The 274,755-nt window shown below is 38.5% G+C and overlaps 15 protein-coding genes across 21 annotated transcripts in view; 7 read left to right on the top strand and 8 right to left on the bottom strand.

Annotated features, from left to right (window-relative positions):
* Positions 1-28,552: 28,552 nt before the first annotated feature.
* On the bottom strand, positions 28,553-79,800 carry LOC148079816 (cholecystokinin receptor-like). The gene is made up of 5 exons (XM_087791499.1): positions 79,492-79,800; positions 63,289-63,537; positions 46,678-46,939; positions 37,469-37,596; positions 28,553-35,724 (listed from the first exon to the last, which is right to left on the bottom strand). The coding sequence occupies exons 1-5, from the start codon at positions 79,619-79,621 to the stop codon at positions 35,156-35,158; spliced, it is 1,338 nt and encodes a 445-aa protein (XP_087647625.1). The 5' UTR covers positions 79,622-79,800; the 3' UTR covers positions 28,553-35,155.
* Positions 79,801-88,262: 8,462 nt separating this feature from the next.
* LOC148079815 (carboxypeptidase O-like) lies at positions 88,263-91,122 on the top strand. Its single transcript, XM_087792376.1, has 8 exons — positions 88,263-88,271; positions 88,348-88,449; positions 88,514-88,618; positions 89,984-90,094; positions 90,219-90,312; positions 90,392-90,594; positions 90,712-90,796; positions 90,860-91,122. Exons 1-8 carry the CDS (start codon positions 88,263-88,265, stop codon positions 91,120-91,122), a joined length of 972 nt encoding a protein of 323 aa, XP_087648502.1.
* A 1,403-nt stretch (positions 91,123-92,525) lies between these two features.
* LOC148079814 (carboxypeptidase O-like) lies at positions 92,526-98,257 on the top strand. Its single transcript, XM_087792561.1, has 9 exons — positions 92,526-92,593; positions 93,395-93,434; positions 93,507-93,608; positions 93,703-93,807; positions 93,892-94,008; positions 94,878-94,971; positions 95,161-95,363; positions 97,827-97,911; positions 97,978-98,257. The coding sequence occupies exons 1-9, from the start codon at positions 92,526-92,528 to the stop codon at positions 98,238-98,240; spliced, it is 1,077 nt and encodes a 358-aa protein (XP_087648687.1). The 3' UTR covers positions 98,241-98,257.
* Positions 98,258-98,405: 148 nt separating this feature from the next.
* On the bottom strand, positions 98,406-100,417 carry nudt15 (nudix (nucleoside diphosphate linked moiety X)-type motif 15). Its single transcript, XM_087792563.1, has 3 exons — positions 100,228-100,417; positions 98,621-98,817; positions 98,406-98,545 (listed from the first exon to the last, which is right to left on the bottom strand). The coding sequence occupies exons 1-3, from the start codon at positions 100,377-100,379 to the stop codon at positions 98,424-98,426; spliced, it is 471 nt and encodes a 156-aa protein (XP_087648689.1). The 5' UTR covers positions 100,380-100,417; the 3' UTR covers positions 98,406-98,423.
* Positions 100,418-101,101: 684 nt separating this feature from the next.
* On the top strand, positions 101,102-106,283 carry pspc1 (paraspeckle component 1). The gene is made up of 10 exons (XM_087791497.1): positions 101,102-101,659; positions 102,901-103,050; positions 103,121-103,272; positions 103,342-103,437; positions 103,534-103,730; positions 104,447-104,531; positions 104,644-104,749; positions 105,337-105,394; positions 105,474-105,610; positions 105,694-106,283. Exons 1-10 carry the CDS (start codon positions 101,237-101,239, stop codon positions 105,967-105,969), a joined length of 1,680 nt encoding a protein of 559 aa, XP_087647623.1. The 5' UTR covers positions 101,102-101,236; the 3' UTR covers positions 105,970-106,283.
* Positions 106,284-111,337: 5,054 nt separating this feature from the next.
* LOC148079811 (rho GTPase-activating protein 20-like) lies at positions 111,338-123,089 on the top strand. The gene is made up of 16 exons (XM_087791496.1): positions 111,338-111,417; positions 114,075-114,160; positions 117,409-117,582; positions 117,660-117,809; positions 118,209-118,250; positions 118,313-118,397; positions 118,469-118,546; positions 118,672-118,738; positions 119,665-119,853; positions 119,911-120,074; positions 120,157-120,321; positions 120,549-120,661; positions 120,737-120,929; positions 121,034-121,148; positions 121,698-122,419; positions 122,487-123,089. Exons 1-16 carry the CDS (start codon positions 111,358-111,360, stop codon positions 123,072-123,074), a joined length of 2,991 nt encoding a protein of 996 aa, XP_087647622.1. The 5' UTR covers positions 111,338-111,357; the 3' UTR covers positions 123,075-123,089.
* Positions 123,090-123,728: 639 nt separating this feature from the next.
* Positions 123,729-127,151, bottom strand: LOC148079810 (adrenodoxin-like). Its single transcript, XM_087791495.1, has 4 exons — positions 126,743-127,151; positions 125,415-125,539; positions 124,391-124,520; positions 123,729-124,206 (listed from the first exon to the last, which is right to left on the bottom strand). The coding sequence occupies exons 1-4, from the start codon at positions 126,856-126,858 to the stop codon at positions 124,098-124,100; spliced, it is 480 nt and encodes a 159-aa protein (XP_087647621.1). The 5' UTR covers positions 126,859-127,151; the 3' UTR covers positions 123,729-124,097.
* A 1,367-nt stretch (positions 127,152-128,518) lies between these two features.
* Positions 128,519-131,880, top strand: LOC148079809 (uncharacterized). The gene is made up of 7 exons (XM_087791494.1): positions 128,519-128,556; positions 129,111-129,329; positions 129,396-129,464; positions 129,563-130,614; positions 130,683-130,820; positions 131,182-131,293; positions 131,772-131,880. Exons 1-7 carry the CDS (start codon positions 128,520-128,522, stop codon positions 131,843-131,845), a joined length of 1,701 nt encoding a protein of 566 aa, XP_087647620.1. The 5' UTR covers position 128,519; the 3' UTR covers positions 131,846-131,880.
* Positions 131,881-131,990: 110 nt separating this feature from the next.
* Positions 131,991-168,245, bottom strand: nbeal1 (neurobeachin-like 1). Of its 4 annotated transcripts, XM_087791491.1 has the most exons (55): positions 168,176-168,245; positions 167,551-167,793; positions 160,435-160,526; positions 159,629-159,790; positions 159,468-159,549; positions 159,084-159,211; positions 158,924-159,006; positions 157,724-157,809; positions 156,629-156,998; positions 156,145-156,251; positions 153,968-154,054; positions 152,406-152,489; positions 152,155-152,253; positions 150,955-151,526; positions 150,008-150,140; positions 149,799-149,918; positions 149,408-149,717; positions 149,096-149,181; positions 148,922-149,011; positions 148,665-148,842; positions 148,301-148,434; positions 147,355-147,514; positions 147,172-147,274; positions 146,934-147,093; positions 146,019-146,177; positions 145,742-145,901; positions 144,896-144,984; positions 144,234-144,821; positions 142,957-143,132; positions 142,575-142,863; positions 142,199-142,507; positions 141,975-142,124; positions 141,739-141,896; positions 140,770-140,894; positions 140,530-140,659; positions 140,299-140,447; positions 140,093-140,226; positions 139,910-140,011; positions 139,742-139,837; positions 139,546-139,670; positions 139,309-139,449; positions 139,095-139,225; positions 138,894-139,003; positions 138,588-138,705; positions 137,604-137,701; positions 137,388-137,504; positions 137,212-137,301; positions 136,999-137,108; positions 136,474-136,646; positions 135,784-135,878; positions 135,509-135,625; positions 135,205-135,366; positions 134,790-134,938; positions 134,543-134,678; positions 131,991-133,796 (listed from the first exon to the last, which is right to left on the bottom strand). In XM_087791491.1, the coding sequence occupies exons 2-55, from the start codon at positions 167,599-167,601 to the stop codon at positions 133,707-133,709; spliced, it is 8,253 nt and encodes a 2,750-aa protein (XP_087647617.1). In that variant the 5' UTR covers positions 167,602-167,793; positions 168,176-168,245; the 3' UTR covers positions 131,991-133,706. The 4 variants fall into 4 exon arrangements, with proteins under 4 accessions (XP_087647617.1, XP_087647616.1, XP_087647619.1 ...); XM_087791490.1 differs by having other exon boundaries at positions 139,742-140,011; XM_087791493.1 differs by lacking the exon at positions 153,968-154,054.
* A 737-nt stretch (positions 168,246-168,982) lies between these two features.
* stradb (STE20 related adaptor beta) lies at positions 168,983-176,741 on the bottom strand. Its single transcript, XM_087791488.1, has 13 exons — positions 176,550-176,741; positions 175,671-175,744; positions 175,514-175,580; positions 174,815-174,895; positions 173,707-173,809; positions 172,994-173,115; positions 172,819-172,927; positions 172,623-172,746; positions 172,364-172,535; positions 172,171-172,275; positions 170,948-171,204; positions 170,836-170,878; positions 168,983-170,078 (listed from the first exon to the last, which is right to left on the bottom strand). Exons 3-13 carry the CDS (start codon positions 175,523-175,525, stop codon positions 169,917-169,919), a joined length of 1,290 nt encoding a protein of 429 aa, XP_087647614.1. The 5' UTR covers positions 175,526-175,580; positions 175,671-175,744; positions 176,550-176,741; the 3' UTR covers positions 168,983-169,916.
* Positions 176,742-176,798: 57 nt separating this feature from the next.
* trak2 (trafficking protein, kinesin binding 2) lies at positions 176,799-191,265 on the top strand. Of its 4 annotated transcripts, XM_087791484.1 has the most exons (17): positions 176,799-176,910; positions 179,499-179,678; positions 180,401-180,592; positions 182,802-182,861; positions 183,325-183,401; positions 183,484-183,600; positions 183,684-183,902; positions 184,923-185,001; positions 185,228-185,358; positions 185,440-185,514; positions 185,641-185,778; positions 185,861-185,940; positions 186,631-186,777; positions 186,838-187,133; positions 187,899-188,375; positions 188,442-188,541; positions 189,133-191,265. In XM_087791484.1, the coding sequence occupies exons 2-17, from the start codon at positions 179,624-179,626 to the stop codon at positions 189,908-189,910; spliced, it is 3,021 nt and encodes a 1,006-aa protein (XP_087647610.1). In that variant the 5' UTR covers positions 176,799-176,910; positions 179,499-179,623; the 3' UTR covers positions 189,911-191,265. The 4 variants fall into 4 exon arrangements, with proteins under 4 accessions (XP_087647610.1, XP_087647611.1, XP_087647613.1 ...); XM_087791485.1 differs by lacking the exon at positions 182,802-182,861; XM_087791487.1 differs by lacking the exons at positions 176,799-176,910; positions 179,499-179,678; positions 182,802-182,861 and adding an exon at positions 182,580-182,620 and having other exon boundaries at positions 180,488-180,592.
* An 840-nt stretch (positions 191,266-192,105) lies between these two features.
* trim25l (tripartite motif containing 25, like) lies at positions 192,106-200,096 on the bottom strand. Its single transcript, XM_087791483.1, has 16 exons — positions 199,413-200,096; positions 198,257-198,352; positions 197,967-198,200; positions 197,303-197,462; positions 197,205-197,237; positions 197,110-197,145; positions 197,000-197,044; positions 196,878-196,931; positions 196,759-196,803; positions 196,637-196,693; positions 195,896-196,147; positions 195,704-195,826; positions 195,586-195,621; positions 194,388-194,450; positions 194,232-194,297; positions 192,106-192,898 (listed from the first exon to the last, which is right to left on the bottom strand). The coding sequence occupies exons 1-16, from the start codon at positions 200,025-200,027 to the stop codon at positions 192,324-192,326; spliced, it is 2,490 nt and encodes an 829-aa protein (XP_087647609.1). The 5' UTR covers positions 200,028-200,096; the 3' UTR covers positions 192,106-192,323.
* A 7,596-nt stretch (positions 200,097-207,692) lies between these two features.
* Positions 207,693-209,548, top strand: lypd6 (LY6/PLAUR domain containing 6). The gene is made up of 4 exons (XM_087792375.1): positions 207,693-207,792; positions 209,010-209,108; positions 209,181-209,311; positions 209,384-209,548. The coding sequence occupies exons 1-4, from the start codon at positions 207,693-207,695 to the stop codon at positions 209,546-209,548; spliced, it is 495 nt and encodes a 164-aa protein (XP_087648501.1).
* Positions 209,549-210,404: 856 nt separating this feature from the next.
* On the bottom strand, positions 210,405-215,443 carry mmadhca (metabolism of cobalamin associated Da). The gene is made up of 8 exons (XM_087792560.1): positions 215,379-215,443; positions 214,954-214,986; positions 214,586-214,718; positions 214,281-214,498; positions 213,105-213,210; positions 212,918-213,030; positions 212,763-212,849; positions 210,405-210,938 (listed from the first exon to the last, which is right to left on the bottom strand). The coding sequence occupies exons 2-8, from the start codon at positions 214,963-214,965 to the stop codon at positions 210,720-210,722; spliced, it is 888 nt and encodes a 295-aa protein (XP_087648686.1). The 5' UTR covers positions 214,966-214,986; positions 215,379-215,443; the 3' UTR covers positions 210,405-210,719.
* Positions 215,444-272,378: 56,935 nt separating this feature from the next.
* Positions 272,379-274,755, bottom strand: part of rnd3a (Rho family GTPase 3a) — a 12,611-nt gene continuing 10,234 nt past the window's right edge. The window contains exon 5 of the mRNA XM_087791475.1: positions 272,379-274,305. Within this exon, the coding sequence (XP_087647601.1) occupies positions 274,057-274,305 (249 nt within the window). The 3' untranslated portion in view covers positions 272,379-274,056. The remainder of the gene's footprint in view (positions 274,306-274,755) is intronic.

The raw sequence follows: 274,755 nt of genomic DNA, 5'->3' as shown, positions 1-274,755 counted from the left end.
CATACGATATTGTTCCGGTAATTACGTTTCAATTTTTCCCGTAATTCACGAGCAGTCTTTATTGATGACCACTAGATGGCGCCACTGACTAGTTTTTCCCACAACTCCACCGTATTTATGTTTTCATTCATAATTCAAGCGCATTGGAGTATTTTTTTTAATACGCTTTAAACCTTACCGAAGCTGAAACCCCTCACTCTTTCTCCATACCCCTTTTTCTGTGAGCTTGAAGAATTTAATCTGGAAAGACTGAAAAGAGGAAGGTACAGACTTTCTGAAAAGAACTCGGTCAATGATTCTACTCGGTGTATTCAATGGGAACAAAAACACATGCTTTCTAAAACGGGCCAGAAACATCGAATAAATCACGCGTAAGTTCACATTTTAACAAAGGTTTACTAATATATTTCATTATTACTTAAATTAACGGTTCTTCTCATGGGTCCTTTATTAATAATGTTTCGTTTTCTATTCCACTTGACAAATGGACAAACCTGGACTAACACCTGAACGAGGTAGTTATTTCCTAACTTTTCTCTGCGATCTGCGTGAAAGCCGGTCCCATTAGGGGGCGCTCGGTAAGTATAAATATTAGTATAATATTAAGATCTTGCTGAGCTGCTCGTTTTTTAAACAGAGCAATGGAATCAGTTCTAAAAGTCTTGGGTTAAGGTCTCTTGGAGGTGGAAAATTGTTGATGTTTGACCAATCACAGCAGAGTGGGCGTGGTTATGGCAAACAAGATTTTTACCAGAAAATAAGTTTTCTCAGTGGGCGGGGCTTAAGCACATTTTCTAATGTAAATATTTAAATGAAAAGAGAGTTTTGTACAAACAGACACATACTGATGATGCAATAGAAGTTCAATATCTATTTAAGACACACTTAAATCCTTAAATCAACACATTTGCTGCCCTTTAAAACATATAAGACGGACATTTAAACCACTCGTGAATAACCTGGTGACGAAAAGTGAACGATTCTGGAATGAGATGTTTGGAATAATGTCAGGATTGTTTATACGTCCTTCACTGACACCATTTAGGTGTTTAAAGATTCTTTGCTAGTTTCAGGGGACGTTCCATCAAAGCCAAAGTGTGTTTCCAGCAGCACCTGTCGCTCGCTGACATTTTCAAAATTACAGCTTTCATCTTGGGATCCTAATGCGCCGGTGCTGATGGGCCACTAACGCCGAGGCAATCGCACGCTGACAGATTTACACCGGACCCTACAGGAGGAAAGACGACCCCCCCCTCCCCCTCCACCTCTCGTTCGTATCAAAGACGCTTTTGCTTTTGTTTTCCGACGCAGGAAAAAGCTTGTCTGTTTTATCTCCTTCACATGTTTGTATGTGAATCAGAGCAGCGAGCATCCTCCCACATGATGTCCTCACACTGCCCACTTCCACTTCCACTCACAGCTTGTTCAAACTGGCATCCATCTTTTTTTTTTTTCTTTGGCTCTTGGCCCACAACAACATCTATTCCTGCTGGAGTTTCCTGCATCGTTGAGATGTATGAAAGTGACAAATGTATGGATGAGTTTCATATCAAAGCCCCACGCTGGTGGAGTGGAGTGACTCCGCAGTCTTACTTCCTTCCCTCCGGCCAGAGTGTCACCTCTCATTTGTCTTCCTTCACCGGCGGCGACGGACGGAGAGATGTCGCCTCGGAAAGTGTGCAGCAGTTTTTGCCGTTCAGATGCTTGAAACTCATCCAGCGAATCATGTTATCATCCAGAGATTCAACACTTTTTATTTTGGCAGGTGTTGTTTCTCCCGACGCGTCGAGCCAACTTGGCTCATCGAGATTCACTTCTCTTTCGTGACATTTTACACCAATTCTGAAACTCAACCAAAGTCAGGAAATCTTGAGTTGAATTTGTTCGCCGTCCAAAGCTTCTCGAAGTCAACAGAAATTATTTGTTATCTGTTCTTCGATTCCATCTCCATACGAGGACACAGAAGCATTTCAGTAACAAGTGTAGCTAGTTAACATGGAGGCTATTGGTTAGCTAACGGTACATTTGGACTCATGGGAACTTCTTTTCTTTTCTTCACAAGATAGACTTTTTTTTTTTATGTTTTTTTTTTTGGTGCAAATTATATTCTGCACCGGGTCTGGACCCGAACCCGGTGCTGAAATGAGGTGAGCCGAAGTGAGCCCCACAGGCTTTCAATTTTATTTTTACGATCGTCATGAGGTGAGAGTAAAACTATAAATCTCATCATGTTGAAATGTTTCGTTATTTTATTCTTTATAACCAGTTGAACTTCAAATATGTCTTTTGAAGGTTCTCGCTTCTTTCGGTTTTCCTTTTTGAATGGATTAAAGCAACACTATGTGACATTATTATTTCCTTTCATTTGAACAGTTGTAACTCATGTAGTGGAACTTTCTTACTGAGATCCTTCATCTTCAAGAGTTAATAAAAAGATAAAACCAGAAATGGACAGAACAAGAGCCTTTGTCTCATTAAGTAGATAAATGAACGTGTAGAAAACAAACTAAGAATTAACAACATTTTAGTTACCGTGTTCTGACATCAGGCAGGGCTACTACGTTTTTTCTGTGAAAAAGAATTAGCCTTAATCTTACTTAATTATGATTTAATTATTAATTTATTACTTTTAATCTACATTGAAATATAATATTTTGATGGTAGTAGTCGACACTTCTATAGGTGATCTATGAGAGAATAGTAACTTTGATAGTTACTATTGATTGATAGTAACTTTGGTTATTTATTAATTTATAGTATCATAAACCTGTTGACATAACTCAACAAATTTGTTTCAATGATCAATTTCTAATGTTTGAGTCAATTTCCCAAATTCTGAATTCAAATTTTTTTTCATTTTTTGGGCTCCTCTACAAGAGATCAAAGGTGTCGATGATTGACATAATTCTTAAATACGTAAGAAGCATTTTAAGAAAGTACAGAGTGTGACCATGATAACGAAGAGAAGAACAGAAGACAGAAGGAGCGCTGGGCTGATGCTCTGCTCTTAGTTTCAAAGCAGGAATTTTATTTCCTCTCTCTAAATGGCATTTGGGGGAAAATCCAGAAAAGCCAAGCTAGATCAAAATTTAAGTGCGGCTCAGCTACGATTTTCCGACCACACACTCTTTTAAGAAACCTAGAGATACACAGACTCGCCTTATGTTGCTCCTGATTGGTTTATATTGTGTGTTGTCTTCTGTGGTTGGCTAAGTGATTACTGTGAAAGAATAAATATAGTATTGAATGGTTCAAACAAATGTGTCGTGTGGTGTTAGAATAGCTAAATTGCGTGATTGTCAACTATTTTAAATCTCATGTAAAGGGGCTTCAACACTTTTATTAGAAGAAAACTTCTGTAATTGGAAACAAACATTCAGTTTAAGAAGTAATAAACAGCAATAAATAAGTCATAAACAGGAAATGTATATATATATATATATTGAGATAAAATACTTTTCCTATAACTTTAAAATGGCACTAGAGAGATTGAAAATATTTGTATAGCTCCCCCATGTGTAAGAATAGAGTAATTGCAATCTTGTGAAATCTTGCTACCCGAGTCCCCGTGTTCTTTTAAAATGAAATACTGTCTCTTGTCGCATCGTTTAAAAAAAAAAAAAAAATCTTTGTGGAAACAAAAAGTACTATCAGCACTTTACACATTACGGAAATGAATGGATCTGCCGTCTCCAACTCACCACACAAAGCTATTTTGTGCCATGGCCGGTGAAAGTTATATAGTAAAGAGCACCAATAAAGTAAAAGCTAGAGTTTTACTGTTTTAAATAAATGTTACATTTCGATGTTGGATAAACATATTTCACAGATATTGGAGCTCATATTCCTGCTGCTCTAGTGCAATCTTACATTCAGTGAGTCAACTCCACTCTGGGAGGCATTTACACCAGTCCATGTCCGAGTGAGACGGTTGAGAAACGGTTCTGTTTCCTCGGACAACTGCTGTTTGGACAGGAGTGGGAAGAACTAGCTGTAACTGGATGTTTCAAAGACGGTGTGTATCGATGGTTAGATAACTTGGAGAGCATGTTAACAGACAAACAGGAGGTCATAGCAAATGTTGACGAACCGAACTTGTGTCAAGCACTCGTTCTGCCTCGGGCTGATCCTGTTCCTATTTGTTGTCTGGCTTCGATTCAAAGCCGAACCAGAGCGAAAACAATCATCTCTTCTCGGTTCCTCTTCATCGATGTCTGATGGAGACTTGGAGAGGCATTATCCAATATTTCAAGTTTATTCTTCTCAGCTGTGTGGTGTCGGAGTCGATCTCCTTCAGTGCAACGACACCACACAAGTCCAGGCACTCGAGCGAGCGCAGACCTCTGCCAATCAGCTCGTACACGACCATTGTCATCTTTATTTGATTGATATATTTGAGAACATTACGAGCATTTTAAAAATTCTAGAGAACAATTAGCTAAAATGGACAGCAGGTGTCAGCAGCGTCACCATCAACATCGTCTGAAGATTTCATCAAATTTAAAAAAACAGACAAAACTGAACCTCCTTAGCAGATAAAGAGCAACAACACATTTTGTCAAAAGTGCAAAATGTGAAGAGTTTGTTCTATGTAGCTACACAGAGAGTGGCAAATCCTTTAAGAAAAACCCTGGATCCGGATTGTAATACGAAAAAAATACCCTAAAACTTTGAATAATTACCTGTAACTTTATCCAAACTAATTTAAATATTTTAATAAAAACATTATTCATTTATTTCCTGTCTTATCATAAAGACACACTAAACTTTGACCATTGCTGCCTTATAAATATATATATTTCAAAATATATGATTACTCACTTTTGCATGATAGATTTGCAAAACATGTTTTCATGAGCAGGGCCAGGTAATTTCTGGAAAAACGTTATTTTCCTCTTTTCAGATTTCATGTCTGACAGTCAGAACTGTTGCCAGATGACGTGCGAGACACTCAACTGGCTTCGTAAAACGTTTAGCAAATCTTTGCCCAAGAAATATTTGACTGCACCGATGTCTCCTTTCAATGACTGAACTGTCAATCAAACATTCATCTTTTTCATTCTCATTTTCCCCTTTTCAAAGTCTCCCATTTCCTTTTTTCGGAGCGGCTGAGAGATAAAACCTTTTTTTTTTTTAAAAGGGCAACGTAGTTTGCCTTCGGAAATTGAGCAGCTGACTGGGGATTGTTAATGTCACCGTGCACTGCAATCCAGACACTTGTGTGCAATCAGAACGCCACACCGATGAAATGTCAGTCTCATCAAGGGAAGTCACGATAATGTCAAACACTCTCATGAACACACACATATTTATGGTTGCTCTAAGTCGTGTCAAAGACAATCAATTAGTGTTGAATGAAATAAGACTTTGGATTCCTTCGTCAAGAAGTTAAGTTTTATACCAAAGCAGAGGTAATTTTATAACTTTATAACATGTTGTTGCTCACTTGAGATTTTAAATGTATGATGCTTGTTTGATGCGTAAAATTAAATAAACTGGATGTTTTTTTTATCCTTTATCTTTTTTTTTAAATAAATAATTAAATACCCAATATGTAGCTTGGAAAAAAGCTTTTCTGGCTCCCCCTAGTGTTTGTATAGTGCAGATGTCATCAAACTTCAAAACTTAAACTCATTTCTTGATCTCAACATTTCAAACATCACACTTACTTTAAAGGGGTGTCTAATTACTATATTTTTAAATTTCCATATCGCTTAGGTCTATCTGAATCTATAACAAATAATTTTGCTTGCATTTGAAACTTAATTCTAAGGACTGATTTTTGATCAACAACAAAAAAAACAGGTTTCATTTAAACATTAGTAGAGGAACTAACTTCTAAACTATGGAATTGTCATTCAAAGAGTCAAATTAATGTAAAGATAATTGATTTTATTTGGTCATATTACTTCTTTTTTTTTAGCTCTAAATCAAACCAATGGTTACATTAAATATGAATAAAATAATAATCATGTCAAAATCTTACGTGTTCTTGCTTTAAAATATATATTTTTAAGACATTGTTTATGCCACAAAAAGTCTATTTCATTTGTTCTTGTGATGACCAACATACTGCTTGTATAAACATTTGTTCACAACGCATTTAATTCGGCCGACTTGCCGGACAAGACTTTGTGATGTGTTAAAGTATCTTTTTTTTTAATCGAGTCTCTCTGTTCATTTGAAAAAAAGCTTGTTTTTCTCCTCCTTTACGTCCCCTTCAGGGATGCATGGAATATCACCTTACATTGAAAAAGAAACATAAATAATATAAAAAACAGCTCAAGGCAAGCTTTCATTTATTCAAGAGAGCATAAAAGTTGGTCTTATTTCTGCTTCTACTGCTGATGACTTTGCACTCCAGCAGACACTCGTGGTCTCTGGTGACTGATGTAAATACCATTCGGTGAATAACCTGAAGTCAGAACTGATGATTCTCGCCGCCAGCTTGTTTGTTTGTTTTCAGCACCTCCTGCTTCTGATTCCGACGGGTGAACGAGGAGTTGTGACTTAAGGGGGAATAATGTTTTGCTGAAAGGTGGACATGCACACTGGGATGGAGAAACGCAGGAGTGAGAACACACACATCGATTCCATCCGAGGGTGGGTGAAGCGTGGACGCAAGCGGGAGACGCTTCCTGTGGAAAGACGACAAGAACAAAGGAAATCACTGAATCTGAGACGAAGCTGCCGCTGCTTCTTTTTTTCCACAGCATAATTTAATTGGAAATATCTTCATCATCTTAACTCACCTCAAACCCTATTAAAAAAACATTATTACATATATTAATTTGTCGTTATGTTTCAATGTTTTTATTTAATTATTATAATGTGCAATCTTTCAGTTAATTAAAAAGGTAACCCACTTATTATTCGTTTTGGTTTTTAACATTTAGTCTTTTAACACTAACATTTTTTATCATAATATTTTTTATTTCTTTTTAAGGATTTCCAAATGATTTCATTGTATTTTCTCAACTTACTGAACACCAACCTGAAAATCGATATATCTTTATTATAATATATATTATTTATAGATGCACTTTATTGATCTCTCTGGTGGTATCCAGGTACTCAGTGAGGTACCCTGGGATTATTGGCCGTTTTAGGTCGTGCAACATTATACTGATCAACCCTTTTAATCCAAACCGACTTGGGATTTGGCACGGGGATCCATCCATCAAAGCCTCTTCAGCCGTCTAGAGAAGGTCATAGGCTCTATGTGTCCGTTAAAGTTACTAGGATTAACCAAATATATATTTTTATATCTTTACTGAGTCACCTTTGAAAATTTCTACACAGATGGAGTTAAAAAGAACATTTTTATGTTTTATATATTTTCAGACGTTAGTCTTTTTTTTATACATTCGGGCTCAAAAGATCTTTAATTATTTAAAGGGAAACTAATGTCTTGACCTACTGTAATTGTTTTATCAGTATGCGTCTGTACATAACTGTCTTTTCATTGAAATATGTACAGTAGAAAATGTTCTTTAGCCCCGCCCACTGAAAACACTTTTTTTCTGGAGATCAAATCTCGTTAACCACACCCACTCGTCTGTGATTGAGAAAGCATCAAGGTTTATCACCGCGTGTCATCAATCCTGGATGTCTCCACCTCCAAGGGACTCATTGTAGAAACGAAGTGGGACGTCATTACAGCCGGCAGGATGAGGAGTGAAGCCTTAATTACATCGTAATGAACTCCGCTTTCGTAACCTCTTTTAGTTCTTCTCCGCCGAGATTTCAGAGGAGAACGTTATAAAGTAATAAGTTCAAAACATGGTCATGATGAAGGACTTACTGCATCTTGGAGAGAAATACTTTAACATTTCCCTTAAAAAATATCCTCCTTCCATCGTATGCACCCTTTTGTTGTCTCTGGCTCAAGGTGACCCAGAAGCCGAAAACAAATGTGTTTGTGGTATCCCTTGTGTTGTCTCCGGGTCAGAGTGAAGGACCTCCACCACTGCGTATGTATTTATGGAAGCCAGGGAGGTCGTTCACCTCGACCCAGAGACAACACAAGGGTTAATTACCAAGTGAATGAGTCAGTGAGCAGCAAATAAATCAAGAAGCTGGTTCCTTTCATTAGAGTCCTGGATAAGCACCTGATAAAAAAGAGCTGAAAACAGTTGTCACCGATGTCAAGGGTTGATGAAGTGGAGGGCTTAAAAACTTTGAGTTGAAAATCTTTACTCTGAGTGGAGTTTAATTCCTTTGACTCTTTCACGCTTTGCTGGAGTGAAGGAGGATGAAACTCGCAGCCTCATTTTCTATTAAAGTGTCCTTCAGAGTGCCAGAGTCTTCTGCATGAGAAATAAGTTGGGATTGTGCTTTTCAAAGTCAATTTTCAAGCAGAACTCAAAACTCTATTTATAAGATAGGTCGAGCTATTACACTCAACGAACATCAGGTTAAAGCTCCAGGACAAAAAGATCAGCAATGAATTCTGACCTCATTGCTTCAGTTCCTGCACATGTCCATGTAAGTCTTTGGTTGGCCGCAGTGCTTCGCTGCTGTAAAACTTTTATTTTAAAAGGTTCTTCTTTTTTTTACGATTCTTCTCATGTTTCTTTTGGAACTCTTAACATGCTCCTTCTAACAAACTGAAAAGTGCTCAAGCATGATACGTCTCCTTTGACTGCACAGTTTCGTTTGAACAACAGTTAAAATATAAAAAACGTAAAGCTTCGAGATTTAAAGTGATATTTTTATTGAAAAAAAACCCACATTGATTGATATTACTTGAGAAGAAATATAATTAAAATAATTGAATTGAAAATTGAATATTTCAAATGAAAAACATTGTAAACAGTGGGAAAAAATATATATTTTGAGGAACTATATACAGTAAGCACTGAGATGCTAATTGTACATGATTTTTCAAACACAGCATATAATCTAATCAAGTTAAACAACTTCCAATATTGACAACAATGCTTTGAACTCGTGGCAGAAAATATACTTTACTCTCAACTGAAGTCAACTTAACTTTCCTTAAATATCTGCTGCCATGAGGAGCCATTTAAGTGAATATAAAGCCATGAAAAAAATTGACAAAAACCGACCAGAGATTTACTAAATATTTTTTAACTTGGGAATTTTAACTTTTTTAGTTATTCCATTTACAAACAAACAGAGGCAATGAGTGATGGAACATGTTTTCTTTAAAAAAATATATATATAATTGCTGTTTTATTATTGTACTCCAGGAGCCTTTGAAGGACTTAAATGTGGTCCCCGGCCCCACAATGCAAAATGTAAAGTTTGATAATCTCTACTTAAACGTGCTTTAATGAAAGTAAAGATCTTGTGTTTCTGTTAAGTATTAAGTGAAGGTCCATTTGTAATGTTGACTTTTACTTTTTAAATTGGATCAATTTAGTTGGTTATGAAAAGAAACATGGGGTGTTCCAATGTTCTCTTGTATATTGTATTTTGTATTTATAATTGTCCCTCTGTCAAAGTGTTTGTTCTTACTTTTAAAAAGTGTTTGAGAAGTTGCTGTTATAACAGTTGCCAGGACAACATGGGTAACTTTCATGTAACCTATCAGTGGATTTGAGAAGAGAAATGAGACATCAGGTGTTTCATCATTGAGGAGAACAAAAATAGCATCTTATTGATTTACAGCGACACTTTCTTTATAGGCTTTTTGACCGAGACGCCTGCAGCAATAAATCAAAAGTATGTTATGACAGTGAATGATGCAAGTGCTGAGTTGATGGATGGAACATCATATATAAATATATATATAAATATATATATATATATATATACTGTATATATATATATATTTATATATATATATATATATATATATATATATATATATATATATATATATATATATTTAAAAAAAAATTCAATAACAAAGAATGAATGATTGTAGAAAATATATATATACTGTACAACATTTGACAGCAAGAGACTCTTTGCCCGACCTTCCCTTTCCTCTTCACCTCACTTCTGCCTGTTTCTCTGTATTACGAGGAATTCCTAAATCCATCCTATTGTCACTACTGAAACGTTACGGCCTCATCCATCGATCATTGTCCAAGGTGACGTTAAATAAACAACAATTAAAAACAATTCAACACAAGGTTTTGGTTGTTGTCAAAAAACTTTTCATTAACTGAATGTGCCATTCTTATTTTTGTATTTCAACTTTTTCTCTGTGTGTTTGACAGGCACTGTTGCGTTCTATCTCACTGATTTACTGCTCTGAAAAGCAAAAACAAGTCTGCAAAAGCTGCTTCCAAATAAAAAAAGACCACTTGCTTTTCTCAACAACAGTTTAAATTAATTCATTTTTCTTTCATGACAGCAATGCGCTTTGGGGAGCACCTTCTGACTCCACTGGATTCAAATCACAAACAAAAGTTTCAGGTTCTGTTTCAACCCTCTTGAAGATTCAATTCAATTGTATTTAAATGGTAAAAAGAGAAGCTGGAAAAGTGTAGATTTGGGCAGCAGTAGACTATATACTGTAACACGGGCAACAGCAGCACACATGCATTTTTATCACGTTGGTCAAAGGGAATATCGGAAATGCGACAGTGTTACAGTGCAGGTGATGAAATTGATGTGTCATCGATCCATCCATCCATTTTCTTCCTGTCATTCCCTAACGGGGTTTTAGAAAAGCTTGACTAGGCTCCTCCCCCTCCCCCAACATGTATGACATGGAAATGATGCTGAGACGAGATCGAGTTTGGTCGTCTCAGGCTTGTTCATCAGTTCATCTGGAGCATCCTGTCGGTTCTTCAGGTGAGCACGAACGGAAGCTCTGAACTGAAGTGTGATTAAAACATAATCGACTTGGCTTTCTCATGATATCAACTCCTTTTAACTGAAGCCAATACATTTTCCCATGATGCCTCAGTGATGGGCTGGCTTTCTCTGGTAGGTCAATTTTAAAGGTTTGGAAGAATACAACTCCACAATTCAACTCTAAGAGATGTGTAAATCACACATAAAAATAAACAGCAATGAATGAATGAATGCTTTTTCGAATACTTTTTTTTTTATCACAGCCGGTGAGTCTCTGCACAACATGTAGTAATAAATAGGGCTGAGTACTGATCAGTTAATGATTTATGAAATATACTAAGATATATATATATAATATAGATAAATAAACTGTACATTTTTATAACTTTATAAGCTCTAATAACAAGATAAATGACATTACACATAGTACAAATCTTGAGTTGAGTTATTAACAAATAACTTCAGGGCAAAATAACTCTTCCTAACAAGTGACAAATTTATCAGATCTCCAAAGCCTTTGTCGCTTATACATGATCAAGTTTTGATAATGCATCGGTACAGATGTAACAGGCAATGAATGAAGGATACTCAATACTACTGAAGCATTTTGTTTGGTTGCCAAAAAAGAACCAACCCTAACCCTAACCCTAACCCTAACCCTAACCCAAACCCTAACCCTAACCCTAACCCTAACCCTAACCCTAACCCAAACCCTAACCTTCATTCTAACCCTCACCCTAACCCTAACCCTACTCTAACCCTAACCCTAACCTTTCTCCAACCCTTACCCTAACTTCAAACAAGTTTTTGAGTAAAAGAGTTGGCAATGCATTAACTTCAAGACGTTAAAACAAGTTAGCATTTGAAGTCCGATGGAAAAAGGTTTGATCACACTGACAGTTCTGAGCTTCTGTACTCAAGACTTCAGGCCAAAGTTTGGAAAAAAGCCCAGATTTGAATATTTCTTATCTTGTCGTCTGATCTAGATAGCAAAAAAAAAATCTCATCTTCATGCACTAAAATGTATTAACTGTTAAATTATATTTTAATTCCTGTGAACAACCATCTCCAGAAAAGCGTCAGAAGTGCGGACCACCAAACAAAAGTGTCGCTGCCTTGCTTGTGCTGGAGGACCTCTCTTTCAGAGGGCAGCGTTCCTCGCTGGACCTGTCAGACCGATCTTCATCTCTAAGGTGCTTAAAAGCTCATTAAGCTCTGCTCACTTGCTTTTTCTTTGACCCACACTTGACTGGAGCAGCGCGGTGTCACCACAACCTTTTTTCAAGGTAATGAAGGCGGAGTCGTGCTCTTTTAAACTTGTCTTGAACTAATTAAGCAGGAGTGATGATGTCGAGGATCATCTGCTGTGTTTTCCCTAATTCATTAAGTCAATATTTAGTGAACTGACTCACTCGAAACAGTTCCATCAATATTCTCTTTGTTGTTGTGAAAATAGTTTCATTGCTCCCGGTCATGGCTTGTTCAACGGGATTGACTTTGGCCTATAATGTAGTCCTGGTGCCAAAAGCGTTTCAGTCAGTTCACGCCTTTAATTATTCTTTTAAATGAACTTCATCGGCAGACAACAGTCGTTACAGGTTTGATGACTGAGAGTTAAAAAAACAGCTGAACTTGTTTACCAGGTTATTGTTTGTATTTTCATCAAGGATAAACCATCATCTGATGTTCAAGAGATAAACCTTCCCTCTATCATTGCTCTCTTTCGTGTAAAATGCGACAACCTTCAAGGTTCTATAATTAGGGTGTTTTAACATCAGCCGTCTGAGATTTCTAATCAGCAAGCATTGAAGTAAATAAAGAATCAAAAAGCAGGTTGTGATAATCGTGATGCTGCTGCATTGGAAGTGCAAAAACCTTAAAAAGTGTCCAACTGTTTTGGATGGGCATCTCGTGTTCAAAGTCACAGTCATGGACTTCAAAGTTTTTTTTTGTGGAATTGGCGATAATTGACTTTATTTATTCAATTCTGTTAATAAACTGAGCAAGTTATTCTCCTCTGCAGTGAGTTTCATCAAAGCTTTTAAAACAATATTCGACCAATAGTTTCTTCAAATAAAATAAGTTTCAAATCATTTCCAGGAGAAGAAAGAGCTTCATCTGCAAACTCTGATGTTTCTAAAAAGTATATTAAGATGGTCACAGTGACTTGCGGCTTTTCTTAATCTATTAAAGGTAAATATTATGTTTTATCATCAAGTTCTTCTCTTAATCACCATCCAAAGGACACAGGGAAAACTCAAATGTCTCAGGATTCAGGAACACAATCAGCCCTCAAAAAATGTTTCTGCACAAACACAACATGAAGATCTCAGCATCACATCATGAAGTTTTCTATTCCAGATTCAAAATAAAACAAAACTTGTTTGTATTTTTCTCAGTGTGAAACATAAATAAATAGCGCCTTTCTCGACCAGGGTCACAAAGTGCTTCAACAATCAAAAACAATACACAGTTAAAATATATACTTTAAAAGGCCAAGACAACATAATACACATAAACACAGGAGTCCCTAGATTTAAGATGAAGGAGTCAGTAGATCCATCAAACGCAGAGGGAGAGGAAGATCGTTCCAAAGCTTAGGAGCAACAGCCTGGAAGGATTTCTCTCCTCTGGTCCTGAACCGTGTGCGACGAACCATCAGTAGATTCTGATCCACAGACCTCGGAGCCCGAGCTGGGGTGTAAGGCTGGATCAGATCAGTGATGTAAGGAGGAGCATGACCATGAATATCTCTGAAAGTAAGAACCAGAATTTAAAAATGGATCTTGAAAGAAACTGGCTGCCAGTGAAGAGTTTTATAGATTGGGGAAATGTGAGTTCTTCTACTAGAGCGGGTCAGATTTCTTTCTGAGTTTTGTATTAACTGCAGGCAAGACAGCTCCTTCTTGTTAAGACACGAAAACAAACTGTTGCAATAGTCGAGACGAGAAGACACAAACCCATGGATTATAAACAGAACGTGAACGTGTGTCAGTTTTCTGCAGTGTTGCACTAGAGACATGTCTTTGTCAAATACAACACCCAGGTTTCTCAGGCTCAGTTTGACAGACTGGCCTAAGTCACCCAAGTACTGACTCAACCCTGGAACCTTATCATCAGGAGCAATAACCATAGTTTCAGTTTTGTCCACACTCAGGCATTGTTGGATTTCTAGCAAACAATTGACCCAGATGTTCAGCCAAATGGGCAGTAGAGCTGGATGTCATCAGCAAAAATGTGGTAAGAAAACATCAGAATGTTGATATGTCTTAGTGTATGGATGAAGCAACAGTATATCCTTTCAAATTTATTGTATTCATTTCACTACAACAAAGAGGTCATTTGGTTGAACTATGTAAATGTAAAAACAGCGTCAAGTGTCAATGTCATTGTGAAACTGGTTAGTCATTGTTGGTCTGCCTGCTCTCGATAAACTCATCGCGACTTCAGGAACCGGACTAGGAAGTCGAGCGAGTCGCTCTCAAACACATGACTCTGGGTTCAATATTTGAGCAAATACAGAATATTGACTTGGAAATTTTGTTAATGACATGTTAATAAGACTTAAGTCAACATATTTTTTATTAGTGCCTACGTCACCATGTTTAACTCCCGCCGGGCTGGAAGATGAGAGCAAATTTGCACGGCACAGGAACGTCAGCATCTCAGATGGAAAATCGTCGCAGAAATAAGTTTTGTTCAGTGTCCGTGCATCAGAAGTGACGTTTTCATGCATATTTAAAGGTTATATGTCCGTCAGAAACATGAACTACAAACGTCTTTTTTGACCATAACAGCTGAACACGAACTAGTTTCATCATAGTTGCAGAGTTTTTTTCCTCTCAAGTCGTCTCGGACAGCTCAGTCTGAAGGATGCTGAGGCCACCAGAGCCAGGGAGGTGATGTTACCCCTTCTTGTCCTGAGTCTCATTTAGCTGAAAGTGTCTGGAAAACCTTCAGTGGAAGATTATATTACTTCAGTCATGGACAATCATGGGGTTCAGAGCAAGTCGCCCCCTGGATTGAATTCGGCCTTCATGAAGACAGTCTGAAACTAAGACACTTTTCACCTCTTTTTGGGAGGTTTTGTCCACATGTTACATTTTTTTTAAACCATTTTTAATCTAGACCATTAATAATCGAATGCAATTTTTAAATTAAATCTGTATTTGAGGTAAAAACTGCTATTCTGTTGAACAACAATCATTTTACTCTAAAACAATTCAAAATAAAGTGAATTGTCAATTCTGCAATATGTATTATGACTGTACACAAAGGCCCACAGTGATACAAAAACAGGAATTACAAAAAGGAGATAAAACAAAAGTAAAGTGAAAACAGTTTAAACTTAATGTAAAGAAAAGAATAAATACAGTTTAATATTTTCTATGTGTAAAGATATAAAAGATAAGAAGCAGTGATGTCGGAGAACCTCCTCACTGAAGAATACATGGTTTATGTTTAGTTTTCTTTTCTGTTTGGCCTTCAGCCCAGTGATGATCTTGTAACAATATTGATCTAACAACATAAACATCCTGACGCTGATCCTCAAATTGACAAAAGCTCTTGTTTACGCCCTAAGGTCCAAATATTACATTGAACTTACACTCCGGCCGAGTTTCTGTCCTCGCACACGTCCGTTATTATTACGAGAGCAGTGAGTTTCTCTGTGAAAGTAGATAAAAGGAAGGCGACTTGTTTTCTTAGAGTCTTAAAGTGAAACTAAAGTAGGATTTAATAAGCTTGTCCACTAAGACAATGGCTGGATTACGCTGTTTCATGTCAATGCAGCTGCAGGGGAGTGAAATAATGCAGGAGTGATGTCACTTCCTTGTCGACCCATGAGCCCTTCAGTCACTTCCAGCTGACAGATTCTGACAAGAGTTAGAGTTGAGTTTCTATATTCATGGTGTGACTGTATGGTTTGTATTTTCATTTTTTTACTCACATCTTTGAATCTGACATAAGAGCTAGAGTTCCAAAAGTTATGTCTTCTGTGTTGAATGAAATCTGCAATTATACATATAAGAACAAACACCCGAAACTGTTCCAAGTGAAGGTGTTTCAGGTCAAATCTACACATGTGTGGATCAACGAGGCGGCTGACACTGATCTGTCTGCTCAACAACCGTCCAGACCAGAGGAATGATTCAGCGTCTAGTTATATAACTCACCTCTATCTGCTTCATATAATATAATCATTTCCTCTTTGTTTACTCCTGAGACCCCGACGAATATAAGAGGCACTCCTTCGTTCTTATTGAAGGTGCAGTGGAAGCCAAGTCTTTATTAAACTTCTGAAAAGTTTTTACTTAAACTAATACTTTATGAAACATTTCTGTCAGCTTTATACGACCTGCTGGTGATAAATGTTGGATGTTTTATTGCTAGAGTTACTTCCTTTTGCAGTCTTACTTAGGGTCAATGAAGTGAAAAACAACTATCTGAACAAACGAACGTACTTCAGAACAAATTTGAAACAAATTAAAATAATCTAGAACAAATTTTAAAGCTTTTGAGAGAACATACATTTTGATAGTTTGTAAATTTGTCAAAGAGTTTTCATCCGACAGATATACAGTATATATAAAACAAATTACTTTGTCATTTTAAAACACATATTTCAAATTGCGAAACGATTACTACCTAAATCAACAAATGTTGTAAAAAACAACCTAACTTTCCTTTTAAAATATTACAGTGTTTCATTTTAGACTTAGAAGTGGACTTTATTCAGTGGTCAGCTTGAAATGACCCATTTGAGAGTTTAAAAAATCCTCTCCTGTTTGTGGTTGCGGGCGCAATCTTCTGATGCATCTGGTCTAGTGATAACAAAAGATTATTGAAATATTTTATTTTTTCCGGAGAAAGGTTCTGATGCAATTTGTTTCAAGAGAAAAACAACATCGTGAAGTATAAATATTGTTTTTATTCTGACGCACAGAGACGTTTTCATCAAGACACACATCGACAGTCATTTCATGAACAGCCTGTTAATGAAGCTATTCTTAGCAAGAAATTTCACAGTTGCTCCTTATGCTTATATATAGAGTTGAATCATTATCACAATCACACGTCTATATTTTTGAACCACAGGTTGATTAATTATATCGTGAATTTGTCATTCGAGAAGAATATTAACAATGCGAACTCTCCTCTGCTTGTTGCATGGCTTTGAATGAACATTACTGTTTCTAGGGTTTAAATGATAAAAATAAAACATCCTTTCGTCTTAGAGGTTCTCACACATTCTCTGTGTGTCACTCAATGCTAGCTTAAGCACAGAGTGAGTTCTCTAAGGTTTCAAACAGAGCCAAGATGTGCTTCCTAGACTGCGATTCCTTCGCCAACACTGGAGATTTCCCAGTGGTCTGGTCTCTGTAACAATGACAGAAAGGGATGTATGTAGGGACCATGGGAATTCATAATTATGCGCGACCACGCAAACATAGAACTGTGGCTCTCTGGGACCAAGATAATGTGGATCATATAATAGGATAATGACATTCATCCAATAACATTGGAGAAAAGCACCACTGGACTTAAGGGAACTATACATTGTAAGTAAGTAAGTAATGGTTATTTCTAGAGTGCCTTTCTAGACCAGGGTCACAAAGGGCTTTAACAATCATAACAATACACAGTAAAAATATATACTTTAAAATGCTAAGACACATAAGACAAAGTAATTAATTTTGTACAATCTAGGAACATTATAAAGCATTGAGCTCATCCTTACTTCAAAGATAAAACTGACATTTACATGAAGATATTGGAGAAATAATGTATAGAAAACACACATAAAGTATGTATAAGTGATGTTTATAAAAGGTTTTACTCATATACAGTTATCCCTCACTTTACCATTTTCCCCCCTTTATACATTAAAATCTTTATTTTATTTTGTACATCAAAATGTGGGATATTTTAAATACATTGCAGGATTAAATCAGATGTATTTTTTATATTATTCTTTTTTTCTATGTCAAACAAGTAAAAACTAAAGAAACAAAATAGCAAAGGAGGATGGAAATGCTTTCATTCTGGCACCTGAAGAAGAGCAATCTACCCTTGCAGGGCAATTAGTTCACGTTCAGCACAAATTGAATTTACATGCATTAAAGTGTTTATAAATAAAAGTGCTGTATCTTATCCTATATAGCAGGGAGGTTGTCTAGGTCTGAGGTACTAATGGGTGATTTTCTTTTTGCTGTAAATTAATAGCAAACAATGTTTTATGAAGAAAATTCTACTTTCTTTATACATTTTTATTTGCCCTAGAATTGTAATCATTTGCAATGAAGAAGAAGTTATACGTTTATTTTGTATGTTTTAACTTAAATATTAATCAAATATACATTATGGATCGTTAAGGAAAAGACAACATTCATTTATTTATTTTTTCACTTGGCACCTTTTTCTAAAATCCACATTAATACTTCAGCGACCTTTTTCCCTTCTCAGATATTATCACTCAAGATGAAACTGCACGCAATTACCTCTCAACATCAAGCTGGGTTACAGGAAGACGTGTCCAGAGCGGTCTCGTGTCACGATGTAATGAGTCTTCAATCATGACAAATGACGTCATCACCAGAAGGACGTCGGAAGGTGTCTGATCTCAATTGTACTTTCCTGCTGTAATAACACAGACCACACGTGGGGAAGCTTGAGTTGTACTGAAGAGTCACTAGAGCCACATTTAAAAAAAAAGAATTCTTTGCTCTTCAAGAAGAATTGTATCATCAACCTCCAGCTTCTTCCACTATCTTTTTGAAGCAAATTTGATTCATATCGTCTGTTTATGTATTCATTTTAAACTTGAATTCCCAATTTTTGTTTTATCTGATCCATATTAACTTAAATAAAATTGAACTACCAGCTTAACTACTTTGCTCTCCCACGTAAAAAAAATGAAATAATCCAAAAACCCCCAAAACTCTGAATAAGGAAGGTACATAAAGAAGATAGTATGTTCAGGTGCATCATGGGTCTTACAATTGCAAAATATATAGAATTCTTATTCAACATGTATTAAATATAGTATGAATATAACTGAAATTACACCAATGTCAGGGTCACGACCTCCCTGGCTTCCATAAGTACATATGCAGTCGTTAACATTGACCCAGAGACAACACAAGGGTTAAATGTCCTCAAAATTGCACGTATTTAAATTATCATTGTGGTCTTTTGCCCCCCCTTGTGCCTCTGTTTCCACTGACATGATCAGGTTGACGTGACCCCCTAAAACCTTGACTGAGAGCTCGGTAGTCTTCATGCTCATTTGCATTTTCTCAAGTGTCTACAAGACAGTAAGAGACTAGAACACCTACTACTTTATGAAAATAGATGGCATTGGATGTTATAATTTTTTCTTGTTTACGATCTTTTGGATCTGACAATGTGCAATGATGGAGTCTCTTTCTGAGACCCACAGTCATCAAACGATGAAGGGCCACAGAAAATCATATCACAAGCCTCAAATGGTCTGCGGTTTGCAAGTTTTAGTCTGCAGACCTAAAACGGAGATGACCAGGGGCCTGTCCCAATACTTCCCCTACCACTTGATCTTAGCCCTACCCCTGTTTTGCATGTACCTGTTAGGGGGAGGGCTGTCCTAATTCTTAGTCCTTGATTTTAAGGGGTAGATAAAGGGGTAGGACTATGGGGTAGTATTGGGACGCAGCCTTGTACGCAAACTTGTGTCATTATTTACAAAAACATTTCTCTTTTTATGGTTTCATATTTCATGCAGCATGTTTAATAAGTTTTATTTTTTAACATGTCAGGCCAATCAACAAATACAAGTGTTTCTCCAGTCTCTGTTAAACTCTTCCCTAACACACCTTCTCTTCTGTTTAATGGACCTTTGTCTTCCCAGCAGCTCTAAAAACCATGTAAGTCACTGTGAAAGACAACAGCAGCCACAGGAAGCTTCCCAACTCTGGTGTCTAATAATACTGTTCCTGGTTTATTGATATTAATAGAAAGGCTGAGATCCTGTGTGCCGTCCGACTCCACACTTCCTACCAGTAATCAAACTCCGCCTGAATAAAATCTCATCATTAAAGCAGTGTGTTTACACGGACAGATAAATGGGGGGATTGAATCCAGCAGCGCTCTAATTACGACCTAACTTTCATCACTGTAATGGAAAGGCTCGCAAGACTGAATTACATTAGGAAGTGGTTATCAGCTCTGCTCATAAGGTCTGAACTGAGCAGGAACTGTTGTCTCTCTGCAATTATTTATTTTAATTAGATGATGATCCTGATGCCAGGATGGATATTAGAAGCGACCTGATGAGTGATAGACAAAAGAGAAGTTGTCGTTTAATTTCATCGGCCACTTTCTCGACTCGAAAATGAAATCTTGTTAAAGAAAAAATCACGTCAATTTATCCGTTTTTATACAATGTGTTGAACTCACACTCAGACATTACAAATCGATCTTCTTTTAACTGAACCCTCAGGCTTTTTTGTTCGTTGATCCGTCTGAAGATCCTGAAACACATAAGAGCAGCTTGTATTTTCGACTATTTATCAAACCCACGTGCCTCGTGATTACATTTGTGATAGTTGTTGAGCTGCCAGGGCTGGAAAAAAAAGGCCTCGATACCAGAGCGTTGTTGCCCCCCTCCCCCTCTGCATTTTTCACTTCAGATTGTACATCATCGGGGAAAGTGAAGAAGGAGCAAGTGATGAATGACTCTTGCCCTCCGGGGGATTGATTACCTTTGCAGACAAGGTTCGGTTTGGTTGTTTGTCGCCCCCCGTCTGCCAGCTTGGCTCTACAGAAACGGACATAGATTGAGTTCTGATGAGGGATGCACTTGCCTGAGGAGGACTTCATTACATTTTGAGGCAGATTCAGCTAAAGATTCTAAGATAAATGTAATGTAACACACGCGGCATGTGGTCATGTTCAGAGGCACAAGAATGAGTAAATAAATAAAGTTTGAATTCAATATTCAGGAACGCTACAAGAACCCTTTTTCTTGCTGTTATTTTCCTCCAGAAGTTCTGAATTTGGACTTTATTGAGTCATAATTGCATATCTAATTGTTTATATTTATATACAGTCAAGCATCAATTAGGTGCAGGTCTTGACGCATTAATAAAGGAAGCAGCGTCATTTACATTTAAATGATCCACTCAAATATCAAAATCCTGTGTTACATTTTCAGGTGAGATCTTCTTGTGATGCTCCGAAAGGTGAAGATAAATTCAACAGTACCTTTAAGAAAGCCTGGTAATCTCTGGATTTCTTTGTAAGGTATGATTGTGCTTTATCTCCGTATCAAGTCTGATGACGTGGTTTGTCATCGGCCGAAAAACAAGAATCCTGGACAAGCACTCCATTTAAGGCCCTGAATGTATATAAGCTGCACCACCACTTGTGGCTTCCCTTGTTCGGTTATGCAGAATTGAATTGTCTTGAAGGTCCAACATGCCATGCTCAATTACTTTGTTAAACCATCTATATATTTCTCCCGCCTACTCCTGGGACTCCAGGGTGGTGAGGTCCTGGGCCGGTCGCCAATCCATTAGCATACAATCACATAGTTTACCCTTTTCGAAATTGCAGTTAACCTCAAAAGACGACCTTCAATAAAACTTGGCTTCAAGAGGCAGCATTAAGATCCACAGCAGGAGTAGCCTCTCTGTGAACAAGGGTCCTTTTTATGGGTAAGAAGATCATATGGGAAAAAGAAAAACACTTTGCAAACAAATAGTCAGCCAGCTAGGTTGGCGTTTGAATCGGTTCACATGCCAGTCACTTTTATGAGTCGGAAGCTTTTCCAGTACTTCTGTGAACCAGTCTCTTGACAAATGTTGACGGGGAGCTGGAGCCGTTTTTTTGGTGGCCGGCCCGACCACAGACCATGACCTGTGTCAGAGGGCAGGACTGTAGCCTGCCAGGGATGACTCTCACACTCCTTCACACTTTCCTGCTGAGACAGGAAGTGCGTTCATGACACTCTGATCGCAGCAATCTGTTTGCATCGGCTTTTTTTCCGATGGCAGTAGGTGGTAGATGTTAGATGTTGTCAGATGTGAGAAGCTCCCAGGTCCTCATTTGATGTTTGCTCACTCCATGTTGGTAGATCAGTGTCTTTAAAATATTGATGGTTTAACTTAACATTTCAAATGATTTCTTTACTAAAATCCATCAATCCTTTTTTTTATTTTAAGAATTAAATAGTTTTTTTTCTGAATGATTGAATTCCATTATTTCTATATTGAAATACAAGATTATTTTTTTAAATTGAATATGAATTCAATAATTTGTATATTGAAAGGTTTGATTTGATATTTGTTGTATTTATAATTGTATCAAAAATATTTCAACATGTTCCAAATGAATTCATTTGTTTTTACAAATACAGTTTGATATTAAAAATTCTCCCATGAGTAATTTTCTAAATTCTTAATATTTTTTAATTCATAGTGTTTTAAATTCATTATAAACAATTTTCTACAAGAGTGCCACCAGACAATACCAAGAGAGTACTGAGCTACTTTAAAAATGTTTCATTTGAAAAATATTCAAGTCATATTTTCATAACATGCTTCTTTTCAAATGGATATAAATGAATATTGTATCATAAGTCATATTTTTAAGTCATTAAAATACATATATTGTTTAAATCTTTCTTTATCGTCATCATACAAAATAAGAATGTTAAGCTAATCATTTTTACATGTGTGTTTCAAATAAATAAAAATAATATTTTAATTTTGTATTCAGTGGTCAATTTTGAAAAATAGAAATACTAAAATAATATAATATAATAATATATGTATGTGATGCCATCAGTCTTCCCAGCCTAGAACCCTTGAAACACCTGGCAGGTGTGTTTCCTGACTTTCAAATGTTGGACATGATGAATATAAATGAAGGTCATAATTATTACGATCATCATGTTTATTATAATTCAAAACAGGTTGTCCCTTTAGTATTTTAATATTAAAAAGTTGGATTAAACAAGACCCCAAGCACCCATGAAGTAGAATGTTGTTGATCTGGACAAAACATCAAAAATACTAGTTGATAACAGTCCATTTTAATTAAATAATGAAAAATAAATAGCTTTAAGAAATTGTTGCATGTGTCCTAAGGAAACAGGAATCATCTTGAAAATTGTGAGGATATTTTAGGTCTTCTGTGAAGAAAGGTCGTGGAAAATCCATCAGTTAAGAGCACATGTGTGTTCAACCACTTATTCCCATGCACCCCCCCAACCCAACCCCCATGTCAATTTAACCACTTCCTCCCATTCTCCTACCCCAAGATAATTCATGTCTTCGCGTAAGTAAAGTGTCGCACTCTGAACTGGAGAAGCTGCTCCTTTCTCCTCCGTTCCTTAGCAACTGCATCACGTATCTCAGAGGTGTCAATCCAGAACTCTCAGCCAGAGAAGTTCGGAACACAGAAGGACTCCTCTATTGTGATGGGATAAATGTTGGAGAAGGGCACGTTGAGCTGGAGATCGATGTCCCGCATGTGCCTGTTAGCACTCGCCCGCCGTCCTTCCTCTGATTCTGGCAGAAACAAAGGCTGAGCGTCTTCAAAAACCTGTCGATCATGACAAGACGTGCGTCTTTCGGCTGAAAAGTTTAAGTGAATTGAAGTTGAGCTGAGTTTGCCGAGTTCCCTAAAGACTCTGGATTAACTGGAATGTTCTACTTATGTTATTTTAAAGATAATATTGTGATGTTGATCGAGCAAATAGATGAATAGATGAAGACAGACAGACAGACAGAAAGACAGACGAGATAAGAACTAGATAAGCCCAGGGTGTTCAGTGGCTGCAGTGTTGTGACATGAAATAAAAATTGTATTTTCAAACCCATCTATAAGGTGTTGGTGTTGTGATGTCAGTTCTAAGATCCAACAGCAGGTTACTGAGAGAGTAGTACTACTTCTTGTGGGTAAAGCTGAACAGTATTAGGCACCTTCTCATTCCTGGGTCAGGATTTTGAATATTAATTCAATTCTTTACCATGTAATCAAAGTGAAAACTGTCACTTTAAAACTAATAATTGCAGCATTTTGGGTCAAAATTAAAGTTAATATCCTTATCTCCACTTTCATATCCCTCATCCAATCAGTTCATAATATTGTTTAAAACAGCAATGCAACCTGAATGAATATATGTATCTACTATTTAATTTAATTTAAATAATACTGCAGTTTATGTTTTCAAAATGACGTGCCTCAAAAAATGATACATTGATACATGGCCACTTTCAGCCCCTGTTAAAGTTGAAGGACAAAAGTTACATAGTTATTCAAGGAGGTTCATTTTGCTGTTTAGGATTTGTCACCACAAACCCTGTGGTGTAACACGCTGGAGGAGGCATCATGGGATGCGGCATCATGGGAGGCGGCATCATGGGAGGTGGCATCATGGGAGGTGGCATCATGGGAGGCGGCATCATGGGAGGCGGCATCATGGGAGGCGGCATCATGGGAGGCGGCATCATGGGAGGTGGCATCATGGGAGGTGGCATCATGGGAGGAGGCATCATGGGAGGTGGCATCATGGGAGGTGGCATCATGGGAGGTGGCATCATGGGATGCGGCATCATGGGAGGAGGCATCATGGGAGGTGGCATCATGGGAGGTGGCATCATGGGAGGCGGCATCATGGGAGGCGGCATCATGGGAGGAGGCATCATGGGAGGCGGCATCATGGGAGGAGGCATCATGGGAGACGGCATCATGGGAGGTGGCATCATGGGAGGCGGCATCATGGGAGGCGGCATCATGGGAGGCGGCATCATGGGAGGAGGCATCATGGGGGGGCGGCAGAGGAACGCGGGAGGTGGGGACAGACCATTAAGAATGGCTGGCAGGAGACTGGAAGGAAGATGAATGAGGGGGAAGTGAGGGAGCTCGACCACATCCTGCTGTATTGACTTGTGCTGCTGTGGTGGACAACAGCTGTAACAGATGTTAATCAGCAGCGCTGCAGACAGACACATCTGTCAGATGTTAACCAGACACACTGATGACTGCATCAACTGACGGGATCTCACCAGGCTCAGGAGAGAGATGGATGTTCATGTTAAATACTTCTTTAACATTGCAGCAAATACCTTCCTTCCTTCCTTCCTTCCTTCCTTCCTTCCTTCCTTCCTTCCTTCCTTCCTTCCTTCCTTCCTTCCTTCCTTCCTTCCTTCCTTCCTTCCTTCCTTCCTTCCTTCCTTCCTTCCTTCCTTCCGTCCTCCTTCCTTCCGTCCTTCCTTCCGTCCTCCCTCCCTCCCTCCTTCCTTCCTTAATTCCTTCCTTCCTTCCTTCCTTCCTTCCTTCCTTCCTTCCTTCCTTCCTTCCTTCCTTCCTTCCTTCCTTCCTTCCTTCCTTCCTTCCTTCCTTCCTTCCGTCCTCCTTCCTTCCGTCCTTCCTTCCGTCCTCCCTCCCTCCCTCCCTCCTTCCTTCCTTCCTTCCTTCCTTCCTTCCTTCCTTCCTTCCTTCCTTCCTTCCTTCCTTCCTTCCTTCCTTCCTTCCTTCCTTCCTTCCTTCCTTCCTTCCTTCCTTCCGTCCTCCTTCCTTCCGTCCTTCCTTCCGTCCTCCCTCCCTCCCTCCCTCCTTCCTTCCTTCCTTCCTTCCTTCCTTCCTTCCTTCCTTCCTTCCTTCCTTCCTTCCTTCCTTCCTTCCTTCCTTCCTTCCTTCCTTCCGTCCTCCTTCCTTCCGTTCGTCCTCCCTCCCTCCCTCCCTCCCTTCCATCCTTCCTTCCTTCCTTCCTTCCTTCCTTCCTTCCTTCCTTCCTTCCTTCCTTCCTTCCTTCCTTCCTTCCTTCCTTCCATCCTTCCTTCCTTCCTTCCTTCCTTCCTTCCTTCCTTCCTTCCTTCCTTCCTTCCTTCCTTCCTTCCTTCCTTCCGTCCTCCTTCCTTCCGTCCTTCCTTCCTTCCTTCCTTCCTTCCTTCCTTCCTTCCTTCCTTCCTTCCTTCCTTCCTTCCTTCCTTCCTTCCTTCCTTCCTTCCTTCCTTCCTTCCTTCCTTCCTTCCTTCCTTCCGTCCTCCTTCCTTCCGTCCTTCCTTCCGTCCTCCCTCCCTCCCTCCCTCCCTCCCTCCTTCCTTCCTTCCTTCCTTCCTTCCTTCCTTCCTTCCTTCCTTCCTTCCTTCCTTCCTTCCATCCATCCATACGTCTATCCATCCATCCATCCATACGTCTATCCATCCATCAATCCACTATCCACCCATACCTCATTTACATTTATACTATCCATCTATCCAGTCTTTCTTTTCTTCTATTCTTCCAACATCCTTAGCTCCATTATCCACCTATCCATCTATTCTTCTTCCCTCCCTTCGTTCCTTCATCCCTTTTTCTTCCTTCCTTCTTTCCATACCTACACCAATCCATCCATTTATCCGTGAAAGGCGCTTTATAGAATTAACACATTTATTAGTCGGGTGATTTCTAGAAGGCCATAGAGCTCATTTAAAACATGATTAATTACCGGTTAATGCTAATATGATTTAACTTAAAATGCTAATTTACTCTTTTTCTTTGGAAGTGAACCACTTTAACATGGTTCTTGAACGCACCACAGAACGATTGTGGTGGTCGGGTGAAACCTTCACTGCTGGCGTGATGGTGTGACTCAAACTGATGAAGCAAAATCTTAAGAGTAAAATCCATTACAGCAGCGATGGCGCAGAAACCATTAATATTCAGACATTGAGATATATTTCAGCGCTCGCTTCAAGCAAATAAAATATTCAAGACGCTTCATCGTCTTCAGCACCATCTGAGATGTATAAAACAAATATCCTTCTGTTCGGTTTTCTTTCACTTTCTCTCTTCTCTGTCCCTCCCTTAGATGTAATTCTGACAAACATGTATTTTTCTGCATTTCAGGCCCAAGACAACAGATAAAAGTTGCACCGGGCCACGTTGCTATGGCGAGGGCTGCTGAGCATTCAAAGCCTTCCGTGACTCGTTCCATGAACACAAGTGCGAACATCCTGAGGGTTTCTCGGCTTCCGAGGACTTTGATTCAGACCCAGGAGTATTCACTGGGGAGCCGGGTTCGCCATTGTTCGCTGCTATATAACAATTCAGCATTTTTCACACTACACCACTTTTGAAAAAAAAAGAGATTTAGCTGTTCGCAAACTTAAGTGAACAAATGTATCTTTTAACGTGATTTTACTTCAATGCATCATCCACGCGCTTCTCTTTGAAGTAGTACCTGATTTTTTATCTTCTTGCCCTGGCATTATGGGAATTCCTGTAGAGATTTCCAACATGTTTGTGACTTTCCTTTCATCCTGCGGCTTCAGCGAACATCCTTAAACATCTGGAACCCCCTTTCTGTGATAGTTGTTCCAATAACCCTAAGAAACCCGTTTTAATTCTTGTTTGTGTAAATGAGTACACATTTATTTGTTATTATATTATTAAGTTTTCAATGAATATATCTGTAATAAAGTCTCACACAACACAATTAAACCACAATGATATTAAACCATAAATCATGATTGTTAATAAAATACAATTAAATGAGCAGAATCATTCTCTGACAAAATCCTACTTGAATTTGAAATTATGTTTGCAAAGAACAATTGAATTGCTGGGATCTATTTTTCCTTAATCAACTGTAGTCTTATTTCAACTGTATAGTGTCTTGAGATAACTTTGTTATGATACGACACTTTAAATAAAATTGAATTGAATTTAATTTAATTGTACACAATATTCCTATATCTTTGTCTCAAACTTTTTCTTAATATAGAGTTAGGGGGGATTTAGTCATGGAAAAAATGTCACCTTTCTTTTCTTTAATTGCTCTTTGGTTTAAAAGTCTGGTACAAATAAAGGTTAAAAAAAAAAGTTTTATATTTCTGTCAATAGCTTTTAAATTTGCACTGCCGAACACCCAATTTTTTTTTCTTCTGTCTGTTTATTCACATGATACACAGAGTTGTTTGCATACCCATAAAGAAAGCATGGTCTTAAAAGAAGGATCACGTGATCTACCCCTAAAAGGTTCATGCTACAAAAGACTCAAAACTATAGAATTTTCCTCTAATTTTACATTTTTAAATACTAAATCTGGACATGGCTGTCATTACTGTCATTTATTAAGGAAATATCTAGCTTCTTAAAAACATTATGTTAACAAACATACAAAAGTAAGTTGGCATCTCAGTCGTCCTCAGTACTATTTCACGTATGACCAACTAATGCGTTTATTTAAGTGTGTCTTAAATAGATGTTGGACCTCTATTGTACTGATCAGTTTATGCTTGTTTGTACAAAACTTTCTTTTCATTGAAATATTTACATTAGAAAATTAAAAGACTAAATTACTTTCTTACTTACTTCTTAAGCCCCGCCCACTGAAAAACGAAGAATTGTGTTTACCATAGCCACACCCACTCTGCTTTGATTGGTCAAGCATCAAGGGTTGCAATCAATCCTGGAAGTCTTCGGGACTCGTTGTATAAAGGAAGAGGGATGTGATTCTGCTCTCGTAACCTCTTGTTCGCTGAGATTTCAGACCGGGGCGAACATTATAAAGTAATAATTTCAAAACATGGTCATGATGAGAGTGCATGTTCGAGAGGAAGACTTCAACTTTTGAAACATGTGAGTCAGGAGAGTTTGAGTTTGAGCACATATGGTCCAGTCCGAGATTTTACTCCTTTGACCTAAAAAATGGCCCACACTGTTTGGTATAAAATACTATCTATCTTCCTTCAGGCTCTCTGCAATATCAAACAATCAACATCGAAAGAAAAGCTTCGTACACAGATGGTCTAGATAATTCCCAGTATTTATTATTATTGATAAATAATGGAGTCAAGGCATGAAAACACTGTGAAGCCAGTAACCATGAAACAAACCATAAAAACAAGACACTATCTTACAGTTAAAGCAAAACGGCACAAACATCGAACATTTGAAACCTCACATTGACATTAGAGGTTCTCTCTTTTAACTGACACTTAATTAACAGTTTTATACCAACAAGTATTACAATGTCGTACAAGCAGGCACCAGATATGGAAATGTTTTTTTTCTTTACAAAAGTTAGCAGAGGCTGCTTCGGTAAACATGTACAGTAAAGGTCTTTGCACGTCAGGGAGTCGAGCCAAACTGTGTTTATAAAATATGTTGTCATGTGAGGGATGAAGATGAAATAACCCCTATGTTGAAATGCACTTTGGTGAATATGATCGTGTCAAAGTATTGATTTAAAAAGCAGTTTTGTGTGGGGTGGTGCAAACCATCAGTACTGATGCGAATGTTCCTTCATGCTGCCAGAAAGACAAAACTTCGCAATATTACTCCTGGTGGGTGGTTCAGAGGACTGAGCAGTTTTTCATTTTTGATTTTCCTGACGTCTATTGTTCCCGCGGTGCAAAGACTATAAGACACAAAAGCACAAACAGCTTCACGTGGAGCCATTTTCGATCGAAGCGTTTTAATGTAGTCATTTCTGCAAATTTCCCAGCATTAAATGGATAAAAAACATCTTCATTCATTAGGTAAATGAAAAGACAACAAATACAACATGGTCCTCTTTTCGGCAGATTTACAACAAAAACCTTCTTCCTGACAGCTCTCATTAATTTTGTTTACGCAATAATGCTCAGGTGTAAAATCTGTCGGCCAAAAGAAACTGTGTCTGCCTGAAGCACAAATCAAACTCTAGCTTTAATATGAATAATTAATAAACGTTTGGAATATCTCAAGTGTATATTCCTCACTGTCTCCACTGAGTTTTTATTATTATTAATGAACAACAAAAGTCCAATTTGCTCCTGACTGAGTGTCAGTGATGGTTGGTTTTCTTTCAAAATAATCTGTTTTTAAGTTTTGCAATTGAATTAATCTGATTGAAGGAGTTTTTAGTTGTTGTCAATCTATGGATGACTCTGTCCTGATTCTAGTAAAGGTGATATTGAAAAGACCCTGATAAACCTGGTAGCCTCACAACAACATGCTACGTAAAGTGCCTTCTGCGATCGCTCTGGTCTTCTCGGGGCAGAAATGTCAAACCGTCTCGACCATCACACCTACGACACCTTCACCTCATCACTTCAGGAAGCTGTCAGGAATAAGTCCTGCTCAAGGAAACAATAGCACGGTTATTACTAGAGTATACATTTCTGATAGAGCATGTCTACATGTTGGTCTAAAATCATCTATATTGCTATCAAGTTTCACCCTGTTTACCTGGAACACCTGCTTAAAAATGTCTCATACGAGGTAGAAAAGAAAGACTTCAACCTGTTAAATGAATCTCATGTTGTCTAAAGATAAAGAGAGAATTGACCTACCAACCAACAGTGACCTGTTTTCATTATTTTAGGGTTGTTTAATGTTGGTAATGAGACAATAATACACGTAACAGAACTCATCGATAGCTACACAATTACATCCTGATGCTTAAACTAGAAGCACCTTTGCTTCCACTTTCTCGCTGTAAATAAAGATAAAGATAATTATTATTACATTCTGCAAAACATGTTCTTATTTCGTCCTGTTCAAGTGAAGAAATAAACAAATGAAAGCAAATAATAATCTTAATATGTCAACCCAACAGCAAACATTAAGTTAAAATGCAAAGTATATAAAGTAAATAAGTATTTAGATGTAAATATTACAACAAACCATGAACATTTTTATCAGGTGGAATGTCTCTTTAGCAAGAGGATGTAGATCGTTTCATTATGATGTTTAGATATAAGCCATTTTGCAAACATACATATTGCGAATAAACTTCCACTATATCTCCTATATATCGATAATATATATCAAACACAGGCAAGTGTAGCTGGTCCAAAGATGGTCATATGAGAGCCTAACTATTCATATTTAATTGGGAACTTATGTTGGATACAAAACTCGATTCTACTTCAATTGCTTTAAGTGATAGTTACCACAAAATTCAATCTTCACTCATTTTCTACTCACCTTCATGTCGACAAATGTTTGTCGTTATTTATAGTGTATTCGATGTCTAATTAGAGTTATATGCAAACATGTATGTTCATTTTAATGAGGCACCTTCCTCCATACTTCTCGTCTGTAACGTCCCTCTTGTAATGAAGCCTCGACGAGAAGATTAAACAAGTCTATATTTTGTGCATGTTTGTGGCAGATGTAGAAATAGTAGACTGTGTATGCTCTTGAAGCACTCGCAATATTACCTTACTACTACTTACTTACTCTAGTACTTTCGGAGTAATTTCGGTTTATAGCGCTGTAAGTCTTTCGACTCCTGCCACAAACAAGTGTAAAATATAGACTTATTTAGGCGATAAAGACGAGCAGTATGGTGGGGTATGGATGTTTTTAAACCTCTTTTTGGAAAAAGTTTGTCCCTGGGCGTTCAGTCGCTACATAACTTTTACTTACTTACTTACTTAAGATGAATATACTTTTTTTGCCTAAAACTCTAAAAAGGAACAGATTAGTTTGAAAACAACTCTAACCCTTAGTCAACATGAAGGTGAGTAGAAAATGAGTGAATTTTGGTTAAACTAACCCTTTAATGACAAAAACCAAACACTGTTTCCCTGTTACATATAAACAAAAAACGATATAAATAATAATAAATATTGACTTCATTTTAAGTTAATGGAGGTGGTTCAAACAGTAATTGTAAAGAAAAAAAAATCACCTGCCAAGAGTACGACCAAACAAACAAGAGGTTAGACAAGTACAGCCCAGATGTAATGGGGAGGAAAAGTATAACATGGTACTTGTTTGTAATGACAGGTGAAAGTATTTTATCAACTCAGAACACAACAACATTGAGGGGCATTGAGTCATGACTAAAATAAAAGAACTCAACCCCAAATATTAAAACTTAAAAGGTCATTCTTTCAATCAGCCGACACAATGAAATGATCTGGAGTGACACAGATGCAAACGAGAGTGCACAGTTGTCAATTATAATACAAGTTGGAATTAAACACCTCCAGTCACAGTCGTTGGACAAGATGAAGCGCACGAACATATTTTTTTTATGTCCACCATAAAAAAGAACCCCAGCTCTAGTCGCCGATTCATACATTACAAATCTCCGCTGTCAATGTTCATTCCCTCACTTTCATCGACAGAGCATGGTTTATATATGTGCAGCAACTGGAAAACATTCAGCGTATTGTTTCACTTGACAAAGCAAGTTTCTGACTCTGGATGTGTTATTCAAACAGTTGTGTGCACTGTCGAGGATGAAAAGCAGGGGGGGGCGTGGGAGTTGATTGGAGAGGGGAACAAAGACCGATGTAACACGACAGTTTAAAACGCACAATGTGATGTGGCTTTTTCTCTGTTGTTCATGATGAAAGGTTGATGAAATGTTTACAAAAGCATAGCTGTCCAATTTCCTTCTTTAATCTTTGTAAATGTTAACACATTCATATCAATGTCTGAGTAAGTCTGAGGAAATAAGCTGCTGCTACAAAGAGCTCATTACCTCTGATGTCCTGCAAATGTGTCACAAGTGTCGCATGTGAGTTTTTGTAGGATAATTGCAAGACATAAACTCTCATCTACTTTCTTGCTTGAAAAAATGGTTGTTTTTTTGTGTGGTGTTTGTCATCTCCGTGCTCACTTTTCCGTCGCTCCCGTGTTCTCACACAGTCCCCAAACATTCAGCTTAACTTGACTTTAATTGTGCGATGGGGTCTGGTTGTGTAATTTTGTTGTCCATCCAAATCTATGCAGACAAAATATGTCATAATTTCTTTAATATCTAACCCTCAATTGGAGTCAAACGTCCAGTGGGTTCACAAGAAAATGTGTATAACAACTTCTAATCTCTTGTTTCTCTTAAGTGATAAAAAGGGTTAGTATGCTACGTCACAATAACAATTCAGGGAGACTAATTATTGCAAATCCAAGTTAATTTTGAGTCACACAATATATTCATAAATAAACAAAGGAGACCTCCTGAGGGATCAATAAAGTTCTACCTAACCTAACCTATATTCTCAGAGCAGAGCTACAGATGAACAAACAGATCGAACCTATTCATGACTATTGGAACTTTGAGGAAACACCATTATAATAATTATTTGGCTATAACAAAATAAAAAGTACTTCATCTTATTTGAGGTAGATAACCAGGTTGTTGTCTCAAAATGTTTTGTGCTTTCAGCTTATGTTTGGATTCATACTTCTATTGTTAAACGGACAACCCTGGAAAATTGGGCCCCAAATTTCACACTTTTATTCATTTTTTAAATACATATCCCTGTTTTTACAGTGTCAGAATCCATTGTGTTTGTGTGTGTGTGTGTGTGTGTATGGCACATTTAATATCAATAATAATGCATTTTACCTCGAGGCTTTCTGGAAACTCAAGGCCACCATACTTTTAAAAGAGAAAGACATACAAAAACATTGGAATTTATGGTGGACTTTTTTCGCTAAAGGGCATACATAGGAAGCTATGGTTCCATATCACGAGTAAATGTCAAAAAAAGCCTAGTTAAGAATAAATATCAAAGACAAAAAGTGCAATTTGAACCTGAAATGTAACATTTCATAACAGCTTAATGATAATAAAATGAATAGAGGAGTATTTTTGGGGTCCTGACTCACGATTGAGAATCTCTGAACCAGATGACACTTAAGTTAGTGATCCTTGAACATGAAACACTAAAACTTTTTATATTGCCTCAAGACCTTCCTCAATGTTCTTCATTCCACCTACGTATGTGTTTCTTTACACAGCTTTAGACACAGATAGTTTTTAATGATTCTTGTAATTGTCTTCAATTTGAGGTCTAATGATCTTTTTGTAAATATCTAGCTAGGAATGGCCTACAAAAGTGTCTGGTGCAGTTTATAGCGAAGGAAACATTTAAGTAAAGTTGTTGTGAAGTGTAAATTGCCAAGAGGACAGCGCTGCTCCGAAGGGAACAACTTCATTTGCACACTTCTGGGGTGTGTTAAGTTCTCACAGTGTTTTTAAAAAAAGAGCCACTTTTGCTCAGCTTCTTTTCAAAGAGAAGCTCAGCAGTTGTCGATGGTTTATTTAATCCCCAGCATCATTAATCTGGAGCCATTCCTCTTTAAAAGTGTATTATCGAATGGGAAACTGCGCTGCTGTCGTGTCTCACGGCTGAGAGCTCCTCTCAACAACACGTCTTATATTCCTGGTTTGTTGCTCTGGTCAAGCTCGCCAGATGAGCAATTTGTCATCAGTAAACATTCTTGTCCAGGACTGTGCACTGCAAGCATCCCCCCGAAGAAACACCTTGTTAAGTCTGAGCCAAGGAGCAGAAGCTTTGTGTTGGGATCAGGTCATACTTAGTGTAATTGGCTGCACTGCGGCAGAGAGGGAGCACAAAAGGACCAAAAGGAGATAATTGAGCTGAAAATGTAAGTTTGACGGGCAGAAGGAGGCTGAAAAAAACATGTGTGTGCTTTCATCCTTTTTCTGTCGTTTACTTTGCAACGCTTATGTTGGCATTAGAGCTGAAGAATTCCTGCAAACCAGAAGATGCCAAATATTGCCTTGTTTTTTTCTCCAATTTTAAGAAAACAGCAAGTCAAAGCCAAATAAAGCATGAATTGGCACAGACAGTGAATAAGTCACCATGGATTCAATTCTTCCTTTATGCTACGTGTCTACTGACACTGTTTAAGACCGTCACCATCAACAAAACAACTTATACTACAAAACGTCGTACTACCGGCGAAATTTCACTTCATTTTATACCACAAATCCTAAAATATGAAGTAGATATATCGACATATGTTGCACCATCCCTCGGTTATCCTTCCATGTTTTTGCTAGCACATGAGCTAAACAAAGAACTAACCTGATTCTTGATTACGACAAGGCAACAGGCCATATATATATTTATATACATACTTGATAACCAAGTGTATACACTTATATACTGTATGCGTGAAACAGCGCAGAAGACAAGAAAACCCCTATAAACAGTTTTGGCATAAATAATATGGTCACTTCCTGTCAAGCTTATGTCATCTTAAATTAAAAAAAAAAGTATTTCCTGAATGAATAAGGGTTGAACAACTAGCACACTGAACCTTCATCTTTGCTATCAGCGTCGTCACCTTTGGCACAGTAAGAACATTAAGACAGTATTTACATATAAACACATTGTCTTAACCCAACAATGAAGACAAACATCGCGACACACGGAGTACAGGCACTTGATGTTCGTGTCAGGATGCAACACAGCAAATATTGGTTAATAGTCTAGAGAAAAAATGGATGTCAGCTGTGAGATTGACAGCCTCCTTTGAGAACATTCTTGAACCATGCAATGTGAAGAAGAGCTTCAGGAAACGGTCCAATGATTGATTGCGTTTCTTGAAAAAAAAATGAAAAAAAAAGATAAGAATTTGGGCGTTTTTTTTTCCCTCAACAGCTGGCGTTGGTGTTGACCGAAGTGTAGCCGGTCTTGGTCACCGCCGTGACCATGGTGGTGCCCATGGTCGTGGTAAGGCCATCGTCGCCCAGCAACTCCTTCTTCTTGCAACACTGGCGGCAGAGGCGGTTACGGAAGCAGCAGGCGAAGGTGGACAGCAGGGCTTTGCGGAAGCGCGTGTTCATGAAGCAGTAGATGATGGGGTTGACGCAGGCCGAGGTGTAGGACAGCAGGTGGATGAAGGAGATGGGGGCGCCGGAGAGCGCTCTCGCGGCCGCCCTCAGGTCGAAGGCCTTCCAGGTGTTGGCGAAGTACAGCGGCATCCAGCAGATGAAGAAGAGCGCCACGATGACCATCAGCATGCGAATGACTCGCTTCTTCGCCTGCAGCTTCTTATCCGAGGCGTTGGGGCCAGAATTCTTAGGCTTCGCCGGGGCCTGACCGGACGACGTCGCGAGAGTCGGGAGTTCCACCGAGGTGCCGGGCTTTTTGGATACTTCGACGTAACAACCGTCATCGTTTTCATTCTTGGGCGCGGTCCGACTCGCGCCGTTCTTCTGGCCTGTGGAGCATAAAAGTTGTGAGTCTTTCTACAGCATAGTCGGACTCCATGGAAACAGACTCTCTCTTATATTTCGAAAAAGAAAAGATGAAAGTTTTGAGGCGAGCATTAACATTCAGCTCTGACCGACAGATTTTCCATTTTCTCTTGAAATACAGAGCAGTGGAGAAAATCCAAATTGGCAGGAGAACAAGCCAATTGTGACAAGTTGGACAAGTGTCTAAGGTCCAGAACCAATGCTTCAAAAGAATGTCAACACAAGCTGCGGGCAAAACAAAAGTCGTCTCCTCTGGCATGTCTGGAAAACACTGTTTCCACTCACACTCTGCTGGTAGCTGAACAAAAACAACTGTTGCTGCTCAACTTGTTTCATTGATTTACTAAATAACAAAAGACCCTTTTTTCTATTTCTATTTTTAATTTGTTCTTCCATCCCACACCTCCATTATGGTCTGTTGCGCTCCTTAATTGTTGTTTTTGTTCATTTGCCTGAGCTCGTGTTAAATAATACGGAAACAGATCAATGATTAAAAACTTTTATTTGTTATGAATCTTGTAAAACTTGTTTAAAGCAACATATTTTGCTTCCATCAAGTATTAATGGAGATGTGCCCTCATTCCTTCATCACTCAGGTACTACATTTACATTAACATTACACTAATATAAACCAGGTGCCATTTTTTATAGTCAGAAAATGCAATACATCTAATATTAGACATTTAAAACTCATTCTATTCTGTACTGACACAGACGAAAAGTCCTATGTTGCGTTAACCACACTGGAAATAAAAGTTTCTGATTCTAATTCTAATTGGCTGGCTAAACCAGCACATACTGTATCGCATTTAGTTCAAGATTTATTGACTACAATTGAAATCACTTTGTTTATGAGAAATTTAAAGGTGGCTCCAAATGAGTTTTAAGGCTCATGAAAACAAGCTGTACACAAACAATAAATAAATAAATATATACGTTTAATCACAGTACAACTATATGTTACTACTAAATAAATCACATGAGTTTACTTTGGGTTTTTGACTGCAATGACTTGAGTTAAGAAGCATGTTAGCCATATCATGTAGGCGTTACAGGTGGAAATATAAATCCGCACAAATCATTGCTATAACATTTTTTAATTTTCTTTAAAAAAAAAAGGTAAAATAAAAGCTAGATATAGTTTAATAATAATAAATGATGATGATGAACGTTGGTTTAAAAGTGGAGTTATGATGGTAAATGGAATTTCTGCAGTATGCAGGATTTTCTGGACATATACTGTATATTTAGATTTATATTGAAAGAAACATGAAAACTCAACTGGAGTAAATCAGTGTGACAGGTTACACAATGTAACTTGCCACATTATGGGATGTTTCTCATCCATTTCTGCTGGAAAGTGTAGTTGGTACGAGTGACATCACACTCTCTCTCTGTTATATGTAAGTAAGTAAGTAAGTCATTTTTATTTATATAGCGCTTTTCCAGACCAGAGTCACAAAGCGCTTAAACAATCAAAACAATACTCAATAAAGTATGTACTTTCAAGGGCAAGATAAAACTGATAACACAACAGGAGTTCCAGAAAATCAAGGAAAACCGCCCCCTTCCGCACTACAGGTGTATCAGCTTTAGGATGATGTTTCAGGATGTTGCTTATTTTAACTTGTACCCTCCAGAATTTTACTTATCATCCCGAGAAGCATAAATCTTGACAAAGTGTGCGAAACGTTTTGAGGTTCTCACCAGCAGCCTCGGCGGTATGGCCCACTTCAAACTGCATGCCTCGGTAGAGCTCTCTGGATATCATGCCGTAGGCAACCATCATCACCACGCCTGGGATGAAGAAGAGGATGAACAGCAGCAGAACGTACCTGAAAAACAGAGGAAAAAAAATAGCAGCTTTAGAAAGTTAAGAAGGGGAAAAAAACACCAGGAAGAAAAGCCATGTTTTAAATCATCATAACATGAGACTGTGGAGCTTCAGGAGATATCTGACACAAAGCAACTGTGGTCAGATAAATGCTCTCTGGAGGAGCTGGTCAGTTCTTCAAAGCTGTCTTCCTCGGGTCATCGTAAAGTGCTGTTTCTTGCCCCCCTGTCAGCCTCATCGATGTCCTGCTGTGTTCCGCACATCTGCTCGCTGTCTTTGAGCTTTTGCTGACATTATATTTCCCTGAATCCCTGAGTGTTTAAATATTGCTTCCCCTGCATTTTCCTGCTTCCTTGCATCATACCAGAGAGATGCTAGTGTCTGTGTATACGTCAGCATCTGCTGACTCTTGTCTGCGCAACATTTACTTTCATCATACTTATAAAAGATTTTCAGAATGTTGAGAAATGTACAAACATTGTGCGAATGTTATGAAAATGTTGTGATATTGTCGAGTCCGAGTTATTTGTGCTACACCTGCAATTACAAACCTCTTTTGTGCACTAAAATTGAATTATCATTGGCTTTTCTTTGCCCTACAACTCAGGAACACTCTGCATGATACCAGAAACACTTCATTAAAGTAACATATTGATAAGGCATCCCAGGTCAACTGGCTTCTCTAACTTTGGAGAAGCAGCAGCAGCAAAGCTGAGACGACCAGACAGCCTGTGGTGTATTTGCAACTTTTTTCTTTTTTTTTCTTCGATCACTACCTTTAGCTCCTGACTGTAATTAAAGGTAGCTCAGCAGATCCACTGGTAATTCCAGAGCTTTTGGCTCAAGTGTTTCTTCATCCCGGCAGACATATAACGCTCTCATTACTGCCAATGCTGCATTGATCTGCCCATTTCACACGCCACCCTTCATCTATCTCTGAAGATCCATCTTCATATCAATAGAGCTTCTGAGATACACTCATTTCAGGACTTGAGAGCAAACATGAATAAAAGCTGCACCAACTAAATGTAAAAAGGAAAAAAAAGCTGCAGGTTGATTTAAGTGTCTCTTAAATAGATCTTGGACCTCTCTTGTACTCAGTATGTGTCTGTTTCTGGAGATTAAATCTTGTTTACCATAACCACACCCACTCTGCTGGGATTGGTCAAACAATCCCAGAAGTCGCCACCTCCAAGGGACTCATTGTATAACCAAAGCGGGCGAGATTACAGCCTGGCTGGAGGAGGAGTGAAGCCATTATTACATCATAATGGATGACGCTCTCGTAAACCTCTCATTCACCGAGATTTCAGATGGGGCTGAACTCTATAAAGTAATACATTCAAAACATCATCATGATGAGGGCTCTTACTGCATCTTGGAGAGTTCAACATTTGAAAACATGTGAGTCAGGAGAGTTCGGTTTTCACATTAGTCGCTCTTTAAAGAGTCATTGATGCGTTGAGGCCATTTTTATTTTACCTCTGGATACCTTAACCCCCCAAAAAATCCATGTGTATGGAAAAAGTTATAGTCTCAAAATAACAGAAGTTGCAAAGTATTCTGGTAAATCTTGAACAGTAATGGAATAAGTACTGAAACATTCTTACCATATGAAGGCAATGAACAAACACCACAGGGGGCGCACCAGCCCAGTGGACTGTTGACCAGAAACTATGAAAACGTCAAAAATATGAACAAAAAATACAAGGTAAACCAACTATTAACAATTCCGAAGGCTTCAGATGATAAAAGGCAAGGGGAGACGAGACAAGTTTTGAAATAACTTCTTGGTTCAGAAAAGCAAATGTTTGCACTTAGAAATGTCATATCTTCTGATCACCAGGCCCGGCTCCTACAAGATAATCCCGGATGAAGCTTCTTTCCCCTCTTGTCTCATGATCTACCTTCGCTACCTTCGCTATCATCTCTACTCATATTTTTCAACTCGACCTTATTACCACGAATAATCTTTTCTGCACTCCACCTTGAAATTCAAGCCGAATAAATCAACTAAGACTTAAAGAAGGTGGACTTGAAGTTGTGTCTTTAACCTGCAGATGACTCCGGGTTTAGGATCCGCTGTCAACAAGTAGCTCTATTGAAGCAGACGCAGGTGCAGAATCACTCGTCACCTTGTTACGCCTTAAAACACTCATTTAAACACAACCTTTTCCAAACGATCACGATGGCAAATGGACCGTTTACACAGTCGCTTTTATCGTATTTAAATATCCGCTCACAGCAGGACCTGCGGCGTAAACTGCTGCGTGTGTTTTTCGAAAATACTTTTCTCTCTTTTCGGAAGCATTTTCTCCGATTAAAAATGTATTTTTTGTGTTTTCCCTCTATGACACAGCATGGGGTCTCGAAACACTTCAACAGAAAATTAAAAATAAATATACAAATCAAACTCACCTCAAAGAAAAGGGAACTTTTGTTCTTTAAATAAGATGTTTCAATCCTAACTACCTATGATTTCCATGCAGAGAGAACTCGGCTTAAGTATAAATCATCGACCTGCAACATGGCGACTAAAAATAAAGAAGCGTTACAGTGTAAAGAAGATCCTGTTTAACATTCAAGGTAAGTAGCCACGGCTAGCTTTTGATTCATTATTATCCTTTATTTTACCATGTGAATTAAAGCGTGAGCAGCGAGCCTGGTCCATTCTGATATTGTAATTTATTCCGAGGGAACCTTCTGAACTGGTACATCTCACTGTTTCGACAGCTACAGTCGCAGCGTCTCATCAGCCGGCCGTTTGATCCTGCAGAGGATCTTCCAGGAGCTGAATATGGATGTGGGAGTGTGGTGACGGTCTCTGACTCTTCCGGAGTAGTTTAGCCATGACACCCGCTCAATTCCACCCAAAGTGAGGGCAAAATGTTTTAAGAACAAACACAAGTACAAGAACTTGGACATAAACTCCCTTAATGATGCTTAAGATTGTTTTACAGATCAAAAATCAAGATCAAAAGTTATAAGGGCAAGAGATCGTAATAGCTCTGGATTATAATGCTTTAATGAGAGAGTCTTGATATTCTAGACTTAAGGTCGTAATATTTGTCAGCCAAGTTCCTACACGTCCTTTTCCTTTTATTATTCACCCCATGCTAACATGTATCAAAAAGAAAAAAGTGATTTCTGACTTTAATGTTGATGCTTGTGCGAATAGCGCGTTGCTTAATGCTGCAGCCAGTATTGACGCTGCCATTAGGGGACCAGGGTCCAAGACAGCTCGTCTCAGCTTAGAACTTTCGCCTCTGAGATACTCAGAGAGTCATCAAACAAATAGGAAATGGATACTTTGAAAAAGTTAGGATTAATAGCATGATGATGAATAGAATAGAATAGAATAGAATAGAATAGCCTTTCTATTCTATGATGTGTGGCTCACAGCTTCATTCTCATTATAATATCTCCTCTATAGTTGTTATATTTTTGGATAAAAGTTGCGTTACAGCTTAGAAATGACAACTTTTAATGTTTTCTTGTTGTTTTTGTGTGTGGCTATGACACTGTGTTGTTTGTTTACTTTCCCAGTGTTAAAAACGGTGACACTTTTTTAAAAGAAACAAAACTGCAAAGGCCAATTTAGTTAATGAACAGATCATTTCATTGTCTCTTTATCATGCTTGGATGGACTTAATATGGTGCAGGCGTCATTTTTCTATCAATTCTGAAAAATAAAGTGGAAGTTGCTAAGGGCTAAATGAAATAAAAGGCTGTAACTTGATTGATATTTGAGCTACAGGGCTTTTCCTTGGAATAAGACGAAAAAAAATGAGCAAATCCATGCTATTGTAGCACTAGTAATAAGAGAGTAATGTTCTGCCTTTCTGGCCTTGACAGATGAATAAAGCTGTGAGAGGGAAACCAAGCTGACTCAAGTGCCCGTCATAGATATAGATAATTTAACATAACAATTTCCTGTTGTAAATGTGATTGTCCTGAATTTGTTGTCAACAGCTTTAACTATTCTGAGTGACAGCATTTAAGAGCTGTTTACACGTGTCTTCGTACTCTCGTGTACGATCGAGCCGAAGGGAATAGGCGTGAATTGTTGAGGGAAAACGAGGCACTACAGTGATGATTGCCTGTCGAGGTTGTTGGGTTCATTTCCATAACTAATGTGGACATGTGGTGGGAACCTGGGTGAGACCTCGTTCACCGTCGTCTAAAGTCACACATGCAGAATGATAATGTAGCCCAGCGGAATAAAATTATAGTTCCCTGTTATTCTCTTCATTAAGAGAGCTGTCATGTGGGGTTTATGTCCTGATACAAACACAACGAAAAATGTCGACAGTACGAGTGATTTTTCCTGTTTTTTTTTGTTATTATAAAATTCAATAGACCGCACATTTATGTATTTGACAGTGATATCTGAACGCTGCATATGGTTCATACAGTAAAACAATTATCTAATATATGTGTATTTTAGTTGCAAGTGATTGTTTAAGAGTTAATCTGCTTGATGCATGACTGACGTTCTCTCCCTCTCTCCTTAGCCTTTTACAATTAAAAACTATTTTTTTTATAGTTACAAGTTTCTATCAAAATGTAGATAAGGTTCAAGTTGACTATTAAGGGATTTGAGTATTAGGAACAGTATTTAACTAAGCTGTTAAATACACATTCATTTTAATAGTATTTACTTTATTTCTCACTTTAATATCTATTTAAAAGCCACGGAAATGAGCATGATATTGAAGAAACTCTTTTTTTTAAGTTAACTAACAGACTATTCAAATATCTTTTTTGTTTGAGGAAAAGATCTGGCCCTTCATCTGTATTAATGTGGCCCTCATGAGGTCAAAGCTCATGTACAAACTTTTATTTTGTATGTGTTCCTATAATTCTGTACTAGTCTCTAAATATAATAATAGGGTTTTAGTTTCAGAACTATTGTCATTTTGTGAGAATTGAAATCCATTCATGTTTCATTCCACTTCATTAGATTTTATATCCTTTAATTTTCCTTGATGGCCCCTCACATCAGACACTGTATTAAATGTGGCCACTGAGGAAATGTAATTGCCCTCCATTGTTTGATCTGATCAGAGTCTTCAGAGAAGTACTATTCAATAATATATTTAGAGTTCAGACATTCAACCTTTAAAATAAAGATTATGCCCTGAAAATAACAAGAACTTTTTTGTACTTTTTGAAAGTAACTTCAGAAGAGAGAGTTTTGCAGAAATCCGGAAGCAACATGTGAACTAAGAGAAACTTCTCTGATGGAATTCAAAGTCTAATTGTGTAGTTGAGTCTCACACGTGATTGATTTGGACTCAACTTCACATCAATATCAAAGCTTATACGATCAGTTCAACAACAGTTCAATAGTCATCTATGGATGGATGAGTCGACTGAGACTGAAGAGGTTTGAGATTAAAGCAGATGACAAGAATGTTTTGTTCGACTCGTGTCCCCGTGTATCCTTCATTAAAAAACATGTTTGCCGGTGTGAATCCCTCACATGCTCTAAAATAAACAGCTGAGCTTGAACTTTGTTACTTGCGGTGTTTGCTCGTGGAGTGACGTCTGTCAAACACAGAGAGAGGAGACGTTGTCAACAGCTCTCAGGGATGATGTGTTTGAAGAGCTGATGATGACTTTTTGGAAAAAAAACAACAGCTTATTATGAAAGTTTATTTTTAAAAAACATATTTTGTTTGTTTGTGTCTTCCTTTCGGCTTCCCTTCGTCATCTCCTCTTTCCAAGCGTTTTTAATGAGCTAATCTGTTTGAAATGAAATCATTAAGCATGAATTGCTATTATGTGTAATGCTATGCTTCATCAGGGCTGCGGAAGTGTTCCGACAGCTTATTAAAATCATGGATGCCTCGCTGAGATGTGCAGGTGACATGTGACCTGAGCCACGGCGTGCTCAAAAGACGGGGTGTCACCCGAGCTGAAGCTTGAGCTTGGAGTGGTCCTGGCGTGGGCTGACACCAGCAGACGTTCTTCCTCTCACTCCCCAAAAATCAGCAGACTCATTAACTGGTCCTCCCCGGGCAGAGATTTTTGACAGACAAAAGTCGCGGGCGGAATCGTTCAATCCAAAAAGGATTTTTCGAGTTGAGGTGTTATTTTAATTGCTTGAAGAGTGGCGTCTAGATTATTTATGTAAAAAAACTGTGGATGGAATCTTAAGAGGGTTTGAGTGTTCTCCTCTTCCATATGCTGCATCTTTCCACAACAAAGAGGCTTATATCAGTCTGCAGGGAATGTATAGCTGGAAGGATTACTTCTCCAACCTCTAACAATCCACACGATGACTGCAATCATCCTTCCTCCATCCTGACCTTTTGCACGGAGCACCGAACCATTATGTTAATGTTAACCTCCGCCTGCTGCATCAACACCAACAGATAAATTATATTCCATATAATACAAATACACTCTGCAGAGGGAATACTTTTTTAATAGGGATTTGCCGATTTATCAATGGCGAGCTTTGAAAAACAAAATGTACCAAATATGGATTCATTTATCTGCATGGACGAGGAAGTATTTTTGACACAGCTGTTGTTTGTTGAAGCTACATTTTTTACATTTTTTTCAATAAGCTCTTAAAAAAAACAAAATATGACTTTGGCTCTCACCTCATACTGACACAAACAATGAGTTATGATCCGTACAGAGTTTGTTATTGCTCTTCTATTCAGATGAGAATTCTTTTTTTTTACCTCCCTGACTTCTTCTCTCTCCGTTTATCAGTTCTCCTCACCTGCCAGAGCTTTACCTTTTGACCGTGATTCCATTATCCCCGAGAAGACTTTTGTCTCGTCACAACTGCCGTGGAATTAACTCCACAGTGAGCAAAGAATACTAATGGAAACAACAATGAGAACACGAAAAAACACAAAAATTCAATAATTTTAGGTGTAAAACATTTTAAATATTTAAATTCCAATTGTTAGTCTCAGTCATGGTAAATAAGGACAGTCTTTCAGATTTAAGAAGCAAAAACTTAGGACATAACGAGAGCTGGCTGCTATCGGAAACAATCAAGATCTGTTTTATCAGATCAGATATCAGAATATATGTATATTAAAGGGCAACTAATGTGAAAACCCAACTCCCCTGACTCACTTCCATGTTTCAAATGTTGAAGTCTTCCTCTCCAAGATTCAGTTAGTCCCACATCATGACCATGTTATTACTTTATAAAGTTCTCCCCTGTATGAAATCTCAGCGAACGAAAGGTTACAAGAGCAGAGTCCAGTATGAGTTGGAGACGTCTGGGATTGATGACACACAGTGACAAACCTTGATGTTTGACAAATCATTGTGGTTATGGTAAACACGATTTCAGCTCAAAGAAAAACAAGCGTTTTCAGTGGGCGGGACTTAAGATAATTTCTAATGCAAATATTTAAATGAAAAAAGAGTTTTGTACAAACAGACACATACTGATGAGTAAAATAGAGGTTCAACATCTATTTAATATACATATTTATATAGTGTTCAAAGCTGTTTCAAAAATGAAATCTGAGCAGCCAAAAGATTTCAGGTTTTCTAAAACTCAAGAGAACACAAAACAACATAATCTTGATTCTACTATCAAAGATTTTAAACATTAAACTTTATAAGTATTAAAATCCAAAGGTAATACAAACATGATAGCAAACATGTTGAGAGAACATGGTTTGATCTTGTTTTCTTTCTTTACAAAACACTCCTATCCAATACCTTTCGTCTCAAAATCATTTGTACTGCTACTGGAAGCCTTGAAATGTTGTTAATCTTCAAGTAATCTGATTATAAATCATGACATCAACTAGAACATTTATCTACTTTTAAATTTGACCGAACCACGATCCTGTAAAATGAATAGAAGGCCTGGATTTGACAGCTGTTAGGAAGGTTAGCGCTAGAGTTTGATAGCATCAATGTGGCTAATATTATGTAACAACAATATTTACCATAAAATTAGGAACTGATGTCCGTCTATGATTTACATCTACTTTCAGGCGGAGTCATTCGACTGACAGGTGTCATGTCATGCTACGGTGCTTTTGTATTCTGCTTGGGTAGACTCAACCATAAATACAACACTTAAATAACATGTACCAAAATTTAAACAATTGTTTTTTCTGAAACCTATTTTAGAATCAAACTTGATCAACTTTGATCTTTGTTCGCCTAAATGTAAATTATTTTTATTATCATTATTATTACTTATTTATTTTTTTTATTTTTTTTGTATGCATGTTTTTTTTTGTTTGGTTTATTTTAAAAGAGAGGAACTAGTATTTGTTCATGAGATTGTAAAGGACATTTTCTTTACCTGGACAATAAATAAAACTGAATACAACTTTCTTGAACCGTTTAATTCCAAGCAAATTAAGACTAGTAACTACTAATCTAAAATATTCTCAAAGCCATTAAAAAAAAAATAGATAAATAATAAATGTTTTTCACCAATACAATTCACTAATGATTTTTTTCCAATTCTACAGGGAGCTCAAACAACTAGAAACATTTAGACTGTTGACTGGAAACTCACAAAGGTGCTTGTCGATCAACTATGGATTAGTTGAATCAATGAACAATCGGAAGCACGACTTTTCAATCCGATCATCGATGAAACGGTGATCATTATAACAAAGTTAGAAGGTTGTTTGTGCCGCTAGTTTTTTCATAGCTCTCGGAGAATATGAGGCCTTAGCGCTTTAAAAAGTTTGAACTCTCTTTCAAAGACACCTGAATAACTTGAGTTTTGCTTGAAGAAGCGTCGGTCTAATTTGAAAACGGACTCATTAGTGGGAGATCAATGGCCGACAATGAAACAAGCATGTCTGGAGTAACGAGCAGACGTTCCCTGAAGGTCTGCAACCGTTTGTCTTAATTGAGCAAACGAGCATGCAACGAGGAGCAACTGGTCGCGTCGCCGTTGCTGCGAGCTCATCACGCAAACGGTATGTAAATGAAGCGATTACACGGAATGTAAATCTGGATTCACCAGGAAGTGAGTTAGAACTTTATGCAATCAACTCTGTCTCTGCTACATTCTGTATTACACAGAGACGAATAATGAACCGGTTCTTAGTTAAAGATTTTGACTCACCAGCTCTGCTCGGACTGAGGATTGGGCCAGTCGAGGCGACACATGTGTCCCACGGTGCCGTTGCCCTTGGGAAAGACCCGGATGACGCTGAACACCGGGTAGGGGATCATGATGAGCAGCGACAACACCCAGGTGACCGAGATGACCCGGTACGCGTGAGATTTGGTCTGCCACGATCGGGATTTCAACGGGTTGCAGATGGCGTTGTATCGCTCGATGGCGATGGCCACCAGGCTGAAGGTCGAGATGCTGACCGAGATTCCTGCATGAAAAGAAAAAAGCAGAGTCAAACCACTGGCCTTGTTCTTTTGGACGAATATAACCTCATCAAAAACACTGTACAGCAGCTTTGACGACGGACATGATCCTCAATGAATAATGATTTGGTTGTACTTGAGAAGAGTTTACATATGGCTCTTTGTTAAAGACATAATTAAAAGCAGCATCTCTTCTGAAGCGGCGTCTGTTAAAGTAATGATGTCAGCAGTGTCAAAAGTCTGCTTGAATTTAATAGAGTTTAATGAGCTTCTTCCCAGTCCCTTCCATGCTCGCAAGAAAATGTTTCATTCATAAGTCGCTCAGAGGATACATATGAGTAAGTAGAGACATAATAGAGTCTGAAGAAAGGGGGTACATAATATAAATCTTTATGATAGAAATGACAAATATGATATAAAATATGTTTGATCCCTTTGACAATATACAAAAAGAGTTACATTTCTAGCAATTCTTTTATTTACATATCGTTTAAATGTTTAGAAAAAATGAAAATATTGCAATATTCATGGAGGTATATTCTGTCTTCCCTGAAATCTTGACTGTGACGCCAGTAGTCGACATGATTATTTTCGAAAGTCTTTATCAAGCGTTTTGGGAGTCGTTAAGACATTGAGATCAAGCTTTATTTGCCTTTCGATTTGTAATACAGCTTACGTCTGTGGTACTGCGTGATTAAAGGTATTATTGGAATAAGTCATCTTAGATGGTTGTTGTGTAACAACAAAGATGACAGTGTAGTTGAGACGGTTCACAGAGGCTGCTGACTCGTACTCGTCTCTCCGCCACAGATGTGCGGAGGTGGACTGTGAGTCAGTCACCTGAGGATTGAGTCACATCTGTTGTTTTCTTCATCGCCACAATAACTTTAACTCCAGCTACATGCATTCCAACCTCTGAGAGTGAGACTCTGACGGTCAACGTGAACCTGGAAATGTACTTTAAAGTCTCCTTGTGAGATCTATTGTAATAGTGGGGAAGCTCAAAAGCAGAGTTTTCATTTCCTGCTCAATTGTCCGATACATACCAACAAGTTGAACTACCTAATAGTAAAAATGTCATTTCAAGCTCCTATTTCATAATGAGGTATTTCAAGCATGTCGTGATAAGAAAAACCCTGGACCATGGAAGAGATTGTATCTCTGGGTTGATCTACAAATGCCTCGATTTTTCCTAGAAGTTCTGGAGGAACTGAAAGCAAATCTAAGTAAGGTTGTGTCTTATGGAAAAAAAACTTTTCTCATGAAGTTTAAATGTTGCAAAATCATGTATTATTCTTTCTCCATGATGTCATTGCAAAAGAGAATTTACTTACTTTTAGGATTGTTGAGGCTGTACATCAGACTTAACTTAATCGTCAACGACTTTACCCTTAGTTTAAGTTGTATTATGAAAAGGAAAAAGTACAATAATTTACACTGTTTTTAGGCCTACAAGATTATCATTTGAGAAGTTCCTCATAGGTCATAAAGGTTGTGTTTAAAAATAGTATTTATAGCTCCTCTAGTGTCATAGATAATTGTTTAGATAAAAGGATAATACTACTACATAAGTTGTGACTGTTCAAATTAAAAAAATCACTTAAGAAAAAAAGGTAAAAAAGAATAAAATAATGCCAAAATATTACCTATAGTTGCTTTGAATAGGGTTCATATGAGAACTATGGTCTTGAAAGCAACACTGTTTGCTCTTCTGACTCAATGATATCATAGGGTTTTCTCTTAAAAACAAAAGTTGTATAAATAAATACAATTAAATTAACACCCATGTTCAATATTGCTCTTGAGGACGAAGGCAAAAAAGCATAAATTTGACTAATAGAATGAAAAATATCTCCATGTTTCCCCGCTCTAGGGTGTTGCTCCTATTTTGGCTCGTATAAAAAAAGGCAACACCCTTGACAAATGTCGCCTTTCAGGAACCAACAGTGGAAATCAAATGACTGTCTGACATTTGCTGTTCTCTCATGGACCTCTGTGGACGCTCAGTAGGAGGGTCGTCATCATCCTCGGCCATGGTTGATCAGGTTCGCTGACCGCTGGTCAGTGTGTCGATGTCGTCGTTGACGTACATCGCTGGCAGCTCAGGAATCGACAACAAAAGAACCAATTCACCCTTCAGTTGATTTCTAAATACCAGGATTTGCTCCAGCCATGTCCCCTTCATAGGTTTCACAGCAGATTACGCTTTTGTGCTGACAATATGGAGCCGAGCGGCATTTGAATAACTGAATATTCATAATCTGCTAGCTCCGTGATCGCCTGGGCTGCTGGAGCAGGACAAATGGCATTAATAAAAGCCATACTTGCATGGCATCAGTGTTGACAAAAATCCTGACAGAGTTTTAATCTCTCCCTCCAGATTCTGACACGAGCAGGAACTTACACCCCAGCTACAGTATCTCACGAACTCATGCTCCTGCATTTCAAGTTCAATCAGGCAAAAATAATAAATATCTTGAAACACATTTAGATGCTTAGCAGAACCGCTTTGGTGACTCTATTCATCTTTTTTAACATTTGTCAGAAAGGCTTGGCCTCAGATCACAGCTCACTATGATTACATTAGCAATTTAAAATGAGGCCAAAATATTAGCTATTTCTTAGCAATCTGACACACGGCGCTAACATTCCCACCAGGTGAGTCACCAACTTAAAGGGCAAATAATGTGCCACTACTTTCCTGACCTACCCACATGTTTCAAATGTTGAAGTCTTCCTCTGCAAGATGCAGTAAGTCCCTCATCATGCTCTGAAGTTATTACTTTACAAAGTTCTCTCACGCCTGAAATCTTGGCGAACAAGAGGTTATGAGAGCGGATTCCATTATGACATAATAATGGCATCACTCCTACTCCAGCCAGAGGTGATCACGCTCTGCTTTATTTATACAATTAGTTTATACAAGTCGTTCAATTAGATCCACCAATAATCCATCCTCACTGTAACATTTGTCACTGTGGCACAAACATAGAGAACAGGGCTCTCAAACCAACTTTTCTTTTTTCGCCCTTATTCAAATATTTTAATTTATATTTTGTCGTGTGTTTTCAGTTTGAATTTGGTAAATTATTTTTTTAAAGAAGGAGTCCCTTGCATGTTTAGACATCATACAAAGGGGCCAAAGACTACGATCTCACAGTCACCAGACATAGACAGTCCTGTGCTTCAAAGGTGGATCCAAGTTTTTCCTCAAGTTGCTTAAATTAACTAAAGAACTGTTGATGAAATCAACATTTTTGATAGTCTCACCTTAAAAAAATACTAACTTTTTCCAAATAGATTTAGATTCAAGAGAACATTTATTGCACTTAGGATATGAATAGAAATGTTTTCTTTCCTTATATTGAATTGGGCAGATTTTTGCCCCTTTGCTATATGTACATTTCTTAACATGATGCACACATTTAGTACTTGCTATTACTATACTAATTTCCCCCCTCAATTATTGTATTGTATGGAGTAACAGGTAAGCATGTAATTTAATAAAATTGATAATTTAAAACAGCAGATTAGTGTTTGATAATAATCGCAAGACTTTTGGATATTTTAAGTCAACACTAATGTGATGAAAATGGAGTCGACAAGTTGCTGATGGTGTTATTAATATTTCCTCCACGTCTAACTGAGCAGAGAAAATCCTCATATTTTATCTGGAGCTGCGCCACAACAGCTACTCTTGTGTTGAAATTGACTGAACTCTATAAACTATTGACTTTTTGATTAAACTAATAAGCACATGGATCACGCAGCTGTCAGATTAAGACTCATAACAAGCTGTGAACAGATGCTGCATGAAAATGCTTCTTTTTTTCAGGATGGCTGTCTGGTTTCTTTCTTTCATCACACTAGCAAATAGTCCATTCATTTTCATTTTAGCCTCCAGAACACAGGTAAATTAACCTTTAAATATGGTAAACACTCTAAATTGTTTGAGTAACACAAACCATTGCTTCTCCTGATAAATTACTTCTTTTTTTTTCAGGTGCAGTTTATAAAACGTGTTTTCTGAAACAGCCCAAGACAAACATTAAAATGAATAGAAAGTCGTGTCATTAATGAGAGCTGACACGTAATTGAATCATGTTTTAGTTGGAATCATTAAAACTGCACTTGATGACTATTTAGCTGCAGCTTTATAGAAGCTTTTTTTAAAAAAGCAAGTTCAATATTCTCTTCATTCTCTTCCTAATGAACCGTGTATCTAGGTTTTTGAAGATGTAGTATTTAAAGCAGTTATTTCTTGAGCATGAAAGGATTCAGTGCATGTGAAATAAAGTCGAGAGTTTGAGCACAGAAGGATCTCCTTCGTCTCGTCATCAGAAAAATAGTGAACTAAAAAAGCATGAGCAGAGTTCGGCTTTTTACCGTATTTGATGTTAGATTTGATATGTAATCCAACAGTTTAGCTAAATTCCTGCTAATTCAGTGCCAAAGATCAGAAAACAGAAGTACAGAGCGTAAAATAAAAAGAGGGGAATCATCTATGATAGACTTTTGAAAGAGACTCATTTTCAGGAAGCACTTGAAGACGCTCAGCTCTGCATTATTAAATGAAACCTGGCAGGAAACTCCATCACACCAAAAGCTCCTGAGCAGCTGAAACACACACGCTGTAAACATGCATTCATATTCACACACTCTCAGCTTTCCCATCTTCCAAGGTTTGGCGTTTCCTTTCATGTTTCTTAACTGATAACTTCACCTGATGAGGCTGCCTGGGTGATGATCCTGGGAATCCACTATTCTCCTCCATCTTCAGAGTCATCTAACTACTATCTTTGATGAAAAAAAAGAGGCTCTACAGGATTGGTGTAGAGATTCAAAAGCATCTCAACACAAGTGAGACTAAGGAGCGTATGGTAATCCTTCAGAGGAATGGGACGCCTCACCCTACATTATCTGGAGATTGAAATCCCGTGTTAAAGATGTTCAAGAGCTAATTTGACAGAAGCCGAGGTCCTTCAATGTAAGCATAGGACGCAGATGTTTATTTTCCGCCAGCACACACTTCTTCTTGATGGTGTGCTCTGAATAATGAGGAGAACAACATGTATGTGAAAATGGTTGATTTGGTTTTTGTAAAGTAACAGGACTGTGAGGAGAGGAGGAAGGGGAGGAACAGGGAGCTGCATGTTCTGTCGGTCTGGAATTTACGACCCACCATGTCTTCGTGATGTTAAACTTTATGTTAACATATTGAAATTCAAGAATCAATAGTTGAAACCTAATATAAAACAATATCCTGTTAGGAGTAACATAGAAACATGTCACGTCTAGGATTCGTTATCTTGACCTTGACCTAAATATCTGGTGAACCATCCAGCCCACTCTGCTGCAGGACAAATTGACACAGATGCATGTGGACCCTGGTCTGGTCTCCTGGATTACGGATTATTTTACTGATCGACAGGCTGAAGGACATCACGTCTGACACTGAGGTGTGCAGTACAGGAGCACCTCAGGGGACAGTACTGGCCCCTCTCCTCTTCACCATCTACACTTCAGACTTCTGCTACAACTCAGAGCTGAGTCTCGTCCAGAAGTATGCTGACGACACTGCCATTGTTGGATGCATCAGGGACAACAGCGAAGACGAGTATAGGAGTCTGATACGTGGAGATAGTTGTCAACTATAAGTACCTCGGTGTGTGGATGGACAGTAAACTGATCCTTCAACACAGACCATGTAAATAAGAAAGTTCAGAGTAGACTGTACTTTCTGAGGAGGCTTCGATCATTTAACATCTGCAAGAAGCTCCTCTACATGTTCTACCAGTCTGTGGTGGCCAGTGTCCTGTTCTATGCTGTGGTTTGTTGGGGTGGAAATGTGTCCAAGAGGAGTGTCAACAGGTTGGACAGATTGATCAGGAGGGCTGGCTCTGTGGTTGGAATGAAGCTGGACTCACTGGTGACAGTTGCTGAGAGGAGATCATTGAACAAACTACTGTCCATCATGGATGATGACAGTCATCCTCTGAGCACTGTCATCAGTGAGCGCATGAGCGAATAATTGCATGAATGCTCCTTCCCAGGTGCAAAACAAATAGACTCAATGACTCATTCATTCCTCGGGCTATTAAATTGTACAATTCTGAGTTCAGGGGCAGGAGTGGAGTGAAAGTATCTGGATGTTCTGTTCTATGTTAGTCTTTGTATCCTTTGTCTTTGTTATTTCTCTTTGATCTATGTTCTTTATCTTTATCTTTAGACTTAGATTGTATCATCTTGTTCTTTCTCTTTATTTCTCTTTGTTCTTGTTCTTGTTTTATTTTTATTTTTATTTATTTATGTATTTTCTGTGGCTATTGGAAAAAAACAATTTCCCGAATGAGACCTCCTGAGGGATCAATAAAGTTTTAGCTTACCTTACCTTACCTTATAAAAGTTCATATTTGTACTACATATTTAGCATGGGTAGATGCTGCGTCGATTGAGTCTCACCTCACGACCTCCCTCAGAGATAAGACTAGGGTTAAGAACGCTGTGAAACAAGGATGTGCTTCCAAGAGACACTTTTAGAGATCTTTCACTAAGAAGAGAACATAAGATCGAGGTGAACCTCTCCTTACAGCCTTCTTACCCACCAAATGCTCAGTGATCAGGGAAATTTATATCCTCCACTTTCCTAAAAAATAAAACTTTACTAAAAATATGCATATTTTGCATATGTGACTTTATAATACTGTAGCACCTATATTTATACGTTAGAAATCACACCCAGTTCAAGCTTGACAAGGATTGACTTGCTGATTATAAAACCGCAAAACTTCCCTTGAGTGATAACTTTAAAAAGTCCCGCCTTCATCATGCGAGACTCTGATTGGCTGACACACTCAACACAGTCAACACACAGTGGCTGGTGAGGAAAACAATTCAAACCGTGGCGTTTCACAGATATCAAGGAAACAGGGGAACGTGAAATCAGAAAGGCTCCGTCTGTTATTCTTTAAAAAGACGTTGTCAAAGCCTGTGTATGTGCTGTGTGTGACTGATGCACGGATAAAGAGGGCGGGATAGATTTGCCTGGCATCGATTGAATCAGTTTCAGCACCAGCGTGGTGAACAGCTCCCACTAAGATCTTCTTACAAAGTTTCTTTGGCTTTATCTTAAGGTTCTACTCAGAAGATAGGGAAAAAGCCATATCTTAAGGTTCTTTCTTAGCCGAAACCTCCTTACGTCGATGAGAACGATTGAATCAGGGAAATGTCGCCAATGCCTGTAAAGGTTTGAAATACATTTATATAGTTATTGACACAATCCCATTACACACAAGTGTCCGCTCAGACATCTGTTGTTCTCTTTACTTCCTTGGCAAGACCCTTAATCTTCTCTGTTCTGGTTCACCTCCTGTAATTGGGTCGGATTATGGTTCCCACTGGACAATACAGTTCAGTTAAAATCTCCTACAGAGCTTTGCTTTGGTCACAGGACCTTTTCAGGCACACAGTCCAAGATGTGAAAAGCTGCATGAAGATTTGATTACACTTTCTGAGCCCATGATTGCTCCGGCCTCAGCGCAGCAGGTGTGAAAGCCACCGCAAATGGATCGACTGTTACTTCAGTGCATCTCTGAGATGCATCTGCTGGACACTGTTGGGTCAGTGGTGAAGTGATGCAGATAAAAGTAACGATTAACTAGCAACAGTACAAAACAAATCTTCGAAACAAAAGTGTTCTTGAATATAAAAGTACAATCATAGAAATTAAAATGTTACACTACAATGAAGGGATTTAGATTCAAAGTTTCTTCCATTAATCAATTAAAATATATTGTTGTTCTCTAGCTAGCGTATGTAGTGGATTATTTTAATAAGCCCACACTGATGGGAGTAGGCTGTCACGCAGCAATCAGGGCATAATCATATCTGGAGCTGGAACTGAACATTAAATTCCTGTCTGCCACAAACTGACCACTCTACTGGCATCTTGTCTAAGACAAGATCTTTAGCCTGGTCACCTAAACCCAAGACATTAATGAAAAGATAGACGCCAATCATCCATCCTAACTATTATATCGGTACAGAAGTAAAATGTTCATTAAAACATCGGCATAAATACACAGAATCCGAAGTTATTTAGTACACGGGTCCGAGATGTAATCAGTCATCGGGGTCTCAAGATAAATGTTCAATTAACTGTGTGATGAAATCGTAGTACCCGCAGTAAACCCACAGGACAGCCTTATATGATAACATATGATTTCAATGGTTGTCGTGGATTATGAACAAAAATGGGAAAAGAAATAACAATTTTGTTCTGTAAAATAAGAAAATACCATACATAATACAAATTAAATGAAACTGTTGTGATTGTGTGTGTTAAGAAGTACGCATAGTAAATAAAAAATAATAAAAAAAGTGAGCATCCTCTAAAGAAGTTTGAAAACACTTCAGGATAATAATATGTGCTTCGAAGAACTGATGCTCTTATGGCTTTGTTGACTGAAGCTCCTTCTTGCAGGAATATTAAATATTGATGCTATTTTCTTCATCCGTCTCCGGGAAAACTTTGTGACTCTGTTTCTGTTTTTATTATTATATATGTAGAAACATTCCAAAATACAACTTTCATTCCGGCTCGTTCCATCATTTTATCTTTTCAAAACACATTCCAGTCATTCAGGTCCGCCCTGACTGCGAAAGGCCTCGTTTGTTTACTTGCGAAGAGTTATGAACTGTTGTTGCCGCTTATTTAATGGAGGTGATTTCCAAAGTGCTGCTGACGAAGAGGTTTTCACGGCATACTTCAGCGTTGCACTCGTGTCTGGAAAGTCTGTTTGTGCTTGAGAAAGTCCACTTCTGATGAAAGAGCGTGGAAGTATTGAGAGGCTAATGTTTGATGTGAGCAGAATTCTGCGAATCCATACGAGTCGCTGTCAAGATAATTACCAACCAAATGCTCACAGTTTCCCCCTGTGCTTTATCAGCCTCTCTCTCCTCAAGATGAAAAAGCTCTAATCCCTATTCTTGTTCATTAAGCCAGAAGTGAGCGCCGCTCCACAGCCGGGCTGTTTGATAACTGGTCCCTCCGTGTGAATAGGACGGTCTCTCTGAGGTAAAGATTACTCCAGGTGAGTCCACGAGAAGCTTCGCATCTCCTGAATGTTCCTAGGTGGTTTAAATACTTAACCCTGACCTTGATCCCTAACTTTCTATGGGCTAATTCTATGTAACGTTAGCAACTTCACAGCTAGCTTCTAGGGGGATGTATTGGCAAGAATCTGGCAGTACAATACGTATCATGCTACAGGGACAATGATACAATATATTGCGATACTGTGGGACCAAGCACATATTTTTTGTATTCAGTAGTACTATTCTCTGGTCTTGCGTAATTTACAGACTGCATGACTCTTGACAAAAGTAACCGTTTGAAACCAAAATACAGTATGTCCAAACATCAGCTTGAAAAGGCGCTGGAGTCGACAGTATCCTCTCGTCCTCAGTCGGGATCTCGTGGGATTTCTTTGTTCATTTAGCTGTGCAGAATCTGAAGATGGCTGCCATCATATAAATATATATCTATATCTATCAATCCATCCATCCATCCATCCATCCATCCATCCATCCATCCATCCATCCATCCATCCATCCATCCATCCATCCATCCATCCATCCATCCATCCATCCATCCATCCGTCCATCCATATATATATATATATACTGTATATACTGAAAGTAAGTAATCAAAATAATGCTTATGAATAATGATACAGTATCGGGAAAATGAATATCCTGATTTATCGGCATATCAATATTTTCAAACACCACTTGGTAGCTAGCCGGTGTTAGCTTAGCTCCTTTGACCTTTAAAGAGCTTTAATGGGCTTCAACTGTTGCAGAGCAATACACGACTTAGAGTAGAGCAAGTAAATATTAAGTATTAGGGATGAAACAATTACTCAAATTAATCAAAGACTGGATAAGACTTTGTCTATATTGGCTAAAAAAAACCTTTACACCAAGTGCTTAAACGCTAACAAACTAAATTACAGTATAATGTTACATTCAATGTGTTTCTTAATTAATTGCTCATGCTAGACTATACTTAAACGCATTTGAGATGTTCATCTTTTTGTTTTATATGCAACTGCTGAAACAAAAGTGTCAAACTCAAGGCCTAGGGGAAAAAAACGTCCCCTGTTAATTACATTTGTTTATTTTAGGAAAGGTCAAGCCATTAGCGTGTTTGAAAAAATGGCGTCGAAAAGACCTATTGAACAAGAATAGATAAAGACAAGAGTGATAAACATTACCAGGATCTTTCTTTTGTGTACTCGCCCAGAAGCTGACAAACGCGACTAGCAATAGCAACATCAGCAAATGACCATAAATATGATTAAAATCTGCTCACAAACAGCCAGAATATTGCAGCATAAATCTCGCAACAGCTGCCGGAGGACCAGCGGAGCAGTGACTTACATGATTATCGAGCAGCAGAGGAATGAATGGCTCTGCGCTCCATCGGGCAAAATGGGAGGTTGGAGGATTATATGTTTAATGGGTTTGGGCCAACAGACGAATTTGCGAAGAATAGATGAGTTTGTGGTGGAATCATTGGCCTAGCATGGTCGCAATAAATCTGGCTATTGATCATGAGTGGCTGATGGAAGTCACACATGATCACGTGATTTCATTCACAATCTGCATGTTTTACTTCTGTTAAAACTTTTATAAAAAGAGCTGTGACATAAAAAAAGTAATAATCAGAAAACAAATACATTTCCTTTAAATGTGTGGGTGTAAAAGCCACCTCGACAATGGTGACCTTTACAGATCAAATGGTGGAGGTTATTTTACACGATGCGGATTCCATCAGCTCCAAAATACAAAGGTCGACTATTATTTTCCTTTATGAGAAGTCAGGGTGCATAACAGAAGAGTAAACAATGATGAGCGATGAATGAGAAAGAAATGAAATAAACTTTGCAGAGCTGCGGGCAAACAATAATTGTGACTTGTTATGGCTTCACGGTGAATGAGATTTATAGCATCGACTGAAGATTTCCCCGAAAATGTTTGTTTTATTCTATTTAAAATAGGTTTCAATCAGCATTTATGTATTTTTCTAGTAAGCTTTCCTCATTTTATTGTATATACTATTCTGTCTGCATGAAAATAAAGTCAATTTTAGGTCATTTTCTATTATGGATTTATTTATTTTATAATGGTATCTATTCACAAGAGGCATTTTCACTTCTAGGTAACATATTTTCTTTCTGTACTAACTTCTAAAAACAAAGCATCGATCAAATTGGAAGTGTTCTAGGTTGTTTAAAATATTTTAATCAACAAGGAAATTAAAGCGGTAATTGGATTCGTATTTTGAGGATTTTATTTTATAGTTTGATTCATCTTCTGCTCACTAACATTTATTTACTCTACTCAGCGAGAGGTTGTTCATCACAGGACTCATAAAGACATGTAATTACACACAGACACTCGTAAATAATATGATTATTATATATCAAGATGAATAGCAGAACATTTCAGCTGTTAAAACAAACACACAGCTAAGGTAACCTTTTCTCCAAAAACACAAAAGGAGGAAAAGATCCAACTGAAACGAGAAGGAAAAGTCTTTTTACATAATATTGTAGGGAAAGTCTATTTGTACAATAACAAGTTCTTACTCAAAGTGATTAGAATGTGAAAACAAAATAGATAGAAACTCTTCCTCGGGCGGCGAAACTGAATTAAATATTTGCTTTGACGTTTCGCTTTTTAATTATTTTTTATTACAAGTCTTCTTTATATTTCCATTTTATCTTAATAAAGCTGATTTGTAAAGGAACATGTGCATATACTAAAATACTACAGGATTCCACTCACTGATGCTCAAAGTATCATACATTTGATAATAACAAAAATAACAACCAACCATTTGAGATGCTTTAGAAGATTATTTGTCTTAATTCATGTTCAATTTTGTCATCGCAAACTGAGCTCCTCCTCCCTGGGGCACCAGAGAAATCGTCCCTCAAGAGGCAGCATCCAGGGTTATATCTGATTGGATGAATTTCTGTTGCCGAGTGACCATTTGAAGTCATGTAGTGATGTATATTTTATAGGTAACAAGTGAGAGTGCATTCCAAACACGTTACAATGCAAAAACATTATGAATTATTTATTATGATACTATAATAATACGTTTTTCTATGAATAAATCTTTAAACACAAACTCTAAACACACCACATTACTTAATACAAGTACTTTAGATGTAACAGAGCCCCTACATTTTCGTTTTTTATTTAAAGGAAAAACAGAAATACTGAACGATAAAAGATGTATTCAGCTACGACAATCTCAACAAACAGATGCCACTTTTCTTCCAGAGCTCTGGTTGTAGAAATCAAACACATCTTTCCATCTGTGACAAAGAAAACAAACACATCACACTCTGTCGCCTCTCAACAGATGGTAATGTCATTATTAGCTTGAATTCTCTTTGCTCAGCCTTTTGATTGAGTTTAACAGTGAGTCTGATCTGGAACACGGAGCATGATGATAAGACTTTTTTTTTTCAAATCACAGCCCAAACTGTTCTTCTCGGCTCCTCTGTATCGTAACTCTGAAAGCTCTGTAATTGAAAAGTAGATTCAGCGGGCGGGTTCCCCTCCCACTGTTGAGCCAACGCATATCTGCTGCGAGAGAATGGTGAGCCTCAACATTCAATACTTCTTTCAAACCAGTCGCTGCTCCTACTGTCGTCGCCTTTTCTTACCCGCTGCAGTCTGAATCAGAGGTCACGTGTAACGCTGACTCTGGCCTGATGGGGGCAAGTCACGCTCCCAGGAATGTGTGACTCTATTAGCTCATCCTGCATGCTGGTCACCTTCTTACAAGAAAGTCCAGAAAATGCCCATCAGTAGATTTTATATTGAAATGTAAGAAGAGCACATGTTGTTGAATTGAATCTGCTTTTCACAGGTACTTTGCTGTTGGCCTCTTCGCCCACTCTGCATCTGCTGTAGAGATCGATACTATTGATGCAGCACGAAGCTGAGTTTCAGGGGGGTTAAGCCGAAATCCTTCTTAACATGATTGTAATTCGTCTGCGACTGACCAAGTGTTACACTCTCCAGTGTGTATAGACAATTGTTCATTTCCCAGTAAGTATTACCGCAACAGTGTCGTGAGTCTTCGATCTTAGCTAATGAGAAGAAAGATAACTATTAAGTGCAGATATTCCCGACAAACTGGCGTATAAACGTATAAATGGTTCATTTTCTTCTTTTTTAAAGGGCAACTTTTGTTAAAACCGAACTCACTCACGTGTTTCAAGTTTCAAGTCTTCCTCTCCAAGATGCAGTAAGTCCCTCATCATGACCTTGTATTGAAGTTGGTCCTTAATAAAGTTCCCCCCTGTCTGAAATCTCGGCAAACAAGAGGTTACGAGAGCTGTAAGTCCATTAGAATGTAATAATGGTCTTCACTCAAGTCCCTTAGAGGTTGAGAAATCCAGGATTGATGATGCTAGGTGACAAACCTAAATCTCCAGAAAAAACAAAGTGTATATAGTAGGCAGGCTTCAGCAAGTTTTCTAATGTAAGTATTTCAATGAAAAGAGAGTTTTTAAACAAACAGACACACATTGATGAGAACAAAATAGGTCCAACATCTATTTAAGAGACACTTAAATCAATGGGTATAATGACCAGATTCAATCAAGCATACAAATGCATTCCAGGCTTGTGCAAGCTAAGCTGGTAGCCATTTATCTCCATAGGTATGTTTATGCTTGTTTGTCTATAACCCTTTAAGGGGGTCACATTAAATTAAATGAGTACTCTGGGAAAATGACTATTCCCCTGTTAGTAACATGGATAAAGACAAATGCTACACTTCATACCTCGACATGACTTTTTGGTTGCACTTTCCAGTGATATCCCGCTTATCACTATGATAGGTCGCAAAGACTCCACGCCACATAAGTCCAGACTGTCCTAGCCGGATCTCAACCAACCCTGTGGACAGATCCTCTCTGAATTTGGTGCAAGCCATGTCGGACATGTGTTTCTTGGTTCAGCACACAGTTCTACGGCTCCTCCTCTTCCAACATCATACCTAACAAGTCGAGTCCAACTCCTACAAGAACTTTGTTCACACTCCTACGTAGTCACATATTTCAATGAAGGCTACTCCAGTTTGCCGATGGCCAACAAAGCAGAAGGAAAAAATCAGCAACCAAAACTAACAATGAGGAATATAACAAGTGATAGTTGGAAAGAACCAGAAGGTTGACAAGCATCACTTGATAATTGAAATCTTCTATAGTGATTGATATGGTTGGTCCCTCCTTGAGAGGAATCCTTAAGGTATTGTCTCCTTGGTGACAGAGGGGAGGCTCATTTTCACCTATGAAATAAAATGAATTGAAGAGAAAAATGTAATTATAAATGAAATATACTGTATTTATATGTAAATGTTACCCTTTGTTCCTTTTCAAGCTCATGATTTATGACCCTATTGTACCAACTTTTCCTGTGTCCTCTCTTTGACCAGTGTCCTCTTAATGGTTAGCAGAGCCACCTCATATTCAACCTTTTTTTTTCCACGTATGCCACTGCCTCAGATCCCTACTCTCTCTCTCAGCTAAGAGTAATGTTGGTCTGCAGATTCTGAGCTCTTGGAGAAGTAAGATTTCAAAAACATAAAACGTCAGGGGGTGCTCTGTCATGGACTCACACTTTACTTAATTACATTATTCTTGTTTTATTTTAAAAAGAGAAAAGATTATATAACATTTTGGTCACACTTCAGGGTACTTATTTATATCTACAGGAGGTTACCCACCATTATAAAGTACTAACTCACACCTTGTTCATTGTGATATATTCTACCTTCCCTTACATTATATTAAGGAGCTCACGCTGAACAACACCTTTATTACTGATAATAAACAGGAAATAAAGAAGAACTATCTTCTCTCTATTTACTCCTTATTAGGTGTAAGTACCATGAGAGAAATAATTCACCTTTAATAATAGTTTCTCATTATACCAGAACATTATACCAATAATAATAGCATCCATGACACAAAATGACACAAAAATAAGAATTTGTCATTTTGTGTAAAAAAAATTTGACTTTTAAACCGTCAAATATTTCTCACATAAGTAGGAATATGCTGCCACTTTCGAAAAGGGAACATATTCACAATTACAAACGCTTTTTTTGAGCAATAAAAAAAGCTGTTTATACTAGTATATTTTTACTTTTTTACTTTAAAATAGACAATATTATGAATATCTTCTCTTGTGGTACTTACTCCTAATAAGGGGCTAATAGAGATACACTAGTTTTCACCAAAGTTAATCGTTAATGACTTTTTTTCCTGTTACTAATTCGTAATGAAGTCGGTGTAAAGGGTGAACCCTTTCATCTAATGTTATTAAGGTCAGAATATAGTCACAATGAAAAAGGTTTGAGTTAGTACTTAGTAGCTTATTAATAGTCAATATGTTAGCCATTCTACAGTGTTACCAAAATGTTGACTTTGCTATTATATTGGATTAAGGTAAATTTGTTTACAACAACATTAACACTTCATTGTCAAGGAAGACATTGTTGTTACGGTCCAGATGATTGGTCCAGACCCCCCAAAAATATATATATATATAATGTTGATAGATAGATAGACTTTATTTATCCCTCTGGTTATCTCCTTCTGGAAATGTGGTTTCCAGTTCACAGCAGACAATAAAGGATCAGCAAGTCTCATAATAACAAGAACAAAAACAAAGTGCAAACAAAAGAAAAAAGTGCAATGGATGACAAAGTGCAAGTATAAAGAGCATAGATTAAAGGAAATAACGCAAAGAAAATTATACAAAGAATAACATAGAATAGAATAACATAATCTTTTCACTCCACTATTGCCTCCAAATTCAGAATAATAAAGTCTAATAGCACCAGGAAAGAATGAGTCCCTGAGTCTGTTAGTGTTGCATCTGGGGAAAATAAATATAAAAATTAACCAATCAGCCACTTTCTTTGTTATTAGGTCTGGCCAACAAATGCAAAACCATTTAATTCCAACATTGTGGTGCGTATTGGTCGTAGATTTTTTTAGGTTTTTGAAATGGAAAAAGTAATTCTGATTGAATTGAATGAAGTCACTTTAGGGTAAAAGTGTTTTAAAAAAAAGTTTCTCATAAGCACTAAAGAGACGTCTGAATGCTAAAAAGGATGCATAAACAGCAGAGAAAGAGTGGAAAAGGTGGCTCAACAGTGATGCAATAAGTGAAACTGTTTTCCACTTCAATGTAAATACTCTTGGAATTCCCTTGAAATCGCTTGGCACAGCAAAAAAGAGAAGTATTTCCTCACCCATGAAATAAGTCACCGTCTTGCACATGGCAGCTCCGAAGATGAAGTCCTCCAGGATGTTGGGGACGAGTGTGAACGGCATGCAGAAGATGGCCATCATCAAGTCGCTGACGGCCAGAGAGAGCAGGAAGCAGTTGGTGACGGTGCGCATCCGCTTGTTCATGATCAGCACGATGATGATCAGCAGGTTTCCGAAGGCGCTCAGCAGGAAGATGAGGACGTAGAGAAGGATGCGGAACGCGTCCATGTCTGCCAGAGACACACACAAATGTCATCTTATATTAGAGGGGACTCAACCGCTGGGCAGATTATGTTACAGTACGAATGAAGGTCTTGTTTCATCAGAGGGAATAATTGAAAATCTTCATTAATCCTGAGAATCCTCCACACATAGTTAAGAAACTTCACGTTTCATTAAACGTGTAATTTACATTAAAGTTTTGATAAATGGCCTCAATATTCTGATTTTGTCATTTAAAAAAAATAATCACTTACAGTATATACACAGGGGTGAGCAAAGATTATTGAACAAAATAACAAGTGTCTTTCACAATAAGACTAGATTGAACGCCGGAGTCTATTTATTAAAGTGTTTCGGGTGGTTTCACTCTGCCGAACAGTTGAGCATCAGCGGGAGCCGGGGCGCTGCAGCTACAGGGATTTAGGGATGGTCCTGTCACTCACTGCGCCCTGTCACAGTAAATCAGCTTGAGGAAGAGAGAACATGACAAGACGGAGCCGGGCGGCCATGTGCTGCGGCGAGCTAAACCCTCGCCCGCGGGCAGGAATCACACGGGGGCGCCCGCCGAGGTCAGAGGTCGTCCACTTATCAAACGGACGTGAGAAGAATTGGAGGCGTTGAGAAGTTGGACTCATTTTCCTGGATTTAAAATATATATCTTTTTTATTTTATTATGATGTATTATTACGTAGTTTGTCACGTGTTGCTTGTAAGAGTTCAAATGTTTGGAACACATGTTAAACTAATGGCACACATATGATGCCAACGATTATACAAAAACTTAGAATAAGAGTAAAACTGAGGCTCATGGGAATTTAAAACTCTTAGTTAAAGGCAGATCCCTTTCTTCCTGGGAGTAAGAAAGCTAAAATATTCTGACCCCTTGTGTGATTGACTTTGACACACCTGCTCTTGAAAAATATAGTTATTTAAAAGTTAACGATGTTTATAACTTCCCAACATTGTTATGCTCAATAGTAATAGAAGTGTTCTGCTTCTTCGGATCTCAAATGCTTTACACTAGGTCACCCATTTTACCAAAAATCAGACACCGATGGGAGTAGGCTGCGACCCAACTGATACATAACACCTATAGGCAATTAATTAAGGTTGTTTTATGACAGTAAACCTGTAATATTTAATTTTTATTACAATGGCTGTTAATATAGGGGCTGCAGTTAAGTCCTCACTAGAATCCTGGCTCATATCCAGTTATTGATCCTGTTGAGATTTTTGCACATCACACAGAATACCTCCTCTACTGCATTTCAAGGGCTCTTTAAGTACTATTCATGTACTTTGGAGAACAATGTTGTACCGTCAAACGTGACCGTTAAGTATTTAAAATATATAATGTGTCCATTTTTGATGACCTCAGCACAAATTTGTCAAAACTAGTGACAGTTTTAAAACATTTTCATACAATTCAATCATAATAACTAGATGTGTGACGAATGATTAAAGTTTTACATTATTGCAACTTACAATTTTATTTTTCATCACTTTAATTTGTGTAAGTAATTTAAATACAGATAGAAATGCCGTTAAATGCATTTTGTCACGAAACATTTGGCTGTGTTCAAACTTAATTTAAAAATATTTATTTGACTTCAGCAATAGGTGAGCGTTGTAAACACAGCTTCTCATTAACACAGTTACCCAAGAAAGAAGGTTTATTTCCGATCATTTGGTATTTCCGATGGCTATTTTAAAACTATTTTGAATTTTTGAATTAGAGTTCAGCATTAGGACAAAAGGTCCCTATTTTTATTTGTTTATTTGATGTTCAATATCATCTTGTTTTTCACAGTTCCAATTTAATTCAATAAGTACATAAACTTCTAGACATACCCAAGTTTTCTGTCAATCATTGTTCACAATGTCATGTGTATAATTTGAAACTACGATCAGAAATCTTAAATTGTAGTGAAGCAATTATTCCCTTCTTTCTTTTTTTCTTTGATTTTTCTTTTTACTATAATCAAACAAATAACAGCTGATCAGACCTGATATTCAGATAGAGAAGAAGAAGAGTTTTTCTGCCCCTTATTCTTCCTAAACGGATTATTTAAATCATACTTGAGTTTATGTTCATTTATTATTAACGTTCCATGATGCTGTAAGGAAATGACAACTTTACTGTAATCTATCATCTAGATTTAACACACATTTCAAATAGTCACTTGATTAACTGATAATCTTACATATTTAATTCATATTAAATAATCCTATTCTTGCATTGCATTCACTGACTGCAACACAAGGCCGAGGTCACAAACCCTCACACACACAGAAAGATTAAACAATCCCAGATTCCAAGAAGTCAGTGTGAACCTGTTTGAGAACTCACACTGAAAGACACAACAGTCCAGCAATTCGCTGGGAACCGATTCTCTGGAGAGGACAACAACTTTCAGTAAGTTTCCACTACGATCACGTGCGACGGCCATCTTAGAATCAAGTGTTTAGAGTTACTGACCAATCCTACATTCACATTTGACTAGAGGTGTGAACCTGAATATTCTACTATAAAGATCCACCATTTTGTCTGATCTTTGCGTTCTGGCATTCGAAGACGTCTGCGATAGATCTCTCTGCTCTCAGCGCCCGTGTTCACATAAGTTTGTCTCTGACTTTTGCATAATTCACTAAACAAGCATTTTTCTTAAACTCATCAATGGGTCTGTCCTTCATTCCACCACCACGTACGAGGCTGGGGAGGGGTCGGTTCATCGGAACACAGAAACCCCTAACAATGCTGACTTTATATATGTCAGTAAGTAAATCATTGGCTCATGTATGTCATCACTATGGACTTCATACAATCATTTATTAATGTCATGGGGTCGTTAATGGGAGTCATTTGAGCCTTCTGAACGGTTTAGCTTGAAATAAACGCCTTTGAAGACCTTCTCACTGCTCAGAGCTAAATATAGCCGACTCAGCACTAACGTGTAAGAAAAAGAGTTGAATCAAATTATGATTTCAGGAGAGATGTGTCACTTTGAATTGATTCCATGCGGCTTTTTTGAAGGGACGAGGACAGAAGCAGCCGACCGAATATCAAGCAGGGGTAAATCATTTATGTATATCCTCGCTCCGCTTTTTTTTGTGGCCGTGCAAATGAGCAGGATTCATTTGCATTCTGGGAAATAATCAGCCAACCTAAGGGGTGCGTAGATTAGATAGAATGCACCTCCATAACCTGAGGAACGCCATGAAGAAAAAATCTTAAAAATCCTTTGATGACACCGAGTCGACCTGAGCGTGGATTCGTTTCCACAAGGGAATGACGTGCTTTATGCAAAATCAGCAATTAGTTTAGAGACGACCTTGACCGGCGCAGCAGCTCCTACTGTACGTAGATGGGCAGTGGAAGTGTTTACGGAGCAGAGAAGGCATGTGGACCTCCCAGAGTGTTGCTCTCCTGGACCGACTCTCCCACCGACATCGTCAAGTCCGACAGCTGTGCTCAAATCCACACAAATCTCTCAATACATCCCGGATTAAAGATGGGCACCTCACTGGAGGATGGATATATTTAGCCAGTGGGATGAAAAAAACAAAAAAGTATTGTCTGTGTTTGCTGTTTATTATGGCAACACAATCTAATGTTATATATCGGTCTGCGGCAGCACTTAAAGACACGTTTTAGTTCCAGGAGTCATTTGAACAGAACTACTCCCCCAAATGTGATCAAACCTTATTATGGAGACGCAGTTTTGGATCTAATAAAAGCGCTCGCTGCCCCGCCGTGATTGTCCCGGCAGCCTCTAATGGTTGTAATTGAATCCCTTTCCGCTGAGCATTCAAAACAGGGCAGTGGTCGGCTGGAAAGGTTCCTCAGCAGCATTGATGAAGAGAGGATGTCCGTGGATCAATTGTTCTGACTGCTGGGCAATTTATGGTCTTGGAGCTGCAGTTCCTGGATAATACGGAGAGTCATGGGAAGATCAATTGATGCCCGTGCACCTGCTGACACCCCTTATTTTTCCACAAAATTAACACCCGGTTGCAGAGATTGGGTGATAATTGCCGCTATTTGTTCAAATCCAGATTCAGGTTATTCTGCATTTTTTTCTCCCAGTAGATTGCATTTAAAAAAAAAGATTTATCTCTCTTCCAATTAATGTGTTGATAAAAGAGAAGATGTGAACTTGGATTTCAAGATCATATTAAGCTGGAGCCTGTGTAGCTGTTAAAACTTCTGCTCTGGACCATCATTTTCTTGAACTTCATCAGTTAATATTGGACCAGATTCAGACTTTAAAACACATTTGAAGACACACAGACAAGAATGCATTATTTCAGCTTAACAACCTGTTCCAAAGTAACACAACATCATTCTTATAACTTAAGCTTGGATGCCAGCAGTAATTTACAAGAGAAGGAAAGAACTACATCTAAACCAGAACTCACAAACACACCACTACTTTTGCCCTCAGAGACCAATCTTACACTAAATAGACTATTTTCAATTTTGTTGGAATTGCTGTTGCTTACTGATATAAATGAAATGATCTTTCCTTTATTGTCAATGTATCTTCATTTCACAAGCAAACAAGACATTTAACTTCCTATGAACCAAAAGAGTCATTCATCTGACTTAGATCGTAAAAGACAGCAAGTATGTAATTACATTACAGCATTATCACTCATTTCTACGGTGGACATTTGACACACCTTCCTCTCCTGAGGGAGAAGATCATATTTTGCTCACTTCTTCCTGTGTCGAGGGAAGAAACTCCACTTTTCTTAACAGGTTTTTCATTTTCACACCTCTGTAGAGTCTCTCAACATCGAGTGGTGTGTGTCTGTCTGTGCTACTGTCTCTTTTTGCAGCGGTTCTTAAGTCCTGTACAGTTGATGTGTGTCTGCTCTATATACCTCCATGACCTGTACGTGTCAGCTGAAGATGGCAAACATGAAATGAGACAAATACTCTCACATTCTGTCAAATTGTTGCAGGAAAAACTGCCAAAATATCAGCTAAACAAGTTTGCTTGGGTAGTTCGCACTATATTTTCTCTGACAAGATGATTTTAGGCAGGATAAATAAAAGCAATTTAAAAGTTAACTATATATTATTTCTAAACGGAACGTAAGAGTCACCAATTATTTTTAAATGTTCACCTAAATTAGAAATGCTGGGAGCTCCTGCCACAAGCCACGATCCCTCATGTCCCATTGGCAAAGTTTCAAAAGACAACAAGCAGAAAAAACAAGAGATAAAATACGTTATTCAAATGCTCCGATTTGATGGTGATATTATGGCAAACACATTACTTCACTTAAACTGTTTCGACAAGTCAGTCATAAATTTCCCAAATGTGCCATTACCTCTATTGATTTCAGGCTGCAGTGGTGTGGAGACGACTATCCATTTTCCATTGGTGGAGCTGGACCAAAGTGGCCCACACCACAAGAGACACATACTCGCGCAAATGTGGCCCATGTCTGCCCTGATGTCTCGTTTAAATTGGACATACCTGGTGCATATTCAGAAGGCACCTAACTAACTGCCAGACAACTTCACTTCCCTTCTTAAAGGAAGTTGTTAGATTAAAATTATTATATACTATGCGTATATGCCATACTTAAATTAATGCTAAAAGATAATCAAAATATAAAGTATAAATTACTCGCTTGATCTAAGAGCTTAAACATTTGACTACACATTCACAATCAACATTCCACTCCAGACTGATTCACACTGGTTCGAGGCAAGCTTGGATCAGAATTAGAGATACGACACCGGTAATTTAAAACATCTGTTTATCTGCCAATCACACCTTAAATCGTAGATCAAAGAACGAAGCTAGACAAATCCGGGAAAGGGGGGCTAAAAGACGGAAATGCCCACGGAGAACATTTGAATGATTAGATAAGAAAAAAATCAGGATGTCTCTCTACAGGGGATCGGGACACAGGGAACTTGAAAGAACCATTTGGCCGGAAAGGGACGACCTCCCGGACCGGAAATTTGCCTTAAATATAGCGATGTTTCTACAGATCGGGACCTTTTCTGCCCGAGGTATTGACCTGTACAGTCGCCGGGAGAAAGTGTGTCCAATCAATCGTAAAGCTTGTATTTTGTTTGACTTGAAGTGGCGTATAAACAACCTGTGACACACTCTGATTGTCCATCTTTCTCCACGAAGCGAAGTATAAGAATCGGGACGGAAAGTGACGTCGTGTTGGAGCGACGGAACGGACTCCGTGTTTTGATCGTTTTAAAGTTCAAGCCATCCTGTGGAGGAAGCTGAATTCGGCCACTTTAACCCAGAATCATGCTCGTTCGGATAGAAGACTTGAATAGAATTTCCTGCTTGGTAGCAACAGTTTCACCAGTGAGTGGGAGGAGTTCCGAAGACAGGAGTTGTGTGGTACGGTGTTGATGACACCCTGAAGTGGTCTTCTCTCAGCCTCACAGATACAGTATGTCGTAATGCTTTCTTTGGAGCAGCAATCGAATGATACACACAGCCTCTTAGCGAGATCATTCTTTAGAGAATCCTCAGGATTTCCAGCCTTGACTATACCGTCCCGACTCACTGTGGTGTCATTGCTCAAGGACTGGACACTAAAAGCGGAATTACGAAACCTTATCAACAATAAACACACCAAAGTTTAAGGAATGTAATTAAAATAAGTTGATGCTCAGCGTCATGTTTTTATCTGAGCACCATAAAAGATATGTCACTGTGTCCCACTATTCAGCTACACTAGCGTGTCATCTGCAAACTTGATCATTTGTTAAGGAAGAAAAATGGCTTTTCAGTTCATTCAGCTACATTTCACTGTAACATTTGTTCTATTTTAAATTAAAGGTATTATTGTTTCATTTTTATAGTCTCACTAGTGCATTCTCTTTGGTTCTAACCTTTCTCCTCATATTCAAACTATGTCCTTCCAGACAGAGAGGACACATTCATACAGTGACCTCTGCGTCACATGACTCTGTAGGAAGCTTCCAGCCACGACACCTGCTGTTTAACGACAAAATAAAGGACAGGGAACCACACACACACTCTCCTTTGGATTCCTATTACCAGTTTGGTTTCAACCTGTGACGTGTTCTTTTTAGTCATAAGGAGCGATCGATAAAGAAAATTGGCTTCATAACTTTGTCAACTTTATATAAGGTATATTTACGTATGTTGTTTTTGCACGGTCAGAAGTGGGGTGCTCTTGCACCTGTTATTGGGGGGATTGTTGACTTATACATCTTTAAAATTATATATATATATATATATATATATATATATATATATATATATATATATATCCTGGTGTCTGTGTGAATGCACCCTCACTAACAAAACTCTCTGCACTATGCTATGCCCTGATAACGAGAGCCAACAGGGGGCGTAACAAGTGAACCCCTATATACGGTGATCATGTTTACTCTCTAAACCCAAATGAACCAATACTGAACCATATTTTCTTAATGCGTTTAAAATAATTTACCAATTAGTCAATAATACTAGAAGTAAACGCCATAATTGTCCGAGAATTCAGAGTCGGATGAATGTCACTGTCCATTAATATTTTCAATGCGTTTTGTATTTGATGAAAATTAAGCTATATTTGTATTTTACTCCATTCTTACTTAATGAAAATTCAATTTCCAAAAAATAAACATGTTTTTTTTTGTCTAACGATCAACCCTGACGCTCAACATTATTCATTGCTCTAAAAATAACAATCAAGTCAAATTTTTCGATAAATACGCTGCAAAGTTGAGCATTAAAATCATGTTTTCTCATAATGTTGCGCAGGTGTTGCACATGTGACAACCTACAACTCCGAGTTAATAAAATGAGAGAGTTGTTTGTCGCGACACCTCGGCAGTAATAAAAACACTCGCAAATTAATCCTCTGACAGCAATTTCGCTTCGGCTCAGTGTGCACAGGCGCGCCTCACATTTTACACCGTAATAAGGGGAGTAACTGTAACAGTCAGCACATTAGTGTTGCAACGTGGCAGTGAGAGTTTATTGATCCAACATTTGCCCGACATTCTTATAAATGGGCGAAAGCTCTCTTGAAGTGCTCTAATCCGAAATTCAATTACGGGTCAGGATACATGCTTCACAGTGTTATTAACGTCTCTGCTTAGCCCATAGAGCATCAACATTGGAAATATGTGTAGGCAAGGAAGCAAATTGCACATGTACAGGAGGTGCGAGATCGAGTCTATTTTAAGCGAAGCATTCGGCGAAAACAAAACTGGCACGATAACTGCATTGCAGCCTTTCCTGAGGGTGAGAAATTCTTCTCGGTCTGGTCACGGCGTGCAGCGACCTGACAATGTTTCAATGCGAGCCACGCTAAGTTGTAGTCCCTCGGTTACAGAGTTTACAAGCTGTACTAGCCAGCTGGTAGACTTGCTAAAGACCTGTGACATCCAACACGTCTGTCCTGATCTCGAGCAAATGAGTCGAACAACATTTCAAGTCCACTTCCTGCGTTGAACATCTGAGCACATTGAGACGTAAACAAAGATTCCCATTCGGACTCAAAAACACACTTATTCATTCAGATCAGATACGGCAATAAATTGAGACTCCTTTCCTGTCATTCCATCTAGAGTTGCCAATTAAAAAGTTTCTTTCTATGTGTATGTATATTCTACAAGAACAGCGAGTAATCTGCTCTTGATGAAAATCCTATTTGTTCCAGAAACTTTTCTTTCCGTGTATTACCTCAGAGAACATTTGGCAGCAAGACTGTGAGCTCCTCTCATCTAAAAAAAAAAACACAGATGGTTGCAAAAAAAAACAATATTATGGATTTCTAGATGTGATGGAAGACCCTGAAGAATAATACAATATTATGATCACTTAAATTGCTCCTTAAAACACCAATATCGAGGACAGTTTCCATGGTTTTAGGGCTTGTTTCTTCTTCTTTTTTTTATGTTCTGGTGTGAATCAAAAGCATCGACTTGTTACCACGGAAACATGGCACAGCTGTATAGATTTGACAGGCTGTCCTGATTATTCAGACGTCGTATGGTTTTCTTTCGTCCGTGCACTGTCCTGGCTATCTCGTCAAGCATTGTTCCTGCAAGTGTGAACCATTAGTGGTCTTGTTGAAGATGATTCCACCATCCAACGCCAAAGATAAAAGAGTGGGCAGCATTAGGATCGTGTTTTCTTCAGTACTCTTCTTCTGAGCAAGGCTGCAGGACGCTGCAGTGCCCATCACCCCGTAAAGACAGTGGTTAATGGGGGCCAAAAGGGGGCAGTTCTGATTATCCTCCTTTTGAACTGCAGACTTCATGCGCAACTACTCAGACTGAAATATCTCTGAGGTTCCTTCGATGACTCAGCAGTTATTGGCATTCTTAAAACGGTATTAGGAGCTTAGCCAGGACTTTGTGGTACCAGTGAAATCAGCCCCGGATAAATTCCAACAGGTTTTGGACTTCCACGTGTGAGTCCAACACTTTCCTATCAGGTGACATCCAGGGGGTCGAGATTGAGTCCAACAGGAAGCCAAACTCGAGGAAGTGTCCAGCGTTATCTCAATGCTGAGAACCATTTTCGAGCAATCTTCCTTGAGCTGGTCATAATCTGCACACATAGGGAAACACATTCGGATCATGCTTTTACGAGTAGATTATTGCAATATTTCCATATATTTTTGAGCTGCTGTAACTATGTTCTCTCCCCACTGTGGGATAAATAAAGCTGACTTATCTTATCGTATTTATCAATTCAATTAGATCATCGATCTAGAGTCTTATTTAAGCAAGTTTGATGGCAGCTGGCAGATGACCTACTCGCACAGGATACACACTCAACAAGGAAGAAAGTGGAGCTCATGCTGCTAAAAACAGAATGTAACTGTTGGTACTTTCTGTCATCACCAACCGTTCCTGATATTTTCATCTACATCTGTGATCCGTGTTTGAGTGATGTTGCTGACAGACAGATACATACAAACGATCATTGGAGGCAATTAGTGAGTCCAGCAGCTGATGACCCCCCCCCCATCCACCCCTGACCCCGTCCATCACCCGAACCACCCTTTGATTATTCCTGCCATTCCATTCTCCAGATCATCACACTATGATCTCGGAGTTGGGTTTAATTGAGGTAAAGATCAACTGACGAGGGTTTCATCTGGTTTTATTTTCAAATTTGCTTTACAATAATTTTGAATATGTTTGTCTCTCTATTTTAGGGTTTCACTATGAGTTACATTTGCTAATTTGGTTGTATGTTTTTTTTTTAACTCTTTACAAACTTACTGTTTTATGTGTGTGATTAAAATACAACCAACCTAGTTACAAGTTAATGATTAAGTCGATTGGTCGTCTTTAAATGTCATTGTAAATAAAAAATATGTGGAAAATAATAGGTCTGTGTGGGTTTTTACGACTGTTCTTAACTCTTAACTTATTGTTATTTCCGGGTCTAGGCGACCCAGGAGCCCGGAAACAAAAGTGTTTGAGGTTTATGGAAGTCAGGAAGGGTGTTCACCTTGACCCAAAGATAACACAAGGGATACCTCAAACACATTTGTCCACTGGCCTTTGGGTCACCTTGACCCTGAGATAACACAAGGGTTAATGTCTTACAGATTCATAAACCACTCTAAACCTAAACCTAAAGAGACCCTAAACCTAGTACTGACCTCTCATTGAAGGTTTAATGGGGGGAAGAAGACCCTGGTGAAAATAAGTTAAGTAAATTTTAATTAGACCCATTTAATAAGATAACACAATTGTAACTTTGATTTGTACTGTAATTCGCACCCCCCCCCCCCCCCCTCACCACAACTAGCGTGATATGCAGCATGTTAACACCATCCCCAAGAACTTTATAGTAAAAATAGAAATCCAACAAAACACCTCAAGTCAAGGTATATGAGTCATTCAACTAGTTTTAATTGATGTGTCATCACAACTTATTTTGATACAAAAATATGAAGGTACCCAAAACTACCCAGAGCTGCTTTAAATAAGGATTACCTCAATTATTTCAGATCCCTTCAGCAACTGTAAGACCCATAATCCACCTGAACCTTTTCTCTTCCAACCCACTCTCCCAGGGTTGTTTTTGCCTGACTTGGGTTTCAAATGTTGTTTGTTTTTATATTATTATTTTATATAATTATTTGTCTTTTATGTTTTATTGTGAATTTTATTTCCATTTTCTTCAGACATTTTCTATAGCAAACTGCCATACATGAGTAGTTTAAAATGATACATACGACATAAAAACAAAGTATTTTGGCCTTTTAAGGATCAGATATGAATGTTTTCCATTCAACAATCAAAGTGTCATAAGGCCGGTTCAAATACCTATAACTTCTTCAGTTAAAATTGCTTTAAAATAACCATTTATTTTAAGGTCATTCACACAAGAGGCAACAAAAGTTTCTGGCCTAAAGGATCTTGAGTTTCTCAAGCTTCCTTGGCTTGCACAGTAGAGTCATGCAACGAAGGATGTTTCTGTGTGCACTCTAGCTGTTTGCACAGGATCACCAGCTCCTTTAAGCTCCAATAAGTTTCTACTTATTTGACTAGTCTTCACAGATCACCCGGAGGAAAGGATGCAAAGATTTCCGTGTTAAAAAAACATCTAACTTCTGCTCAATGTTTTCCCTCTGCCAACGCAAATATTTGATGTTCATGGGAGGCGTCCCATGATAGCTGATCACACATGCACCCAGGAGGACTGGACCAGCTCAGCAAAGTGCCACTTTGAATCAACGGCACCGGGAGCCGAGGTGCAGATGCTGATGCTGATCCACATCAGCGAGACCTTGTCCGAACCCACTTGCTCTCATGCACACGATTACGCTAATCAAATGTAAGTCAGAGAAACCTGTGGTGGACGAGTCCATCGATGTGCTTTAAAGTGTTAAATTGACTTTTGCGTTCTGAGAAAACTGCTCACTTTAAGCACATGCTTATGTCGTGGATTCTGTAAGTTGCATTCAGCTCCCATAATTCCCTTTTTTGGAGATGGAAAGAACCACTCTGTGCCAATGAAAGGGGAGAAGGGGATGGGGGCACACAGAGTGGATTAGATCTCACTGTAGGCCTGAGAACATGTAGTTGTTTTCTGGAGGAGCCAGGTTTTTTAGCCGGAGGGAAGTCAGTACCTTAGAGGTTAACCTAAACTCTTTTTTTCATCACACATAAGATCATCGTTACAACATCATACCGTTCCCCCCTTGAGGAAAACACAACCCTACAAGGGGTTTGAAGTTCAAAGTAGATAATTTATCTCGAAAATTTGAAACCTGGCTCTTATATTTTCTCCTAAAAAGACCTGAGTTTGATGTCAGAGAAGAAATCATACTTTTATACGCACGTAGATTATAAAGATGAAAAAAAGTAAATTAACTTCTATGAATCAACATTCATAAGTCATTCAAATGCATAATTAAGACTTTATGCCAGAAGTTATTATGGTTTATCATCATTTTTGGAAACTTATAACAAGGTTAATGAAGTTAAGAGCTTTAAGTAAGATTGTAAGTAAGTAAGTAAGTCATTTTTATTTGTATATCGCTTTTCCAGACCAGGGTCACAAAGCGCTTAAACAATCAAAACAATATTCAATAAAGTATATACTTTAAAGATGAAGATAAAACTGATAACACAACAGGAGTTCAAGAAAATCAAGGAAAAGCCTGAACAAATAAAAACGTCTTAAGATGTTTCTTAAAGGAGTCAGTAGACTCCGTCAAGCGCAAAGAGAGAGGAAGATCGTTCCAGAGCTTAGGAGCAACAGCCTGGAAGGATTTCTCTCCAGATCAGTGCTGTAGTTACATTGTAGTTATGTTGTTAATGCTGTATTCCTTTAAGAACATTTCTCTAGAAAGTAAGATGATGTTATTTGTAATTACATTGTAATAACAAGACGTGGGTTTTCCCTCATTTGATAGTTTATTATTACAATTAATTTGTATTATTATTAGTTATAAATGTTGTTACATCCTGTTATAAACATTATAACTTCTTCGATAAAGCACTATAAATGCGTTGAACTGTGAATGTGCTTACAATGTTGCAGCAAAGATAAACATGAATGAACGTTTTAACCTGATTCACCTCCTTGTGTTTGCTATAAGTGACTTGTATGAACGACTGTGCTGAGTGCGGAGGTGCAGTAGTGGAGATGCCGGGAAGGGCACAGCGTGCTCTATAAATCAAGGCGGCAGGTTGAAATTGATCAGGAAACACAACAAGGTTCGCGCTCTCAGAGTTTCCCTCCAGGTAATTAGATTTATATTGTTTTCTACGAACGCTTTGACCATAAATGTGTAGATAAGGTTGAGATGTATTTTGTCCACCAATAAACATCATTCTAACCAGCTTGATGTGAAGCTGGTTGTCTTAGGCTGGTCTAATTTATCATGTTCTTCAGGTGTTTTATTTTAAATTATGTTTGTTATTCAAAAGTATTAAAATTGTCATTGTAGGAAATTCAAATGCAATTAGTTCAAGTTCTGACAAGGCGCCTCCTCACACCATTATCCACATTGGAGATGGACTTTTCTACCATGTGATCACTTAAAGGTCTGCTCTAGAAGATACATGAAGAGTAAACATTACTCATAGCTTTAGTAAACATGTATAGAATACAGCAGAAGTAATCATTTGGCTTTGATCCCAGAGGTAATGTTGTTCTTTAATGTTCCAAACAGCATTTGTAAAGTGCCTTTCACAGACCATGGTCACAACAATACATACAAATATAATAAAAAATATAATAAATACAACACAGTGACAAACATAATCGAGTGTAATTGTGTAAACAACATACAAAATATTTATTATTTAATAAAAACCCCAGGACTGAGATACCTGAATGGTAAATACAGGCAAGAGAGAATACATGTGAGAACCCTTGAGCATATTTAAACATAGTAACGGAAAGGCATATGTGTTAATTCGTTTTTATTTAATATAAATAAAGGCACAATAATCTTAGCTTAGTTAAGGTAATATACAAATATATATATATATAAATATATATATATATATAATTAAATATAAATAAAATATTAAATGAATGGAGGACTTCAGCGAAAACATATTCAACAAAAAAAACATGGTATATTTAAAAATATGAATAGAAATTACAATTTCGAAGTTAATGTATTTTAAACAGTAAGTTTAAAAGCAGTAAGTAAGTCAGTAAGTAATATTTATTTATATAGCGCTTTTCGAGACCAGGGTCACAATAACAAATTAATGCTTATAAAGCAATCATTCACTATAAACATGTATTTTTTTCAACGTTAAATTATAACCTAGGATGTTTACTCCAGCTAAAAGTTAAGTATGAAAGTGAAGCGAGGAACATTATATGTTTAGATATGAGAGAAATAACGTTGAGGACGTCGAGAGAATCAATCTTTCTGGACATGGCTGTGCTGGTGCTACAGGCCATTACCACCGGCACAACCCCACAATATGACCAGCCTCCATCACTCAGGCCCACAGAGGAGAAAAACAGAAGGAAGGACTTGGTAAATAAAAAGAGCTGAAGGATGGAATGAGATGGAGAGGCAGCACTGTGACCCTGCTGGTCAAACATGGTCACAGCCTGAACCCTCTGATTGCTGCCCTGGACGTGGTGCTTCCCTGCCGCCGATGTTCATGCATCTGCCATATAAGGTCAATAAAAGTAACGCTGCACAGACGGAGGGGCGGCTGTGAATAATTTAGTGGAGCAAGATTGGAAATGTTTTTCCTCAATGCTGCAGCAACCGTGGAGCCGGGGCGGGGGCACCAATGGTGAAGACCTCATTAGCTGATCAGACCTGATATTCCAGGGAGTGATGCTCGGGGGGGGGTTGATGTATTTAAGGTGTAATTATTGGCATGTTTGATGGTGACGAGCAAAATAAAACTAATCATCAGCTGTTGTTGCATGTTTTGAGGGAGGATGTGTTATTGATGTCGGAGCTGCTGCAGGAAATTGGGATGCTTGGTGATTGATTAGTCGCCGGGCAGGATAAAGTTAATTAATTCTTGAAAGATGTTCAAATCATTTGACTGTTATGTAGGGGCTTGGTATTGATACCTTTATTTACAGACCGGTTCCTGAACTTTTACTTGTAGCAATTTTATTTAATTTTAAAAATGACATTGCAAAGAGTAGATCTTGAGTATAATTAGTCAGTTTTAGTAAGTTTCCACTGCAATCTGTTTACTTACATTTACGATAAATAATTTTAAGTTGGAAATAACACTTGCTATTAATTGACAAATTAATCTGATGGTCACTGTCTTTGTCAAAGATTATCACGCTTTGATCAGGCTTTACGTACGGAAACTTGGAACCAAAAAGACGTAGGATGTTTCAATACAGTACTACCAAAGCTCAGTAACCAGAACTGTTAAGTCATATTTTAATTTGTGCTTGAATTTATTCCAGTGTGTTGTATGGATATCAAGTTGCTGCCACGTTATTATTTCTTAGAAAAATAAGGGCGATTATAAATTTAAATTTGTGCAGAATATAAAAAAATACCACCTTTTTATTTGTTTTAATTATATTAAATAAAGATAAAATAAAAATGATTAATTAAATGGAGAATACATTTATGAGACTTTTAGTAAATATTTTTAATTATTTTTAAAAAAGAACTTCAGGACATTGCAAATAAAAGAAAGCTCTATTTGTTGAGTCAGACTGGAAATGGACATCCAGCAGCAGGTGGTAAAGATGTGGGGAAGGATAGTTGTCGTCATGTTTTATCTGCATTATTCATGCAACAAATTAAAAATACAGTAATTCATCACAGGAAAGTGGTAGTTTCAGCATATTAGTGGTCATTATTATTATTTTTTATTGTTAACTGTAGTCAATATTTAAGGCAGTAGGAGTGAAGCTTATAAGATGTTTTGTGCGTCTCTAAATAGATGCACCAGAGAACAAACTCTTGCGTGAAAGAAAAGAAAAAAAAAAGAAGAGAGCCGGTACCTTTGGGTCTGTTGGGTCTGGGCAGGACGGAATCATTCTTGCAGCTCTCATTAAAGTCGGTAAATCCCACGCTGAGGTTCCCCTGCTCAAAACACACCGGCACCTCCAGCACACTCGCGTTCGCCTGCATGGTTCCTTCTGACTGTGGATCAACTTCTCAGCCTTGGGTTGTCCTTCATAACATGGGTTCTGAGCGAGGGTTCCTGTCTGACCGGGCCGGTGAGTGTAAGTGCGGCGGACAGAGAGGAGCTGCTGAGCTCTGCTCCAGACCCAAGAGCGACTGTAGAGGAATGAAGCTGTGCTGCTAAGGCAACAGTGTGACACACGCACGCACACGCACACGCACCCTCTCACACACACACACACAGAGTGAATACACTGGGACATGTAAACTGTTTTAAGATTCTGTAAATTGACTGCATTTAAACTTAGTGTCACTCGGAAAAATAGTAATAGCATATTTGGACATGATGTATAGATTTTTTAAATTTAATTGCTGAATATATATCTGATAAGAACATTAAAAACATCAATAAAATATGATTTATTATCATAGAATGCATCTATGTCACAATCAATCATATATAAAAATTAAATAAAAATAAGAAATAAAATGGAAAAAAGTGGACAACATATGTACATAATGGAAAAAAAAATTGTGATAATATGGTAACTAAGACGTGAACATGTACGTTTGCTGCTCCCATGTGGCCACAGACAAAATACACAATTGCAACAAAAAAAAAGGGATTCTATTTGTAACTTTTCCCTTTTGTGCAAAAATATTTGTAATTCCAGTTTTACTGAAAATGTAGTCTAGTGATATCAAAAGTCCCCCAGCAAATCTAAGGTACAATCAAATCAGTAAAATTGTGTTTTTCTATTGCTTATTGTGTGTTTTATCTTTTTTTTTAATTATTTGATTCTGTACTGACATCATCACAATCTCTATGTTGTGTTTACAACACTGGGAATACAAGTTTCTGTTTACGATTCTAGATGGAACCGAAAGGCTACAGGAAGAGAACCAAGTTTCTTTCATCTGGTATTATGAGATAATTTTTTAATCAAAGAAACATGGTTGCGAAGGTAGATTTGGCCACAAACTTTCAAAAAGATTCTGTCAATTTACTCTGAGATCAACTTAACCAACATTTGTGACACCTGGGTTCAATTTATTTATGATACAAGAGAAATAATTTCACGGCTGTGTTGCATGCAAGTCATGCATTATTTATAAAGATTTTTTTTTATATAATTATTTTCCTAGAAATTAAATCATTGGACATTGGTTGATTAAGGTTTACCACATTTGCTCTCCCAAACATGCCCAACATGCCTCAGGGTTGGTGGGTATTAATCCTTAAAAATAATAAGGACCAGCCTTGTGAATTTAGCCTTAAGTACTGGGTCATAACATCAGAATCAGAATCAGAATCAGAAATCCTTTATTTGTCCCGCGAGGGGAAATTCGGTTTAAACAACAGCAAGAGCAATATACCACAAATAAAACACCCAGAAATAAAAACAATAAAATGAAAAAAATCTAAATAGCATCTTGTCCAATGGACTTAAACTGGCCAATCTTCTGCAGGTTTATTGCCAATTGTTAAATAATGGTAATTAAACCAAAAGCTATTCATTTTTTAATGTATTGAGCTTTTAAAGCAGCTGGATGTATCGTTGTTAAATTCTTAATCTACATGTAGAGGTGAAGGTTTCAGAAAAGTGCATTGTTATCCTGAAACAGGATTTTTGGGGCCAAAGTTTGCACTTATGAATGTGAATGTTTGGAGGGATCTGCCTGAATGTGAGGGGGTGTCATGGTGCACCTGTTATATTAGCATGAAACAGAAAGTCTCCTGATGCACTTGCCTTGAGCTTCAAGTTCCATCTCTGGAGAAATGAAACAGATGCTGCTCAGAGTGTCTGCAGGGCAGAGGAACATGTGGGAGGGAGGAGTTGTTGTTGCACCGCCGGGTAATTTTGCTCTTGTTTCTGCTTTAGTTAGCGTGAAGCGACGACTCCGGCGAGCGTCGATCGACCGTGTCAAACCTGATCAAGTCACTTTAAAGACGGTCAGCACCAGAATTCTTGAAAATGTTCAAGGTGCTTGGCAGCTGCTCTGTAATGATTCTCAGTGTAAACGAGTCTTCACTCGGGTCATGACCAGAGTGTCTGATGAGGCCAATCACATTCCTACGCCTCGTGTCAGAACATCCTGCCCCAACATTTATGTTTGGATTCTTCTAGAGCGGGGAGGAAATCTTCAACACTTTAGATGGACGACTCGCATGAAAAGCATCGGTGGCCGGTCTGTTTTCATGCGGCATGGTTTTATTGCTGCATTATGATGTTGCTTGAGGTAATGACATGCATTAACTTTATGAAACACAATTGTCTTGTGCCGCTCGCTCCCCTATAAACGTTCTGCCAGAAGTAGGGAGCTGGATTCTAAAGGCCTTTGTTGTGATCTCAAAGGATGAATTACATTTGAGGGTTTTGGCCCGGACATTGACTGGGACGTATTCATGTTGATATTGTCGTGCACGATGTCGACATATAAATCATGTGGACACTGCAGAAAACATCAGGAATTTCATTTCATTTTGTTACCTGCACTGAGATTTTATTACAAGACATACTGTATGTCTATATTGCAACTGCTTTTTACTTTTAGCTGTCAGTTGTGTTTATGTGCACGGGTGGTCTCATGCTGCATGTTGTACTAATGTGAGTAATTGATTGTGTTACTAAACATTTCTAACTTGATCTCACTGTTTTTAATAAAGGACCATGCCTACTGTTGTCCAATTTTTATGTTAAGTATCGTCTTCTGCTTATCCAGAGCTGGGTCGCGGGGTCAGCAGCTACATCAAGAAGGCCCAGAATTTCCACTTCAATGCTACATTGTCCAGGTCTTCCCATAGGACCCCGCAGGCGTATTCCATGGCAGCCGAGAGACAAAGTCTGACAAAAATACTGGGTCTCCCACTGGGCCCCCTAGTGGTGGGAAACGCCCAGAGCTGATGAGTCAGAAAACATAAACACACACATACAGGCAGGAAACCAGTACATCGTTTCAAGTGCCATACAACAATGACACCTACATTAAGGACATGCTATAAAAAGACACATATTTTTAAGATTTGGAGTTAAAAAATGTCTTCAATAAATACAGTGCAGAAAAAAATAAATAAAACAACACACAGTATAAGCAATAAAAAAACAGAACCAAGTTCAGCAGCCCCTATGGAATAAGCATATGGCTGGTTATTTAGGAGGAGTCAAAGTGCACGAGGAGCAGTAAAGTTGGTGAAGACAAAAGCAAGGAACTATCTTCCTGATCATTTTTTCTTTTCTGAGATGCAACAAGTTGCCCATCGGTGGCATCATCTGTTTCTTTTCTCAAGGTCGTCGTGCTAAGTGTTCTCGCGAGAGAACATTAAATCCTTCAACTGTTGGGAGGCTCACGAGTGAGTTTTCTTCCAACGTCCTGTGTTCTTGGCAACAGCTCCTGACGCCTGGGCTAAATTAAAACAAACAATGCGACACAGTGTGTATGGACACCTGATAGTGTGAAACGAAGACAAGCATAGGAGTGATACTTCTGTACTGATCAGGTAATTAAATGTATTTGAACTATTACAAACAGATGCTTTGCTGATTTTTTTTCTAGAGAAAAAAAGCAAATACATTAGAAAGTTGTGTGTGTTTAGAACTTAATGATATTAGATGTAAATCATTAAAAGTGGAAAAACTGATCACAGACTGATCCAGCCACTTTAGAAACGTCTCAAGGCAATTTCAAATGAGGCCCAGAAGTGCGTGGGTGGCTTCCACACGACTCTTAGCTCTCCCTGCTAAAGTCTGCTCCTGGTGAGATGTTCTTCTTATGGATCTCCTCCAGAGACCGGGATCAAGAGATCAATCTACTCTTGGACATTTTGAGGTACATACGTGGTGGACAAGACATGATTTATGGTTCATTAGATTCAGGTCTGGGAAACGGGCAGACCCGTCCATAGCATCCATGCCTTAGTCATGGAGGACAGAAGAAACTCTGGGCAAACTGCACCAGTACCTGGGGCCCCATGTTAAGAAGTTTGTGGATTTTATACTAAAAACGGTCGTACACTCAAATCCAGAAAAAGGTGCAGGTACAAAAATATTGAGATGTATGAATCTGCACTTGCACACAAATAAGTTTATATATTTTAATCATATTTAAATAAACCAGGTCTGTGGTTTTTCTCTCCCCGATCAGAAAAAACGAATACAAACATGAATTTGATAGTGTGGCGCTGCTGTGCAACACACGCATAAATTGTTATTACATTTATAAAATAAAAGCGTTTTGTTCACAAATTACAAATTACAAATCATTTCACTCATTTATTTAAATGTGTTTTCACAACGAGATTTTGTGATCACAGGAGGGAACTCGGCTTTAGCTGCTTTCATTCTGCAGCTTCACTTTAATAAAGCAGACGTGATGTTGTTCCACAAGAACCTCTGTGACTCTTGTAGAGAAAGATTTGAAGCGATACGACGCTGATCGTTTTGTTTGTTATATTATAAAACAAGATGATAATTCCTTTACATTTTTTCTGAATAGCGTGAAACAGCGGATTCTATATTAATATTTAGTTTAAAATGATCAATGTGTCTTAAAAAATGACCTCTTAGTACATGAGGTCCCAGGTCGTACTGTATCTCAGTTCCAGTTCCTTAAGGTATCTCTGGCATTGCATTTACTTCTTTTCTTCTCTTCTGACACAAAAGTATTCAATCTTACATATTTGTGCTTTAAACTTCCTCTTAAATAAACACATCTAAATCTATGTTTGTTGTAAAAACAGCTGTCACCATTGAAGTATTATTACTTACCCCTCCTGCTCACCTCCAACAGATTATTGGGATGTCAAAAAATTTCTATATGAATCCCAGATGAACACTTCCTGTCATTGAATTCCCATTTAATTTGTATTCTTGGCACCAACTAGAGTCTGACTTTAATGAAATAAAACAAAAATAAGCTCCAAATATTGATCATCCTCGAGAGTCTTTTCAAAGTTTTGAATCATTTAAATCTGCCATAAAGAACTCTCCACAGTCTCGTGTGCTTCTCAACATTCCATCTGCTTTTCATTACAGGAGCCGTTGAAACATGATCTTCCAGACAATTTAATAACAGGTTTTGATCACATTAATGGTTAAACAAAAAAAAAAAAACACAGTTGGCTGGAAAGAAGATTTTCCAAGATGTGGATTTTACTTTCTGAACAGTTTCAAACGGTCCTAAGATGAACCAACGTGGATGAGTTTGGTGTGTGCTTCATTACATCTGGTGAGCTGGAGCACAAGTATATAAAGCATCTCTGCTGGCCCGATCTTGAGTCAATTATTTTTAAGATAAACTTCAACTGAAAAAAAAAGCCTGGACAACAACACTGTGATGGACTCTGGCGTGTCCCAAATCATTCCATCTTCCATCCATCACGCTCAGGAAGCAGGCTATTATCCAAAGCCTGATGCTGGATATAGGAAATAAACACATCCTGTGTTGTACTGGGACAAGTTGCCTCCCGCATCGTATAAATAAATAAAAAAAAGACCAACATTTTCTTCCAGAAATCAGATTCCAGCCACAAACATGTAATGCTAGATATTTCGTCTGAATGATTTTCATTTGAATTGTTCTGCTTCGATCTTTTTAATTAAAATGTTTATCTTCTTGTGTTTGTTACGAGTGAGATAGACAACAATTTCATACCAAAACTTTTATTTTTAAGGCAGCAAGATAAGGCACTTAATATGCACAAGCAATTACATATTGTCACTATATCATGCTTCTGTCAGCACAAACACACAGACAAATAGCAAGTTAAATTGCTCTCAAGAGCGAAAGAATATAAATGGAGGTATTTTGCAGCAGAAAACACAAAACATAAAGCCATGAAAAGGCTCCTTTGATTGATCTTGTTTTGTTCTCAAATGTATTTTATAATCCTTATATGATCCTTATAAGAAAAACCTGAATGACACAAAAGAGTTCTTACACCGTTTGATGGTGTAGTTCCTGACATACTCTTACTCTGATGTTTTAAAAGAACAAACTAATTTGTAGCATTAACTTACCTCCAAAGTCTAATATAAATAACACTAGAAATAAAATATTTTACAACAGGCCAGATAAAGGAAGTACAAAACAAATATTCTTAATCGATGTATAATTAATAACGAATCTCTAAGACAAGTTTACACATTAACCTCATGTAAACTAAGATAAGATGGACATCGATCAGTTGCTGCTCTCTTTATTAGACAAGGCGTGGTCAGAGGACCCTTTGTGAACAATAAACATTCTTGAGTCGTGACATTCCATCAGTTTTCTTTAAAGGACAGAACCTCTCTGAAGACATTCGTACTTAAGGAAAACTAGAATCTTAGCTAAATGAGAGGACTCAATATTTTGGGACTTGTCTTGGCGATTTTTCTTTCAGAAATATGTTTCGTTCTCATAGATTGTTGTCATGTATTGAATTAGAATGAGAATTAATATAGACTTTATTTACATTTTTTTGTACTCATCTGCTTCATTAACTCCCAGTTACATGCACTAAAACAAAAACAAAATAGTTTATCATGAGAATGGCTTGTTTCTTTTCAATTCAAAATGTTGAGTTCAGAGCATAGAAACACAAAACTATTGATTCCCTTTATTACCATTGGATTTATCCTTAAAAGTCAGGGTTTATTGTTTGTTTATTGTTTGCATTCTCTGTCTGTCATTCTGACGTCAGTTTATCAATGTCATGTGATCATGGTGACTATGCAGGAGACTGTGTCTGCTACCTCTTTAGAAGTATATTATTTGTGCCGGCTTTATTTTTTTTATTGTGATAAATTGATGTCACTGTATACGCCATATTATTATTTATTGATTAATTTTTGTTTTGATTATTTACAGTATATAAAAACTTTTTTTTATCGAAGTCCTACATTTTTATTTATAATATTAATTTAAGTGCAGCAAAAATACAATATAGACGTATTATTATATTTCAACAACAAGTAAAGAATTGCTTGCCAGATGTTAACATTTTAAACCAATGCTTAATTTTGTGGAAAACTATATGGAAAAATTAAAGCCATTAAAGGTAATTCATGTAGATTTAAAAATACAGTAAAGTTCTCTAGTGTCACCTGCTGGTCATGTGATGGACTCGCGGTCAAATATTGTGACTTTCACTCATCTCTGCTTCTGTGGTTTATATTGTGACGAACATGTTTGTGATAAGCAACAAAATATACAATCTCAGGACCCGTTTGAGTATTATCATTACATTCTCTGCACTGTTATGTGGATTTATTACACTTTATTTCATGGTTAATATTCAAACTGAATTATCTTGCAGCAGATAACACAAAACATAAAGCCATGAAAAGGCTCCTTGATTGATCTTATTTTGTTCTCAAATGTATTTTATAATCCTTATATGATCCTTATAAGAAAAACCTGAATGACACAGAGGAGTTTTTACACCGTTTGATGGAGTAGTTCCTGACATACTCTTACTCTGATGTTTTAAAAGAACAAATTGATTTGTAGCATAAACTTACCTCCAAATTCTAATATAAATAACACTAGTAATAAAAGATTTTACAACAGGCCAGATAAAAGAAGTACAAAACAAATATTCTTAATCGATGTATAATTAATAACTAAACGTCTAAGACAAGTTTACACATTAACCTCATGTAAACTAAGATAAGATGGACATCCGATCAGTTGCTGCTCTCTTTATTAGACAAGGCGTGGTCAGAGGACCCTTTGTGAACAATAAAAAGTCTTGAGTCGTGACATTCCATCAGTTTTCTTTAAAGGACAGAACCTCTCTGAAGACATTCGCACTTAAGGGAAACTAGAATCTTAGCAAAATGAGAGGACTCAATATTTTGGGACTTGTCTTGGCGATTTTTCTTTCAGGGGCAGGATCAGCTTCAATAGAAAAGTGAGTATTTACTAAAAACTTTACTATAATAGAGTTTAATAATAGCAATGTGTTTATAATAATATTGTGGATTTAAATCACAATAATACCGTGGGCTTACTTTGAAACATATCTCTCAGAATTGTCCAATATATATATATATTTTTTTTTATAATATTTCAAGTCTATTTGTAAATGCCATGCAAAATAAAGAGTGTCGTCTAAATGACCCAAATGTATTTGAAAATCCCTGAAATAACTCAATCGTATTTTATAGTGACAAAACTGATAATGAATTATTGGACTAAAAATGCTTTATTTTCTTGAACAGAAACTGTTAATACACACTTATTAATAACCTTTCGACTGGTCAATACAAAGACTTCATTTCATGATATTGGTTTACTTTTAGTAGTTGTTTTGCTGACATTTAGCTGCTAAATTAGGTACAAATGTATAAATATATTTGATTGTTGTATTACAGCAACATTTACTGTTGATGCCTTTTGGTCCATGTTATTTCCTGCAGATTGGTTTTTCTAATCTGTGGCAAGATAAAGGAGGGTGTTTCTTTCCCTGTAAGTCAGAGGTCGATATCAAAGAAGCTGACACAGCGTGTATTTCATGTCAAGATTGTGTGTTGCGCAATCTCATGTTATACTACTTGGATGGAAACATTAAACAATGCGAGCGTCTATAAGAAGGATGTTTTGTTAAAGATGTGAATGTGTTTAAACTTTCAGAGTGGACTATGATTACTTCAGATACCACACCATGCCTGAGGTGAGAGGATGGATTGTTAAAAAAAGCCATATAAAGAAAACTCTTCAATGAATGTGATTGTGTGTTTGTTTGGCAGATCTCTCAATGGATGATTCAGATCGCCATGAATCACTCTGATGTAGTTTCCATAGTGGAGTATGGAAAGACCTACCAGCTCCGGACCATCAGTTTGTTAAAGGTACACCGTCTTCAAACTAGAAAGATCTTTGCTCATCACGTCAGTGACGTGTTTGTATCATTAGATCGGACTGAACACAGGCCAGAAGAAGAAAGCCATCTGGATGGACTGTGGAATTCACGCCAGGGAGTGGATCTCTCCTGCCTTCTGCCAGTACTTTGTCAACCAGGTAAACACAAAAACTACATTAGATACTTTTTTTTGTTTTAATCTCAAATTTTGCTTCGATCGCTCATTTCTTTCTTTCTGTGGAGAACAAGTTATTATTCAACTTTTTGATGTAGCATCCAGAAACTGATGGCAAGGACATTAAATACATTAACTTTATATACTTAGACATACTTACAACTAGATCGACCCTCAATTACTCTTCTATAACAAAAAAGGAAGATCCAAAAAGTACATAGAAGCTGATGTAAACCCGGTTTCTAAGCCACATCATACTTACACCATAGATTGTCATATGTCCCGCAGTGCTGGAGGATTAAAGCCTTGTCAATCAATATCAGATATAGCCGAGGCGACCTTGAAAAAGAATCTTAACTAGCGACACATGAAAGCAGATGCACACTGATGCCTTCACTGATCATCTCCTGGGTGTGTGTCAATAAATATTCAAGATGTGTCACTATTACTGTACTAACCCTCACCTGGGAGATCGTGCAAGAAAAGTGGTTTCACGTACAGACACAATGGAGGAGGTGGAGAATACTGATGGATTGCTGAACTTCCTACCTCTTAAAGATCTTCAACTCATTCCGTGTCACAGTGAGGATGCACGATCGGCTGAAGTTCAAACAAGATCAAATCTGGAGTAAAACAATGAAAGATTGTTTCAGTGCTGTCCCCGTCCCATTTGTGCAAGATGGGTTAGGTGAAAGATGGAAAGACAGATAGACAATGGATGGATGGATGGATGGATGGATGGATGGATGGATGGATGGATGGATGGATGGATGGATGGATGGATGGATGGATGGATGGATGGATGGATGGATGGATGGATGGATGGATGGATGGATGGATGGATGGATGGATGGATGGATGGATGGATGGATGGATGGATGGATGGATGGATGGATGGATGGATGGATGGATGGATGGATGGATGGATGGATGGATGGATGGATGGATGGATGGATGGATGGATGGATGGATGGATGGATGGATGGATGGATGGATGGATGGATGGATGGATGGATGGATGGATGGATGGATGGATGGATGGATGGATGGATGGATGGATAGATAGATAGATAGATAGATAGATAGATAGATAGATAGATAGATAGATAGATAGATAGATAGATAGATAGATAGATAGATAGATAGATAGATAGATAGATAGATAGATAGATAGATAGATAGATAGATAGATAGATAGATAGATAGATAGATAGATAGATAGATAGATAGATAGATAGATAGATAGATAGATAGATAGATAGATTTTTACATTTATGGATGGATGCATTAGACAGAAGCAGACCCGTTGGATGCTGACAACTTATGAAGTGTTTTGTTTTCCCAACAGATCTTGCAAACTTACCAGACCGACGCAAAGGTTGAAGAGATGCTCAAAAACCTGGACTTCTACGTGACTCCAGTGCTCAATATTGACGGCTACATTCATACCTGGAGTGCGGTATGTTCGTGGCATTCCTTACCTCACAAGATTCCATTCAAATAAAGGAGAAAAACCAAGATAATCTTCTTCATAGTGAAAGGAGTCTAATGTGTGTTATATTTTGCGTCATCATGACTTGCAGAATCGACTCTGGAGGAAGAACATGTCACCCGGACCTGTAAACCAAACCTGCATCGGCACAGATCTGAACCGCAACTTCAACGCCAACTGGGGAAGTAAGACATGCCTCATGTATCATGTAAGAGTCCAAACAAAGACAAAAGATACCGAACACATCTTTTTTTTATTTTCCAGCATTCGGCGTCAACTTCAACTGCTCCTCCGAAATCTACCCCGGGAGGTCTGCTGTGTCCGAGCCTGAGGCACAAGCGGTCACCTATTTTTTGGGGAGTCGGAGCGAGGACTTCCTGTGCTTCCTCACCATCCACTCCTATGGTCAGCTGCTCCTGATTCCATACGGCCAACCCAACGTCACGGCCAACAATTATGAGGAGCTGGTATGTGCAAGAGAAAGAAGTGGACTTAAGATTAAAGTACTATCAGTGTGTTACATAAGTTTATCGTTTAACTACTCAAGTGTTTGATGCAAGTCATCATGCGGTTTTTTGTTTTAGATGGAGGTGGGCTTGGCCGCAGCAGACGCTATAAGAAAGGTCCACGGGATGAACTACACTGTAGGAACCTCCCCAGCAGTGTTGTGTGAGTCCCCCCACTGACACCTCTCGACTGGAAACAAGGAAGTTCAAATCTCTTGTTCTCTAGATGCTAACTCGGGTTCGTCCAGAGACTGGGCTCACCTGCAGGGAATCCCTTACGCGTACACCTTCGAGCTGAGAGACAAAGGGGAGTTTGGTTTCAAGCTTCCCGAGGACCAGATCAAGCCCACCTGTGAGGAGGCCTACAGCGGAGCTCTGCACATCCTCACCTACGCCCACGACAAGGCCTTCAACAGCGCTAGAAGTGTTGTAGCCGCAACGGTGTGGACTGTGCTTTTGGCGATGGCGGCCACTGGCAGCAGTGCATGATCCAAATCCATCTTTGTACCTGAATGAACTCGCTGACCATGAATGAGCTGCTTTTAGTTATGCTTTTGATCTCAGGACCCTAATTTGTTCCATACCATGGTGGGTAATCATGCAACACATTTTCTTAAAATAAACACTTGTTTGGGTCGTAAACCGTTTATCTAGTGATGTTTATTTCTCATTGGTGCAGAATTAAGTAGTTTCTCTGTTTAACAATTAACCTGTGTGTTATCTCTGGGTCAAGGTGACCCAGAGGCCTGAAAACAAATGTGTTCTCTGGGTCAAGCTGAACGACCTCCCTGGCCTTCATAAATACATATGCAGTGGTGAAGGTCGTTCACCTTGACCTATAGGCAACACAAGGGTTACCACAAACACATTTGTTTTCCGGCCTACGGGTCACCTTGACCCAGAGATAACACACAGGTTAATTGTAAGGGTTAAATATTCCAGCAGACACTGAACAATTTATATCTCCCTGAACAGCTCAGATCAACTGAGGAAAACAAATGCATGCTGGGACACCAAACTCAACTCAACAGTTCAATTATTTTTATATTATTTATATTATTATAATATATATTATTATTTTTTAATTATTTCTGTTTTGTCTTTCTCCCTCGCACCTATTGAACTTTAGAATTCACAAGCGATACCACAATTTACTGTTCAATCGAGGAAAATCGCTACATTTCAAGTGCTAAAAAAGCTTACAAAAAATAGAGCGATAAAATAAATGTATGCCAATTATATTTGGTATAAAAAAATATATTATGGGTGTAAATGAGCAGCTTGGCAGATGTCTGCAGTCTGTGAATTCTTGACAAAATACTTTTAGGTCACAAGCAGTATAGATTAAAAACATGAATCGTATGACTCACTTGACAGACAACCGGCCACAAAACCAACTCAAAACATTTAACAGTTTAAGGGGTCACTGACACCCTCAATAATCTTTCGAGAGAAGCTAGTGAAAGAGAATAAACACAGAAAATAAATGGTAATTTCTAGCCAACATGCAGTTTAACCGTGTTGGTCATGTGACCAGGTCCGTTTATGGCTTTTGATGATTCAACTGGTGTTTATGAGCCATAAGACAGAGTCATGTTGTATATGTAGGATGTCTTGCAAAGGAGAAGATCAGATGAAAGTAATGCCAGATAACATATGTTGAGAAGCTCCATGAATGATTGAAAGATAGTGACAATGATTACAACCACATAGGGAACTATCATAGGTGTGTGGCCTTGATTGATGACACCCATCATATATATCCTAGGTTACCTGGTTAAAAAGTAACTGACAATTTGAAGGCAGAGAGATTCAGGGCGCGGCTGGTTTTTTTTCCCACAGGTTTTCTATTTAACTGTATTGACCTCAGTCACAATCCATACTTCGACAAAATGATCACCACTCGAGGACTGAGCGTCCTGGTTCTTCTGTCAGTGGTCGGATCTAACATCGTTTTAAGGTGAGTTTGACCTTCGGGGGATGTAAAGTGACATAAAGGTCTGGGCCCTTTGATAAAAGAAAATATATATATATATTTGAAATCAATAATATTATTTTCCTTTATCCAACGTATCAAAAGCCCTTTTGTGTTTTGTTCATTACCTCATATCTCACAGACAATAGATCTGAAGTTTGTATTTATTTTTATATTTGAAATGATGTTCCTGATATTCAGTGGCTGGGGATTGCAAAACAAATAAACACAATCTAAGATGAGATTTTTATATCCATTTAACTTAAATGCACCACCCTGTAATACATCAAAGTAATGTTAACTATTACATTTTAGCTTTTTTTGTTCCTTTTCTACTGTAGATAAAGTGAAGTGAATTAGTATTATGTGTAGCATAACTCGGTGTTGACTTCAGTCATTTTAAAAGTTGAATTTTCAATTCATATTTGTATAAGTTAAAGATAAGAATCTTAATTATGTACTTATCTTATTATATAACAGTTTTATCTTGCCCTTTAAAGTATATACTTTATTGAATATTGTTTTGATTGTTAAGCGCTTTGTGACCCTGGTCTAGAAAAGCACTATACAAATAAAAATTACTTACTTACTTACTATAATTTATAATAACAAAAAGGAAGGATAGGCAAGATACATTTTTATATGGGTCAGTAAAGTGATATTTATCAGGTCTATAAGAAAAATGACGATAAAAAAGATCAAATTAATTGCTCAGGTGGTAAAATATCTTATGCACGTCATATTTGCACGTCATAATTCATTGAATTGTGTTTTTGTGTGAAACAGTGAGGAGTATGACTACTTTAAATACCATCCAGTTTCTGAGGTAAGCCGCAAAAACAATAATAATTTGAATCAATTTGTGTTATTATTTTAATTGCATTTGGCTGTGACGCAGATCACTGACTGGATGGTTCAGATGGCAAAAAGCTATCCAGATGTTGTCAGCGTGGTAGAGTATGGAAAGACGTACCAACTACGAGGGATCAGTTTACTCAAGGTACCGTTAATGTTCTTCATTCCCGCCCTGCTCATTTAGGATCCACTCTGGGCATATTTTGGAGCAATATTTTAGCCAGATAGTTTGATTCTAGATTGGTCTGGACTCGGGGGCGAGGAAAAAAGCCATCTGGATGGACTGTGGAATTCATGCCAGGGAGTGGATTGCTCCGGCCTTCTGCCAGTACTTCGTCAACCAGGTTAGATGCAATGAGTTTAATATTGAATCTGTAGCTTCAACGAACATATACTCATTAATTGATTCAATCGACTTATCAATTTAGATTCTTCAATCCTATACAACCAACAACAAAGTAAAAGAAATGATCAGCAACATGGACATCTACGTCACGCCTGTGCTCAACATGGACGGATACTTTCACAGCTGGAAGGACAACACGGTCAGTTTCAGTTTCCATGACATTTTTAGCTTTAATTTAAAAATATATTACCAGACAGAACAAAACAACATGGTCTCAGTGTCATAAATACTTGTGCCCAGTCAAAGGCAATAACATCATGTTGTAAACTGTAATCATAAACTATAGTCAAAGTGAACAGGTGTGCAAACTCCTGCAAATAAATGTTAAACATTATGACCACACAACGTCCAACATGGAGTTTGTTCAGTCTGTTATACATATACATATACAGTATTCCCAAAAAGTTTAAGAATATGTTTTCTTACTTAAAATAGTCATTCTTAAAATAATTTATATATATACATTATATAGAGAGTATATTTCAATATATTTTATTTGTTATATGTTATTTTTTCATTAGCTGTCATTTCTGCATGTTCAATTGTTTAGTTAAAATTCTTTATCCTAATGATAAAATGAAACAATAAAGTTTGAGGATGACTGCAGCTTAATTTAGATTAATGTAGCAGAGCATTCAGGACACAGAATAAGTATTTCCAATTTGGATTTGGTCATTGTTATCAATGACTCTAATATGAATTATATTATTATATAAGTATTGTACTGTTTTAGTAATCTCCAATACACATTTAAACTGGTTGTAACTAAAACTCGAAAGCCAGAAGAAGTTTTGTTTGTTTTACATTTATACAAATGTCTTTTTTAATTTATAACCGTAATGACTCTTGATGTAAGCTTTTGTGAGATAAAAAGATGTGGCGTTAAAAATAACTTTTAACAACTTGTATCTTGTGTAATTATCATCCGTCAGCTCCTTTTTATGATGGAACTAAATTTGTTTGTTGATTTAGTTGAGTTTAATAAGCCTGACTTTATGGACTTGATAGACGCGACTGTGGAGGAAGAACATGTCACCGGGGCCTGCAGGCTGCAACTGCACCGGCACTGACCTGAACCGAAACTTTGACGCCAGCTGGGGCAGTGAGTGTTCCTGATGTCATTTGGTAAAGAAGAATATCTGATTGTGGCGAGACACGTAGCCATCTATTAAACCCTGTAGGAGAAGTTTTTGAAGAGCTATTTTGCTGTTAAAATATTTAAAAAATCTTAATTGTCGATTGATGTCAATACATTATAATCAAATGACTGTGTTTATTATTTCTCTGACAGCACTGGGAACATCCCATGACTGCTGCTCCCTCATATACTGTGGAAGAGAGTCCGTGTCCGAGCAGGAGGCCCAGGCTGTGACCTACTTCCTAGGAAGTCGCAGCGAAGACTTCCTTTGCTACTTCACCATCCACTCTTACGGACAAATGCTGCTGGTTCCTTACGGACAACCCAACAACACCGACCCAAACTACAAGGAACTGGTACATTTTCAATGTTACAACGGATTGGATATTGGTTTGTTAATTGTCAAAACCTTCCTGCAACAATCAGTCTTTCCTCAATCCCTGCCTCCCAGCCGGTCACAGCAAGAGGCCGTCAACATAGAGTCTGGTTCCGTTGAGGTTTCTGCCTTCTAAAAAGAAGTGATTCACTCATTGTTGATTCGCTGGTATCTGTTTTACTTTTCCCCAGTGTAGTCTTATTTTAACTGTAAAGTGAGTAGGGCTGAACAATATCATGTGAAGGTCTGAACAATATCATGTGAAGGGCTGAACAATATCATGTGAAGGTCTGAACAATATCATGTGAAGGTCTGAACAATATCATGTGAAGGGCTGAACAATATCATATGTAGGGCTGAACAATATCATATGTAGGGCTGAACAATATCATGTGAAGGTCTGAACAATATCATATGAAGGGCTGAGCAATATCAAATGTAGGGCTGAACAATATCATATGTAGGGCTGAACAATATCATATGTAGGGCTGAACAATATCATATGTAGGGCTGAACAATATCATATGTAGAGCTGAACAATATCATATGTAGGGCTGAACAATATCATATGTAGGGTTGAACAATATCATATGTAGGGCTGAACAATATCATATGTAGGGCTGAACAATATCATATGTGGGGCTGAACAATATAATCTGTAGGGCTGAACAATATCATATTTAGGGCTAAACAATATCATGTGAAGGGCTGAACAATATCATATGTAGGGCTGAACAATATCATATGTAGGGCTGAACAATATCATGTGAAGGTCTGAACAATATCATATGTAGGGCTGAACAATATCATGTGAAGGTCTGAACAATATCATAAGGAGGTCTAAACAATATCATATGTAGGCTGAACAATATCACATGTAGGGCTGAACAATATCATATGTAGGGCTGAACAATATCATATGTAGAGCTGAACAATATCATATGTAGGGCTGAACAATATCATATGTAGGGCTGAACAATATCATGTGAAGGTCTGAACAATATCATATGTAGGGCTGAACAATATCATGTGAAGGTCTGAACAATATCATATTTAGGGCTGAACAATATCATGTGAAGGTCTGAACAATATCATAAGGAGGTCTAAACAATATCATATGTAGGCTGAACAATATCACATGTAGGGCTGAACTATATCATATGTAGGGCTGAACAATATCATATGTAGAGCTGAACAATATCATATGTAGGGCTGAACAATATCATATGTAGGGCTGAACAATATCATAAGTAGGGCTGAACAATATATGTGGGGCTGAACAATATCATCTGTAGAGCTGAACAATATCATATGTAGGGCTGAACAATATCATGTGAAGGGATGAACAATATCATATGTAGGGCTGAACAATATCTTATGTAGGGTTGAACAATATCATGTGAAGGGCTGAACAATATCAAATGTATGGCTGAACAATAACATATGTAGGATTGAACAATATCATGTGAAGGGCTGAACAATATCATATGTAGGGCTGAACAATATAATATGTAGAGCTCGGTATCGTTCATAGATTTTTAATCCAGGTACTGATACCTCCATTTTGATAACTCTTGCCAACGAGTGAAAAATTAATTTTATCTATACATTATCAAGTCTGTATCACGCATGGCTACTGAAATTCAGTGGTTTCACCAACCCTTCCATGGTCTTGATACATGGTGGTGGTAAATAAGGACAAAGACCCAAGAATTAGTTTTAGAGAAAATGCTAATGCAATCCATACTACATGTATCATTGGACAGCAACTCTAAACCCTCCTACACGCTCCTCTTTTCTCTCACTATATCCTCCCTCACTCCTCTCCTTATCCATCTGTCTACCCCCCCATCCTTCCTCCCAGCCGGTCAAAGCGGCAGGCCGTCAACAATGAGTCTGGTTCAGCTCGAGGTTTCTGCCTTCTAAAAGGAAGTTTTTCCTCGCCATTGCTCACTGTACAGCTCACTGTACAGTGTTTTGTTTCTTACTCTTTGTTGAATTGCTGGGATCTATTTTTCCTTAATCAACTGTAGTCTTATTTCAACTGTATAGTGTCTTGAGATAACTTTGTTATGATAAGACACTTTAAATAAAATTGAATTGAATTGAATTGAACACTTGGCTTCTAAGACGGCCGTTCTGCGTGGTTGTTTTCAAAAGTTACAAGAGCGTCTTCCAGAGAGAATTCATCTTATCACTTTAGTTGCATTGATTTTGTCCTTAAACAATGACTTGCTGTCACCATCTGAAGATTTGTTTGGCTTTCATCAGTGTGTAGGTCTGACCTGACCTGAAGTACAGCTGAGCACATGGATTTTAATGCAATGAAATTATTATTTAATTTTACTAAAATATGAAACAGAACATGTTAATTCAGTGATTATTTGAAATGTCTGATGAGATGCTTAGAATATTGTGTCACTTACTGTAACATATTCCTCAGATGGAGGTCGGTTTGGCTGCAGCTGAAGCAATAAGAAAAGTCCATGGGAAAGAATACACTGTTGGGACACCACACGACATTTTATGTAATTCCATACATTTCACTGAGTATGTATCTATAAGCAGATGAACTAAAAAAAACTTTTCTTCAGATGAGTACTCTGGTTCATCCAGAGATTGGGCCCGGCACCAAGGAATCCCCTTCTCGTACACGTTCGAGCTCAGGGACAACGGAACGTTTGGCTTTGAACTCCCCGAGGACCAGATCAAGCCCACCTGTGAGGAGGCCTACAGCGGGGTCCTCCACATCATGACCTACGCCCACGACAAGACCTTCAACGGCGCCACCAGCACCACCGCCGCCTTCCTGTCCACGGTCCTCTTGGCGATGGGAGTGATCACAACAAGTGGATGAACAACCTCTTAAATTAGATTAGAATTAAATCACCGTTTATTCTGACAAACATATATATTATCATTGTGTTGGGATTGTGATGAAACAAATTTTGATTTAAAAAAAAAAAGCAAAAATAAAAGTACTGTGTCACAGTACAAGTTTAAGTAATGCGTCCATGTCCTTCTCTTTTTTAATTTATGTTCAAGTTTCACCGTTTATTTCCGCACTTTTGAACGGCTGGTAGCCTTGCTGTCTCAGACCAGCCAGAGGCAAGAAGAGCTGCTCCTCTGGTGGGAACTGGTCCCACTGTGTCCAATTCCAACCTACAAGAATCATTCTTTACCACAAGCGCTTTAGAAAGTTGATATTTCATCAGATTTTTTTTTGTTTAAAGTTACCCTCGTTCTTTTCTGGTTCAAGGTTCCTGGGCTGGTGTGAGTGTCGGCGGTCCAGGTGTCCCTGCATGATGATGGTGACATAGTGGTACTTCTCCTCCAGTTTAATGGAGTTCACCACCGATGCCAAGTGAACGTTCTCTAAATGAATTCCGGCTTCTTCCAACACCTCCCTGCGAGCACACTCTTCCCAGGTCTCCCTGTAAAGTAGCAGCGTCACATCCCTCTGAGCAAGTCTTTACGACAACAAAATTGATTCTGAGGTCGATTCCATTCAAAAGACATCGACAGTGTTCCGTGTCGGGCAGTAACAAATATCTGAAAAACAATAATAATGGCTCACTAAATAAATATTGAGTGTTCATCAATACATTTCCTCAGGGGCCAAACTTTATGAAGTGGCTATTGTGAGGGGCCGTCAATAAAAAAAATGAAAGGAGCAAAAAACCAAGTAATAAAACAAGGTAAATATGCTACAAATATTATTTTACACATTTTCATCTTACCTTTTTACGGGCAATAAATCTCTGAGAACTTAAGTCCTAAAAGCAAAAACCCTATAGTTATATTCAGAGACTAGTGATGATGAATAAAACTTTTCTTTTTTTTTCAGTTTCTACATGATCTTTGACTTCATAAGGGCCACAAAAATACAGTCAAAGGGCTGCATATGGACCCATATGGTGTACATAACTGACCTTATTTGATTAAACAAAATCATTTTAAAGAGAAACTCATTGTTTATTGTATTATTATCATGAACAACCGAAATGTATTACAAGAAAAAAAGTTTATATCTTATCTTTATAATATACAAAATGAATATATAGTAAGTAAGTAAGTAAGTAAGTAATTTTTATTTATATAGCGCTTTTCCAGACCAGGGTCACAAAGCGCTTAAACAATCAAAACAATATTCAATAAAGTATATACTTTAAAGGTCAAGATAAAACTGATAACACAACAGGAGTTCCAGAAAATCAAGGAAAAGCCTAAACAAATAAAAACGTCTTAAGATGTTTCTTGAAGGAGTCAGTAGATCATCAAGCGCAGAGGGAGAGGAAGATCGTTGCAAAGCTTAGGAGCAACAGTCTGAAGGATTTCTCTCCTCTGGTCCTGAACCGTGTGGGAGGAACCATCAGTAGATTCTGATCCACAGACCTCAGAGCCCGAGCTGGGGTGTAAGGCTGGATCAGATCACTGATGTAAGGAGGAGTCTGACCTTGAATAGATCTGAAAGTAAGAGTTTAAAAGTTGATCCTGAAAGAAACTGGGAGCCAGTGAAGAGTTTTAAGGATCGGAGAAATGTGAGTTCTTCTACTAGAGCAGGTCAGAATTCTCCCTGCACAGTTCTGAATCAACTGCAGGCGAGACAGATCCTTCTTGTTTAGACATGAAAATAAACTGTTGCAATAGTCCAGGCGAGAAGACACAAACACATGGATATATATAAATATATATATATATATATATATATATATATAAGCAATAAAGTTGTACTCACCAATGAAACTATCTAACCATTTATAGATGTCTTGTGTACTATACGTGTTGTCGTAAACTGTGATAGAGATTCCCTGATAATGAATGAACGCTCACTTCCTACATACCCAAACTCCAGATGTCCACCCGGGAGTTGGTGTCTTCCTTTCCCCATCTCACTTTTTCTTTTCCCCAGCAGGACGCAGCCCGGATGCGCCGAGTCAGTGACCAGAACACCGACACCGACCCCGGGTCTCTTAGGGACTGTGGAAGAAGACATGTCTGTTTTTTAAGAGAGTCTCGCTCTGCTACAGGAGAGGAAAGCCAACCAGGATGTGGATCACTGTGAAAACCAATGTACTTCCGCTTAATTAGAAAATTAAAGCTTTTGAAATATATTTCCAACGTGACATTTGAGAGAGAAACATGTTTCAAAATGTGACACCTATGACTAATTATTTACATCAATTAATAAATAATGTGCTTTATTAAAATGGATTCATCAAGGCTATTCATCGTATTAAAGAGAATGCTCTCTAACTTTTTTATGTATGGGTTTCCAATCCGTTCATTGTATCTAATGGTAAAACATTGCCTCAATTTAACGCACATATTCCATATACTCGTAATAAATATGACAATCGCAAGGGGTCACTGTTTCATTAAGAAACATGAAATACTAAATCCCAAATTTGTGTATTTTATATGAATTACTTACATGAATTAAATTTAGCCAAACACGTTTGGCTAAATTGCATATATTTTGAAAACATTTTAGTGTTTATACGTTGGTTTAATTATTCTTAGGGCTGAACAATATGATATTGTTTTTTATTATTATTATTTGTTTTATTCCTTTATAGTGTTTTATTTATTTTTGGGAGGAAAAAAATGTAACGGAGAAACTTTATTCTATTTGAATTTCGAATGCCTTCAATTGTTTATTAGCGTTTTCTTAGTTGAAATAATCTCGCTTTTATTTTGAAACAATTCACGTGACGTACAGGAAATGGTCGTTTGGCGCAGGCGCAGATGTGTTCGCGCGCCGTCGAAAAACAAGCAATGTCCACAATAATTCTCCTCTATCTTGTGATTATTCGTTAGTTATTCTATTTATTTCCGTGGTTCGTTGTTAAGATGGCGAGTCCAGGCGTGCAGCAGCAGCAGCAGCAGGCTAGCCTGCCGAGCAACAGTCCTCCACAGCCGGCCTCAGGCTCCAGCGACTCCCCGGCAGAAGAGGCATCACCGGCGGACAAAGGCAGTCCAGCTCCGTCGCCCGCCGAGCGGTCCGCAGCCTCCGAGCCCGCCGAAGAACCGGCCGAAGAAGAAGAAGGAGAAGAAGAAGAAGGAAGCAAAGATGTCTCCGCGGCGGCGGTCACGTTCGACCTCGCCAGGCTCCGCCGAGAAGGAGAGAAGACGTTCACCCAGCGGTGTCGCCTCTACGTGGCCAACCTCCCCCAGGACCTCCAGGAGGAGGACTTCAAGAACATCTTCGCCAAGTACGGCAACAGCAGCGAGGTGTTCATCAACAGAGAGAGATGCTTCGGCTTCATCCGCCTGGTACGTCGAGGAGGATGAGCTTCGAACATGGCGGGGGGAGTTAGCCAAATATTTTTAGCATTAGCAAGTGTTCAACGTGAGGATAACAACTCCCCCCTGAAGTTTCTTTTAACCGATATATATGTATTTATATATACAGTTTATGCATAAATACAGTGAGAGAAAACAAATATGTTTACATTTCACGTACATGTTTTTGTGATACAATTGTTTCAAATAAGCTCCAGACATACAGTATGTCATGACACATTTGCAGCACTTTGTAACTTTTGGAAACGCTTGATGGAGTCTCCTGACTCCTTTAAGAAACATCTTAAGACGTTTATATTTGTTCAGGCTTTTCCTTGATTTTCTGGAAGTCCTTTTGTGTTATCAGTTTTATCTTGATCTTTAAAATATATACTTTATTGAATATTGTTTTGATTGTTTAAGCGCTTTGTGACCCTGGTCTGGAAAAGCGCTATATAAATTACTTACATTTACTACACAGTAACACATTCCTCTGTGCAGTGTGCATTCCTCTAAACACTCTTTAGTACACGTCCCTAGTACAACACTGCTAAAAAACAGTTTCCTTCAACTGAGAAAAAACTCTAAATTTATAAAAATGGTGTCAAAACGCGATCTGGAGTTTATAATCCATGCGTTTGTGTCTTCTCGCTTAGACTATTGTAACAGTTTACTTTGTGTCTAAACAAGAAGGAGCTGTCTCGCCTGCAGTTAATACAAAACTCTGCAGCAATAATTCTGACCTGCTCTAGTAGAAGAACTCACATTTCCCCCGATCCTTAAAACTCTTCACTGGCTGCCAGTCTCATTCGGGATCAACTTTAAAACTCTGGTTCTTTCAGATCTATTCATGGTCAGGCTCCTTCTTCCATCAGTGATCTGATCCAGCCTTACACCCCAGCTAGGTCTGTGGATCAGAATCTACTGATGGTTCCTGAACACGGTTCAGGACCAGAGGAGAGAAATCCTTCCAGGCTGTTGCTCCTAAGCTTTGGAACGATTTTCCTCTTCCTCTGCGCTTAATGGATCTACTGACTCCTTCAAGAAACATCTTAAGACCACTTTTGATTGTTCAAGCACTTTGTGACCCTGGTCTAAACCGGCACATTACAAATAACTATTACTTACTAACTTACTTACTCACAAATATCCAGCAAGATGGTTTAATTGTTAGCACTAGAATGAGTACATATGTAAACCTTCTACTAAAGCAACTGATGTCTTTTGTCCAGGAAACGCGAACTTTGGCAGAAATCGCCAAGGTTGAACTGGATGGAACGACTGTGAACAACCGACCAATCAGAGTCCGCTACGCATCGCACGGCTCGGCTCTCAAAGTGCGCAACCTGCTGCCGGTGGTGACCAACGACCTGCTGGAGCAGGTAGATTTGGAGAAGATCTGCTGAGTTAGTAAACTTATCATGTGAGCTCCTCAATGTCTTCCATCGACAGGCTTTCTCCCAGTTCGGGCCGGTGGAACGAGCCGTCGTCGTCACGGATGATCGCGGGCGACCCGTCGGGCGAGGGATTGTTGAGTTCGCAAACAAAATGGCGGCGCGTAAAGCTCTGGAGCGCTGTACGGGGGGAGCGTTACTACTCACCGCGTAAGTCAACTTTCGGTGGTCGTCAAGTACAAATGTAGTTTGTGATCAAACTGTTCTTTCCGTCATCAGGACTCCCTGCCCGGTTATCGTGGAGCCGCTGGAACAGTTTGATGACGAGGATGGTTTGACTGAGAAACTTCTTCCAAGGACTCCAAAGTACCTCAAGTAAGCACAGACGAGTGGTCAACAATTATTGACTTGTTACAGATACTTTTTTATCTTTCTCACCTCAATCCTTTTTTTACTCTTCCCTCCCTTCAGGGAACGATCCGTTGCTCCACATTTCGCTCAACCCGGGACGTTTGAGTTTGAATACGCGTCACGCTGGAGAGCTCTGGACGAGATGGAGAAGCAGCAGCGAGAGCAGGTGGACAAGAACATTAAACTGGCCAAAGAGAAACTGGAAGCTGAGCTGGAATCAGCCAAACACGAGCGGCAGCTCATGTTGATGAGACAAGGTAGGAACTGATGTCTGCTGTGACTTGATAGATTTGTGTATAAATGTATAAATGCTTATTTTGGGTTCGAGTCTTGAGATTTAGGAATACAATTCCATACAGTTTTCACCGTGACGTCCCTCGACTTCAAAAACGACAAACTCAATGGTTAAGTGTATACGGCTGTTTATTTAGACGTGAAAACTATATTCAAAGATACATAAAGTACATATAAACAAACACATAACAATCACAAAGATAATAACATAAAATAAATACTTTACCTCATTGGCCACATCGAGGGAATCAAATAAACTTTCAGAACTTCACACCATATTGAAAACATACAGGAAAATTAAGTTAAAAAAACGACTTCAGAAGCTTTGCATCATCAGAGAAAACACAGCTTGCGTGAGCTTCTGCTCAGTCTGTATGTGTGCTCATCAAAAACGCCCCCCAGAAACAACCGTGAACAATAGTTCCGCCAAGGAATTAACTTTTAAAATTGAAGAACAAAAACCATTAACTTACCTAGTGAATATTAATTGATATTAGATATATTCTTACATTAGATATTATTACTATTTATTATTATTTTTAACTTCTTTTACATCTTTACGAACTTACTGCTTCTGCTGGCAGTCACAGATAGATGTAGCGTTATCACTATGACTTTTATATGTACTATTATCACCCAAAAAAACAACAATTAATTGTGTTTATTTTCATTCTTTAAGACTTAATGCGGCGTCAGGAGGAGCTCAGGAGACTGGAAGAACTCCGGAATCAAGAACTGCAGAGAAGGAAACAAATAGAAATGAGGTTGGATGTTGTTGATATTTGATTCAATAAAGCTAAACAGTGTGAATTATTTGAGTAATATCTATTGTGACCAAAAATCATGGTGGAGGTGAATAACAACCCTTTCTTGAAGGCACGAGGAAGAGAGGAGAAGAAGGGAGGAGGAAATGATGAGACACGGAGGTCAAGAGGAGGTCAGACGACCACCGGAGGGTTTCAAACCAAACTACGTGGACAGTGTGAGTACTTTATACATTTGAACAACTGGGAGGGATTTTAGTCACGTCTACACTCAGTTTCTGTGTTAAGTTCTCAAAACTATTTTAGTTGAGAGGGAAAAAGGATTTATTATTTCAGCAAAATGTATTCATGTGTAGTTTTACTCACATTTAATAATTAACCCAATATTTTTATAAGAGAAAACTATGTATTTACTATGTATTTATCTTCAAAAATACACTTTTTAAACAATTTTGTGTGACCCTACATGTTTGTTATTATACTTTTTTATAATGGACTGATTAATGATAATGTAAAAAAAAAAAGTATTTTCGTGAAAGTGTTTAATTATTTTGTTTTTATTATTATTGTGATTTTTATTTTTACTTTACTGTCTCCATTTCTTTGTCTATTTAATTTGTTATGTTGCGTTTTTTGTGATATACATGTAAAAATGTAAGAAAATTCCTTAAAAACATGTTTAACAAAATATGTAGATATTTTCACAAATACTAAACCGAAAAAAAGGTCAAATATTTATCAAGTTTCAGGTGATTTCTGGTTATTATAAGGGCTAACGTCATGTTTCTCTCTCGGCTGCTTCCAGAGGGAACAGGAAATGAAAGCCGGCGAGCTCGGAGCTCGAGGAGTCAATAATATGGGAGGTACGTCATGATATTTGCTTCTCTTTAGGTATCTTAAGGAAAGTATTGAGTCGATTCATGAAAACACGTTTCTACTCAGATGGTTTCAACTCGGCCGCTCCAGGCTCCGGTGGTAACCAGGGTCAGATGATGGGTTTCGTGGGCCGGGGATCCCCGATGGGCTCGGAGGGGATGACAAATATGGTCGCACCCATGATGTCTGAGAACGGAGCCATGGTAACGCACACTTCTTTTTAATTGATTGTTTAAACTCTGCTCGTGACTGACGAGGTTCTTTCCTTGTGTTTACGTTACCAAAGCGGAACGATAGATTCCCACCAGGGGGAGCGATGGGCGGCCGACCTGAGGTGGAGTCTCCGCAGCAGCAGCATCAACAACAACAACAACATCAACAACAACAACAACAACATCAGCAACAACAGCAGCAACAACAGCCGCAACAACATCCACAACAACATCAACAACAACAACAACAACCTTTGGGTCAACAAGTAGGACCGTCCCCAGGATTCAGCGCCGGCAGTCCAGTAGGAGGAGCGTTTGACGGTCCGAACAACAAGCGACGCAGATTCTAAACGTTACAAGAGCCTCCCAGACTCCACCCGCTACTTCCTGTCGTCTCGTCTCTCTTGCAGTCGCCCGGGGAAGTTGGAAAAATGGACTCAGAATCAGAATGGTTTTAGTTTGAGTTCTATTTTTATATTTGAATGCCTAATATTATTTTTTTGTGTACGTTTTGACCTCCATTTTGAGTTTGTGATCACTGACTACAAATCCAAGCAGCACCATGAGCCACTTCTTGATGTCCATCAACACTACTGTCGCTCCACTGAGGAATAAACAGTCTTGTGTCTTCAATAAATCTGAGTGATTTAAACTGTGAACAAAACTCTCTACAACAGTGTGTTCTATGTTAGCATTTGAGATTTGATTCACGTGACGAGGGATTAAGAAAATACTGATAGATCTAAATGTCATTATATATTATTTTGTGCTACAGTATCAATATTTTACAGCAGTGTAAAATATATTTATTTCTTTTAGTTTGTTTTTCAAATCATATCTTATTTCTTTTATGGGTAATACTGTATATTTTAACAAAGTGTGTGTGAAATCAAAGAATCAGATTGAAATTTGAAATACTTTTGAGATGACTGAGGACGAGAGGATACATAATGTTATTGGACATATTTTGAAGAGTAAAGAAGTCAACGAGACAAGTAATCGTGCAATAGATTCCAGCTGTATTCGCCAGTACATATTGGTAGATATACAGTACATGGAATTTTTCGTGGCTGTCGACATCTTAGTTGTAACAAAAATTAGATGAGAATAAAAAATATATAAACAATAGTGCAAATACATCCCTTTTTCCAGGATTTCATTTTAATAATCCATATAAACACTTCCAAGTCCCAAGATGCACTGCAACAGGAAGCTCTTGCCTCTTAGGTTCAAGCTTGTAACAAAGCTTGTGGATCCAATATTTAATACATTTATTTTTTTGTTTATAAGCCATATTTCTGTATGTTGCAGAGGTCAACACAATTGACAACAGCACACTTGGAGGAAGACCAAACGAAGACTAAAGCGGAGTCTGAGAAGGACAAAATTACTTAAGATATTGTGGTATGAATGAAGATAAAAGTGACTTTTCTAGTTTGTAATCAATACAACACATCTAAGTAAACCATACATTACATGTTCTACACCCAAAAACAAACATTAAAAACATTAAGTTTGTTAGTGATACAGTAAATTGAGAAGTGTATAAAGAAACTATTCTAGTCTCTTAATTGTTGTCACAATGATGAGTTTGAGTGAGAAACTTGTTTGAAAAGTCACTACAGACAGTCGGTCTGAAGGCGCATCTGTGGTTGTCGGGTGGGGCTGAGGAGGGGTCGCTGCTTTTCTTTGCCGTGCCCAAGGCTGTTCATTATCAACATCTGCGATCATTGAGGTGATCCAGTTTAAACGGGGCTGAAGGAATATTCTAGTCCTCGCTTTCTGCCCTGGTTGATAGTTTAGCCCAGTTTATGACCCACTTTTGTTTTCCCAGAATCATTCCTTCTTTTTATTACTTTTGTGTCTAACATACATCTACAATAACTGGATATACCTTTTCTTTCATCAAATAGTGATCATTTTAAACACACAAAGAACCTCAACCAGTTTTACTTGTTAGGTCCATTAGGTAGATCCATTCAGGATTAGTATCTGGAAGTACTGGGTTAAATGTTTCATGTGTCCTTCCACAAGCTACTCATAGCCACTAGTGATGGCTGGACATCCCTGTTTATAGACGTGATCTTTTTACCACGTCTTGGACGTACAAAACAGCTTTACAAACTATCAAACAAATTTACAAACTATCAAAACAAATGTACAAACTATCAAACAAATTTACAAACTATCGAAACACATTTACAAACTATCAAACAAATTTACAAACTATCAAAACAAATGTACAAACTATCAAACAAATTTACAAACTATCGAAACAAATTTTCAAACTATCGAAACAAATTTACAAACTATTGAAACAAATTTTCAAACTATCGAAACAAATTGTCAAACTATCGAAACAAATTTTCAAACTATCGAAACAAATTTACAAACTATCGAAACAAATTTTCAAACTATCGAAACAAAAATTTACAAACTATGAAAACAAATGTACAAACTATCGAAACAAATGTACAAACTATCGAAACAAATTTTCAAACTATCAAAACAAATTTACAAACTATCGAAACAAATTTTCAAACTATCTAAACAAATTTACAAACTATCGAAACAATTTTTCAAACTTTCGAAACAAAAATGTGCAAACTATGAAAACAAATGTACAAACTATCGAAACAAATGTACAAACTATCGAAACAAATTTTCAAACTATCAAAACAAATTTACAAACTATCGAAACAAATTTACAAACTATCGAAACAAATTTACAAACTGTCGAAACAAATATGTACAAACTATGAAAACAAATGTACAAACTATCGAAACAAATGTACAAACTATCGAAACTAATTTTCAAACTATCAAAACAAATGTACAAACTATCGAAACAAATTTACAAACTATCGAAACAAATTTACAAACTGTCGAAACAAATATGTACAAACTATGAAAACAAATGTACAAACTATCGAAACAAATGTACAAACTATCGAAACTAATTTTCAAACTATCAAAACAAATGTACAAACTATCGAAACAAATTTTCAAACTATCGAAACAAATTTACAAACTGTCGAAACAAATTTTCAAACTATCGAAACAAATCTACAAACTATTGAAACCAATTTACAAACTATCAAAGAATTTTACAAACTATCGAAACAAATGTACAAACTATCGAAAAACAAATTCACAAACTATTGACAAGAATTTACAAGCTATTGAAACAAATTTACAAACTTCCGAAACAAATGAACAAACTATTGAAAACATTTTACCATTATCGAAACAAATGTACAAACTATTGAAATAAATGAAAAAACTATTGAAACAAATTTACAAACAATCGAAACAAACATACAAACTATCGAAACAAATGTAAAAACTATTGAAACCAATTTACAAACTTTAAAAATAAAATGGACAAACTCTTTAAAAATATTTTACAAACTCTAAAAATTAAAAATAGAAGTTCTTGAAACAAATGTACAAATTATTGAAACAAATTTACAATCTATTGAAACAAATGTACAAACTATTGAAATAAATGAAAAAACTATTGAAACAAATTTACAAACAATCAAAACAAACATACAAACTATCGAAACAAATGTACAAACTATCGAAAAACAAATTCACCAACTATTGACAATAATTTACAAGCAATCAAAACTAATTTACAATCTACCGAAACAAATTAACAAACTTCCGAAACAAACTAACAATCTATTGAAAAAGATTTACAATTATCGAAACAAATTACAAACTATCGAAACAAATGTACAAAATATTGAAAAAATGAACAAACTATTGAAACAAATGTACAAACTATTGAAACAAATGTACAAACTATTGAAACAAATGTACAAACTATCAAAACACATTTACAAACTACCTAAACAAATCTATAAACTCTTTCATTTTTGTTTAACAAAACTTAAAACAATCTTGAAACAAAAACCCACCTTAAACAAATTTACAAACTAATGAAACAAATTTACAAACTCTTGAAATAAAATGTACAAACTCTCGAAAAAACTTGACTGTTAAAGCACATTTACAAACCAATGTAACAATTGTGCAACCATTGTAAACTATTTAAACCAATTTAAAAATAAAATTTACAAACAAATTAAAAGAATTTAGCAATTATTAAAATAATATTTCAAACTCTTATCAAATATTCACTATTGAATAAAATTAACAAACTGTTGAAACAAACTCTTTGAACTTTTTTTTTTTATTTTTTTACCAACTTTTAATAACAAATTTTGAAACTGTGAGCTCAAATTAAAAATTCAGAAAAAATGGACAAACTCTGGAACAAATGAACAAACACAAAAAACAAACATACAAACTCATTGAATAAATATACAAACTCAATAAACAAATGTGTTTACTAATTTAAAGTTTGCCAAACATCGCTGAATGTTTGCAATAAAGAAACAATGTATTACATCTAGTACTACTACATGCAAAAACAAAACCTTTACAAGATGCAGTTTCTGTGAATCCATTTGTGTTTTTATGACAGTGTTGTTTACTGACTGAAGATTTCAGATGTAACCGAATATATAGGTGTTGGTGTTTGGTTGATAGCAGGGCTGTCTATCGGCAAGAATCTGTCAATACGATACGTATCATGATACAGAGGCAACAATACGACATATCGTGATACTGCAGTAACAAGGATATATTTGTAGTATAGTTCGAGTACTTGACTCTACAGCAGAATTTACAGACCTCACGACTCTTGACGAAGTCGTAACTACTGTTATTTGTTTTAAAACCAAAACATATCCAAACATCAGCCTTAAAAGCTGCTGGAGTCGACTGTATCCTCTCGTCCTCAGTTATCCTTGAACTCTCGCAGGATCTCATGGTCAATTCAGCTGCATAGGACGTAATGACTGCTCTCATCTAGCGTCAAGTTTTTAGTTTTATTTTCGTTATTGATACACTGCCGTCGAATATGAAACGGTATCGTGAAAAAGAATATCTTGATATATAACCATATCAATATCAGCCCTAGTGTATAGTGTTGTATATGTAATTGTGTTCTAAACATTATAACAAATAAATTAAGTGTATTTTACTGTGGGAAAATGGTTTCATTAACAGTGGGTGTACAGTTATTATCTGAACGCCACTCGAATTTCAATTAAAAAAAATGTATACGTATTTCTTTTAGTGTTAAAAGTATATTTTGTATCATTTCATTTGTTAAATCTACTCAATTTTTGTTCTTTTGCTTCACGGTTTTTATCGTTGCCTCCACATCACTTTCACTTTATCAATTCCTAGTTGTTGTCTCGTAAATTTAAGTAATATATATAAATATTTAATTGAGAACTTTCGGGTTATTGATCAGAGAAAAAGCGCTTAAAACACTTGAGATCTCGTTCGTCAAATTGACGAGAAAAAGTTAAAATTTTGCTAAAGAGAAGAATTGTTGCATCTCTTGCACGTTTATATTCTTGCTCACTTTCCCAAACAAGAACGTATTTCCTAAAATAATCCTCATTTTTATAGCGGACCTGAACACGTGGTTATAAATAGACGCGCTGGCGCCTCCTCTCGCTGCGTAAAGACGATTGTAAAGTTCAACTCCTGTTAATCCAGACCAGACCTGCTGCTGCTGCTGCTGCTGCTTCTCCTCTGAGGCAGGTTGCTGGTTCGACTCCCTCTTGTAGCTGGTCCTACCGTCACTGCCGCAGATGTTCGCGGGATCAGACCCCAGCTCCGCCTGAAGACCCCTGGAGAGACCCCGAGGCTGGATGGACAACATGTCTCCTCAGCAGGACAGTCTGACTCGAGGACAGCATGAGAACAAACGGGTAAAGTGTCACTGCTTATTTAAAATTAAATTATTATTATTTTTTAATTATGTTTATTATGTTTTAGCTTTTGAATATTCTTTTTCTTATTTTCTTTCAATAGAAGACTCTTAACTTGTCTGTAGTTGCGAATGTATTTGTCAACATGTGACATATGAAGCAGTCCATCACATACCTCTGCCAAGGAGCTCATTTTTATAGTAATATCATTGTATCCTGTGTTTTGTTCGTTTGTTGACGGAGCAACATCAAGTAAGAACTTCCAAATAGTTCAATAAGTTAAAGATAAATTCTCTGAACTCTACCAACTTCAGGATCGATTATTAATTATATTTTTGAACCATTTTTTTTATGGATTTTAATTCATTAATCTTTCATTAATGTTAAATAAAATAAATAACAAAACACAGCAAAATAGGGTTAAATTACTGGCATCTTAAGGCGTTTTTATTTGTTCAGGCTTTTCCTTGATTTTCTGGAACTCCTGTTGTGTTATCAGTTTTATCTTGACCTTTAAAATATATACTTTATTGAATTATTTTGATTGTTTAAGCGCTTTGTGACCCTGGTCTAGAAAAGGGCTATATAAATAAAAATTACTTACTTACTTACATTGAAGGTTAAAAGTAAGAATTCTTATTTAAATTATTATAGTTAAAGTTAGGAGAGAGAGAAATCGATTTTTTAAATATTTTTCCTAAGTATGTATCCATAGCATGTGCTAAACATGTTACTCATATTCAATCTTGTTTCCCTCGTCTAAAGTGCTTTGTTGAGGAGCTCATTCATCCATCAGAGATTCACGGTAGAGCTCTGGCTTGTACAGTAAACTGGGTGAAGTGGCTAAAGCAGTTCAATACACTGTAGCTCCATATCTGATCCTGGGTCTGCCCCGTGGCCTCCTCCCAATAGACTCTGGTCAGAACTTTTGTGTGGTAATAATATCAGATGATGTGCTGAGCAACTCTGGTATTTTTAGCAGGAACGCTGTCGTAACGGCGGGCGAGGGAATGTGTCACCGGCCTGTTGAATCAATAGTGTTACGTTGTGAAATGTCGGAAACATGTGGAAGTGCTCGGCAGGTGTGAACCTGCTCGCCATTGATGTCGTGCAGACAGACGGACGACTTAGTTTCCAGACACCTCGGATCACTGCTCCGGTGCCTGGACATGCTGCGTGTTTGTCAATAAAGGTTTGTCAAGGAACCTGTGCTTCAGGTGTGAAAAAATGACTTTGCTGTATGTGTGTCACGACTCACAAGCGGCCTCTAGTGGAGAAAAGTTCAGAATACGTTTCATTTTTCGTGATGCGACATGCAACCTGGTGGTGAAACTAACTATTTAAACTACCCAGTTGTGTTCCCTAACAACCAAAATGACCCGGAGACGATTTGTGTTGGTTGCGGAGATCAAATCAATATGTGGCTGGCGGGCCACATGTGGTCTTTTGACTCCGACTATGTGGCCCTAATAAGGTCAGAGTAAATATTCAAAAAAATATCAAGCGGGGGAAAAAGAGGATACTAGCAATTTTAATGTGTACTTGTTTTACTCATCATTGTTTCTATTAACCCTTGTGTTATATCTGGGTCAAGGCGACCCTGAGCCCCGAATACAAATGTGTTTGTGGTATCCCATTACGACCTCCACCACTGCTTATGTATTTCTGGAAGCCAGGGAGTTCGTTCCCCCTCGACCCATAGACAACACAAGGGATACCACAAACACATTTGTTTACGGGCCTCCGTTTACGGGTCACCTTGACCCTGAGATAATACAAGGGTTAAATATGATTTATTTTCCTTATTTATGTTTTTATAAAAAAAACACAATAATAATAATAATTTAGTGATACAATGTAATAATTAATTATTTTTTTAATCAATATTCTCCTTGTATTTTTCATTATTTCTTAACTTTTCCATCATATTAAGCTCATTTTTATTCTCTTCCTTTAAAGTTTCATATAATTTCATATTGTTTTTAAAGGTTTAATTGAAATATGTATTTTTATAAATCAAAAAATTGGCCAAAACTTTCATCAATGTACATGACTGTTGTTGTTCCTACTGACGGTGCGATAATAAAAACAAGTATTTATGATCATTAATCCGGTGATGCTCAGTCGTTCACAGTGATTAATTGTAACAAATCAAGGTGAGAGTGTTGTTCTCAGGTTTATTCCCACGCCAACAGTATACGCTTCAAATTAAATAGCCCAGCGTTTAACAAACTGGAGATAATGTGTAGATAAGTGGTGCGAACAGTGGTGTTGTGTTGCAGTGTGATTGTGCAACGCCTGTTGGTCATCCTGCTTTACCGCACACTCATAAATCTTGCTACAATTAGATTAAGTGCAGGATAATAGGATCTGAATCTGACAGTCAGCAGCAGCAGGTAATAACTGCCTGCATCACATTTGTTTACCTCTCTGGACTGATGAAGCAAAAACTGACAGAGGAGAACAACACTTGCTGAAGGAAGAGACAAACAAGTAGAAGGTTCAACAAGACGTGGAATTACTCAGCAAAAGAGTGTTCAGGATGTGGTGTCAAACAAATTGTGAGCCCCCGTCAACAGCACGAATCCATCTGTCCTCCCGCAGTGATACACTTAGGATTTGTTTTGTGATGAACCTAATTCTGTTTCTCTTTTCAGAGGATGAAGTCTCAGAGTTATCGGCGCCAGTCAGCCCCGTCCATGGTCATCAGCAAGGCTCTCACCAGGTCCAAGACTCTCTCCAGGTCAGTCCAATACACATAAACCAGCACTTTTCAAGTGGAAATTCACTTTAGAAAAGAACAAAAACAAACATTATTTTTACTAGAGGGTGTGGAAAATACTGATACACTAATATATTGTGACGTCTTTTTCAACATACTGATCGATATTTAAGATCAGAGGAGAGAGGATTATTACATTTAAAAAAATATTTATTTGCTTTTTAAATCACATTTTATATCTATTTTCTATAGCGTTTACATTTCAATAAAGTGTATCTAAAACAAAACAATTCAATAAAAAAAATAACAATTGACATATTCATTGGTGTTTGTTAATTTTTACATTACAAATGAATCGCTGCTATCATTACGTCCTCTGCAGCTAAACTAACAATAAAACCCGGTAGATCCCGGCAATGACTTAGGACCAGAGGATACAGTTGACCCCAGCAGATGTTTGCACTTATATTGGTTTCAAATAAATGGAAGCAGTTACGACTTTGTTAAAATTCACTGGGTCTGGAAAGCAAGTTTTAGTTTTTTTGCGGTTGAGCACAGATACAGGAAAGTTGAGTACAGATACAGGAAAGTTGAGTACATATACAGGAAAGTTGAGTAAAGATACAGGAAAGTTGAGGGCAGGTACAGGAAAGTTTGGTACAGATACAGGAAAGTTGATTTCAGATACAGGAAAGTTGGGTACAGATACAGAAAAGTTGAGTACAGATACAGGAAAGTTGATTGCAGATACAGGAAAGTTGAGTACAGATACAGGAAAGGTAGGTACAGATACAGGAACGTTGAGTACAGATACAGGAAAGTTGTGTACAGATACAGGAAAGTTGAGTACAGATACAGGAAAGTTGGGTACAGATGCAGGAAAGTTGTGTACAGATACAGGAAAGTTAGGTACAGATACAGGAAAGTTGAGTACAGATACAGGGAAGTTGAGTACAGATACAGGAAAGCTGAGTACAGATACAGGAAAGTTGAGTACAGATACAGGAAAGTTAGGTATAGATACAAAAAAGTTGGGTACAAATACAGGAAAGTTGAGCACAGATACAGGAAAGTTGAGTACAGATACAGGAAAGTTGAGCACAGATACAGGAAAGTTGAGTACAGATACAGGAAAGTTGAGCACAGATACAGGAAAGTTGAGCACAGATACAGGAAAGTTGAGTACAGATACAGGAGGGTTGAGCACAGATACAGGAAAGTTGAGTACAGATACAGGAGGGTTGAGCACAGATACAGGAAAGTTGAGTAGAGATGCAGGAAATTTGCGGTTGAGCACAGATACAGGAAAGGTGAGTCATGACCCTGAATCATGATACGTATCGTACCACGACATTCTTTCCGATAAACCCCCCTAATGTCTAGTGGTTTCATTATTACTAGGGTTATATGACCTTAACCAGTTGCTAGGACTCTCTCATCATTAAGTTTCAATAAGGAAAATGTAACAAGATATGGAGGTCATTCTATTTTAATATTTATCAAATATAGTTTACATTTCATTGAAGTTAGAGTTATTGGGATTTTCATTTTTTGGATCTTCTTCTGTCCCCTTATCGCACCTTTCCAATTGACCTAATAGAGTTTCCTTCCACTCTCAAACCTTCATGCATTAATATATATATATATATATATTTTCACCGATTCAAACACACACTTTAAATATACGTGAGATAAAAGGGACAACAATACTCTGCCTGTAAAAGTGGCCAGCGGCTGTCAGTCTTCCAGGAGACACTCAGAGTCATAGCAGGGTGAGAAGGTCAAAGAAATATCCTCAGCAACAGTCAGGCCTTGTTCCACTGAGCTTAGGATGGCTATATTTTCTACACACACAGAGACAAGCACACACACACACACACCATGGTGTTGAGCTGTGTAGTCCGCTCTGGCAGATAATCCAGGTGGAGCCAGATTTGACAGCAGATCTAGCTCCTATTAATAGACGTCGTCTTTATCTATATGCAAAGTGAAAGTGTTAAAGGAATCATCTTGTTAAATGGATCCTGCTTAGTCCGAGCGTCTGACGGATGTCTTAGGAATTTGTTTTTCCCACAATCCAGGCACTTGTTTCTGTGCCGCGAGAGTGAGCGTTTGCACAGGTTCGAGAAAAGTCAGTAATTTTTCTTGAAGGTCTCGATAAAATCGTTTTTATGTGATTAAGGGTTATTTTTCATTCATTTTATGCCGCTTATTCCCTTAAGGGGGTCCAGTTTCTTCAGGGAAAAGGCGGTGGACACCCTGGACAGGATGCCAGTCTGTCACATGACACACAACCATTCACACACACACATATTTTTCTTGAAAATATTGATATTTTTCGAATGCAAAGATGTGAAGTAGACCATCATGTCGGGATCGACATTAAGATGTAAGCCAACAAATGACTGGAGGATAAACTCAATTAAACCATCTCAATGGAGGTCACGCAGCTGAGGAAACATTCGGTCTCCACTGAGCGAAAACACTTTGAAACCGGAGCCCAGAATGAAACATCCTAATGACATGAAAGAGAAGAGTTTGCATAGATAGATGAAATGCTGCTCTGCGTTAGTAGAACAGACCACAATGAACGGGAGAGATCTTTGATGCTAACTCGAACTCATGACCTTTAGAGGCAACTGAACACATTTATCAAGTGTTTCCTCTTCTTTGGACACCACAGTGTCCTCCTGGACAGTCAGATGGAAGCCCTGTGCAGAATTATGATCCATCCATCCATCCATCCATCTATCCATCCATCTATCCATCTATCCATCTATCCATCTATCCATCTATCTATCTTATATGTTAATAAAGAAATTGATTTAAAGAAGATTTTTAATTTATTACTAAGCTTTCTTCCTGTACGTCATCAGGTAATTCATGAAAGGCTCAATCTGTATAATTCAAAATAGAGTTTCTGGCTCACCCTAGTGTCAGAATCATGTAACTGCTGTGTATCGCTACATGTACATTTGTTTAAAAAGGTTAGGAACGCTCTTCTTGACTCACTTTTAAATCACTCCCTGTTTCAAAAATGGTTAATCTGGATGGTCTTTTCTGTATTTTATTTAACCCTTTTTCCTGTGTTTTCAACCTGTTGTTAAGCATCTTTGCGTGTCCCAAAAAGCGCTTAATAAAAGCAATGTTATTATTATTATTATTGTTGTAACAGTTTCAACTCTGTAATTGTTGACCCTTCAAAATAAAACCAACCATTTTTAATTATGAAAAATAAAAACATTTGTTAAAACATTATGTTATTTCAGAGAGAGCTTCCTGGTCCCTGTGTGCGCAGAGACTTGTCCGCTCGTCCAGTCTTTCCTTAAATGCTCGGACCGGTCTTTCCTCCTCCACGGACATGCTCAGCTGAAGACCGGCATGCAGACCCAGGACAGGCACCTCTTCATGTTCAACGACATCCTGGTCGTGGCCAAGGCCAAGTATGTTGTGCTTCATTTCAGTTCAGGTGGATTTAAACTCAGTCCAATGTGTGAGAGTTTTCTCTCCGTGCTGCCAGGACGGCCACACACTTCAAGCAGAAGGCTCGAGTGCTGGTGTGTGAGATGTGGACCGCCAGCTGCATGGAGGAGGTGTGTGAGGGGAGCACCAGCCCGGAGAGGAGCTTCGTCCTGGGCTGGCCCACCTGCAACTGTGCCGCCATGTTCAGGTATGTAAAACATACATCTACAAACACCAAGTGTGTTCCTACAGCAAGAGACGTCATGATCTGACGGATACTTCCACGACCTTTGCCTCCGTCACTCCATTCCTAAAGACTTTGACGTCACAGCTGTGAACAAGTGTTTGGATCTCAGCTGTAAATGTGCCGGCTTTACTGGCAGGAGTCATTAACTTGACGTCCGCGGTGTCAAACACTCGAGAGCCGGGGATAAATCTCAGTCGGCCCGAGTTATGAAACAACAACCTCTGGTGTTCAAATCTGTCTGAATCCAGATTAATCCAGTCAAATAAACGGCGAAATGACTGATCCTTGAATAAGCCGAGAGCTTAAAGTCTGTCTGTGTTAACACACGTTCTCACTGTTCTGTCTGTGACCCTCCCGAAGCACCACAGAACTGAAGGAACGATGGCTGTCCCTCCTTAAAAGGTAGACTTCACTACACTGTTAGCAGCGAGCATGTTTTAATGGTTTCCTCTGCCCTCACGCAGTCGCATAAAAGAAGAAAAAGAGAAGGAAGAGTCAAAGACGATTCCTCTGAGAGTGTACGGGAAGGGCATCAACTCGTTTGCCGTCGTACGTTCATTCTCCGATCCAAACGTACCGAAACAAGATTCTGATCCGTCATTTATCTGCTTCACATCTAGGCCAAAACACTTCCTGTCAGCAACTGGGATTCAACCAATGAAGTGATACGACTGGCTCTGCAGCAGTTTAGCATCATAGTAAGTAACTATTGTTCATGACATCAGTTTTTATATGAATCTAACGTTTTAAATCAACATTTGTGGAATCTTACACTTGTGTTTATACTTCATGTTCCCAAGTCTAAACTTTTTCTGTGTCACAGGGGAAAGTGAAAGACTACCAACTGTGGGTCGTCTCCAAGAGAGACAACGCCCCCTATCCTCTTATTGGTGAGAACACACTTGTATTCGAAATATATTTGATACGTAATATAATATTGAATACGATATATTGAATATGCTTGTCTTGGTCTCCCTCCACTGTTTCAATTATTTGTTGTGAAATATTAAATGTGAAATATGAAACCCTTCTTCCTTAAAACGATCGTTTACACATCCTACAGAAATGTTTTTGGACACATTTCTGCTGCGTTGTGCTGGTATTTCTTTATAAACTTTAACGTCCAGTACGACAACAATAAACATCGAAATGCGCTGAACCATCTTCAAAACAGATTTCCCAGAAAGCAATAATGGTTAACTACTACTTTGACCAATGTTGGTGAACTTTCCAGATTTCTAGAACCACAAAACAAAAACAAGATTATTTAAAATGTTCTATTTGATTACTCTTAATGGTGAACGGGTTGATTTCTGTATTTTTCTGTATTACTGTTTTCAAAATAAATAATATACATAAACGGAGCTGCAGATCAAAAGTGAAGAGCTTTTAAAAAAAAATACAGAGTGGTTACTTGTCAAAATGCACTTACCTTAAATGAGAATATATATATTTTTAATTTTTATGTCTGAAAAATTATGTATTTTTTTTACTTTTTCTTTTAAACCAAGCATCTTTCCGAATGAATACAGCACATAAAACATCATTTATTTTTATTTTATTGTTATTTTTAAACTGAGGGCGCCATTTACTGATCTTAAAAAAAAAGACGGGACGTTGATGTTTCAAGAAGCTTCATCAGATCGGCCCGTCATCTGTGTCTATAGGATTCCATGTATCTGAAGAGTCAAGAGAAACCCGGGTTGGCTTTAGAAAAGAAGAATTAAATTAAATTAAAATAGCCTCTTGATGTCTGTGTCAACTGAGCAAATGTTCCGTGATTCCCATCATCGACTCGCTCGTCTTCTGGTTTCAGGGCACGAGTTTCCCTTCAGCATCCAGATGAGTCATGTGAAACAAACGCATATCCCGGCGGGCAGTCGAGAAACAGCTGCGCCCCCTACGGACCGACAGAGGGCTCTGCAGCTAGAGCACGGTTCGAAGATGTGCCAGTTCATCCTGAAGCCCCGCCCCTCGGGAACCCCTCTCCCACAGGTGACAACAGGTGAGATGGTGCGGCTCGTGCTGGTGCTGCAGCCGCTCAAGCGTTTCCCTTTTCCAGATTTCCCGCAGAAGAGCTTAAGGAGGCGGAGGTCGCTCATCAGCTGGGCCTTCTGGAGAGGTTCTTACGCACAACTGTCGCCCACTGGTGCAGCACCGGGCTGCTTGTTCCACCAGCCGCTCAGTGCCGTGTGTTTCGGGGACGCATTGCCGAAGCCGATTATGGTGGGTGGTCCCAGGTTCAATTCCCAGATTCTCTGCGGTTGTGCACAATCTTTTGGATAAAAATAAAACGTTGCCGTCACAGGACATGTTGACCTTCCTGTACCACGAGGGGTCTTGGACTCGGGGCATCTTCCGTCGCCCCGCAGGTGCCCGGGCGGTCAGGGAGCTGCGGGACTCTTTGGATTCCGGCGAGTTCCAACTCCCTCTGACCCGGGACCACGTCTTCGTCATCGCCGGGGTCTTTAAGGTCGGCGCACTTTTCACTCATGCTGCCGGTCAGATTCGCGCTGGGTCCCTCATTGACCCACATCTTTAAGCTCATCCTAATTCTGTTCTGATCCGACCCCGACCAACTTTAATTCCCCATCGGCCATGTTAGCAGGACGGACTGTTCGAGTTTATCTCTTTCTTATCAGGACTCAAAACAATATTCTTGTCATGTTTCCTTGTCTTATACACTGTTTTTTTTTTTAGGACTTCCTGCGCAGCATTCCTGGAAGCCTGTTGAGTTCGGAGCTCTATGAAGACTGGGTGGAGGTTCTGGAGGACGAAGAGGAGGAGGACGAGCAGCTGCAGGACATTCAGAGGTGGTCATGCGATGATGCTACGATGACTTCTTTTACATCCTTCCAGGAATAACACCATCGACTTGTAACCAACAGGTTGATAGTGAGGTTGCCCAAGGAAAACGCCCTGTTGTTGCGCCACCTGCTGGCCTTGCTGTACACCATCCAGAGCCATGCTCATGAGAACCAGATGACCAGCTTCAACCTGTCGGTCTGCATCGCTCCCAGCATGATGTGGCCTCCTGGAGCACCATGTAGCTCTGAGGTGGAGGGAGAAGCTACGAAGAAGGTAAACTATTTTGGATGGTGTTCGGGCAGGAGAGAGCCACAAATATCAAATGGTCTCACACCGGAAATATCTGCCTCTTCTTCTGTTTCTCTTCCTCTCCTCAGGCGTGCAATTTGGTCAAGTTTATGATTGAACACAGTCCTGAGATTTTAGGAGAAGAACCTGGAGCTTTGTTCGGAGGTCCGCCACAGAGAGAGGACGTTCCGGAGTCAGAATCAGGTACAACATACAGTCTGGATCTTTTATTGTGTGTGTTTTCTGTATAATTCACCTGAAGAGTGATCAACGCCTTTAGGTGTAGCTTCAAAAGACACCATCTGGCCAGTTCATATTAAGATGTATTTTAAACAGACAACAGGGGGCGCCATTTGACAATACACATGCTCTGAGTAAAGGTGTAAAGTCTGGATGATTACAGAACATTTTAAGCTGAAAGTGGGCATCAGTTAAACTTCTGATGAAGTAAAGGAATTTAAAAAAGGTTTAATTACTGCTTTGAAATTGCAATTTAGTGAACAAAATTCTAGCACTCTTTAGTATGTACTTGGTATTCATCATTTACATTTAAACAATCATTTTAAACACACTAGTGTCAATAATTGATGAGGTTTTCAAAATGGCATACTACCATCTTGTGGTGATGTAGAACATTTAATAATTTAAACAAGATCGTCTCGCATGTTTGGCTGCCTCCTGGAAGATCTGAGCTACAGATAACGATTGAATCTACTGCACGATTGTGAGCTGATGTAGTCTCCGGTCCTCCAGAGTCGTGGATGTACCCGATGACCGACTCGTCCTACGACAGTCTGGAGAACGAGCTGGACGTCAGCAGCGGCGGCGGCTCTGCCGGCTCCCGCAGGAGAAGGCGTCTACGATCCAAATCCCGACAGGGCAGCCTGGACTCCATCGACACCTTCAGCGACGGCGACCAAGACGGGGACCTTCACCCGGTCGCCAGACCCGTACCCCGCACCCCAGATCCGGACCCTGGATACCGTGATCGGGTTGAGACGGACGGGCCTTCGACCGCGGACCCCTGGTCCCTGGAAGGTCATCGCAGAGAGCGTCGGCGCTCAGAACCGGCGCTGGCCTACGTGAGCCGGCTGACGTGTCCGTCGGGGAGCACGGACGGCCTCAGCGGTGAGGACGAAGATGACGAGGATTTAATCGTGAACAGGAAGTCCATTACTAAAGCAACGAGAGACAGGACATCCTGTCTTAGATCTGGTGTAGAAACCAGCTCCTCCAGCTTTACCTCCACCTCGCCTGCTCCCGCCCGCTCCTCCCTGGAAACTCTGGACTCCCTCTGCAGTGACCACTTGACCAGACCCGAGTGTCCCAGCAGCTCTGAGGTCTGCTTACCATCCAAGGAGCCGCTAAACGTCAGCACGGCACGAAGCTTCAGAGGCCTCCACCCAAATCTTTGGCTGAAGAAAGACCGCAGGCTGTCCTTGACCCAACCAGAGAGGACAGAGGACGACACTGGGGTAAGTTGAACTCGGCGACCGATATCTTCACCAACTTGTCTCACCGTCTGTGCTTCTCTACCAACAGGACATTGGAGACAAGTCCTCAAAATGTTGTAAAATTGCTGCCAAGAAAGCAAATGAAGGATCAGAGGTCTCCATCGATCCATCAGTGAAGTGCAAAACCCCCTGCAGAGCTGCTGAAGAAGGTCATGTGACAGAGCAGGAGACGGCTCCCTCTCTGACCCATCACTGCTCCGTGAAATCGTTTCAGAACCCTGCGCTGTTCTACAAGCCGAGCGGTCCGGGTCTGTCTCTGTTCAAGCCACACAGGTCCGCAGAGAAGAGCGACAGCCGGCTCTACCAGCGTAGAGGATCCGAGCCGGAGAGCCGGATGACGGACCGGGCGTACGGCCTGAGGCGGGCCAGGCTGCCGAGCGACCCCGGACTGAAGGTCTCCGAGTCGGAGTTCAGCGAAGGAGCTCCTTCACGCTACTGTGTCTCTCCACATGCGAGCGACGTCATGAAGGACTACTTCTCCTCTCACCCTCAGAGCAGCCAGCAGGTGGCGCTGGCGCTGGTGGAGAACCACAGAGAGTGGGCGAAGAGGTGCAGTGATCCCACGGCGGAGACGGACATGGACCAGCTGCTCTTTGCGGAAGAGTCTTACGTCTGATTCTGATCTCAGAGTATTCTAAGCTTTATTTAAGTTAGGAAGCTTCAACTTAACTTGCTCCGATACGTTTTTCAAGATCAACTATAACTTAACGATAGTTATAACCATCTTCAACTGCAGATGCTCTAACGTCATAGGACAAATAATGCTTATTTTTTTATACATTTTCATTCATGCAGCTTGTGTCTGAAGATTCTTTTGTTGCCATCAATAACACAAGCCATGAGTTTTATCACCACATGTTTACGCTTTCTACTGGAGGCACGTTTCACTGAAATGATAAAAAGCTTAAATAAAGTCAACAAAGATGCTTTTGTCTTCCACACATACTAATTTCTCTCCTCACTTGCCATCCAGTCTCTGCTACAACTCGTTCCATCTCTTTCCAGGTGATCCTACATCCACTCCCTTCTCGTCCATCACGATTCTCTCCATCTTCACTAGATCTAAATGATGTTTTCAGTTAGTAAAAAGGTGACATGCTGCTCCCTACGAACACAACTAATCACTGACTCAGCAGAGGAACAGTTGGACCTCATCACGACCGATTGAATATTCACTCTGGCAGCAGCAGCTTCAAGTCAAACAGACCCGTGTTTGTGTGTAAACAGGAGAGCAACCGCTTGCTGCATGAATAACGACATGACACACATATGAATGAACCGATGACACAGACTTTTATTAATCGCTCTATACAAAGATATATAAGTATGCGTGTTCTATAGCTATGTACAACCACTCGATAAAATTATAAGGAATTAAATGGCAGGTGTGTCAAGCACCAGAAGATTAAAAGCACCTGACATCGAAGGCGGAGGTGGACGTAGTTGCCATGAATGTGGACCATCCTGAAAAATGTCGGAGTTAAGTTCTTACTATAGAGTTCCTACCAAATATAATGATTGTTTATAAAAAAGAACCCTCCAGATGTGTCTGGAAATCAAGAGAGGGAGAGCCCACTTAACTCTGCAGCAGAGTTTTGGGGGCAACTGTTGCCACATGTGGAGGCAGGAGAGTTGTCTGTTAGGAGGAGCCGTCTTTGATCTGTCGGATGTCGGCTACGCTCTCTGGAACCCGGGCCTCGATCCCCTCCAGAGACTTGGTCAGACAGATTTGGCAACCCAGGCGAGACCTGCGGTGGAAAAAACGGCTAGATTAGACATTAAACAAGTTTGTTTATTCAACAAATAAATTACCAAAATGAGCAATTACTTGAGAAACCTGTATCGTTGTGTGCTTGTTAAACAAGTGAAATCAGCTTATTTGCTTTATTAAATCAATCAAAAGCAATGAGGATGTAATCGACTGATGCATACGTGTCTGTCAGGCCGTACGCCAGGTCCAGCATGTCCATCTCCTCGTCTGTGACCGGACCCAGCTTCTTGTAGACGTCCTCGTCGAACACCAGGTGGCATGTGGAGCAAGCCAGAGTTCCTTCACAGGCCCCTGGACACACACAGGCGAACACGGAACCAAGAATAAGAGCATTATAAGAAAGTGAAGTTACAATAATATTGAACGTTAAAGACTAAGACAATACAATAATCTAAAAAACTGTTAAAAATGTAATATTTTATGGTACATTACGGGGCATTTGTTTTGTATTGTCCTTGGTCTATGTTCTTTATCTTTAGACTTAGATTGTGTCATAATGTTCTTTCTTTTTATTTCTCTCGGTTCTTGTTTTTATTTTTATGAATAATTATAAATAATTGCTGTACTGCTGTGTCTAATCGGAAAAACAATTGGATCAATAAAGTTCTACCTAACTTATATACCCATTTTCCCGAAGGAGATCTTCAGAGGGAATTATAAAGTCTGTCAAATACATACATGTAAATACTCACAAAGAGAAAATGAGGTTTAAAAAAAAAAAGAAAAAGAGATGAACTAGTAGAATAAAGTACAAAATGAGGGGGCAGAACCTTCAGTCTCAGTTTCACAGTCAAAAGTAAGCATGTAGCTCAGGTCTGTGATCAGGTCTGTACCAACAACACCTAAATAAGATTTATTTTCTCCTGAGCTGATAATCCATCCATCCTCGTTGCCAGGTGATTCAAACGTACAGCCAAGAAGTCATTTAATAACCTTACGGATGTCTGAGCAAACTGGAGAGAAGATGCTCATCCTTGACAACTGGTTATCACTCTAATAAAAGTGGAAAACTCATACTTGTAAATATTGTACAAAATCAGGAGTCACTATTTTAACAGTTGTGTAATTACAGCATTCTAGGTGGAATCGAAAACAACCCAAAAAATAATTATAATCTGATGGTCTAGCCAAAAAATAAAAATGAATTTGTTGCAATGTAAACTGTGACCATCTTTGTTTACGTACCGAACCCATCAAAATCCAGGTCTTCGTTAATCACAACGTCGAGCAGAGAGTCTCCTGGATTGCCCTTCACCGTGATCCTCTCCCCATCTCTGTTGACGAAGTTGACGGTCACCTTGTTGTCAGACCTGCCAGAGATTCACGGGTTATTGTTTCCGATTATTCATTGATTTATAGTCTGAGACTCTTAGATTGACTCTTAGAATGATTGTTAACTTCAGGGACTCTTTTGGTTCTCCGATCTCTTAATTCCTACTTCTTTTCTGTGAGACTTGAATGTTAACTATGACAAGAACCGCGTTTGCTTTAGTCCTTACACCATCATTCCAGATGCTTTTGATAGCTTTCTGAGCCCCGGTTGAAAACTGGTTTTGTAATCAGCCGAACAAACATAATGACTTGGAATCCGACTCACCGGCCTGATGATATCATGGCGTTGATAAATAGATATAGTCAACGCAAAAAGGAAAAGTTTACAGTGAAAATTCAAATTCAAGCCCCTATAGTTTTAAATAGAAATAAAGTTACATCAGGTGAATGTGAAAGAAGTGTCCCTGAATCACCAGGTCAATTGCTTTAAAGACTTAAACTCAAAATAACTCATGACATAGTTTAAAAGGAATGTTGGCATCACAACTATTTGCTACTTTGTGATACATACACATGTTTTAAACCGCAAATTGTTTCTGGTGCTACTGATGTAGCAGCTTCTTTTGTTAGTATTCTTTCCTTTTTTTTTTAGAAAACATAACAATTACAACAATTGCATCAAAAAACATCATGTAGGTCCCACACATACAAACTTGGTGACCAGTTAAAACCTCTGGAGAAAAACCACGTGGATTTACGTTAATCAGCTTTTATCTGACGATCATCGAATCAAACATGGCTTTGAAAAATAGGACCAACAAACAGATGGGTCTCACTTGGGAACTTTATCACAACATAATAAAGCTTGTTGATCATTGGACAAGGACACATGTAGTCTTTAGAACATTCCACTCAAAGCAGATGGTGGAGATATGGTGCATGGAACTCGGAATTAAGTTGACATGGAGATCCAGGAGCATTACATTGTTTAACTAATAGCTATAAACATGTTTTCTTTTTTTACTTTTGAATTAACAATAAGATTAGAAAGTACAATCGTGGATAATGTTTTAACTCTACAGTCATGTTGATCGTCATATGAAATGACATACTTATTATATAACATATGCATGTAATTACATTACATAATGATTAAAAAAAAAAAAAAGGTAATCGTTGTCGGTTATTCGCAGCCAGTGTAGCCGGTTTAGCAGCAGCGTCGCTGGGCTTTAACCTCGTACCTCAGCGGGAGTGAACTTGTCACGAAGCTCCGGGCTCCCCTCGGCAAGAGCGACCTCCGGGAACATTCTCGTAGCTTCACGGTCGCCAGTCGTCTCAACGCGGTGGCGAAAGCCATTGAAGTCTCAGGTCTGGTCTTCGAAAAGTGGCTCAGAGGTGAAGTCCAGTTCCCTTCCTGACGGTGCGGAAGCAGCCGAACTTTACCTACCGGGGCTAGCTTTCCCAAGCTAGCTTCTTGTAGCTATGACCGGTCCCTCAATCACTGTCACTTCGAGTACGTCACGGTGGTGACGTCACTTGGTGCGTACGCTGGTACGACGACTCCTTGTCACTGTCGGCGGCACGTGCGTGTCAGTCAAGAGTACAAAAGTGTGCAAACGAAGTGATACTTCACCAAAAAGTTGTATTTCCGGTCTCCACCGCAGTAGGATCGATCCACTTCCTGCCATGCGCCTACAAAATAAAGCAATTTAGGAAGTAATTTGGGTAAAGCCAAAAATATAAGAAATTACTTAAAACGAAACTAACAAGATACATATAACTATATCATTTTTGATATAACACGCTTTGTATTTATGTTTCATATTCGTTGGAGCGCAGCGTTATTGGTTTACGTCCGCAATATTATTGTGAAGTTTGAACCATTTCCTGTTTGATTGGTCTCAGACAAGAGTCCTTCGCTCAAGGAAGTCACCGATCAAGCAGAGGTCAAACAGATCCACTCAGGATCAGCTCTGATCAACTCACCGTTACTAACTAATAACATTAACCTAATGGAATTCTATAGGGTGTTGGTGTTTGTAGCTTATAGAAACAAGGCAGTTGGTAGTTGTTGGTACAATGCCTTAAAGTGTATTACACATGTAAGTAAGTAAAGGTTATTTGTAAAGCGCCTTTACTAGACCCATGTGACACGTGTATTGTATTTAATACAATTTTATATATATAAAAAAAGAAAAGTTGAAAGTGATTTCAAAACACTTTACAGTTTAAGTAAGACTAAATAGGAAAAATGAAAGACAGATCCCAGTGAATCAACAATGAGTGAATCACAGTGTAATGAGAAAAAAACTTCCTTTTAGACGACAGAAACCTCGAGCAGAACCAGACTCTGTTGACAGCCTCCTGCCGTGACAGGACAGATAAGTGAGAGAAGAGAGGAGACAACATGTTTAACAAGATACCAACATTTTAACCGCTTTATACATCGATCTATCAATAGATATGTAAATAGTTTTCAATATTATGAATCACAACAAATGACAGGCCGTCCTTATGTCGCAAAGAGAAATTCTTAATGTCAACAATAACTTGTTATTTAAAGCCGAACAAGGTGTTGTCCTACTAGCGCATTGATCGCACGAGCCCAGTGAACTGCAATCTCCCTGTGTTGCATCACCTTTCAACCAACTACTCTCCCCAATTTTCACAAATATTTGTCTTCCCTCCATCATAGGGGTTATTGACCAAAGCAACATTCAGAAGCTGCAACAAAAAGTATGTATTGAAGTGCAGACACGGGTTCATGATCACTGTGAGCAAAGTTTGACTAGAGTCATTGAGGCAGGTCCAGGTTAATGAACAACTACCTACTGTAATTATGCTTTTTATTGGTCGTTCTCAGGTTTATGACCAGTACAGACCTATATTAATGACCTGACGGCGTGTGTGTCTTTGCTCACTGTGTGCCACAGCAGTCTCAGGTGAGAACGCTTCGGGTCTAATATCCGTTATTAGTTACTTTGTTACCTGATGTTTTGTTTGTTGTTCTTTGACAGGATGTTCAAGTTAGTGCTGTTACTTCTGTCCCTGTCCGGTAAGATCAACTGGTTTTACAACAAAAAAAACATCAATGTAGAGTTTATTTGTATTATATTAGTTTTATCATTAGTAACTTTGTCAGCCACTATTGTCATTTATGTTCCCACAAATACATAGCATGACAATTACCCACAAAGCAGCAGTTGTTTTATCAATTTAATTTGTAATTTAGACAAAGAAGTGTGTTTTACACAATTTATAATAGTAATAACAACTATTATACCGTGGAAACAGCTTTTTTGTAATTTCTTATTCTTATAAATATATATATATATATATAAAAAAAAAAATTCAGACAAAAATGTTTCCTTCATGTATCCACGGCAACACAAAGCAATAACTGAAGTTAGGACATAACTGGATTAGATTAGACCAGAGTCCACTGACCACACTGGCCTAGATATCATTGTCAGGTTAATAAGTGATGAACAGATAAGATTAATAATTCGAATCAGCTGATTTCATATTTATGATTCATTTGTTATTCTTGTGTTACAATAACAGCGAGTCTGCCCAGGTTATCGTTACGTGACACGTCTTCCTTCACAGGGTTGCAGGCTGCCCCTGTCGCAGTTCCTAAAGGTTCCCAGGAGGAACCTGCAATCTTCCAACTTCCCGATGGATTTCGACAGGGCACAGAGAACGCCAACGTCCTTGGGAAGATTCCTGAGGACTTTCGGCAAGGTACCGAGCCGTCCCGCAGAATCATTGTCGACCTGAACACAGGCCTGGTCCGGGAACACATCAGCGAGATGGAGAGGAGGGCAGGTCAGTCAGTTTAGAAACTCTTTGACGTTTGAAATTAACTTGCTCAATACATTATTTATTTTTCAGGCACCGCCCAACTCGCTTTTGGAAAAGGATTTGGGGAGATGGAGAGAAAGCACTGGTTCGCAGACGAGAGTAAGCTTGTCATCATTTTTTGTTGACCTACTCTGATGTAAAAATAACACCAGACACGACTTGTGTTTCAACATTCTTTGTCTCTGCCTTCATCACAGCTGATGTTCCCTTGCTGAAGAAAACAGGAGGCTGGATTCGAGTTGATCAACAAGATGATTTCCAACAAGGAACTGAACCCATCAGGTCTATCCCAGATGGTTTCAAACAGGGAACTGAACCCATCAGGTCTATCCCAGATGGTTTCAAACAGGGAACTGAACCCATCAGGTCTATCCCAGATGGTTTTAGACAGGGAACTGAACCCCTCAGCTCTATCCCAGATGGTTTTAGACAGGGAACCGAACCCATCAGGTCTATCCCAGATGGTTTTAGACAGGGAACTGAACCCCTCAGGTCTATCCCAGATGGTTTCAAGCAGGGAACCGAACCCATCAGGTCTATCCCAGATGGTTTTAGACAGGGAACCGAACCCCTCAGGTCTATCCCAGATGGTTTCAAGCAGGGAACTGAACCCATCAGGTCTATCCCAGATGGTTTCAAGCAGGGAACTGAACCCATCAGGTCTATTCCAGATGGTTTCAAGCAGGGAACTGAACCACTCCAGTCCCTGGCAGCTGAATTTAAACAGGGAACTGAACTCATCAGGAAAGAAATTGAATTGGCCATGTCTATTCCTGATGGTTTCAGACAGGGAACCGAACCCCTCAGGTCTATCCCAGATGGTTTCAGACAGGGAACCGAACCCCTCAGGTCTATCCCAGATGGTTTCAGACAGGGAACTGAACCCCTCAGGTCTATCCCGGATGGTTTCAGACAGGGAACTGAACCCCTCAGGTCTATTCCAGATGGTTTCAAGCAGGGAACTGAACCCCTCAGGTCTATCCCGGATGGTTTCAGACAGGGAACTGAACCCCTCAGGTCTATTCCAGATGGTTTCAAGCAGGGAACTGAACCCCTCAGGTCTATCCCAGAAGGCTTTAGACAGGGAACTGAAGCCATTGAACAATTGAGGCCTGATGTAGTTGAGGTTTTCAGACAGGGAACTGAACCCTCAGCCTCCAAGAGGCAGTCAATCAGATGCGAGGGACAAGTCATTGACGGTTACTGCTACGAGTTCAATCCCACAGCACTGAGTTTCAGTGACGCACAGGTGAATACCACACTTCATATGAAACTAGGAGAGCCATCATGTTTGCTCCAACATGTTTCTGTTTCTAGGACTTGTGCAGAGCTCTCGCCCCCAATGCAGAGCTCGCTTCCATCACCAGTCGGGATCTGCATTCCAGCCTGGCTTCACTGGTTACCACGCAGAGTGAAAACAACCCACCAAGGACTTGGCTGGGAGGGCTGGTCAAGGTAAGTCCAGTGAACTGACAGATGAGCTGACGGGTCCCTGGGGTGGCCGTGAATACATGAAAACAAACCACAGCTGTGGACTCGGACTGAAAAACATCTCTCATGTCCGGTAAATTCAATGCCACGGCCTCGACTGCGAAGCAGAAAAGCCTAAAGAGAGTTTTATCAGATGTTGTTTATCAGGAGGACACTTTGTTTTCGTGACCTCGGCTCAACATTAACCTTTGAACTCTAACTGCCAAGAATTCCATCCTGAATGTTAGTGTAACGTCACTGAAGGTTGGGGAAACATCTTCAGGTTTTAATTGAAAACAAACAATGTATTTATTTACTGATTAACAACGTTTTGTGGATTCTTCAGAACCAGCAGGCATCGTGGGTAGATGGATCAGAGTGGACTTACAGCGACTGGATGCCGGGTCAACCCAACACACACACAGACAAACCAGTGTGTGTGGAGATGTTTCTCATTGGTGAGAAAGAAAAGTCTTATAATAATTAAAATATCTGATACAAAGAACTTCACTAGCAAGTTTTAGGGATAAATCATCAAGTTAAGATGAAACGACATTCCAGGTAATTGTGATTGTACACATTTACACAAAATTAATGATGTAACCATGTAATCAAGTGATGACATAATTGTCCAGTGCGTCTGTCCCAGATCTCTTATCTATTAATAAAAGTGTTGGAATTGAAAGACACTTTTAAAAGAGTCTTACCTAATTGATAAGATTAAAAAGTGCAAGCCTGGGCAACCTTTAGCCTAAACTGAGAATATAGTTAACACAGGAATACATTATTAACTTATGGGTTACTCACTGAAATGCACGTCACCGAGATGTAACATTATCGGTCTTACAATTGCTGAGATAAACTGAAATAATTGAAAGTTTTTTTACATGCATTAATATGGTATGATTTCTGAACATCTACCTTTTGTTTGTGCAGGTGAGAGCTGGTGGATGGCTGCAGACTGTGAGCTGAAGAAAGCCTCCATCTGCTCGTACCCGACATCTGTGTAGTGGCATCACAAGCAGGATTTTAAAAAAATCGCCAAATAAACCTGAGCAATACCTTTTGGCTTCGGTCGTGTCTTACCTTTGCAAACATCACTTCCACCAGAGAAGGAAACCACGAATCACACACACACACACACAAGAGTAACTTATGCTGAGACTTTAATGATCAGTTTCCACTGGCGTATACAAATGCAGCTTGTACACATTAGTGAGAGCAGAGTTAAAACTATGTAGTACCTGGAAAGTGCAAAAGTACATTTCAAATAAAAATCATGCTGTACACTATATTTATATATTGTATTCATAAATAATCACAGATATACACATATCCATTTGGTGACAGTCACAGAGAATGCAGCTAAGACACGATAGAGAAGGTATATAAATAGTACTTTTGATTTTGATTTAAAGATAGATATTCTTGGCTCCCCGTCGCGGGAGTCTTGGAATGCTGTTTTCCATTGATTTGTCAGTGAAGTTGAGCGAATGACATACATGATTCTACAGTGGGATAAAGGCACTCCATCTGTTGCGAAAGAAACATAGACAAGTTGTGAATTAAAAAATAAAAATAAAGATGCATCTTTTATGCACCACTAAGAGATATCACCTGTTACACCTATAAATATATCAAAAACAAATATACAGTTTCTAATGCCGTCTTTGGACCGGTTTAAATCGGACATATTCAATTTGGCGTTGAACACAATGCAAGTCTCATCAATCACTTGAAACTGTGCAAAACAAAGGAATAAATATTCAGAAGCTTCATAAAACATTCACAGACAAATAGGTGAACTGATCCAGGTTCTAACCAAGTATCAGAACATTCTTCATTTATTCCACCAACTAACAGAAAGCCAATCGAACCGTGATTTTAACACATCTTTCTCCGACAACCGAACCATACATCAAGATGGATCTAAAAAAAAGTGAGAAATGAAAACAGTGATGCAATGAAAAAGTGGCAGAAGGAAGAACACGGCTTGGAAAATCTTGAGTTTGAACGCGACAGAAAAAAAATGTTTTTTTTAACCACCGATAGCAATATTGCTGGGAGCACTGACATCTTATCGAGCCCTTGAGAATATTTCCGTCTTTTGCAGATATTGTTCAACAGTCGAGAGAGTATTAAATATGTCCGCACGGCGCCAAGATTCACGAAAAAAAAACAACAACAGTGCCTTTTAAACTGCTACTTATAAATTAACATGGATTCAAGTAACGTAAAAAACATTTGGTTGCGTTACGCTGGTAACCGAACTTTACATGGAAGCTTGCTGTGTTTAGTAATGTTGGGTCCACTTGTATTTTTACAAAAAAACAAAGTATTAAAAAATAGTCAAGGAAAAAAAATACATGCACACTGTACAGGAAGTTTTAAGAAATGAAATAATGAAGTGAAAAAGATACACACAGACAAAGAAAAGGGTGTAGAGTTTGGTCTAGAAGACAGGGTGGGGAGGAACTACTGCATAAGGCTGCTGGATGGCAAATGAACAAACCCCTCGGACGACAGGACCCGCCTGTGTTCATAGAAGGCAAATAAAATGAAGCCCAAAAGGCCACTTGAAACAATTAAGATCATGGTATTACTCCGCCTTCAGACGGAGGTGTGGGTGAATGAATGAACGAGAGAGGCGAGGACAGAAATGGAAGCAGCGGTGACGTCCCTTCAACGCGCGAACCACAGCGCCAGCACTGTGTTCGACACCCAAACAGATGAGCCGCAGACCGTGAATCAACAGACTTTGTGATGCTCGCTTATCACAAACCCTCGTCTAGCTTCTCCAAAGAGCAACTAGGATGGACAGGTGGTGGTGGTGGTGGAGGAGTAGGGGGAGGGGAGGAGCTGGGGAAGGAGTCAGTTGGGATGGTGCTGGGTGTTGTACACCGTCTCCCCCGAGGAGATCTGGGTCAGTCTCTTGCTGGAACCCCACAGCTTCCGTGTAATCTGCGAGGAAGAGGAGGAAGGAAGCGGCAGCGGGGAGAGTAGGGCAACAAAAAAAGGATGAAGGAAATAAAAGAAGAGGGAGGGGACAAAAGAGGAAGAAGGGGGTGAACCATGAGGGATTGATCGCGTAATGGTGCATTAACTGAGAATATATATCAAAAAAAGGCGTAACGTGAGAGAGAAAGTATGATGACTTGTTTCAATCAGCACAACATTTAAACATCTGAGCCTATGCTAGCACTGGACTGTTGGTTTGCATTGGAAATTTGCAGCTACATCCTGAATATGGCTCGCTGAAGCAGGTACGTCTCACAGCATACGTGTTGTTAGCTTATTGAGCAAAATGAATTAATGACACTTTCGGTGCACAGCGTGGGATCTCCTCCTCCGGCCAATCAAGTCTAATATTTCCCTGCTGTCAAATAACTTCAGCAAACACAGTGAGGTAAGACTTTTCAACACAAATGTGATATCTAGTCGGCTGTGTGTGTGTGTGTGTGTGTGTGTGTGTGTGTGTGTGACAACTATCCTTGAGGTTTATCTAGGTGTGATCAGTGTCTAGAGGGGGACAAACATGGCAGCTGTTAAGGATTCTTGGAGCTGGGGCTGTGGCTAAACACAAGCTGGTCGCGCTGGTGCAGCAGACGAGTGGGGGAGCGAGCTCGGAGCGGGGCCAGCAGAGGGGAAGCCATGAGTGGCGACCCCTCCAGGCTCTGAGCGATGTAGTTCCTCAGAGAGTTCTTTACCTCCGCTGGCTTGCCCACTCCCACTATGATCAGCTTGCCGTCCTCCAGGCCGACCAGGACGTGGCTCTGCTCCTTGGTGACGGAGACACAGCGCACTGGAACACGCATCGCCATCGGCTCGGTGCAGAGAGAGAGACTGCAAACAGGTGACAATCCAGTTATTCAATGCAGGAGCAAACAAACCCTTCCTGCATGCAAATATTTACGATCATTCTTTCAAACAAAAATGTCTAGGTTTTGGTTATACCTGTACAGGTCGCGGATCGATAGGTAACCCTGTTCACTGCCGATGACGACGAACTCTCCAGACACGCACATGTCCGTCATCTGCTCCTTCAGAGGTTCACTGCAGAGATGCTTCCCGTTCACAGAGTAGAGGTGAAGAGCGTTTTTATCCTGAAGGAGAAAGATACACACAATTTAATTTCAATGGTAGATGCACAGACTGAGAATGTATCAGAATTAACAAGCTTTATAAACCGTTATTTAATTATAATTCATCTTAAACTAGGGATGCACTGGAAATTTGGCCACTGAACATTTTAGTTGAAAGTGTATTTCCGGCCTTCTCCTAAAAGACCGCTCTACCGAGCGTCTAAGTAAAGAGATCAGCTCCACTTATGCATCCGTTACAACGTAATACAGTGTTTTTACTTTAATACCTTGAGAGTTGCTTTGCCCTCCAGGCAGGTGTGGACCAGAAGGTGACCCTCCCAAGACACAGCCAGGTGAAGGATGGACAGAGGCAGCGAGCTTTCACATGGCGGTCGTAAACATCGCATGTACTGACCTCGACGCACTGTGTGGATGATCACGGTCCCATCCTGACATGGAGGGAGGAACAGATTTATAACTAACTCTGAGAAGATTGAAGAAGCTTGACATTTACATTTTAATACTTTATTTATTTTAAGCTTACTAAATTGACACGAAATATATAAAAAAAAGTATGCTGAAAGTCCTTACCCGTGATCCAGACACTGCCATGTCCAGCTCAGTGCTGATGCTGACACTCAGAACCTCGTTGGTGTGTCCGTACAACACCTGCACAGGTTTAGGGTGAAGACCGACAGGTGCGCCCCCCTTCACAGCAACAGAGCAGAGATGAAGAAGTCGGCAGACAAAAAAAATACATTCATCCTTTTATAACCAAAGTATTCTTTTCTACTGTAGAACTTTCTGATGATGCAAACATTATGAAATACAGCCAGTCATGCAAGTTTAGTAGTTGTTGTCGTCACCTGCTGCAGAACCTGCCACACCATGCATGTCGTGTCTCTGGAGCCAGTGATGAGGTGGATGCCGCAGTGGTCAGTGGACAAGCAGGTGACAACATCTGCAAAACAAACAGTGAATGTGATATACACTTGAAAAAAAACCCAACAAATCAACAAAAACACTTTCATTCAAAACAAAACCAACACTTAAAAAAAAAAAAAGGCTCTATTGCCACCTGCTGGCCGAAACCTTGTCCTTCTTCAGAAGGATCATATTTATTTATTTATATTATTGAACTCAAATAAAAATAAATTAAATACATAAGTCTTGAGTTTACGTTTGTTTAATAAACAATAAAATAAACAGAAAGGCAAGACTAAAAATAGCTGAATTCAAAAGTAGGGATGAAAGAAATATTGAATCGAGCAAAAAAAATGTATCAGTAATTTAACTCCTGCGTGACTAAAACTTGTTTTCTGTATGTTTTTACCTAGTAAATAACAGTTACAGTAAACATTTGATTAGTTGAATTGTGACAAAGACAAAGACTTGAATACAGTAATTTAAATGCTCCAACACAAAAAAAAACAAATAATTCTGTTCAATTCAAACATTATTATTAAATGTGCAATTCATTTAAAATATTCATTGTTGGAATTTGCAGTAAAACACTCGACTACTAGCCCAATGCAAATGAATATAAGAAGGTTTACCCATGTGTCGAATGTGATGTCCAACAGTTTTGCCCTTGACCAGCGAGGTGACCCTCAGGCTGTTGTCCCAGTGACCTCCACTGAAGAGCAACTTTCCATCATGCGAGACCACGAACAGCCCAGCAGTGACCTCCACACCAGGGGCGAAAGGTCCAGACAGAAATCGCTGGGTTCTAAAATTACATTAAACAACAACATAATAAATATAGCACACTTTTCCTTGATCTGGAACTCCTGTTGTGTTATCAGTTTTATCTTGACCTTTAAAGTATATAATTTATTGAATATTGTTTTGATTGGTAAGCGCTTTGTGACCCTGGTCTGGAAAAGCGCAATATAAATAAAAATGACTTGCTTACTTACTTGCATATATAGATTTTTCCAACATACACATTTAAATTATCAATTTTATTATTATTAAATTGTTAAGGGGCAATTAACACAGAGACTTTTAAAAGGTTGATCAATACATTATTTTCATGAGGCTAGCTATAATAGTTTGTATTGATCAGGAGGTGTTCCTACTTGCTGGTAGACACAGTGGGATCCTTGATGAACGTGAAGTAGTTGGAGATGTTCTTGTTGTACGGCAGCCAGCCATGAGTCCCAACCAAACAGTTCTGACTCACTGTCACCTAAACACCCGAGACGCATCATTTACTCCAGTTCAATCCATGCAGTTTTTTAAAAACGTATATCAAAGTAAAATGCTCATTTTGAAGACGAAACGGATGTTACCATAGAGTCTGGGCTGCCCTGAGTAATGAAGGAGTGCGATTGATTCTTTGGCACCACAGCTTTCACAAGCGGGACTTTGTCACTGATGCCCTGCAATCGAGAAGATCATTCACAAGATAAATACTATATAATATTTGAGATAGTTATTACTTATAAACTAGTTGCATAATAACCACCTCCACAAAGAATGATTTGAGGTTGCCAAGATGTTCAAACATGCTGAGAGGAGACGAGTCCAACTGGGCCTTTCGCTTCTCCACCTCTTCTTGCGACAGACGGACGGGATGCGGCTCCTTCAAGTGGCAAACATTAATATGAGCAAGATGACCAGATATCTTCAATTATATTTGTGAAGTCTTAGCTGTTTCAGCACAAATTTTGTGGCTCTCTACCTTGAGTAACTGACAGGGTGTCTGTCCAAAGTTGCTGATCATTCCTTCCAGAGCTTTACGCTCTTTCTCATCAGTAATGGCATCCAGATCAACAGCACCTGCATCAGCACATACATCACATTTGAACATCAGCTTTTTGATTGTGTACATATTGTTAGATGGGCGCACACACACAAAAACATAGAGAGGTTAATTGAAAAAACAATTTCATGTAAAAGCACATAAAATATTCAGTCATTTGTTGGTTGCATTTTCCTGTGTTTTTTTTTAACAGACAAAAACTATTTTTGACATATGAATTTAAGCTCCTACACTTAAAAAATTAAATAATAATGATTTGAAATCAGTCCTTTAAAAGCTGGAACACTGAGAAACAAATACAATTTGCCACAGAAAACAAAAAAATGATTCCAACTTTAAAATTTAAATAGAAACCAATATTATGCACAACTGCACATGCTGATTTAATTTAGAGATACCATTCTTTTTTAAAGGTTAGGTACAGAAGTTAACAGCGCCATATTGATATTGAATTTAAAAGCTACAAATTAAAAGACATTTTAGAGAAATTTAAATAAATTTTATTTTTTAATTATTGGAATTACAAACAAAATCAAAACCAACTATCTGTGAAAATAAATTCATTCACTTTGAATATATTTAAATATATTTATAGTAATTATTGTAAATTAGTTATTAAAAGGAAAACAAATTAAACATTTTAATGTGGAAATTATGCAATTCAATGTTTTAAATAAACAATTCAATGCTTAAAAATACAAAGAGAAACTTTCAGAAAAATACAAAGTTTATAACTAAAATTTTAAATTTAACCATTCAACTTCCTGATTACACTAATAAACTATATATCAAACTATAAAAACTTACAAATATAATTTAAAATAATTGTAACTGTAATCAATGATCATATTGTTAATGATAATTAATGGATGCTTTCGACACAGAAGCAATAAATGGGTTTACCCTCGTATGTGCAATAGTAGAAGACATTGAGAGCCTCCACTGCGGCAGGTCCTCTCTGCTTGTAACCAAATATCAGATCGACCCATTCATGAAGGTGAGCCGATACGTACTCCGACTCCTGCAATAGAAGAGATTTAATGTTCCATAAATCATGAATAACGAGTGCCAGAGCGACCATTACTATATTTTCAATGTCAATATTTATTTGTGTTTTCACAAACAACAACCCAAACGTGAGCCTTCTTCACCGGTGGCTGTTTAAACATCTTACTTAACACCAGGCAGCAAAACAAAAGAACATCTCACCAGAGCTTTGCGATGCTTGTGGATAAAGTCTTCGGGTGATTTGGCCCATTTTGGAAGAATGACATCACCGACTCTTTCTTTGGAGAGCTGAAGTCGACCCAAATCGAATTCTGAAACACAAACAGATAAATTGTATGTAAGGACTTCAATCGTTACAATATATTAGTTTTTATTTGACATTTCCTTGTTAGAAGAAGCTACCATTTTGATTCTCAAGGAATTCAGGGAAGTAGAAGAATTCCGGGATTAGCTCTTTGACGTCATTTGGGTTATCCATGAGAGTCTGCCACGTCGCTGGGATTGAGTGAAACTGTCTGTCTGCACAGTCAAAGCTGAGAGAAATGAGAAGATAAATGTTAGATTGTTGCAGTACAAGTCCATGCTACTGTCCACAATGAGAAGAAATCAACGGTACCGTCCACTCTGCAGTTGAATGTGCAAGGAGGTGAAAGGTTCGACTCTGATCAGGTAGTGCATAACACCGGCAGCGTTTGAGTAGTGTGTTCCATAGTGGAACCGGTCGATGGTGCCGGTCGGGTCCTCAAAGCTTTCAAACCTGAAAGAGAGATTTAAAAATAAGTGTTGGGAGATCCACAACGTGATGAGAAGAATATTGAGAATGAGAATATTCTTTGAACAGTCAGAGACGTACTTCTCCCTGACAGTCTTGGCATTACGACTGTTCAGCACAGCCACTGGCTTTGACAGGTCCCTGAAAACACCTGGATCAGACAGGTCCAACTCTTCTGAGGTGTAGTCCGAGAGAATCCAGGGAAACTGTTCAAACAACAGGTTCAACATGCAACTTAATCACTGGAAACGGTTGGAACTAGTGTTCATGAACATACCACCGGGTATTGGGCCAAGTTGTTGTAGGTTCTGCCCGCAATAGTGTTCAGCTGCATCAGGTAGTCAAAGTTGGAAATCTCTCGATTCACCCATTTCTGTAAACATTCAAGACGTATAAATAAAAATAACACAATGAAAATAATAGATTTAGATTCCTGTATACTGACCTGAGTGAGCCCAGAGGCCTTCAAGAGCTCCTGTGGTGACCTGGTTCCATACAGGCTGAGGGATCGCAGCAGCAACATCCGACTGTACACCTTGTTTCTCACCTGGTGGTTCAAGTTAGGGATTATTTCACCTCCTATTAAAGGTCTTCTGACAAACATTTATCAGAAAATAAAAGTGAGCACCTCCTTCTTGAAGTTCAGGAAGTAGTTGGTTTGGTCAATGAGGAAGATCTCCAGGGCCGAGCGTCGCAGGTTATATCTTCTTAAATGGACCTCGCGGATTTGAGATAAAGGCCATTTAAAGTCGTGGCCAACACCTGAAGAAAAGTCAAAGAGTTAAATCATAAACAATATGTGCAGGTGATTCATTTCCCCGAATAAGTCCTGACCTTCTTCTTTCTCCTGGCTGCCGTCATAGAAGTAGATGTGTTGGGTGGTGAGTTCCAGGCGGCCCGGCACCACGTCCACCACAGTGACCAGCTCACAGTCTTCCCACAGCACAAGTTTCTCCTTCTGGCCGACCTCCTCCGCTTCAACCCTGCAAAAAGTACGACATGTTTCACTGATGGAGCTTTAAAGATTTAATAAATAAGTAGGGATTTTGATGATGTAGGACTTACTGGTTGTTGCCGGCCGCGGGGTCATCATCCGGCAGCTCTAGTATGTCGTCTTCCAGGTCACTAACTTTGACCTGCTTCGCAGCTTCCAGCAGAAGAGACTCTGCTTCGTTCACCCTTTGTTGATTGACACCTAAGAAGCATGTTAAAAAACTGAGATGATGATATCAATGTGTAACATCAAACATAGTTCAAGTCCCTGTGACGTTCATTTTAAAGACCACCAGCCGACGATTATCTTACCGAGATTGTCTCTCAGGGCGCTCGCCTCTTTGTGAGAGTCGAAGTTGTAATTACGGACGAGCTTCAGTCTCATGCGGGAAAAATTCTCAGCACTGGACAACCGCCAACGAAGCTCCTCCTGCTGCCTGTTAGGAGGAAACACAAAATCAATATTGAGGAGGGACTTGCTCGATACTGGAGGATCATATTCACGCAACCGCAATTAATGATCCGATTTGTCAGTCATCATAACTGACTACATGACATGGAACCATAATAATTACAACATTGTAACTGACAACATGACAATAATAATAATAATAATATTGTAACCCAATAGATGAAATCGACAATTATAATAACATCATTGTAAACGATTACATGAAATCAACAGTTATAATAACATTGTAACTGATTACATGAAATCAACAATAAAACTAACATTGTAACCCATAGGTGGACAATTAAATATCCTCAGGGGCCACATTTTATACAGTAATTAAGTATTAAAATCAAGCTAAATATGATGAAACTATAATTTGATTTGATTTGATGTAACTTTAAAAAAATAAAATTTGTAATCTGTTAAAATCATTTTTCTCCGAAAATATTTTTAAGGGCAATAAATGCTCAGAAAAAAAGTCCTTCAACAAAACCTATTAAATATTAACTATTAACTTTGTCCTAATGATGGCCACATAAAGACGGTCAAAAGGCCACATATGCACTTTGTCTTGATAAAGTAACCGCACCAAGACAACAAAATCATAACCATAACTTAACTCGGAAGATAACTAGGTAGGTTTTGTTTAGTGAAAAGGTGGTTAAAATAACTGTTTTTTAATTTGCTTATTTCCAGGCTCTAAAATCTTTTACGACTAAAGTAATTGACTTGAGTTTTGGAGTAAAGAAAAATGAAATATTTCAAATGAAAAAACTATTTATAAAAGTGTTATTCTTCACATGGCTGACTGTATCTGTAGTGATTACCTTTCAGCCCAAGGTCCTCTCTCACACACGAGACCCCGTCGAGCTGCCTTCCACTGCCTCAAGGTGGTGCTGTTCTGGCCGTGCTGCTGCTTCAACATGCTGTTGTACCGTAGGTTCTCCTGGCGGCCGCGGCGGGAGAAGGCCTCAACAAACTGCTCCTGATATTTGAAGGAAAAAGAAGATGAACAAGTGAGGACTGATATTTGGTAGTTTAACGACAGTGAAAGACAACAGACCTGAAAACGAATCTTGCTCTCGCCTCTCTCTCTCTCCCTCTTGTGCAGGTTGATCATGAACGCCTCATAGCACTCCTTCCAAAAGAGAGCCATGGTCTCGTGACCCTGGCTGAAGGTCTCGATTTCATACTGCTTCATGTACGGAATAATCTTTAAAAAAAAAAGAGACATTTTAATTAAACCTCCAATAAGGATAAGAAGCCGAAGAGGTTTCAGAAACATACGTATTTGTCAAGGTAGACGCGCCACTCGGGGGAATCACAGTAGATCTGAAAGTCCTCGAAAAAGGAAGGACTGCCGTTGGTGTCGGGAAGCTTAGGAAGGTGGAGCTCCATGTAGAGGAGGCGGTGAACTTTGGAGAGCAGAGTCCGCAGCAGGGGTACCAGGAAAGAGTACATTTCCTCTGTTCGTTCTTGGATGGACCGCCGTAGGATCACCTCCACCTTTCCCAGCAGGTAGCAGGCTTCGTCCTGACTCGACACTTCCTTCGTCTGGAGGATACCGTTGAGTTTGGCAGTAGCCATCGCACACACCTGAGGGAGAGGAGATCGATCAGAACCCCTTCAGCCGTCAAAGCATCATCATCATCAAAAACCTCACCTCGGGGTCTTCCTGAGCCATGAACCCCAGCAGGAGTCTCAACCCCACCTGGGAAAGCTGAAACCACTGTGTGCCGGAGGAGTACCACACCATGAGACTGTCCATCAACGTCACCGTCTCTTCCAGCACCTTCTCCGTCCAGAGTGCGGGGTTGACCAGGCCCTCGGCTTGTAGGAAGTCCTGGACCATATGGAGCAGACGCACGGCGTTCTCCGTATGTTGAGGCAACGTGGCTGCGGATGCTTCGCGGTTGTCACTGACGGCCCACTCCAGCATTCGCTCCATAAGACTAGCAATAACAATCACAATCAGAACACATCAATCACGATCCAGATGTAAGTGACAGTGTTTAAGTTCTCAACAACTTCACACAATTGTGTACCTTAGTTTGATGTGGTCAACAGGAAGCAGCATCTCGTTGGCGGTCCCCAGCTTGGTGAGCGCTGAAAAGACTTGACCACGCTCCAGCCACGCCGTGTCATCAGAGCCCTCCACGCCACGCCACATGACGACCAGGACGATCTCCAGCAGCATATTGCACAGTTCTTCCTCTGCCCTCTAGGTGGAGACAGAACACAAACGTGCAGAGGTGAACGGAAGGGGAAAAGATGTAACTTGGTTATAATCGTTTTAGCGTCCACTGCAGCTGAAAATAGAAACAATGTTGAGCATGTTAGCGCACTTCCAGTAGCTCATCAGAATAAAGACATGCAGGAAATGACTCACAACACAAATGGAATACAGCCTGAACTGATTTATTTAAATTACCCTTTATCTTTAAGACAACAAGCACCAACTCGTGTGATTGTTTTCAATTTTTTTTTAAAGCTTTATTCATTAATCTTTAATAAATGCTTCATGGAGGAAATGTATTTTTATTTTTCTAGTTTTAAGTGAATTTTGTATCCATGGAGACAAATATGAAGTGAAGGTCAAATACATGAAGCATAATTGACAATTATATTGAGTATTTTTTGCAACTTCTAAGTTATTTTCACATAAAGAAACCAAAAATATTACTATAAAACAAACAAAAAAAGAAAATAATTTGCCTTGTTGCAGATTAATACTTTTTAAGTGGCATATTGCTTCTACATCGACAACTAAGTCACCTTACAACACAAAATTTTATTTTTGCTTAAGTGATTCCTCAGGTAGTCATTTTTTTGGCAAGTTTGTTTTTCTTTAAAATTACAACACTGAAAATGGCTGGACACAAGTTGGGTAAGAAAACCCCTAAATTCACATTATTCTTTTTTATATATAAATGATTTTTTTAAGTGTATATTTTTTATTCTTGTGATATTCTTATAATAACCCTAAACCAAGAACACCATAGACAGGCAGTAAAAATCCAGTAAGGCAAAAGCCACACTAAGGGGAGAAAATTAAAAAGAATAAATCAGAAACCAGCACTTTGGTGAGGTATATTGCAAAAAAGAAAATCAATGATAGACCACTGTGAACTAAGTTTGCCACTTAACAGATACTGGATTAAGGTAAAACTCCTCATTGTCAGTAGATATTCTTGTGTCACAGTGTTTCTAGTCGACCTGTATTGAAGACTCCATGTTAAAATATCACACTCACTTATCAAACAAAGAATAGTTTTAAAACAGATTAACAAATGAACAAACCAGGCGCAGGCTTTGAGCTCACCTCTGCATTGTTGAATGACTCCCCAAGAGAGATGCTGTCACTGAAAATAAAACTGTCTTCATTTAGGAAGGAGGTTCCTTCTCGTTCACCATTTCCAGGGAAAGGCTTGGAATTCTCTATTGGCGAAGGAGTGCTGGGGTTGCTTCCGGGAGTCTGAGTGCCACTTTCCACCCCCTCGTAGGCTTGCAAGTGTGAAAGATCTAGTGTCAAGCCTCCAGATTTCCCAACCACCCAGGGCTTGTTGTGCAGCTGTGGTTCTGTGGAGGCTGAGGATGATGGCGTGTCCAGCAGCGAGATAACATCACTGTTCTCCATACTGTCCACAGAGCGGGTGTCACCGATGCTGAGCCGGTCGTCCTCCAGACGATAAGCGCTGCCTGCCCTCGTTCTCCTCTCAAGCGGAAGGTCCAGGCGGTTAGAGTTACTAATGTTTGAGCGGCTCAAGTCCAGGCTGCATGTGCTCATAGTGTCGGAGTTCCTCAATGAGCCGTCACCTCGCAGGTAAAGGCGCATCAGTGTGTCTTGCCAACACTGTTGTTTGGCAATCTGTGCCGAGGCTTCATGATGCGACTGCAGCAGCTGGTAAACCTTAAAAAAATAAAACAATCGTTAGGATGAAAAATACAATCAGAGGATCAGCCAACAAATGTAAGTGTACTCACCCTCTTACAGACAAGCAACCGTACACTTGGTCCTGCCCGATGCGTGAGCTGAACCAGCGCCATCAGGTCTCTGTAGTTGACTACTGTGTCTATGGATAAGAAACATTTTTATTATTTATTATAATGTTATGTTAGAATAGAAACGCGCTTCAGAGGCATTTCTTATTAAATGGCAGCCCTTTAATTTTATACTTTGGTGACTTACCTGACTGAACAACAGTAAAAATGAATTCATGAACAAATAAAGCGTAGCAGCAGTGTACTTGACCAAGGAAGGGGAGTTCACAGGTATAACTTATTAAATGCATGTATAAACAGCATATTTGAATTTATGTATACTTGTAGGGGTTTCATTATTTTGATGTTATGTCTTTACTCGAGGGTGAGCTTCGTTTGTGTTGTTTATTATTGTTTCTATTCTTACAATTTCTGAGTTCGGGGGCAGGAGTGGAGTAAAAGTATCATGATGTTCTGTACTATGTTAGTCTTTGTATCCTTTGTCTTTGATCTATGTTCTTTATCTTTAGACTAAGATTGTATCATCTTGTTCTTTCTCTTTATTTCTCTTTGTTCTTGTTCTTATTTTATTTTGATTCTTTTTTATGAAAAATTGCTGTATTTGCTGTGGATAATTTGGAAAAAAAACAATTTCCCGAAGAAGACCTCCTGAGGGATCAATAAAGTTCTACCTACCTACCTAATTTCTCACTAATGACTGTTGATCATGAAATAATCTTTCAGGGCTCATCTTAAATGTGTGCATATTTTAACCAACCTCAGCAATTCTCTGTCTCTAGACCTATAGCTCCGGTTGTAATGAGGGTCACGTAATCACATGAAACAGACCTGTGTGGAGGACCTGGTTGAGTAGACAGCGGACGAGCGAGGGAGTGATGTGAAGTTCGGAGAATAAAAGCGACAGGCCGCTGTATCCTGCCTCTCTGAGACGAAGACGCTGCTTACTTTTTTCGTAGACACGGTCGCAGCGCAACATCCGCTCAAACAACTGAAACACATGCGTATTAGTCACAACGTTGAAGGAGTTACAAGACACACACTATTAAGAGATATGAAGGCAAATAGTTCAATATTTGCTCATAAGGTGCGTTTGGGTGAGATTTACCTTGAAGACAAGTTCCCGCAGTCTGTCAGAGTGTTTGTTGTTAAGCAAAAGAGCGTAGCAGGAGTCGGCAGCTCCGGGCTCAAAGAGGAGGAGAAAGAGTTGGTCCCTGGCCTGGCTGCTCTGAAGAAGGCTGAGTAACAACTCCAACAGTCCGCACAGCTGCGCGACAAATAAAAGTAAGTAAGAGGATAAAAAACAGAATAAAAGGGCAAAGGAAAAAACGTTTAATGAAAGAGTGAAGCAATATGGTTAGATTAGCAATAGCTGCTACCGTACATCTACAAAAATCTATTAACATCCTGTGTATCGACATTTATTGCTAACAAAAGGGGAAAAACTATTTCAGCTGGTTAAAATATAACCTTCACAGTAGGAATTGTGTAGGCAGCTTCCTCTCGCTGGAATCACTGCAGTCATTCTCAAAGGACATATTTGGTATCCTGTTATCAGATTTCTTCAATCATTGGACGATAAAACTGCCTTCAACACCATAACCTCACTTATCTTGAACAGCCTACTTAGTTTAAGTGGCTCATTATTTAGGTCAATCGTTCATTGTGGTGAGGTTTTTATCAAAAACCCCAATTCAATCAAAATGGAAGAAATATTTTATTAAAAGTGTTATCTTTCATTAAGGTAATCGCTTTTTGTTGTGGGCCATATTATGGGTAAGTCATTTGTTCTAAATTTTTAATTCCCAAGACATGTCGAATTTTCCTTTTTAATTATTATATGATTGAAGTGAAAATAATCCTTAGGTCTTTTTTTCTTTAATTGAATAATAAGGACACAAATATAGCTCCAGTGATGTTTAAGAAGTATAACAATAATCATTAAAAGATGTATGTGTATTATTGATTATAATGATTTTACCACCCACAGAAATAACAACACAGCTGTGTCACCCCCGCTCACCTGATCCTCATCTGCAATGGCAGCCATGTATCCCAGAATGCTGTGCATCTCGTCTTGCGACATGCCCTTGCCGATATAGTACTTGACGAGGCCGCACAGAGATGCACGGATTGTCCGGATGTCATCATCACTCAAATCACAATCTCTGCTGCTGTTTTTGCTTAAAGACAGAGACGTGTGATGTCAAGAAACGATTTAAGTAACATGGAAAATATCACTTTACGGAATAAAAACTCACCCATAATAGAGTCGAACGGTGTCCAGGAGGAATTGGACACCATATTTTTTCCGGAACTGCTTCCTATTGTCTTTGATCACAGTGGACATGTACTGGATATGACCTTCAGAAGAAATTAACAAAAACACAATTAAAAAACATGCACTATAAAAGCAGAGTTACTCATTCTAACACAACTTTTACCTATCCTTAAAGGGAAATCTCCTTTGTTCCAGATGTTGAAGTTAAACAGCAAATGTGTATGAAGCTGCTGTGTCAGAGCTTGATTCTTCTCGTGGGACACCTGCTCGATCAAAAGCTGCACAGCAATGAGCAAGTTGACGTCTACATGACCAGCAGGGAGCTAAAGGAGAGCAAAAAACACATTTAGTAAACGATCAGCAGGTCATACTTTACAAACTGAGGGACAGTTTGAATGACAAATTTAAAAACAGGATGAAGAATATAAAAAAGAACACACAAGAAAGCCAGATAAGACAAACGTCAGACTAGGGAAAAAAACACAGTTAATTGTTTGCAGGGTGCGGCTTCATGCCTGAAGCAACCATTACCACCACATTTAAGACATGGCGTTTAATCGGATTTCTCAGGAGAATTTCACTTTTGTACACAGATTCAAAGATAATCCACCGACCTCACATTTCATAAACAAGTCCAGGCAAATGGGAAACATGTCAGGAAGTATGGGAGATTAAACAAACATTAAATAGTACGAAAAGTAAAGAAAGTAAAGTTATTTCATGTTGCAACTAAATTGTCTCATTCATATCAGAACAAAACATCTTAAATTCCTGGACTAAATTAAATAAAAAATAAAAAGGACTTAATCTAATCCAGTCTTAACCGTACTTTGTGCATAGCTAAGTATTAAGAGAGAGACCTTTAGTTATCAACAGGGCTTAGTGGTAACACGTTTACAATGCAAAATAAATTTTAGCAAAATAAGAAACAATTTAATGACGTCTTCTTTCATCACTAGAAATAAAGTCTAAAGTTTTCAACAGGTCTAAGCAGATTTATCGCTGCCCAGGCCCGTTTAAACTCATAATCATTGTTGATGATTCAGTGAATAAGTACCTTTTTTATTGGTTCATATACGGACTTGTTTCTCTTCAATCTTAAAACTGACCTTTTGCAGCAACGCCCCCAAAGTGCCAACGCCATGTGTGTGAAGCAGATTCTCCTGGTTAATCAGGTGTCGCTGTAGAAAATGTTTCAGCACCAGTAAGAATGTCGCTACGAGGTTCTTCTCCAGGCGAGCCTCTGTAGAAAAAATAAGCAACAATCTTTTTTAGTTGATTAATAATAATCCGACTTCTTCCTTCTCCCATCACGCCAACATCTCCCTTCAACATAAAAAAACATTTGGAAATTGAACAGGAGGAGGACAATCCAAATAGTTTTTTCTTGACCTATAATAAAATGTAAGCATTGACTTAAAAGACAAGACAAAATAGTAATAGTTTTATAAAGTTGCTGCTTTTAACCCGCACCTGAAGACTTGTTTGAAGGAAGAATAACCCAATCCCCGTCAGCTGGTGTTGTAACATCAGTCGTGATGAACTCAGAGCCTGTTAGAGAATCACTAGTTTGTGGCTCAGGGGTAACCAGAAGTAGCTGTTCAAGTATTGGGAAGAGAACGGGGAGGCCGCCCACACAGTTGATCATGTCCTGACGAAAACAAAACATGGTGGATTTGATAAGAATCACAGTAAAAAAAACTAAAGTTCAGGTTCATCATGTGACCCACCTTGATATCCCAATTTACAACTTTGGTGCCAGTTAGACGTCCATGCAGCGTGTTGGGAGATAAATCCAGACAGATAGGGTTTCTGCAGGCCTGTTGTCAAAACAAATCACTTAAATGTTGACCTTTGTGTACAGCAGTGTTATCAAAGTAAATTCTAAAATCAAAATAAGCAACCTTGGGCGAGTAGTATAGCAGCAGTTTGGAAGGAAGGTCACTGAGTTCTGATTCGTAGCTTCTAAATGGACAAATGCAATTTGGTCCTGAAATTAAATAAAAAAGAAAAATAGTTAGAACATCCAAAATTGAAGGTCAAAATATGACAAGTTTACAAATACAATTAATAAAACATACGTTTCAAGTATTAGAATACAACTAATTATTAAATATAATCGTCAGTAATTGGTCTAGAGAAAAAGAGTGGTGCTTATTCTAAATCTTAAGAACAAGGAAACATGATTCAAATACATCTTGAGTCCAACTTCTCACCAGCACTGCAGATGACCTTAACATGGTTGGGCTGCAATGGTTCGTGGAAGACCATGACACTCCCCAGTTGGCCCTGCAGGGACGTGGGGCTTCCCCACTCGCTGTCTTGAGTACCTGCTGAAATTATCTTGGTCACCGACTCTGGTTTCCCACCAAGAAATCCACCCCAGGTTTGTGGCGACAGGATTCCACTGAGCGAGGAGCGTGTGGTGGGTGTAGAGGCTGAGGAAAAGGGAGGGTCTGGAATCTGGGAAGGTGGAGGTGTGGTGGTCCTGTGGCCTGCTGAACCAATGCAGCAGGAGGTAAATGCCTGTGAATGGGATGAATATGAATCACATGGAAAACTTAATTCAATAATATTTCAATTGATTTTTAAAGCTGTATGCTTCACCTCTGTCATAGTGGGGTACTTGAGGGGTGCAGACAGCTTCTGCTGTCCATCCACATAAATATAAACCAGACTTTGTCCAAATGGCCTTTTTCCTGGCACATGCACCACACCGACACTGTGCTGTAGAATAAGTGCATGTTAATATTTGCCATGGTTTTCGTGGTTTCTTGTGGACGTGAGGAAAGATTTAAAAATCAAAATCAACTCACCCAGAGAGAGTCACAGAAGCAATAGTCCGGCAGCATGACAGTGACATACTCCTTCTTGGTACATACAGCCACCACCAGGACTCCTGCCGAGCTGATGAATGCTTCGAATCCCATCCCGCTTGAGGTAAAAAAGCTGCACCAGACAAATGATTGAGAAATACCAGTCAATTACTGCAACTTGAGTTGTTTCTTCAAATAATTCCAATATTCTTATAATCAAGACAAATATATGAAAGTAGATCAGTGCCATCAGAATATTAATGATTACATTTAATATCTTTGTAAATAGTTGAATAATACAATTTAGAAACTGATGGGTTGCAGTTTTATTTATTTAATAGTTTTCAATTCTATATTTTTGTATATTTAAATGTTGAATTTGTTTTGTTTTTAGAATTATTGAATTTAGAAACTGAAATATATTCAAAATGAATATTTTATTCAAATACCAATAATTCAAAAATAAATGTTCGAACTCTTTGGTAGTGTCTGTTTGCACAATTATACCAACCTACTTGATCGAACTTTGAGCAAATCATGTGACACGCAAAGGATTACCTGACAATGTAAAAGCACTGTCGCGTCAAGCTCAGCATGGTGGATTTCAAAGCAACAGTATTGTCCGTTAGTCTTTATATAAATGTAATAACAATATTTAATTTAGATTTTTTAATTATTGTAATTAATATATCAAACCATGTGTAAAAAAGTACTTCCAATATCAATCAGTAAATTATTTAAATCAATTATTCAAAAAAATGCTTGAAAAAACCCCCGAAACAATTCAATTAAACAATTCAAAGTATCAACATTTGGAATGTTAAATTCAACCATTTAATATTCTGATGGCACTAATACACTTCCATACAAAGACTTCAGCTGATGTAAGAGGATGTAAAGCATGGATGATTTCATTTTACTTCTTCTCCGTCTACAACAAATCCCACCTGTAGAGCTGCTTTCTCTTGTCCTTGCTGGTTGGTCCCAGTTGGTCCTGGTCCAGGGAGAACCAGGCCAGGAAGCTGAAGGCAGAACCTGGCCATCGCTGAACGGTTGGAACAGCAATGCCCGCCATGCTCGGCGACAAATCAAAGTATTGCATGGCACTCTCCAGACCTTGTTTGCGAACCATGGCCAGTAGCGCCTTTAGAGCTGGACCCACATAAGGGTGAGCCTGATTTGATTCCGGTGGTCTTAGGAGACGCAAGAGCCCCAGAAGCTCACGAGCGCTCAAAGACTGAGAGCCGAGTGACCCCACCAGTCCCAACAGGCTCTCTGCGCAGGTTCGGTGGAGCCTCTGGTGGCGATCCAGGGCATCCAGGGCTCGCATGATCATGGCAGCATTGACACAGGTGGCTCGGGTCTGGCGGTTCAGGCAGCTGAGACGACGGAGCCAGTCGGCAGTAAAAAGCTGCGACTCTGACGAATCCAGCTCAGGAAGCCACTGGACCAGCAGCAGCAACGGCTCAACATTACTTATTCCCAGCAAACCCACTGAGGTGTGTTCACCCTCCACCGCCTGCACACACAAGGAAACACATATTTACACATATTTCACACATATTTAAGACTTTAAAAGTATCATTAACAAACGGAAGATTCAGTCAGTCATGTGTATGTCTAGAACATGTTTTTCTTAAGGGTAATAATTAGAATAGTTCATATTCTTTAGCTTTATAATTGCTTAACCAAATATTGTGTAATTTTTAGTTTATGGTGTAAGATAAAGCACACATGTTGAGTTTTAAGGTACATTTGTTTTTCTATAGCAAAAAATACTTTTACTAAAGGTAGGTGAGGTGGAATTATGTATTTAATAAATCTTTGTTAGCATTTTTTAAGCTATTAAAGTAAGACACAAGTCTTTATGCCTCTTTTTGGACATAAATTACAAGACATCATTATTTTGGTTATTATACTTTTTGGCAAGAGTAGAAGTTGTTATAATACCTTGATATGCAGTATTACAGTAATTAAAAAAGAAAACATTATATTATAAACATTTTATTAAACATCCATCAACTACAGACTATAGATATGCAGTAGTCTCTCAGATCAATAAAAGATAAAAAATATATTTAAAAAATAAATACTTAATACAAAAATACTGGTTCCCAGTACACAAACAGAGAAAGATATGTTCTTACCATATTCATCAGTTCTTTCAGGAGGTGACGGGAAGGCTGACCGAGTGAGATAAGCACCTCAAACAAGTGATTGTAACCAATTCTCTCCTTAAACACTTCCTAAGGGTGTGAGGGAATATGGACAAAACAGATTTGTTTTAAATATGAAATAGGAGTTCAATTTAGGCTCTTAAACACAAATAAATGTCCTGGATTCTGAACATGCAGCTCTTGTGTATGAATTGAAAACAGTTGTTGTGGTTTTGTCTTGCCTTTGCAGCTGGTGATTTATGCATCACTGTTGTCAGGGCTTTAATAGTTGCAACAGCAAGAGAGTCCAGTCGTCCCTGAAAAACCTGAAATAAATATCCACAAGTTATTTTATAAAATACCTCAACACTTTTCTTTTGTTGTAGCTGAACAGAGATCCTGTTTTAAACCACCATTAAAAAGTTTCATTAACATGCAGACGTCTGAAAACATCATCAACACACAATGACCCAAGTATCGTTTTTCTTTTCATATTCAATTATGAATCATCCGTCATAAAATTCAACTGTAATATATTCCAGACCAAAAATGATTTGCCTTTAAATTATTTGATACAAATTAGATTAAAAAATAAAATCTATCACATAAACAGCTACATAATGATCGTCAGATAGTGGATTTAATTCGTTAATTTTTTGAGAATAAAATTGAATATGAAAATCTAACAATAAGTGGGTCCAAAAAGGATAGCAAAACCATTAAATCAAATTGAACACAATAGACTTTTTACCATAAAAAAACAACAAAAACTCACAAGTAAGAATGATTAATATTTGAGTGATTTTTCTTTCCTGTAAAAGCTACAGTAGAAATAGCATTTCCTTTCTGTTCCAGCATAAAACAACATCAACAGCGTGGACATTAGACTGGAGCAGGAAGTGTTACGACTGTCAAGACCACCCACTTCCACACACAGAAATGCCACACAAAACCCACAACGCAAGTCAAAACGCTGAAGCAGAATACATGCAACCGACCCCAACCTTTAAATCAAAATATCTCCATCCAGCTTTGTCCCGCTCGAGCCCAACTTTGCATTAATCACTGACGATGTGACTTTTAAATATTGATTTAGAATCCAATGTGCATTGAGGGGCTGGTTGATCCTTTTTTGAAATTGGACCAGCTGGAGAGGGACGGTGAAGCATTATGAAATGCTGAGCTAAGCATTCCGGAGACCAAGTCTCCTCAAGCCACAGAGTTCTGTTTGTGAATACACGAGATGTTAATTAAAGCGTTCCACCATCGAACCCATCTTATGCCGAGAAGTACAGGGAGGATGAAGGGAGTAGGAGGGAGTGTAGAAGTAAGGAGAGGTCACTGAGGACACTAACAGTAATAAGAATTGGTGTCTGAGCGAGGAAAAGGGTTAATCCACAGCAGGACTACTACGTTGCTAACATGCAGCTTCTGCATCAAGTTACAAAGGCTACTATGAATGTGTTTGTCTTTTGGTGTAGTGTGCAGTGCATGTGTGTGTTCTTCAGGTCGTCCCACCTGTTTTCATTCTCTAACAAATGGATTTAAATAAAGTGAGGAAAGATACACAGAGGAGTGACACCAGAACAACGTGTGTGCACTTGTGTAGGTATATAATCCAGTTAAACACATTTTCTTCATCATGCTTTTATATTATTTATAACATTAGGTGTGCAGGTCTTGCTGTGGAGTTTTCACGAGTCAGTTAAAACTTGGTAAAGACTTGGAAACAGCACGTCAGTGAAAGTCTCGAGGAGATGGATGGTGAATGGGTAGAAGTGAAATGGGGTTCTCTCGGCGGTACCTGAGTGTCCCCCTCTCTTGTCAGTAACCTGTTGTTGGTTATATCTTTCTGGTCCTTGTCTGCCGCTGTGCACCTAGCATTAACCAGCTGACACACACACACACACACAAACACACAACAGGCATGTCAACATTGCATGAGCAGAAGAGGAATAGAGGGCGTTCTGGCAGGGTGTAGGTTGGGGGGTGGTGTGGGTGATGCAAGGGAGTAAAGATATCGTGACAAGGTTAACAGGTTAAAAGCCATGACCCTAAGCAGGGGTCAAACAGTGGAGAGTGTTAGTGAATCAGCCTGGCAGAGGTGACATCAACAAAAAAAAAAGTGGCAAAAAGTGGACTTCTTTGAAAGGCATTAACAGTACTGGTAAACAAAACCTATTAGGTGTACGTTCTCCGACACAAGCAGCTTCTGTACCAAATATGAATGAATGCCTGGTTTCAGAGATTCGGCCATCTGTTGAAATTACTAACTGGGTTTCTGTTTATTCAAGGTTCGGATAACCGTCATTAAACAGTTTGTTACTACTGCTGAACGGATGGAATGGAAGTATTGTCATCCGTAGTCTTTTAAATCCAATACAAAAACGTTGGTATAATAGTGCCACAATAATTGGATAAAAAATGGCTGAAACGACGTTTGAAATGTCAAATTCAATCATTCATTCAATACGATGGCACTGATATACTTTGATAGGAATCATAAAAAAAAAAGACTTCCATCGCAAATCTAGTTTGTAATGAACTCTAAATGACATAGTTGCTCCAGATGATGTTCGAGTACCTCATCAAGGTTCCCTTTTACCAACTGATTGCAGTTAATGATTGTTTTATTAACTCCAAAGTCACAGATGTGTCCACGCTATCAGAAGACTACTAGACTTCCAACTCCGGGACTAAATGAAGTGGAGCTTTTCAGAATCTTCAATAAAGTTCACTGGCCAATTTAAGCTTGCAGGTAAATAACTTCTACATTAAAAGGGAAAAAAAAGAGAAAATAGAGGTAGAGTAGGTGAATTTAGGCGAATTTGAAAACAGTTTTTGAGCACATTTTTTAAACACAAAAGTCCAAGTCGTTTATTTCAGACTCTACCACCAAAGCCAGAGCAGCAAGTAATCTGCCTAGTCACTGCAATGAAACAGCAACTACAGTTTGTAGGGGATTTTGAGCAACACAGTAGGAGGTGCTAAAGGAAAAAATAAATCTAAGTTGTGTCAGCTTTGGTTGATCAAAAGCATTGATCCAATTTGATCCATTTTGTGTATAGAAATAGTGTCAAATCAGCAAATACATTGATTCTATGAAAACCCGTATCAATCTTAAATCCTCCTTAGTTTAAGTGGAATCAAATTCAAGTTTGAATGATAAGATCCATTCAACGCATCATCAGCTTTGTATCATGTACAGTGTTCCCTCGTCTTATCATAGTTCACCTTCTGCGGTCTCGTCGTTTCGAGGATTTTTTGTTTGCACAAGGTACTTCCTTTTTTTAAATATAATGTAGCAAGCTGCAGTCAAGATCGGCAATGGTCGTCCTTTATCACACTTTCACAACCAGGTGATTTATTTGAAAAGCGGATAACTTCAACACAACCACATAAATCACCTTACTTACAACTAAATAGTAAACTCCCACACTACTTCTACACACTGCTCTTCCTAGTGACAGTTGATTGCTCGCTGCAATACTGTATTTCACTTCGACGTTGATGTTTCTACGTCAAAAGTGATCGACAGCTTTAATATATTTGCTGTGAGGCAAACCATTATGAAAGCATTTAAGTGACCGTTACATAGAGGATTGTTGAGAGGAATAATGACCTCACATGCAATGCTGTTATGCAAGTTCAAACAAAGTTTTTTGAATATTTTTTGTTAATTTTAAACTGCTACAGCTGCATTTGTTTATTGAGAATTTTATGTAAATGTTGGAGAAAGTATAAACTATGCAAGAATGTGAAAAAGGCCTTAATGGCATTTTCTGAAAGGTTTATCAAGAGCTAAACGAGGCCTCAACATGTACATGAAGAGTGAAAAATGATACTGCTTGGAGGATTACCTTAATGAGGGGCTTTTCAGAACGTAACCTTGCAATAAACGAGGGACCACTGTACAGTTGAGATACATATTGATCTTCAGAGTGCATGCAAGGTATCCATATCCCCATGACGACTTTTTACCTTGCTATTCTGCAGCAGCCGAGTGAGATGTTCAAAGCAGTTGCTGTTGAGGAAGATTGCTTGTAGAACAGGTCTGTCTGAACACAGGAACATGTCCCTGATAGTGTCTGTCATAAGGAAACAAAGAACAAATCAAACAGTCATCGGAAAAATTTAATTAAATCAAATTAACTTTTTGAAATCAGAGAAGACAAAAGGGACATTTCTTGAACAATGACAATTGGTTATTGCAAGGAAATTGCAAGATGAATCAGCATTAATAGCACATCAGGGCATTAAAAATAGTTACACCGTCATGTGATCTTTTCTCCTCAGGGTATCAAAACACGTTAAATATTTTAACGTCCCTCTGAATATACTGAATATAATGGGACTGCTGTGATTGTTACGTTATATGATACAGGAATTAGAACACATTACAACCTATTAAGTAAATATTCTTTTGATGAAAGTAGATTTGAAATTCAAAATGAGCTTTACTTACCAAGCATTTGTACTTGAAGGGCCACAAATCGGCTTTCCCAGTGTCGCCCCAATGTCGGAACTCGCACCTTAGCCTGCTGCTGATGTTGCTGTTGTCGGGCAGCAACGACAGCAGCAGGGTCCGAGTTGAGCAGCTTGAAATAATTCTCCAGCACAGAAGCGATTTCGACTTGCCGCTGGTCCGAGCTCGAGGCCAGCAGACGCTGCACTACCTCCCTCAAACAGCCAAGGGTCAGCAGTGCCTTCCGGTCAGGGGCCTCACTGTCCCAGTCCTCGCCCTCATCTGAAGAGCAGCTACCCATGGAGCAATCGACCAGCACCCGCATCAACACTTCCATGGTGGCAGGAGAGATGGCTTGCAGTGCATTCCTCTGTTGTAGAGAAGGGGAGAAAAAAAAACTAATCTTAGTTGCTTTAAGAGATAAAGTGAAAAGTATGTACTCTACGAAAGCGAAAGATAACAGTACAGACAACACTCTGATAGTGGGAGCGACTGACTATAAATAATGGAACGTGTAGTAAATATCACGGGACTAACATACAGTAGGAGATATTCATCTGTATGCAAAAATGTGAGGCTTTTAAACATTTATTTTTCATTTATAAAGTAACGTATGCCTTTGCTAGAAAAATCTAAAAATAAGTACAAACATTTTCAAGTAAATTAACAAGATTCATTTTACACAGAATATTGAACACGGTCTTAAAAATGGTTACACCTACTCTTTCATCGAGCCGAGTGGCACTGGATGAACAGAATTAGGCCTCAACTTACAAAAGATGTCAAACCGGAAACAGCGTTAGCTAATTCACACGAAAGAAGGTATGAGGAAATGGTTGAAGCAAACCAATAAGAATAAGAAAATATGTAGTGTCAGGTAAAAAAGGCGAACAAGCATAATTAGTTGTGGAATGAAGAGCTTGAGGAGATCGTCGGGAAACAGAAGAATGCCATGAAAATGTGGAATAAGTAAAGATGATAATTGGATTAATGGAAAATACCGAAAACCAAAGAACAACTAAAAATACGAGCGCATTTGCCCTAAAAACATCTGTATTTCAGAACTTAAACTTAAACGCTCATAAGCATGTTTACCTGATCACCCGCAATGATGGCTCCAAACAAGTGCAGCAGGCAACATTTCAGACTCTCTTTCAGGTGCTCACTTTCTTGGAAACATTCTGCATGGATCAAACACATAAAACATTATCTTTAAGCCCTTTCGTTGTTAACATGATCAAACATGTGCAGATAAAACAGGCTCATAGAAGTACTGCTTCTAAATAAAAAAAACATAATTGACACATGCATTTGTTTCAAGTGAATTGAAAGTTATTTTGTTTTTTTATTCATCAAAAAGAAATGTATATAGATATATCGAAATCAAGATTCTTCCTTTAAAAGAGCTCGTTTTGTTCAAAAGCTCAATCTTAATTAATGTTTTATCATATAGTTTTAAATTAAAGTAAAAGCAACTACAATCAATTAACTGTTTTCAATTATCAATATCTAGTCCGACAGTGCAAGTTCACATGCAGGAGCTCTAATGAAGCCTGAGACCCAGAAACGATTAATGCGTACAAAGCACACAGTGTGTCCTGGCAGTGACCTCTAGGTCATTGTAGACTCAGTCATCTATTAACTTATCTGTCAACACATCTGATTAGCCAGAAGGCCTCTGTTGTCTTGGCACCGTGTTGTCTGCTTCCTTCATCTCAAAATAATTACAACTAATTTATCAACAATATCTTATTACCATCGATTGAATATACAGATCATTTCATTTATTTACCCAATAAAGCATTTGTCACTTGGTGAATGTAATACATTTTCTTTACATAAAATAAAGAAAAGGTGAAACTGGACATGTCTAAGAGCATCTATGGAAGAGTAAAAAATGTAAAATATAAGCATAATATTTAAAATATATTCATTACCATTTATATTATATAAGATTCTGTGAATAAGATTATAATACAAAACATTTTAAAACAAAACTAACTCAAATAAGTATACACGGCAATGTCAGATGTAACTTCAACCATTTACTCTTTTTCGAAACCACAGCACACAAGACAAGTGTTATTTGCTAAAGATGGCCGCCGGTCACAAGTGGTTTGACTCTGATCACTATCAGCTTTTTGAAGAACTGAGAAACAGAACAAAGACCAGATTCAGGCATCGTGATGACAGACGGAAGAAGTGAGAGGAATCCTCTGCAGAGAATTAAAAGTAGATCTAAAGCAGCCACTTGAAATAATAATTACATGATATAAAGAAGAAAACAAAACTTACGGTAAAAGAAGGGGACAAACTCCACAGTTAGTGGAGCTGCTTTGTACTTCTGTCTGCTTCTCTCCACTGTACCCAGCTGCTGCCTGGAAGAAAAAAAAAAAATCAAAAACATGGTAAGATCTCCGTCATCATCAGAAAACATAAGGATTCTTAAGGTTACCCCATGTTTCGGTGCCTCCAGTTGCGATAAGGATCATAAAGGCTTTCACAAAACGCAAGAGCATGGCGTGCAAACTCTTCAGCCTGGCTTTGATCGACCATCTCCTTCTCTTTGGTCTTGCTCTTCAACTAAAATGCACAAAACCATTTCATTTCTCAAATGTCAAAAAAAGAACATTATCACCATTGTCTTTGAGGACACATTGGTTCAGGTTAGCTTTTTCCATCCAGTTGATTAAATGTTGATGTAAACACATTTAGAAGCCCTTAAAAATATGCATTGTTAGAGTTTTTAAAGACTTTAAATATTAAGTTATGGCATGTCAGTCCCTTCTATTTATATATACTTTTTTGTATTAAAAGAAGTCAATAAAAGAAAACAGACCTGCTGAACGTAGAGTGTCGTCATGGTGATGATGTGATTGATATAGGAGCAAGTGCCGATTTCCTCCACATTAGAAAGATTCCTTGAAGACAGAGAGTTGACATGAGTTCATCTCAATGACGCTTGAAACTAAATGATGGATGTTTTTATTCTGTCAAGACCTGCAAATGATGATGAGGAACTTGAGGAGCAGCAGCGCCAGGTTCTGCTGCTCAGGCTCCAGGCCATCGGAGGCCTTTTGGACACACTGCAGCAGTTGGTGGCGCAATACCTGCAGGATGTTGTCAGGAAGGAGGGTCAACACTGGAGGGACCTCGTCTGTCCTGTGGATACGAAGGGTATTGACATATGTATAGGCTTTTTTCACAGTACACTGTTTAGGTTTATTGTGACGTTAGTCTCAATTTCCCTCAACAGACTCAACAAGAAAAACAACATCTGCTCTACACTGCTGTTTTCAAGAGGAACTGAGCAGCCATGAGTTTGATGTGAAAACAGGACAGATGTGGCAGCCACAGAGGGAGGAGGGGAAGAGACTGCAGCAGGAGGAGGATCTGGGGAGGCTTTAAAGGGAAAGTGAGAGAGAGAGCTAAAAAGGGAAATGACTGAAAAGGATATAAAGAGCTCAAACAGCAATTTCACTAGTTCACAAGGCCTGTGTGTTTTGGATTTATTTGGTTACCTTGGGATAGTTTGAATGCCTTTGATCACAATCCTAGCTTTCCCAGCATTTTATTCTAGAGTACCAAGTGTTATATTCTCTTTTTTTGTTTTCATAATCAAATCCATTTTACCCAAGGGCCTCATCCGTGGAGAGAAGAAAAAAAAATCCCACCTCAACCTCATCTCATAACATGCTTTCTTACACATTTAAAATAATTCTGTCTACTTTTACATTCTAGTGTTGCTTTGATACCCTTTAACACACTCAAATGTAACATTTGCAGGCTATGAAGTAGCAAGTTACCTCGCAGGCTGCTTCTCAAAGTCTACATCCACGCATCTCTCATAGGAGCTGATGAAAATCTCCAGCCACAGCTTGAAGTAGTCTGGATCTCTCTAAAAGAAAAAGCAAGAAAACAGAAAGCTAGTAAACACATTACTTAGTCTGCTGGCAGCACACCAAACACACCGCACATTATAATGAGCAAATTGGGAGGAAAGAATTGATTAAGTACTGAAGATATGAGAGCCACAGTGAAGGACTGTTAATGTAGCTTTTTAGTCCCTCTTGGACCTGCTACACATCAAGCACATGACAGCAGGAATGTGTCAGGTGGGTGTGGGGGGTTTCCCTTATCTCTTGAAGCACCTGAATCTGAAACGAGCACCTGTTGGACAAGAAAACTAGTCATGCTGCATACTGCTGTATGGGTGTGGGGGGGTAACTTGCACGAGTGGCATTTCTTAAATTCCTGGAACAGTGCCCAGACATACAAAAAAAAGGGATGGCAACAGTGCTCTCTAAGGGACACCAGACAATGAGGGGTTATGACAAAGGTCGACACCAAATGACAGCATCCAGTTATAGCTCTTTTTTTAGGCAAGATATTATTTAAAGAATGAGTATAGGAAGTTTGTATGAGTAAGTGATCAATGATTAATTCAAATCCCGAACTCATTTTATTCTTCCTATTCCTCTTCAGCTTTTATTAACTACATCTGTACATCTAATGAAGACACGACTGGACAGATAAAAACGACAACCTTTTTTTTAAATGCACACTTGCAAGAATTCTTGTATAATCCTTTGAGAATAAGAAACTGTATTTCACATACTCTGGTTTTGTTTGAAGGGCCCCCAATCCTCTGGAGGGGTGTAAACTCAATCTAGGTCAAGGAGGGTTGAGGAGGTGAGCCAAAAGGATTAACAAGAGACTGCCATATTGTGCTTGAAGTGCTTTATAGTTCTACTACTATAACAGTAAGAACGTTGGCTTCCTATCTGTAGATTGGAGGCAACTCCATATTTTACTAGTTTATTCAATCAGGACAACAATTGCTGTTACACAGAGAGAGTAACACTTTAAAAAGTCACAACGATATACTATAGATCAAAAGAGTAAAGTGGTGGCATGACTAGGCACTTTTGAAGACGGTGCTTCATTTACCTTTTGCTTACGGCTTAATAAATGAGATGAAGTTTATAATAAAGTTGGGCTTTGTGTGGTGTTACAAAAAAAATTGGGATTATTTTCAATTAAAACGAAAAGAAATAGCTGATAACAAAAAATTCAGTAAAGTTTATGTCAACATGACATGTGTATTGGTGATGCCAGCGGTCTTTCCATGAATATATCAGATGATTGTGAATACATTTCCGTAGAGTGGTATAAGATGAGGGGGGAAAAAAGTTAACTGAGGAATTAAAATAAGTGTGGCCTCTGTGTGGAAGGGGGTTGGGGTCTGCTGACTGCTTCTGTATGCGTGTCAGAATGGGAATCGTCCAAAACAAAGCGAGAAGCCAAGAAAGGGCTGTTTCTATGAAGTCATCGCAATCCTGTGACACTAGCGAGAGCAAGAGGAGGAGGAAAGGGGAAAAGAGGGTGGTAGAGGAATGGAGTCAGAAGCAGCCACGTGTAAATATTTTGTTCTGATGACATCTCAATGCCGGTTGCATGGCGAACCTTAATCGCCGCGTGTCATTGATTACGCAATAAAGATCTCAAGATCATTTGAGCGGAGTTCCGCATATTTCTGGGTGTGAGTAAAATAATGCCCTCTTATAAGCAGCAGGTTGTGAGCACAGATGCCCATTGACTTTGGAAGCTCTGGACACACCCTGCTCCACATTTCTGTTGAACACACCAGCCGTGGCACATAGTCTGAATACAATGATCATCTCTCTTCCCCTGCTGACAATCATCTCGTGTCTCTGCCTGTCAAACAATTCCCACATGCAAATCCATTATCTTATTAGCTTCCCTCTACGGATTCAAACTCTTACAAGTAAATTAAGCTGACCTCAGTGCAGCGATACAAGCTGCCAACAAAAGAGCCAATGCCATTCATTTAATGAAATCCATAAAAGTCTATAAAGAGAACCATTCACTGGAGTAGCGATGGCTGATAGAGAGTTGATGTCAAGATATTTGACTTGCTCTCCTTTTCATGTATCCCTCTGTGTGAAATAATATACTGTGGGTGGTAATTCTGTACGGTTTCAGATAAAACAGTACATTAGCACCGTCTCCATATCCAGCAAGGTCCAGATTATACAACACTGGCAATAAAAGTTAATGATTCTGATAATATTCTGTGATATAAGTACAGATGAACTTTTGGAGTATTTCTAATAAATAATTAAACGAAAAGGTTGAGATGATGGAATCGTTTGTCAAGACAATGTAAATCCATAACTAAATCTCAGGCTAAGCCTGGCTAACAAAATGTTTTTTTGCACAAAGCTAAATATTTTTTAGTTAAGTTAATACTATCAACATACAAATATTATCAATAACAAATGGTTCCGGAAAATACATGTACATGAAGAGATTTTGCCTCAACTTTGACCACATTTATCATTATTGCATTCATTTTGGAAAGGTGACAAAATACTTTGCTCCACTTCAAATTCCCAAACTCAAATAAAGGTATGGAGCACTTGGTTATGCATAAAACAAGGGCTTCTAAAAATGACTTCATCATATTGCAATATCTTGCAGTTTTTTGGGGTTTGTAATTGTAATTGTTCAAATAATTGATATCAAAACATCATGCTTTTTTTATCTCATCCATCTGACACCAAGGATGTATTTTTGGGAACATGGCATTCAAAATGCTAAAATATAAAAAAGTGAATAAATCCATTATCAGTCACGTATCATTTCACAAGGAGCTAGTGGCTATTAGAGATACATTGAGATCAAGAAGGAAGACCCAGTGGACAGGTCACTGGGCAGATGACACATTTTAACCAAAGCCAATTATTGATGGCCGAGAGAAACATTTAACCTCTGTATGGTAGGGTAAAACTGGATTACCTGGTGAAAACAATGGCAGACATGGGGGAAAACTTGATCTTTAATCAGTGATCTCTTAACAATAAGAAACATATATTTTTGTAAGATATGCATCTGATCACTCATTTAAATGTTATCTAAATTTGAGACATTATCTTTCTCATGTCCAAAAAGAGCATTGGAAGAGCCCCAAATAGAACAAAGTCTCAAATAAACCAAACTATAACCACACTTGACATCGTTGATCATTTAAAAACACATTAAACTTGTAATGAAATCCTAATCATCATGACCCTCGTTTAAGTCATTAGTGACTCAGTTTTTAAGCTTGGATCCTGGTGTGCAGACTTTGGCACCCACCCTCCAGACAGGCGTGGTTGGCTCACTGGTCGGGTGGCAGCAGATGACCCGTTATTGTGGACGGGCCACAGAGGGTGCCAAGGAAACCCACAAGGTTTGAAAGGTTTCCTCCCAGTATTTTTTTTTTTAAAAAAGGTTCTTGTGGTACTTCTGTTTCTGCAATATCATAGTCCTTCCCCTTGTGATGTCATCACTCAGGGACTATTTATAGAGGCAGATGGGAGGGGGTGAAACCACACAAGGAAGGTCTGTTACACGATTGCAGTGACATCAGAGTTATTGCTAAGAAAATCTGAGCTCAAAGTTGAAGCAATGACAAAGAAATAATGTGGCTGGTTTGCAGATAAAAGAGCAACAATAAGGAAAATATTGAAATGTGTTTGGGCTCCGCGGATGCAAACATTACATAGAGTGTGAAACTGATGATTTAACCGTTAATAGTTCAGCCACTGGACTGAATATTATTTCTTCATTCAGGGGTTGCACCCTGGAGTTATGAAACAGGGGTGCTTACTGGCAGAAGACATTAGAGTTAGCTTGAGTAAGTAGTCTGCTTCCCCTTTCTTGGCAAACTCTCTGGAATATAGCAGGGGAATGACAGTTCATTGTTGCTACCAGCAGCAGCGGCACTCAGCTCCTGTGTCTGCTGAAAGGACAACAACAACAACGCTCAGGCACGAACCAGTGACAGCAGCTAAGAGGATCGCTGTTGCTTACATAACACTCTTTAGCTTTCGTCTGCAACTCCTCAGCCTTTTACAACTCTAGTAGCTTCGACTCTGTAACTTCTGCACCACCTATTAAGTCGTAATCATTCATACATTAGAATCCTCTATAAAGTCAACAGACATTAATCATGAACAGTTTGCAGCTTTGATACAAACAAAACAATATAATGTTCTTTCTTGTTTCTCAGAAAATGCTTCAAATATTGTCTTGGAAAATTATAAGATTAGTTAAAAGCATTTTTATAATTAAGTTTCAATGACAATATTAAGAAGTAGAATTTTAAATGTATCAACAAACTTCTTCAGAGCAAAATCAAGCCATGATTCGTCATGTGAATCAAAAATAAAGTATAATAAGAGCCCAGAAAGTTCCACATCGATGTCTAAATTAATTCATAGAGCAGCAATTTTTTTTTAGATTTTTTTCATTTTATTATTTTTATTTCTGGGTGTTTTATTTGTGGTATATTGCTCTTGCTGTTGTTTAAACCGAATTTCCCCTCGCGGGACAAATAAAGGATTTCTGATCTGAAAGGCGTTTTACCCCCGTCACATCCATGTCAAAAGGTTTCAGTAAATTTGTTTTGTTAGTTTCTTTGTTAAAGTTTTCATCCTAACCAGAAGCACCCTTAATTCAAAACTCCACTTGCCAAACATGTCTGACCTCACCAAAACATCAACAAGACAGCTGCCATAAAAGTCCGGAAAAGTCCGTCCATGTTATTTCTGACCTGGTTTTGAATTCTAGAACAGAAATGTAATAGCCCTACAAGAGGAAGTGGGCGAGCACAAAGATAGTCACACAGACAGATAAGAAATCAGAGGCTGATGTTAAAATGGACGAGCAGGGAAATCTCTAGTGTTTTTTTTCAAACTCTCAATCTTACAGAGAGCTGAACTCTGACCTAAAGAGAAATTATGTCAATTGTGTCCTGCTAATCATTAAACCGATAACGATGAAGAGGAAGGTCAAAAACATTGTCAAAGAACTCACGAGGAAGGTGCCGGAGCACAATTTAACAATCGCAACTTTAAAAAATGAAATTAAAAAAAAGAAAAGAAACACAAACCAACTGTGTACTTTGATTTTTTTTATGCAATCTGTAAGTAAACGCTGGTCCTCAGTTTTACATAAATATACTTTTACAGACATTATACTTTATCCTATACATTGGGCTAGAGAAAGCAAAATATTGTGCTGGATTGTGTTGAATTATTAACCCTTCAGTGGGTGACAAGAGGGGGTCTTTCACCATGGTTGTACACTGACATTCCACATTTTATTAAGGGCACATGACTGAAAGTGCTCCATATTGGTTAAAATCCAGGCAAATTCCTTAAACATTTTACTTGCTCTAGCAAGAGACGGGCTGCTACACGAATATACAGCATCTACATGTTGCATCCACGACATATTCGGAGCTTCACATTGAAAAAAATGATCAGCCTTGTAGGCTCCTGGCTTCGAGCCAGGATGAAATAAAATGAGCCTTCCTCACAGACTGAAGCTTTGTCAATGCAAATACACTCTCCTGCTAGAACAAATTCAATGTGTATGCTTGCAGCAAATGATGGCATTTTCACAAGTGTCTGAGACATGGAAAGTATATCCTGAGTGAAAACTACATTTCACAGTTACACATATTACTATAAAAGCTAGCATACATTCTTTTTCTAGAAGTACCCACGTTGTATCCAGTTTCTGTTGAGGTAATCAAATACATTTGTAAACTGTGTTGGTCAGCGTGCAAAACTGAGGGATTACTGTTGGCTCCAAGTGTGCGTCCTCAGTCACATGAAGCTCAGCTCAGGCGGCCTGTTTTGATTGGACGTCAGCATGTGCTTGTGCTTTATCGCCAACCGAATTAAATCAAGCCAACCGCTGACTTAAAGTCGCCTTCTCAACCACTGGGCAATTCATTTATTGACAGTAGATGTAGCTCGATGTAGCATTATAACAGGATGTTAGTGTATGTGAACAGACCTTCATGCTTGTTATCGTATTGTTTGTGTATCTACACACAGACACACACAATGTGACAGTAAGCAAGTGAATACCCATAACAAACTGCGAAAGTGAGATGTTTATAGGGGAAGTGTCATGTCTCCAAATGGACCCACAATGTAAATAGCCAAGCACATAATGTTCTATTCTAGAATCAACTGCTATGTTTTTAAGTTTTTACAAGAAAATTAAGGTATATTTAATCCAATCAATGATCAAGTTAAAAATAAGAAACTTATTTTTTTAACATTGGTTTTACTTAACTATAATACGTATATTTTTCTATTACATACGTTTTGTATTTTGTTCCTTCTACAACTGCAGGGCTCTGTTGTTCGCAATACTTGTTAAATAGTTGCCTGTTCTCATTGAATAAATTATTCATCCCTTAGTCTCCAAGAATCCATAAAAAGCCTTCAGGATATTCACGCAATTAATTGAATTTGGATTTAACTGGAGCATTTAAGTGTCCCGATTCATTAAAAAAAAGGAGAATCCATTAACTTGTCCGACAAGGAATTAAAAAGTGATTGGTCACCCCTTTTCTGGAACTTATAACATACAAGTATAATATAGCGATTGTGTTGCACCTGTGATAGATGTGAACAATGTCAGCGTGTTATAGCTTATATCTTAATGCAGTTAAGTACATCTCTCTTTGTGCTTGATGGAGTCTACTGACTCCTTTAATAAACATCTTAAGACGTTTCTATTTGTTCAGGCTTTTCCTTGGTTTTCTGGAACTCCTGTTGTGTTATCAGTTTTATCTTGACCTTAAAGTATATACTTTATGGAGTATTGTTTTGATTGTTTAAGCGCTTTGTGACCCTCGTCTGGAAAAGCGCTATATAAATAAAAATTACTTACTTACTTACTTATATCTTAATGCAGTTTAGTACATAGTAATGCATATAAAGCCAAATAAATACATGTATTTTAAAGAAACAGTTTGCATCTTTGGTATCTTAGGGAGTCATGAGATGTTGTTTATGTCCATAAGTATGTGACCAGAGAATGCCATATCCCACCTTGTTGCAGTAGAGCATCCAGACTTCATAGAGCCTCTCCTTGGACGCCATGGTGCTGGTTGTCCAGAACTCTTGGACTCCTCGTCTGTCCGCCGAGGTCACTTGTCAGGCTGCTCCATGTCACTCAGGACTGTGAACCTCTCTCTCCAGATGGACGTGGTCGGTGCTCAACATCGCCACAGTTCTTCTTCTTCTCACCCCGGGAACCAGGAGTTTGATGGAAAAATGTGAAGCTTTCAGATGCTATCAGACAAAAAAGTGCACTGACTGTTACACGTCCTGTTGACCAGTGGAAGTCAGACAAAATGTTTTAATATCTTCTCTCGTGTGTTGGCTTCACGACTCACGGGGGAAAATACGAGCCAGGAATATAGTCCTGAGACGGCCACAGAACAGACGGTAGGTCGGTGCCTTCTGGCGCTACAGCCTCGGTGGCTCGACCAGTCGACACTACCTGACCAAGCTAATGTTAGCCGAGAGCTAGCTGTCAAAAAATGGCTATTTTTCTATATTTTCAAGCTCGGTTTTCTTCCTTACTGCCTCAGTTCATGTGGCAAAACCGCGGCGTTCCTTTAGCTCCCTTCGCTGTCCCTGTCTAGAACGAGGTTTATGAGCGAGTCAGTACCTGGTGGGTGGTGTTCGGTCTGGAGAGCGTTCACCTGAGCGCCGAGGAGACCCGCGGCTGACAACTGACGCCTTAGAGTTGATGTCAATATGTCAAGTTGGCCTACACGTCAAGAAAAAACCAACGTTTCCGGTTAAACAGGAGTGTTTGTGATTTCAGAATAAGACGGGAAAGCAACGTTTCTCACGATCGAGACAGTTCGAGGTTTATTTTCTCAACGACTAACATCTAATATTTTTAATTTTTAAATAACACACACATTAATGTTTACAGCTGGCTTTTGTACATGAAAATATACTTTGTAAACATGAAAGTATATTTTCAAAAACAATTGTAAAACCAGACTGAACACATGAAATGACGTTGATAATTGATTTTGTTTATACATATTTTTGTTTTGTTTGTTTTACGAAATACGTCCACTACGTAGGTCTGCCTTTTATTTTGGCGACCGGATATGATGTCTCGTGGCAGTTAGCAAGTTAAAACTTTATTTAGGCTCATATACAGAAACGATTTAATGCGATTATTTACATTTAATAGCATTTATGTATGTTATTATTTCGATTGTTGTGATGCTCATGTGACCACAGCAAAAGAGAAAATATGCTACCACAGCAAAACATCTACTCATTTGATTTAGCAAGAATTATTAGGTGATTTGCTGCCACCTAGAGGAAGCTTACCAAAGCAAACACACAAAAAAATGTATAAATACAATTATTATATAAAACATAATAAAACAAGTTTTATGAAATGTTAGTGTTTAAATGTCATTGAACAATAAGATGCCACGTGAAAAAGAAGTTTTGTTTATGTTTGTCAGATATTAACATAGTTTATTGATAATAAATCCAGCAAACATTGTAGTTGTCGGTTAAGTTTACTAAGTATGAAAAACAACTCGTTGGTGATACAGGTACGGGAATCTGAACATTTGTGTAAATATAAATTTCAATGTTTATCAACATGAAAACATTATTAATTATAAAAAGTAAAATGAACAGAAATAAAGGCTCAAGGTTATTTAAAAATCACATTTGCATAAACATGTAGATCATGACGCTGTAGATAATTTCTTTATAAGGCTCAAATAGCTACCGTGTCTGATATGTTCTAAAACATAGCACATTTATTCACAGTTAGCCATAACATTACCATATTAAAAATGATAATAAAAAGGCCTTTAGTGGTCACAGAACAAAGTAAAATTATATATATACTGTATATATTTGAGATACATCACTGTTTCTACTCACAGCTTTTAATACTATAAATATACTGCTTTTTTGGTTTCTCGCTCTGAAGCAGTTTACAACACGTAACATACAGCAACAAACATTTTTACAAGTTCTATATATATGTTTTGTACTAATCTATTTGGACAACTCATAGCATGATCTTCTTTACTGTAGTGATGTTCCTGCATGTTTGATTTGTTTTTAAATAGTCACCTTCACATTTTTAAAGACCATTTTATAACAATAAATACAGATAATATGCAGTACACTTATTATTGTTCAGTCACAGCATAAGTTTCACATTATTTTGTTAAAACAACCATTTAAAAGTATTATTATAAGCACTTAAGTCAATCTCAGCTCCTATCAACCCAAAGGTGCACCTGAAAACAAAAATCCTTCACAAGGATCATTTCACCATTATTATGAATAATAATAAGGTTTGGCCTTCCACTGCATGATTGTCCGTTTGGCTAGAAAGCAAACACTAAAGATGCCGTTCAGGAGAAGTCCCACACAGACTCCACTGTGTCCCCCTCAGATGGTGTAGAGTTATCCTCAGAGGGGGCGGGAGGGCAGGATTCAGGAGGGTCCTCAGGGCTGGTGAGGGGGGCTGCAGGGTACATAAGGCTGAGAAAAGAGTCTCTAGTGTGCCTCTTCACCTGGAACACAGAGAACGATTCTGTTTCACATTTATCATTCACTTATACCTCAATTGAAACTCGATTCAGCCACAAATAGATCATGAAGAATGTGTTATACTGTACAGTTTATACAACAGCATACCCAATGCATAGTAGCAAATTCAATATTTATGTTAACTACATTTTAATACATTGTAGCCTAGTTTGCAGCCTTGCTGTTTTCATGCTTATAGACATTTCACAAAAGCTTCATGAGATTTTATTTTCATGCATTTCGTGTTTATATCTTACAAAACTGATATTGTAAAAGGCTAATGTACAATAGTGAAAAATATGCTCTATAAGACCCTACCCGACGGAAATGGTAGTCGCCGTAGTAATAAAAGGCATTAATAGGAGGATTCTATGAACAACTAGTTTATAATCTGGGATTCTTTTTTTTTACATTTGTAAAGTAAGTAAGTAATCTATATTTGTAGCGCGCTTTTCCTGACCAGGTTCACAAACAGTTTAAACAATCAAAACAATACACAATAAAATAAATACTTAAAAGGTCAAGATAACACTAATTTGTATCATATCCAGGTACAAAGAATGATTTCTCTTGTATTGGGTATATGGATAGAAAATCAAACTAAAAAACACTACCGGTAATTAAATGTAATTTAAATGAACATAGAATTAAATTAAAAGGGAATTGATAAAACAAAAAAAAATCTAAAATCTAAATAAAAACATTTCTTTCTTTTTTTAAGTCCATCACTTAAAAACTCACCGGTTTAAAGAAGGCGTGGGTCAGCAGTGTAGATGCTGAAGGTCTAAAACACATATAAAAGAGTATTAAGGGGTGAATATGCTGCTCACAGTTCAATGGAGCGCTCCCTAACCTTCTGTCCGGCTGCTGCTGCAGACACAGTTGCACCAGGTTGTGCAGCGTGGCGGAGTGGTTTTTAGGGCCAGGGCTCTGAGGTCTGTCCGTGGGCGGCGCTGTGGCACTGTGTGTCAGGCTGCCAGTCACAACACTCTCACCAATTCCAGAGTCAATCCCGGACCGTGACACTTTGAGTCCCCCTAGCTCACCCAGTGGGAAGGGAGATACGTCCAGAAGGCAGCAGTGAGAGCCTCGCAGCTTCTGAAGAAGCATCTGCAAAGATGGTCAAACCAACATATTGGTTAGTGTCACAGTATTTCTATTTTTGCATGATATATACAAATATTATTGAGTAGTTTCAAAACAGTTTTGTGATACTTCTATTGCTCCCCGGGTTGAAGATGTGCAGACTGTCTTATTGCTGTTTATGTATATTCACATACTTTTGAAATGTACATTAATGGCACAACATTTCAACTTTCCAATCATTTTTACGTTTGAAGGACATGTTGTTGAATATATGGTTAATAAATATTCAAAATCAGTGACTTCAAGTAGTCAAAGTGAGATGCCCTGCCTTGCTATTTTGCAGCCATCCAAGCTTTTCTTATCTTTCTTTCTTAATAATATTATTACAATAAAAGTACCACAGTAAAATTCTACTACTATTTAAAGGGAATCAACTGTAACGTCATGGCTTTTTGATGATCTAAAGAAATACTCAGAATACATTTCTTATATAGAAACTTTCTGAATTGACAAAACACTTTTTTTTAATAATAACATTAAGTTAAAATGACCATTTTTGCCAAAGATCATCTCATACTGTGAAAACGCTTTTATATTCATATGCAAGACCATCTTAAATATCTGGTGTTTTTCAGTTATTCAAAGTAATTTCAAAACCCAGTTACCCAAAAAGTATTTGAATTTTATTAGGGGTAATCTGTCCTCCCCTTGTCCTCTGTCCTCCCTTTCCCTTAAACACCCCAAACCGCCAATGAGAGGTCAGTAGTCTACTTGCCAATTTTCAAGACATTTTGGCATTTTTGCCATTTTATAACCAAGTCAAAAATACATTAACAATATAAGTCTATAAGACATTAACACCAGGCACACACACAAAAACACAGACATACACACCTACTATCGTAAATATATTTAAAGATATAACAATCCTTTGGACTAATATTAAATAGATGATGTTCAGCATGGGAAAATGTGAAGGAGTTGGACTACCTGAGTGGGCGGCATGTCCTGGAAGGGCACCCTGCCACTGACCAACTCACAAGCAACAATGCCCAAACTGTAGATATCCGACTTCACACCGTAACCATGCAGATCCTGTTGACAGAGATAAACAAAGAAGAGCCTGAAATTAGACTTATTCGACAAGGAATGACCAAGATCAAGGGATTTAAAAAAAAAGTACCTGTCGCAGTAATTCGGGGCTGAGCCAGGGCAGCTGGGTAGGGCTGTGGTGGGGCATGTCAAACACTGCTCTCATCCGCTTACCGTCACGCATCATACTGTAAACGCTGTGCAGCCCCGACAGGTAGACATGACCGTCTTCTGACAGCAGGATATGACTGGCCTTCACACCTCTGAGCGTAGAAGAAAACATCAAAATCAACGAATGAGTATCAATATACATCAAGTACAATGTTTTGTTGACCCAACATATCACTAACCTGTGAACGTAGCCCATACGATGCAAGTATTCTAAGGCCTTCAGCACACCATACAGCAGATACGCTATCAATGATTCACTCATTCCATCAGGGAAGTACGTCCTCAGTAAAGAGTCTGCAGAGCCTGTGAGTGGCAAGTTTAAAAAAAGATTAAGCACCTTTGACGATAGAGGAAAGCGTTGAGAGTGCAACCGACCATAAGACATGAGAGGAGTGAGGACCCAGAGTCGACTGCATGAGCTGAAGACCAGACGAGAGGTGAGCAAGTTGTGGTGGCGGAACAATCTAGAGAGCAAAACTTCATTCTGGAGGACAGAAGAAAATATAATTAGAATGGAAATCTGTAACGTTAAGTCAAGAAATGTATTCACCATGAGATGGAGAAGCTCCTCCTCTGTGCACTCGTCCAGGTTGGTTTGTTTGACGGCCACCAGCTGACCTGTCGGGGCGTGACGGGCCAGGTTGACCAGGCTCAGGCTGTTAAAGCCCCTCCCTGAAGCACAAGTTACAGATCTATTAGAACAAACTCATTTGAATGATATTCTCTATTCAGATAAGAACAAAACATCACAAGTATTAATTGTCCCATTAAACATGTAGATACACATATTTACATTTTTTCCTTAAATTAAGGTAAAATATATCATTTTTGTATCAAACAGTTTTGAAATTGGGATGTTACAGTAGGAGGTTCACAGAAGAAACGGGGAAAAAAACACATATTAGATTAAAATACAGTACTAAAGAAATTAATAAAAATTAAAATATAAATCATAATAATAACCATAGTAATATAACAAAATAATAATAATGATAAAGAATAATGTACTATTACAGTATGGAAAGATATGTACAAAATACATTTTTATGTAACATTAATATATTAAAATATATTTATAATAAATATATCATATCTCAAATATTTATGATTTTTTTTCTTATCTATATGTTAATTTACCATATTTGTGTGTTTTTGCAATGTTTCATTTTGCATTTTATATCTTAGCAAAACATTAAAATCATATTTGATATAAGTTAATCCTATAAGCATGTAAGACCTTATGTAGCTCTGCTGGGTTCTCACCTAGCTCAGCAAGAAGCTGGTAGTCGTCCGGCTCTGCTGACAGTCCAGTGACGTCATCACTGCTTGACGGGCCCTGCAGGGTGTATTCAGAACTGTCGGAGCTCTGTTGGGACATAAACAGACACATCATCTGAAATAATAGACACAATAGCAACGTTGTCAATATTTATGTGGCCTATTTTTCATTAAAATCTATGGAACTCAAATATTTAGAAAGCGATGAGACAGTGGCTGCCAGGCATTTGCCAAGAGAAAACTTTGCCTAAGAAAATTTGTTGGACAGTGTTTAAAAAAAAGGTCATAGAAACTTAACATATTTGTTGAGCAGAAGTCCCATATTATTTCGGTACCGCAGGATGGTTAAATGTCAGGATTGTATTCACGGATCGATGTTCAGATAGAAAAAACAATCGCATAAACTGCAATAAAACTGCAATTTAGTGCATTGAAAAACATCTCACCATAACAATGAATCAAGAGCTCTGGACTGGTTACAACAAGATGTTTGTGTACTTGCGTCTTTGTATATATTTGATTGTATGCTGATGACGGTGTTCTGTATGCGTGTGTCTCCTAGCTTTTAAAGACTTTGTGCCAATGTGTGACTTTGTGTTTTAGCATTATTTATATGAAATGAGAAGTTTGTGTTTTACTCTCAGTTGGGGCCCACTGTGTAAGAGCACTCACACACTAGTTAATCAGGTATTTACGGTCATAACATGAACATATGTTTGATCTTAAAGTTGCCCTGCCTTCAGGTACAAGACAACAGTTTATAAGTATTGACATCAAGGGAGTTATCTTGATCATCATCAATTTTCACTCCCAAACAGCACCTGTTACGTTTTTTTTTTTTTTTTTTACCTAAAACAATATTTTATATTATATAATAATATAATTATAAAGTAATTATATAATAATTATTACTTACACATGACACATGAGATAAATACAAATATACTTACAAAAATTGTTTGACCAACATTTTTTTAAGTGACCTTTTGCCAGTCAAGGATACAAGGGATTAAAAGGCAAAAATAAAAATGAATGGAATGGGGATGAGTCGATGGAAGAGCACCAAGAAGATGTCTCTGTCCATGCTACTGACCAGGAACTGGTGGCTGGTGTCTTCATAGTACTCCTCTATGTCCAGGGGCTGGACCTGAGTGTGGGAGATGCAGGAACAGTCCTGGTGGAGGGGGGAGGAGCAGAGGTGAGCACATGCCACAGGGTGAATGGAGGGTGAAGTGGTGCCTCACTCAGAGGAAGAAAAAAATGCAAGCGTGTGGTGATATAAGCGTGAGAGGCACTATACAGGGAGTGATAAAAGGAATTTGACAGCAGGGCAGAGAGTGATGGGTCCCAACAGAGCAACACATGAGCAGCATGCATAATTGAAAGTGATGATGTTGTGTCAGTTATTTCCCACCTAAATGTTTCCATAACATACGTTGAGTGTCCTCAAGTATGCTGCACAGATGTCGTACGGAGACCAGAGGTAGAAATCAACTACTCGTTCAATCTCTATACAATATAGATCTATATATTTTTGGGTCTTTGATATTTTGTTTTGTTTAGATTTGCCTTCTTTGTCAGGTAAATGGGTGGAATTTCTATTTTCTGTAGGGTAAACAATTTTTACAATAAAATATTCATTTTCAAAGAGTGAAACAACAGAATACCTGTAGGTTAATTGCAAAAGATTAGTTATTTTGCCCACTAAAATGTTATATTATGACATACACAATTCATTGTCAAGTACACATAAGTAAAAACTAAAGCTACAAAACATTCCCTGTAGTCTTACCAGGAAAGACATGAGGTCCTTTGGGTGACGGTAAAACCACTTGCTCTGACATTCATCCACTCACTGGCTGCAGGAGAGATGTGAGGCAGTGTAATATGAGACACAGTGACTTCCGGCTGAGCGGCCAGTATCAATCTAACACATGCATCATGTTTACCTGGATACATCAGCTCTGCTCCAGGTCTGGGGAAACCGTTTCTTCCCTGTCCAGCAGTTCCAATGGTATCAACACTGAAGACAGGAAGACAGAGAAATAAATAATATGTACATCCAAATGAATCAATATACAATCAAAATTCTACTATGAAGATCCCAATGCAAACCCCTTCGGGAATGCCTTTAAAAACTGATGTCCTCTTGTCCTGCTACAGTTAAAAATATTCTCCACAAACATGTCCTTAAACATGTTGAACAGTTGCTTAACCTCAAATTGTTCAAATCTTGTTCTTATTTTATTATGGTTTATTTTTAATGAAAAATTGCTGTATTTTCTGTGGCTATTGGAAAAAAACAATTTCAATCAATAAAGTTTTACCTTACCTTACCTTACAAATAATACATTAATTTCATACACATCTCACTGATGGGAAAAAGGTCATACATAAATCCTCCCTGAAGCATTCTCCTCTCGCCTGGATGCTATATTAGAATTCAGAACTATCCCTCGGAAAACGTTTGCTTGAATAGTGTACATCAAAAATGTTTTGCATTTTTGCAGGGTTGTTCCTTTGTATATTCGTCGAATATCCAAAGAGTATTACATAAGGTTCTTTTTCAAGCAGTTGTTATAGGTCAAGGTAGGTCAAGGTTATTTCCATGACATCTAACACCGATTATCATCGAACTGAATATATGGTTATGTTTACAACACAATTGTTACACAGAAACTTTCAAACGTTTTGAGTCAAACAATAACAAATACCACGACAACGGCTTGAAACCCCCCAGGAATTCATCAGACAATGCAGGGGGTAGTTATCTCAAAGTTAACATTTTAAAGCTCGAATAAAGCTGTGTTGTTAGAGAAAGTGCTTACCTTAGGACAGCAGCCGTCGACGTAAACAAATCTGAAATTTTAAAACGGTGTCGACCAAATTCATAATAGCTCCATATGTTAGAAAACCGTATTTCACGTGTTAAAGTAGAATCATTATATAACGTGTAAAGGTATTTATATTAAGCGTTATATCTTATAGAATGTTGTTCCCAAAAGAATCCCACCGTCGGGTCTTTTAATTTGACACATATGTCAGACGATGGATAAACACGTCATAACCGCCCCCCGAGCCGTCGCAGCTCGATGACGCGTCACACCCCCCTTAAGTATTGTTCCTGCCTTCGGACCAGACGGGGCTCGTATGCTTGGTTGGAATGTTGTGGAATAATTTTGATATAGGGTGAGTTTACATTTCACGCCGTCCCCCTTTTTCAACATCTTTTTTAGTTATTTGCGTTTGAGGTGTCGTTCGAATGATGTGACGATGATGTTAGCTAATGCTAATGCTAAAGCTGTCATCTTCGCCCTCTGGGTGGAAAGATACGATCGTAGTCCAAATATACACATTGTTGAAGCTCTTGTCAATGTGTCTATTCATATTTATTGTGTTTTAATTCGACACGTAACTGTATATCTAATATTCAGTTATCCTAGACCCACGACAGTAAGACACTGGCTTTACATGGTTAATACTACTGTCATTCGTGTTGTTTATAAAAAATCTTATTTAGAAAGTTAAAAAATAATGTAGATTAATCTTATATACTTTAGGGTAGTGTGTTTTTTCTGCCTGCGAATAATGGCAAACTAAAGAGAACTAATGGTGATTGTTTAACCTATTTGTAGGTTTTGCCATCTCAGTGGATTTAAACAACTGTTGCCTTCCATTCTACTTTCAGTTATGCAGCTGTGTTATCACCTAAACAAAAATAAAGGGCTTTAAAAGTGTATTTATTTTCATATTCGTGTAACCCATATTATTAAGTTCTGTGTTTCATGGATTTACATAAAGGATAAATCACACATTTATAATCAGTATTTGTCAAAACCGTGTGACTCACAGGATTGTTTTAGACTTGGTACGGAAATAATACAGTTTGCATATAGACTGTGTTCAAAAGGCCTCACATAGTAAAAGGGATTATCCAAAGCAGACCGTTGATCTGTGTGTGATGATGACAGTGACCGGTTTTAAATATTATATTTGAGTGTTTCATCTATTTATGGTCCTAAAATGTAAAAATGTGGGAATTGTAGGGGTATGTCTACATGCAGTGTCTTGTCAATTGTATGACACCTTTACAAACCATGTTTTTTTTTATTTTTCCTTTTAAAAACATTTCTCTACGAGTGTAGAGACCACGAGGTGGTTGTCTGCCTTTTTATTTACCTTGATTTATAAATGCTACTAATGATAAGCAGCTTAAGACGGCAGCATGTCGTGCATCATTCTAATCTTCTTTATGAACCAACTGTTTCAGAGTCTTATGTAACAGCGCTGCCAAGGACTCTTGTTTACAGTCTTAATGACACTGATGCATATCTTCTCTGGCAGTCTGATGTAGTACTTCCGCTCTGCCTTCATGTAGTCCAGCTCCGTCATGAAAATATTTGATAAGAATTTTACATTTATTGTTTAATAAAAATTGGTTGAGACATCAAATACAGTACACTTTATTCAGGCTTTCTTTCTTGAGCTACATATTAAAACTATACATTAGAATTGTGTTTTTTTAACTGATGTTGTTTTACCCAGAAGGTTGACTCAGAACCTTGGAAAAGGTTCAAATGTATTTGTTTTAGTTATTCAAAGTTGCATTTGTAATGGAGTTAAACCCTTTTTTTTGTAAAGGTAATAGGTCTCCACAAGAGTCAATTTGGCTTCTGACATGGTAATAACAGCCGGTAACTGTTAATTAAAAAGGTAGATGTTGCTGATTCAATTGTTTGTAATGAAAAAAAATCCTACAGTAATAATTGTAAATAAAATATTGCTTCTCCTTAACAAAAATAATACTTTATTAATTTCACTGCAATTTCGATGACGAAGGGACTCGAGGTTAAATGTAGACCGAGGTCTGACAATCACTATCTTCCAGGAAGTGCATCCTGTCTCCCCCGGTCTTAGAGAAATCCTTCGAACAGTCCCAAAAGATTTGTTATTTGATATGCGAGGAGGAGACTCCGCCTTAAGCAGTACTGTAGTAACAGTAGACTCCTGCTATTTGTAAGAAATCAATAAATGAAGTTTGAGAGCTAGAGTTTCTAATATGATCGGATTCGTAAAATGATTACTGGGCTATAGTAAATGAAAGGATTTAACCTTAAGATGATCAGCTGGTGCAAAATAATTCAAAGGTGAAATGACCAGACATTTACTTGTGAGTTTCACTTTGAGAGAGGAGGATTATCATTGAACCTGACCGTTCTGATCAATACAACGTGTTGTTGAAGATCGTTTGACATTGCTCTGAGGGAATCTGCCCTGCTGGAACTTCACTGACAGAATAGTGGTTAAGACCATCAGTGTGTGAAGAGTAAAGAGTTTGTGGGTTGATGCTGAATTCTTGAATCATGAATGTCTTAAATCCATTTGGTTTTATTCTATGTTTATAAAAAAAAAGTGAAATTAGGTATAATGTAGGATTCATTTATCCATTGTCTAAGAACCTATCCATGTTCATTTTTACCCACATTTAAATTGATTTTTCAGTAAACTGTAACTTGTAAATCTACATCACAGAAATTTAGGCCAATGTTGTCACAGTGGTCGCCAACTTTTGTGATAAATACACATCCACAACAACAATACAATCTGTTTTAAATACTTGTACACGGCACCAAATGACAGATTTACCAAGGAGACCCTTGACACCTCAGTATCCGCTCAGCAGATTGAAATGAAAACGTATTAAGAGGTTCTACATTTTCCTGCAAAAATCATAACAGAACAAGGTATATAAGATGATGACAACCCTTCTCTTGCAGGTAAAGGTGTCTGTTTGTGTGGGCACCACCCAGTTGCATTAACAGGATGTGATGCCGCAGCAGCAGCATTAGCAGCACCTCTATCCGTCCAAAATTCTGAGTGGGGCTTTGCCTTCACTCCCATCATGTTTGAAGTCAAACACCGCAAGGTAGAAAAGAAGGAATCCAGCACTGAGACAGGTAAGATGTTTGTGCTTTGAAGGATCTTGATATCTATGATTTGTAACTAATAGTTTAATAACCGTATCCAAAGCATTGTCAGAATATCTTATAGTATCGATCTGTCCTAAATAACAATATAACTCTTCAAGTGAAAGGGAATTTAATTCCCTAAGGATTAAACACACTGACGCTCCAAGGTCACACTAATGCCAATACCTAAAAAAATATGACATTTGTCAATAATATTAGTTATATTAATATTAATTTAGTCTTCAGGTGATGAAACTTCTCATTGATAATACATCACGTCTCTTGAACCTGAGTTAATAATATTAATCCAACTACTACTTGTGTGGTAGATTTTTTTTTTTTGCATCTTGGCATGAAAGGAAAAGAAAAAGAAAAGTATTTATGGTTTTGCTTTCTTAACACTAAACAGTGAGCACAGCTAGAGACACTGCAAAGTTGGAACAATCCCATAATGATAAAAGATGACTTTGTCGGCTGATCTTTCTGTCTGTTAACAAAATGCGTCATAAAAACAGGTTTAGTGTTTCTCTTCAGGCTGCATTTTAGCACAAGAGACTACATCCACCACACGGCTACTGATTTGAGCTACTTCAACAGTTTAGATTTAATTCAAATAGAAACTATTTAGCCACAACATGATCAACGGCAATGTGTCAAATCTGAAAAAATCTTCTCAAACAAGGTATCAAAGCTAATGTTGTAACACACAGATGAAGGCATCAGCAGCAGCGGGAAGCATTTTGGATCAGGGTCGCTGGGATCTGGTTCGGCTGGCTCCGGGTCGCTTTACTTGTCAGACAGCCAGGACTGGGTGGTGTCACCGAGCTGCTCACCTGATGAAGGCCCCGCCCAGCTCAACGCCATCTCTCCAATGTTGGCCGAGGAGACCTTCCGCTACATGAGTGAGTTCTGTTGACGGCTTAGTCGATAATTTCATCATCCTTGTGAAAACTGCTTATATTTTTGGTAACTGATGCTGTTAGTGTGTCGGTCTAGACTAGGCAGGTTCACTTTTTTCATCCAGTTCAGAACCTATCAAAGGGATTAGCGATGGATAGAATTGGACTCTGACTGCTGGTGTAAGCCTAAGTGCACCACACAGCTTTGTGAACATGGCAGGGTGGGAGGGGGGAGAAGTAGGAAAGGAAATCCAGTGAAGTACAGTTGAGTTCCCATCCAGGGCTGCAGTCATGGGACAGAGACGGAAAGAATGATGACCGGTCAGCTGAGATAGAACATGCCTGTTTCAAACGCCTTCAATGAGGAACTTTATGATGTTTTTGCAGTGCAGGGTAAGAACAGACTCTTGTTTTCACTAAGTTTGTCTTTGGGAGAGTTCACAGAATTATTTAGGTTTTATTTAAGGCGCCAAGATTTACTAAATATGAGCGGCTGGGGACAAAAGAGGGTGTGTGTGTGTGTGTGTGTGTGTGTGTGTGTGTGTTGCTTGATGCTGGTTCTGGATGAATTCAAACGTGGTTAAAGAGGAAGTGAGTAAGTATAAATGAATGCGGTGTTTCTGCCACTTCCTGTTTATATATTTTTTACCCAAAGACAGTTTCGCTCTTGACGTTTGTATATGCATTCATCTTGCGATGCTTCATCCATGCTGTTCAGAAACTGTGTTTTAAAAACTTAACTGCAGTTAGGTTTGCACATCGGTTGTGACTCTACAGTGATGAGTTGGTGAATGTTTATGCACGTGCAGAACAAGAATAAACTCAAGTGTCACATTCCTGCACGTATGATGTCAAAACACTATATTTACTTACTGTCTTAACTACTGGATTAATTGTACAGTATATTTAAAGCTTATTTTACTAATTGTTTGGAGTTTTTACTTTCTGCCAATAACAAAAATAGATCTATAAAAAACCCTCCTTGCTATAATTCTCACAATCTGTTTTCTTGTTGTCCACTTGTTTCCATATATTCACTTTCTTTTAGTCCTTAAATATATATAACTAGGTTGCATTTGATGATTTGAATAACCATTCAAGCAGTATCATGCCTGCATCAAGAGTTATATTTGAATATGAATATTAAAAGAACGTCAGTGGGTGATAAAGATCAATTATGTTGGTCTTTATGAGAAAAAATAATAGTAATTTAGTGTTATTTTTAGTTTGTTTTACTGACCTTGGCTCGAAGGACTTGTTATATTATTAGCTTTTCTAATGTCTACCAGTCCAAAAGTATTAAAAGTCTGTCACCATGACATTAACATGCAGATTCAATATTAGGGGACACACTTCCCCCAGATATTGTTGCTTTTCTGAAACTTTTCTACTTTTCCATGCAATATCTGAGTAAACATTTTGTTAACTTTCTTCTTTTTACGATGCACCACTTTTAAAGCATTTACAGTGTTTAAGCTAAATTGATATTTCCTTGACGTCATGGTAACCATGTGACTAGTAAGTGTACAGTATCTATCTGGCTGCTTTAGCTGGAGCTATATTTAACCGGTGTTTGGATCCAGAGGTCAGTGTGGGCCTCGGATTACTTGGTGAGCAGCTGCATCGCTTGAAGCTGCTTTTCTTTCTTTATTACACGTAATTTATGTTGACTTTTGTTTCTTTGCATTTGCCTTGTCAATAATGAAAACAATTCAATAAAATACATACACTTTAAAAAATAATAATAAAGTTAAAAATATTAATATTAGTAGTAAAATAGTCTTCTGATTTAATTAACATGCTTTTTTTTTTACTATTTCAAATTTTTTTTCAAGTTCATGCTACATGGAGGCACTTTAGTATGTTGCCAAAAATACATCTAATACCGCACAATGCTAGTCCATCAAACTATTTCCAAATCCACTTCATAAATTGCCATCTAATCCAATGACCAGGTCAGTGAATAGAAATGCCACTTCTCTTCAAACAGGTGGGAGGATGAGCAGTGCAGAGATGGTGACACCAACTCAGGTGCCAAATTCAGACCCAACTAATAGATGTGTAGATTTCCTGACCCGGAAAACTAACGTCTGTAGAAGATGTTTTAATTGGAGCTTCGACTGTCATCCTGCTGATTTCTCTGTTTCAACTTTCTTCTCATCAGCCTCTCTCTTTATCCCTTCTTTTCTCTCAAACTTCCTGTCTACTCTAGCCTATCTTGCTTTGGAGCCCTCCTCTTATACGCACCATGGCTCTCAGAGCCTCTCCAAAGGTATCTGCTTGCTTTAGCCTGTTCTGCATCTGCTTTGGTTCCTCAGTTTCTGTTGAACCTGCATTTTATCTTGAAAATGTCAGAAATGAATGTGAATTGTGGTGTGGATTGAATTGGTGGAGGGATGTGTTTACCTTTTTAACCACATATGGGACCACTAGCAACTCCTTAAAGAATGTTTTAACAATGCAAGATCTAAATAACACAATTAAAAATGAAGCAAAACACAAAAAAGAAAGTTGTTTTTTGTCTCTTTTCGTTGCTTGTGGTCACAGAATGTATTAAATCTGATAGCTTTTGCCGTTTCTTTTTGAGTAGTTCTGCTTGATTATCCTGCCATTCTTTTTTGTTTGTTTTATTTCTTTTTGTGTATTGTGTCCATAGTAATCTAAAGATGTGAGTTTGTTTTGTGCATTAGTTTTTAATTTTAAGCCTAAAAGTATTTTCTCTTGTCTCCCGTCAGTTCTGGGCTCTGACCGTGTGGAACAGATGACCAAAACGTACAATGACATCGAAGTGGTCACTCATCTTTTGGCAGAAGTGAGAATCTGCTTGTGTCACGTTGATTTGGATAAAAAAGAGATGTGTATCAACTATGAACGTCTCTGCTGTGTTTGATTAGCGGGACAGAGACCTGGAGTTGGCAGCTCGGATCGGTCAGTCTCTCCTTCAGAGGAATCAACTCCTGCAAGTACGCAATGAAGCTATAGAGGAGCAGCTCACGCAAGCGTTGGACCAGGTCAGTGTGTAAAGCTGGTTATATACCGTTGCATTACATTTGTTCAAAATCGGACTGATTTCTGAAGCCGTCTTCACTTCCAGGTCCACCAGCTGCAGCATGAGCTCACTAAGAAAGATGAGCTCTTGCGAATGGTCGCCAGTGCCTCGGAGGAGAGCGAGACGGATTCCAACGTGTCAACGCCGCTGCGGCAGAAGCAGCCACTAGGAACTGTGTCTGCTGCTGCTGCTCTCAGCCAGCTGGAGTCTCTGCAGGGTAAACTTCAGGACCTGGAGGAGGAGAACCTGGCTCTGAGGTCCGAGGTGAGAGGTCAACACATGATTGATCACTGACCATTTTCAGTAGATGAATTATTCTTTTTCATGGGGGTCCTGGGTCAAGATTTTACCTTAATAATCAGGATGAACAACATAACGGTGGTATACAAAAGCATTTTCATATTTTAAAAATGTAATTGTTGTTAGTAGAAACACTAATAGAGCTTCATCTTTACACCCACAGAGCATATGAGTCACTATCTGTGTATGTTTGTGTATCTATTTGAAGGTGTGTATAAACTGGTTAGATATGCATACGGTAAACATTTCTTATATAGCGCTTTCTTTTTTCAGAAATTAAATCGCTCTACACTCAGTCACTTCTTCACATACACAATCACACACTGACGGGAGTAGGCTGCGATGCAGCGCACTAGCTTGCCATCAGGAACAGTCAGACTTAAGCATCTTGCTCAGGGACCCTTTAACCCAATCATATCCAGACAACAATTCCTTTCATCGACTTTTTTTCTTCCCATCTGAGCAAACTACTGAACTAATAGAACTACTATATCTCCCATTTAAGTGTAATGATAGATTTGCAGTCGTGGAAACATTATTCAAGGGATATTAAGACACAGTTTCAAGGCCCTGAAAAGGTTTTTAAAGTTAATGTTTAAAAAAAAATCACCGAAAAAGTTATGTGTTTATTTACATGCATAAAAGTTAAGGAAAATGCATGAACATTTACCCCCAAAAAATAACTCTAGCAAGGAAAAGGAACAAGCAAAAGCAAATAACGTTGAGAAAAAAGTACAAGATGAATGAAATTCATGAAATTCTATTTTAAATATGAATTACCGTCAAAATAATTATTGATCCATGCTTCAAAATGGCTTGGATAGTAATAATGAAAGGAATACTTTGATGGTTGCATGAATGTGATACTTCAATAATAATCTTTGTTTGTGGAATCTCAAGCCAAATCTGTTGCTAGTTCGGCAAAATTCAAAACATTGTTTCAGATGTGTAATGGCCTTAAATGTATTAATGTATTTCTAACAGGCCTGCCAGCTGAAGAGGGACACGATCAATTTTGAAGAAAAGGAACAACGGCTCGTCAGCGACTGTGTCAAGGAGCTACGTGAGTGTAATCCACAGATGAAAACTTGGAACACGTGTCAAATCTGGCCTGCCTAATAATTTCATGTGGCCCGCCAAATGATAGCCTCGAAATTAAAGTAATTCAATTAAATATAAAATTGATTATATGTCACAATATCAATAACGACAAGTGTGTTTTTAAAGGTTTGGTAAAGCAGAATAAAAACTCTCTTCATATGCAATAAATGCTTCATTGAACTTCTCAGGTGAGTCCAGCAGCCAGATGGTGACTCTGTCAGATGAACTCACTCAGAAGAACGAGGAGTTGCTGCGGCACCAGGAGGAAATTGCTCAGCTGCTCTCGCAGATAGTCGAACTCCAGCACAGAGTCAAGGAGGTGACAGAAGGACTATTCAGACGTGCCACTGTATTGATTGCCATGGAAGTGCTTCAATGTTTGTGTGTTTTTTTTTTCTAGCTCGCCTTGGAGAAGGAAGATCTACGGATCCATCTTCAGGCTTCCAAAGATTCACAGAGGCAACTCACATTAGAGGTAAACTCATTTCTTGCTTATATTTCTACACTCAGTCTGTTTAAGAATCAATTGTAGTACTTGTCTTTACTTTTTACGCTACGCTAACACGACTAGCTTGTTCATTGTATTTGTAATTGTCTGCAGCTGAACGAGTTGGCCGAGAGGAATGCCGAGTGTGTGGAGATGCTCCACGAGTCTCAGGAGGAGATCAAAGAGCTGCGCAGTAAAAATGCTCCGTCAGCTGGGTTGAGAAGACACCTTTCCTATGGCCCCTTCCCCATGGTGGGACACACAGCTTGACCATCTCATTCCTTCACAAAAGTGCTGACATTAGACCAACCAAAGTTCGCTTTTTTCCCCCCAGGATTCTTTGGCAGCGGAGATTGAGGGCACGATGAGAAGAGAGTTGAGCGTTGAGGAAGAGACCGTGTTTGAAGACCAAAGGTGAGGAGCCTCCAGAATCCTCTGGGTTCATTTTTGAAGTTAATGTTATGTATCAGAAACCCCAAAGTTACCTTTGTGGCCGCCATAGTGATGAATAAATGATACGGGAATGATGTGTTGATGACACAGTGGTACAGTTTATTACAGGAGTGAGATAAAAATTACAAGCAGGGAAAATTGTGTTGTATCATATATTATTGTAGACAAGGAACATGTCGGAGAAAGAGTTTAATATAATTTCAATAGACGGTCACAAAATGAAAAAGAATAATTTAACTAAATAAATAGTTGAAATAACTCTCGATCAGAGAACATCAGCAAGTAGTTGGTGTTTGAATGGAAATATTCATTTGAAAAAATAGAAATTCTCAATAGCGACGTTGTTTTATAGTTTTACTTCGACCTCACTAGGGCGCTCTGTTACACAGTTCAGTCTGTTGGTTAACAAGGCTTGTCATCTCTTTTTTTTGTATAATCTCCAGTTAGTTTTCTTGTTTTATATTTGTATTAGTCTGTTTAATTTTGTGCGGATCACAAAGACTTCACATATTTAATTATAAGATTTTACTTTATTATTATTATTTTTTTAAATTCCGAATCACCTATTTTGTATTATTTTTTATTAAATCTACTTTAAACTTTACAATACTGGCGATAAATGATTCCTGATTGTGATATTTAATTGTGCAGAATATCCCAGAAACGTGTATTCCAAACGGTCCGTTCCATCAATTCTTCAACATCCCGTCCGTCTTCAGCGTGTTCAACACCTCCCATTCCTGGTTCAGGCCAGAGCTCCCTGGTTATGACAGCACAGCCCTTTTCCTCTGGCCGAGGGTATGTGACAAAGTATTGTAAAAAGTAACGACGAGTACTAGAACGTCTTTCTGTTTCCAGGGAGGAGGTGAGAATGGGCAAGCCTGGCTGCCCGGGTGGGAATGATCTCACCAAAGCACTGCACCGGCTCTCACTGCGGAGGCAAAACTTTCTGTGCGAGCGTCAGTTCTTCCAGGCGGAGCGAGAGAGGAAGTTGCAGGCTCTTGCCGGAGAGTCCGACATGGAGGGAAGCGGCTGCAGCTCGCCGATGGGAAGCGTCATCTCTTCATGCTCCAATCTGTCCGAGCTATCTATAACCTCCAGCATCTTTAAGACCTTCCTGCCGGAGAAGCTGCAGATTGTCAAGCCCATGGAAGGTACCACTTCAGACACAAGCATTTCTACATTGTAGATTAGCATTTGTGAAATAATTTGATGAAAGATTAACTATTTTATTCAGTTTAATGGTTTAATTTAACTGTTGTCATCAATTATTACATTCAATCAATGTGATGTAGGTAAATACATTCCATGAACGTATTTTTTCTATATTTGACATTACAAAGGGAACACATATTTTTGTTGTTTTTTTGGGGGGGGGGATCACTTTATATTAATTATATTTTGTCACTCATATAGAAATGAGATTCAAATAAGACTTTGTAGAACATAAATTCCTATCGACTCAAATGCTTCAGAATTAATACAAATGTATATAAATAAAATAATGGAAAGTAACCAACCTGTGAAGTCCTAATATGTATTAGTCATTTTTTACATTGATTTATTTTTGTTGTTCTTTCTGCTGCAAGTACAATTTTTACCAAATATTGATCGTCTCTATGCGTAAATCCTTTCTGATTTTTAATTTCCTCCTCAAGCATTTTGGTTTCTGGCTCCCAGTGTTATAATGGTGTTGAACAAAACTCCAGGATTGTTGTGCATCTGTTTACAAAACAAGAGAAATCTTGTTCAAAAGGGCCTTTTATGTTTTCTGCTCCGACTTGGTGGTTTTGAGAAGCATTGTTAAAATAAATTCTAGAACTTTGTACTGCATTAGTAACGACTGTTCAATATAAAAAACAAATATCTGATCAATATAAAAAACTCGACAAATAATAACATTTTCTTAATTTCTTTAGGTTCCTTGACTCTCCATCACTGGCAGCAGTTGGCTAAACCCCATCTAGCCACTATTCTGGATCCCCATCCCGGCGTGGTCACCAAGGGCTTCCGGCCACTGGCGCAGGATGCCGTTTACCGCCTGTCCGACATGGAGGAGGATGAGGAGGACGTGGAGCAGAGGAAGATGGCTGTCTTGGAGAAGGGGGCTTCTGAGAGGGGTAAAGACGAGGAGGAGGAAGAGGGCGGAATCATCTTCAACGTTCGCAGTTCGTCTACCCCAGACGAGAGACGAGAGAGGAAGAATTTGAGCGTTCCATCGACTGTTCTTTCCTCTACCATTACCACGTCCAGTTTTTCACCTCAGCTCCAAATGCCTCCGCTGACCAAACATGTCACGGAAACATCGAGCCCACCACCGTCCACAACAACACCCGTCTGTTCACAAAGCCAGATCTGCTCGTCAACATCATCATCATCATCATCATCTTCATCAGGTATGTGTGAGAAGAGTTTGACCTTTGATCTCTGTGGCCTTGCTTAAAGATAATTTCTTATTACAGTTAAGAATCCAGGAAAGTCTCAGAGCTCCACGTTCTCCACCTACACTTTCACCACCTGCCGCATCCTCCACCCCAGTGACGTCACACAGGTGACTTCCAGGTGAGTAAGAATAAGAAGAAGCTGTTCTTCTTGTTCTATTTGTCATGTGTCTATATAACCACGATTCTATGAATGTATGCTACGCCATTTTCAGGCTGTTGCAATGGGGTTATCCCAAGGTTTTTGTCACTGTAAAAGATTTATCTACTCACAATCCACTCACCTCCCACTAGGGGGCAGTAGTCTCACTCTCTAACAAAATGTCATTGTTTCAAACTCGGTGAGGCTGACTGCCGGGCCAACGCAACCTTTTGTTTAAGCTGAGGAAAAAATACTGACATTTGTAGGGGAAACCTTATATAGGGATGACCTACTGCCCCCTGATGTGTGGCGAGTGCCTATATTTCTCATGAACAATGCAAAGCTGATTGCTCCTGATGGTAGACTTGGCGCAGGTGTGCAGCCTACTCCCATCAGTATGTGTGAATGGCTGTCAAAAGCACTACCGAATTTCCCCTCGCGGGACAAATAAGGGATTCAAAACCAGAGTGACAGCTTGTAGAGGGCTCAGTATGCATGAAGTAGAATCTTGGTCCAGCAGCATATTTAAATGTCATAACTTGTCGTTGTTTTTTTAAATTTTGACTCTAGTTCTCCATCAACGGTGATGGCAAACACACCCAGCTCCATGAGGACTGGACCAAGTACACCCGTGACCCCTTGCAGGCTCAGCCTGGGAGACTCGTTTCCTGCTCGTCGTCCTCCTGCAGCCACCACCGGTCTTGCCAAGTTGGTATTGGAAAGAGGTATCTCCGCTCAAGTCTCCACTGAAACTCCGCCCTCATCACCAAGACCCACACCCAAGCAGCCCCTTTTCCGCCTTCTCCCAGGAACACCGCCAAACTCCCCATCACACTCCCGTACGCCTTCGCCCGTCCCCCCCGAATTGCGGCACAACCCAGCAGATAATTTCCTAGCGTCACGACCTGCCGAGCTGTTTCTGCAGGATGTCTACGGCTTAAATCTTGGACGTACGCGGCACCCTGACCTACCAAGCCCGACCCAAGAACCTGCCATTTTAGCGACGTCCTTTAAAAGTGCACATCTAGGACCTGACCCCATCAACGTCGGCCTCCTCGAAAGGCTTCGCAAACTTGGGTTTTCCAAAGTCCTTCAGGGAGCAGAGTCTCGGCAGGATTCTGCCAAATTTGTATCCACGGGCGGCGGGAGCCTGATGGACGGACTTAGAAGAAACCAGAGCATGCCTGCCATGATCAGCGCACGAGCAGGGAAGTCTGCCGCACCTACAAACCCAACACCCCCACCTCCTCATCCCACCTCCCTCGCCATTCCTCCACCAGCTTGGGGGAACCTTAAAGAACGACGTCGGCAACTGGCGTCTCGTGCACCGCCCAGTTCTAAACGCTGACGCTAAGACTTGGTGAACCGCATCAAACCTGCTCCTCTTCATCAGCGTTCCTGATCCAGGTGGCATCAACCCAGGCCCCTTCTTATCAACTTTATTTGAAAGCACAATTTAACAGAGCCCAAATGTGTAGGTGTCGCACCACAATGCTTGTTGATGCGACCTCGGCCTTAGCGGTTTCGGACCCTAAACAGGCTCCCGGAGTGGTTTTGTATCATCAATTTATAGACGACTCATGCAGGTGAAAGATGGTTTGTGGATGTAGATAAGAAGTTTGAATAGGAATGGTCTCTGCATGTTCAGTCATGTCAGAAGAGAAAGAAAGGAATGGAAAGTGGAAGAAAGAATCATGAGTTGATATTTTTAAAGGGCTTTTAATTTGAAGAGAAACCTTCATACTGCCAGGCTATAGTTGCAAACATAATTACATGATAATTTGTTGCACGAGTGTCGGCGTGCCTCCGCCCGCCTCCATGTCTGCATGACACGTCCAAAGTGACCAGCTGCCCACCTGCAGGTCCCAGCATGCGCCCGTCACTGCCAGATGGGCGGGGCCAGGCTCTGGGGGGACATCAGAACCAAATGCAAGAAGAACTGTTTCCGTTCAGGTCTTAATCATTTTAATAGTAGAGGCCTTAAGATGGAGCAAGCTCTCCGTTGTTGTCGTCTCTGTTCTAACAGCACTTGGTTGGGGCTTGAGGGGTTTTGATCAGAAATAGATTTAGCACATTTAATAATTAAAAGAAAATGTTACTCACATCTGGGTTCACGCTGAGGTGTCTTAGATCAAAAGTATCTGCAGCTATTTACACCTTTTTTGTTTGCTAAAGGGCCAGTTCTGGGCTCGACCCCCGACTCCCTGTCACCTTATATTCCAGCACTAACTTACAGCACTTTTTATTTTGTTTTCTTTGACAGATGTTCTAGTAAACAGATGCTAAAATATGGAAGAGAATATGTAGATGTAATAAATGTGTGCCTGTTGTTCTAAGGCTTAGTAACAACCTCGACTAACATTTGTTCATAGTATTTATGTTTTAGGTTTCATGTTACCTCTTTTTTCCAGATGTTGTGCTCCTTCAGAAAAAAAAGAATTCAGATCTGTGATGAAAGCCAAAATCTTCTTTTTACAGATTTGTCAATGCTGGGAGTGAAGAAAGAAATATTGAGTGTTTTTTATTTTTTTTTAATTTGTAGAAGCTACAGCCGTCCATCTTCGTAAACCCTTGTGCCCTCAAAGGCCACGTTGTGGCTTCTGCGTCAGGAATATCCTGTCAGATGTTAACTTGCTTCCCACGTAAGATGAGGACCTGTAAACTTGTTATTCCGATGCCTCTTTTTTAAAATAAAGCTTTGCAAAATTACTCTGTAAGTCGTTCTTTTTTTTTCTCATGATGTATATTTTTTTGTACATTTATTTGACACTTTATTCAAATACGAGTGTTCCCTTTGACATCAGGGCAATTTTTAACAGAATCTGTCTATATAAATATGTGTATTCGTAAATTAGTTTCATGTGATGGCAAAAAATATTTTAAGACATTGTTAATGTAGTTTTTGCATTTGCCACTTAGATTTATTTATATTCTTTTTTATTTCTATTAGTAATAGTGACCCTTTTTTTCTTTAAACCAGCAATTGCATTTCTCATGAGAAAAATGATTTACTCTAACTATGTAAGGAAAGCCAATAGAAAGAAGGAACAAAAACTAAAGAAAAAATATGATTGAATTTATTGATTGATAATTATGAGACATTTTATAACAAAACGCTAAGCTACAATTATTTGTAATTTATATAAAATTTGATTAACACCGTGTTTTAAAAGAAATGTTTCTTCGAACTTAAAAATAAAAAATAAAAGTCTTGAAAAAAACATGTGGTGTTGAAATTAAAAATAATAAATGCAAAATAAAATGCTTAGTTAGCCATTCGATTCATTCATATTTTGATCTTTAAAGAGTAACTGATGTGAAAACCCAACTCCTTTCTCTCATGTTTCAAAAGTCTTTCTCTCTAAGATGCAGTAAGTATAGTCTCTCATCATGATCTTTTGAAAATATTACTTTATAAAGTTCTCCCCCGTCTGAAATCTCAACTAACGAGAGTTAACTTACTCCTCCTAAAGTCATCTGTAATCACGCCCCGCTTTGTTTATACAACAGATCCCTTGGAGGTGGATTGATGACAGCAGTTACTAAAGTAAGTATAGTCTTTTATTTGTAAAGCGCCTTTTTGCAGAAGGTCACAAAGCAAACTTACCACATATACACATGATATTTCAATATTTTTTCAACATATTTATGGATTGAAAACGACAACAAAATGTGACTTTTAGTCTCCTTGTAAAATTTCTTGTCAAGTCACAAGTGTGTATAATGTGTCCATCAGTTCAGTCAGACACATGATAGTTTGGTCACATGGGGCAGATCTTGATGCTGTCCGAGCTGGAGCTGAACTGACCCAAAGCGAAGTCCAGACCCACTCCGACCCCGGTCCCGACGCCGAACACCGCGTACAGCGGCTGCGTGAAGTTGGCCCTGAAGGTGTGCAGGTGGGTCATGGTGCCCTCCACGCTGTAGAAGTCCAGCGTCCCCGCGCTCGTGTCCAGGTAGACGCCCACCCGGGGCGAGTATGTGACCGGGATGTCCCTCTTGTTGTTGTCGTGCAGCGCCGAGCAGCAGGTGTCCGACAGCTCCAGGGTCCACGACTGCGCGTTGTAACCCAGCGCCGCCCTCGCGTCCGCGCCTTTCCGGGTCAGAGCCCCGTACGAGACCCCCATGGAGGACCCCCGGCCTCGCCACTCCACCTCCCAGTAGGAGATCGGGCCGCCGATCGGGCTCTGGCACATGACTTGAGTCCAGCCGTCGAAGCGCTGAGCGGTGTCCGGGTAGGAGTTTGCTGCCCCCTGCAGGGTGGCTTTGGTGTTGCCCTCGGAGAGAACCAGCCGTCGGTGGGCGGTGTTAGGGTCCAGGATCAAGGACACGGCATCTAGAAGGAAAAAGAAGGGAGATACTTATTAAATAAATATACATTTACAATTTCAAGTCATTTTTACTCAGGGCATGGAACCGAACGTCCCTTATATAATTTTCATTTAAAGTTTTTTTTTTTTTTAAATAGCATTTTTGTCATTCTTTATTTTTTTTTGCCTGTGATACATGACTACTTTTATTATAATAAAAGTAAATTGAAAAAGGTAAAAAACAAAAAACAAACATTTTGTTGTTAAGATTCATAGTCTAAACTAGAAACTGTCTCGCCTGCAGTCAATACAAAACTGTGACCTGCTCTAGTAGAAGAACTCACATTTCCCTGATCCTTAAAACTCTTCACTGGCTGCCAGTTTCTTTCAGGGTGAATTTTAAAATTCTGGTTCTTACTTTCAGATCTATTCATGGTGAGGCTCCTCCTTACATCAGTGATCTGATCCAGCCTTACACCCCAGCTCGGGCTCTGAGGTCTGTGGATCAGAATCTACTGATGGTTCCTGAACACGGTTCAGGACCAGAGGAGAGAAATCCTTCCAGACTGTTGCTCCTAAGCTTTGGAACAATCTTCCTCTCCCTCTGTGTTTGATGATCTACTGACTCCTTCAAGAAACATCTCAATACTATGGACTGTGTTTATCTCTATGTTGTCTTGGCCTTTTAAAGTATATATTTCAACTGTGTATTTTTTTTGATTGTTAGAGCGCTTTGTGACCCTGGTCTAGAAAAGCGCTTTACAAATAACCTTTACTTACTTACTTACTTACTAACATTGTATTTATATTACATCCATATTCTGTCTTTTTTTTAACCCTTGTGTTATCTCAGGGTCAAGGTGACCCAGAGACCCGAAAAACAAATGCTTTTAAAGTACCCTTCAATGACTTCTCTGGCTTCCAGAAATACATGTGCAAACCTTTGTAGGAGCCAAGTTCCAATACAATTTGATAGTGAGATAAGGTTTGTTAAGCTTCACATTACTGCCAAGTAACGTTAAATACATTTTAAAAATCTTCATTTAATTTTTGCAATTGCAATTAAGGGTGATTTGAAAAGTACACTTGCTAGCTCAGCTAATTGATAACATTACCAGCGGTATTGGGAAATAACATTTACCATTTTGAAGATTAGAATCTAAATGATTTGTGTATTTGTGTTAGAAGACAACATTTTAAAATGACACCTTGGCCACAAGAAAAAAAAGTTATGCTTGAGTTGAGAATATGTTTTTTTAGTCACTTTTTTATTTGTGAATCTCCTTAAAACGAATTGACTTCAATAATAATAATAATAAAAAAAAATAAAAGTAGTTTTTATGTCTAGTGGACACTTACACTGCAGGAATTCATCCCTGGATCTTGGTTCTGGTGCCTGGATACAGTCGAGGTTAATCTCCCTCACTGGAAGGACGATGACAGGAACAGAAGAAGAGTATGATGAATCCATAAATACACACTCAGTTCTGTATTTCAATGTTGTTTGTTACTCACGAGCAGGAAAAGCGGGCATGTCGGTTGTGGGGGAAGGGGAGTCCAGGAAGAGCCCGGGGTTGACTGCAGAGATTAAAACAAGTATTATTATCACATTATTCAAGGGTATCTATGGAGTCCTTTTTATCTCGGGATAGAAATGTAACAATATCCGAATCACCTCTGGGGCTCTGTAGTACAGATATACTGAGATAAAAATATGACAAGGTACAAATATCTCAAAAATTGGATATACCTGATACTGATATCTGGGGATATATTAATATAACAAGATGCAAATAACTTAAGATAAGATGTAAGGATATCACAAGGTACAAATATCTCGAGATAATGAAATTATGAGATACTAATATCTTAAAGATATACTAATATCACAACATATGAATATAACAAGTTACAGATATCTCAAATTATGAATACTACGATTCAAATATCTCGATATACGAATATATCGGAATACAGATTAAACAAGTTACGAATATCTTAAGATATGGATTACGAGATACTTAAATCTAGAGATATAAGACTATAACCAGATACTAATATCTTGAGATGTATGGATATCGCAAGTTACAAATATCTTAAGACACGAATATTACGAGATACTTAAATCTAGAGATATAAGAATATAACCAGATACTAATATCTTGAGATACATGGATATCGCAAGGTTTACGAATATCACGATATACCAATTTCTCTAAATACAACATACTGATATTACGAGATACGAATATCTCAAGATATACAAATATAAAAAGATACAAATATGTTGAGATGTACAATACCACAAGGTACGAATATCTCGAGATACTGATATTACAAGATTCGAATATCTCAAGACCTACAAATATAAAAAGATACTAATATCTTGAGATATATGGATACCACAAGGTAAGAATATCTTGAGATACTGATATTACAAGATACGAATATCTCAAGATCTACAAATATCCCGAGATACGAATATCTCTAAACACAACATAGAGATATTACGAGATACGAATATCTTCGAGATACAGATATTACGAGGTACGAATATATATCAAGATACGGATACTACGAGATATGAATATCTCAAGATACAGATATCACAAAATACGAATACCTCAAGTTATACAAATATCACGAGATACGAATATCTCTATAAAAAATGACAATCATGTCACATCCAGTCTCGTACAAACTATATTCTTACTTTCTGTTGGTGTTTCAGGCAGAGTAGCAACTCCCCCTACAAGAAGAAAGCATGAAAAACAATTAGACGCCCAGTTAAATTCACTGACAAGAGTTTGTGAGTTACGATGATGACTTACAGGGATTAGTTCCTGCAGCCGGTCCATGGTTGACTTGGGTGTGTGAGCTGACAGGTGTGGCAGGAGTCGTGCCTCGACGATGAGAGCGAAACAAACTACTGATGGACGCCATCCGGCTGAAACCTGAAGAAAAGAAATGCTTAAAAACTCGCTCGTTTGAATGTAAAGAAGAACCTTAGAACAGAATCTCACTTCCTGACGGTGCAGGAGTCGCTGCCGGAGCAGGAGTGGACGGTGTCTGTGCTGGAGCCGGCTGCATTTGACTGGACCTGCTCCATAGAGAGTGGGACTCTTTTCGGCTCGGGGTGGGACTGGGCCGGGGACTGGAGCTGGGTCTCGAACCGGGACTGAGCTGAGGACTGGAGCTGGGTCTCAAACTGGGACTGGGCTGAGGACTGGAGCTGGGTCTTGAACTGGGACTGGGTCTGAGGTTGTTCTCCCTAACTGTGCAGAAGATGAATGGTCAGTATGTATATCAAAAGATATATTTCTGAATTATGATATGACATGTTATTTACTTAATAATATATGTATTATTACTTGAAATGTTTTAAATCTTAAAAAAATTAACATTTGTTTTTAACATTGTTTATATTATTTTCAAAATGGAACTTTCTGTATAGTTGACAGCATCACTCATATAAATCACTCAACAATTGACACAAATAGAAGTCAAATGAAAATTATATATACACTAATAACCAGCATTTTATTAAGCTGTGACCATTTATTTAAAGTTTTTTTTCTTCTCATATTTGTATCTCCAGCTATGGAGCACGTGTCAAATAAATCAATTCAATACCTCACAACAAAGTTGAACCACATTATAGGTTTAAACATCATAAATAATTCAGCCAACAACAGATCCAGGGGGAACACCACAGAAAAAACTAGTTCAGTGAGAACGAACTTAAAATAAAAATAAACACCTACCAGACTCTCTCTCTCTTTCATCTCGGCGTTGTCTCCGTCTGGGCGTGTTTGTGTTTCCTAATAAAACAACGAAACAATATTAAAGTTTATATCAATGTCTTATGCGATCGTGCCTGTCTTACCGCTCGTCTCTCTGCTTCTGACGTCCTGACTTTTATATCCTGCTCCTTTATTTAAAGAACATATTTATTCAAGGTCCTTGTGAGTATTTATAAGTATCTTTAATGAATGATATCAATACCTATCCCACGTCTGTCTGCTCCTCGTGACCCCGACGAAAGAGTTGGTGTGGAAGCTGTGGGAAATCATTTATATTTTTTAAAGCTGTTTTTAAATAAATACTTGAGAATACTTCATACGTACATGGGGAGCGGCTGTTTGCACTGCGAGATCCCAGACCAGAGAACACTGTGTATAAAATATATTAGACAATTAGAGAGAGAAAAATAAAGATTATGATAATAAAAACTCACATTTTAAAAGTCCTCCTTTATGTCCATTCCGACCTGCTGCTTAAAAAAGAACAGGAATCAGAGACTGAAACACAAACTAGCATCAAAGTACTTACAGTCTCCCAGAGTAAAGAGAAGCACGTCGTTGACTGAAAAATGAAAGAAGATGGTTAGAGAAGGAAAGGAAAACATACGGATCATCCTCTTGTTCTACCTTGTTTGGTGATCTTCCCCAGCTCCTGGTTGCACATGTCCTCCACTTGCTCCCTGAGGTCCAGGATAACATTCATCACAGGCTCAAAGGAAGCGTCTGGATTGACGTTAACCACTGGAAGATCTCCGCACTCCAGTGGACTGCACATGGACTCATAGGTCTACATGAGAATCACATCATCATCATCATCATCATCATCATCATCATCATCATCATCATCATCATCATCATCATCATCATCATCATCATCATCGTCATCACCATCATCATCATGATTATCATTATCATCATCATCCTCATCCTCATCCTCATCCTCATCCTCATCCTCATCCTCATCCTCATCCTCATCCTCATCTTCATCTTCATCTTCATCTTCATCTTCATCATCCACATCCTCCTCCTCCTCCTCCTCATCTTAATTCTCATCTTCATCATCTTTCTCCTCCTACTCCTCCTCCTCTTCCTCATCCTCCTCCTCCTCATCCTCATCTTCCTCCTCCTCCTCTTCCTCATCCTCCTCATCCTCATCTTCCTCCTCCTCCTCATCATCCTCATCATCATCCTCCTCATCATCAGTTGTAAATCCAGTGTAGATTGATTGCATTAATTTACGTTCTTGTTCATTAACAACCTTCATGATCTCATGGGGCTGTGATTAGTCTACCTGAAGATAATGGATGTGGTCTTCACAGCAGGACAGGTCCTTCATCTCTTCCCCCCTCTTCTTCAGTTCCTTGATTTCTGCCTCCAGACTATCAGTGATCTCCTCAGCCTGACTCATCTTGTCCTGGTTGGCTTGATCCAGCGCCTCCTCCAGCAGCTCCTCCAATCGTTCCACCGAGCGCTGGAGCTCCTCAAGCACCTTCTCCATGTCGGTGTGCACCTTGTCTGTGGAGCGCTGCGGACACATCCACACCTTCAGCATCACGATGGACCTCAGAGCAACAGTCCTACCCTCATCCCCTCCATCATCTTCTTCATGTCCTTCAGCTCCTGCTCTCTCTCCTTCAGTTTCTGCTGGTTCCCCGTCAGCAGCTCGGACACCAGTTTCTGTAAGTCAAGGTCATGGAAAACTGTCAGTGAATAAGAGGGCGGAGTATCTTGGTCTGTTGAATGCAGTGGAATGTGGTCTGGTGTGTCAGAGGACGACACCCTCGTGCAGAACAATGACAGCAAGAACACTTCCTGGTGTGAGAACAGTGGTTGAATTAATAGTCTTTGTGTTCACTTCATGCCCACAAACCTTGAACTCAAACTCTAATACTTAAGCAAACGTCAAGTCAAACCAGATGTACGATCATGCAGTAAAAGTTGTGAAATGCATAAAAGACAAGAAATACGAATCTAAATCTAAATAGCAAATGTAATATTTCTATCTATTACTATATATATAGATATACTATATATCTATATATATAGATATATAGATCTATAGATATATAGATCTATATATATAGATATATAGATATATATATCTATATATCTATATATATAGGTATATAGATATATAGATATATAGATCTATATATCTATATATATAATTTTTTAATTAAAACTGAAAAAAATTGTTTCTAATCGTACAAAAATGAAGAAAATACTTAAAACTGTTTTTGACAAGTACTTTTAAACAAACAAGATATCTGTGCTTTTTCCTTTTTCTTAAGAGGAGTACTATTCTTAAGAGGAGTACCATTTAAATAATCGGTGATTTAGTTAGAAGAGATTTATATATTTAGTATATTCAACACCCAGCGAGAGTTGTCACAAGGCTTTAAAAAGTAATAAAGGTAGATGAATTTGTCATTTTTATAGTTTTTTTGCACTGAAAATGATTTGTTTTTTCTTTTTCTGCAAGAAAAAAGCCTGGAATGGACATTTACCAATGATTAAAATTTCAACTAACCATTTGTACTATGTATAATATTATGTTATTATGTTAGAATTGATATTCTAAAATGATTGTCAAAAAAGTACAGTCAAGAAACTGTTTTTTAAATGATACCCAGCTAAAATTCTAGTAAATTCAGCTTTTTGGTTGACGTTTGTGAGATCTAGGCTTATATTGAATTAGGTTTCAATGTGTTCTATCTCATCTTCTCATCCTTCATACCTGCTTCTCGAGGCGCTCGGTCTTGGTGGACACGCTGTCGTGACCCTTGTGCAGGTCGCTGGTGCAAAGCCAGCAGATGAAGCTCTTGCACTGGCGACAGAAGAACTCCTGCAGGTACTTGTGCTGGGTGCAGATCTTCTCCGACAGGTTGGACGTGGGTGCGATCAGCTCGTGCTGCTTCAAGGTCTTCTTGGTCTGGTGGGGCTTCAGGTGGGCCTCACAGAAGGAGCTCATGCACACCAGGCAGCTCTTGACGGCCGCCTTGGGCTCGCTCTTGCACATGTCGCAGTGCACGGCTGCGGACGAGAGCTTGGCTTTGGATTTGGTCGGTCGAGATCCACGCGCGCTTCGGTTCCCAATGGATTTTTGGGGGGTTTTCCGAAGCTGCTCCACGGCTTCAGCCAGCATGGTGTTCCTGGATAAGGATGGCTTTGGGCAGAAGGTCTTGCGACATTGTGGGCAGCTGTAGATCCCTTTAGGGTCATCCTTGCTCCAGTAGTCCTTGATGCAGGCCATGCAGTAGCTGTGCCCACAGGGGATGGTCACCGGGTCATTTGGTAGTTCCAGACACACCGGGCAGTTGAACTGCTCTTCTGTCCACAGTTTGGTACTCATCGTGCCACGAGAAAAAGACAGTCCAAGGTCCTGGATGTGGTCTGGATAAGTGTCCCGGAATGAAATGAGGAACCTTTGTGTCTTGGGTGAGAAGCGAGAGGTGAGATGGGAGGGGCCAAACTCACCTGGCAGGTCCGGCGGGGAAAACAAGTGTGACAGACGTTTAAGAATAACTGGAGATTAGATAGTCATTGTTGTTTTTTCACAAAATAATTATTTATTAACAATTTATTTTTGTTAAATAGTCAAAACATTATATCATATATATGAGTTTTTGAACTTGAAGTTTTTTCTCAAATGAAAAAATAAAACATGCTTTCTACTGCAAGCCATTGATTCTTTGTCATCATCTTTTGGCTTTGATTCAACTGATAATAAATAAAAATGATCAGGGCAGGTTTATTGGGTCACAGTTCTTTTTATTAAAAAATGATTTGTCTTCTTTTGTGTTTGATGATACACTAAATGTTTATTTTACATTTTTAATTAATGCATTGACAATTGACGTTCTGTTTATGTTTATATCTATAATAACGATATGTCACTACCTTGATCTTTAACATTTAAAAAAACTTTTGCGGAGCTCACTGCTGTAATCTCGTCGTACACTAGCATGGTCGCTAGAGGACGCTGTTTAACAGTTAATTATATTTAATTTTTAGACTTCTTTTTTTGTTAAATATTTGTGCCTTTTTGTTCACTTTTAACACGTTTAATTTAAATGTATTTAATGTTTAATCATCAAGTATTAAAATGTTCTAGTAAAAATAGGTTTAACAGGTAAAATAACTATTTTACATTTGTCAATACGGGCCACAGTGAGATGCTCTTATTTTTCTCTTCAGATTTACACGTGTTTAATGTTTATTTTATTGATTTTATTTCCCAAAAATATCTCAATAGACGTTAATGCATCACCTACGTAACTAACAGAGTTTGTTATTAAACAGTTTAAATTCTTGATGAATAAATTAACCTAGCTGGGAATTCAACTAAAAATTCTGTGAAGATGTTTATCTTAGTTTTTCTTTAGGTTTCTCCTGAAACTCCAAAGTGTTCAAGCATTGTTTCAACAGATCAAGGTTTCTATGGAGGTTAAAGGCTGCACCTCTTTGTTTCGGCTGCTGCCCCCGCGACCTCACCAAAGATCGTTGTTAGAACAGATGGATATATCAGTAATAAAACATTCAAGGTACTTAAAACATACATTTCTAATCATTGCAATCATTTCATTGTAGGACCAAAAAACAATACATTTTGATTTAATTAAACTTTCTAGAAAAATACCCATTTAAATAAAGATAGTCCTTCTGGAGACACACGCGAAGTCACGTGCTTATGTTTACATCCATGTGTTGAGCGTAGTGGGAATGACGTGTGGTGACGTCACCGCGCCCTCTCTCGGTACCTTCGAGCAGATTTCTTGTGGTAACGGACGGAGACTGAAGGAAGACGGACCGAACGAGACCGGTAGGTGAAGACTGAAAGTTTTATTTAACCCGCGGAAACTATAATATCAATGGTTTAATCTACAAGAGATTTTGATTTTAAGGCGTCAAACATTTAACATTTTCAAACCAGTAATGAGTTTGAATCGTCAAACTCCTTCTAGATGCTTCAGTTGTCAAAAAAAAAAATTCTTCTTTAAAAAGATGATTCTGTTTAAATTTTGGACGACAAAGGAAAGGTGGTAGAACTGCTGAATGTCAGAGCTAGTGGGGGTTTCTTATCCCCCTCATTAATCATATAAATAGACTCATTAATAATTCACCAAGTCTTAATGAACGTTTTTTAATGCAGTGTTAAGGTGTTTTTTATTATATCAGAGCAACAGAAAACATTTTCTGCAAGGAAAAAACACTTGTTTAATTACTATATCCCCTTTAACACAGGGTTAAATCATGAAATGTTGTATTTTACTGTCTTAGTTGCTTTATAGGTTCATTAAAAAAACAAATCCATAGAAATATTTCGAAAAAACGTGAATTAACATGTGAAAAAGGGGGTAAAACTGGAAATTACAAGAATATATCACATATTATATACAAATCCAATCCGTAGCTCAGTTGTTAATTATAATAATAATACATTATATTTAACGGTGTCTTACTAGAAACTCAAGTTCACCATATAAATACATTTAAAACTACAAAGCACATTAAAACATCTGTAAGAAATGAAAAGAAAAAAACAATGAAATGTGTAGAAAATAGTTTTAACAGATTAGTTTTGAATAGTGATTTTAAATGAGTCATTTAACAGTTTATTATTACCCTCAGACATACTACTTCAGTAGTGGCTAATAGTGATGGAATAATATAAGAAAAGGTGTTCAACGTGGTTCAGTCTTGTACTTGTGAGGCAGACATGAGGAGTGAGTGTGACCCTGACCCCGCTGTGGTCATGCATCTCTGTGTATAATGGGAGCAGAAGTTAAGCCGCCGCCATGCGTGTCTGCTGGACATGAGCAGCAGGAACGCAGCTGGACTTCACCCTTGGTGGCCTAAATCTCTTCCTCTGGCATCTCAGACAGACCTGCTGCCTTTCATGATGACAAAATTACTTCAAATTCAAACAGCTGGTTCATTCTTTCCTCGACAACAAACATCTGTGCATGTGAACTCGTCGTGTCTCCTGCCGGTAATCCTGTTCCACTTCCTCAAAGTCCTCCGAGGTCGTTCTGATGCCTGCAGGCAGGTGACGGTCGAGGGCAGCAGCGTTTTATGTTTCATGTTGTCCACTCGTGCGTGTGACCTTTACATTCTTGTGAATATCTCAGGAACACCTGCAGGGATTTTAATTACACCTGGTACACATGTCGACTCGGATTTGGGGATGAAGTGATTAAAAGCCGGAGGTCAAGGTCAGAGTGGCAGAGACTTGATAGACTGTGATGAAGTAGACCTTGTATCGTTGTTTTAATCTAGTTTAAATAGGATGTAAAATGGAGTAAAAGGTCTGCATCAAGCAAGCAGCTCCATTATATTATCATGTGCGCTGAAAGCCTCGGTCATACTCTGTATGATCAACATTCTATTTATTAACAGAGATAAAGCATTAGGTGAAAATATAAAATAATTTAGATTATTCTCTGTTTAAAGTTCAATCATTTACTTGATGAAATAAACAGGGAGTTGTTGCAATGATGTATATCAGGCTCTTCATTTTTTTCAGCAACAAACAAGAAAAAACTTTTTATTTTTTATTTTGGTGAGAATGGTTGATTACATTTTAGGAATGTTTCTAGAAATGGTTGAAAGGCATAGTGACTGCTATGTCAGCCAATAAAAATCTATAATCATGTAAATAGTTTAATTCATGTTTGTATTTCCATAATAACAGAAGATGTTTGCTGCCTCGATGATTTTCTAATTACTATTACATTCTTTTTTTGTGAAAATGTGTAGATTATCAAAAAAAGCTTTGATCTCACTGGTATTTTCTTTAGTTTATGTTACTCATAATAATAATAATAAACACACAAAGATATTGAAAAAAAAGTTTTTTTATCGTCTGGAAAATGATGCGACTAAACTATAGGTAAATTAAAACTAGCATAAAAGCATTTTGTATTAAAACTTCCCAGGAGTAAGTTAAAAAAAGCCACCATAGTCTACAATATACTAACTAAAAATAATAGTTTGCATGAATTAAAATGCATAAAACACAGTATTGTTTTAACAAGATAACATGCTATGGTTTGAATCTGTCAAATGGGCATAAATGTATATGCAGTTTCTGCTGCAATTGATCCACAAATATAAACCAAAATGAGCTTTCTCTGGGGAGAAAAATCTCATTGATTCATAAGCAATCTGATTGGGTAATAAAGTAAAGATCACTTTCAACATTCACGGTTTTTCATGAGCCAAACAAGAATCCTGTTCAGACGTGCCAGACGTCCCAGGTCCTAAATGATGTCAGTAAGTAAGTAAAGGTTATTTGTAAAGTGCCTTTCTAGACCTGGATCACAAAGCGATTTAACAATCAAAAACAATAAACGGTTAAAATACATACTTTAAAAAGATCAAGACACATAAGACAAACGCAACAGTTCCAGAAAATCAAGGAAAAGCCTGCACAAATAAAAATGTCTTAAGATGTTTCTTGAAGGAGTCAGTAGATCATCAAACACAGAGGGAGAGGAAGATCATTTAAAATCTTAGGAGCAACAGTCTGGAAGGATTTCTCTCCTCTGGTCCGGTGTGTTCAGGAACCATCAGTAGACTCTGATCCCCAGACCTCAGAGCCCGAGCTGGGGTGTAAGTCTGGATCAGATCAGTGATGTAAGGAGGAGCCTGACCATCTATTGCTCTGAAAGTAGTAGAATTTTAAAATGGATCCTGAAGGAAACTGTCAGCCAGTGAAAAGTTTTAAGGATGTGAGTTCTCCTACTAGAGCAGGTCAGAATTCTTGCTGCAGAGTTTTGTATTAACTTCAGGTGAGACAGCACCTTCTTGTTTAGACACAAAAATAAACTGTTACAGTAGTCCAGTCAGGTTCATCAAGCGTCATTAAGTTGGCTTGACGTTACTTTCCAACTGAACTCTATGAGGAAGCACTAATCTCTGGTTTGAAATGATGTTTCCACACCTGCAATCGAACCTTCACTCTTAGAAAATCGTGGTTCAGATCAAGTGTACACCGAGGCAAAATAGTGTTTTATTTTAATACATTTCTTTATGCAATTAATAGCTACATTTAAAGTTTCTCAGCAACTACTTTATTTGTCAATATGAAGAGGGGCTGGAGATGTGATCTGATCTAGAATGTTGACTTCTTCTGTGGACACGAAGAGGAGAACTTTTCATTCAGATGACCGTCTTGGGTCATTCAACTTCTCCCCTCCAAACCTTACCTCCGTTGTCAAGGGAGATGAGGCTTAAAACCTCTGTGTTGTCGCTAATCCTCGCCGCTCGGCCCCCTCCTCAGAACAAACCTGAACCCGGCATCTCTGGGATAGCTCAGAGTTCGAGGGCTAATCTCAAGTTCTCTATTCAGCCGACAGTATTTAATTTGGAACGATACAGTAGCAACAGCACTTCATCAATTCAAGAACCCAAATCTCCTGAGAATTCTCCGCCGTGAAGCGGTGACAGATTATTTTGGGTTGTAGTAGCTGCATTCCTCGTGTGCAGACGAGTTCAGAAAATACAGAGTGATGGTTTTATCCAGATCATGTGACGCATTTCTCACAGAGATGCTCGAGGAAAGATTACTCATATTGAATATATACGTAATAAATACAAGGTATTTTTGTAGGTTTACACACATCATCATATCTGGGGGAATAAAGGCTCCTTAAAAGGGTTTTTTCCTACATAATGAGTCAAATAAACATCATATTGTTATACTCTAGCACTTTGAGATGTTTTTTGTGTTGCATCACTATAGGTGTAATCAGAGGCCAACCTCTTAACCTGTATCAGTCTCATCTATTTTAGAGTCGTTGAATTCTTGTTCACAGATTATCCATACTATTGCGTCTTGTAGAAGATGAATTATAAATTTGGGTTTAATTATTGCTTTCATTGTTTCCTAGAAGAAAAGAAAATTTTTACATGGTTGCTGATAAGTCAGCGTGATCTAACATTTAGTCATTTTATTTTTATATTTTATTAACAATGAACAATGCTTATTCTATTGCAGTTACACCGTCTGACACTGGGGGAGCCAGAAACAACAATAACAAACATACGATTTACTGCTTTAATGCTGAGAAGGACAAGTTAGAAACTGTATTGTACAAAGTATTTGGATTCATCAATGTACAGTAGCAGAGTTGTCTAAAATACAATTGTTGAAGATGTGTGTAGTGAAGTTCTTGAAGGATCGTGTCTTCGACATTATAGTGATGCTTTCCTTCTTTGGAAAATGTTTATTACAACAAAGAATGTACTAGAGGTAAATAGCGAAGTTGCCAGAGAAAATATATATCGAAAGCTTTTTTATGGTTGCCATGATTGAGGTGGAAATACTACATCACTACTAGTACAATCATTTATTTTAATGTCTTCATCTCTTCATATTTTTAACATCCAGCAGATTTTAATACTTGTAAAAGGAGATTTGTGTGTCATGTGCCCACTAAACTGCTTTATAGGAGAGACAGTGGTTTCATATAAAGTACTGATATACTTTAAAAAAAATATACATGTACTATGTGGCAAGAGCGCAATAAAGAACAGTGTGGTTACTCTGTTCTGACATAAGCCAGAAACAATATTTTCAATCTTACATATTGCTGCTCTTAACCATATTCGCACAACACTTAGGACGCTACACATATAACATCAGAGCTGTTTAACACAACAATAAACATGCTACACAATAATAAATCACAGCCTATACTACATGTACAATATTTATTTAAAAATGCACAGTCATTTAATTTTATCTAATCAAACCATCTTTGACTTTTTGTTTAGCTGATAATTTGGTCAAATGGTAGTTGCTGTCATCTGAGTATATATTGAGTTTAAATCTCAATCAAACTACACATGAAAATGTTGATAAACAAGGTTGACTAGCTAACGATGACACTATGATCAACTACATGTTGTACAGTGGATTATACAGCTCCATGTAGGGTGACGACAGTGTGGATCATCTGAGATGGTTTCTAAGAGCGTATTATATCCTCTACAGACTGTGCATTTTGGCTCATGTGTCTAGCGTGGGGGTAGTTTTTATTGGGGCGTAGATAATGCTAAAAAAACAAGCATTAACAAGCTAACGTTCGGCCGGATGCCCCGGGATAAAAGACAACATAGAGACCTGAAAGGCTGATCTTATGTAAACTCTCAGCGGGGGAAACCAGGTCATGTGCCTTTAAGACTCCGAGCACTAAACACACGCTTTTATCAAATCAGTTCAGAGCCGCCTGATATCAGACAGGAAGGGCCCGACGCAGTGTGGCCCTTAAAAAACAGGAGATCTATGGAGCCCATGTGGACGTGGAAATAGGGGTCTCAAGGGGGACATTTCCGCCCGGAGGACCCGCTGTTGAGGTCTAATGGAGCCTGAGAAAAGACAATACTCTCGCTGACTGGGCTGAAAACAATAAATGACCCTTATCTTGGCAGGAAAGAGAAGTCATTATGGAGGCGAGGGTTGAACTCCCAGGAGGCAGAATCGTGCTTGTAATTGAAGCATAACTTCATCTTCAGTGACAGTGTTAATAGCCAGGATAGATGGCGGAGCAGCAAATATATTCATGTATTCAGCCGAGAGGATATTAGCAGAGGGACAGAGACGGAGCCTGGGTATATTTAAACCTGGAATTTGGTTCATCGCACTTTATTCTCCCTGATTTTATTTTCAGAAAAACCTCATCCTGATGTTTGAGAAGTAAATAAAGGAATCTGCGGCTTCTTTTACATTCATTTAAATGCAGTTACAGTTGAAAGGTTGGAGGCAAGAGAGAGAGAACGGAACAATGGGGCTGACATTTAGTAACGGAGACATTAAGAGATGGATACGAGTGATTGATTTCGGGGCTCAGATGGCGCTGGGATATGAACAGCATGTGGTGCTGATGCTGACTCTGAACAGGGGGGCAGGGAGGAAAACACAAACGAGTTTAACCAAAGATAATCCAACACTTATTTTGAATTAACGTCTTGTTTATCCTTTCACAGCGAGGCGGGCAGTTGATGTCCAGAGATGGAGCCGTGGCCGCCTTTGGCCCGGATCCTGCTGTTGACCCACATGGCCCTGTCGAGGGACTTCACCGAGAACGACATCATCCGCCTGCATCCCTCAAGTACTGATCATCTCTTCAACATATAATCGCTCTATTATGTTCGACGCTTGAGCTCAAGAGAGAAGCTCAATATTCTATTTGAAACTGTGATTATACGTCATAAAAGTCTGTCATAACTAATAAAACATAATGTCTTAAAAGCATTTGAAGAATAATGTGTAATTATAATAATGACATGTCTCAGTTACGTATGTTTATTAAAGTGTCAAAATCATGTCAGTTAATTGAAAAATTATATAATCTAGTGAAGAAAAACAGAACATTTTTCTATTTTAAAGGGTAATTCTTACTCTTTAACCCTAATCTATTGAGACCTGAGCTTTTGTCTGGAGTGCTTTATATTTATCTGGGATTTAAAAAAAAAGAAAAATCCCTTGTATTATCCAAGGGTCAAGGTGACCCAAAGGCCTTAAAACAAATGTGTTTGAGGCATTCCTTGCATTGTCTGTGGGTCAAAGTGATCGACCTCCCTGCAGTGGTTGACGTTGTTTGTTTTCTGGCCTTCGGGTCACCTTGACCCTTTCTTCGTTGTGCTACAAACCTGATACAAATTTTGTTTTGTACACATATTTCTTGATTCACCTTAAGAATATATATTTAAGTATTTAATCGTTTAAGAATATGGCTGTATCTAATTGAGTTAAAGGTTTCTTATTGTATCTTATTTTTATTGAAATGGTGATGTTTCACTAAGCATTGAATTATATTTGTAATATTAATCATTTCTATATTGAAAGGTTGTTTTTTTTAAATATTTCAATAAAAAAAGAGTTATATTTTCATTTTGTTCGTTATAACAATTTATTTTTTGGACTTATTTGAATTAGATTATCAAACTATGTGTAAATAAAAATGCATTCATTATAAAAAATATTCATCTTTTGGTCGGGTGTTGGTTGGTTACCTGATGTTGCTCAATAGACTGTTGCTCTTCAAACCTTAAAATTTAACGTTAAAATAAACATTAAAATTTACTTGTAGGTCCCAGAAATAATAATAAAAATGTGTCTCAAAACTATGTTGTTTCTTTGTGGTTGTGTTTCCCACTTTAGGTTTATATCAATATAGGAAAGAAGTCTTAAATTATTACAGTACAGATAACAAACTCAAAACACAATAATTTTAACTACAGTGTAGACGGTTTACTGTAGATTTGATTTTATGTAGCAAGAACATTACACTCAATTATTCAAGTTGCTCTATTTTGTCTTTTTTAGCGACTCCTTTCCCGGGTGCCTTCAAATGTTTCACATGTCACGACGCTTCCGACAACTACGAGTGTAATCGCTGGGCGCCGGATGTCTACTGTCCAAGAGGTAACCATCTGTGCCGTCGACTTCTTCCACATCTGTCTCTGCAGTTAACAGCGTCTGGTTGTGTCCGTGCAGATACCAGTTACTGCTTCACGCAGCACATGATGGACGACCGTGGAGACAGCGTCTCCGTCACCAAACGTTGCTCCGCTCTGGAGGAGTGTCTGCTCACGGGCTGCGCCCTCGTCACTGATGATGGATATAAAGTAGGTTTGTAAGGGAATAACCTTGAAAGTATTCAAGGAGAAGAAGTTAAAGTGTGTCGCGTGTGCTTCCAGATGTGTTCGTCCTGCTGTGAAGGGAACATCTGCAACATGCTGGTGCCCAGGAATGAAAGCAACGCCGTGTTCTCGTCAGCGACGCTTGGGAGGAGAGTGAGCTGGTGCCTCCATTCAGCTGCTCTCAGCTTCATCATCAGCATCTACTCCTTGAGACTCATTTGAGAAGATCCACAAGGACAATGGTGGACCCTTAGGATTTCTGTTGTCCTTAAAATCCTATTCATCAAGCTATAAAATATCACAATTGTGTATGTCTGGTGCGGAAAAGGTCTTTAAAATAACCATCAGTAGACTTTCTTGTGTTTTCATTGTTATATTAGGATTTGTAGTAAATCTGGTCATTTTTTTCTTATTAAGAAAATGAAATATATATTTTTAAATTAATTTGATACATTTCTTACACCAATTCAATAAAGATGCTTTTTTTTTTTTTTACTGTAGCACATTAATGTCAAGCCTGTAATAACTTTTTGTCGATACATTTTGTTGAATTTGTGCAACAGGGAGTTTATAATCTGGCAAAGGAATCTTTAGTTTTTGTAATTTATTGTATTTCTATCTAACTGTTACTTCATTTTCCAAGAAAAACAGGAGGTTAATTGCAGTAGAAGTAGATGAAGCTACTGACATCACAAAGCCCAGATTTTGCAGTTTTAAAAATTAACATACATTTGTACTAACTTTACTCCATTTATATATATTAATACAATAGTTGGTTGGTCAGTAGTTAAACTATTGACCACGAGATAAAGACTGGGGAATGTTTTCGTAGTGAGTATTCCAGAATAAACCAGCATAATATGGCAAATTCATCTCATTTACCCACAATTCTGCTTAAAGCAACGTAATTCGTTTATGGCTCCACCTAGTGTTAGAACAGTGTATCTGCAATGTAAAATGAAAAATGTTAATAATTGGTGACCGACATCTTTCTATAATACATGCAAGTAAAGTATCATTTATAAATCATAACTAGTGTTGGTTTGTCAACACATTTAATATCATGAACAACAGCAGATTGTTTTGTTCACATTTATTAAAACATCTCTTCCGTCCAAATCTGACACTGTTTTTGCAACATCCAAAAGAGAGATCAATGTGCATATATGCATCAGAAAAGATCCATAAATCATAAATATAAGAGGTCACAGTTTGTTTTTTTAATAATCATGATGACCAAACAAACTAAATAAATGATATGGCGACTGCTCTCAGGAGGAGCAGCAAGACCAGGGAGGTCCCTCTCAGCACCATATTTGGGTTGAAGTCCGGATGAAGTCCTCGCTTCTGTCACCATACATTTAAAAATACTATTATAAAGCTGAAAATATTTCTACTGTTCGTCGTCTCGTTCATTTGCGAGTCCCTGTAGTCTGGTGACGGCTGTGCTGTGCGTGGGTGCGTTGGTGAAAACTGTGCCGACGAACAAGGGCGTTCCTCTCAGGATGTGTCGGATCACCGTGCACGAGCCCGACGCCTCGATGTGAAAGCCCGAATTCCTAAGTTCTCCTTCTTTCTGCAGAGGGGTCAGATCACCGGCCGACGAAAAGAACTGAGGAAGGAAAACACAAAAATCAATGATCGTTTAAAATAGTTTATTTTAGGTCTAAATTTGAAAATGTATCCATTAGGGGAATTGATACCACAATATATCGCGGCCATTCTTTATGACAAAACTGCAACCTTTTTTCTGGTTTTCAACTTACATTACAATTTCTAATCGTCTTTTATGTTTTAGATTGCAATAATGTGTTTAGAACATAAAATAATTATACTTTTTATTTACAATTAACATGCAAATAATCACCATTTTTGTTCATACATGTGTTGCAATTAACCCTCCTGCTACTAGATGGCAGCATGTATTACATTCTCTACAGCTAAAGGAACAATCAAATCCTGCGACTGAGGACTAGAGGACACAGTCGACTCCAGCAGCTTTTCAAGCTGATGTCTGGACATATTTTGATGAAAGCAGTTACGACTTTGTCAAGAGTCATGTTGTCTGTAAATTCTACTATGGCACAGTCAAGAACTTGCACAATACTACAAATACATCCTTGTTCCAACAGTATCACAATATACAGTGGGTACAGAAAGTAGTCAGACCCCTTTTGATTTTTCACTCTTTGTTTCATTACAGCCATTCGCTTAAATCATTTAAGTTCATTTTCTTCCTCATTAATGTACAATGAACACTTGGCCCCCTTATCTTCACAGAAACAAACAGAAATTGTTGCAAAGTTATTAAAATAGGAAAACTTGGTCATAAGTATTCAGACCCTTTGCTGTGACACTCATATTTAAGTCACATGTTGTCCATTTCTTCCGATCCTCCTCGAGAAGGTTCTACTCATAGACATATATACATAGACACTGCATCGACTGCTGCCACTCCACTAGAGCGGTGTGTATACAGGGCGGCCATCTTGGTACAGTACAACTCGCTCCTACAGTGCATTACGTCTATAGAGGAATGCTGTGTTTACACTATAAAAGTGAATATAAATCGCTCATTTGTCAAGATTTTTGCCTTAGTGAGAGAGGTAGAGAAGAACCAAAGATCACTGTGGCTGAGCTCCAGAGATGCAGTGAGGAGATGGAGAAAGTTCCCGAAAGTCAACTATCAATCGCAAACCTCCACCAATCGGGGCTTTATAGCAGAGTGGCCGAAAATAATCACTTGAAAGACTCCCAGAATATGAGAAATAAGATTCTCTGGTCTGATGAGACTAAGATGGAACTCTTTGGCCTCAATTCTAAGAGGCATGTGTAGAGAAAACTAGGCACTGCTAAAGATGAATGTGGCAAAGTAAAAAATATCCTGGAACTAAAAACATTTTCCAGAGTGCTCAGGACCTCAGACAGGTCCAATGGTTTACCTTCCAACAAGACAAGGACCCTAAGCACACAGCTAAAATAAAAAAAGGAGTGACTGATCAACTGTGACCATTCTTGAATGACCAGCCAGAGCCCTGACCTAAACCCATTCCAGCATCTCTGGGGAGACCTGAAAATGGCTGTCCATCAACTCAAGAAGAGTCATGGCTGTACCAGCTCAAAAAGGTGCATCTACTCAATACTGAGCTTAATACTGATGTGATGTTTCAGTTTTCCTTTTTTAATAACTTGGCAAACATGTCTACATTTCTGTTTTTTTCTGTCAAGATGAAAAGAAAGAAAATAAATTAACTTAAATGATTTTAGCGAATGGCTGCAATGAATCAAAGACAAATTGAAAGGGGTCTGACTACTTTCTGTACCCTCTGCAGGATAGTTTACCCTTTATAGTGATATGTATCACCAGATTATTGTGAACCCTTACTATGCATCTCAATTTTTGCTCGACAACCATCAAAATCATTTGTGGACTCACAGCTTCTCCAGTGGCTGGATCAATGAAGTCCGCCCAGTAACCTGCCGTCCACAGAGCGAAACACATCTCTTTGGCTCCGTTCACAAACTGCAGCAAGAAGAAAGCAGGTGTTTTACTTAACATTTAACAGAAAAGTGGCGCGTGTCTGCGCTCACTTTGTGTAGCAGCTGATCGCTGGTCTGATCCGTCTCCTCGCACTGACTTCTGTGTGTCACCGTGACGACTGTGACGGCAGCGCTCGGTGCCAGTGGAAACAGCAGCTCCAGTTCTGACGCACACAAGGTTACTTTTAAAACACTTTTCGACTTGAGTGATAAAGCACGCTTCTGTCGTTTGAACTACCTTTTTTTAGCAGCTCGGGACACGGACTTATAGAACAGTCTGTGTGGGGCTGAGGAAAGTACTGCTCTGCTTTATGAACTCTTGTTGACACAGGCCCAAGTTTATCCTGAAAAACCAGACATCAAATGTCAAAAGAGAATATATAAACATGACATAACATAACATAAAAGTATAAAAAAGCTATGTTAGGAATCAGAACTATCAATTGTCTCCTCAGTCATTGTTTGCAAACGAATGAAACATTCCCATCTTAAGCAGTAAAATTAAAGACTTTTTACAAAACTCTACATTTAATTTAAGATCAACTCAACAATAAATTAAAATTGAGAGGAATAATACACTACATCTGTTAGATAGTGTTAGGGACAAGTTCACCCAAATTTTCACTTTAAAGTTCAAATAATGTGTTCTTGAGTGGATCTTGAACCTCGATTGTTCTCATCAGTGTGTGTCCGTTTTTACAAAAACTCTCTTAATTGAAATATTTACATTAGAAAATGTGCTTAAGCGCAGCCCACTGAAAACACAGTTTTTCTGAAGACGAAATCTTGTTTATAACCATAACATCTCTGCTGTGATTGGTCAAACGTCAAGGTTTCTCACTGCACATTATCAATCCCGGAAGTCTCCATCTACAGGGTATTCATTGTATAAACAAAGTGACATTGTTATGTCATAACAGACTGTTCTCGTAACCGGGGGAGAACTTTAAAAAGTAATCATTTAAAAACATGGTCATGATAAGAGAGTTACTCCATCTTGGAGAGAAGGACTTTAACATTTGAAACCTGTGAGTAAGACAGGAAAGTTGGGTTTTGATACATGTTCATCTATAGGTGAAAGAAATGTATTTAAAAAAAAGAATATTTTTACAGAGTTTAATAACAAAATAGACAAAATTGAAGTGAAATGTATTTTTGCAGAAACTTTTTTTTAGGAAATTTCAAAGCGACACAAAAATTTTATTTATCATGCATTTAAGATTATTTGATTATTTGAATACCAATTAAGGCCTTATTCTTAGAATAATGAATTGAATGACTTTTTAAGGATCTGTGCAACCCTAAGAATGCAAACAAGGTTGAAAAAAAGGAAGAAAATAAACCGTAATAATGAGCTTCTATCAGTTAATATGATGGTTACAATCCCTGATCAAAAATTGAATCCATCACATACCTGAAACTCAGCGGCGAACTGAGCCAGTATGAACTGGAGTCTCTCTGTGCTGCTGGGAGCCGTCAGGACATCAGGCACTGTTCTGTGGATCGGAGTTTTTCTTTGTCCGTCAAGTCCATCTAGGTGGCAGTCGAAGCCGGCATTACCCGGCAACTGAAATCGCTGGTCCTGAGGTCCGAATGGTCCCATGTTTTCATCTGGCCAAACTGTTCTTGGGCCTGGAGGGACAACGATAATTAAAACCTTACACACGTGGAAAGTTGAATCACTTATTAGTGCAACATTTCAAATAAAAGTCTCCTCACCTGAGTCTGTATGAGACATGGAAATGTTAGGCCCACCTGGGCTTGTCGTGGAAAAGGTTCGGACTCGAAATTGAGACATTGCTTGACGTGCCATTGCCTGAGAGAGAATCCATCGGCCCCCTCCACACAACACCTACGAAAATAGACAAAACATAAAACAATGAGTATAATAATACAGCCCTGGACTAAATAATGTACCCAAAAGTTTCCATTGGTTTATTAGAAAGTAAAAAAAGGTCTAAAGCCTTGACTGACACCAGAGAACAACAACAAAATATGATGCCTTCAGTTGCATCCTTTATTCGCACAAAACCCCCTGCTCTATTTAAATCTATATACTATTTTTTATCGAATTAAAATGTACTTACATTGCTAGACATGATTCGGGTTCAATCCACAACCTATTGGAAACAAAAAACACTTTTAAGTAAAAGCAGGAAACGTAAACAAAAGTCTGTGCTAACGCTAGCATGTTTAGCTAACATGATGCAACGACTACAAACGTCCTTCACAGATAATAACACGTCTTCACACTCACATATTGTAATTTAGTTGATAAATATGAATAAATAATCCCATCAAATATATTCTAAACACTTGTGTTTTTAGAGGTTCAGGTCATATACAAGGATCATTTGCTAATCTCGTCGAAGCCTTTACTCTTTTGACGGGCTCGCTAGAGAAAGTTGTCAAATTTAGAAGATTAACAGATTAAGAAACTAAAAACCGGGAAGATGTGCACGTTAAGAAATATTTCGAGCTAAAACATATTAAAATAAGCGATAAAACCTACTTTTACGCGTCGTCCGCTTGCAAAATAACAACGACGGGGGGTGACGAGGGACATTCTGCGCAGTCGCAGTTCGCCCTATAGTGATCACTTTTGTTTTTATGAAATTAAATATTCACTCTCGCAAAAATAATATCCTTTGGTCGAATCATTTTTGCGGTTTCAATACTAATTCGTTGTAGCCATTGGGAAATTTAGACATAATATGAGTATATTTTCTTCCAGAAGATGGCAGCAAAATACAAGTTATTTTATTTCAAATCCCAAATTCGAAAATTTACATATTCAGTTAGGGTTATGGTACATCTTAAGGGACAGGGCGGTGAACATTAAATAAAACATACACTAAATGCCAATAGGCGACTCTAAAAACATAATGGAATGACATATATGAGATTAAAGAATAATGTACACATGGAGACATATCCTGTGATGTACATGATATGATAGTAAAAATACACTGAAGACATTGACCAGACTGTCTGCCAATAAATAATAGTAAGAATAAGTAGAAGTAACATTTTAATATAAAAAGTTTTTTGTTGCTTTGTGTCACTCCTGGTGTTGGGAAATACTAAAAGTTCATTGTTTTGTGCAGAAGCTAATTGAGAAAACGACTTCAAGCAAGACAAATGTGTGATTTAAGGATTCAGAATTGAGTTTAAAGCCCGGTTTTATACTCTTAAATTATTTTTTATTCTATAGAGCAGAGACGAAACATGTTCATGTTGTCAAGAATAAAGTCAAATGGTAGAAAGAAAGACCGATTACAAACCGACAAACAAAGCCAATACATCAAGGTAATCACACATAATTCGATACAAACCACAAACTTAATTCTCTGCATCATGCTTGAAGCTTATACTTCGTTGAACTGACAGCCATGAATCATTTTGTATATCTGACACAATATGAAACACAACTGTAGAGTTCAGATTAGGGTGAAGTGTGAAACATCTATCAATGCACAAAGATTCACTTCACCAAACCTCTTCACTTCTCTCAGCCTCTGAAGAGTGACAACTGCTGGGATGTCTTCTCTATCGAAATAGATCTGTCGTGAATGAAACCTACAATATTGAATTTGTGAGCACGTTTTCCACTTTAAAGTATTGATGGACAAGGACGCCTACTATCGTTCGGTTTCCCGAAGTCGACGCATCTCCGTAGCCAACAGGAACGGCTGAGTGACACTTTTTCTGAGCTGACAGGATTCGCAGAGGGACTTTACCCCCGGACCATGAAGGGCAGCTGCGCTAGTGTGACATGTCTTTTGTGTGTGTGTGTGTGTTTGTGGTGATGAGAGCTTAGTTGTCAACGGCTCTCCCATAGGATCCACTGCTGCGAGCACCTCGATGGAGCCTCAGTGGGCTTCACACACATATATACGCCTGGATACACTTAGTTCTTCTCGTCCCTGAGCCGTGTTACTGAAGAACACTGGGCAGAAACAGAATTATGTTCTTTTTTATGATCATATGTAGCAACCAGTGGTGTGTATTGGCACTATTTTGGCAATGCAATGCGTATCAAAATACAGGGGCAACGATACAATAAATTGCGATATATTGCAATACTATTGGAACAAGGATATTTTCACATTATTGTCCGAGTACCTGACTCTGGTGTTACAGTCCGCATGACAATTGATGAAGTTGTAACTACTTTAATTTGTTTTGAAACTAAAATATATGTAAACATCAACTTTAAAAACTGCCCGACTGTATCCTCTCATCCTCAGTCATCACCTGGATCTCACTGGATTTCAAGGATGTAATGACTCTTGGCATCTAGTGGCCGGAAGTTGCAACTCAAAAGTGAACAAATGCTGTGAGTATATCTGTTAATTGTAAATAAAAAAAAGTTTTTTTTAATTTATTTTACACACTCTGTATTGACATATAAACCATAACAAAACTATGATTAAAAATGAGATGTGATTTAAATGCCAAAATAAATAAATAAATACAAATAAAAACATTGAAAATATTGCAGTGTACTGATGTTTTCTTACACCAACAAGCCTTGTTTATGCATTCCTAGCTCAGGAAGGAGACAATCTCTGAAAAGTGTCATTCCCAGTTGGACGTTCAGGGAACACTTCACCAAAGCGACATCCTGATTAGATTCCTTAGCAGTAGTTCCTCTCCCGATGACTTCAAGCTTCTTTCTTTATCTCAGAGAGAGAGAGAGAGAGTTGGGAGACCCGACAGTGAATTATATCGGTAACTACTTCAAGCTTGTGTAGCTAAGGGCTGGAAAGTAGATCGAACGGCAGATTGAGGGTTTTGCCTCTCTTCCCCCGTAGAGACAAAGACATATGTTGAACACATACATTCAGATCATCCGATCATCCCGTCATTGAAGGGGAGGAACCGTCATCGCCTCTGACTCAACAGGCGTCCAATCCCTGAAGCAACCGTCCTCCGTGACTCTTCATGTCATCGTAGAGTCCACAGGGTTGGCGTGTAGTGTCAGTTTTATTTTCCACATGTTTCTTTGCCTTTCATTGATTATCATAGTAGAAAAAAATCCATCCACTATCCATCTATCCATCGATCCATTCCCTTCCTGAAGGTGGGTCAATTAACCTCTGTTTGTTTCTGAAATTTACAAGGAAAACACAGACCCATGTTCCCATCAAGATTGAGTGAGAATTGCCTCACATAGGAATAAAACCAACAACCTTCTCGCCCAAAACCCAAGGTTCGCTCAGCGCACCTAAAAGTCTCGGCCAGAATTTATTATATATTTATTATATTATAAGTTATATGTTATAAAAGAATATAATTTATATGTTGAAATAAATGTTGTTAATGTTGTGTTCTGTTTAAGATGATCTAAGCCATGTTTATAAACAATTAAACAATGAGACTTTCGCATTTATAAAACCTGTTATTGGCTGTGAAGCCATTTTTGACAAGAACGTAATCGTTTCTATTTCTGGTGTCATGACTTAATGTGACACCAAACAGTTTGTGAATCCTAATATATTTATATTAAAGGAAATCATATGTATCTGCAGGACACAAAGTGTTGTTGGTAATTGAACTGTCAAAGTACGAGAACCAGATCCAAGAGAACACACACACAAACACACACAAACAGATACACACACACACACACACACACACACACACGCACACACACACACACACACACACACACACACACACACACACACACACACACACACGCAATCACACAGCAGTTCTGATAAGCTCTGACATACGAGGATGTTTTCTTGAAGCACCGCCGCCCTGGAGGTCACTCTTGTTTGCTGATACAGGAATTAAACCCAGACACTCGTGTGACGGCCCTTCAATCCTATCTTTCAAAGTGTGTCTCTGTCCTACACTACAACGTCTTCAGTTTTCTCTTCCTCACTGACACCTTGACTTTTTAAATCTCAGGTTTGCTGCTGTGAGAGTCCCTGCTTAACACACACAACAGACTAAAAAGGAAAATGTGATTGACCTTTTGCAAACTGTTCTGTCATTCATTCATTCTCTGGCTGGTGGGAATTTTGGATCCTGTCCCAGCTACTTAGGGCAAGAGGTGGGAGATGAACAGATCCCCAGCACAATGAGACAAACAGGCACTCATGCACACACCTACTCATACTCAGTATGTCTGTGGAAGCTGAGATACTTGTGAGTTCCTGAAGTAAACACACACGAGCGAACTCCACATAGATTGACTCACGCTGGAAGTGAACGTTCAACCTTCTTGTAAAGTCCTCAACGGGCTTTCATCTGAAGTGAAGCTACACTCTATTCAGAAAAATAGGTAAAGATAACTTTTCCCCCTCAAAAAAGGAAAATCGAAGAGGTAATCAGCAAGTATATCACACTGTTCCGACACTAGGGGAGCCTTGAATATTGGGACTTTCCATTTTGACAGTAGGGGGTCTTTACTTTGTACAAAAAAGACGCACTTATAATCATCCAAATATATACATACTTCTTCTCTGTAGTGTCCTCCTTAAACAATTTTAAACAATTTCCCGAAGGAGACCTCCTGAGAGATCAATAACGTTTTACCTTACCTTACCTTGTATTAAAGCCACGACAAGAGAAACTGTAAAAGAGAAAGGAAAAAACTTCAATACGTCTAAAGGTGATGGCGCTTCGTGACCGTATGGCCTTTTGTTTCTGCCTGTAGCTCAAAAAATGAAGAATAACTCTGAAATCTTTCCCAACAGTTAGTAAACAAGAAGGAGCTGTCTCGCCTCTGGTAATACAAAACTCTGCAGAGAGAATTCTGACCTGCTCTAGTAGAAGAACTCACATTTTTCCGATCCTTAAAACTCACTGGCTTCCTTTTTCTTTCAGAAATTTTTAATTTCTGGTTTTTACTTTCAGATCTATTCATGGTCACTCTCCTCCTGACATCAGTGATCTGATCCAGCCTTACACCCCTGCTCGGGTTCTTAGGTCTATGGAGTAGAATCTGCTGATGGGTCCTAAGCTTTGGAACAAAATTCCCCTCCCTCTGCATTTCATAGAGTCTACTGACTCAACAAGAAACATCTCAAGACCTTTTTACTTCTGCAGGCTTTTTCTTAATTTCTTTGTGACCCTGGTCTGTGAAAAGTGCTTTATATATAAATATAAATTACTTAGTTGACATAAGGGTGAGTAGAAAATGAGTAAATCTGAATTGTGGGTGAATCGCTCTGTTTATACGGGGGCTAAGCAAGTAAGTCAAACAGAGGCGGCCATCTCCTTTGTGTTTTACCCGTGCTGGTAATTATTGCTTAACTATTAAAATGATGTGCTCAGACATGTTTGTTCTTGGTTAAGAAAAAGAGCAAAACTAATTTCAGATGCATATTTATTCACAAAAGTGGTGTGTTCACAGCAGGTTTCAGTGCTGAGAGAATATAACCTTTGTAGCCACTATGTTTGTATCCGTGCTGACAAAAAAGACTGCAAAGAAGAGACTCAATTAAAACAAAGAAAACCTTTTTAAGTCATTTTTACCATGGTTTTAATTCTCCATTTCACTTGGGAATAGATTTTCCTCCATGAGCTCAAATGCTTTAAGGGGTGACAACTTATCAATATCGTATTCCCAACCCTTGTTCTCGATGTTCTAGTCAAAGAGCGATATTTCATTAGCACTTCAAGTGTGGAGCGTAATCTAATGTGACTAATGTGCTCTCTGTCCAGGACATTAGTCGCAGTGTTTCACCCCTGCTGTCAGCATAAACGCCGGATCACCGTCGTCAATGTCAAAGAAGCCTCGTCCATACGTCCCCGGGGTGCGATCTCTGCAGCGGCGCTCATTCATCAGGTCTTAACCTACAAATTAATTTCATCGCCGCTCCTCTTTTTAAACTTGATTTCCTTCTCAATTGGAGAACGTGTCCAGTGTGTCGAGGGCATGAATGGTGCAGAACCGATGTGAATAGAGAAGCACTCGACTGCCTCATTAGTCGGCTGACGTGAGCTCGGGGAGTGAGTGAATGCATCATTAAAACTGTCAATGCTTGGAGGGTTAAAAAAAAAAAAGGATGAAGTAAGCAACACAGTGGAGATACAGTCAAACATATCTCTAACGCTGCATTTTTCCATACGGTGAGAGCTTTAAAATAAACATTTCCCATGTCCTCTCGATAGAATCGAGTCAAATTAGTTCGAGACACTTACACAACTGCATGAAGAGACGGATAAAACATTAGCGATAACACAAATTATATCATTAATTCTACTAAGACTACAACCAATAACAATGCTACAACTAGAACTGCTACCACTTCCTGTCTTGCAGGAAGTTACAGTACAATACAAAAAAAAACACACACCAGTACAAAACTACTTTTCTTCAGAGCCTGTGTTCATAAGTGTAACAGTTGAGGGAGAGAAGCTGGTCCTATATCTCAGGGACGCCAATTCCATTTTCTCAGGGAAATTAAATACTGTGACTTTTGTAAGAAGAAACAAAACCTTAAAACATATTTCTTTAATTGTAAAATATGATAGGAGGCATGTTTTTTTATTTCTGTTATTTTCTTAAACACTCTCAAAAAAGGAGGGAAGAGAAAAGAGGAAAAAAGGACTAAAACAAAACAAAATATTTGGTTGTTAATTAGAGTAAAGTTTACATGATCATACTTTGACCTCATGAGAGCTGACAAAGGGCCACACACTTTGCCCAGGTCTGCTACATCTGGTGGTTCTACTCTACAGGGATAGAAGTCAAGGTCATCGTGGATCATAATCCAGAGGAATTTTTAATAACCCATTAAAAGTTTTGTTTAGCTATATTTAAAATATATGTATTGTCATTGAACATGGTATTACTTTTAAATCCACCTTGAAATAAGGCTTTTAGATATTTTCCAGTACAGCCATATTATCACAGGTCATAATATTAATTGAGTTATTATAGTTTCAGCAGTTTGTAGTTTGGGTTTTAATTTATTCAATATTTAATCAATTACTCAAAATATATTTAAAAATGATCAAAAAGTCAATTTGGTACACGAATAAAATGTTTGAAAATCTTTAGAGTTCATGTTACGGACACAATAAGCCAGTGAAGAAAAGAAAAAAAACAAACATTTATTTAAACCAAAAGTTGAAAATAGCAAAAGAAACAAAAGAAACATCAAGTAGTTCAACAAATCCGGCTGACTTAGGGACCACCCAAGGAGAAGAAGGAAGTCAACGCAGCAGCTGAATATAAAATATTCTAGGTCACCACCAAGTCAACAACAATTTAGATAGAGAGCCAAGATACATTTCTATCTTGTTTCCCAAACATGGACGCAGAGTTTGACACAGTCCATCTACTTTTTATTTCCTACTCGTCAACCTCAGACAACACTTCCCAGCTGCCCTTGAGCAATGTCAATGAGATATTACAGGATGCGGGAGCAGGATCTTCAGGTCCTGAACCACAAGTTCCTCCAGAGTCTCAATGTTTTCATGGAAAAGACAACCTCCAACTCTGACCATACTTTAACATTCATTCATTTGTTTAGACAAGAAGAAGATTTAAGTGATTCTTTTTATGAACATCCTTTCTCAAAGAATCCCTGGAAGTCATTAACGTGTCAAGTATGAGCTTTTGTTTCATGTCTCTTTTATTACTTTCATGGGCCATCGGGGGCACAAGGGACGTAATAATAATAATAATAATAATAATAATAATTATAATAATAAAACTTTATTTATATAGCACATTTCGAAACACTGGTATTGTTATGCTTTATGAGCACAAAAAAACAACTACTATACCATTGATAAAATGTGTTTTATTGTCTGACTTTTTTGTATCCTTTATAAATATATTGACACAATTAACAGAGATGTTATTATACATACATTTGAAGGCTGGTCCTCCCCAGGTGGCAGATGAGATCTGGCCCCAAATGGAGTAGGTAATGGAGAAGTATTTTATGGTTTTGTTCAAGAGTGAGGGAAGAATTGATCATCAGTTACGTGGATCCTTCACAGATCAGTGGTGTTAATACTTGTGTTATCTCTTGGTTAAGGTGACCTGGTGGCCTGAAAACAAATGTTCACCTTGACCCCGATGCAACACAAGGGATACCACAAACACATGTGTGTTTTCTGGCCACCGGGTCACCTTGACCCAGCGATAAAACAAGGGTTAAGAAGAGCGTTAAGTCGTCAGACAGTCTCACTAATGAGCTGCTGTAGAAGTATTTTGCTGATAATTCCTGTCATCGTGTTTTCCCTGAAATGGTGGTATTGTCATGACGTCACTATGAATATGAGGACGCAGGTCTCAACAGGGTAACAGAAGCACTGCACCAGATCGGCGGCGGAGGTTCTTCCATAAATAGCAGTTACGTTTTGATTCCCGCTATGTTTGTGTCTAACTTTATTTTTGTCACATTGTTGCCACTTCCTGCTTCTCACTCCCAATGATCTCGAGTGTGCCGGAAAAAGTTACAGTAACTTTGCCGAGATTTTCACTTGACACAGCGGCTTCTACAGAAGAGATCAGAGACTGGGGAGTCGTACTGTAGGTGCTTTCACCCGCTGCTCATTTGTCGAAGTGCATTCCAAAGTGCTCTGAGCACTGTCACTGTCACTGAAGCGCACAATTAGACCTTTTCCCCAGCAGTCAGCCTCAGGCCACTGTCACTAATGAGCTCATGTGTGTGTGTGTGTTTGCACACAGTATCATGAACATGTATGGGACACCCGAGGGTGCATCCAAGTGGTGACACCTCCTAGCAGACGACACCAGCGTCGTACCTGAGAAGCGCTCGCCCCGACAGCTCATTGAAATTCACGGGAGAGGTAATTACGAGGGAGATGATTGTGACACGGTTTGCATGTTAGACACTGTCGTGTGTGACTAAGTGATCATTTACACTATTTTACATATCATTATTCTCCAGACGTGTAATTTTAGAACACTGCAGGTAAACACAGGAGCTGTTTAACATACAGAACCAACGTTCTTTCCCAGTTTTATCTTCACTTTATCTCCTCAGCCAAACATGTGTTTGTTCTCTTAAATTAGATCATTTGAATAAATATATCATCACCAGGCAAACAGCTATATTTTGCGTTTAATTAAGCGTTAGTGTCTCGTTTTATTATCTTTAACCAGACGTGCTGTTTTCAAGATAAATCCAGGCGATGATGCACTTCTCAAATAGTGTTGTTAAATAGCTCGAAAGGCTTATTATTGTAGAATTTGGGAAGTGTGGGAGTGTTTTAAGGATTAGAAAACTTTGAAATGTCGTTATTGGCAAGATGGTGCGTAATGATTATCTTTTAAATGTCTTTAGAAAGTATATTATGTAATTACTTTTAAATTCCCCTCAAAATGAAAGTTTTAGATTCTTTCTTTTATAGCCATATTATCCCTATTCTTAACGTTATTTTTTAATTTAAGTATTAAAAGACAGTTTGTCGCATTATTGCTATTTTAATTACAGGTTTAATTGTAATAGAAAATACAAAACATAATATTTTTATTTATTGTTTTTTTTTAGTTAGGTTGCAGGCTCACATGATGGCAACACTTTAAGTCAAGGGTCACCAAACTATTTACACACCGCGGGACGTTGTAATGTTGGCAGAAATGTAACAGATCTGAGTTAAACGTGAAAAATAAATCAGAAAAAAAAAAATAAACAACTGCAAAGGAAACAAACTTTAAGTTCATGAAAAATACATCTCACAATGTTGCTGAATCAGCATCTTCAACAACTTAGTCCCATATAGTGTCTGTTTTTCACTCAATTGTGTCACTTTTCAGGCTAATTTCTTTTTAGCTAACTCGACCGAACCAAGCGTCTTGACTTATCAAACCCCCTATTTAAAACGTATTTATACTGTATATGATATTGAAACACCTTTGAGACAGTAATAATCAATAGAACCGAAACTAAAGGATGTTTTACTTTCTCCACAGCCTGGTGTAAATCAAATCCATCAAGGACTGGAATCAGGCCCAAGACTGCTTGTTGGAAACAACTGTTTCAATTTAAAATCTAACAACATTTTTATAACACTATAAAAGTGAAAACAAAACAAAAACCCAACTAATCCAAATAACTGGAGCAAAGAAAAATGTCTAATATCTGCCCTAAAAGTAGCAAAACAGTTGAATATATTGTTTCTAGCTCACCCTAGTGTCAGAACAGTGTAACTGCAATGTCACCACTTTCTCCTCTCACATACTACATTTATACTGAAAAGAGATGAAGTCTCTTTTGTCTGTTTCTGGTTTTATTGTCCTGGTCATTTCAATAAGTACTTCTTATGAAAACTCTGTGTCTGACCCACTGCTCTGAAGTAGATCAAAAACAAACCATGCTTCAGAAAATAATTCCACTCAAAAATGTTTCGCATATGAACGTTTATTTATGTCTGTCATTCTAGCAGCTTCGATCACAGAGAATCCTGTTAGCTGAGTGAAGAAAGAATCATTGCAAAGCACGAAAAGGGGATGAAGATATTTATCCTCACATTTTTGTGATGGACAGAATGTAATCCTTCTTCGTTGTTGGAGTAGAAATCACTTCAGCTCAGAAGATTTTTAGCAGACTGAATGCTACATGTCCACAACCAAAGTAAAACAACAAGTGTTTATTTTACTGCAATCTGCAAGTTCACCTCTAGATGTCCATGAATTGTAAAAGAAAAACAAGCTTCTCAAAATTCCTGAATGAGAGAAGGAAACCTGCTCAGGTGATCTGTTGCTGTTTACTAATCTGACATACATGACTCTTATTGCATCAACACCAGGAGACTTTATGCCAGTTGAAGCATATTGAAAGTGTAATCGTATCAGAAAGAATTACAAAACAGAATGACTCAACTTTACGCACAGTATCTACGTTTCTTTAAGGTCACCGCGAGCTAGCGGGTCGCAAATGCGACGTGCAGGTATAGATAAATGGAACTCTGAAGGTCAGAATACCGGACTGGCAAATTATTTTCCATTGTAGGTGTTTAAAGATGCAGAAGACGAATGAAGGTTTTCGTATTTTTATTGAAAAGTCTCTGCTGACATTTAAAAATGGCTCTGAGATTCATCCTGCCAGTGAATTAGCTTCAGCCTCCAAGAAATGTTAGTCTAACTAAACTCCAGCTACATCCTCACGCATGTGTGTGTGAGTGTGAGAGTGTGTGTGTGCAGCTGCAGGAAAGAAATCCTGACATTTCTGAAGGCATGTAAAACCTTGCCACTGTCTCACAGCACTGTCTGTTCAGATTACAGTGTGTGTGTGCTGTCGACAAGGAAAGGGCTCTTAAAGTGTGTAAAAATAACTCCTGTCATGTCGGAAGCCGGAGGAATCAGAACCGACAGGCAGATTTCACACTGTCATGCGAATATAACTTCTTTTTTTTTGTTGCAGAATATCAATCATTGACAGAGTCATAACTCAACAGTTCTGGTTGGTCTAACTTGTTCATTATTGATCAACACGTCTTCAATCTTGGAGAAGTTTTCTTCAATTTCTCACCTGTGTGGTTGTTGTTATCGTTAAAGATGTTTTAGCACCTGTCTACTGCAGCGGAAAGTTTCATAAATTACTGTGAAAATCTAGTTTCATAGTAAATAATAATTTACCCAGTGTAGAGAAACCTTTTGTAGCCTCATAAAAACACCTCTCGAAGCTAAAACAATCAAACAAACAAAACAAAAACAGCAAGGGCATCTCTTCTTTGAGAGTACAATTATAAGACACTGGAGAATTCCAGTGTTCGCTATTGCTGTCCTCCAGGTGGATATCAAACAAATTCTGTTACAATCGCTGCCCGTTAGCTTTTCATTTTGGATGGTATTGCAGGCTGTTCAAGGGGAAGTTCCAGATGGTGCTTCACACTGCTCCCTCCAATCTAAAGTTTTCTTGTCTTTATATACGCCCCACTTTCCATAGACTGGCATCAGCTCATCTTACACTTTTGCCGGAGGATTGTGCATCTTGTTACCAGCCTGTTTGGATTTCCTCGTCTGTTGGATTATTTAAGAATTGGATTTAGACTTTGAGGTAGGACTCTGTCACCAGCTTGTGCACATATTTCGTTTTACTTGGTCTAGATTTTTGGGACTGTGGTTATTTCATGTTCTAATACACCCAAGGTCAACATCTGGTTTTGAAAAGTAAGGCTATATTTAATTAATTCTTATTAGACAAATATTTTAAGCTATATCATATATAACTTATGTATTGATTTAAGTGTCTCTTAATTTAATCTTGGATCTCTATTGTACTCATCAGTATGTGTATGTTTGTACAAAACAGAACCACACCCACTCTGCTGTGATTAGTCCATTATCAAGGTTTGTCACCGCGTGTCAACAATCCTGGAAGTGTCCACCTCCAAGGGACTCGTTGTAAAAAGAAAGCGAGGCGTGATTGCAGCTGACTGGAGTCGTAACCTCGTTCACTTGATTTCAGACGGGGGAGAACTTTATATTGGAATAAGTTCAAAACCGAGTCATGATGAAGGACTTACTGCATCTTGGAAAGGAAGACTTCGACATTTAAAACATGTGAGTCAGGAGAGTTGGGTTTTTACATTAGTTTAAACAATTGCGATGAACAAAGAGACTCTTCAATATATATATATTTAAAATATAAATGTAAAAATATATCCAAATGCACTAATTCAAAAAGCTTAAAAAGGTTGACTTGTTTTGACTTGGTAATGTCAACAAACTCTGCGTAGCTATTTTTTAGAACGACGCCGTTTTAGATTTGAATTAATATTATTATTAATTAAAAGTAAAAATGTTACACAGATGCTTCGTTTAAAATGTATTTAAGTTTAACTTCTGCAATAGTGATTAAATCATACGCGTGAGTCACACACGGCCAGTTAAACTATTAAAGCCTTAATGAGCCTCCAGAGATGACCAGTATCATTTAGCAGCGGTGGCTAATGCTAGTCGACAGCTGGGGGCGCTCACACCAGTTCATCACACATTACCGGCCCCGGGGCTGATTTAACTCTTGTTGGCTGTATTACACACACCAGCATGACACCGCTGCCCGTGGCCAAAGAACCTTTTGGAAAATAAAGTTGCCTGAGTCTGAATGGTCATTTAGAGACCAGCGCTCAACCGACGTCTACAATTACATTCACAGAAAGTGATTAAATCTGGAAGCAAACACGTCTTTTTTCGGTGTCAGACCAAAGATGTCTCTTGGTGTCCATGCGGGTCCCAATCAATCAAACCTCCCGTCCACTGCAAACATCCTCCTCTCTCCTTATAAGGGAACAATTGTCGCTGCAGGGTCAGAGCACTCGGCGGCTCCTGGCTTTCATTTATTAAATTAAATGTAATTTGTAAGAAAATTGCATTAGGAAGAAATATCTGCAAAAAAAAAAGACACATTTAAAATTCTGTAACATCAATGATAAATAAACATAATAACACAAATAAGTATGAAGTAAACAGACCATTTTTAATCTTATAACACACTTTTATTCTTTGGCTTTAATCCAAGAACACATCTAATCATATTTAATCCTGTTATTTTATATCCTTACAGTCTCATGGTTTTACATGTTCTTGGCATTTTTAAAAAAGCTCTCTGTGTAATTTATTGTATGTTTTATTCAATTTTCTACTGCACTCAGTGTGTCGTTTTTAAGTGCTTCATAAATAAAATGGTTCCAATAGAACTCCTGACAACAGGGTTTTGTTTGTCTAACCTTTATTGTCAGCTTTTACTCTTCACTTCTTTACTTCCAATAGTGTCTCTTCAGCAGAGCTGAAACGAAAAGATAGTCAAAGACAATGGAGAAAGAAATATTGCAGACATTAGCAGCAAGAAATATTCGAGTCAATGTTGCGAGGCCAGACCAGAAGCAATCTCTCCGGCGTCCGTAAATCTAAAGGGTTATAGTTGTGAGGTCATCACCGCTGCCCGTCACCTTTCGCATTCATCGCAGTAATCGTGAGCCCCGTAAACGAAGACCATCGATCCAAGCACCTTCAGTGTGTTTAAACTACAGGAATTCCTTCAAAAGGGCTGTCAATCACAGGAGCCGTCGATAGTAATAGTAATCCCAATGTTTACTACCCCGGTTGTCCCGGTAACCTTTGCTCCGCGGCTCCATTAAACGAAGGCCTAGCGACAAATCCGACATGCCCCGTCCTCGCTCTCTGACTCACAGAAAAAAAAACCGAGCGCCCTCCACTAGTTTGGAGGTCTCCAGGCGTTGGCCGGGTGCTGCGCGCTGGACCGTGACCATATTGTTCTGCTGTTGCCGCCGATGTCTGCCAGCACACAGTCCACGAGTGTTGGTGCGCCAGACAAGGTGAGAGCGCCGACCCTCGCCTCAATCAGACAGACGCAATGATCCGACCGAGGCTGACCTAATTTGGTGGGGGTATCTCTTATCTGATCGTGTTACCATCAGCATCGCGTGCTGCATCTGAATTCCCCGCAGCTGTTCGTCTTGACAGGTGGAGAGGAATCAGGTGAGGGGGTTTAATGATCCGGGACAAAACCTACAGTCCTTCCATGAAGCCTTCTCTGGCAGGAAATCCAGTAAAATACGTCCAGGTTTTTTCGTCTGGCACGAGATATCTCCGGTGCCGGTTTATTATTCAACATTTTTTTTCCGGTAATTTGCCAGTCGGTGACATCTGCAGTGGAATGTGCTCTGGATGAGCGATAGTGGTGAAATTCCAGTTGGGCTCAGGAGTCCAGAGTCTGCATCTTGATATATTGTCACACCTTTTATTTGACAGCTAATTCGTTGGTGTTCCATTTGTAATCCAGAGGCAAAGAGAGATTTAAATCTTTGTCCCACTGGTCCACTAATGGAAGAGACAAATAGAGGTTTTATATAATGAGGATTTTTACTAGCACATGTGTGAGGGTCTACCTTTCACCTTCAGAACCACCCATGCTTAGAGGTTTGCCTCAAATAACCACACTTAAATAAAACTTAATAACAATTTATTACCATTGTTTCACCTCCAAGACCTTCACTTCGTATCCAAGTAACCGTATTACCTTGTTTTAAGAGATAGCTACAGTTATACATGTGTTTAAATAACAGTTTTAAATGTATTTACATTCATAATTCCAAAAGAAATTGGGCAACTTGTTTTTGCTGACATCGGAAAGTCATATATAACTCCTGCAGCAATCATGGGATAAAAAACCACTGCCTTGTTGATGGAAATCCTAGACCAACTGTTAAAATTCTACTGGTTTTGATCGTGAAAGATATGTTCATGGTTTTCCTTTAAAAAAAGTAACAAACAATCATAGGGCTGGCAGCGGCAGACAAGAACTGATGAACTCCAACTACGAGGGAAATATTTCACAGCGGACCGTTTCGCAGACAAATCCCGGGACATCAAGGGTTCTGCAAAAAAAAGGGGGGCAAAAGAAGAGAAACAGCAGCTGTCATAGAGTTTCTTATCTTTTCTGGAGTTTGAGCATCAAAAGCATCAGTGAGATTAATACGATGTCTGTTCCACATGTTTGTGATGGACATACAATCACTGCGGTTTCTTAACAGTTAAAGCAGGAGACAAGACATTGAAGCATCTCAGTCGCCGGGATGTGTGTTTACGTAACCAAAATAGCTTTTAAAGTGGCTCCCTGCAGTGATGGAACAAAGTTACTGCAATGTTGTGGCACCTTAACTGGAGCTGCCGTGTACCACAAGTGTGTTTGTGTACAAAACTGGAAAAATTCTCTTTTTGGGTCAATTTCTAAATGAATCTTTCTGGTTATTTAAAAAAGTCTCTCAGTACTACCCTGACTCACTTGGTCACATGACACTCACAGACTCTCGGGCAGGTCTTCCAGAACAGGTTTTGTAGTAAAGAACATTGTTAAAAATATGGTTAGAGAGTTGGACAACATTGGTCATGACTGTTCAAAGTGAAAATAAGAAAATAATCAAAATTTGACATGCTGTTGTTGCAGTTTTACACCACATCCATGTATCACCTCACTTGAGCATCAAGTTGTATGAATGACCAGCTAATTGCCGTCCATATCCATATTGATGACATCACTTAAAGCAGTTTTGTAATGATAGCTTTATTACTTGATGATCTAAATGATTTTTTTGTGTTATGTTTAGTCTGGTTTATGCTGTTGAAGCCGGTCTCTTTTCAAGATCCCTTTCCTCTTCTTTGGAAAATTATGTTCCAGATGTTCAACTTAAAAATCAATGCTTTAAAAATGAAGATTTCGTTGTCTTGCTCTAACTCAACAATCGCCAGTTTAATGAAATGAACAACCAGTTTTCCTTCTCATCTTATCAAAAATAAAACCATCTGAAATACAACAATTTAGATTTTTGCTACATTAAAATAACCTATTATAAAAGAATGCATCATTTTGTGTTGCTGCCTTTAGGTTTCTTACGCTCCATATTCAATCTGCATGAATGTGCTCTAATGTTATACAGTGTCGCCTTTCCTTTGTGGAACCTCATGAATATAAAAGAATTGTATCTGTTGTGGTATTGATCCAAAGGTCATTTTAAAAGGTCAAAACGTTCCTATGGGATGCAGAGACTCGCTGAATGAAGGTGACAAAACCGAGAAATGTCATCGCACAGGTTATTTGCAGCCCAAATGAGGTTAAAATTGAACGGCCGTGGCATTTTCCTTTTCCTTTTCTTTAAATTATCTTTCATTCAAAAGATCACATTTTGGGGATATTGTGCGCAGCTCTGTTTATTAGGCTCAGCGGTGAAGTCATTGACTCACCCAATTTATTTTGAGGGTCATAAATTGGTGCTGTGCTCGATCAATAGTCACCTAGCTGCCAATCAATACGAATACCTGCTTTAATCTTCCAACATCTTCCTTCCCCGGGTGTAACCGGTCTGCCGTGCATCCTCTTCTGCAGCCATGACTAATGATCGCGCCTGATTTTAGACCAAAACCTCAGAGGAAGAGATTTAAAATCAATACTGAAGGAAGCAAGTGCTGCTGAGCAGTTACAAGCCTCGTGATAAAGGTAGGATACTTGGGGTTTTGTCTCATGGACATAAAACCACTAACTCCACATATACATCGAACTCAAGTAGTCAAAAGGTAAGAAGTAGGTCGGTGTGTTTTTGCGATGACCAGACAAGATAAGCCAATGAAGACAACAGAGAGGCAATAAAGCAGGATTCTCAAGGTTAGATAAGGGGGTTTTCGGGTCGAGAGGTCACTTCCTGAAGTCCCTCGTGGCCTCGTTCATTGATGGGAATTGACGAGCCACTCACATGGAGAAGGTATAAGTAAGAATGGTGGGTTTAGTAGTCCGGACTAATGATCTACAACCTCCTCACTGTGTGAAGGATTTTGTGTTTTTTTGCAGTGAGAGATAACGAAATGTTCACTCGAGTAAAGTGGATCATCGATCAAAACCCACCAATGCTGTCCTGGTGCAAGAGACAGAATTAACAAACTGTAATGTAATCATTTAATGAATAATAAACGGGCATCAATATACCAGAGTAGAAGTGCCTCACACACTTTAATTTTTGGCATTACGAAATTAAGAGTATCATATTGCGACTCGTAAATGTATGAGTTATAATACTATAATGAACATTAATTAAAAAGGTTCTCCCCCGTTTTAAATCTTGACGAACAAGAGGTTACGAGAGCGGAGTCCATTATGATATTATAATGGCTTCACTCCTCCTCCAGCCAGCTGTAATCATGCCACGCTTTTTGTTTATACAAGGGGTCCCTTAGAGGTACTTCTGGGATTGGTGACGTGCGGTGACAAACCTCAATGTTAGTGCTACTGCGTGCTCACTTCGCCAACCCAACAACAAAAGCACAACCCAGACACAATGAGCAGCCGAAAGTGTGACAAACCGTAGAAGCTGGAGATTTTAAATCATCTTTTCTTAGTGTATTCATCAAAATTTAAAAATGTTGTAACGTCAAAGAATTCTAATTCTTTCTATTTGGGGATCTTTAGCCCATTTGAGTTTATACCGTGATAAATTAAATTCATTAACTACAAATCATGTAATTAATTGGATACATTTTTTTGAGTTTCGACTTTTAGGTCATAATATATTACGTTTAATATTATACATATAATATGATATGTATAATAATCATTTATGTGTATGGCCCTTGTACACTGTCGTACCAATTTTATCAAAACATGAGAAATATCTGGTTGACAATATGATTACTTCAAAATAATTAAAGCATCTAATTCTTGCTTTACAGTAAATATCTTTTAAGTACATTTTTCTACAACAAACACATATTCTTTTCAAAATAATAACAACAGAAATTACACACAACAATGTGTTATGCTGTTTAAGTTCCCAAAAACGTTTTTTTGTGGCTAATTAATATTGATTCTGCCTGCGATGTTGCTTTGATCTGTGCACCTGAAGGTGGAAAATAATCTGAATTTCTCTGAATCTGTGTGTGTTTGTGTGTTGACTGGGCCTGAGGCTCGGTGATTAAAGCAGAAGACTGCAATAACCAGAAGCAATCATAGATTTTTTTTTGATTTTTTTTTTATTAAATATTGATCTGAAAACCCAGCCAAGACTAGATCAGAGCGTGAGGAGCTGCAAGAGACTGCATGACATTAATATCTGTATTAAAAAAAAAAAAGCTTAAAAACATGATTGATTTTGTCTGCAGGAGAAATAAAGTAAATAAAAAGTAGCATTTAGGATAAAAGAAATTGTATGTTTATCAACTATTAGTGATAAAATGTCTCTTTCATTAGCTGAAAAATAGTTTTTTCCTCCTAATAACTATTTTAAAGCATGCAAGGCTGTTTAGTAAACAAGCACAGGAATGTTTCAAATTCAAAATCCGGGACATTCGTAAGTAAGTAAGTAATTTGTGATTATTAACAGCCAGAGACATTTGGAAAATACCCCATAAATATCAAATAACAAACTCTGACTGGAAGTCTTTCTCTAGCTTAGTAAACAAAAGCACTTGCAGTTACACTGTTTTAACAGAGGAGGGAGCCAGAAACAAATGTGCGATCATCTGTAGTGCAGCTTTAATACAGTCAATTGGAAATGGAATTATTCAACAATAAGAAGTCCCTCCCCCTATAAAATAAATACTAAAATACATCTGGAAAAAAAGTCCAGATTTCAATTTGATTGACTATATTTTATATACATTATGTTTTTAAAGTAAACAAAATATTGTCAATGCTATGGACGCTTTGACAAGGACCTCATATGGTTTTCATCTGAGGTTGAATCTTAATGTCGAGAAAAGTATCTTTCAAATAACCACAACAGAAGGACCTGGAATGAAATCTCTGGTCGGGAGAACAGCAGAGTGGTAGCTGCTGACAAACAGAGAACAAAGGGAGATGTTGTTGAGGAATCGGGAATAAGAGGCAGTGACAGATCGTTCCGAGCTCCGGTCGTCCCCCCACCCTGCTCTCATGGAGGCCATATGAAGGAGGTAAACAGGCTTTGACAGCACATTCCGGAGCGTTGTGCTGCGATTGGTCGGAAGAACAATTCCAATTCAGTAATGTTTATATTTGTTCTTCAGCTCAACACAACCGAGGGCTTACATTTAAAATGGAAACAATTCCTACAAGGAATTCTTCGTCTGGAACTCTGCTCCGGTCAAAGTATATACACACATTCATGTGAGGAATCTGTAATTAGAGAAAACCTTGAATTTAGCAGTCGCTCCTCTAAAAAAAAAACCTGCCACCTTTGCAAACACAATCTTCTGCTGCTTATTCATGGCCACACACACACACACAGGGGGGAGGCAAACAAGGGGGGAGGAGGGTCAAGGACAGGCGGGATCTCCGAGAAGCATTGTAGGGGAGCTCTCCGAAACATTCCAAAGTGAAAATGAAAGAAAGCTATCAGGTGGGGCAGCTGGGTGGGTGACAAGAGTTCTACACAAATCGCTGGCATCAGCACTTCTGCAGGTAACGTGCAAAAAACAGCGAATCACGGTCGCACAGGTGCCCTCAGAGACAGTCGCTCGGATTCCTGCCAGAGTGCTTTTCTTTGGAGCAACAAGAGTCCGGTCGCAGAATTCCCCGCAGCAGATAAGCTTCGGTCCCCACTCTGGTGTTTTGCTGAGCCCCAGGAATAGAAGAAAACTCTAATTTCCAGCTCCACGTTACACAAAAACCCAGACTTGATGTGTAAAGGCTGGGATTCACTTCGTCCCCCCGACAGATGGAGGTCAAGCCTTTTCAGCGTCGCACTTTCCATTCCGGCTTCTCTCAATTACCCGGTGGCTCTCGGGTGACCTTGCGCGGGATAGCAATGACCTTGCCGTGTCGCCGGACGACTGTTTTCCCTTCTGTGTTTTCTCTTCAGGAGATAGTGAGTCTTCGATCACGGCAGGAGCTGATGGATGCCTTCGCTGCATGACCCGCTGTTAAACATGCACATGACAGCAAATCCATCTCTCTTTCCACTTCTTCTGGTCCGTGGTTTGTCTTCAGCTCCAAACACATGCCGAAGAGACCACCATGTTTGAAGACTTTCTTTTGCAGGGCGGTTGTTTTCTTTGTCATTCTGATCAAGAGCATATTTCAGTTGGTAAACCAGAGAATCTGATCCTGTACTGGATTATTACGACACAACTATTCATGTATAAATCATTCATTTCCTCCTTTATTTTCCAACTCTAATTCAATCATTCACTTGTATTTTAAAATTGTAAAGATTATCTTTTAGATTCGTCCTCTGACTGTGGTACTCAACTGTCTCTCCTTCTATTCTACCTTCCCTCTTCCTTCCTTCCGACATTCCAATCTACTGACATACTGGACATTCTTCCTTCGTTCCTTCCATTCCTTCCCTAACTCCCTCGGTGCATCCTCAGATCCTCCAGGTACATTTACCCTCCCCTTCTTTCTTCCCCCTCTCCTGGTTTAGTTCTGTCATGTCTTACCATCTTTTCTTAGACCAACTTCCCTCCACTTCTTATTGTTGACCTCCTCTTTATCTCCTCCTATGGTTCCCTTTTTTCCTTAAAGCTGACCTTCTTACTTTCTTTTATTACTTTTTATTCCTTCCCTCCCTTTACCATACTCTTATTCTCTACTTTATATATTTTTCCCATTTAACTGTTTTGCTTCCAACATTTCTTTACAGCTACCAATCTACTCACAAAGCAAGTATCCATCCTTCCTTCCATCCTTTGTTCCAGTAAGTGGGCAGCTGGCCCATAGAGGGCGCTGGAACGTTGCCCTTCCACCTAATTTTCAGCTTTTTTAAAATTATATTTTATTTATTTTTATTTATTCTTTTTAAGTTTTAAAATAATCATCAACGGTGATCATGTTGTATGTTTGTAGAAGTCTTCACACTGATAAACCATATTTGCATTGATTCACTTCCTTATTATAAAATTGGTTTGTGTCGTTATTCGTCATATCCGGTCTGTTCGGGGTTCGCTTTTTGAAAAACCCATCAGTGACATCACGTCTCTGTAGCATCGTCTCAGACTATGATTTTTTTGGCGCTGGAAAAAGTGAACCAGATGTTTGTCACACATCATAGTGAACATTTGTACACACCAGGCCCTTTAGCTCAGTTGGTAGCGCGCCACGCAAGTTTGAAAGTTAAAGTATGTCAAGTATCGCCAGTAAACTTTGCAGTGCATTTTGTACTTGTTATAATTTGGTATGAAGTATCTCTGTTGTTCTGGAGCAGAGGACAGGTTGTTAATTGTTTTTCTTTGTTTTTTTTAATAATTTAGTTTATTCTGTATGATGTATATGATAGTATAATTAAAATAGGTTTTCATTTGTATCCAAACAAGGAGCATTGTTAGTAAGTAAGTAAGTAAGTCATTTTTATTTGTATAGGGCTTTTCCAGACCAGGGTCACAAAGCACTTACCAATCAAAACAATATTCAATAAAGTATATACTTAAAAGATCAAGATAAAAACTGATAACATAACAGGAGTTCCAGAAAATCAAGGAAAAGCCTCAACAAATAAAAACGTCTTAAGATGTTTCTTAAAGGAGTCAGTAGATCCATCAAGCGCAAAGATCATTAGCTTTCAAAGTGTTACATTTCTACATGTAATACATAGGATAGGCAGGAAAATGTACTGGAAACGATCTCCTACTAATATTTTTCACCAGCCGCCACTGCTTCTACCCTGTATTTTAACATTCTGCACCTCTTGCTTGCATATATGTTTTGGGGATCAGCACTTTTATTGTTATTTAATACAAACTAGATTGTGATTTGAAAGCGACGAGGCTCACAATAAGGATTATATTTCTCTGCAAAGGACTTGCTGGGAGTCTGCGGGGAGGGAAACATTATATAACCAGAACTCTCTGGCAGGTTTTGTCTGTCTCTCAAGTTTGTGATCCTGAAAATCCAGTTCCACTCGGCTTTTACGCCCCCGGGAGTCTTCAAAGTGAACACAACAAGCTGGTCCGTTCCAAGTACATTCCCTCGAGACGCCGTCACATGTCATCTTTGTTGTGTTTTCAGACCAGAGGTGATAAACTCAATCACAGAAGGGGCCCCCGATGCATGCTGTATAGACAGGAAGGGTGATTTGGAGCTGAAGTTTTCTTGATTATTTTAATCAACTTTTTACTCTTATTGTCGACTTCCATCATCTCTGTCTCTTATCTTATTTTCCCCCAAGGCTAATCTCTGGGTCAAGGTCACCTGAAAGGCTGAAAAAAAAGTGGTATTAGTGGTACCCCTTGTGTGGGGTCAAGATGAACAACCTCGCTTGCTTCCATAAAAACATATGCAGTGGCGGAGGTTGTTTACTTTTACAAAGAGAAAACACAAGGGATACCACTAACACATTTGTTTTCGTGTTTTTGGGTCACTTTGACCCTGATATAACTATAGGGTTGAACACTGGCGTCTCGATGGTTAAGCATATGAAAATGAACATGAATCTACTTTGATTTTGAAACAGTCGTCCGACAGGCCACTTAAAACGACTTAGCGGTCCAGATCCGGCCCTCGGGCCATGCAGGACTTAAAGTGTTCATAAGGCTCATGAGCCGTCGGCAGGTGTTGGCAGGGAGCAGATATAAACACAGCCAGCAGCTGGACACGCCTCCTCGCCCGCTGACTAATGAAGAGCATCCATATTTAATGTGTCATCTTCTCGTATGTCACCGTCGGACTAAACTGTTGCCATCCCAGATATGGAGACTCGCCACGACAGCTGCCGCGGTGACAAGCCCGAGGCCTCTGGAGTGTGATGAAGATTAGAGCGGGATAATGGCGGACGCCTTTTTTAACTGAAAGAAAATACGTCGATAATTCAGTGTTGTCGTCGCGATCATCAGCCGTAAAGTGGAGGAAACAGTTTCCCAGTCGGATGATGTTCAGCTCCTGCATCCCTTCCCCCCTGCATCCCACTGAGAGAGGATCAGAGTCATATCCAGGAGAATAAATCCCGACTTCATTAAATCAGTGGAAAGAACTCCGGGAAGGTGACTTTGCATTTTTTTCCCATGCAGCCGCACTAAATTAAAAGGACGGGCGGCTGGTGTTCTTCAGCAGAGTCCGTGGGTGTCTAAAAGTTCATCAATAGTGTGTCAAAGCTGATTATTCATCTCCGTTTTTTCCCCGACCAGGAGTGTGTAAACACAGTGTCTTATCGATGTTGAGGCGCATTAAACTAATCTTTCATGACAGATAGCAGAGCCACATGGAGGGGATTCTTTCAGGGTCGTGTAGAAGACTGGAAATGACATGATTTGTGCAATATTGCACATTATTATGGGGGAATTTGACAACCATTAGTGAAAAATCCACTTTACAATCTTGGAAAAGTCAAGATCATTCTAACAGGGTTGGGGCACCAAATAAAAAGTAAAAAACATTATGGTAAAAAACAAAAATGAACAATAACAGAAAAAATAGAATGAATGCAAAAAAATGTAAGAGGAATTATACCATGTCATTAATAACAAAGAAACGGTGCCAAGATCTTGCCTGCTTGAGACCTTGGTCCCTGCTGAGGTTTGACTGCTGTCTGTTGTCACAAAAGTGTAATGTAACTTAGTCTTTTAAAAAAAAGCCAGAACATTTTAACATTACTAGGTAGTGTGTAAGCTGCAGGACTGATAAAACATTCATTTTATTTTTGGTTAAATATGTAAAAAAAACTGGAACTAATGTCAAACTTAAACCCTCCTGAGTTGCTCATATTGATTGAAATGTTGAAGTCTTCCTCTCCAAGATGCAGTAAGTCTCTCATCATGATCATTTTTTTAAGTTATTACTTTATAAAGTTCTCCAACGTCTGAAATCTTGATGAACGAGTGCTTACGAGAGTCATGTCCGTCATGATGTAATAATGGGCTTAACTTCTCCTCCAGCCAGCTGTACTCATGTCCGCTTTGTTTATGCAACAAGTCTCTTGGAAGTAGAGACTTCTGGGATTGATAACGCGTGGTGACAAACCTTTATGCTTGACCAATTACAGAATAGTGGCTGTGGTTATGGTAAACAAGATTTCATCTCCAGTGTTTTTCAGTGGGCGGGGCTTAAGCACATTTTCTAATGTAAATATTTCAATGAAAAGAGAGTTTTGTACAAACAGACACATACTGACGATACAATAGACGTACAAGATCCATTTAAGAGACTGTTTCAACAAATGTAATAATAATGCCTTTTATTTTATCGTTCTTTTATTAGTAACTGGAGGAAGAAGGTGATTTCTCCTTCTATCAAAGTACAGTTTCTGGAAACCCTCTCTGAGTCATCTCATCATTCTATTTTGATGTTAAACTGTCTAAATCTTTGGACTTCAGGATTATGAACTCGATCAACTCAAAGCTACTATTTGAGAGGGAACTCGGACCGATGGACTAATATATGTGTTTTAACATCTGCATCAGTGTCCGGTGGGTGGACGTGAAGTGACAGCAGCCTGTGGAGACTCCTGCACTCTGCGGTGACACTCTGTCCACTCACATCAGCGCCGCTGCTGCTGCCACTGCTCCGCCTGCGAGCACCTGCCCAGGGCTCCATGAACCCACACCTGCCCACATCTGGCGCCTCAGCCGGGCCTGGATGTTGGTTTTTATGGGTCACGAAATGATGTCAGGACATTTGTGTGACGTTTTTAGGTTATTTAGACAACATGTTATTCGTTCGATTAGACTTTTAAATGTCCAAGTTATACCAGGACTATAGAGGGCGCCGCAATACAAAGAAGCACGGAAAGAATATGAAATAAAAATATGAAGGTTACGCCTGTCTTCTAGACACGTAACATTTTTACATGAGACATTAACACAGAAATATTTCATTTATAATTGTTACCATATACATGTTTTTTTCCCACAACATTTAACATTTCAAATTTATTTTACTGAAATGTTGTTAGGTTTTATTGTAGCATTAAATGATTTTTTCTAAATAATTGAATTCATTTCTATATTGAAAAGTTGAATTAGTTTTTATCTAAATCATTTAATTTTTAAAAATCCATTATTTTAAAAATGTTTAATGTTCTTTTAAAGATTTTCTTTATTACGATTTTTTTATTCGTAGCCTTTTGAATTCAACACCAACGTATACCACCAAGGTATAATGACATAATAATTTAATTATCAAAAAAATATATATATACTGTATATATTACATTTATACAGGGGAAATATATTCTGGTGGCACTGGTGTACTTCCATATACTTGCAACATCTCTTCTTGTTTCTTCTGCTGCCAGATCAACCACCTTCAAATTAAAAGCTGCATCATAACATTTCAAAACACTCAAATCACAATTTAAACTATTCTTTTGAACCATCATTCAAACACTACTTAAAACAGTACAAACACACAATCTCAACCTCAGATACAAACATGGTACAAAGATTTGAGCAGTTTCATTGTTGCAAGCAAACTTGAAGTAAGAAAATGACAACACATGAAGGTCGAAAAAGATGAGGCTTCATTATGCAACTGAAGAATGAAAGGAATTTAAACCTTTTTCAGACACAATTTGGGAAAGAAGGACAAGTGGAGTTTGGTTGAGGTTTAAATGAGCTTTTTACCCCATTAAAAGCACAAAACACACTGTTTTTTAACACACATTTAACAACACATATTTGTATAACCTCCACCGAGGAGATTGTTTTGTAAACAACATCATTCAAAAAGGTTGTGAGTGGATTTTCAAGGATTAGCGAGACTAGCGTAAAAGAGAGTTGATGGGTTTGATCTGGATGGTATCCAGCAGACTTGCTTGGATTGAGGATGGTTTCTTTGTATCTCTTCTTCTAGCTTCACAAATGCGGCACATATAAAAGAATGAACTAGAAAATGAAGTAGCTTCCATGTGGCAAAGGTGGTTAAGGTTTGGCAGGTTTAGTAGTTACACACTTGCCAGTTCCTTCTTAAAAAACTTGGTTTTTACCATTTAAAAAACTATTGGAAAATTGAACGGTTTTATTGATTTTTGAAATGAGCTCCTTGGCGAGGTATGTGTCGTCTCAGCAGAAAAAAAAAAGGATTAAGGGACAGTTAAGAGACAGAAAAAAAGTTGTTCATATACTTTTATGAGAAGAATACACTATTTAAAATAAACTATTTGAACAATTACAGCCTGATCAATAAAAAAAATACAAATGTCACTCACAAATACATCAGTGACAGTGACGGAGGAGATCTGAAATCAAATTTATTCTTTTAGCTTCACGCTCAGAAAACTGGATGATGAGAACGTGGACTCCTGGGAATTCTTTACTTCGCATTCTGCTTTGCGTGTTTTGCCGACCCAGGGAAACTAAAATTCAAGAAATCTCATTTCCAAATCTAATTAACTCCCCAGTGCCGACTGGGAATTAGACGTAGCCAGATGTGCAGCAAGAGCGAGCTCGGCTTTGAAGTTTAACAGCAGAAAATGTGTTTTTTTTAAGGCGGACCAACTGCTCTCCGTGAAAAGTTTCAACGCAATTAAGGCTGGTGTGTGTTGCCGGAAGACCACGACGAAGTAAACATGAGCCGCTCGTGACGTCACTAATGCGGGGAAACAGTGACGCAGTTTTTACGAACCCGTGTGAAAAGATAAACATAAAAAACCTTGGAAACTTTGTTGTTTTGAAAAGTTGCTAAGTTGACAAAGTACAAGCCTCACATCTTTTTTTTTCTTTTTTTATCTCGACTTACTTACTGTGGCTTCACACTTTATATTTCACACTGTTTATAGACAAATCTATGTCAGGAAAATCTGGAACTAACTGGAGCTAAGTAAGTGTAGTCAGAGATTCGACACTAGGGGTGTTAGAAAAGATTGATAAGGCGATATATTGGCATATTCTTTTCCACGATACTGTATACTTTGTCGTTCTAAGAAAATAAAACAATTAAAGGTTAAGCTTTGATGAACTTCTAAAGCTGATGCTTGGACATATTTCGGTTTCAAAACAAATGCAAGCAGTTACAACTTCATCAAGAATTAGGGTTAGGGTTAGGGTTAGGGTTAGGGTTAGGGTTAGGGTTAGGGTTAGGGTTAGGTTTGGTCTTTTAATTGAAGTAAATAATTTCAACCCCATTAAAATTACCCCATATATATCCTTGTTCCTATAGTATTGCTATATATCGCAAAATATAGTATCATCACCCCTATATCATGATACGTATCATATCGCCAGATGCTTGCTTTACCTGACAAGAGTGTGATTTAATAGTTTATTACACAAATTTAAATAAAAACAGGTAGGAAATGATACAAAACATAGGAAGAAATGGGAAACAGTTATGTAACAATAGAAAAGAGTACGATAAACCAAAAGTACTTTGGCTGTCAACGCAAGTTTAAGAAAAAAATTTAAGTGGAAACTTAAAGCACAGTTAGGATAAAGGCACACAACACTTGAAAAACACTAAATACATAAAAAAAGCTGTGGAACAAAAGGAATGTCAACTTTACATGCATTAGAAGGAGAAGTATCTGACACCACGGACTGGAACCAGACAGCTAAAGTAGCAGCTAAAGGGGGCAATGATTGCCGATTGTTTCCACATCGTCATTACCTGTCAAAGGAGAAACAGGGGCAAGTGGTATGGAAAGTAAAACACAAAAAATAAAAACAAAGACAAAAGGGAAATGACGAACTAGTTGACTAAATTGTCCATTGGTGTGAGTGTGTTAGTGTCATGGCCCTTAGACCTTAGCAAGGTGCCCTGCCTCCTGCCCCAGGTGGCTGGGAAGTCTTTTGAAAAGTTTTTTATTTGATGTTGAAACATGTTTTCTCTATCGTTTCTGTTTTAGTAACGTTTTTTTTTATTTTTATCATTCTTTATGGATTGTGCTCTTCCTCACATCTTCATAGAAACGACTGGCAAACCATGAGCTACATAACAGTTCATGCCGTGAGTTATTCAACTGAGTCAGGATCACAGTCCAGCACGCACACAAGCAAAAAGCCACAGATCAGGAGAGAATAATTCTGCCCTGCTCAAAGGTCTCTGTGATGTTGTGTATATGCGTTCATGTGTCGCACACAAACATTGCGATCACTGCCTCATTATGACTGGATATGTTTGCTCTCCTGCCTCCGACGTATCTGCTTGACAAAGATACACAGCTTGCCTTTGTTTAAACAGTCTTGAAGCAGAAAACCTCATTTTCTTAGCGCCTTAAACTACAGAGCAAAACAGGAACCTGAACAAAAGAACTTGTTTGTTGACGATAATGGTTTCTTTTATTCAGTTTATTCCTTCATTTAAAGCTTTTGTGTGTGTCACAGAAATATCCACTTCTGATTTGAGAGTTTGAAAACAGATGCTTGCGTTTGAGGAGAACAATGATCACAATCATTTCTGTTGTCGATTACGCTCTGGCTTCAAATTATGAAGCTTTCAGTAACTTAAATATAAACTGAATGGGATAAATTAAGTATGACGTAAAATGTTCTTTTCAGGGAAACAGAAAATTGTAAATAAGGGGCAGAACAATAACATTTTGATTTCAGTTTGAATTTGTTTGATTACAGTTCATGGTTGTTTTATTTCATTTAATAACTGTTTGATTACGGTTGAAAATAGTTTAATGAAAGTGAAACATAATTCGATTTCCATTGAAAATTGTTTTAGTTCAGTTAAACATGGGTTGAGTTCAGTAAACAATGGTTTGATCAGAGTTGAAAGTTGTTTTTAAAAACAATTTTACTTGATTGAGTAAGGTTTGGAAAGAAAACTGTGTGTGATTCCACTTGTATAATTGTATAACATTAACAGATATACTGTAAACCGTTTCAATTTAATTCTTTATATTGTTCATTACTCACTCCAATCTGAACTTCAGTTAAATTGAAATCGAAATCGAAATGAGCAGCAGAAGTTTTTAAATAATAGTTATAATTGCAGTTACAGGTTTAATGAAGTTTTTCAGTTTCAGTCAGTTATTTAAAAAAAAAACATAATACATACAACAAATACAATGTATTTAAGTAATTCTGAATTTCCTAGTATTTCAGAAAACAGGGAGGAGAAAATATTAACAAAATGAAGTACGTATCAACATATCAGAAGTGATCACAAACAAGGCGTTATCTTTGGAAATAATTAAAAAATCCCTTCATTACAGCTGGAGATTGTTGAAGGTTTGTTTAAATCCTGAGGTGTTTGTGTTTGCTTGAGGTGAGAGAGGTGCATTAGAGTAAAGGTGAAACTGAGCTAAGTGATAAAAGTTCTAAGTTGTGTCTATATTTGGGTCAAGGTCCATTTGAAACTCACAGGGAAATAAAATTGTGTTTCTTTTTTTCTCTATGTAACGTGCCTTCTGAAAGTGTAGTGTTACGGGACTTACAATCTGTTATCTGAATGATTTTATTACTGAGGAATCCCAACAAAACACAAAAATGTTTTTCTCTGCCACCCTTCAAATCTGCCAAAGTTTGTCAAACTAATGTTGTGATTTAATATTTAAAGAAGAAATCTAACCATAAATCCTATGAAATGGTGAAATGTTTCCAGCTTCAGGCCAGTGCAGGATCAGATACCGCGGCAGATAAACAACATGTGTTTACAGTGAGAAACCTCTTTTTCACACAGTTGTGTGATGAATATTTTATTGTGTACATGAATAATTTGTGCAGTTGTGTTGTTGTTGTTACTCACATGGAGAAGCACACCACTCACGTGTGAAGATGTGCCGCACACACACGCACACACACAAAACCCGCAGTGACATTGCAGGTCAACCTTGTGACATTGGCCACAATTACTAAAGGGCATAATGTGTGTGTATGTGTGTGTGTGCTTGTGTGAGGACGACATCATGTTTATACTATCTGACAAGTGAGTCTATAAGGCAGCAGAAAACCTCAGTAGCTCGTGCAGCGCTCTGAGTCTTTAATGAAAATACATCAAAAATATGACATTTCTGGGTCTTCACCAGTGCAAGAAAACGCTCTTTTCTGCTCGTACACGCCGAGTCACAAGAACTTCTTGTCATATCACAGCTCTGTGAAAACATCACCAGGATGTTAAGTCGGGATTAGTCGAGGTGTTCCGACTGCGACAGTTTGAAAAACACACTTTTCTTTTTAAAGGGGGACATTTTTGTACTCATCAGACTGCAACCTGAGAAACATCTCTCTCCGCCTGACTGGTGTGAAAGTGTCTCACTCTCTCGCGTCACTCTTTGTGAAACGTTTCTCCTCAACAACCTACTGCCTCAATCTTCTTTAAGCTTCCTTACTTCCGTCCATCTCTCCATCAGGACCTGACTGAGGCAGAAGAAACATCAGAGGACACATTGTGGACTCCTCTGGCTTTCACCTCCATCCTGAGAATTCACTGAAAACCTCTTGAAGACCATTGAGTGAAGGTTTAAGGGGGGAGGAAAACTTAATCAGATCAAGGATAAGGGGGCAAAAAGACCCACATAAAATTTCAAAAAGGTCAAATTTGCTCATTTTAACAATATTTTTGTCATACTAAGCACTAGATATATCAAAGTTTAGGCTACTTAACTCAATTGCAATTGCAAAAGAAGACCCACTGAATATTCAAATAGGTCCAATTTCAATGTAATTTAGCCCATATTTTATTTAAATAAAGATTATTTCCGCAATTTGAGCTCCTTTTGGCAATTGTAAGTAGTCCGGCTGAATTTAATAGCTTCTCCCCCCACCTCCCTTTACAGAGTATCTTCAAATGTTTTTAGTTTTTGTGAGAGGTCACCAAACTTTCAGCATTTTTCTGGAACACTTGGTTCATTCTTTAGTTATCTTTGTACATTTTTATGGCTACAACTATCTTCAGTTCACTCCCTCTACTGTGTTAGAATATGATATTTTTTTTCTTTCATTTATGAGTTGTTATAAGCAAAGATATGAGAAATGTGGGATCAAACAAGCCGTGAATGAGTGAAGACGCCTTGTGTAATTCCAGATATCTTGACCTATCTGTGTCTGTAAGCAAACAAAGAAGCTGTGTGACTTGAGTCATCAGCTGTTGTGTGATCTAATGTCAATATTGTGAGTTACTCACATGCTGTCTTCTCAGACATGTTCTCGACAGACACGTGTCCTGGTCTGCTCTTTTGACTCTTTTTTTTAAAAAGATTTCATAACTTTTTTTGTCTACAGTTGGCTGAGAGGAGTTGAAGATTTCCCCGATGCTTCCTCTTTGGCAAAGAACAGGAGCTAAAATACTTTGAATAACTTAACTGTAAAATAAAAATCCCCAAATGGGATTTTTTTTTTTTTCTACCTGAACTTTCGTCCTTTGCTATATTTAACAGATCCACAGCGGTGCTGGGATTCCTGGCAGCCATGAAAGACCGTTCGCTGCTGTTCATCAAAGCTTAAGAGGCTGCGAAGACAAACCCGCAGCACTTTTTAATTAGCCGTTCTACCGAGCTTCCGTCGAGGAGACGAATCTACAGGGAGAAGATGATGTCTCCTGGTGTCGACGCCCACGAACCACCGGAGCTGCTGCACCTATGACGAGGGAGGAGGATGAAGAGACTTTCTGTAAGAATACTCAAAGTAACATGTGCTGATTACAGTTGTGTCTCAAGAAGGACAACTTAGATAGAATAAAACATGAGGAGGAATGTATCAAAAATATACATTATGGTTTGGAAATATGTATAAATAAATGTAATAATCAAAATCATATCATTAATTAATTCCCATAAATACAGATACATTGATTAATGTATAATGTTTAACATGAGTCTGATCATAATATTGCCTTTTCATTTTTGGAGGCTCAATAAATCTTAGATATCTTAATGTTTTTCCTCCTTCACTAAACACTCTATCGATTTGACTGTTGACTTCATAGTTAACTATATAAATATTTGAACATTACTCTAATATTTGTACTATAAGGCGCACTTAAAATCCTTTAATTTTCTGAAAAATGATAAGTGCGCCAGTGTGGTCGTACTCAGTGAACCTGAACCGATTTTATTTGGTACAAGGCGCTTAAAAATATATCAAAAATGTTTTATTATTAATATTATTGAGTGTGCATAAAGACCCCACACTGGCATCTGTTAAGAGAAATGCTTAAAAAGCAGATTTCAAACTCAAGGCTATCAGTCACGCAGGAGAACAAAATGAGGCTTGAAAACCGATTAGCTTTATAATCCGAAAAATACTGTGCTTTTTTTTTTCAGCCTTGAGTTTGACACATGCAATTTACTTTATTCTGAATGTACATTCATGAACAAATATGGATCTTCCTGTTGTTACACACAATATTAACAACACCATACAAACAAACACAATAGTTTGAACAACATTACAGTCGAGATACTAAACAACATTCTTCTTCTCTGATCCAATTCATAAGCCGAGCACGGAGAGTCACGAACATGAACAAAAGCTGATTTTTTGTGTTTGTTTCCACCTGCCATTTAACACGCCGCAGATGTGACGGGTTGAACCGGAGGTCACATAAACATCGGTGACTGTTCGGTGAAAGGCAGATGTGGCTTTTATTTCCTCGCTATCTCACAATCTGACACCCGGCGTTTAACCCCCCCCCCCATCCCCCCTCATCCGCATTCGCATCAGGAACCTTCCACGGCGAGTTTTGTCATCTAAATGATCCAGGATGTTTCCCGAGACCTGCCCTCATCCTATCTCCGTTTCCTGAGATTTCTCTTTGAACCTCGGTGGATTCACTCCCAGTTAAAAGGAAGGAACCACGAGGGGAGGAAGGCGAGGAATCGGGGGAGGCGAGGGGGAGACACTCGCTGCTTAAAGTTCCATTACACACAAGGTCAGAGAGTTGAGATGCATTTTATCCTCGGATTTCCTTCAAATACACTTGAGACCGAGAATATAAGCAGGAAGAAAGTATGAATATTTAACTTGTGATTATTCTCTTCCGCAGATTCACTTCCTAATCATCCACGCACTTTGTTTTAAAGACGGGCAAACTTTGGCGTGTTAATAAAATGAATCTCGGTCACACTTGAGTGAGCAGGTATTGATCCCATGATGGAGGGGAAACAGCCAGACACACAGGATGTAGTCATAGACAGACACCCGATGCACGAGGAAGTGGTTTCATCGATCCTGAGTGTGCGAGCGTGTAATGATTCCCCAGCGTGACGCCCGCCTCCCTTTTCACTCCATTATTAATCGTTGACGCACAAATGCTAATGCAAGTGTCGCCTCAATGATGGAGAAATATCAAACTTCTAGGGTTCAAACTTGAGTTCTCGGGGCATAAATTCTACCACTTTATCTTAAGACATTCTTATTTGTGCAGGCTTTTCCCTGATTTACTCTTGGGTTTGTCTTATGTGTCTTGGCCTTTTAAAGCATGTATTTTAGCTGTATATCGTTTTTGATTGTTAAAGTGCTTTGTGACCCTGGTCTAGAAAGGCACTTTACAAATAACCTTTACTTTACGTGCTTTTTGTGGCGTGCGAAAGTTAAAGAAATCTTTGTTGAATTGTTCACAGTAATTTAAAAAGCAAATCTGCTTAATAAGGTTGCTGGTCTGATTTTTTATATGTTCTCCAGGTGCTTCGCCCAGAGCCCAGACCCTCACCCCCTCTGATGAGGGAATAATATAAAGAAAACGATGCAGAAGAGACGTAACTCAATGGAAAGTAGATCCGCATTTAAAATAAATGTCATACACAAAAGCTCAGTTTTTTGTCTTCTAATTGTTCATAAATCTGTTTTAGTGAGTATTACTACCTTAGTTATTTCGGGGTCAAGGGGACCCGAAGGCCAGAAAACAAATGTATTTGAGGTATCCCTTGTATTTATCAATATTTTATAATTGTGGACATCTCTTGACCCAGAGAAAGCACAAGGGTTATCAAGATAATCCATGAGCCCAACTCTAGCGTATTAAAATGAGATTAAACAGGAAGAGGCTCAGAATACTTGTCAGCATCTGGTGTAACACAACTATGGCCTATGGAATTATTACAGTATTCTGTATATTATCAGAAACGTCATCATCATCTGTTCCGGCCTGCCTATGGCACAACAGTGCAATAATCTTTACAATCTCGGCAAACAGGCTGTAAACAATTAATATTTGACAGGCACTGGTGTTTGACTAGGAAGAAACCAACTCCTTGTGTGGAACCAGCGATAAATGGACGATAAGAAAGTGAATAATGCAATAGTCAGAGTCACCAGTGAAAGCCCACAAATGATGTAATGTCACTTCTAGTACCAGTTTGATAAATTCAGTCGACGAGTATTTAAAAATGATAATATGACTGTTTTTTCTTCTTATAGGAGTACACATTGTTGTCAGTTCAGCACTTGGTTTTGTTTTTTGTCTATATGGTTTTAGGCAACTTATGTAGTCGAGTTTTTGGTTCGATACCAGTGATCAGCTGCTTTTCCACTTCTCCTTTTCCTACACCCAGATCTAATCTTGACACTATAAAACAAACGTTTTATTAAATTAATCAATAACTTGGTTAGGTTGAAACAAGAAGTTAAGACGTTAGAGTGCTAGAAAACTGTTTCATCTGTTGCTGTGTTCCACTTTAATAAGATAGTTTGTAATAATAGATCATATTTTCTAATGATTTTTTTTTTTAACCCCGGGTCAATCTCTGCTCACAGCAACTTCCACATCCCAGATCAATACTTCATTTGAGTCATATTTCTCTCACAAGGTCAGTTCTCACCTCGGTGTTTACGGATCAATGCGGGAGAAACCGCGGCTTTGATCCGTCATGATGTGTGTCTGAGTGTGTTATCGACATAAAGGACATGTTGGAGTTCGGATCTCGACGGTCGAGGGCCGGGGAGGAAACCATGGGGGGCTCAGAGATGACAGATGATTGAAGATCAGGGGATGTATTGGATCATTGATCAAAAAACTGACGTTATTTTAACAATAGTTATTTTTTCCAGCAACAAATTGTTTCTTAAAATATCATTTTGAAGCTCAAATACGTTAAAGAAAATCTTAAAACCGCATAATTTTGAATCAACTCAACAAAAATAATGTGTATTCTGATATGAATAAATTCTTCTAGAACAGGATGTACATGCACCTGCCTCGACAGCAAAGGTTGAATTTTCACTTTCTAACCCTGGCTACACCAATCAAAACACAATCTTCTCCTTAATTACCAACGTGTCATCTTGAGCGAAGGCTTCTCTAAAGAAGCACATTGATGTAAGAGTCACATGCTCACACAAACACTGGTGCCTGTAAAGCAGCGACCTTTGCACAGATAAAGGAAGCCAAAGAATCAATTTGTAGAGCAAACAATGGATGTTGACAACTTTCTAAGTCTGTTGTCGATCGTTGTGAAAAATCAAAGGTCAATTCCCTTCAAATGGTTTTACACTTAGTCGTGTTAAAAAAAAAAAAGAATAAACATGTGAGTGACACATTATCTGAAATTCCAAATGGAAAGAAAAAATGAATACTAGGATTAATACTCTGACGAGCAGGTTGACCTTCTTGTATTTTTCCATTCCTCAAACAACAATGTATGTTCATTCGAGTGGGATTATATGAAAGTCAGCGTGCACAGACTTCCCCCAAGCAGCTCACAACCATCAGAAATGTGATATCCAGTTTTTGTATTTGTCCTACATTGAAGTTTCATTGTTGATTTGGTATCCAACGATATTGTTAGAACCCATGTTGGAACAAATTTTTGTTTTTATTAATCAATTGTTCACTGTGTTTTATCAATATTTTATAATTGTGATTTTCTGTTTGTTTGGAAAGATTTCCATCGACAGAGTGCAACCGATCCATAACAATATAATTGGAACCAGATGGTAATCCAGAACACCCTCAAAATATACACTAATAATCGCTTGTAAATTATCAATATTTTCTGTACCTTTTAAGAAATCTGAAGTATGAACAGTCATCATACTAGCATTATGTCCTAAACATCCTCATTGAAGTGATAATAATGTTTGTGTTGTGTTAATCTCATGAAGGTCTCAGCACACAAGTGGGTGTTAACTCTTAGCTGAGAGTAAACAAATTCACATTGATGTATTGAAATGTCAAAAAATACAAGGTCACCAGACAGAACTGAAAAAAAAAAAAAACATTCTTGGTGAATCTAATAAGGTGAACAAGATGATATTTGGATGAAAGTGTTGTTTGTGAAAAGCTCTTTTCCTCCCTTCCTTTTATTTAATCAGATCTTCACCAGGCTTCAAGGTCTTTGAATAACTTCCTGCTCAGAACCGCCAATCTTTGTGCTGCAGCGACGGGCTCTTGATATGATTGAAGTGTCTTCCTGGATGGAGTTTGTTATGTATTCTTTTTGAAGAGGCACAACACAGAACACAACATCATTTATAAATGTGAACCTATTTGGATATTCACGGTGGTTCATCTGCTCATATAGGCGCCCCTTAAAATAAACAAAAGGAAATCCCCCTCACGTAATATGCTATACATCTGGTTTAAATTGAATCAAAATTGCACATAATCTAATGGGGGTCCCCCTTCACCCTAAAACTTTTACTGAGAGTTCAGTAATGTACATGCTATTTTCTAAGCTATTTAATCTTTAATTTCCAGGTGGGTCTAATATTTGCACATCCGCCCTCTTTAAAATAAAATGAAATTCCGGAAATATCCCCAAATTTGTCACAATAAATATGTTTCTTATTTCGTGGAAATTGGATGTGTTCGATGTATTAAGATACAATATTTAATTTCAAGAAACAAAATGCAGTAATGAGAAGCTAATATTGTGGAGTTCTATTTTAGCGTGATTGATATTAGCATTAGCATTGATTATACAGTCAGTAATAATAATAGTATAATAGTATCAAAGTTAGCTTAAAAGTTTGAATCATATATTTATAGGTATACATATAAACTTCCTGTGAGTCTTCGCTTCCATTTTGTCTTAACAATCTGACAATCTCAAACTTGTTCTCAAGATGCATAAATGCACATACAAAATGCCCAAAAAGCAGCATTTAGTATAAATAGCGGCACTTACACAACAATTTCAGGGAACAACTGCAAAGAGCTTTTTTGATTTAATGATGCCATCGCGGTCGTCTTCCGGGAGTCTTTCGTAGCGCGATGCTAAAGTGGAAGCACTAGTTGTGACAAGCTAGCACCTGACGCCGGAATTAAAGCAAAGTGCCCGACATGTAATGAGTCGAGCGAGGGCGGCTTTCAGAGCAAATTGTGTCGTAATAGGTTTTAAAATAAAAGATAAGAACCACATCGTTCGCCAGGAAGTAACAGTTTCTCCAGAGAGAGCTGGTCGTCGTTCTCTTCCCTGTGGTTTAAAGCTGGTTATTATCTTGAAACAGCATTAGCCGCTCCAGTTCCTGGTCAGTATTACGGTTGAACATGGGATTTCTTCAGGGAAATACAACATCTTTTCAACGTGTATGCCCTCATCATGATCTCTGAATTATCTCTCCATTACCTGAACACATGACGCGAGGCGTTCAAGGACACCTTTGGGAGTTTCTGCAAAGTTATTTCTCAATTTTCCAGATGAAGACAATTCCCGCAAGATTTCTTTTTTTTCTTCTTCTTTTCAACGACAGCAGTTGTAGGATATTGTAGTTGTTTAATTGAGTTTCTTTTTTTTTTCTTCTGGCCCCCAGCTAGCGTGGCCTAGCATCATCCATCCCTCCTCTGAGCTCTAATTGCTTCTGGCTGTTGAACACCTCCAGAGAGATCTGGCAGCTGCAGTGGATTCATGTACGAGGAGCTTCTCACACAGGACGACTGAAGACACCGAAGCTTCAATCTCTGCTAAATCACTTACCATGACGACGACCAACAACATACGTCTGTGTAAAACACTCACCTTGGGATCCAGGGAACCGTTACATTATGACCATCTGCAGAACATTACATAGGTCATTCACAAATCCTGATTGAAGTATTTCCATTCTTGGAATCATTTGTTAGTACTTAACCACGTGTCAAACTCAGGCCTGGGGTCCAAATCCCTCACGACAAGTCATTTCAAGTGGCCCGCAAGAGTTTCAACCACCTGTTCAATAATACTTCACGATTACATCACCTACATGTTTTAATCATTACCCAAGATATAAGATTAGATTAGATAAGATAATTAATCCCTTCTGGAGATCTACTTCAGGAAACTAGGTTTCCAGTCAACAGCAGATGATAGAAGGTACAGTTTCATGAGAGCAAGAACAAGAACAAAGAGCAAATTAAAATAACAAAGTGAAACTATAAAGAGATCATAAAAATATGAATACCAAGGTTAACATAGAATAACACCATCCCGTCACTCCACTCCTGCCCCCAAACTCAGAGTTATACAGTCTAATAGCATGAGGAATGAATGAGTCCCTGAGTCTATTAGTGTTGCATCTTTGGAGGAGCATTCCTGACCTCCATCTGCTTCTATGTTCACTGATGACAGTGTTCAGAGGATGACTTAAGTCCAAGACCAGCTCCTTGGTCTTTAAGGTGTTCAGCTTCAAGATGTTCCTCTCACGCCAGTCCACAAAGTCACGTATCAGACTCCTGTACTCTTCCTCCTCCTGTTGTCCCTGATGCATCCAACAATGGCAGTGTCATCAACATACTTCTGGACCAGACTCAGCTCGAAGAAGTCTGAAGTGTAGATGGTGAAGAGGTAGGGGGGCCATTACTGTCCCCTGAGGTGCTCCTGTACTGCACACGACAGTGTCAGACGTGATGCCCTTCAGCCTGACGTACTGTGGTCGATTAGTAAGGTAGTCCGAGATCCATGTGTTTTTGCTTTTGGTAGAAAATGTTTGTGTCTTGTAAATTAGTTGAGTATAACAGGGGGTTTGACTTTCTTTTCCTACCTTTATATATATGTACATGCAATTTTGACTCGTTTTGACTAGCCATTGTGTTTCTATTGAGGAAAATAAAATAATCTTCCACAGATAAGTTATTAAAATATCTTAAACAGCATCATATTAGTTATTATGTGCCACGGCTTCACTAGATACAGCGGTTGAAAATGTAGGTGAAAACCTGGGGTAAATTGTGGGGTGTCTGAAAATATGAAAGTTGTCAAGGGATACACATTATAAACAACTAGTTTTCAACCCACATCTAAGAAAAGATCATTTTGTCAATCCTTCCACTGCTTTAGTGAAATCATTAGGTGTAGAAGTATCTGTTAATATAAATCATAACTGTATCTGTCCTCCAACAACTGAACAGTTTTTTACATGAGACATGTGGGACAGTTAGTCTGCTGGGGCAAAACAGCTCAACAATTTGTCTATTTGGAACTTGTCTGTTGTACTTTGAGTTTAAATAATTAACTGTGGTTTCATGTGCAACCTTTTGTGGAGAAAAATGCAGTATCAGTAATGCTGTAGATTATTCTCACAAAAGGCATCATATCAATCTTAAAAATATTTTTTCGGCAATTTCTCTGCGAACCCAGTGGCGAGCCGCCGCAAATGAAAAAATATTCATATTTAATAAATAAAAATAGTTTTTTGGCCAAAGTTCCAGATCAATCTTGTGTTGTCTCTTTTCTATAGAGTCTTTTAAGTTTGGATTATGTTAACATGACTGAGCTTCTTTAGATCTAATTAGGTAATTTTGGACAGAAAATCACTAATACATCAATAAACTGTTATATTCCTTTATTTACTTCTTGAAAAAAAGAGTCATGATCATCAATTATTTATATCAGAAAGACTAAAGGTGTGTTTTGTGTGTTTAATGTGAACACTGCTTTTCTCCCTAAAGAATAAATTAAAGTGGCTTTATGTGGTTTTCATTGTAATGTATGGTGAAAACAATAGTTCATCTCAGAGGGCTCTATAAGGAGACCTGGCTCAAACTGTACCCCCCTCTTCTATCTACAGTGTATGTGAACCAACAGAAATCCCACATACTGCGTTTACCATCTGAACTAGTCTGTGGTTTGGTTGTGTGTGACTGTTAATTGGTGACAAATAAAACGCTAGAATTGTTCAACGCCTTTCTGGAGTCAGAACTCATCTAATCCGCTGGTTTGTCTGTCAGGGTTATTTTGACTTTAAGACCATTTTTTTGTTATTGGCTACGGACAGAACACACATTTCCTTGTTTTTTATTTGTGGTTAATTAACGCACACAAAATGGAAAAATTCTTCTGAGAGTTTCCTGAACTCAAATGTTTAAATCACAAGGTTCTTTAATTTAATTTGTAAGAATCTCTATATATGCATCATTTCTTCAAAGTCATTTTTAAAATAAATACAATTTATAAGTTGATTGATATTTATTTACCTCTCCAGTATTTAAATGTCCTCTTATTTTTCTCACATTATCTATTAGTGACTGTTTTAATGTCATTATTATTTAAAACACAATCATTAGAACCAATTCAAGACAACTTTGTAATAATACATCAATCTTAAGTATCTACTGTAGGTAGAATACGTAGAGTAGATAGAAACATAGATTAACATTCATTTTGAAATAGAAGGGAAAGTAAGTAAGAAATTAAAATTAATGACGTATAATAAAATGTGAAAACAACAAATTAATAAAGCATGGGAACAAGTAAATGTGATTTTAATTTGTATGCAAGACTCAGATAAGAACTTTTTTTTTAGAGAAAATGTCTCTCCTCGTGTGTTTTCTGTTGTATCTAAGATTAATAATGTGTTGATTTAAAGTAGGAATCTTCAACTCAATTGGCTTTGGGGTAAACCAGAGGTAAATTGTTTTTTCAAGAGTAACTTAAAACTTTTAGAGAAGCTTGTTCAGATCCTCTTATGTATTTTTTAATTTGCTGAGAGGAAGATGAAGCAGATCTGAAGGCAGAAAGGACAGAAGGAGACATATTACCACAAAACAGAAATATATTGTGATATATAAAAAAGGGATTCGTATAACTAAGACAACTTAATAAGGCCGACAGGTTTTGTTCTTTAGACGTGGTTATTCAAATATTTTATTTCTTAATCGAGCAATAGATTTACTTTTCCTCTCTTCATGCCGGGGGGAAATGAAAGTCTGCCTTCAACATGGACTCATCAACATTGACAATAGACCGTGTGCATACGCTCTCGCTCCTGTCAGCCGCAGCCATGTGGATATTTGCAATAAGCCGTCTAATAATAGAGCGGCTTCTTCCATCTGTGATCCCGCCTCAATCTGTGGCTCCTCACACAGATGACCGATAGCTGGAGAGTCAGTGGGCTGCACTGCGCTGATAAACTCCGGCCTGCACTGAACCTAATCTCCGCACAGTTTGATTCCAGGTTTTTGTCTCAGTGTGTGTCGGCCAGACTAACCTTGACGAACGTTCCTCGAACAAATCACTACGATGGTATCAATCGTGCAGCCGTGAAGCCTTTAAAAGAACCCAGATGATGATGATGATGGTGCTTATTTCATATCAACTTAAACATTTAATTTAATGGAATATGTCAATTATGTGGTGTAGTTTGAAGTTTAATAGCTTCTACTTGAGCAGAGATAAGCGTATAGATTCACAAGTATCTAGACAGAGATAAAAGAAACTGACTTAAGGACATAATTGCTTTTCGCCTGTTTGTCTTTGTCTCTTGCAGCAATGTCACATTGAACTCTATCGACTCCACTTGTGTACATCTACTGTATATTCCATCATATGTTCACTCCATGTTACACTTCTTCCTGCAAAATTAAGTCCAATTTACTGTTTGGTAAAATGATTTAGAACAAAGTGATGGATGAAGTTGTTATTCTTTGTACATTGTGGCACAAAACCCAGAACTAGGTGGATCCAAGTGCAGGCAGAGAGGATCCACACAATACAAAAGTTGAAATGTTGTTAGAAAAACATGAAAAATGGTTTCAACAAATACATTGTGAAAAACAACACAACAAAAGCCAGGGAAGAAAATCTGAAAACAGACAAGATATAAAAAAAACAACTGTGGAATATAACGCTCAAAAGGTTGATAGATTTAACAAAAGTAGCAGAGCTGTCAACAGATTTTGTCGGCAAAGAAAACAATAGAGGAGGAAACAGAGAGCACACAGAGGATCTAAGTCATACCCACGGAAGAAACTCAACAGACTCAAATAGCACCAGAAAGATATAAGAGGCAACAATAGTGAGCTCAACTTTCCCATTATAGAAGCAAAGAGACAACCTGACACCACAGACTGGAACCAGGAACTGCAATGGTGCGGATTAAAAATTGGTTTCATTAACTTCACAAGGAAAGAAAGAAAGACAGGAAAATGGGAGGAAAATTTACAAAATAAAAGCACATATCACGACAAAGATGAATGAATACATGAATGAATGAATGAATGAATGGATGAATCACAGATCACAATACATTGCTTTATAGCGTACAAGGAAAAACAAGTGTTGACTTAATAAACTGTAAGAGGACACAAAAGAAAAAATATTCTAATTATGATTGGAATCCAAAAGTTGATGGGAATAATTATATTGAAATAAAGAGATCCAATTTAAACGTATATTGCAACTTGTAATTACATTATTTCATTTTATTAACATTTTATTTCACTTTAAATTGCAAAGTCATTACAGACCAAATATGTAAATATGATATTAAATAACTTTTTTTCTAAATATATTTCTCAATTGTTCTTGAATTTATGAATGAAAAGACGAATAAACAAAATAAATCACACCAGCACTAAATATTGAATCAAATAGTTAATCAGAGACAAGATCAGTTTTACTATGACCTCATGCTGGGAGCGGCTCAGTGAATTAACCTGGATATACCAGACGATAAGATCAACAGGAGACAATAATGAGTTTAAAATGAACAGTACACACAAAACAGAATGAATGCTCTATAGTCTGGTAGTTTAATCCAGCTCTTTAGGATTTTAGAAGATTCTAAGAAGCCCTTTTAATGTGGAAATAGCTATAACTATAAATGGACACCTACAGTCGGAGTAAAAGCCAATTCAAAGCAGCGTAAGCTCCTTGGTGCTTTAACATCTACAGGAGTTATGAGAAACCTGCTTGCATTAATCTGGATGAGGGATTAGAGAATCCTGATTTCCCCTGCTGGTCGTCTCACATGTCCCACACAGTCATGTATATGGATAACTTTCTAATCTGCTTCTCCGGCCGGTGTGAGGTGAACAACTCTGCGGGGTTATAATGAATATCATGGTGTGTTCAAGTACACTGTAAATACTGTCAGTACCGTTTAAACAAGGTCAGACCAGACGCGGTAATCTAATTACTTCACGTCGCATGAGTACTTACATCCAACCTTCTAACTGGAATTCTTGTAGTAATCTGATTACTTAATATTGTTACCATGTGCTTCTCAAGTTACTTTTAGTTCAGGGTTCATCTGAATGTGTCACTTAAACCTTGAGTTTTATCTAATAATTTATCATGAGTTGGAATTCTACTCCCACACTTTTATTCACAGAACTTGTTTTCTATTATTGGGATTTTTCCTATTCACAAAATGTCATGAATTTAGTCAATAACTCTATTAATTGATTGGATTTGGCGAAGGTCTGGATACATTGATCGTCAAGTGGAACCAGAATGTTGTCAATAAAGCCACACAGAAGTCAAGAAGCTAATTTTGGATCAGAATTATCTTCAAGACAACATTGAACAAATTGATGTCTACAGAATTACAATTAGCTTGTGAATGAGTCGTCAAGGGATACAAAAATCTTTGGCTAATGCTAACTCCATTCTATTTATTGTGTTACTTAGTGCTTTAGTATGTTTATGTTTGTTTTATGAAACATTTAACCATAAAACAAGAGTAAAATGTGGTGTCAGACTCAGACCAGACTCCAGTTTGGAAGGTACAGTGTTGTTAGAACATGTCGGAGCTAAGATGATCATTCATGCAGGAAATCATAAATCGATAAAAGTACAGCTTTAATTTACAAAACAAAACACGATTTTCCGACGTTAAATCAATTTTCAATTTCAGAGATGATTTCCTAACCAGCGTTGGTTCGCCCCTGAAGAGAGTCTCGCTTCCCTTACCAGACATCATAGCAAAGAAAAGCTTCCTTTTGGAGGTCAAAGTCAAAGTCATCAGTTTTGTCCATCGCCAGAGCCGGACTGGTATTTTAGATTCCTGGACAATGTCTGATAGACTGTTGCAGATTGACTGTTGCAGAGATAGACTGTTGCAAAGTGACAAAATATTATTAATTCAATACAGCAACCTTAAAGAAAAACAAAGTAGCAATAACAGCTGGCTGATCCAATTTAATATTATGGAATTCCTACTGAATGAGCCTTATGAAAAAGAAAACAGCTCATTGCTTATTTTTCTAATGTGTAGAAGTGTAGTCCAAACAAAAGGTGGACATAGAATAACATTGTGGAAGGTCAATTAAGTCGGGAATATACTTATATGAACGATTTTAAATGCCAATATTAAAAGCAAAATGGACAATTGTATTGTCATTGAGTGAACTGAGCTCTCCGGACAGAAAAACATTGTTATTTGAGAGTTGCGCAACGCCTGATTTTGATGAGAGACTGTAAAAGCCTCCTGTAGAGTCTCCAATAAAATTAAGGTCACGAAATGTAGGTTTTTGCACTTTCGGAGGAAGCCAGAGTGTCCAGAGTAGAACCGTGAAGCTTGGGGAGTACACAAAACCGAAAGGATGCAGGTTGTGTCAATCTGGAATTGAACCGGCAACCTTCTTGCCGAAATACCCCACACTATCATATACCTTAAATATCTTAAATGAGTAATCAAGTCACCACTGGTAGTATTTTTAGAAACATATGGTTTCTAAATATTAAAGTATGTAAGCTACTATAATAAGTAGAGAAAACCATTTATTTGTAAATAAATATTCTTAGTGCTTATTACCTCTTGAAAGTGCTGATAATCTAAGGTAAACTCATTCTAAAAGCAAGTATTCGAAGTAAAGAAGTATATATTTAAAAACACACTACAAGTGTTGCAATAAGAGCAAATATATGAATGTTGTCAGGCATTTCAAGATGATGTCTCCAGGCAGCTTTTTTTTTTGTGTTTGAACAAAACCCACACTATTAGCTAAACTTCCCCTCCTGTTAACAACATTCTGTTCCTCATTTAAATACTTGAGCTTGGCTGCATAAGAAGATGGAATTAAATATCCGGCAACATCAACAATTCCACCCGTTTTTAACGGAAGGGAACAATGTAGCGTGTAACCATGGAGATAATTACAGGACTGACACCTCATTGGCTACGTGACCTTGGCAGGAGGTTGATCGACTTAGTAAACAGTTATGCTAATGTAGCGCGTCTTCGCTCCATCAGCACTTCTCTGAACCCCCCCGCCCCCCGCCACACCCCACAAACACTGCTTTTATTAGTGGATGTGCAGACGATGAACAGGATGTTTACAAGTTTAGCTGTGGTGGCTTCAGATCCAGGAGTTTTGCTGCAGCGTTTCATAACATCGGCTGCTATTTTAAGATTCGCTAAAAGCCTCATTTCCATGATTTGGCTTTTTTTATTTGTGTGCGTGCGACTTCACACTCTGGTTATTCGCTCTGTCATCTTGTTTGCGTTTTTTTGCACTTCAGGCCAATACTTGGGAAAGAAGATGTGTTGTGGCACTAATTTGTGTTGCATGAAAAAAAAAAAAAAAAAAGGGACGAGGGGAGGAGTTGATGAGACGTTCAAAGCTCGTCTCAAGAAACAATGTCCATGAGCGAAAGATTGAGCTTTGTTGTGCGATGATTAAAAGTGACTGTCGAGTTACAGCTCAGCAGAACCAGCACGCAGCAGGAACTCATCCACACAAGGCATTGGTTGGTGTGTCACGCTGTTGTTTGGGAGCCAGGGTCCCAGACGAGCCATGCTAATCCAGGCAGATGGGTGTCTTTAGGGTTTTATTTAGACAAAGAGGACTCGGGGATGAAGGGGGTGCGATGGGTGGACCCGGCTTGTTGTGTAGAAGAAGTTCAGTTCATCTTCTGAGCGACAGCGTTCCCGGGAAGGTGAGTCATGTGAAGACACGTATTGATCACACGCCCGGACCCCCTGACCATGACCACATCAGAGGTGGACGACTGAACACACACGGGTGGACCACCACTTGGACCTGGACCAGGCGGGCCGAGCAGGGGGGAGCAGATGGCAGGGAAAAAAAAGTAGAGACGCGGGAGGTTTGGTGGGTTAGATGGCGACCATGACGGCGATCAGACATATGGTCCGCCGGCCTGAGCAGGAACAAGAACTATTTCACATGAAAGAAACGCAGTTCCTGGATCAGTGGTCCGGCTTTGTAACGAAGCATCTCCCCGTTATGATGAGCGGTGACCCAAATCAAGAAAAATATCTTTAGAGGAGGAAGTACAATACAATTTAACTTACGATAAGTTAAGGCTTTAATGAACTTGTGTCATCACTGGGACATGAATCCCAGTCGGTTGATATCTGGGTCAAAACTCTACGCAGTTCAACATAACATATTTTTCGTAGTATATTAGGCATTTTGTGGTGAAATAAAACCTTAACACCTTAATATCATGTTGAAGTACAGCAGCTATTGGAGAGCCTCGGTTTGCAGTCACCTGTAGAGTAATACTATGAGCCTCACAGAGTAATACTTTGGAGCCTCATGGATAAAAACTATGGACCCTCGCAGAGAAATACTACAGAGCTTGGTGGAGAATACTGAGGACTCTCGCAGAGAAATACTACAGAGTCTTGTTGAGTCATACTAAGGACCATCGCAGAGAAATACTACAGAGCCTTGTGGAGAAATACTAAGGACCCTCGCAGAGAAATACTACAGAGTCTTGTGGAGTAATACTAAGGACCCTCGCCGAGAAATACTACGGAGCATTGTGGAGAAATACTAAGGAAAATCACAGAGAAATACTACAGAGCTTGGTGGAGAAATACTGAGGACTCTTGCAGAGAATTACTAAAGAGTCTTGCGGAGTAATACTAAGGACCTCCCAGAGAAATACTATAGAGCCTTGTGGAGAAATACTAAGGACCCTCTCAGAGAAATACTACATAGCCTTGTGGAGAAATACTAAGGACCCTCGCAGAGAAATACTACAGAGTCTTGTGGAGTAATACTAAGGACCCTCGCCGAGAAATACTACGGAGCATTGTGGAGAAATACTAAGGAAAATCACAGAGAAATACTACAGAGCTTGGTGGAGAAATACTGAGGACTCTTGCAGAGAATTACTAAAGAGTCTTGCGGAGTAATACTAAGGACCTCCCAGAGAAATACTATAGAGCCTTGTGGAGAAATACTAAGGACCCTCTCAGAGAAATACTACATAGCCTTGTGGAGAAATACTAAGGACCCTCGCTGAGAAATACTACAGAGCCTTGTGGAAAAATACTAAGGACCCTCGCTGAGAAATACTACAGAGCTTGTCGGAGAAATACTAAGGACCCTCGCAGAGAAATACTACATAGCCTTGTGGAGAAATACTAAGGACCCCCGCTGAGAAATACTACAGAGCTTGGTGGAGAATTACAAAGGACCCCCGCAGAGAAATACTACAGAGCTTGGTGGAGAAATACTAAGGACCCTCGCAGAGAAATACTACAGAGTCTTGTGGAAATATTACAGATCCTAACAATTGTGCCTGATTTGTTTAGCTCTGTGTACCATATTAAAGAGGTTCCATTTCGGTAGCTATAACCAGAAATAATACACATTGGATAATGAGGCACACTGTCCGTTTAAAAAAAAAAATATATATATTTTAAGTGTCTCTTATAGTCCAAAAAAATACGGTATTTAGCACTGGCTGGTGCTGCTATAATTGGGACGCCCTGTTGGGTTCATACCCACATGTATGGTGAAGGTGAATAGATTTAGATGAACTAGTGTTAGGAGCTGGGTTTTTCACTGAAAACCTTCACCGTCATTATGTGTTATATATATTTTTATATAACTAAATACTGATCAGAATTATTTAGAATCATTAGAATCCGCTTTATTTGCCAGTGATGTAAGAACAACACAGGAATGTGGTGAAGTGGAAAAGCAAGTCCGTTCAGTAAACAGTCCGTTCTTCCAATTATGTAATTTCCTGCATCTTGAGTTGAGCAACCTTGGCAAAATATCACACCCCCTGCTGTGTCTAAAGAAGTCTGCGATGTCTAAAGAAGTTTGCAATGAAATCCACAAGGTGGACTCGGATCAGTGGACAAGGCTCGGTTCAAATGTTTTCACATCACGATTTTATGAGCAAAACTTAATTTGACCCCAGACAGAGTCCGTAGAATAAAATCCCTATGTCCGCTTTTATGGGGTAATTCAGCACATTTGCAGGATAATTGCGAGAAATAATCTTTCTATGGAGTCTTTTGTCTTCCAATGGTCCATATCCAAAGCCTCAGCTTTCTCTTTTCTTCCAGGACAGACTATACAGACTTTCTTCATCCATAAACAACCCCAGCTGCTTGAATTTGAATTATTGTCTTTTTATTCATCCAAATTCTTATGAAGCTACATTTGATAAACTACGTTTTTGGATTATTGTTTGATATAAAAAGAAAAGAAAGCTCTACGAGGAAGGAATAATTAAATAGAATGAAAAGTTAATAGGACTGAGGTTAAGTGAGAAGGTTAAATAATAGTCAAAATGTATGCGCAGTAGTAAATTATTATTGAGAATATGTACATATTATACAGAATAATGAGTCAATTAGAATGCAAAACGTTTTTTTTCAAGAAAACCCATTGAATAGTATCCATGGTAGGAGTTGTTATTGTATCATAGGTTCTGCTTTTTGAATTCATATCTGAATCTAAATGTAATCATATCTACAGTTGTGATCATAATATTTACATAAATGTATGTTTATGTAAAATGATTTAACCTTCTTTACATCCAAAATGATTGAACAAAACACAAAAAATAGAGTCTTGTTGTGATTTGCTGGGACCTGTTCTTCACTTGTATACATGGGGTTGTTTATACTGTAAAGTGTCTTGAGATTGCTTTGTATTAGTTTCAAACTTAAAAGAAATATAAAAAATGTATTGAATAGACCCGGGGCCCAAACTCAATTGGCTGAGGGGCCACCAGAAGTACATTTTTGAACAGTTGAAATGTTGTTTTTTTGCCGCATGTTTTCAATAAGAATTGTATTTGGTTCTTGTTATTCAATGTTTTATTGATAGTTGCGTTGTCTCACTTGAATTATTTTCTTTCTTCTTCTAAATAGAATGTTTTTTCTTTAAATCTGCACTACCTGTTCTTTAACTTAACTTTAACTTTAACTCAATTTTGTTGATTTTATTTTTATTAGTTAATTATTTATTTAATTTGTTGATTATTTATTTATTTATACATATATATATATATATATAAATATATATATATATATATATATATATATATATATACAGTATATATATATATATATATATATATATATATATATATATATATTTAATGTCTTAATTAATGTCCTTTCAACTGTCTACTTCATGTTTTGCATCGTGGGTCTGAGAGGACTACTAATGGAATCTCTTTCCTTATCTTAAAATTATAAATATCTTCATCCCTAAATTCAGTCATAGCTAAAAAAAAACAGCTCTTCAAACATCTTTAAATCACCTTTGGCCTTGAATCCGCTTGAATAGAGATCCAGTTTCCCAGTATTACAGCAGGTCGGCCATAATGAGGCGGAGAGAGTGTGAGCCGCGGCACGTTTTTGTCTTCATTCTCTTTCTGTCAAACCCTTGGCCAGCTCCAACACAAGCTTCTCTGTAAAAATACCTCCATTGTGTGGCTCTTACACGGTCGCTATTTTACAGCTGTGCATGACTGATTGTCTCGGGCAGCAGGATTGTGGGCGAACAATGCTGCGCCAGATTAGACCTATTGATCTATACACTCCGAGCCTTGTGTCCGTCCCAGCTGGTCCCGCAGGGGAAAAAAAGGGGTAGGGGAGCGAAGGGAGGGATGGGGATCTTCTCTGGCTCGAGCGAGCCCGGAGATTTGAATCCCCAAAGTGCGTATCGAGGGGTGACTTCTTCTTTATTGACCCGAGAACTTAACAGCTCACTCTCCTGTCTGCCTCCATTCCAAACAACGGCGGGACGGACGGGAATATAAAAAAAGCAATATCTGAATGATGGATGGTGGTTTCTGCTCTATCAAGTTGCCACCGCTGCCATAACGGTCCATCTAGTCTGTTTTATTTTCTAATCAAGATGGCGAAAAGGAGCTGCCGGGATTCTACAAACAGGATGATGAATAGTGTGTCACGCTCGTCGGCCCGTTACTGCACACAAATGAAGAAGAGGAAAAACATCCACGGCTGGATATTGAAGCACTTTATCAAAGTGTGGGAGGCTGCGAGCCCTTCCAGCTTCCTCTTAAGAGTCTTCTTAACCGTCGGAAGACGAGCGGCAACGAAATGACAACCAGATCATTGTAGGGGTGTTTTCCAAAATGCACACTTCTGCACTTACATTTAATATTTTCAGTGCAAGAGTCCCAGTGAGTAGAGTGCGAAAATGTAGTGCGCAATGTACTCTCAATTGGTGCAGTCAAATGGCCAGAAAGTTGTGGATCGATGGACACTTTATTCCATTTTTTCTCCGATCCTTAAAACTCTTCACTGGCTTCCAGTTTCTTTCAGGATCAACTTTAAAATTCTGGTTCTTACTTTCATATCTATTCATGGTCAGGCTCCTCCTTACATAAGTGATCTGATCCAGCCTTACACCCCAGCTCGGGCTCTGAGGTCTGTGGATCAGAATCAACTGATGGTTCCTGAACACGGTTCAGGACCAGAGGAGAGAAATCTTTTCAGACTGTTGCTCCTAAGCTTTGGAACGATCTTCCTCTCTCTTTGCGCTTGATGGATCTACTGACTCCTTGAAGAAACATCTTAAGACGTTTCTAGTTGTTCAGGCTTTTCCTTGATTTTCTGGAACTCCTGTGTTGTTCTCAGTATTATCTTGATCTTTAAAGTATATACTTTATTGAATATTGTTTTGATTGTTTAAGCGCTTTGTGACCCTGGTCTGGAAAAGCACTATATAAATAAAAATAACTTACTTACTTACTTACTTACTTACTTACACTTTACACCCTCAAAGGCCGCCATCTTAGTGACGTAGATGACGCTAAACGGAAGCTATGTTACTGAAGATGTCTTCAGAGCAGATACCGACGTAGATGTTTGAGAAAACACAAACAAGTAAGTAAGTAAGTAATTTTTATTTATATAACGCTTTTCCAGACCAGGGTCACAAAGCACTTAAACATTCAAACAATCAATAAAGTATATACTTCAAGATAAAACTGATAACACAACAGGAGTTCCAGAAAACCAGGGAAAAGCCTGAACAAAAAAACATCTTAAGATTAACAACAGTAATAACAAAATAAAACACAACTTAATATCTTGTTTCAATTGGAGAAAAGTGCTGTCAAGTGTTAAGGGTTCCAACAGCTGCTTACAATCAGCGTTAAAAAGTAGTAGAAGAAGAATTTCCGGTTAGTGTATAGCAGCAGTTTTTGATTTGAGACAGTACTACATGTCGAAATTTGGGCGCTGGGCAAGTACATACACTGTCTTAACATGGACTGTAAACCAGTGCACTCGGAGAAGTGTGTGATTTGGGCCAAATCCCAGTTCTTCATTTCTGAGCAGGGAGGGGCTTCTCTCGCCAGGAAGTGCCAGCATTCTGTGTGAGTGAACCTGACACTTGTGCAGGAGAGGTTTGCTGAGCAGCTGCACATATCTGGATCTCTGGGAAAACAGCGGAAATCATTCGCAGCACATCTGCAATCAGTGCCTGCGCTCACGTCACCTACCCCGGGTCTGGGATGAAGGGGGTTGGAAGTTCTGGGCCAAGTGGACTGTGGGCCCTCTAAAGACCTGCCAGCCCAGGCCCCTCGTGAGGAGTCTGACAACACTAGAGCACTCATGTGCTGCTCCTCGGAGTTTCTGCCTTATTACAGAATCTGGGTCAGACCTGGAACAATTTGGACCGAGCTGCGTAATTAGGCCTGATTAGCCTCCATGACCCTCCGTGATGGAGACTTTCCTCCACTGAAAAAAAAGTGGAACGCAAGGATTATTCCGTTCGGCTCCATAGTATCCAGCGAGCATCTCCTGCTATTAAAACCCGTTTTTAATTCCGACTTGTGTCGTCATGGTATATTTCTGGTACTTGCTTGAAACACGTGTTTCCTGTCTGTTTTTGTTTCGTGAATCCACTTCCTGTTTTGATCCCGTTTCCTGGGCTGTTTCCTCGGCAATTGTTTCAAATCCCACCGATCACCTGGGATTATATTTGTAGGGCGTCGGCACCTGATGACGGACGCCAGGTTGACACGGATTTCTCACCCAGAACAGTCACACTTGCATCGATTCTGTTTCACCTCTAGTCGCCTTTTAATTCTTTATTATTATTATTATTATTATTATGATATATTGCAAGAGAATAGGGAGTAAAATTACATACAAATGTATTATAATGGTGTTTTTACCTTCAGTTTGTTTCAGTGGATACATTAGTATCTTGAAACGTTGTCATTATTCAGATTGAGGATGTATTTTGGTTTGTGTACTTATCAACAATAACTTTGAATTACATATATATTATTAGATTAACATTACTATGATTATTATTATTGATTAATAGCATTGACTGTGATCTTCTACTTCCGTATCTGCTGGAAACACTACATTATGGTGGTTATCTGTGATCCTGCAGTATTAAAGTGTAAAACGGATAGTTTATTTTTGAGTTTATTTTAGATACAATATCTTTATGTTAAAATATGACACAACAGGGACATTTTGTGTAGCTTTCTTAAAGACTGAAAACACTATCTTGAAGTTAATATCCTCACTGGTAATATCCAAGTATTGGTTACGATTTAAAGAAAAAATATTTTTTAGAAAGAGCTATAGTTCATAATGAAGCTCAAAGAATATTTAATATGTATTTAAAAATAGCGTTTTACATACTACCGTTTTTACTACAAATATGTAATAAATAAGTTATTATAAATTAAATACCATCCTTAGTCGTAAATAAGGGTTATATACCGATATAAGATCTTGAAAAAAGAAAATATATTAATGTTGTTATTGTATCAAGTGTTCTTTTTTTTGCATGTTTACTTATCTATGTGATTCCAAGCATTTGTTACTTTTTTGAATCAACATTGTCTTTAGAACATTTTATTTATCTACACATCAATGTTACCAAAGTTTTCTTTAACGAAAACATAATCATCTATTTATTATCGCTAATATGTTGATAGTTTGAATAATGTACAAACATTTTTTTAAAAGGACAAAAAGTATAACAAAAGAGTTTACTTCATGATAACCTCACAAGAACCAGTCAAAGGTCCTAATGCAGCCCACAGGCCATACTTTGTCCGTATAAACTCTCGCATGTGCAAAAATCCATATTTGTATTTTGCTGAAATTGTTCCCAGGATGACATAAATCTCAGGTCTTTCCCGCCGGCGCCCCCTAAAAGATCTGCCTTATGGAAACCTCCACATCTTGGACTACTAAAAAGCTTCCATCAATCAACCAACACCCCCAAATATGTGAGCTGGTCTGGACTACAACTTACAGTGACGGAGACGAAGCAGTCTCCACGACGATCACTCAGATCTTTGAAAGATGTTTTAAACGTGAAACTGTATTTCAAGGCAAGCGTCTTCTGACTGGATGTATTTTACCAGCTAGAGCGACTTTGTTTGTTAAAGCTGCTCAACAGGTTTCCCCTCAGTTTGGAGTCTTGGCTCTGGGGGGGTTTTTCCTACGTATCCACACACACAAGGGAGTTACGCAATAATGTAGATCATCCAAAACTTTCTCCTCCCAGAGTCAGCCTCAATAAAACACACTATAAAAGACATGTTAGGAAAGGGCTGGAACATATTTTCAACTTGAAACAACTCTTTTTTTTTTTCTTGCCGTTGGCGGTTCCCTTGTTTCACAACAACAGTCGACACAAGCAGTGCCTGCACTTGAAAGGAAGGTAAACATGGAATCCTGACATTAACCCAGAATTTAGGAAACAGCTTATGCAATAATATTGGCTTAAGGTGTTGGAGGAAGATTTAAAGTCGACGAAATGTTTTCGAACATGTCTCGACTATAACTCCGCTTTCATGTTTGACTGACACACCTGAGCGAGGAACGTAATGACTCCTTCCTTTTAATCGCCATTTCTGGCCGATGATTTGTCACCTTTCTAATGAATTTCCTTCGAAAATGGTGGGAGCAGCAGAGAGAGACTTGAACGTCCTTCCACATGTGAACACCCGCAGCAGACATGTGCAGCACCGCCCATGATAAACTTGAATAGTTTTCCAAGTTAAAATGGCTCGAGGAACATTTTTTTTGTTTTTAAAAAGGCCAAAGATCCGACTTGTAAAACAGAGTCGACTCGCCTCTTTAATTAAAAACAAGACGTGCTTCACAAACATCTGTGCCTCGCGAAGTCTAGCTGAGGTTTGGGGTGTGAATTTCGGACGTGGAAGTCTATTTTTCAGAAACAACTTTAGGCATGAAACAAGTCTATCTTTGACATCTTTTTACTTTTATACTCATTAGTTCCAATATAATTTTCCAGACCCCACTGCATGTTTGATCATGAAAATAAGTGTGTTATATACATACAATTATATTCAATCTTTTCATGCATTATATGATATAATATCGTTTTTGTATTTCAAATTACAAAAAAGAAAATATATATATATATATATCGGAATATGATGTTGGTAAAAAGAAATACAGTGGTGCCTCTTCAAATCATGTTTCATTCTTTTTTCCTACAGTACTGCACATTTAAATGTATTTTTAAAAACATATGTATAAAAAATTTAAACCCACTCGTCATTGAAACACTGTGATCTGCGTCTTGATTGGCCAATGGCCTCCGGAGTCGATTTACTTTCTTTGAAACTCTGAATCTCTAGTTTTTTCATAATCATTCTCCATCACTTCCGCAAATAGAGCTTGTGTTTCTTCTCTGTGTGTTCACTAGAAAAAGATACTAACTGCATCTTGAAATGTGAAACTGCTGGACGTGCTAAAGTAAGAGAAAACTGTACGAAATAAAATAATCTTCAAGTATGTTTTTATAATAAGGAAGAAACATTATAGACGAGAGTCGGGACACAGCCTGACGAGAGGAGCATATTTTTGGGGTGAGTAAGTCACCTTGACCCTGAGACAACACAAAGGATTTTCCAAACACATTTGTCTGGGTCAGCTTGACCCTGAGATAACAGAAGGGTTCAGGATTTAATTGATGGTGAAAAGATGTAGGTTAGTGAGAGCGTATAGACTGTATGTAGGAAATGTCAATACAGTTTTGAGAAATTCATTTTATGAAGATTCAACATGTATTTGAATTGTGAAAAATAAACGGTCACTATTTGCGGCTTTGTTTACTGCGGGGTGTTCAGAACTTACCCAACGCAATAATTAATGGACCACTTAACTTATAAATATATATTTTTAAACTTAATTTTTTGAGCAGTGCCAGTACCACAGCAGTACAATGAAGATAAAAAAAAACTAGTCTAACTGTCATTGTCAAGACAAATAACCTAGCATTCATCCTAGAGAGCCTGTTAACTTGAAGTCTGATATATATCTTATATAAATCCAACAACAGTGTGAAATTGTTCTTTAAATAAACTGTGTTTTTAGAAAGCGACGATGCCATTAGTCATAGTCATGCCATCTGCCATCGTCATGGTCAAAGTTTCTTTCTTCATTTTTCCCACCTGACAGCCTCATCCATCTCACGCTGGCCGAGTGAGATGAAGTCATTGCAGGATGAACACGGCGGCTGCTTGAGGAAAAGGCGTGCTTTGGCAGCTGCAGGAGACCGAATACCAGTCGCTACAAAATGACCATCTGGCTCAAGGAGTCGTGCAGATCTGAAATCAGAGACGAAGGGAATCAGAACCAGCTTATCAAGAGTCACAAACCCGAACACGAATTTCTTATCGGGAATGTAAGCAGGGAACATGATTCCAGCTCCAGTGATACATATTTATTGTTTGAGCTGTTATTATGGCCCGTTTAAAAGTCAATAAACAAGAACTTTTTTTGATGAGATAAAAGGATAAAATTTTGTGGCACAATCTGATCCCATTATTCAAGTGGGTCACCGCAGCCTGCATCAATGCTGGAGTAAACATCACATCCTCCAGGATGCATTTAGAGCCGGTTTGTGCTTTCTAAAACATTTGGCTCCGGGCTGTTTGGTCTCTTTACTGCACAAGAAAGGAGCATTTCTGGCTGCTCTGGGTACAGATCTGAGGACAGTGAGTTCCAGAACGAGCCACACCTCTGCACAACCAGCGAGCAGAACACAGGTGTCGCCGAGTCAAGAACTGCCGTAGCCAGTCAAGAGTTCTTAAAACAGCCATTTTGTCTGAGAAACTTTTTCATCTTTCTTTTTAATCTGGTGTTTTGATGCTCATCTTCAGCCAGTAGACATGACACCTGAGACATGCGAGTCTTTATATAAACATAGATACGAGCTGGGAATTAGGTTGTTTACGCCGAAGCTGCTGGAGCCTCCGACTGATTTCAACGTCGCAGCCATCGGCCTCACAAAGTGACCTATATCTCATCTCTGACATCACAACACACGCAGCGGAACAACCCAATTCAGGCTCTTAAATGTCAGGAGGGCGACGATGCAGCAAAACACTGATAGTTAGATATTTTTGGAGATAAGTGATGGAAACTCTTTTTTTTCCCCCAGACATAAATATTAAAGTTCACGTAACTATGTATAATTTTATTGACTTTTTTTGTGCTTCAGAGGGAAGAGGAACTTTGGATGCAACACAAGATGAGGAATATTTGATCAAATATACTTTCATTGAGTACAAAATAGGGTTTTCCTTCATAAATATAGTCTGATCTATTTAAGATTGAAGTCTATTCCAGCTTCATGGAGGTGAGGGACACCCTGGACAGTCACATAGTTTATTCAGATGGACAACTACTCACACCACAAATATTTTTTTGTAACTTATGGTTAAATATAACTGGTTTTCACTTCAACTTTTCATCTACCATATCACAAACTAGATCACGTTCATTTAATTAATCTTAATAGTATATCAATTCATTTGCTAGAATAACCTAAATGCCAAAAAAAACAATAAAGAAAATGGACTCCAATTCAATTCCATTTGCATTTATTCTTCAGAGAAAATACTTAAATCAATAAATATGGCGGGAACAACATTGACAATTCAAAGTGACAATTGGGGAGACATGAAAATGTACATAAGAAACAGATGCAAAATGAAGGCCATTGATTTTCCAAACAGCTCGCTGGAAAGACGGAAAGATACATTGAAAGTGCATTTCGATGTTCAACAGTTCAGATTTTCCATTTATTTGGGCCGTGACGTGAAAGACGGATGAATAAAAGACTGTTTTCCACATGTTTGAATTGATACAGTTCCCAATTAGCTTGGCAAACGTAGCCATTTGATGCTCAACTAGTCAATCTTTGGATTGGTTTTTATTTTACAGACGAAACACATACACTATTAAAAATCAAAACTTGGCATGAGACATTTCAAAATCTTTCTCAAGGAAAATCTGTAGGCTGAATTTTCGATTAGCTTAGCATTAGCAGCATCTGTGCAAAAAGTAACTTGTTTAGCTTTGATTCACTGACGCAGCAAATTAGTTCGTCAAATCTGTCAGCATCACTTCAGGAATTACTTTGAGGATCAAGCTTTTTTCTGGTGTTTTTTCTCAATTTCTCTGGAGATTTTGATCCAAGCAGGAGCGAGCAGGTTGAATTAGTAAATAAAAGCAGGTATTTATTCGGTGACAGTTCAGGTTTATAACATGGTTGGTTCTTACTTATAGGACATGAATTGTCCTCAAATGTGGCTAAGAAATAAATGTAACATCCTTGGTTGAGGACGCGAGATCTCAAGAGGTTCCGGCTCAATTTTATCCTTCACATGAGTCGCACAGGTCGAACACTAAATAAACAAAAACCATCCTTTCATATTTGGAGAAGCGTCTAATTATCGTTGCCGTCTGGAAGAGGAGAGTTCGCTTTCCTGCTCCTCCTTATTATGTTTCATAATGACGCCGTTAAACCCAATGAGGTGAAGGCTAGTCCGAGAAAGAAATGAACGCAATCGCGCGCATGCTAATGTTGTCGTTGGTAAAAAACCGGTGACGAGAATCTGTCTCCATAGAGAGAGTTCACAGAGTTCAATGTCTCGCGGATCTGAACCGTTACAGGGAGGAACTGAAGGCAAAATGAAATTATGACACATCTACACACCAATGATTTCACATTATATCAACACTTCAGAGACGGGGGGGGGACACACGACTGGTTTTTAATCCTGCAGATCCACAGTGATGAGTTAGTCCGCCGGGCGACGCGTCGTGACCCAGCACAGCCACGACTGCGCCACTCCTCGTCCACGGAGGAAGCTTCCTCTCCCGCCGGATCTTTCCTTTGTACACTTTCCTAGTGACATCACCGCAGTTCTGCTCATATCCTGTTGGCGTTGATGGCCTCACCCCCATCCGCCTTTTTTTTTTTTTCGTTCCGGAGGAAACATCTGACTTCCTCGAGAAGGTATTCCAATGACAAACTGCTTCCTCGTCAGCTGGGATGGAAGGGGGGGGGGGGGTCGGGGGGTGCGGATCAGGATGCTCACTGGTGCGAAGTATTCCAGTAACAAGTACATGAATTGGAGCTTATAAATTCCACTTCCAGATAAATCTGGGGTAAACGGCATGCAGGAAAGCACATTGCTCCATATCTTCCTGCTCGCTCTGTCCTCCGTCGCGGTCCAACCTCCCTCGGCGGGATCGGTCACATGACCGAGCAACTTTTTGCTTTGTCCTTCCTGAGGTCCGTGGCCACGGCCGCCAGGTCGGGCCTGCCGGGCATGTGTGAAATCCTCTTGGTGGCGCGCGTGGTCTTGCTGCGCTTGACGTTCTTGTTGTTCTTGTTAATGCAGGCGAGCGTGGCCACGTGGAAAATGTCCCTGACACTGTTCTCCGACTGTTGGGAGGAGCACTCGATGTAAGGCGCCGAGATCTGCTTGGCCATGCTGGAGCCCTGAGGAGCACACAAGATGTCAACAAACAAATACATGTTTTGCTGCTTTAATCATATGATATTATCCTTAATTACATGTACTATGCAATAACCTAGGGTGAGTTTTGGCAAGAATCTGGCGATAGATGCGTATCACGATACTGTAGAAACACAATATATACTTATTTATAATATTGTCCGAGTACTTGACTCTGGAGTGCTCTAATGTGTTTTGATGACAAAATATGTCCCAACAGCTTTAAAAGTTGCTGCTGTCAAATGTATGCAAGTAAGGAATGGTTATTTCAAGAGCGCCTTTCTAGACCAGGGTCACAAACGATGTATCCTCTTATCCTCAGTCGTCGCCAGGATCTTGCAGATTTTCATTGTAGCTTCAGAGAACTTAATGAATGCTGCCATCTAATGGCTTTATTTACGATTAACAAGCAAATATTCACAAATGAGTTTGTT

Source organism: Callionymus lyra, chromosome 5, assembly GCF_982586985.1.
Source record: "Callionymus lyra chromosome 5, fCalLyr1.hap1.1, whole genome shotgun sequence".
NCBI classification, from domain to species: Eukaryota; Metazoa; Chordata; class Actinopteri; order Syngnathiformes; family Callionymidae; genus Callionymus; species Callionymus lyra.
Note: the sequence above shows the minus strand (reverse complement) of the source record. Positions and strands in the feature narration are given on the sequence as shown.

Excerpts from the sequence above, each read along its gene's own strand:
- LOC148079816 (XM_087791499.1), bottom strand. The coding sequence starts at position 79,621 with ATGCAGGCGAACGCGAGTGTGCTGGAGGTGCCGGTGTGTTTTGAGCAG. Across the intron at positions 63,538-79,491 it reads CAGACCCAACAGACCCAAAG|ACATGGACGCGTTCCGCATC; the intron begins GTACCGGCTCTC and ends TGTCTCTGGCAG. Across the intron at positions 37,597-46,677 it reads CCTCAGTCCGAGCAGAGCTG|GTACGTTCTGCTGCTGTTCA; the intron begins GTGAGTCAAAAT and ends TCTGTTTTTCAG.
- LOC148079815 (XM_087792376.1), top strand. Across the intron at positions 90,095-90,218 it reads ACATTCATACCTGGAGTGCG|AATCGACTCTGGAGGAAGAA; the intron begins GTATGTTCGTGG and ends CATGACTTGCAG. Across the intron at positions 90,313-90,391 it reads CTTCAACGCCAACTGGGGAA|CATTCGGCGTCAACTTCAAC; the intron begins GTAAGACATGCC and ends TTTATTTTCCAG.
- LOC148079814 (XM_087792561.1), top strand. The coding sequence starts at position 92,526 with ATGATCACCACTCGAGGACTGAGCGTCCTGGTTCTTCTGTCAGTGGTC. Across the intron at positions 93,609-93,702 it reads GAGGGATCAGTTTACTCAAG|ATTGGTCTGGACTCGGGGGC; the intron begins GTACCGTTAATG and ends GTTTGATTCTAG. Across the intron at positions 94,009-94,877 it reads ACAGCTGGAAGGACAACACG|ACGCGACTGTGGAGGAAGAA; the intron begins GTCAGTTTCAGT and ends TGGACTTGATAG.
- nudt15 (XM_087792563.1), bottom strand. The coding sequence starts at position 100,379 with ATGTCTTCTTCCACAGTCCCTAAGAGACCCGGGGTCGGTGTCGGTGTT. Across the intron at positions 98,818-100,227 it reads GGTGGACATCTGGAGTTTGG|GGAGACCTGGGAAGAGTGTG; the intron begins GTATGTAGGAAG and ends GCTACTTTACAG. Across the intron at positions 98,546-98,620 it reads TGAACCAGAAAAGAACGAGG|GTTGGAATTGGACACAGTGG; the intron begins GTAACTTTAAAC and ends TGATTCTTGTAG.
- pspc1 (XM_087791497.1), top strand. The coding sequence starts at position 101,237 with ATGGCGAGTCCAGGCGTGCAGCAGCAGCAGCAGCAGGCTAGCCTGCCG. Across the intron at positions 104,532-104,643 it reads AGGAAACAAATAGAAATGAG|GCACGAGGAAGAGAGGAGAA; the intron begins GTTGGATGTTGT and ends CCTTTCTTGAAG. Across the intron at positions 104,750-105,336 it reads AACCAAACTACGTGGACAGT|AGGGAACAGGAAATGAAAGC; the intron begins GTGAGTACTTTA and ends GGCTGCTTCCAG.
- LOC148079811 (XM_087791496.1), top strand. The coding sequence starts at position 111,358 with ATGGACAACATGTCTCCTCAGCAGGACAGTCTGACTCGAGGACAGCAT. Across the intron at positions 111,418-114,074 it reads GACAGCATGAGAACAAACGG|AGGATGAAGTCTCAGAGTTA; the intron begins GTAAAGTGTCAC and ends TTCTCTTTTCAG. Across the intron at positions 120,662-120,736 it reads CAGCTGCAGGACATTCAGAG|GTTGATAGTGAGGTTGCCCA; the intron begins GTGGTCATGCGA and ends TGTAACCAACAG.
- LOC148079810 (XM_087791495.1), bottom strand. The coding sequence starts at position 126,858 with ATGGCTTTCGCCACCGCGTTGAGACGACTGGCGACCGTGAAGCTACGA. Across the intron at positions 125,540-126,742 it reads ACAAGTTCACTCCCGCTGAG|GTCTGACAACAAGGTGACCG; the intron begins GTACGAGGTTAA and ends AATCTCTGGCAG. Across the intron at positions 124,521-125,414 it reads CCTGGATTTTGATGGGTTCG|GGGCCTGTGAAGGAACTCTG; the intron begins GTACGTAAACAA and ends GTGTGTGTCCAG.
- LOC148079809 (XM_087791494.1), top strand. The coding sequence starts at position 128,520 with ATGTTCAAGTTAGTGCTGTTACTTCTGTCCCTGTCCG. Across the intron at positions 130,615-130,682 it reads TGAGTTTCAGTGACGCACAG|GACTTGTGCAGAGCTCTCGC; the intron begins GTGAATACCACA and ends TTCTGTTTCTAG. Across the intron at positions 130,821-131,181 it reads GGCTGGGAGGGCTGGTCAAG|AACCAGCAGGCATCGTGGGT; the intron begins GTAAGTCCAGTG and ends TGGATTCTTCAG.
- nbeal1 (XM_087791490.1), bottom strand. The coding sequence starts at position 167,601 with ATGGCGTCCAAGGAGAGGCTCTATGAAGTCTGGATGCTCTACTGCAAC. Across the intron at positions 159,791-160,434 it reads TTTGAGAAGCAGCCTGCGAG|GACAGACGAGGTCCCTCCAG; the intron begins GTAACTTGCTAC and ends TCGTATCCACAG. Across the intron at positions 157,810-158,923 it reads GTTTGTCCCCTTCTTTTACC|AATGTTTCCAAGAAAGTGAG; the intron begins GTAAGTTTTGTT and ends TGATCCATGCAG.
- stradb (XM_087791488.1), bottom strand. Across the intron at positions 172,928-172,993 it reads AGGAGCTTCTCCATCTCATG|AATGAAGTTTTGCTCTCTAG; the intron begins GTGAATACATTT and ends TCTGTCCTCCAG. Across the intron at positions 170,079-170,835 it reads CCCACGCCTTCTTTAAACCG|GTGAAGAGGCACACTAGAGA; the intron begins GTGAGTTTTTAA and ends TCTGTGTTCCAG.
- trak2 (XM_087791484.1), top strand. The coding sequence starts at position 179,624 with ATGTTTGAAGTCAAACACCGCAAGGTAGAAAAGAAGGAATCCAGCACT. Across the intron at positions 185,002-185,227 it reads CGACTGTGTCAAGGAGCTAC|GTGAGTCCAGCAGCCAGATG; the intron begins GTGAGTGTAATC and ends TGAACTTCTCAG. Across the intron at positions 188,376-188,441 it reads ATCATCATCATCTTCATCAG|TTAAGAATCCAGGAAAGTCT; the intron begins GTATGTGTGAGA and ends TTCTTATTACAG.
- trim25l (XM_087791483.1), bottom strand. The coding sequence starts at position 200,027 with ATGAGTACCAAACTGTGGACAGAAGAGCAGTTCAACTGCCCGGTGTGT. Across the intron at positions 198,353-199,412 it reads CCGAGCGCCTCGAGAAGCAG|AAACTGGTGTCCGAGCTGCT; the intron begins GTATGAAGGATG and ends CTTGACTTACAG. Across the intron at positions 197,463-197,966 it reads ACCACATCCATTATCTTCAG|ACCTATGAGTCCATGTGCAG; the intron begins GTAGACTAATCA and ends ATTCTCATGTAG.
- lypd6 (XM_087792375.1), top strand. The coding sequence starts at position 207,693 with ATGGAGCCGTGGCCGCCTTTGGCCCGGATCCTGCTGTTGACCCACATG. Across the intron at positions 207,793-209,009 it reads CATCCGCCTGCATCCCTCAA|CGACTCCTTTCCCGGGTGCC; the intron begins GTACTGATCATC and ends TGTCTTTTTTAG. Across the intron at positions 209,312-209,383 it reads TCACTGATGATGGATATAAA|ATGTGTTCGTCCTGCTGTGA; the intron begins GTAGGTTTGTAA and ends GTGTGCTTCCAG.
- mmadhca (XM_087792560.1), bottom strand. Across the intron at positions 213,211-214,280 it reads AGTTCGCCGCTGAGTTTCAG|GATAAACTTGGGCCTGTGTC; the intron begins GTATGTGATGGA and ends CTGGTTTTTCAG. Across the intron at positions 210,939-212,762 it reads ATCCAGCCACTGGAGAAGCT|TTCTTTTCGTCGGCCGGTGA; the intron begins GTGAGTCCACAA and ends TTCCTTCCTCAG.